General features: G+C 47.2%; 10 protein-coding genes across 25 annotated transcripts; 6 read left to right on the forward strand and 4 right to left on the reverse strand.

Moving 5' to 3' along the window:
• Positions 1–782: 782 nt before the first annotated feature.
• Positions 783–15,716, reverse strand: CDHR5 (cadherin related family member 5). Of its 2 annotated transcripts, XM_056493996.1 has the most exons (14): positions 15,506–15,716; positions 15,142–15,317; positions 14,135–14,185; positions 13,712–13,804; positions 13,487–13,585; positions 12,273–12,383; positions 11,745–11,930; positions 11,336–11,426; positions 10,082–10,179; positions 9,550–9,756; positions 8,931–9,047; positions 8,375–8,447; positions 6,310–6,470; positions 783–5,473 (listed from the first exon to the last, which is right to left on the reverse strand). In XM_056493996.1, the coding sequence occupies exons 1-14, from the start codon at positions 15,582–15,584 to the stop codon at positions 4,895–4,897; spliced, it is 2,121 nt and encodes a 706-aa protein (XP_056349971.1). In that variant the 5' UTR covers positions 15,585–15,716; the 3' UTR covers positions 783–4,894. The 2 variants fall into 2 exon arrangements, with proteins under 2 accessions (XP_056349971.1, XP_056349972.1); XM_056493997.1 differs by lacking the exon at positions 14,135–14,185.
• A 15,897-nt stretch (positions 15,717–31,613) lies between these two features.
• DRD4 (dopamine receptor D4) lies at positions 31,614–41,197 on the forward strand. Its single transcript, XM_056494006.1, has 4 exons — positions 31,614–31,883; positions 39,457–39,569; positions 39,893–40,440; positions 40,871–41,197. Exons 1-4 carry the CDS (start codon positions 31,653–31,655, stop codon positions 41,071–41,073), a joined length of 1,095 nt encoding a protein of 364 aa, XP_056349981.1. The 5' UTR covers positions 31,614–31,652; the 3' UTR covers positions 41,074–41,197.
• A 2,190-nt stretch (positions 41,198–43,387) lies between these two features.
• DEAF1 (DEAF1 transcription factor) lies at positions 43,388–73,661 on the reverse strand. Of its 7 annotated transcripts, none has more exons than XM_056494004.1 (14): positions 62,985–63,068; positions 61,676–61,773; positions 61,207–61,336; positions 60,204–60,350; positions 59,266–59,405; positions 58,591–58,656; positions 57,556–57,682; positions 55,555–55,683; positions 54,695–54,841; positions 54,481–54,597; positions 52,665–52,915; positions 46,830–46,895; positions 45,059–45,148; positions 43,388–44,064 (listed from the first exon to the last, which is right to left on the reverse strand). In XM_056494004.1, the coding sequence occupies exons 5-14, from the start codon at positions 59,341–59,343 to the stop codon at positions 43,960–43,962; spliced, it is 1,176 nt and encodes a 391-aa protein (XP_056349979.1). In that variant the 5' UTR covers positions 59,344–59,405; positions 60,204–60,350; positions 61,207–61,336; positions 61,676–61,773; positions 62,985–63,068; the 3' UTR covers positions 43,388–43,959. The 7 variants fall into 7 exon arrangements, with proteins under 7 accessions (XP_056349979.1, XP_056349974.1, XP_056349973.1 ...); XM_056493999.1 differs by lacking the exon at positions 62,985–63,068 and adding an exon at positions 62,499–62,719 and having other exon boundaries at positions 54,695–54,823; XM_056493998.1 differs by lacking the exon at positions 62,985–63,068 and adding an exon at positions 62,499–62,719.
• Positions 63,120–69,083, forward strand: TMEM80 (transmembrane protein 80). Of its 2 annotated transcripts, none has more exons than XM_056494007.1 (5): positions 63,120–63,345; positions 65,588–65,604; positions 66,798–66,891; positions 66,993–67,085; positions 67,992–69,083. In XM_056494007.1, the coding sequence occupies exons 1-5, from the start codon at positions 63,120–63,122 to the stop codon at positions 68,195–68,197; spliced, it is 636 nt and encodes a 211-aa protein (XP_056349982.1). In that variant the 3' UTR covers positions 68,198–69,083. The 2 variants fall into 2 exon arrangements, with proteins under 2 accessions (XP_056349982.1, XP_056349984.1); XM_056494009.1 differs by lacking the exon at positions 63,120–63,345 and adding an exon at positions 63,500–64,989.
• EPS8L2 (EPS8 like 2) lies at positions 72,956–121,703 on the forward strand. 2 transcript variants are annotated; one of them, XM_056493994.1, is made up of 21 exons: positions 72,956–73,374; positions 91,600–91,664; positions 92,712–92,767; positions 102,902–102,966; positions 107,003–107,164; positions 107,455–107,604; positions 107,731–107,810; positions 107,943–108,082; positions 109,424–109,503; positions 109,948–110,074; positions 110,411–110,499; positions 112,010–112,084; positions 112,637–112,785; positions 112,935–113,061; positions 113,421–113,536; positions 115,393–115,498; positions 116,214–116,321; positions 117,186–117,327; positions 118,408–118,591; positions 118,989–119,121; positions 119,469–121,703. In XM_056493994.1, the coding sequence occupies exons 2-21, from the start codon at positions 91,621–91,623 to the stop codon at positions 119,538–119,540; spliced, it is 2,205 nt and encodes a 734-aa protein (XP_056349969.1). In that variant the 5' UTR covers positions 72,956–73,374; positions 91,600–91,620; the 3' UTR covers positions 119,541–121,703. The 2 variants fall into 2 exon arrangements, with proteins under 2 accessions (XP_056349969.1, XP_056349970.1); XM_056493995.1 differs by lacking the exon at positions 72,956–73,374 and adding an exon at positions 74,984–74,995 and having other exon boundaries at positions 91,599–91,664.
• Positions 121,704–127,458: 5,755 nt separating this feature from the next.
• BUB1B (BUB1 mitotic checkpoint serine/threonine kinase B) lies at positions 127,459–151,466 on the forward strand. 2 transcript variants are annotated; one of them, XM_056494011.1, is made up of 23 exons: positions 127,459–127,581; positions 128,431–128,613; positions 128,927–128,986; positions 129,204–129,348; positions 130,088–130,284; positions 130,362–130,540; positions 130,656–130,849; positions 133,450–133,544; positions 135,349–135,575; positions 135,852–135,961; positions 136,466–136,563; positions 136,829–136,881; positions 137,654–137,738; positions 138,120–138,222; positions 138,716–139,002; positions 139,900–140,078; positions 142,099–142,245; positions 142,392–142,507; positions 142,778–142,939; positions 143,641–143,783; positions 146,816–146,987; positions 147,338–147,444; positions 150,950–151,466. In XM_056494011.1, the coding sequence occupies exons 2-23, from the start codon at positions 128,471–128,473 to the stop codon at positions 151,137–151,139; spliced, it is 3,192 nt and encodes a 1,063-aa protein (XP_056349986.1). In that variant the 5' UTR covers positions 127,459–127,581; positions 128,431–128,470; the 3' UTR covers positions 151,140–151,466. The 2 variants fall into 2 exon arrangements, with proteins under 2 accessions (XP_056349986.1, XP_056349985.1); XM_056494010.1 differs by having other exon boundaries at positions 127,496–127,602.
• Positions 151,467–157,956: 6,490 nt separating this feature from the next.
• Positions 157,957–195,983, forward strand: PAK6 (p21 (RAC1) activated kinase 6). 4 transcript variants are annotated; one of them, XM_056493738.1, is made up of 14 exons: positions 157,957–158,351; positions 163,516–163,725; positions 165,751–165,814; positions 169,420–169,748; positions 170,060–170,258; positions 170,845–170,909; positions 179,491–179,699; positions 183,573–184,175; positions 187,339–187,830; positions 188,073–188,206; positions 190,833–190,959; positions 191,143–191,268; positions 191,946–192,080; positions 193,961–195,983. In XM_056493738.1, exons 7-14 carry the CDS (start codon positions 179,496–179,498, stop codon positions 194,126–194,128), a joined length of 1,989 nt encoding a protein of 662 aa, XP_056349713.1. In that variant the 5' UTR covers positions 157,957–158,351; positions 163,516–163,725; positions 165,751–165,814; positions 169,420–169,748; positions 170,060–170,258; positions 170,845–170,909; positions 179,491–179,495; the 3' UTR covers positions 194,129–195,983. The 4 variants fall into 4 exon arrangements, with proteins under 4 accessions (XP_056349713.1, XP_056349711.1, XP_056349712.1 ...); XM_056493736.1 differs by lacking the exon at positions 163,516–163,725; XM_056493737.1 differs by lacking the exons at positions 163,516–163,725; positions 165,751–165,814 and having other exon boundaries at positions 157,962–158,351.
• A 3,790-nt stretch (positions 195,984–199,773) lies between these two features.
• PLCB2 (phospholipase C beta 2) lies at positions 199,774–235,764 on the reverse strand. Of its 2 annotated transcripts, XM_056494107.1 has the most exons (32): positions 235,180–235,763; positions 231,614–231,691; positions 230,053–230,121; positions 222,851–222,991; positions 222,130–222,209; positions 221,785–221,838; positions 219,691–219,766; positions 219,226–219,326; positions 218,769–218,935; positions 218,434–218,580; positions 218,021–218,178; positions 216,086–216,168; positions 215,629–215,713; positions 214,336–214,507; positions 213,481–213,578; positions 212,679–212,775; positions 212,477–212,561; positions 212,072–212,196; positions 210,991–211,145; positions 210,508–210,672; positions 209,455–209,554; positions 209,086–209,190; positions 208,066–208,151; positions 207,877–207,973; positions 207,651–207,704; positions 206,924–207,134; positions 206,556–206,727; positions 205,592–205,668; positions 203,888–203,983; positions 203,559–203,616; positions 200,966–201,052; positions 199,774–200,755 (listed from the first exon to the last, which is right to left on the reverse strand). In XM_056494107.1, exons 1-32 carry the CDS (start codon positions 235,261–235,263, stop codon positions 200,483–200,485), a joined length of 3,636 nt encoding a protein of 1,211 aa, XP_056350082.1. In that variant the 5' UTR covers positions 235,264–235,763; the 3' UTR covers positions 199,774–200,482. The 2 variants fall into 2 exon arrangements, with proteins under 2 accessions (XP_056350082.1, XP_056350083.1); XM_056494108.1 differs by lacking the exon at positions 207,651–207,704 and having other exon boundaries at positions 235,180–235,764.
• Positions 235,765–241,997: 6,233 nt separating this feature from the next.
• On the forward strand, positions 241,998–243,009 carry INAFM2 (InaF motif containing 2). Its single transcript, XM_056494129.1, has one exon. It carries the CDS (start codon positions 242,141–242,143, stop codon positions 242,519–242,521), a length of 381 nt encoding a protein of 126 aa, XP_056350104.1. The 5' UTR covers positions 241,998–242,140; the 3' UTR covers positions 242,522–243,009.
• A 6,565-nt stretch (positions 243,010–249,574) lies between these two features.
• CCDC9B (coiled-coil domain containing 9B) lies at positions 249,575–274,383 on the reverse strand. Of its 2 annotated transcripts, XM_056494110.1 has the most exons (14): positions 274,048–274,383; positions 271,726–271,839; positions 271,226–271,330; positions 270,443–270,505; positions 269,888–270,052; positions 266,539–266,688; positions 260,700–260,774; positions 258,626–258,810; positions 257,239–257,300; positions 256,679–256,732; positions 256,152–256,257; positions 255,518–255,575; positions 254,394–255,203; positions 249,575–249,926 (listed from the first exon to the last, which is right to left on the reverse strand). In XM_056494110.1, the coding sequence occupies exons 1-13, from the start codon at positions 274,066–274,068 to the stop codon at positions 254,424–254,426; spliced, it is 1,938 nt and encodes a 645-aa protein (XP_056350085.1). In that variant the 5' UTR covers positions 274,069–274,383; the 3' UTR covers positions 249,575–249,926; positions 254,394–254,423. The 2 variants fall into 2 exon arrangements, with proteins under 2 accessions (XP_056350085.1, XP_056350086.1); XM_056494111.1 differs by lacking the exon at positions 270,443–270,505 and having other exon boundaries at positions 274,048–274,381.
• Between the last annotated feature and the right edge of the window lie 7,616 nt (positions 274,384–281,999).

Raw genomic sequence — 281,999 nt, forward strand, 5'->3', positions numbered from 1 at the left:
GTCATGGAGAAACTCGAAAGCTACAGGATATGGGATGTGGGGTGGGGACGGGCAGATCTGCCTTACATTAAAAACGCATTGGAAAAAACAAATCTGTGGAACAGCTCATTTCTTCTCCTGGATTGTTTTCTCTGTGATCGGGCCGGGATTCCAACTCCTCCCATGGGATTTTCAGCCTGTGGGGCTCTAATGAGCTGCCAGGTGTTGATCCTGAGAGAACATAATGGGAAATCTCTCTGGGTCAGGCAGTGTCCCAAAGGTCTGGCAGTGCCCAGCATTCCTGTCTGGAATTTGGGGATCCCAGCACAGCCCCTCCATGGTGTCCCTGTGCACCTGGCACTGCCCACCATCCCTGGCCAGGGTTTGGGGTTCCAGCACAGCCCCCCCAGCACATCCCACTGCTTCCTCAAGCCCCCTTTAACCAGGGTCCTTTTTTGGGGTGGGGGCACCCAAACCCAGCAGAATTGACTGTAACCAGTTCTGGGGGATCTTCCCTCTCCCCTCCTCACCCCATTCCTGCTGCCAAAACCCAGCCTGAGGCTCAGCTCCCCATCCCCTCAATCTCTCCAAGGAATTGCACTTGGATTTCCCAATCCAGCAGGGCAGCAATGCTGTTCCCACTGTGTCTCTTAATTGCAGCAATTGCTTAAAAGATAATTGAATTCAAAGAATGAAGAGAAAATAAAGAAGAGCTGCCAGCTCCAACCAAGGGGTGCTCAAGCCCCTTCTCAATTATTTGCTTTAATTAACCAATGCAAATGAACCAATTAAAACAACATTGATACAATTTTATTCTTTTTAATCGAATTCTAGAGAAATAGTGTAGAGTATTTAAAAATAATCTTTTACAGATCCTGGCCTTACAGACCTCGGCCTTTCCGCAGGTACAGTTTGGCAGGGAGTGGGAAGGGAACAGGTCAGAAGGGACAGAAAATCATCCTAATCCACAGAGGAGCAAACAGAGCTGTGTGAACTGCCTGAGACATTCATTTCCTTGAGGACTGAGGGCCCAGAGTGGCACTGAGCTGAAGCACAGGCTGGGCCTGCCATGGTCAGACTATGGAAACCCCAGAAGTAAAAGCCACTTGGCCAATTCCATAAAACATTCCCAACCCAGGCTCCTGGGATGTGACCATCTCTTGTCTCACCTGGTGGTGGAAGCATGAGCGATGATATTGCCTCCAATGGGCTTTTTGGGATCTGCAGTGACACGTTTGACTCCTGCTGTTATTTGGAACGTGATCAGTAACAGAGAGATCTCTCATAAGGAAAGCTGGATGAGCCAAGAGGGATTGTTTTGTTTCTTCACAACTGCCCTTAACTCACAGGCTCTGTGATGCATGGGAGAGACAAACTGTGACCGTGTGTTGATGGTGGTTGTTTCTGTGTTACAGGGGCAAGAAGGAATACATGTCCTTGTGTCTCCCTAAGAAATCTGTTACTTTTACACCTGGACAGTTAGGATACTTATCCTGCTATAAAACCCATAACACATCCATAAAGATGTAAAATCCAAGAAGAGCACAAGGATAATATGGTGTCTTACATGTTTCAGCTATTCCATTAAGGCTTATGATACAAGTGTTTATCTCAACTTACACAAACCAAGGGGAAACCCAACACTCCCATCTGTGTCCTTCATTACAGTCACCTCTCTGTGCAAAAAGAGCACAGGAAAACAATTTATATTGTTTATAATGTTTATGGGTCATTTCTGCAGCCTCAGTTGTTGTTATAGCTCAAAATTTGTTCCTTGGAATTTGACGGTGAACTGCTATTATTGCTGATTGGATAAAATAGGTATTTATAAAAAGGGAAGACCATAATTTGCTTAAAACCTGTTTGATGGAGTTGATCCTGTTTCTTTAAAATTCCATTTACTGCTGAGGTCAGCTTTATTTCCATGAGGACTCAGCAACCAACTCATGAAAAAATAAAGTGCACAAACCAGAATAAAATTTAATTGACTTCGTTATTTTTAAGGAAAAAGAATCCCTTTTGGAGCTAAGGCTGCTCAATATCCAAGGGGAATCAGGTTAAAACAGGTCTTTTATCTCTGTCTGTTTATCATTTGGAAGTTTATAAATGCTAGATCATTCTGCTGTCCTACATACAAAGATAAATATCTCCAGTTCTCTTCCATCCCTTCAAAACTAAGCCAACAACTGTCCTCTGCACTCTGGCAAGCTGGAAGCATTTTTCTCTCAGAAGCAAAAAATAAGCAAAAGGATGCATTTGCTGTCAGTTATTCCAATGACACTTGATTAAATCCATGAGGTTATTCAGTTCTAAATGGAGACAGAATTTGAGCAGAAATTAATTTTCATACACCTGGGAATTTTTCAGTCTGTTTCTGTTTCTTCCTGCAGGTGTAATGTCTGTATTTACTTGATTTTCCAATTCCCTGCTTGCACCTTCTGGTTTCAATTCAGCTTCAGCATTTCCCCTGGCAGCTGAGAGGCTTCTTTTCCTTGAAAGGTGAAACAGGCACATGCCAGGTCTGTGTTACATCAGGAGAGGGTGCTCAAAGCTGGAAAGCCGTGAGGATCCTCTCCCTTGGCATCTGTGCCACTCCCACCTGTAAAACCTCAAACACACACATACCACAGCCACACTGAAACTGCTCTTCCACCCCCTGCAGATTTGCTGACCAGCTTTTTATAGCTCTGTATTACAAATATTAAAAAAGTATCATTCCAAGCTGGTACAGAAATAAAAGCAGAGCTTGACTGGGGATGGAGTGGAAGAGATTTCTTATATCTACCTGTAGAGTTAAACTTCCAAAAGCACTTGAGTGTCTCTGGAGTGTAAGGATGAGATCTTCAAGGTACTTAGATATTTATTTGCCATCAAAAAACACTTCAACTGATCCAATTTTCTAAAAACATTTCTATCAGTACATTTTTCTTTCTTATGCAGATGTTTATAAATGAACTGATTGTTGTACAAGGATACAAAAACTCTGTCACCTTTCCCAGCCTCAGCAGACAAACCAACCCAAACAGATGGAATGCAAGAACACATGGACTTGAACTTAAAAGGTTACATTTTCTTCTTGCTCCTTACACATTTTTCTTTAATTCTTTCCAAAGGACAGGAGTCAAGAACACAGGATCTGGAGGCTTTAACAGGCAATAGCTGGAAGCAGCTGAGCTCTGCCTGCTGCCAAGTTTTATTTTTGTGTTGTTGTGCTTCTCTTCTCCTCACAACAACCACTATTTCCACAGACACAGTATTTACCAAACATCACCTCCTTTGAAATTAAACACCCATAACCCTGGAAAATACCAAATCCTGTGCACTGATGAGACCTGGGAGAAAACAAAGACTGGTTTGATGGGACCAGTCCCATTCCAAGAGCATGGGAAGCACCCTGGTGAGGGGAAGGGGAGCACCAAGAGCTGAACACAGATTGCAGCTGCAGGGAGCTCATAAATGAGTGTGCCAGCAGAAATCCAGAGTACACAGCAGTAGAGGGAAGGCAGACACACAGCAGAGCACTGACAGGAATGGACCACACACGGCACAGCCAACAAGGAAACAGAGCAGAGGAGAAGCACTCCAGCTTCTCCCCACATCAGCAACCCTCCCACGAGCAGCATCAGCTCAGGGACAGGCAGGCTTGATCCTCAGCCTTGCTGGTGGCCAGAGGTGTTGGGTTGGCAGTGAGCAGCTGCCAGAGAGTTCTCATAGTCCTGTGGGAAATGCTTCCTGGACATATCCCAAAGCTGCTGGAGGGAATCTTTATATGGCAAACACTGGGCACACTCCCCACCCTCCATTACCACACTGTAATTCCCAGGCAAACAGCTTTGCTGCAGGAAGTAGGAAAGCTTCCCAGGTCCTGGGCTTGATCTTCAGCACAAGCAGAGCTCCTGAAGTCCAGGAGAGCAGGACTGAGCATGGGAACATGTCTCTGGGACAGAGACATGTCCTGGGATCACATGTGCTCTGATGTTCCTGCAGATCCAGCAGTCACTCCTTGGTTTCTTTCTCCAGGAGCAGCACAGATCTTGTGCTGATGATCAGAAGATGCAAATGCACAGAGCCATGCTCTCAGCTGGTGGAAACCAGCCCAGCTTTTGGCTCCCAGATGGGGGAAGAGATTGGTTGATGGTAGGTGCAAACCTAGACAAGAGCATCAAATATTTCCTTCCCTCTGCTACCTGGAAACAGAGTGCTGACTTGGCACTTGAAGACAATATCTCTCTCAGAAGCTCTTTTGCCTGACAGATAGCAGATAGCTAAAGTACTGCACAATTAGTGGGTTTATGACACAGAAAATTGATGACAAAGTCCTTCAGTAAAGAACATGTGATGAGTCCTTGTTTACCAGTGACAAAGGGAACAGCATGGAACCTCCTGGCTGGCAGGACAAGGGTCTGGTGGCACATTCCAGCTGCTTGTGCTGGGAGAACAGAGCAGAACCAAGCCTTGAGGTCAGCTCCTGCATAGTCACAGGAGCACCTGCAGGCTCAGAGGGACTTGCTGACACCCTGCTGCAACATCCTCAAGGGATGAGCCAAACAACACTGGACAGTGCAACTCAGCTGCTCCTGTGAGCTGGGCTCGCTGCGGCCAGGCCAGGGCAGCTTCAGCTCTGCTGTACCCACAGCCAGGTTAGGAAAGGTGATGTCAAGAGACCCAGAGGGAACAGGCAGGAAGGTGGAAAGATGAAATGCTTCACCCTGAAAATCCTAAGTGATATTCCAAGGTCTCACTAAAGAGTAAAATTAGCTGTAATCTCTTCTGGCCTTATTTGCTGCATTCAGACAAGCAGGACAGATAACCTCACCCTTCTGCATTCCAGTTTCTCCCTGAGCAGAAAGATGGGCTTCATGTCAGCAGAGAAGCTGAGATTGCCCCATTTTTGGGGGTATGTACCCAATTTCTGTTATATCTCAGTGTCATATGTCCCTGCACCAGTGTGAGACATGTTGACTGTCACCTCTTCTGCTGGGGGTGACGAGCTCGCTGAGGCAAAGGACTCTCCCAGCCCTCGGTGGTGACCATCCGTGTCAGAACCTTCTTCCTCCTCCTCCTCCTCATTCTTCTGCAGATCTTGGTCACTGTCATCATCATCATCATCATCATCTGCTGCATTGTCCTCAATCACTTCAACCCTCTCTCCAGCCTCGGGGTCCACATCAGTCTTAAACCACACAGCTTTGTAGCCATCATCTGCCACGTGCCTGTCTGTTTTGAGGATTGACTTCACTTCTTTCTCCTGTCCAGCCTCTTCTTCCTTTTCTCCCACTTCCTCTTCCTGGTCAAAGATGACAGTGGAAGCTATGGAGCCCTTTGGGAGACTCTCTGTTTCCTCTGCACTGGAAGAGTGCAGGGCAAGTGCTGGCTGCTCTGGCACAGGAGTCTCTTCCTGAACACTGCTTGTTTCTGATGTCTCGTACTGCTTGGTGCTCACATCTTCCTGGTAATATTCGTTCTGGTAACCCCCATAGATTTCCTTGGAGAGCTACAAGAGGAGAGACACATTGTGAGTGTAGTGACAGGAAAAGAACTGGGGGGCAGGAGGGAAGGGGTGGCTGCAGTGACTGAGCTCCTGCTCAGGAAAGTTCAGCTTGGTTTGCAGTTAGACCTATTTGAAACTAGGGAAAGATGCAGATCCCTGGAAGAGACATTTTTTATTGGTTCCATTTTTGGAGTTTTCTCAGATAAATGGGCTTGTTCTCCAGGAGGGCTGAGCACCAGCCCCACACACGTGGTGATTTGTACCCACTCCATTCTGCAGTGGGATTTCCCTCACTCAGGGTGAAGGACTTCTGTTACCCACCTGAGCTGTGTGCTCTGCGCTCAGGTCTAGGCTCCTGGCACGCCCAGCCTATGGCACAGACCAACATCTGGTCAGACAAATTACACCCTAAACTTCCCAGTGACCAATCTGCCAGGAACCTGAGAGGTCCAAAATTAAATAGCTCAAGTGCAGACAAGTGTCTGAGCCCAGGCTTTGGGATCAGATATGAAGGAACTCTTTTCTCCTTTGACTATGGAGAATGAACAGTGGTTTATACCACAGACAGGTGTTTTTCAGAGACTGCCCCTAGATTTTATGCTCCATGGTGCTCTCCTTACCATCTCTGCTCATCATCCACCACACAGCTCCAGCCTCAGGGGCAGAAAGAACAGCAACAAATGGCACCAAAGTGATGCCACCTCTGTAAACTTCATCTTGGGAGTGATTCACCACCTTCACACGAATGTGTGGTACTTGGGCAGCCCATCCATACTTCAAAGCTTCCTCAGAGCCCACTTTCTAACTCTTAGAAGTTCAGGTACAGACAAAGCACTTACCCTTTTCTTCATCAGGGATTTCACAGGTTTTCCATACCATCTACTGGATTTCCATAGCAGCACTCCAATGAAGAGTAAGGCAATTAACAGCAGTGCTGCTAATACACCCCCCAAGATAGCCATGTCCTGAGCAGAGTACATCTTGTCAGAGGGGGTTACAGCTGCAAGGAAAGCAAACCAGTGTTACAAAGCCTAAAACTGGCAGGCAGCATTTTCCAGCACAACCCTTCACTGTGGGAGAAGCTCCACCCAATTTTTGAAAGTCAAGGAAGTATCCTGTGCTGCAGAATGTGACAGTCATGTATCTGATACCACAGAAAACCTTTTTTTTTTCCTGTCCTAAAAGCAAAGGGCTTCTGTTTTTATTACACAGAATATTGTCATTTCCAATAAATCCAATGAGGTGGAAATAGCAGCCATTTACAGGACAGCGACTTTTACCCTGTGATTTAACTAAGTTAATAAATACCTGATTGCATCAGGCAAGCAGATGGAGTAAAACTATTTAGTTCTTTGACTTTCCCACTTCACCCTTTTACACCACAGTGCAAAAATGAGGTTTGATTGTACATCCATGTGTGAAAATGTAAAGCTTCCTTTCATCTGGAACATCCCCTCCGATACAGACAAGCACACCAAAAAAAGCAACAAAAAAGGGAACAGGAAATAGGAAAAGCATTAGAAAGTCCCCAGGACAAGAAAACCTTTCCTGCCCTTTTGTAGCTGTAGCAATATTGCTCAGTCTGCTCAGGGGCACCTTCTGCTTCCAGCCACTGGTCAGTGTCAGGTATTTGTACAGAGATTGACAGCAGAGTGGAAAGCCAGTACCATTCTCAGCTTTGCATGGTGGTGATGGGACTCTTGAAGTTTTTCAGCTTAGTTTTGTACTGTAAATGGCTCTCATTAAGGATTAATGAAACAAAGTTTTGTTCCCCTGCTGACCTGTTTACGATAATGGAATTGGAGTATTCCCACCGCATTTGATTCCACCCTCAGTTTATCATTAACACCTTGGCAAGGATTTAGGGCCTCAGTGAGTTTTGCTGCTTAGTCCTGTCTCCTGGGGAGCCACAGCCCACAGTGAGTCACAGAGCCGTGTAGTTCTGCATATTGAACAGCACCATTGCTTTGTGTGGCTTAAGCAGCAAGGGCAACATTTCAAAGTTGCCCAGAAGTGTTGGTACATGCTTGGAGCATTTGTAACTTTGTGAGCTCACACATGGACTATTTTATGCTGGGCTGCAACCTTAAATGGGATTTCCAGTGGTTTTTAGCTGTGAAGTGACACTACCTTTAGGGAACCCAAATTTACACCCAGAAACCACAGTGGTGGTGAGGATGAAGTGATGGAACTTCAATCGCACATCATCCTGTGGAGTCGGGGCGTTGTCTGCCTACCCTGAGATAAAAACTCATTGCTATTGGTTCCTCCTAACTCAAAGCATAAGAAGTTTTATGAACTTCAATCCTAATTTACTTTTAAGACCAATCTAAGAGTCATTTCTCAGCAGTATGCAGTGTGAGCTGTTTTTACATCAACAAAGTTAAACAGTAGCTGGAGGGTTATGTACGGAGCCTCATGTCTCTCCTATTACTCATGGGCTGTTTCTCCTGTAAGACCATAGATCCTGGTGAAAAGACTCCAACCTGACCTCAGTAGAAATGCCTTGGCTCATGGGCAAACCTGGTTTTGGGGTGTGCCCTCTTCTCTGCCTAAGACAGGCAAGAACATTGCAGATTTCTCTGTTTGGCTGAAAAGGACCAATGATGTACCAAGGTCTCCTTTGCCATGATAAGACATTCTGGGTTATTTCCCAGTGTGAACCAACCCCAGATCTAGCTTTGGAACAAGAAAAGACACTCCAAGACAGCACCACTTAGTGTCAGGAGGCTTTTCAAGGCATGTGGTGACTATGGTGTGAGGATGTTGTTGGGGTGTTTTCCTGTAGGGTTGGCGTTGGCCTCAGCCTAGGCCCACAGACTTCAGCAGGTGACCCATCATGGCCAGTTTGTCACAGAAATAGAGATGACTCCCCAGAGCAGAAAACACAGACTCCCAGCCTACCTGTGGCAAGGATGACTTCCACCACAATTATGGTGCTTGCCTCCTCCAGGCTCAACACATCTTTTCCAACAGCCTATGGGAACATGGGAAAGAGATGGCTTAGGGACTCCCAGACCTCCAACTCGCTCTGATGGTCTGTGAGGGGCCCTTTGAGGAGAAAGCACTTTGTCCCTATCCTCACCACAGCTGTTCAGTGTGGCTGGAGAGCCTGGTCACAGGGGAACAAGAGCTCTGAAGACTCCCTGCCCTGGGGGTGGATGAGCAGAACCATGTCCCTGCCCCGTGTTCAGTTCCCAGCACAGTGCAGAGCACAGGCTGTGAGGCAGCCTGGGGCAGCAGCAGCAGGTGTTGGCACCTCTCTGCCCATGGAGCTCCAGAAGTGCTGTGGCCAGGATGGTTCACACTGTGCCAGGCAAGCCTTGGGCAGGCACGTGGACAAAGGGAACCTCCAGCTTCTTGAAGTCTAAAGTTATTGACTGCTTCCTTTGAGAAGGAAAGAAGATTTGAATTCCTCCTTTCCACACCCCTGACAAAATACCCAAGGGAGGTGCCCTACCTGGATGGTCACAGTTCCTGGGGACTCCAGCACAGTGTTGGTTAGGATGAGCCCATCCTTTGTTGTGATGAAATCAGTGCTGTTTTTGAGATAGTACTCGATGTTGGGGTTGATTTTCTGAAAGGCCAGAGAGTGGGTGAGCAAACCACACTGTGCTTCACATGCATCTTCCCAACAACCCCTTGGCAGGATTTGTCCAAAACACCTGAGGTATGAGCAGGTGTGGAGAGTAATAAATAAACCTGGGCTGAGCAGGGAGAAAGACTGAACTCAACTGTGTTCACCCTGTTGTTTAGAGGCCCAGAATGTATCACAAAACATTAAAAAAAACCCAAGTCTTAACCCAGCTTGTGTTGGCAACTTTAGTACTTGCCCAGGCAAAACACACCTATGCAAGTGATCTGTGTGGGACTGGCTTTGGAAAAGAGGAGTCCAGCAGCTTCTCCCCATTACACCACACCATAAGTATGGTATCTGTGGAATTTCCAAGGGAAGAGAGCATGGAACACTAGAGGACAACATGTGTTTGCCTCTCCCCACCTCCCCTCTCTTGTGTTTACTGATCCTGCTTTAAGCCTGAAGCAGGGAGACAGAAGATAGAGTCCTTTCAATTTCTTACATCAGGGAAATCCTGATCCAATGCTGTTATCACCAGGGGGGTGGAAGGATCTCCAGCTTGGTAGACGAAGCTTCTCTGGGGCAGCCCAACAAGCACCATCCCATTGTAGACCTCCTTCTCGAAGTAGGGTGGGAAATTGCTCTTATTGATGACCTTGATCTCTACAGTGGCTACAGAGTATTTCCTTATATTGCTGACCTGGGTGGCCTGGAGAGAAAGGGAGAGAGAGAGATGCCAGACTTCTCCTGGCCCTGATGAGACAGAAGCATTGGCTCGATCCAAAGCCCATTGCAATTCCCAGCTCAGCATAATGTGCCCAGGGTGGATTTCCTTTGCTGTCTCTACCCACACCTGAGGGGAAACTCTCAACTGCTTCAGGAGCTTTGCATGTGGGCTGGTGCAAGACACAGGTCAAACACTGGGCCCTTCCAAAGAAAGTGAGTGAGTTGTTTTTAAGGTCATTGACTCCTGTTGCACCCATGCTGCTGCTTCCTGGAAATCCAGCTGGGCTGGCTGTAATGTCATCACTTACCATAACTTGCAACAGAAAGGAATCTGGGGAAGTCACTATTTTTTTCATGGTTAGATTCCCCGTGTCTGCATCCACTGAGAACACTTCGTCTGTATTCCCTAGAGAAAATGCAAAGGCCATTAACCATCAGATTCCTTCACAAAGTGACCTGGAGCTCACAGACTCATTCTTCCATGTCTTAGTGAAAATAACCTCAAGGAAATGCTGCTTTCCTTGCCTGCCTGGCTGCTCCAAAAACTTGGAGTTCTGGCCAGGGATGCAGAGGGACACATTAGATGTGTGTGAACCCGATTAAATGAGGTAGGACAATAAAACTTTACATTTCCAGTGCCTAGGCCCACAGATTGCCAGTCTAAAGCATGATAAATGCCCAGAGCCTCTGGTGCAATTTGAGGATTGAAAATCTCCATCCAGTTCCTAGTCTGCTCTGGGAATACTTATTTGCCTCTACTGATCTACTCTACAAAGGGAGTCTGGACACAAACCTTGTATTTATGTACAAGTAGAAACCAGATTCCTACATTTGTGGGAATCATAAAAGTACCTATGTTGGATACATGTTGTAAGATAAGCAGAGTTGTTAGTTCTATTTCTCACCCTGAGACACTGTGGGCTTTCACTCTTGACAAGGATCTGAGTCACTGACTGTGGGGAGGGAGGCCAAACTCTATCCAAATGCCAGTGGAATTTAATGTTCTTTAATACATTTGATATCAGGAGGATATTCACAACTGTGGTGCCATGAGGCATAAAAGGTAAAGGGAGAGGAACACTCCAGCTGACCAATGTGACTTTTGGCTTGATCATTTTGGAATCAAGACTGAAACAGGGCAGATGAGATAGTGGCAATGTGCTGGGAGTAAAAACATAATTCTGAGCAAGGAATAGAAATTAGGCTGATAATGTGGGAATTTTAGATACAGCTCAAAGACTGCATGAAAGTAGCATGACCAGACTGACAAAATCACATCTAAAAGCTTAAAGATAAAACATGTTTCATCTCACAAAAAACCCCCCAAAACAACAAAGTATTTTTGAAACTGATTTCATTGAGATTGGTATGTGGAACTGTAATTCTTTTTTTGTCCTTCCTTTCTGTACAGTCTGTTTCTTCTACTTAATCAACAGTGTTCTAGATATGTCTGTGTGGCAGAAACAGAGGGGCAAATCCCAGGCCCTCCCTCATGTGCTCTTGGCAGGTACCAGAGGACACATGAGCAATGTCCCTTGTGGAAGGTGGCAAGGTTTACTCACCCCCAACAATGCTGTACACGATCCTGTCGCTGATGGTGTAGTCAGGGTCAACAGCATAGATGGGTCCTGGCTCCAGGAGGAGTGGCTGCGTCTGCAACAGCAAGGCAAACAATCACCCACAAGCCAGGGCCAGATCAGCAACTGCAGCTCTGCCAGCCCAGCACAGCTCTGTGCCTGGGCAGAACGGGATTTATTGCTGGGAGGTGTCTGTGGCAGGGCGGAGGGAGACAGCCTTGAGCTGCTGTTGCAGCTCTGGCCTCTCCTGCAATGTGCTGTAGGAGCACAAAGAAGCAGTGCTGCTTGGGGTGGGGAGATGATGAAGGCTGGAGACCAGCAGAAGCTCATGGAGATGATTCAGTGCTTCCCACTGGCAATGGCACCAGGGGCACTGTCTGAGCCTGCTGCTCACCGACATCTCAGAGATGTTGACCCTGCCGGAGTAGGGGCTGCTGATGCAGACGCTCTTGTCATTGTGGAGCTGGGTGCAGGGCAGGAACCAGGGTGCCCGGGTGTCACTCTGCTGGATGGTGATGGTTATTGTTGCAGTGGCCGTGTGGGTGGTGTTGCTGGGGTCTGGGCTGGTCATAGGCATGTCCTGCCCCCAAGGCAAAGCACAGTCGTGAGACACAAGTTTCATTGCCAAAACAGGGGCCCATCTGCCAAAAGCAGTGGCCTTAGGCCCTTTAGCCATTCTGTTTAATTGGCAATTTATGTGAGAGCAGCTAAAGCAATAGGCTATCTTGTTCTGCTGGCAAAGGTGAGCTGACTGCAGGTCTGTCACTGGAGTTATAGAGAGGGAAAGGCTGCTCTGAATGCACCCCCTGCCCCCCAGTCCCCACCTTCCCTCCTGTTATCCCAGAGATGTCCCATCCACACTCATCCTTCAGGTAAAAGGAAGCATGCAAATGAGGCAGTCTGTTCCTCTCAAACCACTTACCCTTGCATACAAGAGCAACGTTGTTGAATTAAATTTGTCATAGTCCAATGCTTTTTGTAAATAAAGTTCTGGGTTATTAACTCCTCTTATGGCAAAATAACCATCTGTGTCCTGGCAAAGGAAAAAGAAAAATCCTATAGCAGACTCAATCACAGACACATTCCAAATCCTGCTCATTGCTGCCTTTGTCATCTCAACTGGACCTTTAATCTCGGGGACCTGGAATGTGGGAATGTCTGATCTACTTACTGCACACTGGAGTTGCCTGGCTTGACAGAAAGGTTTGTTCTTGTGAATTTCCTCTCCCAGACTTCCTGCTTTGAGTGCCCACCTGCACTGCAGTTTCTGGATGAAATCTATCACCTAATTTATTTCCTACATTTAGCAAGTTGCCAACAATCCTTGATTTTGGGTCCCTAATAGCCAAGCAATCTCACTTCCATGCACAAAAAATGTCAAAGGCTCAGCCTTTGAGAGCTGACAGGATCACCTGCCCTAGCCTAACACAGCTGGACTTTGAAAGAAACTGTAAAGTTGAGTTGAAGTGTCATGTGTTGCATTTTACTCTATAACCTTCTTGCTTTGGTTCTCATTTAATTGTATGCCTCTGAATTTCTAAATCTCTCTGGATTTGCACCAATTTGAATGCAAAGTCCGATCCCAGAGCTGAAAAACTGGTGGTTTCTGTTCACAGAAACTTAAATTCTCTGGGGATTTAGAGGTAACAAGGCACTGTCTGCTCTCTCATGTTTTCAATGCAAACATACATTTGGTTTTTCTCTTGAATTTCCTTTTGATTTTAGTTTACTGCACTCCAGGCTGGCATTGGTTTAACTGTGTGCACAATCCCATTTCCTGTGTTGCTGTTGGCAATTAGGGCAAGAACTCTTTTCCCCATCAGACTCAGTGCAATTCTGAGCTCCCTGAGGTACAAAGGTCTCCTGATATATTTACAGATCATTCCAACAAGACTTCCCTGAGTCATTATGGCTCTGAATATCCTAGATGAAAGTTTAATCTGTGCAGTGCATTAAAAGGGTGGGCCATAAGAGAATTCAATACCTGCAGTGTTGATGGCTCTGCTCTGCTAACCAAATCAATGTTTGGGTTTTGTAAAAGTTGAGAGAGCTAAATGCAGTGACCTTCTCCTCAAAGCTGAGGATCTTTTGAATCCAGCTTCTCCAGAGCTACTGTTTGTCCCCAGGGATGCTCACCTGCACTGTGGTAGTGAGCTCATAGTAAATGGTGTCCAGGTCAGCATCACTAGCACTTAGTTCTTCTCGGGCTACAATGACTGTGTCCACTTTTGTATCCTGAAAAAACACATTGTTGTAGTTATTGTCTGTGTGACTGGGATTGAAGTCCTCTCCCTGCTGACCCTTCCTCAGTCTCAGAGCACTCAGTGGACAGTGCCCTCTTCCCTTACAAAAACCCCTTACCTCTGGGACATCCCTGCTGAGGTTTGGCTGTGCAAACACAGGGCTGTTGTCGTTCTCATTCAGAACGGTGACTATGATTTGCAAGAGAGAATTCTGCAGAATGGGAAAATCAAAAAAACAAAGACAGAAATAGACTGTTGGGGCTGATCCTGCTTTGGAGACCAGAAGGGATGGTGTAAGGATGGGGGCTGGATGGGGCTGGGGTTTGCAGCCAGCCCACATCCTGGGGTAGGATTTTGGGCTTGCTGCCACCTCCTCCCCACTGGCAGAGCCTTGGTGCTCTCTGTGGCTATGTGAGCAGTGTTTCTGTCCACAAAAAGAAGGACATCTGCCCATGCCAGTGTGAGGATTAGGAAGAGCAGAGGGAAGCAGGTGCTGCCTGCAGTGCCTTGTCCCAGGGCTCAGCCATGGGAGAGCACTCACCTGGCCAGCAGGGCCCTCGCATGTCAGGTACAGCAGCAGCACGGGGTCTACCTGCATGAAAAACAAACCCACCCACTGTAGAAAGAGCCTGAGACTACAAACTCAGGCTAAAGCAAATGAGCCAAATTTGTGCTTTGCAGAATCAGAAACGCTGCGGGGCTTTATCATGTTTTCAGGTGTATCTAACTTTTCCTGTCTTTCCTTAATGCTGGGATCTTGTTTATGATGATATCAAAGTAGCCCCATCTTCCAGGCACTCTCCCTGCAATTCCTGTTAAGATGTTGGCAGAGTTAATCTGCCATTCTCTCTCACCTCAAGTAAAATCAAACAGATTTCTTTTAAAATTGAATAAATCAGAAACATTCTATGCAGCAAGTACAGTGGCACCTGCAGGGTGTTAACTCTGGTTGTTGCTCTTTGCTCAAGTAAAAGTGGATTTTTCTATTGAAAGTGAACTTAAGGGTGCCTGTGGCTGTATACAGAGCACTCTGGAGAGCTAAAATAATTTAGCAGCAACCTAAGTCAACACAATGACCTTTTATACTGCCTTTCTGCTTCACACAAGATGACAGAATCCCAGAATGATTTGGGTTGGAAAGGAGCTTAAAGCTCCCTGCTATGGGCAGGGACATCTTCCACTATCCCAGGTTGCTCCAAGCCCTCTCCAACCTGGCCTGGGACACTTCCAGGAATGTGGCATCCACAGCTCCTTTGGGCAACCTGGGTCAGGTCCTCACCACCCTCACAGGGAAGAGTTTCTTCCCAATATCCCATCTAACCTGCCCTCTGGCAGTTTGAAGTCACTTCCCCTTATCCTGTCACTTTAAGCCCTTATAAATGCTCTCTCTCCATCTTTTATGTAGGCTCCCAAACTCACACAACTGAAGTAACTTATTTCCTTTAGAAACGGGTTAAGAATCCTTGGAAGCTCAAGACTCCAGGTGGAAACTCATTGTACCCCAGCATTATCCATCCCACCCTTACAGCCTGCCAGCTAGAGGCTTACCTCATAGTCCACAGGCTTTGTGAGCCTCAGCTCAGAGTCCTCGATGGTGAAGAATTGGCCATCGGGGGAGCTGGGATCAATTGTTAGGGTGAAACCTGGCTGCACATGGATGGTAGTCACCACATAAGGTGACTGATTCTCAGGAACGCTTGGCTGGTTGTTACTGAGAGAACATCCTGGAAAAACACACAAATGAGATGCAAAATTGTCCAAGGATTCATATTGTGAAGAAGCTGGGTGAGAGCTGTGGTCACAAGCTGTGGAGCAAAGGCGTCTTGGAGTGTAGGAACCTCCCACTGTAACACGGCCACCCCCTCCCACGGGAGACACTCCTCAGAGACATGGAGCTCCTGAAAGAGCTTACCTAGTTCCTGTGCTGAAACCTGTGCCAAGAGAGGCAGCAGGAAGAGCGCAGACATGAGGAGCCAGTGAGGAATAGCCATGGTGAGCTGCCAGTTGCTGAAAAGTCCGTTTTTCCAACTAAGCTGATCTTCTCCTGGTTCCTGCCTGTGCCCTTGTCTGCATTCACCACTTTATGGCATCACAAAACACCGGCTGGCTGTGGACTGCTGTGGTTCAACCTTTGCCTCTTTGCCCCATTGGATGACTTATTGAAGGATTGACCAGTCATGGAACACGATGACGCATAAATCTTTGCTGCTTCTCGTTTCCTTGGATCTTTCCTATCCTAAACTCTGTGGCAACAAGGATATATTTGAAGCAGTTCAGAACTCAGAACCAAGCCCTTGCCCAGCTGAGCATGAAGGACAAAGGCCAGTACTTGGGAAGCTGCCTGTGTACTCCAGTATCTCCCACAGGGAAGGGGGGAAATTTGGTTTCTGATGTGCCAGAGATGGGGTCTGTATCCCACAAGGTGAGCAAGTAGATCCTAGCAGTGACAAGGTTCACTTGCAGTCCAGGGAATGCCCAGAAACTTTGTAGGGAAAACATATCTCCTTCTACTGGTGGCTGCTCCTTGTAGAGATGCTTCCCAGAATCTCCTTCCAGATTACACATCAGGAAATGTTCAACTATTTGAATCTCAGCAGCTTCCTGAAGTTTCCAAGGGACCTCTGCTCTCATTGATGTTTTAAAATTCTTTCTGATTTCAAGAAGTTCTCGGATGCTGTACTTTAGCCAGGTGGCTTAATGAAATCCAGGCCATCAACACTCCTTCCAAAAGTATGCCAAAAGGAATCTTTCTGAGCAGAGACCTCCTATGGACCAAAATGAACAACTGGTGAGGTTTGTTCAGCTTTTCAGTAAGGGAATGGTGCTTAGGTGTGCATTTGAGTGGGAACAGCTCCTTTTGCAGATGTCAGGTCCATCACAGATGATGAAAAATGCCAGAGCAGGATGGGCTGGGCAGGGCTGCATAGCACAGCACAGGATTGCAGCTGAAGATCTTTATTTTAGAGCTGCTCTCCAAAATCCACTGGTTTTACAGAAAAGCTGGTGTGGCTGTGTGCTCACTGCTGAAGGCTCGTGGAAAAATCCAACCTGGATTTTTCCCAGGCTGTTGGCTTTCTCAGCTCCAGCTCAGACCTTTCCCCAGCTGGGGATTTTTCTCAGAGACAAACAAGAGAAGGAAGAAAGAATAACACAGATTAAACACCTGTTGTTGACCAAGCTGTGTGTCTCGTGATGTTTTGCAAGAAAGCATGTTTTCAAAGAGGTGTTGCCTTCTTGGACCAATGAGTCTTTTCTACTTTGTTTTGTACGATCTATCTTATATAAATGCCATAACTTTCCAATAAATTGCTTCTTCCTTCTGCTTTGAAGAAGTCGTGTGTGTGTTGCTGCATTACTCGCCGTTCCTAATCAGACAGTGACGTGGCTGCTCCACCAAAGGGGGGCAGTCTGCTGGTGTGGCACAGGGACAGCACATAAACCTCATTAAGTGGTGGGAACAAATTATTCCTCGTGGAGCTTTGTCTTTAGTGGCTCTGACAAAACTGGGCCCCCAACTCCAGGGGCAGAATGGAGAGGAAACAACTTTTACAGCAAGTATCTCTGTTGTGTAGCTCTCAGAACATTTCTCTGCCATAAGACCGAACACTTGGCTTTATTCCTGCTACATGGAGCCCTGATTCTGACCTCTGTGCACAGCTGCACTGTAGGCACTCCCCAATCCCAGCCATGTGACCCACCACGCCTCATGTAGGGGAATCCTGGCAAAATGCTCCTCCCCTGTATCCCTAATAATCCAAGACCTTGTAACGGATGCACCCTTATTCCAGTTTCCCAAAGAGCAGCCAAGGCACAGGAACAGGTAACCATTTTTATTTGGGATCAACAACAGGCTGCCAGATGTCAACACAGAGTGGAAGAGATGTGCTTCACTCAGGCTCCATCTACTGACAGCAGTACACACCCACATACAATTCGCTTTGGATGATCTCAGAGGTTTCATTGGCTTTTGACTGCTTTCCAGGATTATTTTTATTTATTTGCCTATCTCAAGAGTTTTTCCTAAGCAAGAGCTTCCCAGTTTATTTTCAAGGCCATGCATGTGCAAAGCTGTCTCCTTGGCTGTTTCTTTCTCTTCACCTTACTCAGAATCATCTGTATCTTCCTTCATGTCTGCAACCAGCTGCTTAGAGAGGGGGCAAATATACTGGCTGGTAATGGCAGCAGCCTCCCGGGCATCTCTGTCTGAGCGGCTGTGGGAGGGAAAAATCAGGGATAGTCCGTTATTTCTGGGACTGCAGGAAGTGTGACAAGGCCATGTTGTGACATTCAAGGATGACTCCAAGGAGCAGGTGTATGGTAGAGGGATCATGGCTGCCTGCTGCCAGGCACTCTACAAATGCACAGTGTTTTTTCACCCCCATTGTAGACATGAGAGGTACTGAGGACCAGCTTATTCCTCCTGATTACAGTGATTTAAGAGTGAGATGTCCAAGGGAAAGCTGTTGGGCATTAGGAAAAGACAATATCCAGGTGCTTGAGACAACCCATCCTGAGGTGTGTGTTTCAATCAGCAGGTGAATCCAGACAGGGTAGCAAAGGCTTTCTTTCAATTTTAACCATTAGATCACATTTCCTAATTGGATGAATGATTGTTTCAATCCAGAATGACAAGTCTTAGGAAATGATTAAGAAAATATATTATTTTCTTGGGTTTTGGTATTTTTAACAACTGACTTTTCTATGGCCATTCATAAAAGTATTCTTTTGGCTTCAGTATTGTGGGGCTCAGAGTCACAGAGGTGATCAATGTCTCCCACCTACCTGGTATTCAGAAAGCTCTGGTACAACCAGAGAAAGCAAAGTTCCTCAGGGTTGTTCACACCCTCTCTCCCCTGCATGTCTGTGTTGACTGGGCCAGGAGAGCTGATTTAGATAAAGAAAAGTAATAATAAATCACCAATTATGTCACCAAGCCACCACCACTGCAGAGCAGCACTTGCACGTTGTGTCTTATCTTCTGCTGTGCTCACAGACATGGACTCAGTCACACACTGGCCCAGTGTGGCAGTGAGAGCCCTGGGTGGGGACTGGGACACCAGAGGTTTCCTCTCACCTGCGCTTGCGGCCCATGAGGTTTTGGATGAATTTCTGCACCTGGGCGTTGCCTCTCATCTTGCTGTACTCACTGGTGAACAGCCCATCTGAGTGTCTCTGGGACCTGTGTGGGGATGTGAAAAACAAGGTAGATTTTTAAAGGTTTAATAAAAGACAATAAGAGACAAACAATAAAGCAAAAGGTTATACTGGCCAGGTGCTTGGCATTCAGCCAAGAGCACACCTGCTGTTTTAGACACAATCTTTAAATTCATCAGCCCGTTGCATATTCACAGACCTATCATACATTTTCAAACCTTTCTATAAACTATTTTTTTATATTTTAGGAACTGTTTTACATGGCCACTCCTTGAGTCTGCCTTTTTAGAGCATGCAAGAGTGTTTCTTGGATGTGGCTTTAATTTATTTTTTTATCCTTATTTGTGCAGTGGTCTTCAGTTTCTACAGATGGTCGGTGCTGGTAGCTGGTATATCAGTAGCAGGTGTCTTCACTGGGTGTCATCCAACCAAGTAGGTAGTTTACTTACTACAGAGACTTTATTAGCCTATGTTACTCTTGAAGAAAATTATATCTTAAAAATCATTTCAACACCACACATATAGTATCTACCCTAATATTTGCAAAAAGCCAATAATATGTATTTACAACAGGGACAACATGGGACAGTGGCTGCACCTCCCAGCCATGGCACATGGCACTCACCACGAGGCTGTGCCTCTCCTCCCGCCCTGCACCCCTCCTCTGCCCCTGCCATTTGCAGCTGGAGAGCTGAGCTCCATGGGCAGGCCCTCAGGAGGCTGGTGTGGCTGGTCCTCACCTGTCCTTGAGGCCCACCAGGTGCTTGACCAGCTGCTGCACGTAGGCGTTGCCGTTCATCTTGCTGAGCTCGCTGTGGAAGAGCCCGTCCGCGTGGCGCTCCGTCCTGCATGTTGGAACAGGGAAGGGGGGTCAAAAGGAACAGTTTGAGAACACAAGAACAGGAATTAAACACTGCTGCCTCAAGGCAAGAGAGTCCCAAACACAGATGGGCAAGAATTTGTGCTGCTTTGGCAAAGTTTCACAAAGAAAAGGGGAAAAAAAGGGAGTTTTAAAAATATCTCTGTTTAACATCACACAGGAAAACGACCTGCCCTTGCTTTTACTGATGTTATCACCTTGCCACAAGATGTGGGAATGTGAGGTTATTGATGATTCAGCACAGAAGAGCGGGGAAAGAGCCTGCAGAAGTAATAAACAAACATCAGAGACACAAAGCTGAAGAGCACTTAGAAAAGGGCAGCAAAGACCAGCCCTTGCAGGCAACTCCCTTGGTGAACTTGGTGAACTTAAAGGGTTGGCTATTTCTGGTTATGTTTTTATTGGACCAGGCTATTGGAAACAGAATCTGTCACCTTTATCAGTCTGTGTAAGTGCACAGGATAAAAACAGACCCAAAAGTGTCTTTGCAACTGTGTTTTGTTTTGGGGTCACAAATTTTCTCCCAAATTAAATAAAATTAACATTCCCATTCTTAAGCAAGAAAAAAACATTTACAGTATTTTCACGCATTTAACTAGATCTTTTTAGGGAACAAGAAGATCCACAAGCAGATGCAAATTCAGGAAGGCAGCTAAAAGGCTGGGTTTTCACCTAGCAGGCTCTTTGAACAAAAACTATGGAGAAAAAGAAAGCAGAGTCCCATGAAATGCTTACCTCTCCCGGGATGACAGAGATGCTGAGAAGTGGGACAAAACAATAATGGGAATGATAACTTGCCACAGAGTTGTCATCATGGAAACCATGTTCTCTCCTGAAATAAAGCATGAAGTTTTGTGAGGAGTAGGACAAGTGACCTTGGTGTGTGTCTGGTGCAGTTCACATGTCCCACAGAGACAGGGCTGTGGAAACACCACCACTGTTACTAAATAAGGCAGGAATTCCTGCCAGCAGAGATAAACACCTGGAGACATCTGCAAAAGGCTTTCAGACAAAAAAAAATTACATGTGCTAAATAAAATTCATTCACATATAGAGGAAGGGCTCATGTATGTGCCCATATCCCACCTATCCTCTAACCTTTCAAGAAGGAAAAATGAAATAACACAGATTTGCAGTCACAGCAACTTGTTTTCTTACTGAAATAAAAAGAAAAGCACATTTTGTTTATCACAAGCCATGGCATGTTTCCCCAATTTATTCCCAAGTTGTTTCCTGCTTTATTCCCAGGTCCTCACTCTTCCTCAAGGCTCACACAGCAGCTCTACCTGCAATTTATAATACACTTTTTTTTTTTCCACCTTCCTCCTGCAAAGAAATAAACCATCATCACTGTCCTGCAATCTCAAATGGCACTTGCTAACCCCAAATCAAAGTCCTCCCACTTGGTTTTTACTTGATTCTGAAGCTAAACAATACAAAGAACATGAAAGGACTGTCTGAGAATTCTGAACAGTTTCTAGCCACCCTTCTGGGACTGTTTGCTGCTCTGGAGGTGCTGCAAGACTAGAAGAGGCACAAGGAGAAGGACAAGAGTGAGGGATTTATACAGAAATGTATTCACTGTAAACCACAGGGCAAATATTTAATGGGGGCTGCAGAGCAAACAGATGAGAGGATGAAGGAACTAATAAACTTAATCTCACACACACTTTGAGCTTTAGTGTTGTGTTTTCCTGCCTGATCCAGCTTTGAGGGGACAGAATAGTAGAACATAAAGGACATTTCAAAGATCAGCATCTTACTGGAGTCCAAACAAGGCAGACTCCACAGTCCTGGGATGCAGGAGGAGCTGAAAACAGCCACCAAAACCAGAGTATCCTTGGGCAAGGGGAACCTCAATCCTGAGCCTGTTCTTTCATCTGCCCAACAGCTGTCACACAATCCCTTGACCCCAGGATCTCACCTCAGCATTTAGCCTCCCCTGGGCTGGCATTTCTGTAGGAGCACCATATTTAGGAGACCATTTTAAACCCCATTCCTGGCTCCAGAATTTCCCCTCTCTTCATAACCTTTCTAGCTGCTAATCTGGTGATCAACTTCTCTTTTTTCTTTCTAAACTTAATTTTGTTTCCCCTGGGTAGACCGTATTTGCTTGCTGAAGTTCCCAGGAGCAGTGATGGCTGCTGGGGAACTTCTGCCTATCAGTTATGATTGCATTGTTCTTTTTTAAATTAGTCAGACCATAAGCAGGTAGATCTCCAGTGTCATCACTGTTTAACCTTCTTAGGATGCTTCCAAGCTTTTAATTTCCTCCCCATTGATGCTAGCTTTAAATGGCTGCAAACTCTTTGGCCAGCTGGGTTCTTCAGCTGAAAGAATTATGCCCCAAGCCAGCCTGGGAGCCCTGAGGAGGGAAACCCTCCATATCCCAGCACTGCTGCTCAGGACATGGGTGGCCTCATAGCAATGGCTCAGGCCTGAAATCCACCCCCCAGAGTGAGAGAGGGGGGAAGGCAGCCCGTGCAGCCCCCCCACCCCAGCTGGACTCACCAACCCTGGTCGCTCCTGGCTCACAGCTGATGCTCCACTGCCCGCTCCTCTCAGGGACCCCTATATATCTGCAACCTTATCAGAAGCAATTATTTGGGTAAAGATATGGATATGAGCATTTGTGATTAACAGCAAATAATGCAGCGAGGTTGGAATGTCCTTTTAATTACCTGGTCGGGTCATTCACAGCAATTTGATGGAATATTTCTGCTGATGGATAATAATTCCTGCTTCTGCCTATAATGACATTTGTTGGGCAAACATCCTTGTACCAATTGATTCACTACCATTATTTCCTGGCTTTAATTACCTCTTCATAGGAGCTTAATCTTCTGTTCTTGTAATTTCATCCTGGCTTGGGCTGTGTTTGCAATTGCCAGGATCTGTCAGCGAGTCTCTGTGTGTACCAGTGATTTGGCTGAATGACATGTCACTTCTTTAGGGCAAGCATTGCCTGATCAGTAGGATCTTTTCCATGAGGAGACAACACCTTTTGAACTGTGGTATCAACCGGGAAAGGTCTGCCGAATACAAATTCTGTCACAGCATCTAGAGACCAGCATACTTATACATGCATGGAAAACATCCTAAATACATTCCCTGCCATTGCTGAGGTCTGGTTGGTTTCAAATACTGCAGCTAAAGGTGACATGGAAATAAAGGAAGAAAACAAGATTACCCTTTCTCTCCTTCTTTATATTGTATAAAGTAGCTTGGAAGGAATAAGCACCATAAATAATTTTACTAATCTTCCAGCTGGAGAAATGGGAGCTGTATTACACTCTTTATCTGCTTATCTTTCTTTTTCCTTGGAAAAGCAGAGGGTGTCCCCATGACTAGAGGACTGGGAGGGACAAGATTTTCCCCACCATATTTCCCTTGGAAGAATGCCCCAGGGCCTGATCAGCAGAACCTCAGCCCTCCAGCCTGTGGTTGCAGAGCCCTGCAACAGGGACAGGGGAAACAGCAGGGACACTCCAGGTCCCATTCCAGGGCTGGAGACATGCCATGGTCAGTGCTAGGACAGGGGAGCCCATTTCCTCCTCCCGGACCTGCTCTGGTCCAGGCATTTCCCAACCACTTTCCTCTCCTCTCCCCTCCTCTCTGTACCTGCTTTCTCCAGCAGCAGCCTTCTGCCTCTGCTGCTGCCTGCAGTGGTGGTGGCAGCTGCAGGTTTATAAAAGAGGCTGAACAACATGTAGGGAGGTAAAAATTACTAATGTGATTTTCCTTCCTTTGCAAACAACCTCAGTAGGTCAGAAATGCCTCCAAGCTCTGGGGAAACTCAGTTTGCCATGAGAATCTGGATGAGGACAGAGAAGAGGTTGGAATGACAAAGTGGCCCCACGATGGCAGCAGAGGGTGTATAACAGGACACTAAAAGATTCTGGGGACTGGAAGAACATTAAATAAGTAACCTGATTAACTACTTTGCAATAAAAAAATTGTGGTTTGCCTCCAGCAGCAGGGGCAGAGTGAAAAGGTGATGGGGTAGAAAATGATGTGGACGTGCCCAGCACTGCTGCAACTTAATGCAGGTCACAAACATGGGCTTGAGCTCCAATCCAGCTCTGGAAGTCCCTGATGAGGAAATTCAGGGCCATGAAGAGACCTCAAAAGCATTTTCAAGCTGAAATTTATTACTGAATGAACCAGAGCCCAAACCAATTCCTCAGTCCTGAAACATCTGATTCTCCTTAACTAGAATTTACATCAAACTCTTATCAGGAGGCATTATGGAAATAGGAGTGATAAAGAATGCTGCCTAACAATATCAGTTAAAAGGAGCTTTGTGAATTTGCACCTTGCTTCTCCCATTCTCCATTTGTGTGAACACTCCTGGTCCCAGCAGGGGAATGGAGATTCCCCTTGCCCGCATTCAGCAGGCACAAAGCAGGATTAAATCATCCATTTAGATGGAATCTATAACCCGTTATCTATGTGCAGCATCACTGCAGAGAAAAGCTTTCAGCTCTTTTCTGGCTCTAAGAATGACAGAAATGACTGGCCACACCTGATCCCAGCTCCTGTACCACTGCCACACCTGTAGGTGCAGGAAGCCAGGGCTGGACTGATCCCAGCACCTGGCTGCCTTGACTGACCTGTCCATGGCACATAACTGTTTCACAGGATTTTAGCAAGGTGCCACAAACAGGTGACACCAAGGAGTGCTGAGGCTGTGCACACACACTCCTTGAAGACAGCAGGGAGAAATGCCACAGGATGAGATGGAGAAGGGATCTGTGAGCTTTGGGGCCATCCCTGAGCTGCCCTGGGGTCGCTGCCAGCTATAAAGCCATCAGGATCTTTGTGCAGTCACTTGTGCTTAGGCTTGACACCGACTGACATGCCCAGCGTGGAGAGACCTGTGATGGGATGCATTAAGTAAATCCAGTAGTCATGGGTGCCAGGGCTATTCCCAGGAGCCACGCTGATGCCCGGGGACACCCTCGTGCCGGCAAAGAGCAAAGATTATGAAACACGGGGCCACACCCCTTCAACACCCGGGTTCTGATTACTGCTCTGTCTCAAAGGCATCACAGCTGAGAATGGAACTGAGCAAGGTCTTTTTATTCCTCTTTGCAGTGGGAGGGGTCACCAAATCTGCAGTGTGAAAGGTAGCATCTCAGAACCACATTAAATGCTTTAGCCCCAAATTTGGCAATATTTGAGAGAACATGTGAGCCTGGCCTTTTTTGATGTGGAGGTAAAGACAAGAAACTGCATTTTAGAAAAGAGAGGATTTCATCACAGAGCTATGTATCCTGGCTCACAGCACAGGGAGGATGCAGGCAGACTCTCCATAATCAGCACTTAAAGCTCTGGGGAGTCATTCTGAGTTCTAAAGGGGAGAAATTCCCATTTACCCTTCAAAGTAAATGACGCAGGAGATCAGAAAAGATTTTTCCATGGAGAAGTACTGTGGATGCATTCAGAGTCCCCCTGCAGAGAGCATTAAGAACAGGCTGGATAAAGGCTGCTATTGTCAGATGAACATCCTTGCTCCTGCCTTGGACAAGGAAACACCATCCAGCCTTTGGGGTTGCTGTTTATTCAGGGCAGTCCTTACAAAGTTTGCCCAATCCTTGCCTCCCTGTCCCCAGAACTCAGACCCCAGGATCTGCTGGAGCTGATCTTCTTCCTGGAGATACCTTGACTGCCCAAAACACATCCCAAAATCTTACAGCCATGCTTTGCACCATGGCTTTGGGATGGCAAAATGCACAAGGGTCAAGCCAGGCCAAGACAGCTGTGGGAGGACCACAGCATGCCCCACACATGTCCAGCAATGGTGTCCCCAGTCCTGATGGAGCTGTCCAGCTGCAGCTGACCTTTGGGGAGCCCAGCACAGGCTGTGCCCCATGCAATGGCAGCACCAGCCCATGGCAGGGGAATTTATTGAGGTCAGATGGTACTAGGAACTGCATGGCTAAATCCTTCCTACGTAAAGTACCCTTTAATCAGCTTACAGGGTGCTCAGGAACTTCTACCTCCCCCATTCCTTTTTTCCCCTTCCTGTGTCTGTGTGAGGCCATGTGGACAGTGGGGATTGTCTCTGGTGTGTTTGCAGGTGAGTCTGGCCCACGTCACTGCAATGACAGTGATGCTGCTCCAGCTGAGAGCAGATTGGAGGCCATTCCTTACATCACTCCCAGGTCTGTAAGAGAAAGGACCCTAATTGGTATAAGGGGATTGGAGTATTTAGCCTTTTAAATGCTCCTTTCTTGCACAGGATGCTTTCAGGAGTGGTTTTAATCTTTACCACCTGATTTCATGATTTTGGCTGCAAGAGTGAAGAGTGGGATGGAAGAAAGAGGCAAGCAGGACAGCCTAGGTAGGCTTGGAAGAAGAAGGAAAATCACAGTCCCATATGGTCATGGAATATCAGAAAAACACTTACCCCAATCTCAACGGGGCAAATTAAGTTAAGAAGGTGTGTAGATCCAGAATATGTGTGTCTGTCTGTCTACCTGCTCCTGAGGTGGCTTGGATTGCCTGTGTCTCTCCCCTGCTGTGTTTGACTGAAACATGTGGCACCTTTCTGGATTTGCACCTGTTAAAAAAAAAACAACCAAAAAACTAACAGGTGTGAGGGACAAAAGCACAGAATGTCATATACCTGGAGTTATGCCTGCTTGCCCTGAAGTCAGGAGGGAAGGTGCTGGTGACATCCATGGCTGGCAGCATTATCCAGGGGCAAGGGCAGCAAAAATATTTGCTGGGAGCTCTGGGTTGTGCTGGAACACAGACCTCAGTCATTTTGGTCAAAGTTGTACCTGCTTCCTGCCAAACCCTTGGGTGAAATCTGCAGTAAACTCCAGCTCTTTTGAAGTAAAAGATTAAATATTAGGTTTTGGCTTAAACTGAAAAAAAAAAAAAAAAAAAAAAAAGTCCTCATGCTTAAAACATTTTGGTAAGAATTAGGAAGAACAAGGGAAAAAGTATCCTGTTGTTGCAGCAGTGGTACCTTGGGTGCTGGCAGGGTGCCTTGGCTCTCCTGAGTACAGGATAAGACGTGCTTTGCAAGTGAGAACATCCCTCTGAAGCAGGGATAGCTGCTAAGCCAGAGGGTCTCCTGCGGTGCCTCCCTAGGAATGCTCTACCTGGGGATGCTGGATGAGCCAGGTCCATCCTGCAGCAGGAACATCTGTGGCAAACCTTGAATCTGGAAGGGCTGCCATGAGGCACTTCCCTCCTGCAAGCAAATCATAGGATCATGGAATCATTGGGGTTGGAAAGGACCTCCAAGACCATCAGGTCCAACCTGTGCCTGACCCCTGCCTTGTCACCCAGCCCAGTGCACTGAGTGCCACATCCAGTTGCTTCTTGGACACCTTCAGAGGGACTCCACCACCTCCTTGGGCAGCTCCTTCCATTGCCTGACCACCTTTTCCAAGAGGAAATTCTTCCTGAGAAGGAATTCTTCTCGCCTGCTTAGGAATGTGTACTGCAGGGGGAAAGAAGTTTTACTGTGGCTGGCACTGTGATCCAGAAAAGGAAAAGCCAAGCTGAGGGCACAGTCCTTTTACAGGAAGAAGGGAACTCTGTTTTCCAAACTATGTGTGCATCATATCTCCCTGTCACCAAGGAAGCCCAAAGTAGTTTTTAAAGACAAGCTGTCACCCCCATCAATCACCTGCTGGAATTCTACCCCCTATGGAGCTCCTTCCAAGGCTCCCCTGGTTTTCCCTGGGCTGGTTTTCCCACCCAAATAGGTAAAAAAATCTGGCCTGCCCCCTGGTTACGTTCCCAGCGTGGAACAACACATCCCAGTGCAGGCATCACCAAAACTGCAGGAAAAACAAAAAACTCCCCAGCAACATTTTTAGCCTTAGAGAATTATGGCATTACTTTATTCTGGCAGCAGCAATCATTTCATCCATGTATTGCAGAGGAAAATTGCAGAGAAAATCATGCCTTGATCCTTTAACACCAGGACACACAGGACTGGGTGGCTTCCTCCTCTGGCCATGCTTGCCCTGCTGGCCCAGCACTGCTTCCTGCCCAGCTGTACCTGGAGCAGAGGAGCACTGAGCACACTCACACTTCCCATGTGTCTGGCCTTATCACGGCTCTAATTGGCATCAGCGCTGTAATCCCAGCCTCCAGCTGTTTGTGTGTCTGGGGAAGAGGAGAAAGCACTTCGGGGAATTAATTTGAATTAGAAGAACGATGTGCACTGTGTCCTGGCTGGCAGGGCCAGCTGTCCCAGGTGTGCTGTCCCAGCACCGAGCACAGCAGCTCCTGACACAGCTGCTCGGGCTGCATTTCTGCTCATCCCTCCCTGACTTTGTCAGGGACCTGAAGGGACACCCTTGCAGTAAACAGAAGCAGGATTTGTCAAGATGAGCGTGGAGGGAGGTGCACTTACAGGTGCTTCCTGCTCCCAGTCATGCCTTCACTGTTTGTGTTGTCTTCCACTTCTCCCCCTGCTCAGGAGGTTTTTCCCAACATGTGGCTCTAACAAGATCAAGAATGTTATAAACCCAGTAGGAGCTCTTGAGTTACATTATTTTGATTTGTCCTGTGCCACAAACCCTCATATCTCATTGGGTCACCCTCGTGTGACATCAATTATGTGGTTAAGCTGAAACCAGGCATCCACAAAAACATTTAGTTTAGACTCCAAACAAACAGAGATGGAAAATACGGCCATTTTCTCCATAGTTTCACCCCCAGCTAACTACTAGCATTAGTTTTTACATCTTACATGGATTTATCATAACTTACCAGAATGGTAAATGTCAAAAGATCCATTCAGCATGTAAATAAGTCCTGCAGCTTCTTGGGGGACTGGGAGAGCCTGGAAAGCCCGGAGAGCTGTGCCATCCTCTTCCCTCTCTTGCAAAAGCTCACCTGAGAGAGAGGATGCTGCCTCTGCCTCTTTTCTGAGAAATGCATTACAGGAGACTCAAAAGCAGGATGGCTTTGTTGCCGATGAGTGCCTCACAGAGAATTGCTCAGCTGAATATGGCAAATAAAAGGAACACGATTGGACTTGAAAGCTCTTTGTTTTCTTCCCTTTGTCCTGAACCTGAAGGCAGCCAGGAGAGCTGATGCTATCAGGGCACTATTCATCAGCTGAGTTTGGCATATCTGTCCTGAAACTTTGGCAGTCACATTGTTCCCCTTTTCTATTTAAATTTGTAGTGCCTCAGATGTGAAAAATTATGGTGATAAAAGTTCCATCTCCTTGTAGAGACTCTGACAGATGTCTCACTTTGCAAGCTTCCTGATCCTTTGAACTGGCTGGTACTCAAATCCTCCTGGTTCCTTGGTAGAGGACCAGCTTCCTTTGGTCAGGGACCAGCTCCACCACAGCCCTAGACCACACTGCTTATCTTCCTGAGTTTCTTTTCAAAACACTCCAAAAAGGCAGATGTCCCACTGGTTTGTTGGTCTGGGTGTTTTTCTGCTGCTGCCCTTTTCCTGACACAAGGAGCAGCTGTAGTGCTTCCACAGCTTCTGTCACAGTGGGATGGGGAATGAATACACTGCAGGCTGTGCATCCCAACAAAAAAGGGTTGTTCCAAAACACCAACCACATCAGACCCTCTCCAAAGGCGCTCTAAACATTCCCAATCCATCACCCTAGCATAACTCCTCCTACTTTCCAATGAGGGTGACCCATTACTCTGTTCTCTGTCATCTGTTTTTTGTGCAGTGACATGACATGACTTCTTTGGGTATACTAATGTAAGATAGACTTTCCTTCTCCTCTGCTAGGAGGGCAGTTCCTCTTATCCAAGAAAGGAATTGTGTTTAATATCTGTAGCCTGTTTGCCACAGAAGCACTGTCCTAATTAGTGGTTTGCATGGCTACTCACTTCTGGAAGTCAAAAGCATTATTTCACATTAGTTTAATCCACTCCAGGATTAAACTAGGTTAGGATTAAGGCCCTGTTAGTCTGGAATATGAGCTTCCACACTGAGAATTAAGAGTCATTCAGCATTAACCCACAGGGAAAATTGAGATAATGAATGTAAATTAACTGTTAAAGGGGATTAGAGGAATGGCACTAATCCTTGTGGGAAGGCAGGAGGACAGCAGTCACTTTTCCATCCTGCTCTCTTGGCTGCTCAGGTGGTTTAAACATACATAAATTAAGAGTATTCTGTCCACACAGTTTCATTAATGCACTTCAGTGCCTCCTTTTACTACTTTAGTTGATTTCTCAGAATATAAAGGGCTTTAGTGAAAGTGGTTCTGCTGTCCCAGCCCCTCACTGAGTGAGGGCTGTGTCAGGAGTTAGGCTTTAGGGATCAAACCTAGATACGAAAAGCTGTGACCAGATGATGGGAACCATCTTCCTGCCTGAACTTCCCAGCAGATGAGGTATCACCAAGCTCCAAACCTGGCAGATGTGCAACCATGCTTGTGTCCTCCTGAGTCCAACACAAACCATTCCCAAAAAGAATGTAGAGATTCAGGTATGTGAGTACTTACTCCAGTGCTGGTGACAGACATATCTAGAGCAAGACCTGGCCCCTGTCAGGCCAGGTGGAATTGTCTCTCCTGTCTTTGCACACTAGAAGAGGGAGATGACTGGAAAGACAAATCCATGGCTATTGGGATCAACATGAGGATGGGCAACCTTCACTGGGATGGGAGAGAAGGGTGGTATGACTCTGTAGCTACTAAAGACATGGCATTCTTGCTGGCTTTAGAAAAGACTTGGAAGCCCCACCTCTGGAGGCAGAATTTAGCCAACCAGGCTGTTGTCCAAGTGCTTAAACCAAAGGAATTTTCTCCTACTCATGTATGAAATTGCACAGCCACAGCAGTTGGACAAAACAGACTGTGTGAATCAGCTGCTGTTAGTTCAGTCCAAGGGAAGGACAGTGCTTGGATCTGTGTCCTGTGGCTGACACCAGGGCTGTGGCCTTTCCATGCTGCACGTGGTGAAGGGCAACCATGACCCTTTCCATAAAAGAGTAAAAGGGAAGTGGGGCAGCAAGGGCAGGGTTTGGAGAGAGGATTTCTCCCACAGGTCTCAATAATTTGGGTGAAACTCTGATAGCTGCAGCCTATAAACAGATCTTAGAAGCAATTTGTCTCATAAAAAGCTTCCAATAATGTATTTTTCCCTTCCATGCAGTATAAATGTCCCTTCACTGCTGTGCCTTCTTTTCCCACTGCCTTCCACAAACACCAGGCTGACCTGAATGCTTACCTGGCATTAACATCTGGCCTGAGGTTTGGTGGCACAGCTGCAGAGATGCCCACAGAGTTTGTATTAGCTCCCACATCTCCCAAGTCATCTGGGCTAGAAATGGGAGGTCACACCTCCCTGTGCTTCCGATCCTGCAGGTGCATAGGTACCCCTCAAACAGCACTTTTCTCTCATTTTCTGCAGTAAAATGTCCCAGCCCCCATGTTCAGCTCATGACCTGCTACCCCATCTGTGTGTGCTGCACACACTTGCTGCCTCTCTGGTTTCTTCCTGTATGTTACATTTCTGCAGCTGGTTATTCCTGCCCAAGCATGGGCAAGGTGCAAAATTCCGTTTGAAGCGTATCCTGCATTTGCAAAGTTATCAAAATCACTTTGAATCCCTACTCTGTGGACCAAGATGCTTGCAGCACCCTGCCTTGGCTGTATCTTCAAATTTCATTACGGACTGCCTGGATCTTCACTCAGTTTAATTACAAACACCTAAACATCACCAGATTCTACGCACACATTGGAACACAATTTCCCAGTTATTCACCCGATCTGTACAAATCCCGATTCTTTCCTCTAACTCTTCCTTAAGAGCACAACCACACGTGAGAACACAGCAAGACCATGTGAGAACGCAGCCAGACCTCTGCAGCGCTCGGGACACCGGGACACCAGGAGCCGGGACCCCGGGAGCCTGTCCCCCCCGCCACCCCCCCACCCTTTAAGCCGCTTGGTGACCCAGTTGTCCCCGCGGGGCCGGGGCCGGGGCCGGGCGGGGCGGCGGCGGAGGCTCCTCCCGCGGCTCGGCGGGCAGCTCCGGGCGGCCGGCCCGGCTCCGTGCGCGGGGCCATGGGCAACGGCACCGCCGGACCCCCGCCCGCCGCACCCGGCCACAGCATCGCCGCCCTGGTGTTCGGCATCCTCCTCATCCTCCTCATCGTCGGCGGCAACGGGCTCGTCTGTCTGAGCGTCTGCACGGAGCGGGCGCTCAAGACCACCACCAACTACTTCATCGTCAGCCTCGCCGTGGCCGACCTGCTGCTCGCCCTCCTCGTCCTGCCCCTCTACGTCTACTCCGAGGTGAGACAGCCGGGGACACCGGGGGACGGCGGGCTGGGGCTTGTGTGCCTGCGGGTTAGGAGGCGGCGGGGGGGGGCAAGAGATAAAGTACCGAGGGTCACAGCCGCTCTCCGGGCTTGCTCCCCACCGCCAGCCCCCCAGCCCGGGAGTGTCCCCCCCTCGGGACAGCCCTGCCCCGGGATGTGGCGGTCAGATCCCCCCGGTTTTACCATCGCACAGCGCTGCGGGACCGCGGGCGTGCGAGTTGCTGCGATCCCCGTCCGAACCGCGCCGGATGGAGATGCCCTGGGTGGAGGCACACCGGGGCGGCTGTCCCTTGACTTGCACCCTGTCCAGGTTGCCAGCAAATGCATAGGAAGAGACAGGTGCTGTGCTCTGTTTGGCATAAAGTGAGCAGATCTTGGTGATAAAGGGAGATCTTTAGCCAGGAAACAACTTTCCATGTTGGCTGAGAAGGAGAGGCTGTCTTTTCCAGGAGCTGGATGGGATTTGGTCACCCTGCACCAAGGTGGCTTTAGTTGGCAGGTTGTTGATTGGCACAGGCCTGAGCCAGCATGTGATGGCAGTCGTAGAGAGCCAGCTCAGGGACATGGGGCAGAGCTGCTGTTCACTCCCAAAACATTCATCCCCAAGATTGTGACAGCTGAGGGAAAGAACAACAGGCACTGCTGAGGGTTGAGTGGTTCTCTCTGTAACATTTACTGCCAGGGATGAATACACACTTGTGCTTGCAGGGGCATGTTTTAAAACCTGTTAGTACCAGCTGGTGGCCCTTCCCTGCTCAAGAGGATGAAAACATCCACTGGGCCAAATGGCAGGTTTTTTGGTGGTAGCTGGTACTGTGGATCTTCTTCCCAGCTGTGGAAGAGCATCTCCCCTCTTGTCCTCTCTTGCAAGCCATGTGAAGCACTCCATGGCTCAGCAGGCTCTGACTGTGCAGGCCTGCCCTCCACTAAGCAAGGCAGACTGCAGATTAGAGCTTAGAATGGTCTCTACCTCATCCTAGGATTTTGCAGGACATTGTGACCTCTCTGGAGACAGGTATTGTGGAACAGCAGGTTCATCTGGGGACCGATGACAAGAACAGTGAAGAATGGGAGCATTAGGTCCCCTCTTTTTCCACTGTGCTCTTGGTTTTGGTGGATTTGCTTTTCCCTAATTTCCTCAATTCTGCTGGTTAGAAAGGCACATTCTTCATCATTCTTCTCAGCTGCTTTTTGCTAATTGAGATCCCTTTTCTTCCTTCCTCTTTCTGTTGTCTCTCAATGCCTTCAGTCCCCAGGTCTCTCTATGGGCAGTCACCAACACCAGAGTGGTTTCCTTTTGCCTGCAGGTGGAAGTTTTGCTAGAATCTATAAAATACCTGTTAAAGTATTCTGGGGTACCTCAGAAAATTCTTCCAATTGTGCAGGAGTATTGTGGGGCTTTCCTTGAATACCACAGATATTCCACAAGTTCTGGATTCTCAGGTAACGAGTATTCATACCTGTATGAGCTTTAAAAACTGGGACCGTCCAACTTGTGGTGACACTTGGTGTGTTCATTTCCATGGCTATTCATTTCCATAAATATCAGTTCTCTGAAGGGATTCTAACATGTCTCTGCTCCCAGGATATTAAACACAGGGAATGAAGGTGCTGTATGACAGAAGTCTTTCCCTCTCATCCTCTGCAGCGCCTGCAGCCAGGCAGGCATTCAGAGGCACAAAACAGCGCAGGCACCAGGATTTGCACTCCTGGCGCTCGGAGGGAATGCATGGAGCAGGTGTGGGAAGTGCTGATCAGGTATAGAGAGAGAGAAAGAGGGCACTGTGCAGCAGTCACAGCCCCCTCGAGAAGGCAGTAGGTCTCTGATGTGTAGAGCAACTCCAGCTCCAGTGTTGCAGCAGTTCCTATTCCATGCCTGGAAGCTACTCTGTGGGCTCAAAGCCTGCAGATGCCCATGTTCATTTTAATAGTCTCCTGTACGCTGGTGCAGGATTTCCAGCTCGTTTTGTTCTGAAATAAGATAAGGAAAAGGGAGAGAACTGAATCTATGCCAGAGGACAGAATTTTTGTTGTTTCTTTTCTTTGTTTTTTTTTTTTTCCCTGGAGATAAAACTCAGAATTAGATATTGGGATGCAAGATGCATGGTGTAGTGATTGCTCTTTAAAACTAGCTTGGTTTCAGTTTGCACTCTGTACCAAACATCATTGCCACTGAAGATATGGCCTGGACAGTCATGAATGTTTACCTCAACCTTCATTCTTGGTGTGGGATTTTTGTTTCTTGTTTTAAACTTTAGTACAGCAGAGTAAAGGTGGACTCCCACTACTGGAAAACTCAAAAGCCAGCTGAGGTGATGGGTTTTTGCTTTTTTAGCAGGAACAGAACAATAAACTGAGAATTTTTTAATTCAGCAGAAACTTGCTCAACTTGTGCTGTTTTCATGTGAGGTGGCATCTTGTGTTCCAGTTTTGGAAATACTCCTTCAAGTCAGGGCTTTAGACGACAGCAGGAGAGACTTAACTTTTGAGGTGACATCCAACATCCTCACAAACAACAGATCTCCTCCAAGCCCCAGTGCGGATGGGATTCCTTCCTGTGGGATGTGGATGGTTCTTTGCTGCCATTCACAGAAGCTGGAGCACAGTGGGAGAGTCCTTGATCTTAGCTTTTATTTCTGGTTGTTAAGAAAGCTCATTTCAGACACTGGCAGCAATTATGGACACACACTCTCTTTCCACTGGAGTCATCCAAATATAGAACAAAGACATGTTCCAATGTTTTCCACTTGTAATTACCACACAGCTGCCTGCCTTGGGGGACAGAAGGCAGTTTCCTTCCTGCTTGCTTGGGAATTTCAGGTCTTAGTAGTATCATGGGGAGAAGTAATGGTAACTTCCATGGGGAAGTTGCACTGCTCTTCTGCCAGCCCTGGCTTTCTGATGATGAGTGTGTCAAGTGTTTCCCAATAATCAATCCAGTGCCAGAAAGGCAGGGATGATGGGAAGCTAGGGGGAAGGAGACAGCCTGGGGCACTCCCAGGAATTAACTGTTACTCCTGAGGAGCAAAGTTCTGCTTTCATGTGAAGAGAGGACAGGAGAAGATCCCAGAGAGTGCTTGGAGCACTGGTATCACTGAAACAGAGGTTACCTGAAGGAGCAGAACTATGGTGCTCTGGAGTTACTGCAGGATATCACTGGGCTCTGGGTGGCTTTGGGAGGGAGCTGCATGGCTCCAAAGGCTTGCCTTGTGTGTATCTGCTTCCTCTTCCCAGAGACTGTGACAATGGCAGGAGTCCCAAAGATTCTGGGATACTTGCAGGATACCATTCTCATTTAGTGGAGGCATCCCAGCAATTAGGGCAGGCACCAGGACAAGCTCCACACGTGGACTGTGCTGTGGAGCACACCTGTACCTGTACCTGCTGCTCCTGTGATCAGCTCTCTGCTAATCCCTGCCGAGCAGCAGAGCTGTGGAACAGGCCTGAGCCAGGAAGCTGCTGGCAGGAGCTGAGGGTGTTGGTTATGTAAACATCTTTGCCACTAAGACCTGTGTAAGTGATTATGGAAAAGAGGAAATGGTTTGAGCAGATTTGCATGTTTACCTGGCTCCTACTCCAGATCAGGGAAGATGAGTGTTCCCAGCAGGCATGATAACAGTGCAGCCAGTAAAAACCACATCAGCTATCTTCTTATCTTGATGAGGGTGATGGGTTCTGCCTAAAACTTTCAGGGTGCCACTGGTTTGGTATCAAAACATCTATTTTCTTGTAGTATTTTCTGTGTGCTTGTGATGCAGCTCCTCTAGTGAGAGGCCAGACCTCTACCCTCTCCAAATTTCCCCTCTCTGTGAATGGATGTCAGCTTGTTTGCAGCAGGATTTGGGATTAGTCTTTCCTAGAATGTTACAGTTTTAGTGGAAATAGATGTTATTCTGGACCTGGCTGATGTCTGAGCCACACAAAATACTAGGGAGGTGAGATAGGCCAGCAATTACAAACCAGTGCTTTTTCAGATACCAGTAACTGGGGAGAGGTGTCTTGGAATTCTTGGTCCTCATAATGTCTCAGGTGGATGATCAGGCTTGCTCATGATCTCTGAAAAACTTTGACCTCAATGATTTAAGTTAAGAAACAGCATCAGAGCAGACATGAGGCACCTCTGTCTTATGTCCCACTCCCTCTTCTTCCTCTCCCCTTGCAGGCTGCATCGTGTATTCTGAGGACTGTGACAGTTGTCACAACTCATGACAAAAAGCCCCAAAACAGTTTCTAGTGGACATGGGGACAATTCTTTGGCTCCGATGCTGGACTTTGCCCACTGGAAAGAACTATTCCTCTTCTAACTCATGCCACAGCCTTCTTACTCCATGCCATATCTTTGAGCCATGGCTGCACTGAGGTAGATGCTTGTTCGAAATCCAGCTGGGCATCTCCTAATTCCCTTTCAGGCTCCTGCTGTTCCCTGCATGTGGCAGGACTGAGACAGGAGCTGGTATCAGTGGAAATAGGACTAAAACCTTTGACTCTGTCCTGGCTCCTGCCCTCAGGAGCTCTTCTGGCATCAGGCTGGTTTAGAAGGCAGAGTTTTCCTTAGAAATCAGCTCTGCATAGGAATAAGGATACTAGAATGGGCTGACTAGGAAGGCAGCAGCAAGGGTGCTTGAGAAGCCAAGTCTGTCTCCTGCCATCCATCATCCTGTGAAATCTTCTGCATGGTATTCTGGAAAAGTGGAGAGCCCAAAGAGCTGCTGAAGGTGCAGTTGCTCTGGAGCACTTCTTAAAGGAAGCTTGAGCTGTTTGTGATCCCTAAATCTTAACACTGTGTACCTTGATGGGCTAATCTGCTGCAGCCTCCTGGAATTAGGTACTCCTTAATCACATGGCCCAGCAAAGCCTCTTATCCAAAGTTACTCTCCCATCAGAGGGGTCCTTGGCACGTTTTGCCAAGGTGGGCAGATGACAAACACCATAGAATGGGAAGGTCTCTCCTAGCACCTTCCTCAAAGCCAGAGTCTTGGGAGTTGGTAGGGAAAGGGAAGGGTTTATAGCATTTTCCAACTTTAATCTCACATGATTCAAAGGTGCTGCAGCCCAAGAGCCCTTGTCCTTTTCAGAATCAATTAGTTCTCCCAGATCACAAATAGATTTGGAAAACTGTAGCCCAAAATCAAATTTTCTCTCTCATAAGCTGAACTGAACCTGATGATATCCCAGTGAGCTTGGCAGAAATTTGGTTTTTGATGATTCAGGTGCCAAATTCAGTTAGGCGTTTCTGCATTGTGCTAGAGAAGAGGCTGAATGAAGCACTCACGTCTGACTCCAGAGCTCCCCTGGAGGTATCTCAAGGAGATGCTCTACAAAAATAGCAAGACAGTTACTTCAGAGACTCCTTTGGCTTTACAGCGCCTCTAATCATAATCCTGTGCTTGACATCACTACTGGGTGATATTAATCCCTGCAGAGCTGCCTGCCCTGTTGCTGGCAGGGGCTGGGGTTCGGCACCTTCCTGGCATTCTGTGGAGCGTGTTCCCCACGTGGCTCCTCTCTGTGCTGGGATGCGTGAAACCAGAACCTGTTGTTTAGCACCAGTACAGGAGCAAATCCATACCTGCTTCCTGAAGCCTGCAACATTAAAGGGCAGCAACATTAGACTCTTGGAGCACTGGCTGGCTATTGCTATAGAGAAAAAAGTCCCTGGGATTTATTTATATATATTTTTATGCAACACATTTTCTATAGATAAAAATATATAATAGATTTTATCTATTAGATGATGCACATTAATTGTAGATAAACATACATAGAAAATTAAATATATTACGTGTAGCAATAGATATACTATAATAATATTTATCATATATATTTTATAAAAGCACATAGAGAGTGCTTGGTATTTTATAATAATATATTTTATATAAAAGCACACAGATAGTGTTTGGTATTTTGCAATATCAAAATAAAGTGTTCGAGTCAGACATGACAAGGTGCCATTGCAACTGAGCACTTTTTTTAAGCTTAGGTGCTAGAAGCAAGAATGTAGATTTAAAGCTTAAAGCAGAAACATATTAAGTAGAAAAAAGTTTAGTTATAGAGTTTAAAATATAGAAAGAACAAAAATAGTTATAAAGGTGACCAAAAGTCTTAAAATAAGTCTGTGTGTCAGAACAAGATTGGCTAAGAAAGGTCACACTGTAATTAAACAAATTTTCTTAGTATTGGATTAGAAACATAAATATATTTGTTGGCAGTGTTTTATTGGTTAATAAATCCTTAGAAGATCTTGTAACCATAAGTCTTGTTAGGTGGATAGCCATGTGACTTCTAGCTATGTTCTCAACATCTGTAACAAAAACTCAGGTTTTCTGTAAAAGCAAGAAGAATAAACCACACTTTCTAAAGCAACTAAAAATCCCATCTCTCTACCTCATTCAGGAAAAAAAGAACGTTGTAATGTTGCAACAATAAACCCACACACCCACACTAAAATCATACTTATTTGTACATTTTATTGGGTTTTTAACTGAACCTCTCTCTGCAGAGGGACTCAAAGGATAGCGAAATTTTCCTCACAGTTTCAAACTCAGAGAAAAAATTCCCTGCCGCCCTTGTGACAGCCTATTGAGCTTCCTGGTTTACCTGTGCAGGTGCGAGCAAACTGATAGGTCTCTGCCTGTGCTCAAGGAGCTCCTGGGAATAATGGCACAGGAATGGGATGGAGGTGACCTATTTCTGTGTCAGCCTAAAAAAGTGCTTTAATGTTAAAAGAACAAGTTGAGTTTGTACCTGAGTGAGACAAGCACTCGATTGGAACCAAGTGCCACATGAGCATCAGCCGTTGCTGTCCTTCTGTCTGTCCTGCTGCCAGTCCTGCTGCCTGTCCTGTGCTGCTGGCTGAGACATGACTGAGCTGAAAATCACCAAGGATGGCAGAGTCAATACTTCCAGGTGGTTCAGAGCACTGACACTGGTCCATCCTGCTCTGCCCTGGTGCCTGTGACTGGGGAGGGAATCAGAGGTTGTTACTCACTGCCTGGACCTGGTCTCCAGAGGCTGGACTTGTGCTTGGCCTGCCAGGATGGAACAGTTGTGTAACACAGGGAAACCATTCCCATCGTTTTCATAGTGGGGTTGGAGCAGCTGGGACACAGAAGTGGAAGAGGAGCTTTGTGCTCTGTCTTTTGCTTGCTTGGGGACTGAGCTCGAGATGCTATGCAGCCAATACTGCCTTGCTGAGCAGATGTTGGGGTCCTGAATTGAGGGTTGGAGGAGTTTGGGGAGTACCTGCCCTCACCCAGAGGGTGACGTGTCCATTTCTCTGCCCAGCATGACTCACTTGGCTGTATTGATGGTCTGAGGGCTCAGTTCTCCAGACAGGCCAGAACCACAAGCCCTAAGCAGGCTGTGGGCTCTGTGTAGTGCTGATTCTCATGTGCAGCTGCTGCACTGGGAGCATCGTGCCATGGGAGGAGCACTCAGCTTTGGGCTGCTTGTTTGGGGGAAACATGAGTGGCTGAGGCACCCAGGCATGGCCACGTTTGTGTCATTTTAAAGGACACAGCACCTGCTGACCCCGGGGATCTTTTCAGTTCCAGGGAGGAGTGTGGTCCCTCAGCACGGTGCTGTGCGATGCCCTGATGACCATGGACGTGATGCTGTGCACGGCCTCCATCTTCAACCTGTGTGCTATCAGCGTGGATCGGTGAGTGGCTTCCTGCTCTGGCTGTGCCTGGGCAGAACACTGGTTCCACAGACCCTTGCCAGAGTCCCAAGCAGGGAGGATTCTGCTCTCCCTAAGGAGGGTGTCACCAGGTTTGTCACATTGGTGGTGGCCAAGCTGAAATCTCCTTGTGTGATGAGGCAGAGCTGTCCCTTGGCTGTTCTGGTTGTAGCCCAGGCCTCGGCTGTTAGCAAAGTAAATTAATGGGGGGAAGGACAGTGACAATGAGCTTGGGGCCCCTCGGTTACATTACCAGTGGTGCCACCACCACACCAGGACTGACTCACCCAGGGCTGTGTTGGCAGGTTCATTGCTGTCCAAATCCCGCTCAACTACAACCGGCGACAGATCGACCTGCGGCAGCTGATCCTTATATCCACCACCTGGATATTCGCCTTTGCTGTGGCATCCCCAGTCATATTTGGCCTCAACAATGTCCCAGACCGGGACCCCAGCTTGTGCCAACTGGAGGATGACAACTACATTGTGTATTCCTCCATCTGCTCCTTCTTCATCCCATGCCCTGTCATGCTGGTGCTGTACTGTGGCATGTTCCAAGGACTCAGGCGCTGGGAAGAAGCCCGGAAGGCCAAGCTGAGAGGCTGCATCTACGGAGCCAACAGGAAGCTGTATCACCCCCCAACCTTGATGGAGAGAGAGCAGAGCCGGCTGGGGTCACTGGAGCGCAGCCCCTACGGCCGTGCCGGCATTCCTGGGGAGTGTGGGATGAACAGTGGGATCCAGACTGTGTCCTACCCACACCTCAGGTACCCGCACCCGGGGCACGGGCGCAAGCGGGCCAAGATCAACGGCCGGGAGCGCAAGGCCATGCGGGTGCTGCCGGTCGTCGTCGGTGAGTGGCTGCCAGGGATGGCTGCGGAGGGTGGGAAATGTGCCGCCTTGTTCCACCACAGAGCTTAGACTGGCAGGACCTGGGTGAATCCAGAGCAGTGCCAAAAATCGCCACCCTTGGGAAAGAACACATGCAGTGTTTATAACCCAACCTCTCTTCAAGGTGAACCTGTGACTCCCAATAGCTTACATTCAGTGTTAGCGACAGTGTTAGTGTTAGCGACACTAACTGAAGACTTTTCATCAGTGTTTGGGACAGGAAAGGCATCCCAAATTTTTGCCTGGTCATAAGCCCAGCTCCACATGTCAGCACAATTGCTACCTTTTCCCTGAGTGCCTGAGCTGTATCTGTCTTTTTTGGCTCAGGCTATGTTAAATTAAAGCCATTTGAACATTCACATCACCTTCTCTCTGTATTATCTTCCTGGCAGGTGCTTTCCTCTTCTGCTGGACACCTTTTTTTGTGGTGCACATTACCAGGGGTCTCTGCAAATCCTGCTCCATCCCCCCTCAAGTCACCAGCACTGTCACTTGGCTGGGCTACGTCAATAGTGCTCTCAACCCCATCATCTACACCGTGTTCAACGCTGAGTTCAGGAACTTCTTCCACAAAGTCTTGCACCTCTTCTGCTGAGCCCTCCATGCAGGAGGAACCACTGGGTCATTTTTTGTATAGTTCATTAAAGATCTATTTCTGTGTCTGGTCTGCTTCTTTTTTGGTGATGAGGGGAGGATGAGAAGAGCTGGCAGCTGAAGGAAGGGGCTCCCAGGTCCTTGTAGTAAGGTTTTACAGGTGAGGGCCAGTGGATGCAGCTTGAAACCTCTTCCCACTGGAAAGTGCCAAGTGTAGCCACTTCTTTAACACTTGCTGCTTGATGTAAGCAGGGATGATAGTAGTGATTTCTAATCTTCTGGCTTGGTATTAACAGGCCTGTGAGGTGACATGGACATGAGTCTGAGGGGGGAAAAATGCTTTTTCCAGATGTCCACATGCCAGACAAGGGTACCAAGCTCATTTCCAGGTGAGGGTGAATCTACCTATGCAATCTCCTTTCCCCTTATCCTTGATAATCTTAAACCCCAAAACTGATTTAACTCATGTTTAACAAGGGTCTTACAAAGGCACCATAATGTTATTGCTAGTGCTTGATTCCTGCCAGGAATTGTTTCCAGCCTCAGGAAAAAATCCTTCATACCTTTAGGTGAACCTGCATGCAGTGATAGCCACAGCAGCCAGTGGGGACAGGTGATGCTCACTGCTGAGGCTGAAAGGGGAGAAAAAGAATATTGCAGAAAATTAAGTCTTCCAAGTAATGATTTGTACAGGACTGTTGCTTTCCAGGAGGGAATTTGCTTGGAAGCAGAAAAGAAAAGGGATGTTTTGAGTGTTCCTTTGACTAAAAATAGCAAGTGCTCAATTTCTCATCAGCAAACAGACTCGATTCCCACATGATTATATTGTGCATTTCTGAGCTGTTGCTCACTGGGTTGGGCTACAGCTGCCCCACGTGCCAGGGCACCGTGGGTTTTCCAGAGCTGCTGCTTCAGAGCTGTCTTTGCTGCATCCGAATGCAGCATGCAAGAAACCCTGTAAATGAGCTGTGTTACTGTGGGCTCAATTAAGACTGCCTTCTCAATTAACTTATTGTCTCCAAGTTCTAGACAACAGCATTTAATTGCGAGCAGAAACTATTCCCAAAGTATTACTTTGGGAAGCAGGAATGAGCATTTTGCTATGGGAATGGAAGGAATTGCCTGTTTTTTCCTTCCCAGGAATATCACAGATAGTTTCTGTTCCCATCCTGCCTCAGTTCCTGCTTGGCTTTTGTTGGAAGCATGGTTCCTTCTGGAAGCGCTGCATGCTGTGGCCTCCAGCTCCTTGCCCTTGATGGCACTGCAGTGCTGCTCCCTGCTCAGCTCTGCGTTAGGAGGAATAACTTTCCTAGGAAACAGCCAGGAAGTAACACTCACCACCTGCCACTGACTGTGGGAGCCATGTCACCTCCCTCCATGGAAGACTCGTGACCCATGCCCCTTGGGGGCTGGTGTCGCCGGCAAACCCTCCAAGGGCGCTTCTGAGAGATTCCACTGAGAGAGATGGAAAACCAGCTCCTACTGCCTTGGAACACATGGAATGCAACCTATCAGACCTTTAAGATGCACAGAGGAAGGATTAGATTTGTCAGAAACCTCTGGTCTTTTCCATGGAGTTCACCTTTGAGTCTCTCCAGTGGCATTTTTGTCTCTTTTTAAGTTGTCCCATAACTCAGGATAGAATCTTCTCTGTTTAACAGCATGGGGTTGGGTTGGGTCACTGTGGTTCAGGTGACCCTGGCTGGAGCTGAACAACCATCCTCATCCACCATCACCAAACTGGAGCAAACAAGAGCCAGGACAAGTGACCCCTCACAGGGGCTGTGACCCCTCAACCAGAGCAAACAACAGTGACCCTTCATAGGGGCTGTGACCCCTAACAGGGGCTATGGCTGGAGCTAAAAACAAACCCAACCAACCAACCAGAGGCTTGTGTGCCTGTCAAGACTCCTCTGAGGTCTCCAACCACAAATAAAGGTTTAGCTTAATTAACAAATAAAAGATTAACTTAATTTTCGAAGTAATAGATTAATAATTGATTTTTTTTTTTTTTTTTTTTGTGAACAGAGTAAGTAGTTCCCTAATGGTCAGCACATGTCTAATTAGCAGCTCCTACAGGGCTGAGCCCCATATCCATGTGTGCTCACCTTGAGCTTGATTCTGATCGGCTGGATGCTATGAGTGACATTCCAAGCAAGCTGTGGAATAAAGCTGTGCTTCCCTGTGGAGAAAACACCTCCCAGGTAGACAGGGAGTACAGACACATACATATGTACTTGTTGGTGCACTCCCCTGTGCAGTTACCTGTACCACAAAGTGCTGCCCTGGGAATTAAGAGGAACCACTGGGCACACTTGTGCTTCCATTGCATTTTATTTAACAACATGTTCTTTTTCAACTATATTTAATTGGAGAAGTTCCAACGTGTTCCAGATTTGCCCAGCACAGAGGGAACACAGGAAAAACAAAAATCCTTTAAGTGCCAGACTAAGAACCTGTACCGACTTTGTCAAGGCAATTAAACCAAAGATTCATTTCTCTTCTCTAATGAGAGGTAGGGAGGCCCCAGTGGGAGGAAGCACTGGCAGATCTCCTTGCAGCACCTGCTTTAGATCCATCTCAAGAGAGATGAGGAGACTGCTGTAATCCACATGGTGGAGGATCCAGTCAGGCAAAGGCAAAGCCTCCCAAAGCCAGTCGGGGCTGGGATGGAAGGGAGAGGGTTCCAGATGAGGTTTTCACAGTCTCTGTATTATCCAAAGCTTTGGAAGGGGTTATGAATAGACAAATGCTGTCACAGTATCAAAAAGTCAATGAAAAATGAGTCTGCTAGTGGGGAGGGTGCTGTTGGCACAGGACAGACCGTTCCTGCCGGTCGCCGATCCAGCCGGCCCCGCGTATCCCTGAACGGCTGCGGAGGTAGAGCTCACACGGTGACCTTCTCCATGACATTGTCCGGGACGTGCACCTCATCCCCTTGCACCGTCACCGTGGCTGACTGGCCACAGATGTGCTGGTGGTCCTTCCAGTCCTGCCAGGGGAGAGCAGAGGGAAAGGCTGTCAGAAGAACAGGTCCTTGGAGAAGGACCCTCACAGTGTGAGAAGCACTCTCTCTCCACAAACCAGACCAATGATGGAGGGCAAAGGAGCCACGCACTACATCAATATAAGAGGTGGAACTGGACTAAGCAGAATGCTGCCATCTCCACACAAACAACTATCAAGGATATCAGTGTCAGTCAGGTGCTGAGTCAGAACCTTGATTTAAAGCCTCTCCTGAAAGGCAGCTCTCAACATTGAGCGCTCCTGAGGGACAGTGCTGTGCCAGGATACTAGCTCAGCTAGGACAGGAACAGATTCCTCCTAGAACTGACTGAATTCAGAACAGCTGACTCAGCCTGAACTGGTCACTCAGCAGAGCTGTAACTGGCTAAACTGAACCATCCTTCTCTCCAAGCAGGGGCCAACTAGTCTGAAACATGACACACAGCAGCTTCCTCCATTGTACGTCACACCTGTTCCCACCTCCCAAGTTCACAATTGTAGAGTCTGCCCCACTGTATCATCTGCAGCATGACAATTAATGGAAAGGAAAACTATGTCCTCAGTGCCACGGCAGGAGCAGCAGGGAAGGAAGGAAGCAGCTCACAAGGAAGGGGCTGTAAAAGTTCTCCCAGCTCCCCACAGTTTTCAGTGAGGTGTCCATGCTTCATTTCTAGTGTTACTAGGATTTTTTGGATCACCTTTGGGAAGGTGTGTGTAAACCTGAGGACCTTCTCTATCCTTTTAACCCTGTCCTGACTTGCAGACCTGCCCTATCACTACAGCCTTGCTGGTGATCCCACTGGCAGGGTGGGTTTGCAGTGCTTGACCCACACAAGGTTCTGCTCTGACTGCCTGGCTCTGCTGCCATTCCTCCCTCTGTGTTGACACCCATGAGGTGACAGCCCAAGCAGCCTGGCTGTCCCCAGGGTCACACAGCCTTCTCCAGGGAACTGAATCCCAAGTCAGAAGCAGGCTGATACCTTCCGCTGGCAGAAGGTGGAGCAGTAGTTGACTTTGTGGCATCCCGTGCACTCGTTGGTGGCCTCCCGTCCGCAGTTGACGCAGGATTGCTGTGGGAAGGGATGGAGAGGGACATGTCACACACAGACAAACCAGGGGTGTCACTGAGGTGCAACAGAGGTGCTGTGACCAGCTGGAATGCCAGAGCAGTGGGAAAACTCCTGCTTCCCACCTCAGCAACCAACCCACAATAAACAGGCCCAGTGGTCTCTGGATACCCCCTCAGAGACCCACTCTCTTTGCTCTTTTAGCAGGGATCACTTTGGAAAATGAAATGCACCTCTGTTTTTCTTTCTGTTGGGCAGGAAGCCCTTCAAAACTGTGTGTGGACACTGACTGCTCATGGAAATCCATCCCCACCACCCCAGGGAAACTTCCCTCCAGATAGGTCAGGTATCCATCAGTCAGGTAATTACAGGAGTCGGGTGTATCCCACACAGACATGTCAGGCTGTGCACAGGCTATTGACACACAAGTTCTGAGTTTATCCAAATGTAAAGGTTTAAAGGCAGATTTCACTGGTGGTTTTGTTTGGTTTATAATCCTAGGTACATCAAAGAGAAGGTATGAGGAAGGGCAACAGACTAAGAATATGGATGGGACCTTTCAGGTATTTTCCTAGTTTTAGAGAGGAAAAAGGAATCTGCTCCTATGGGATATGTTCCTTGGTCCTTTCCTGGTCATGACTACATAAGAAGTGTACCAAGAGGGAAACAGGAATCAAATTAAGAAGGCTCTAACAGGAGCAAGGATTTATATCCAGAAGCAAGGCAAGATAGGATACACAGGTGAAAAATCACACCTCCTTTTTAAGGGATGTTTTTGTGTCTATCGCTTTCATCTTATCTTGGTGACATCAATTAACATAACCTGTATATTTATGTGGAAACATCATTGAACTGCCACCAAAATAGTACTTCACAGAGCATTCCACTTACAGCTCATTAAACTCCTGATAAATCATTAGCACATCAGCAGCAGTGACAGGAAATGTTGCTGGGCTGTGAGAGTATCGTGGGCTCTTCAGTTCCTCCAGGCTCCTCTCTTTGAGCACAATCACCCTAAAAATCACTGCTCTGATTAACACCCCCTCTCACACCTTTCAGTGTACTTGGAGTGAACAGCTGGTGACACTGAACTGTGTTTGTGCTCCTGATGTGCAGCTGGGGATTTGGGACACCAAAAATGGCTTTTAGCTGGGACTTGCAAAGCCTGCCCTGAGGGGACACTTGACTGGGGCTGTTTGTAATCTGTACAGTTACTGGAAAATGTGGAAAAAACATGGGGCACGGTTGTACCTGGAGATCTCAAAGAGAACTGAGCAACACAATACTAAGAGCTTCATTCATGGGTCCAGAACTAACTCCCATTCCAAAAGCCAGAGGAAATTGTGGAGTTACGAAAACCAGCCCACAGGACAGAAAGGAAGCAAGTTCTCTTCCTGCCACAGCTCTGTGACAGCCACCCACCAGAGCTGCAGCACCACCACTCAGAGGTGACAGAGACTGATGAACCTGGCCAGGTGACAGTGAAAGAGCACAGAAAACTGGAATGCTTGGTAAAAGGGAGACTGCTTGGAGCACTGGCCCTACTAGGAAGGGCTCAGATCCCTTGCCAGAAGGCCAGACACAGAGCACAGGATTCCATAGCAAAGACAAAACCTCTGTGCCTTTAAATGGAATGAGACAAAGACCAAAAGGCTCTTCACAACACAAGACATCCCCAGCCTACCTTGATGATGATTTCTGTCTTCCCATCCACATCCTCTGTTTGTTGGAATAACTGGCTCTGGTATTGCTGCAAGGAAAACACACCAGACATGTCATTTCCCAGCTGGAGCATGACATGAGGGGTTGGAAAGGGCGCTAGGATGGAGGGTCCCTATGCTGAGCTGTGTCTGCCCAGTCCCACACTGCAGCTGTAAGAGGACAGGGTGGCCCCTCACGCCCCCCTTCTAGGAGAGGGACACTGTCACCTGAGACAGGGCAAGGAGCCAGTGAGAAAACGGCCTGAGGTGACAAACTGCCAGTTCAGCACAGCATTTCCTCCAAGCCCAGCTCCCCACTCAATCCAGCCATAGACTTGTCCTTAAAATGGGGGGTTTAACTGCAACCCCCTCACCCCCCCACCCCACCCCAGGAACTGGGAAATTAGCACAGGAAACACGAGGAAAACGCCAAGGTAACAGGGCCAAGTGGCACATTCTGGGGCCAAATTTTGGGTCAAATCCAGTGATCCTAATCCATTAAGAGGCAAAGGAGTCTGGAGGGAAGGTACAGTCCAACAAAAATGATTAGGGGGGAAAAAAAGCCCAAACAAAATTAACACACTTTAGGAGCAGCACTAACCATAATCATTATTCCTTCTTGCAACAGAAGAGTGAGAGGGCTGCAGAACAAGGTGTGACTCCATCACTCCTCTGGAGGTGATGTTCACAGCCTGCTTTGGCTGCCTGGCAGAATCACTTCACACCAGCTCAAGCCCAACCAGGTGCTGCTGTACCTGTTGCAGCAGCAACATGCTCAGCAATGGGGGACAGGTGTTCCAAACCAATGATATCCAAACCCAATCCCAAATTAATTATGTGCTAACCTTGGCTTAACTGTATTTGGAATAGTTAAAAAATAAAAAAAAGCCAAACCCCTTCCTCCAGGCCAAGCAGATTCATCCAGGAGTTGACACACATAAGGAGATTAAAGGCTTAATTTACAAGTGTATGATCTGAGAGCACAGTACTTATTCTCCTGTGAAACCACAACCTTCAAAACCTTGATATTACCATGACAGAAATTAAGTTTAAAAACTCCAGGCAGATGGAGGCAGAGGCAGGGAAACCTCTTGCTGTTGCCTGCCAGGGATGTGATCTGGTTTTGCCCTATTTGACAAGGCAATTCCAGCCATACACAAACCATGGAGAAGGAAAAGGTGTGATAAGAGAGGAACAAACCAGACACATTCAGATCTTCCACAGAAACAGTTCCATAAAACCCAGAACCTGCAATTCCCAAGAGAATCACTGCTAGTTTGGAGTACACAAGCCACTGTTTGCTGACCAGAGACATATTTCTTAACTGTCCCACCCTTTTTAGATTAATGCCATACTCTCCAGCCCTGAATTGATTTAATCTTTAAAAAGCTTTCAGATGCCCCAGATGTTTGCTGATTTAATTTTCCACCTTGCTTTCAAACGAGCAGGGCTCCAGAAGCATTCTTACTTTACAGAGGGCTATTCCAATTAAAACATTTGTGGGATTTCAACACTGTTTCCCTTTAACTTCTACAGAATTTAAGGCATTTCCCGAATGTCTTTATTATCCCCCAGCAATTCTGGCACAGAATTTGGTGAGTATGTGCAATCTCCCCATCCTAAAGTTTATCTGATATAAACAATGGATTAATGCACACTCAAAAAAATTACATTGCCCAAGCACACCAACGCATGTCAGTTCATTTTGGGCCTGATCTGCAAATGTCAAATATCTATTGCAAGAGACATCCAGCCTTTACTACTCCGCTCACCCTAAATTCCTAAATGTCGTTCCTGTACCGAAAAATGCAGTAAAGCCAACATAGAGATACTAACCAAGGGATCAGATACTCAGCTACAACCTAATTACTATTGATACTCAAGAACTGTTTCTTAACAGCCACATGAAATTCTACCAGAGCAGCTGTATTTAACTAATCCCACACAAAATGCTGCAATTCAGGAAAATCTTATAAATGTCTCTGTATTTCCATTTTTTGCAATACAGTTATGCATTTTGGTAGTTCATATAAACTACTGGAGGGCTCATGGTTTGCTTTTCTCTCCAGATATAATTCCCCAGGACTTCTTAGTAATACAAATGTAACCTTACTCAGAGGATCCTACCACTGCAAACTTGCACATGAGCTCTCTGTGAAGGAAGTGTTATTTTCATCTGAGGCACAGTGAGGCCAAGGACTTACCCAGGGGCCTCAAAATGACTTGTGGGAAAGATGAAAAGAAAATTTGAAGGAGATGCTCAGTGTTGAAATAAGCCAAACAAACTATGACCCTTGAACAAATTTACAGAAATTAAGAAAGCAACTGACTGCATGTCAGAACTGCCAAAATACTAAATTATGTGCTAAAAAACCTCTGTGCTGGTGAAGCCTTTAGCTCCAGCACTTGGAACAGTTCCTTCAGAAGGGCTGAGATCTACGAGTAGGGAGGCAGAGTGCAAACCCCTCAGTTAAACACACTTCAGAGCTGTGTGAGTCCCACAAGCACTGATGCTGCCCAGCACATCAGCAGGATGTGCAGCTCCTGCTATTTAAAGCTAAGGCAACCTAACTGCTGGTCTATGGGAACAGGACAGCTCATTTGTGATATTTAATGACTCCAAAGCTCATTAAATAATAAATATAACAGCAAAACACACTGTACTGAGTGATGTGCAACATACAACAAGGCACCTAAGTTTGTGTATCCAGTCGGGAACAGGCCTGTTTCTAACAGATCTCTACAACAGTGCTCTGTACTAAGTCACTCTTCCAGGGAGAGCTGAATCTGCAGCTCTGTTACCATCTCATCTGTGGCCCAGCCTCACCCTGCAGCTCCAACACAAGGACACCACCAGGAAAGGCTCCCCTTGTTTGCTCATCCTTGGAAGTTCTGTCAGTGGAACAAAGAAAGTGGTGATTAAGCACCAATTTCCTTTGTATGAAACTGGTCCAGAAAAATCCCCTACCTGAAGGGCAGGAAGACCCCTCTGTCTGCCTCTCATATACCTTAACTGCCCAAAAAGCCATGGGACCACACATGTACTCAGAGTGGGAAAGAGGCTCATGTTACAAACCATTAGGAAATTGGGAAAGGCCCTTTGACCAACACAAAAGCAGACAGCCAATTCTTTGACCTTCAGTGTAATTGCTTCCCTGTACCAAGGAACACAGAGTTTTGTCCAAATACGGAATTCACAAGCAGGAATTAATTCAGAGATAGCTACAGAGTGGTACTGCCTGGATGATTCCAGCCGCCAGCACAGCTTAGAATTGTCTGGATGATAAAAAATACCATCATGAGCATGTGGTTCACCACAGTGCACAAGTGTGGAGTCCCCACTACGCACTGAGAATGGTGAGACACAACTGGTCTAACTGGGGATGCAGCAGTTCCTAGGAAACTAGTTTTCTCACGTGCTCATTCTTCCCATGTCAAGTCAGCTTTAATCCATAGACAGGAGGGATATTTTTTTTCCAGGAAAAGAAGCAACTAGAACATCAAAGAGAGCTGGTTGTGGATCAGAGGGTGTGGAGAAGGGACTGAACAACCATTCCAGAAACCACTGTGAGGATGAACAGAAAGGAAGATAAGACTGGAAAAAGAGCAGAGTGAAGTTCAACAAAAGCAGATGTTTATCTCTGAATTGTGCCAAAGCTTCCAATATTTCAGTGTCCCACACTCTGTGCAGCTTTCCAGCAGTAGCAAGCCCAAACCTGGACAGCAGCAGTGACACCTGTTCTGCAGGAGGGAAGCAGGGAAGGATTAGACTCCCAACGTATCACACACCTGCACATAAAGGATGCAGCGTACCAGACTTTAGCAGAGCCAATGTGGCAAAGAGTAGCAAAGAGTATCAAAGAGGCTGCAGAGACTGTCCTAGGGGTCCTCAGCTTCCAGCAAAGTCTTCCCACACCTCTCTTCCAGGCCTGTCACTGCACACTCGTGCCTATGGATTCAGTGGAAAGCTGACATTAGCACACCGATGGCACCAGCAGGAATGTGGTGATTGGGAAGGGAGCTCAGCAGCTACCAACAGTGACACCAGTTCCAACACTGCCCCCACCTCTCTCTGCCAGTCCACACCAGCAGCTGTGGATCTGTGGGAGAGGGAGAGCACATCCAGTATGGAGCCATACTTGGGTGCATGCATGAGCTGGTGGTCAGAAGGACCCGAGATCCCTACTGTGCATCAGTTACAGAGAACAGCAGGAAGAGGGCAGTCCTTATGGATAATCCCTGTCCCCAAGAGAGAAGATGGGAACCAGTCAAGGATCCTGTGAGGCCAGGCTGCTTGTGAGTCCTACAGGACTCATGTTAGTCAGCCTTGCTTGCATAGTTCTCAGCAAGACACCTCTAAAATGTACTGCTTATCTTCCTAAGAGGGATCAATCTCATTTTTATTTATGCCTCAACGTATGTTACACATGAAGTGAAGGATTCGTGTAAGGGCTGTACAAGTACTGGCAACCCTTTTCCTGGGAAGGCTTCGCCTGGCAGTCAATAGGAGTAGAAAAAGCCTCCATGACCAGGCAGTGAGTGACCAGCCCCACTTGCCAGAGGAGCAAATGCCCGGATGCCCAGGAAGAATGCCCGGGAAGTCGGGCTGTGGAAGGAGCCTTAGCACATAAGAGCAGCTAACTGCGACAAAATGGCGAGCCACTTTGCTTTGGGTATCTTGGAGGGATCAGAGGCTCGCTCAGAGGGTCACTTGGCCCTTCTTCCCCTCCAGCCCTCACCTTTTCCTCCCTGCGGTCCTGCTTCTCTGCCCCTACCTGCTTTGCCCTCCTTCACTGTTTTTGCGAACCAGCTCATTGCCTCGACGCCCACGTGCTCTGCTGTCTCCCTGCTGGGGCGAGCTGCCTCCACCGCGTTTCCCAGGGGCAGCAGCAGCCGCCTGCCCCCAGCCGCGACCGCCGCCACCACCACAGTGTTTGTCACCAACCTGCCTTAGCACCAGCCTGTCCTTGCCCCTTCACCCAGACAAGCCCGCAGCTGTGCCTGCACCCACCACCAGCCCGCAGCCGCCGCCAGCTGCTCACAAGAGCTGAGGAGCGCTGCCGCCGCCGTTTGAAGACTGCGCCCGACCACTCACAAAAGTGAGAGGCTCCCGCAGCTCCAACTCGCACTCTCTGCCTGCTGAGCTGGGGCTGACAGAGCGCCGGTGTTCTCGTGGTAACGCTGTCCCTGTCTTCTGTTTCTTTCTCCGTCTCTCTTTTCTCCTCTCTGCTCTCTTAGGCCCCTTCAGTAGGACACTTGCCCTTCTTTATATTCAGATATAATACTGTCGCATTTGTGCTTTATTTTCATCTAAGAAATCTATCAAAAAGAATCCTCCCCGACTGCCTCTTTTACATTGGGACACAACACTTCCCCCTAAACTCTGGGGAGTTTATGCTGTTCCACATATCCCATTGAAAGGCTCTAACAGCCCAGCTCACCTGACAGCAGCCACTGCACGGCTGAACACTCACCAGCTTTCTCAGACCAGGACTCAGTGCCCACATCCCATAAATTTATGGACAGCTGATGGGAGAGCTCAGGATCGTGACACCAAACAGTCTGTACAAGCAGCCTGCTGCCCACACCTCTGGGGATCCCAAAGTGCTTTATTCCTTTCCCCATGATACAAATAACTTGGGAAGATTTCTCTTGCTAACATTGCTTTCGAGGCTTGGAGAAACAATTTCCAGTATCACTTGCTGCAGGAACTACTCTGCTCAATTTCCAGTATCACTTGCTGCAGGAACTACTCTGCTCAGCACTCAGCCTCAGTGGTGCCCCTGGCTGAGCCCCCTCAGCCCCTGTGGCACAGTTACCTCTTTCCTCTCCACATCAGCCTGGATCTTGGCCTGTGTGACAGCAGCCTCGCGGAAGGAGGAGCTGGCCTGCTTGGCCTGCTCAATCAGAGTCTTCAGCTGCTGTGCTGTGCTGAGCAGGGAATTGACCATCTCCTCCAGGTAGAGCCAGCTCCGCTGCTCCGTCACCTCCAGCCTGTTCACCACCGACGGTGACATGGCTTTGGTGGGCGTCGTGGGGGGCACTGCCAGGGCAGGCAGAGAGGTCAACACTGGACATAAGGAACAAAAGAGAATATACAGACACTTAGGGTGTTTCATTTCCATAAAGTGTATGGAGCGGGAAGTGTTGGGTTTGGGGTTTTTTCTGTGCTGTTTGGTTTATTTTTTAAAATATGGTTTGCGAAATTTCCAATCCAGAAAAGTTTTTGTTAAACAGATCATTCCTTCTGCAACATCAAGTGCAGGTCTGTGCAGAACAAGCCCATGGGAACTCTCAACACCACAGAAGAATGCCTCCTCTTGACCTGGACGGCTCTGGGAAGAGTTTAATACCTCCCTCCACTGCTGTGAAGCACCATGATGCAGTGAAAGCAGCATTCCCAGGAGCTCCTCCACCACTGCCAACAACGTTTCCCTCAGCCATGGCTAGGTAAGGTCAGAGTAAGTCACTCACTGACCCAATACCTTACAGAAACATCCTGATGTTCCTACCCAGATGTCAATTCTCAGGTTCAAACCCCAAAATGCAGGTACTGATCCACATCACACTCTCTGTGCTTCCTGAATTCTGACCTTTACATAACCCTGGCCAGACACTAGACTTAACCCCAGACAGTCACCATTACTTCCAAGTGAGTGTATTCCAAACACGGGCTTCCCAAAACCATTGGTTGGGAAGCCCTATAATAACCCATCAGTTACTGTGTAAATGAACCAGCTATTTTTCACATTAGGTTTGCATGTAAGCTGGGAGATCAGGATATGATGAAATTAAATCCAGACCCAGAAACTCCACCATACACAGTGTCAGCTCAGCTTAGGTAACATTCTGGGAAGAAATGTTATCTGGCTTTATTTTTCCAAAATGTAACTCTAGCAGTAAATAATCACCATCTGCCATAAAATTCAGTCCAAGACATTCACATCTACCTACACTGACCTCGACATTCCTCACTGAATTCTTTACTAGCAAAAGGAAGGTACCACCAGCTTCAGGGTTGTGCAGGGTTCTTACCTCAAAATACCCTTAATTAAAACAATAATTTTAATGACTTTGCACACAAGTGGCGTGGAACTATTTGCACTTAGATATGAGTACAAGATAAACTGGTCGTTTTTATCAGTGTCTGTTTGCACAAGAGCCTTTCCCACTCTCCACTTCCACCACAATATTTATCCCTGCATGACATTTGATAACGTGTCAAACAGGAATGACTTCCAATTCCTCATTTTGGCACAAGTACATCAGGCAAGAGAAAGTATTCAACAGTGAAAAAACAATCAATGTTTAATTGGTAGCATCAAGATCTGATTAAGTCTTAAACACAAGAAGATCTTACTCTAGAGATCAGGAACATCCTGTGCTGCTCCAAATAAATAAATAAAGGTCATACAGAGGGGATTGAAAACTGACACCAAACCTGCCCAAAAGTACCCCCAGCATGCACCACTGGAGTGATAAAGCCATGTGAAGATGTCTAGAAAAGCTTCTATGACATGATTTTAACGGGGGCTGCTCTCCTCAGATCAAACACTAAATAAATGTTTAGCCCAAAGAGAACAGAAGTCTAGAAACAAGAACTTTAGAAAAGGCAGGGAATGCAAGATGACTCACAATGCAAAATCACAGCAGCCGCCTCTGGCAGAATCAACAAATCAAAGTTCACAATAAAGAGTGAAAAACTTCCCACAGAGGAGAAACCTGCTTGTCCAAATCTTAGTATCTGTAAAACTCACAAGCAAAATAGAGCAAAGTTTAATTTTCTGCTCTAATCTTTACCTTTGCTGAAAGAGATGGGAGGAAATTGAAGCAGTGAGAGCAAACGTACCGATTTTGGGATGAGATGTTGGCAGTGCAGCCTCAGGGAAAGGTGAGATCTGGCAGTTGTCCTGGTAACTGGGATAGTGAGGCTCTGGATGAGACACTCGGCAAGGCTGTTGGACGTTGGTGTCCTGAACTGCAGGAGAACAAGGGCCTGGGAATCACTAACACACCTGGCATGCATTTCTTATGCTGCATTCACCCCTATTTTTTTACAAGTTCATACACTCTCTGGTAGTTCCCAAGGGTTGGAAATGTGAAACAGCAGCAGGATCTCACACAGTCAGCAAGCAAGGAATCCTGATCCTGGGTCCACCATGCTCTGCTTTCACCTTTAGAGCCACAGGTTCCTTGGTTCCATCCCACACACCAAAATATCCACGATCATCACAGGGCTCCAAACTCTGGTTCTCAGAGCAGGATCATTCCTCCAGGAGAGCTCACAACCCAAAGCATGACACAAACTGAGAGAACTGAAATGTATGTCATGCATTTATACTTTGTTTGATTTATCCTGGATTTTTTCACTGTTTCAACCCTCACCTAGTTTGAGTTTTTTGGTAGTATTTTAGGTTAAATGAGAAGTAAAAAAAATTAAAAAAAATACAGAGGTGAACATAAATCCTAGGAATTCAGCAGAGATGAACATTAGCAGCTGCCACACCTGGGCACAGCTTCTCCTTTGGTGCAACTGCTAAGATTTCAAACTGCTGAAATGATTTTACAGGAAGAACAGTGCCTTACACAGTGCCTCCCTTGAGAAATAAATCCTTTGCGCAGCATTCAAAATGTTCATTCCTGCAGCAGTGGCCTCCAACCCTTTTTTCCTCATCCCCACGGCTGTCTGGGAGACACCTGAGCTCTTACCAGTGGCTCCAGTGAAAACATCCCCCTGAGCTGGGCTCTCTGAGATGATGGCCGTGGCCTCCACGGTGGATGCCCGGTCGAAGGTCAGCGCCCCGGAGGTCGTGATCTGTCCAGAGGGAGTCACGGTGACTGGAAACATTAAAGCACTTTCATAATTAACACTCAGCGCGGAGGACACGCCTGTCCAGCTGTTGATACCCTGTGCTGCACCATCCCAAGCTCAGGGGATTCACAGATTACCAGCCTGGGATACCCCAGTTTGGATCACACCTGTGTCATTGCAGCTGGAAATGGGAGTAAAAGCCCCAATGGGCTTCTGAAGGCTCTGCTGTCCTTTCAAGGCTTGGGGGCACGAGGCCAAAATGTTAATTTACAACTAAATACCTCCCAAACCACCACCTTTTCAGTTATTTTATGAACCATAACTTAACACCTCCAATAAAGACTCAGTGAGGCCACACACCCCATCAATTTCTGGCTGCTTCATGAAAATTTTAGCAAGAGTGTTTGTTGTTACTTAAATCAACATAACAACCTGTGGATTACAGCTAATTCCATGACAGTTGGACAATTTTAGCTGCTTGTCTACACAAAGTGATAGAATGTGCTCGGCCAATGCAAGGAACAATGCACAAAATTCTTCTAGGTAATTATACCTGACTGGCTTCAGAATGTTTAAAACCCATTTTAAAAAGGTTTAACTGGTACCATTAACTGGTGATGGGCTGATTCTGTGGCACACAATAATTAAATTTTAAAATATTCTAGCTACAAATTCCTGGCTGGTGAAGTACGTGGCCACTAAAACAAGAAGTTCTCTCTTCCAGTGCCAGCGTGAGAGAACAAGCAACCTCACAGAACCTCACATAACAAACCAATACAGATTAAACCTATTTGGGGATTCAAGAAACCAAAGCCATAAAACAACTCTGCAGAATCCTTGTGTATTTCTCCTCCTACTGTTGCTGATGATCTAATCTTACTTTTTTTGGTCTTTTTTTAGATTTCTGTTGCTTCCTCCTCAACTCACTTTGTACTGTTACCGTGCAGATGATGCCAGTGTGCTGAGAGCAGGAGGACACATGGATGTGACTGGGGACATGTGAGCTGCATCAGCTTGCAAATTAATTCCTGTTCTCACACAGATATTTGTCAATCAAACCAGTAACTAACAAAGCTGGATGCTGGAGAGGGATGTGCAGATCAAAGCACCACCTTCTGCCTCCTTCATTAACGACTTTCAGGCTGCGGGTTTCTTTCCAGCTGCTTCAAGACTATTTTTTCTATGTATTACAAGGAATAGCACAAATCTTACTCGAGCTTATAAGGGACACAAAGAAGGTCAGGGGATGGAATGGGGATTTCTGGCAGAGCAGAGAAGGGCCAGCCTCCCCTAAAACCTAATTCCAACTGGAAATTTCTCAGTTGTTATTTGCGAAAAATCTGCCTGAAACCCATTATGGATCCAGGCCAGGATCCCATAATTCTCCCCCCACTGAGAGCTGGTACAAGAGGCAATACAATCATACACTATAACCACAGAATCCTGAAATTCTAGGGCTTGGAAGGGACCTTAAGGTCATCTCCTTCCACTGCCCTGCCATGGGCAGGGGTACATTCTACTAAACCAGTTTGCTTCAAGCCCATCCAGCCTGGCCTTGAACACTTCCAGGCATAGGACATTCACTCTTAGCACAAAATATAAAACCTACTATTCACGGCACAAGGATGTCATGATGCTTAAACATGAGTCTCCTGGAGGTCTAGAGCTGCACTTATTCCTATTCAAGGTGTGTCCAGATGTGGCAACATTGTGCTACTTTCTATAAAATCAGAAGTGACACTGAACCAATAAAACCATCCAATGAAAAGAATGTGACCAAAAAAGTGATATTTTTCTCAGCTGGACAGTTCCAAGGGGCCACTAACGGACATAAAAAACTTAACAGGGCAACTCTGCAAAAAAAAGGAAGCAATTTTTACCAGAAGAAAAAAACCTACATGTAGTTGCAGCAGTGGCTGGAAGCAGAGTGATGTTTTTGGAACAATTCTTCTTCACTGGAGTTGCAGGTATTTCATTTTCTTTTTTCCGCCTTTTATATGGCACAAAGAGTCGTATAGGGCCACTCTGGGTAGAAAGACACCAGAAAGAAATTGAAAATGAAAAAGGAAAAGGCATTATCTGAGGCACCTCTTTGGAGACTTTGGGTTTACTCTCATGTTTCCAGGAACAACAGCAAGGATCCCCATAGATGATGTGTGGTTTGCAACAATAGACCAAAGCACTCAAAAGTTTTCCAAATAAAAAGAATTTTGAAAAAAAAAAAAAAAGTTAAACTCAGCTCTCTCTAGCTGAAGAAGTACAAATTCAACCTCTTTCTACTATTATTTAAGAAGCAGAATTGGGCAGATAATCAGCTGCTGGCCAAGGTGGTAGAAGAAAAGAGAAAAAGAGGGAGCAGAAGAGAGGAAGAAGTTCCAGAGTAGAAAACAAGCATATCAGTCAGTTCATAGCAGAAAAGAAAGGCAAAGCACCAGGTCAAGCCAAGGTCTTCTCCTGCTTCAGGATTTAAAACTCATTTTTGAAACAAAGTGGCAAAAAATCAAACCCCAAATCAACTGATCAAAACCCCCAAGCAGTTTTAAAATGAAAATATTGATCTATTACGAGATTATTTACAAAAATATTTTTCCAATTCAAAACATTGTGAAATTTGAGTCAAAAATCATGAATAGCACTAACATCCCCAAAAGGCATTTTGCATAGATATATTAATTAGAAAATAAGAAAAAAAAAAAGAAAAAAGCAGTAAGTATGACCTACTTTTACTGAGGCTGTTCTGCAATAATGCCAGCAGTTCCTTATCTCCTTTCTCCATGGGGTAGGGACAAAGCACTTGTACCTGAACACTCCTGTCAGGGCACTCAATTCCCAGGACACTCATGACCTGCCAAGGGCTGTGGCAGCTTGACCAGTTAATTTGTCCAACAAAATAATTAGTTCCTAAAGTAATGGATGTAAAGCCTCCCACTCACCAGTGTCATGTCGTCACAGCAAGCAGCACAAGTACACGAGGCAGCATGGGGATTTAAAATCCCATCCTGGAATCAGAAGTGACCAGTTCAGCATGAGAGTCACCAAAACCACCCAGAGCACACCTTGATCCTGCTAAGAAATGTGGATGGCTCCCAGAGTGGTACCCTGGATTCTGTGCAGTAACAGAGAGGCCAGTTCCCCACACCAGAGCAATGGGGTGAAAGGGTTAGAAGAGAGAAACGGAAAACCAAACCTTTTCCACACCCAAAGACCAGGATATATGAATTTGAGACTTGACTTCTGCCCAAACAGAAATCGACTGTCAGCCTAGTGGCAATGCCAAGTTCTCCGGGAGACTCAAATAAAGGACCCAAATAATGAATGGTGAAAGTGAAGAATACGTGGCAGGCAAAGACATTGAAGAAGATCAGGTTACTGAATTACACTATTGTGGGTAAGAGCTCAATTCCTGTGGCACAGCTCAAGGCTGGGCTTCACCCTGCAGAAACTTTTTCCAGTATAAGCAAGATTCCCAGTGTGCCATTTGAGATATGTCAAAAAGAATTCCCCAATGTCACCGACTCTCAACCAAACCAAGCGCTGCTTCTGGTGCCACCAGCACCTGGCTCCAGCTGCCCCTTCCCACAGAAAGGAGGGAGCAAACTTAACCTTACGTGGATAAGGCACTGCAGGGGCCGCCCGGCGTAGCGGATGCTCCTCTTCCAGTCCTTGCTGCTGGCTCGCCCCGCCATGGCTTCAAACTCTGTGGGGCTGTACCAGTTGTCCCCTTGCTTAATGCACCTGCCACGGCCTCCTGAAGTAAAGCACAGAAATACACTGTTAGGCCACGTTCAGGATGATTTTGCCACTTCTCTAAAGAAGAAAACATGGAAATTGCTGGACGAAATAATCAGTTAATCAGTAAGAACCACTAATATGTCAACTGGCTGCTTCCTGTTTCTCTAGGGGAACTACACCCATTTATTATCATGGCTGGGACAATGACTGGGAGTGGTCAGAGCTCCAACTCTGGGTCTCAAAAGACTATTAAAATTATTCCTCCACAAGAAAGAAAAGTATTTATTGGATAAACACCACAAATTTAAGTCTTTCCTCGGTTTGCACTTAAATTTCTGATCTTTTTTGTGTTGAAGAAAACTTTCTGTCCATGAAGCAAGCACTGCACTGGGCAGCCAAGCTGGCTGGCAATTTCTGCTGCTGCTTCCCCAGCTTCCCTACAGGGATAAAAGACAAGAGGAGCAGCTCAGGAGCCCCATGAAGAGACAAACTCTCTATTTGCATTCCAGCAGGGATTCTTCAGAGCTTTGCAAAAACACAAGTCTACTCATGAGGCAAAATGTCATTAGAGAAGTTGGCCTGTTACTGAGGAGACTCATGGCACAGCAGCTTGGATATTCATAGGTTTAAGAAAAAGTTAAAAAGCCTCTGAAGAAAAAGCAAAACAAAAAGGAACAATAAAAATCAAAAGGCACTGGGATGGCTTGGAAACTCTCTTGGTTTATTTTCTCTCACGATCAGCCCTTGAGAACAGCCAGATTAAAAGAAGAGTACAGAAGGAGCTGTGCCAGCCCTCAGCCCCGGTGGCAGTTACCTGAGCCCAGCCTGTTCTTGTACAGAATGCCACTGATATTCCGGCACCGCACCGGGAGCTCGTTCTCGTACACAGACGGGTCCCAGTTGTACTTGGTTCCACTTTTCCCCTGGACAGCTGCCAAAGGGGTAGGAGGAGACTGTGGTCCTTGGAGAAAAGAGAGAAGAAAGGTGTCAGCAACCAAAAGGCAGTGTGGTGTTCCATCCCATGCTCAGCTGGGTGATATGCCAAGGGGTTGACTGGAGCAGCTGGAACTTCCCCCACAATGGAGCAGCACAAAAAACTCAGCCTGAACGAACTGAGAAGGGCTGATAATTAAGCAAAGAGAACCTGAGGAAACCGGCTCTAACAGGGAATAAACGCTGAGATTGTCACCTGATTCTTACACCACCTGTAAGCCGTAGTGTAAGGAGCTGGCTGGAGAGTCCCCTTCCCAGAGCCCATCCCGTGCGGAGTTTTAGAGCACTTGAAGGTTTGCTGTGCCATCTCGTGGGCACCCAGGAAACTGCTAGGCAGCCCTGAACAAAACCAGCGACAGAGACACTAAAGGATCAGCCAATGGCCTGACGGGACATGAAAATATGTTCCAGGACCCTTGGAAAGAACTGGGAGACTTGGATTTTTATTAACCATGTTAAAATGATCCGTGTGCCCTCGGGGGTGGGATGGATGTAGAAAGCCCAGTAACAAGGCAAGATTTTTTTCAAGCAGTTTCTTTACCAGGGTTAGGGCAAAGAATGAGGAAATTAAACACACTTCTGACAGGAAAACAACAACAAAACCCAACAAAACAAAAACAAACAAAAAAAACCCCATTCTTTCACTGTGTGAGGACATGGTATCTTAAAGGCCTTTTCCAACCTGAACAACTTTATGGTTTTAAGAGAGGGCAAAAAATCTTTATAAAATTATGCTCATAATTTTGGATTGCAGAATGACAAGTAGAGTGGAGAAGCAGCCTCCCTCTGGGAGAGTGACCCACCACAAGCTGACTGTCTAATACCTGGTGTGAGGGGTGCTGAAGGCCCCTTGATCCCGGTGGTTTCAACGATGCTGCCATCTGTGTGCACCACTATCAGAGTGGCTTTTTCAGGGTTCAAGCTGTCCCCAATTTGGAGGGCTGTTCTCCCAGACTACAGAAGAAATAGAGAGTTTGAACTGATTAAAATACTTCAACACAAATAGATTTCAGTAAATCACAGGTACCCCAAAACTCCAATCAGTATGGCAGTTATTAGGTTAATTTTTGAGTTTTCAGACAAGCAAATTCAAAGATTTCATGTTCCAGGATGATTATGTGGGGGTGTAAAAGTAAAAAAGTTAGGAATAAAACCCCTATGTATCCCCCAGCTAATGAGTTTGTGGCTTAATTCCTGGATATTGCAATGTAAACAAGTCTTTGATCTTACTACAGCTCTTCATTTACACTGAGAAACTTCTTCAAATGCCCTCAAATGAAAGGACAGACTTACCAACACATGTCCTGAAATTGAAGCTGCATTGGCCACAGATGTGGTGAAAACATTGTCTGCAGAGGCACCCACGTTGGCTACTGTGACTGTGGTGACTTCTGGAATGTAAAACAGTGTTAATTTAATGTTCTGCTACATGCAGAGAGCCTGATGAACAGATTAGAAATTAATTTTATTTTTATTTGGCACCTGCAAGTTGTTATGAACAAAATCACTCTTATTTCTATTGATCTTTAGGTTCAGCAGGCTTATAACCTCATTTAAGCCAGAGCAGTCACTATCAGGTGTGATGAACTAAGGGAAAAGTAAATGTTGCACCTGTACTAGGGATACTCCCAGCTGTGATGCTTTTATTTACATAGGGGTGACTGGCAAACATCAGGATAAACTGAACAACAGTCTGCCTCTGTCATGTATTAATTCCCATGGTGCCACGGCCTGTACACTTCATTCAGTTAAGAACTGTCCAAATGTACAGCCCAGTGTTTCTGTGGCTCAAACCTCTGGGCTTCCACGTGGGTGAGGGTGAAAGAAGAACTGGCGCTCGGGCGGAGACAGCCGGGCGAGCGATGGGCGCTGGAGCCCGTGGCTGCACGACCCCGCTGCGGGACTCGGCCGCTGGCTTACGGGGACACGGGGCCGCGGCCGGGGCGGCTCCCGCTCTTTACGGAGTGTGAAGGGGCGGAGTGTGGGACTCGCTGAGGGGGTGGGAGCGCTCCCTGAGGGCGCTCGCTGTGCCAGCCCGAGCCCCGGGGCTGCGTGGGGGCCGGAGCCCGGGCTGCGGGAGCCCCGGGCGGGCTGAGGGAGCGCTGCCCGCCCTGACCTGCGAAGGCAGCGGCGGCGGCGGCCTCGTCGGCGCTTGGCATTGACGGGGCTCCCATCTCGATGTGCTCGGCGTCTGCCGCCATCACCGTTACCGCCTCCTCCTCCTCCTCGGGCTCCGCCTCCCCCTCCACTGCCTGCGGCGGCTCCTGCTGCTGCCCGGGTCCCGCGGGCAAGCCGATCTGTCCGGCGGCCGGGTCGCCGTCGCTGTGCTCCATGCGCGGGGCCGGGGGTGGCCGAGCCCGCCCCGCCGCCCCCCCGGGCGCGCCTGAGGGGGGTTCTGCGGGCGGGGGGGCCGGCGAGCCGAGCGGAGCCGAGCCTGCCCGAGCGCTAACGAGGGTGTTCGGGGCCTTCCGACCGATTTCCGATGAGGCCCGAAGCGGCCCGAGCCGCTCGGGCCCCGCGCGAAGGCGGCCGGCGCGCGCGCTCCCTGGCGGCTGGCCAATGGGGCGCGGCCGACTCCGCGCGGCGCGGCCCGAAGCGGTACCTGACGGATCGGGTGAGACCCGAGCCCGCCCGAACGCGGCCGAGTCCCCGAGCGGTGCGGCCCGGCGAGGCGAAGAGTCCCGAGCTCGTTCGAGCCGTTTCCGATCTCTGCCGAAGGCGGTAGCGAGGAGGGCCGATGTGTGCCGAGTCCTCTCCGATCGCACCCGAGCTCCGCTCGCCGGCCCGAACGGAGACGCCCGAACGGGCAGCGTCCGAATCCGCCCGAAAGCGACCGAACCGGGCCGAACGCTCCGATCGCGCCCGAAGGCGGGTGGGCGGGGCGAGTGGCCGCGCGCAGGCTGCCGGGACGGCGGAGGAGCGGCGGGTGGGGCGAAGCGTCAAGATGGCGGTACCGAGCCGAGGTGAGCGGTGTCGCGATAGCAACACGACAGCGACACGACAGTCCCTTCCGGGGCACCGGGGGGGCTATCGCCCACCCTGCTAGAGGTGATTTCTCGCGGGGGGACACGAATAGAGCGAGGCTGGGCTGAGGTCGAGCCCAGCCCCGTTGCATATCGCGACAGTCCCGACACGCTGAGCAAATCCAGGCGGCGCCGTGAGCAGGGGCTTGGCGCATGTGCGGGTTGAGGAGCGCCTTGACTCCAGGAAAGACGCTTTCCTGAGGCCGAGAGACACCCGGTGAAAATCCAGATCTTTCCTTCAATTTAGTAACTGCTGGGATACAGAGCGGAAAAAATTCATCCTTAGTGTGATCAAAATTATTCATTTTCAAGTCTTTCATGAGTCAGAGTTTCCTCCCAAAACTATACATTTCTGTCCTGGGTAGATAAAGGTGGCTTAGAAAATTTTTGCCGAATTCGTAAAAAAAAGGAATCCTAATTCCGAATCTGTGCGGTGAGGTGCTCCGAGTGATGTTAACCACAGCTGCTGCCTTTTTACAGTTTTGTGTTAAAAATTAAAGCATTTTGTTACAAATGGGCCATGTTCCACCTCAGACCCCTGTTCTCAGTGGCACTCCATCTAAGCCTGGATAGATAAGCACTGAAATTGTGAATCCGGGCGGTTTAACAATCGCTGCAGGCTCAGAGCCGCTGTGCCGGGTGTGCTTGCTCCAGGGTTTATCCTGCTCCAGGGTTTATCCCTGTGCAGTGTCCCGCTCGCTCTGAGGGAGGCAGCACTTCCTCAGGAGTGCGGCTGCCATCCCGGCCTGCAGCAGCTGCGGGAGGCTCACTGCCCTCTCCTAGGAAAGGTTTCAGGGAAGAAGAGTTCAAATACAAAGCTGAGGAACTGCCTTGAGGGAATTCCATGACTGATTATCATACAATTCAGCATCAGTGGTGTAGCTGCAGTTTTGGATGTTGAATGGACATGGAATCCTGGAATGGTTTGGTTTGGAAGAGACCTTGAAGCTCATTCAGTCCCACTCCCTGCCATGGCCAGGGACACCTTCCTCTATCCCAGCTTGCTCCAAGCCCCGCCCAGCCTGGCCTTGGACACTTCCAGGGATCCAGGGGCAGCCTCAGCTTCCCTGGGAAACCTGTGCAAGGACCTCAGCACCCCCACAGGGAAGAATTTCTTCCCAATATCAAAGCCATTTCCCCTTGTCCTGTCACTCCTAAGTGCCAGGACGAGTGTTGGGAGCCCCCAGTGCCTGTATAGAGAGCTGAGAGGAGAGGATCAGGTCCAGGAGACATTTCAGATCATGGACACATGAGTCACCTAAAATCATGGGCCTGTTCTCACTGTGTTCCTAAACTGGACACCTTAATTAGCTGCCTGGAGTTAGGGGGAATTATTTTGGGCCTAAATGCATAAAACTCTGAGGTGAAGAGAACATTGACCTCAGGAATTCAGGAATGAGGATGGTGGTATGAAAATGATGAGCTGTCCCTGAGGAGACAGATGAGATGAAATGAAATTAAATGAAATGAACGGCTTTTCACAATTTTTACTCTCCCTGGAACAGAAATCCCGACTGTGCAATTCCTCATGTGTATGAGAGAGGCTGGGAATATTAATGAGGAACTCAAGAGGTGCTTTAGTAGGTTAGTGCCATCGTATTGCACGAGAATTTTATGTGATTTTTGCAGAAAATAATAAGGAAAAAAGTGAAATGTGTTGATTGGATCATTGGAAATACTTGGTTTGATTTCTGTGGGCCATCAGAACACACTGAGGTTGGATGTGGAGTGATTTTGTGAAGAGAACTGGTTTGGAGGGATGGTATTTAGAGGAACCCGGCAGTCCTATGTTCTCCACAAACTTTCTCACAATTTACAAGCAAATGGATCCTGTGTTCACCTCCTTCCTGTGTAGTTAGAGGGAATGAAGTGTCATCTGCTAGGAAAGGACAGGATGAACAAGTTCTGGATAATGCCTGTGCATTACTTCAGGCCTTGAAAGAGCCTAAAGTTCCTCACTGAAAGTGGCTTTTCCCAGTAGGGATTTTCCCCAAATTATTTGAGGCTTCATCTAGTTGAAAAGGTTATTTTTGGAAACTGAAGTCCACGATTTGGAAAACAATAAATGTTCCTGAGAGATGAAAAAAGAGATTCCTCACAGAATTTAGGTATCGTTAGAATGTTTCTGGATTTAGGCTTTTTTTTTTTTTTTTCTCTTTATTTTCTCCTTCTCCATGGCAAGGAAGAACATCAGAGATTGTATCCTTTCTGTACCACTGCTTCCTCCACGTGAGAATCCTGGAGAAGCCTGCCTCAAATGGATTCCTGTCTTCTGCACAGTGCTGGGTCTATGCTCCTGAATTTTCCATCAGTGTTATCCCCAGGAAGCACAACTGGGAACACATTGCTTCCAAGGGAAGATGTTTTGTGCAAGTTTAGCTAGGATTTCCCCCAATGGGCTCCTGCAGAAACCCCTTTAGCCCCCCTGCAGTCATGACTTGACCCTTTTTCGTAGAAAAGGAGATTAAAAATTGGATTTATGAACTGTTGATGGAGGAGACACACCCCCTCCATCACAGCTCACAGACAGCTGACACAGCTGACAAGGGGTAGTAAAAGCAGCTCTCAGTAGTAACTTCCTCCTCTCTTAAGGTAAGCCACCCCACCTTTACTGCTGCCAAGATCCAAGTAACCTCCTAGGAGGAGACACCCTTGGCTCTAGAGATTTCCATGCTTGGAACCTATCTAGTAATTTTTTGCTCCACCTTCCTTCAACTGGAAAAACCCCAAAACCTGGTTTTGTGTTAATAAAATGAGCTGCTCTGGGAACTGGAATCCATCCACAGTGCGTGGGTGGGTTTAGAAACGGGATGGGCAGTTCCTGTAAAAGATGCCTGGGATGAAATCCCTGCTTGGAGATATTTCTAGGATTTGAAACGGGCTGGGGGAGAGAGGGGAGTGAATGAAGCCTGTTTCTTAGGAATTTGCATCTCAAAGCTGAGCTCAGACAGGTATGGAGCACAGCATTTCCATGCTATGGGCAGGAACAAGACCTGGCTGCTGCACAGAGCTGCCTTTCTCCAAACACAAGTTTGATGGAGTTTGCCAACTCTCTGTCAACTTCCTTAAGGCTGGCTGAGAAGTGTAGAAGTAGTCTGGGGCAATTAGACGAATCCCCCCAGTTCCTCAGGCGAATGGATGCCCCACTACAGACCAAATAAAATTCCTTAAAAAAGGAGCTAAAGCCAAGCCTGAAACAGCAAAGCTTTTATCCCAGCTTCTGGTGTTCACAGCCTCTAGTTCCTTCCTGAGCCCTCCCCACAGGCCAGGCATAGCTGGACCATTCAGTGTAAGGAGGGAATGCAGTGTATTTTGGGGTTACTGGGAAATGGTGATTTTATGGAACAGATCCCACCTCATTGCTATGAGAAATCCTTAACAAGAGTTTTCAGCTGTCATCGCTTCCCTTACAGATCCTGCTTTACGTAAATGGGATTTATTACATCTTCTACTTCTTGGCAACTCTTGCAATGATTATTTACAAAAGTAAGTCGCAGGTATTGTCCCCAGAGCAGGCTGTGCTGATGCACAGCTGGGTTTTGTCCTGCTGTGTTTTCCTGCTTTATTTACTCTGGTTTATTTTCCAGGTCAAGTTTTCAGTTATCCAGATGATCTTTTGGCTCCTGATCTTGCCGTGCTTTTTCTTATGGGCATTCTGGAAGTGCCTCGATTGTACTTGGGTAGGTCATGTTATCAGTGCAACTGGAATGTAATCTGTAAACATGAATCATTTGGAAATGGAGTCTGTCAGCTGAGCAGATATTTGGAGACCCCTACACCTTTCCTTTCACTCGGGGACACCTGCAAGCACCAATACCTTCCTTTCACTAAGACAGAAAGGTGGGAAGGGCCTCCTGACCTTGTCCAGAGCTTGCTAAAACTTCTTCAAGTCCAGTTTTTAAAAAAACCCAAATCTAAATATTCCCAAGAAATCTATGCAGGGTGAGGGCCTTGGATCAAGCTGAGTGGCTTCAGGGTTGGATTTATTCTGCTGCCTTAAAGCTCTCTATGTATTTGTTTGGAGCTTGATCTATGAATAAAGAAGTGGGTTTCAACTCTAATGAAATTAAACACCAAAATCTACTGAGATAAGCTTGGAAAACAAGCTGCAAGGAAGAGAGAAGGACAGCTTCTCAACAATGACAGTCATCTGAAACAGGAATAGATTGGCAGGGAATAAGACTTGAAAATGAGAATTGGACTCCAGGAGTGCACTGAATGTTGAGTGCAGGGCTGGGGGGCTCAGGGAGAATTTGATGGCTGAAGCTGAGTGCTCAGAAAGATGCAGCTTCAGAAGTGATTCTCTGTGGTAAGAAGAGGTGCCCTGGCTGTGACTATCAACTGGTGAACTTAGATTTACTTTGGTTAGTTTTCCTGTTTTGAAATGGATTGTCCATTGGTGTTGGGCTTGTTGTTTGCTGGCAGAGCATTGATTCAGGCTTTTATTTCAATGTAGCTTTTTAGGACTCAGTAAGAGCAAAGTCTGAACCAGGGCCGTTTTTGAGCAGGAATTATTCTCGACTTGCAGCTTGAGCTGTTGTCAGAACAAATTGGACAGAAACAGTTTGGTTTCTGTTTCCTTGCAGGTTTCAAGGGTAACCTGACAGAAGCAGAGGCGCCTCTGGGGCTGAGCCTGGGGCTCACGGTGGGCAGCGTGGTGCTGTGTGTGTACCTGCTGCTGTGGCAGACCTACGTGCTGTGGGCTGATGTGCTCCTCAATGCAGTGCTGCTCTCCACCTACGGGCTCGAGTCGGGGCTCAAGGTCACGGCCATCGCTGCCTTTGTCAGCTGAGCCCCTTCCCACGTGCCTGCCACACATTCCTTCTACGAAGGAGTGGGGCTTCATTTGCACTGTTTAATTCCTTTGTGTAAAAACCCTCTAAGGCTTCTCTCTGTTTAAATTTTGGGGACATAAATGTCCTGCCCAGGAGCTGTGTGATGCTATGCACCACTGGCTTATTTATGGGCAAAGGGATGAATTGCTAAACACCCAACACTCTGGCATTCACCAGGGGTCTGTACTAAACATCCATTCCCAAAACAGGATAGGAGGCAGTGCTGCTGGCATGGTGGGAGTTTTCATGGCACAGCAGCAACATGCAGCCCAAGTGACACAGAAATGAATCAGGCCAGGGCTTACTTGTGCCTTGCCACGCACACGTCCGAGTTCGAGGGCACAGCTGCTCTGCTGCTCTCATTTGTGTTTCCAGACCTCAGTGGTAATTTCCCTGACTTTAGTAGGGCAGAACCTGATGTATCCCAGTGGGGGAGAGTGGAACTGGGTTTTGTGCATACCTGGAGAGCCAAGCCACAAGGTTTGGCAGCCAGTTCTTACACACTACGTGAGGGGATGTTTGGTTAAACAGGATGGCTTTAAAATGAACAAAACGATTCATTCTTCCTTCTGTCCTGTTTAGAAGTCCAACAGAATGTTGGCAGTTTTATTTCTGTTTGGTGTTAAATTTGCTTATTTCTATTATTCTGCAAAAATTACTACATTCAAGCCTGTCTTTTAACTTCTGACTGGTGCAAGTGCAGAGTTTGTTACTGTCTCAAAAATACGTGTTAATGGAAAGCTTCATGAGTTCCTGGGTTTTTGAAGAAGCCTATTTTCTATTCAGAATTTCCTATTTTTGTATTTATTTATTCATTCAAATAAATAATGGTTTAGATCTAAAGAGTGTTTGAAATGCAGAGCATCTTTTTCAGATCTTGGGCTCCAGCTAAGTCACCCAAAGGAAGACCATAGCAAGCCTGGATGTGTATGAAAGCCTCTTCTGATCCTGATCTTGCTGCAGTGTGCAGCCCCTTCTCCTGCCCTGGGAAGGTTAGAGCTAATTTGCATTCACCAGAGGCTGAAAATTGTGAGGTGCAGGCCTATGGCACCTCAGTCACGCTGCTCTTTGCTTTCTGGTGGCGTAGAAAGGGACAAAAGACACAGAAGTTCTGTGGAAGGGCCCAGTTGCATCCCTCAGTCATTCAGTGGTTGGACTTGATCATCATAGAGGGCTTTTCCAGCCTTAAGGATTCCAGTACCTAAGGGGGGCTTACAAGAAGGGACCTTTCACATGGGCAGGACCAGGGGAGTGGTGTCAAGCCAAAAGAGGGTTGGTTTGGATGAGATATTAGCTAGAAATTTGTGATTCAGAGGGTGCTGAGGCCCTCGCACAGGTTTGTCCAGAGAACCTGTGGCTGTCCCTGGATCCCTGGATCCCAGGTTGAATGGGGCTTGCAACAACATGGTGTAGTGGAAGATCTTCCTGCTCTAGGCAGGGGGATGGAAGGAGATGAGCTTTAAAGTCCTTTTCAACCCCAACCTTTCTACTTCAAGGCCAGGTAACAGCAAGTTCTGTCCACATTGCACCACCTGACAGTCACAATCAGAGTACAATCAGGGCACAAATCCCCTTGGACAGGTCCTGCTAAGCCAGGCCTTCTGCAGCTCCCACAGAAACAATACAGCAGCAGAACTGGGGCTAAGGAGCACCCAGGAAACTGAACGAGCAAATTCTGTGCTTAATCTGCCTGAATAAAGCTCCCACCTTTGTCCTCCTACATTTGCTTGGCATGATGGAATGTGCCATCACATGCTTTTTACAAGGAGTGACCAACATACCGAGCTGTCCCTGCCCCATTAACGATCAAAGCACACAAGCAAAACTTCCTGGGTGGGCACAAAAAACCCACAAACTTTTCCTGGTGTTTGCACCTGCCTTACACAATGGTCTGCCCAGGGAACAACTGACACGTTCTAAAGGGGATATTGCAAAGTGGAATTTTTACCTGAACGCAGGTGATACAGCAAACAGGATCACACAGGTTAATGTTGAGTCACAGGCCCTGTGCTTCACCTTCTTGGGATGATCACAGCAAACAAACACAAAATATGAATTATAAAACATGGCAAACCCTTTGGTCCCTCCCCATCACCCAGGTGAAAAACAAGGATCAGCAGAGAGTGCCAATACTTGGTGGTACTGAGGCATGGGGTAAATGTGCACATAGGATAACAAACTTGAATTTTTGGGCTTACTTCAGAGCAGGGCCTGATGGCTGCAACTGCTCAGAGCACTGGCTGGCTGTTGGTGCCTGCTGGGGTCAGCTGGACTTGCATTCTCACATGGGCAGGACAGCTCTGGTTTCAGTTTTCCAATTTCAGATAAAATTGTCCATGAATTCTTTTGTGGGGTACTGCTGCTGCTGACAGCCCTACGCTCTGTGATGAAAGATGAAGCCTGGAAGCTTTAGACAACTCCTTCATTCCAGGTATTTCCAGGCTTTCAATGGGAATTGCCATTGTGTTGGTGTCTCTGATTCCATGGTGGCATCTCTCGACCCTGAGCTGGTACAAAGACCCAAAGTGAATCAATCAGCTCCAGAGAGTTTCCCTAAGCAGGAGCTCCTTTCCAAACCGTTCCCACTGCTTGGAGAAGCAGGGCACACATAGCGAAGCCACTGATGACATTTGCCAGACATACGATTGCTGGAGCTTTTAATTACGAGGCCCAGCCCTTCTGAAACAGGACAAGCAAGTTGGATGCAAACAGCATTAAAAATTTAGAGGAACACATATTTTGAGGAGCTGGGTTTGGGTGGTGTTTACTCGACAAGTCTTTGTTCTCGAGCCATCACAGAGGTGTCTGCCGCCAACCTGATTTAAAACCTGATTTAAAAGGCTGATCCCGAGAGGCAAGTCAGCCTCCCGGGATTTCCAAATTGGAGATACTGGGAGATAGGGTGTTATGGGTCCATGACTTTATGATGTCCCTCTGGAGGGGCCTGGTGCTCCAGTGAAGGAGGGAGGCCGAGGACATACACTAGGTTCCACACCTGGGAGCCATGCCAGGAACCACCACCATACCACAGGGTGATTCCCTCCTGCCAAACCATTCCATGATTCTCCAGTTGCCTCTGGCCCACCCCCACCAGCACCAGCTGTCAGGTGGGACAGCAGGGAAGGTGTAATAAGCTCTGCTGTGGTTTTCTTCCCTGCCCAGAGGAAAAGTTGCTGCCTCTGCAGAGCAGTTAAGAGATTTGCTGTGGGGCACAGCAGCTCACAGTAGCTCTGTCTTCATTGTGAATGTGGAGCTGGATAGGAAGCAGTGCCTTAAAACACCATCCTGTCAACTCCCTGTTTGCACCCCAGGAAAGTCAGCCCAGCCCAGCAGTTCTGAAATATCCCAGTGATTCATTTCAGGGAGCAGAAATCTTCTGTACAAAACCTTCCACCAGGCCCCAGCACAGCTGACATTCCCACTGCATTTTCCTTGTGTTGGACAGATATCCCCTCTCCCGCCAGGTACGGCATGCATTCCCTAAATGCTGCTTTTCCAGGGCTGGCCGTGTTCTCACAATAAATCCCCTGGGCTCCTGGCGAGGAGGATGATGGGGCACTGGGTGGGAGTGTCACACTGAGTATCGGTTCGTACTCCCCCGCAGCAGGAGAGGTTGGTCCTGGTCAAACCCGAGCTGCCGAAATCCCGCCTGTCAGGCAGGGAGCTCCTCTCCCGCTGCCCGCCCGGCTCACCCGGCCGCATTCCTCCCGCAGGAACTCACCGGGGCGGCTCCTCCGTGCGGCGCCTGGACCCGGGCCAGGCCCTGCACTGGGCATCAGCCCCTCAAAGAGACCCACGGCAGCGGGGAACTCAGCAAATGTCAGGCTAAGTAAGGAGTTTGAGCTTCTCCCAGCCCCCTGTCCTGAGGGGGAAGCTTTTCCTTGTTTCTTTCCCTAGTGTCACAGTTACAGCTGTTTCCTCCCAGGGGTCTCGCTTCACATGTTGACAGGGGTTGGACACGCAGCGTGGGCATGGCGGGGAGGCCTGCAGACATGTGCACTTCCATAAAACACTCCCAAAAGTCTCAGTTTTAGGAGAGGAGCGGCTAACCAGAAGGATCCTAGGCTGCCATGGTCACATCGGAATGACCCAGCTGATATTTTCCCCACCAAGGACACCTTCCATTATCCTAGGTTGTTCCAAGCCCTGTCTAACCTGGCCTTTAACAATTCCACGGATGGGACAGCCACAGCTTCTCTGTGCCGGAGCCTCAGCATCGCCACAGAGAAGAACTTGTTCCCAATATCCCATCTAAACCTACAGTCTTTCATGGAAGAGATGGGGCAAAAAGAGGGGCTTTATGGCAACCCCAAGGTTGCACAATGCCACAGAGGGGGTACCCCAAAGGGAACTCTGCTCCGCACCCCTGATTGCTTTGGGGAATGTGAGAGAAAGGACGCTTTGCCTGCTCCCTCCATCTCCCAACACCTTTCCTTGCCGCAGACGTCGGGACAGAGGGCAGGCAGGGGCGATGCTGGAGGAAAACAAGCCGCGAGCCAGCGCTGAGGAGAGCCCTGGGCTGCACAAAAGGTGCCTTGTTCCCCCCATGAGGCAGTCGGGCAGCATGTCCCCTCCCTCACCGGCGATGGAAAACTGAGATCCGAGTACTCCTTCACCTCCCCTCGCTACCTTCAACCTTCCTATTGGGTACAAAATGTTCTCGGGAGCAAGAAACCCGAAGTTTAACACGTCCCTCCTGGGCTCTTGGTCGCCTTGCCTGGGGAGTGGGCGAAGGCTGCAGCAGCTCCCGGCGCTTCCGGGGCCACCGGCTCCTGGTTATACAGTAACCTGTTGCTCCGGGTCCCAGCTCCACCTCTCGCTGCCTCCACATCCCTCCCCTCCTCTCTCCGCTGCCAAGGAACCTCTGTCACCTGCTCTCAGACACCCGGGGCGAGCGGCACCGGGAGGAAAGGGCAGCGGGGAGCCACGGCACCGGGACCCCCAGGCCGGGGTGCCGGGTGGGCTCTGCCTCCCCTCTCCTTCAGCTCTCGGGGCATCGGGCTGTGCAGGGAGGACAGGGAGCTTGACTGCTGGAGAATGACAGCAGGATTTAACTAGGAAGGCACGGAAAACGGGGAGAGAACTCACGGGAGCTGAGCTATCTGCAGGAAACGAGAGAGGCTTCTCAGCACCGGTGAGTCCCCTCTTTGCAAATCCTAAAACTTCATCCCCCTCCCCAACTTCTGTCCACTTCAAAAGTCTGTCTGATTCTGCTGGGGAGGGAGCATGGCTGGAGAGGGGCTGTAGCTAGGAGAACTATCAGTATAGTTTTCTGTTGTTTTAGCTAAAACAAGATGAAAAAACTTACTTTTCCCAGCATTGTGTTATCTGAGTTTGTTTCGTGTCCTGGTGATTCCCCACCGGGTGAGATCCAGTAGGTGGCAGTTTCTTGGCAGCAAAATGTCCATTTGGCACAGAACGAGGCATTTTTTCTGCTCCTAATGAAGTCTGGAGACGCAGTTTTGAGCAGCTGTTTGTTTGCAAACCTCGGGATTTCCTCTTTTGGGGACATGGGCAGAATTTCTGGCCGTTCCCTGCCGGGCCCCTCAAAGAGCTGCTGCTCTTGGTGGGCGAGCTCTCCCCTACCCCTCATCCTGGCAGGATTCGCTACCCGATTTCAGCACGGAGGGAAGCTCGGAGCTACCCTGCTCCCTCGCCTGACAGCTCTGCCTCCTGATGAGATTTCATCTACGTTAACGAGTCACAGCATTCCCGTCCCCTTTCTCTTATTTTCCTGGAAAAAGCCGATGCAAACTCCACTGAGGACAAGGCTCAGGGACAAATGATGTGACCGACATTATTTTAAAATACTGGAAATAACTGTGACACAGCACAAAAGTAAAATCCAGTGATTGCTTTGCTGTAATTAGGGCAACAGGGAGTTAACGCTTGTGTTGCTGGACTGCTCCAAAAGCAGGGATCGGATCCATCGGTAGTTGCTCATCCAGGAGTGCCAGAACTTGGCTGGGATGTGCCCCAAAAAGGGACTTTTTCTGAGGTAAAGAAGTGACAGCAAGTGGCTCAGCCCTCAGTTGATACAGCAGGGACCCACCAGCAGGGTTTCGCCTGCGGATGCCGCAGGCAACAGCACATTCCTGGCTCTGTTTTGCTCTGTGATTGAGTTTTCAGTTGATTAAGAAGGAAAATTAGTCCTTCACATATAGAAAGGGCAGGCAGCAGTGTTGAATCAAGGAGCCCTTTAAAATAGGACTGGGAAGAGGGATTTGGGATCCACTGTGGGAAGGTGTCTGTGAGAGGCAAAAGGTGTTGGTTGGCCATATTCAAAACCAAGGCTTGAACTGGTGTTAGGGACAGCACTACAGCTCAGTTCTACTGTGCTCAGGCCTGCATTGTTCCTGCTGCTGGTTTCCACAGCTGAAGCCTTGGGAAGGAACTGGTATTCTTCCAACTGTATCTCAGCTCTTCAGGTGGTCTAGAGCAGGATCTACTCCACTGTACTCAGAAGGGCAGGGTGGGTTTGTCATATAATCACAGAGCTTAGAGGAACTGGGGATGTTTTTGGGCACCCGAGGAAAAGTTTAGCACCAGCATTGTTGAACTGGCTGTTGGTGAAGCCCCGGGAAGGGAGCAGCTGTGAGTGACCCTGGAGCACAGCTGTGACGTGGGGGCCATGGAGCAGTTTGCCAAGACAAGCTTTGAGTCCTTGGCTTCCTGCCCCTCTGCCATCACCCCCGATGTCAGGTTGGGCACAGACACCATGAGAGAGGAGGGCAGCCTGGATCCTTCTCAGCACCAGGAGGAAACATCATCTGAGCCACAGGATAGGTATCACAGGGGCAGACAGAATGTGCCTTCAGTGCCCACCTTTGCTGACTGCAAATCACTCCCCATCAGTCAGAGTGACAAAGCCCAGCCCTGAGACAGAAATAGCCCTGCAGATTATTGCTCCTGGGTCTCCATCTGCCCAACTCCCATGGATGGTGTGATGGGTCGAGGGTAGGACTAGATGATCTCAAAGGTCTCTTCCAACTATGATGATTCTGTGAGGGACATTGCAGAGCAGATGCTCTCTGTGGTAATGTCACAGCAGCCACCATTGTGTCAGGCTGTGACAAATTGTCATGGCTGGCTGCCTGGATTCATCCAAGGGCATGAAGAGACAGGGAAGGGTTGTACAGGAGGAATCCCAGCTCAACCAAGCTGTAGGTCCTGAGAGGAGACCCTGCTGGGCCATGGCTGCAGGACCAAACCTGCCACAGGTTTGTTGGCATCTGCCCCTGGATGAGATGGCTTGGAATGTGCTGGAAAACAAAATGCTTTTCATAGGGTCAAGAGATTGTTCTATAAAAGAAAGATTCAGAAGAGACACTAATGCAGTGTAGGACTTGGGAGGTTTCAGTCCTTGTGGCAAAAAAGAAAGGAGTGAAACAGGGAGAACAAATGCGTTGGCTTGTGTGGGCTTGAGAAACATCCATATGAAATAAGTCCTGAGTGCGTGGGGGACTCTTGGAGTATTATTCCCAGAGGGCTGGATCAAGGATGCTGCTTTGGAGCACTTTCCGTCACACTCTTGGCTTTCTCCCTTTCATGCCGTGGTCTCTCCGAAGTGCTGGGTCAGGGCAGGTTTGTGGTTTTGAAGAAGACTCAAAACCACCATTTTTGTCCTTGAACGGGGCTGATCAGGGCTCGTGACTCCTTTCCACAAGTGCAGTCAGCAACGCTGCCCTTCCCTCCAGGGTGAACAGGAATGCACGGCCTTTAGCCTGCGACTTTGGTGTCATTGGCAATAAAACAATCACTCTTGGAAAATACTCAAGCCTAGTCTGGTGACCCCCAAGCAGAAGTGCCAGGTAAAGTCCACAGACTTCCTGGAGCAACAGGGATGACCTCCTGCACTCTGCTCCCATGGAGGGCCAGCAGATCCAGCAGCACTTGGCTCTGCCAGCATGGCCTCCTGAACCACCTGTTTGACCAAGGTGCAGCAGGTGCCCAGAAAAATACCCACCTTCTTGCCCAGGAGGTATTAATGTTTCCCACTCCAAAGGAGAAGGGTGGTACTCTAGAAACCCTCCCTGCTCATCTGACTGCATTGTAGGAGAGTCCTTGCACCATCAGAAATGGTGCCAGACACTGTACAACACCTGAGAGACGCAGGAGACAAGATCCAAGGAGGCCCAGGAGCACAGTTTGGCTCTGGATCTCCATCTGCCTACAAGACCATAGTCAGGAATGCAGCAGAGCAGAAGGATTTTCATGGAGTGGGGAGGCTGTGAACAGCATCTCTGTCTGCTTGCAGTGGGTTTGAAATATCAAGCTCAGGGAAAAATATGCTGTCACCCATCCCTAAAATATTTAGGTGTTAAGAGGGAAAGGAAGGGGATCCAGGGAGAACTGCTCCCAGGACATGGCTGCCTCTGCACATAGTTGAGGGTTTGTCTTTTCCCAAGGCAGAGAGAGTTTTCCTTTCTCCTGGGCTGGTGACAGTACCGCCTCCAAAATTAAAATGCACGATGCCAGGGGGGTAGCCAAAAAAATCCTGTCCTTTTACTTCCTGGTAATCCAGATAAATTAGGAAGAATTGCAATTAAAGAAGGGAGGGAAGGGTGTGTAGCTGAGCTGGACCGGTTTGGAGATATTTCCCATTCACCTGAACTGCAATTCCCCAGGAGAGCCCAGCCCTTGTTCCCATTCCCCAAGTGCTCCCAAGGGCGTTACTGCAACGTGCTCACTGCCACTGAGGATCTGCTGAGGAACAGAACAAAAGCTTCCAACCCCCAGTAAGAAGTGGGGAGTCACAGGCTCTGCCTGCTCAGCTGCTCTGGGACAGGGACTGAAGTGCCCAGACAAGCTGCTGGAGCCCTGATTTGGTTAGAAGCACCAAGAGAGGCCTGGAGGTGCCTGTTCCTGCAGGCACAGTGGGATCAGGGGACCCTCACAAGGCAAGGGGCTGATGGCAGAGGCTGGGCTGCTCCAGCCCATCTGGCATGGAACTAGACCCTGCCTGGGATGCTTCATGCCCTTACATCCATCCCTGCCTTAAGAGGAGGGTCCAAATCAACCCCTCTCACCAGCATTTCTCACAAAGATTCTCCTTGTCCTGCTGAGGTGGACAAACACATCTCACATGTCAGGGCCAGAGGCACATTCCTCCATCCAGTCCACACTTGGGGTTTCACCTGTCGAGGCATTAGCCCACCTATTCACCTTTCCTGTCCCACTCCCTGGACACTGCCACAAATTCTAGCAGCAATTTCAGCTGGAATGGAGGAGCTGAGCACCCCTGGGGCAATGGGATAGGATTTTGCAACAGCCTTGGCTGTCGTGATGGTCAGGTGTGGCACAAATGAGCCCTCACGGCTCATGGGCCTCCAACCCAGCCTTGCCCCAGGTGAAGGCAGAACTTTCCATGGCTAGTGGAACCGGAACACTCCACATTTGTGGGCTGAGGTCTTTCAGCACTGCCTTGGAATGGGACAGCAAATTCTTTCCTATTTTTGGTTTCTGGTTGGGGCATTGACCCTCAAAAGGTTTAATAATTTAAATTTAAGTTTAGTCCTTCCTGCTTCCTTTATTCTTTTTTTCTTTTCTCTGTCTTATCAGTCTCAACCTGTCCAGATTTATATCCTACAAAGGTAAAGTGCAGCCCATCCAAATGGCAATAAACCAAAGTTCACCAAACCACAGTTGATTCAGAAAGTGAAATAGTGCTGCTGGTGGGATGGCGATTAAGATCAGGCTGAGTCAACACCACCCTCCCCCAGACTGTTTACACCTAACTTCCCTGTTGCTCAAGGTGGACAGAAGTGGGAATCATCTGGGAGCAGAGAATCTCTTCATGCCTTACAAGTGTTGGCTGCTGGAAGTAGAGCTGACTCCTAAAATCGTGGGTGGCTCCAGATTCCCTCACCAGCAAATGCAAAGTGAATTCCAAGCCTCACCCACCTCACTGCTGTGGACATGCCAGCGGCTTGTCCTCATCTGTCACTCATTCCTCATTGCCACCATCAGGACTTTCTTGGGTCAATCCTTGTCCCGCCACTGCTGCCAGACAGAACTGTGACTTGTGGACACAAACTCTTCCAAGTCCTCTGAACTCCTCCATGCCCTCTTCACAAGGGCGTGGAGTGACAGGACGAGGAGGAATGGCCTTAAGCTGAAGGAGGGATTTACATTAAATACTGGGAAGAAATTCTTCCCTGTGAGGGTGCTAAGGCCCTGGCATGGGTTGCTCAGAGAAGCTGTGGCTGTCCCATCCTCGGAAGTGTTCAAAGCCAGGCTGGACAGGGCTTGGAGCAACCTGGGATAGTGGAAGGGAGGGACAGGGCATGGTCCATGTCCATGACAGGGAAATGGAACTTTTTTCCAACTTAAATTATTCAATTTATGACATTATGATAAGTCAGGTTTGAGGCTTTCAGTGGTGAATCTATGGAGGCAAAGCAGTGACTTAGCTGTCAGTGCTGAGATAAACACAGAGGTGTCCATTTGCCTGAGCCTGAGCCAATCCTTTCATCAGTAAACTCACTTCATAAAAACACTAGTGAGAGGAGAAGAGAGAAAGGTAATTGCACCCACGATATCCCTTAATAAATCATAGGCTGGAGCCTACTCTCATTCCTGACTCTGCTGCCTTTTAATTATAGCTGTGTTCAGCTGAGGAGACAGAGGAGGAGAGCTGGGCTCTATGCAGAAGGGAGAACTAATTAAAACATCTTTTCTCTGGGAAGATATTAATGTCTTCCTCTGGGGCAGAAGCAAATGGCCTTGTCTGTGGCCATTCCCGCGGGTTAACCTATAACTCTGACTTTCACACAGCCAGGCAGTTTGTCCTGTTTTTGGTACCTGGTGCTCTCAGCATTGCTTCTGGGCTGAGATATGGGACTTTCAAAAGTCCTTGAAAAAGGAAGAGGAATAACATGTACCCAGGCCTGTGCCTGTGCCTGCCTGTGCAGGTGTGGAAGTAAGGTTATGTAGTAGGGATGTCTCCTCTGTCCAGGTACAGACCACAAAAGGGTTTTTCACACTATCCCGTGATATGTTACACAGGCAGATTTCTGACATGGAGAGAATATCCCAGACTGCACCCAAACAAATCCTCTGATTAGAGTTATATGGACTTTAACCGGCATGATCCACTTCCCTATGAGAAGAGAGTCCACAACCTCAGGCTGATAGGGGAAGGAGTCTTGTACCATCAGGCAGCTGCACACCAGCATCTCTGCCTGATCTCCTAATGGGTTTGGGACCTGGTCATGCAGGCAGGCATTCCTGATTCACTTCTTTTTCCAGCTTAGGAGAACAGAAACCCTTCCAAACTGCGGGAGGGGAGTGGTACATCTGAGCCATGGAAATGACAGTTTGACCCACTGAAGTCAAAGGGCTGATTCTATGATTCTGTCTATTTATTCTATGTTTCCATGATTCCCAAAGAGAGTAAGTCAGGAATGCCAGGTAAGTCCAGCTGCCCCTGGAGAGTTTCCATAGCAGGGAATCCAACTGGTGAAGGAAGGCTCTAATCCAGCATCCAGGTATATTAACTCTGACCTGGCATTCAAGCCAGAGTCAAAACACAAGGAAAATATTGGGTTGGATTCCCCCATGCCTTTTTTTTTTTTTTTTTTTTTTTTTTTTTTCAGAATAAGATGCAGGGCAGGAGCTTAAAAAAGTAACATGAAAGGCTCTCAGGGATAACTTCAAGACTGTCAGGTTTGCTGTGAGTTGCTGCTGCTGCTTGGAATCTGATAAAGTTTCATTAGCTTAAAAAAAGTCAGAAAAGCTGTGCCTCTGTCCGAGGAGCTGCTGCATGGAGCGAGGCAGGAGCAGGTTCAACAGGATAAATTGAGAGCAAATGTACCAGAGCTGTGCTCATTGCTGGTCTCTGCCAGAACCAGCAGGGAACACCCAAGGTGTGGTATGGGCCATTGGCTGCCGAGCAATCTCTTGACAAGAAAGCACCTCTTGCCACTACTGTCTGCTCTGAGCTTAAAAACAAACCAGGACCAGCCTCTGTGTCTGTGACATCAGCCCTGATATTTCCAGTGCTCTTCAGCTTGGGAGAGGGACACTGAGGTGCTGCTCTTGAGATCTGTGATGCAGCCCGTGGCATGGAGACAGGGAATGAGGGAACAGCTGCTTCCTGCTGACAGAGCTGGAGGGGATCCCATGAAACCAGCTGGTGAGTGCAGCAGGAACAAAAGGAGGTGGCTGAGAACACCGTGCAGAGCCAAGCATGGAGCATCCTGCCACAGGCCATTCAGGATGTCCAAAGTTTACACAGCTTGGCCAAACGCAGTTGGAGAAATTCAGGGATGGAAAAAGGTACCAGGAGCTCTTCATTCCCATTGCTGGAAGCTGGGAAAACTTGCAGAGAGACTTCCTGTATTCCTGTCCTGTTCCTGGCTTCTCCTCCAGGTATCCATGAGTGCTGCAGCTGTGTGTGCCCCCAGCCTGCCACCAAGCAGAACTGAGGGCAGGTGATGGAAAAGGTGATGGCCAGCCCACATCCAGGCAGCTGTCCCTGGCTCCTCTGAGCCAAGGGAAGGATGGAAGGGAGGAGAGGAGCTCTGGCCTCAGTGAGTGCTCAGTGGAAGAAAATGTACAGGTTTAGTCACAGCCCAGGAAGGGAGGCTTGAAACCAGCCAAGCAGCCAAAGCCCTACCACAGCCACGTGCAAACTAGACCAGACAGGTCCCAGAACATCTGCTCCACACCTGGCACGAGCCTGGAGACAGTCCTGCTCCCTGATCCCTTCTCCCTGCCTGCCAACACCTGGTGAGCAAACAGTCAGAGGTGAGAAGGACGATGTGAAGCAGGAGGAAGTTGCGGGGGAGATCTGGGCTGCCACCATCCTCAGCAGTCCCTGGTATTTTCCCAGAGCTGCCTCCAACATGATCTGCCCTTGCCAGGTGCCTGTGGCTGCATGGGTGCTGCTCACAGAGGCCGTGCTCCACTCCAGCACCGTGTAGGTGATGGGCACACAGGTCCTTCTCTTGGAATCCTGTACTGACAGCTCAAGCTAAAGGAGCACTTGGGTAGCTCATGACACCTCTCAGCATCCATGAGCTCAGCTGTAGGCCCCCAGGGCAGGATTCAGGAGCACCTGGCTGGGGAGCACCAGGAACAGCCCTCTGTCCTTCTCAGACCACAGGTATTCCTGTGCTCTCAGAGCCGCCTGCCCCTCCCTTCAGAACGACCTTCCCAGAATATACCAGGTTCTCCAGTGTGCATGTTTAGGCACAACTCTGCTTCTGACAACCTTTCTTTGCTCCAGAGGGGATCCATAAACCTGTGGCTCATTTAAGGATCAGACTAATGACAGTCAGGCCAGCAAGGAAAGTTCAGTGGTTTTAAATCCCAGGGCATGGTAAGCACCACCTGGCTCCTCTTTGGCTGCAGGAGCATCCACATGGCCTGTGTTGGTCCCACTGCATGCTAACAGCCCTGATCTTTCCACACACACCTTGCCCACCTGGCATATAAGGGCTTTCTTGCTCCTTTCACCCTCTCCTCTGAGGATTACAGGGTTATCCAGGCCAGAAGGCACCTCAGGAGGTCTCCAGTCCAATCTCAAGCAGAGTCAGCTCTGAAATCAGAACAGGCTGCACAGTTCACACCTGCTGTTCTTGAAAATCTCCAAGAATGAGACAGTTCAACCTTCCTGGGCAAACCTGCTCCACAGTGCCGTGGTTCCCACAGCAGAAGCCCTGTCCTTCATGTGCCCTGCACAGCTTTAGCTTTTTGGGACTGGAAATCACCACGCCAAAGACCCTGTGGGCACACAGGAGTGGTCAGGGAAGCCTTTCCTCTTTATGGCACTGCACAGCCCTGGAATCAGTCTGGTTCCTCCTAGCCCAGTGCAGACTCCCATCCCAGCCTCTGCATGGACCAATTGTGCTTTTTCCTCCTCGCCCTTGCAAGAGATTAATTTTTTTTTTTGGTGGCAAGATTGTTAAAACATTTCTGCACTGCAAGATTAGAAGCTGCTATTTGAATTATTTTGATAAACCCAGCCTCACACATCCTTCTATTCTATTCAAAACAAAGGGCAAAGGGAATGGGGTTTATTTTGGTTTTGGAATGATCTCTCCTGTGACTGTTTTGGTTACTGGCTAACTGGATGTTCAGGCTGAAAAATCCTTCTGTGGTCTCATCCACAGCTTCACTGAAAGCCCAAACATTGGAAATCAACCCAGTGATTTCCGGTGACTGTACAGTTTGTCTTCTGACCCCAGAAACAGAGCAGGGCATCCTTCATGGGTGTGAGTATTTTGAAGCAGAACATGTTTGTACTGTCAATGAATATTATGGATACTATAGGGACTCTGTGAAAATCCAAAAATCTCGGCATTTTGCATGTAAAACAAATCAATAATGGACAGCAAAAGTCCCTTTGCATGAACTCTTATTTCTGCCTTTCAGCGGTGAATGGGATGGGATAAATCCCCATTTTCCATTTAAGATTTTTACCTACCATGATAATATATATGAAAATACCAACTACAGAAGGAATTAGACTACTGCTAAAAAAGCTCAAGTGACGTTTTCAGACCAAAAGCTGACCTGAGCCCCACCATGTCCCCAGGAGCCCCCACTGAGCTGGTTAAACTGGTGACAGGCTGTTTTCCTGCAGTGAAACTCAGAGCTGATTTCCCATGTGCCAAGTTTTAGCTCAAATGAATTGTTACAAACAGCCAAAAATACCCGGACAGGATATGAGTAGGAAGCATAAAATAGGATGGGAAGAGATAGCAATGAATGTTGTCACGATTAGCTTAAAAAGGCTGGAAAAGCCTTAAATATCAAATGGGTCTTTTAAGAGATGATTCTTCTCCCTTAAATCTTCTGCCCCACCTTCCCAGCAAAAAGCCCAGGATGAGTTTTACAGCAGGAAATTAAAATTACTGATGCTTCCCAAGCTTCTATTGCTATGGGCAGAGATTTGGAACAGAAGCAGAGTGGAATAGCTCCTCACTGGTATTGGCAGAGGGAAAGGAAAAAGATGGGATGCTGTGATCTTCCTACATAGGCAGGGAAGGATTTTTAGTTCAGATTGACCAATTACTTCATGCAGATTTACCAATCCTCATCCCCAGAGACTTTGAGCTGACATTGCTGGAGAAAAACTGAATCTAAACATGGCCTCAAAGTGGATCTCAGCCTAATAACAGCTTTTCTCTGATAGTGAAAAAGCTCTTGGCACACAAACTGCCCTGCTACATGCCTGAATTTCTGCCAGGGAAGTGAATCAGCATTTCAGGGAGTGACCAAAAATGCCCTTCCTTTAGGAGGAGGTGGTGGAAAGGGCCCTTGGATCTCAGCAGCTCTGCCTTGCTCATGAACCAGTCAGCATGGGGGAGTGCACTGACAAATGAGGGTTTGTCATCTCGAGAGGATGAGGAACCAGCCACACCCCCACCTTTGCTTTTCAGTCCATTTGGGATGGCAGTGGCCAGGCAAGGATAGTCAGGTGGATCATGCTCTGCCTGGGGCTAAAGGTTGGGAATTACTGCTGAAAATGAATCTGCATGCCAAATACATCTGTTAGGCTTTACAGCTGTCCTGTTAGTGGTAAGGAAGCAGGAATGCTGGGGCTGGCTCGTAGGGATTGCACAGTATTGCATATGAGAAGGGTAACCTGTACTTACACATTACAGCAATCATTTAATGGAAAATTAAGACACTTGAGTGATTAGCTCAAACAGCAAGGCCAACCTGTCCCCCAGCTATATGGCCACACCTAGTGAGAAATGATTGATCCCCACCAGAAAAACCAGGACCACCCAGGGGATATCAGCATGGTCCCTGTTGGACCAGGAAGCTTTGAAGCTTCTGGAAGAAACAGTTTTGTTGTGGGTGCTTTGCATAAACAGAGCACCACCTTCCAGCATGGATGTGACAGTCCTGAGCTTTGTTCCTGGAAAACCCTCCATGACAAACACCACTCCGCTGTGCTTCTTTCCATCAGAGCTGTGACATTACTCCAGGAAGCAGAAGGGACACAATGGGAACCCTCACAACTCCATCCCAGCTTTAGCCCATCCTCACACATTCTGGGATGGTTTGGGTTGGAAGGGACCTTAAAACCCATCCAGTTCCACCCCCTGCCATGGGCAGGGACACCTTCCCTTAGACCAGGTTGCTCCAAGCCCCATCTGACCTGGCCTTGGACACTTCCAGGGATGAGCAGTCTGCAACCCCCACAAGTGCCAGCCTTTCACCAAGTCTCCCAGCTGTTCCACAGATGCCTTTGAGCTTGGAAAAGCCATCAGAGAATTATTCCAGCTCTACAGGAGCTGCACATGAGGAACAGCTCTGAGAGCTGGTGCCTGCAGCCGGGGACACGAGCACACAGGCGGTTTCAGGATTTTGGTGTTTTGCCTGAACACAGAGGCTGTTCAATGCCCTCCTCCAGGCTGGGCTCAGCCGTTATCCATCCTGCTCTGGAATATGACACGCACAGGCAGAGTCACTCCCTATTTTTACTGGCCTGATCCCTGAGTCCTGATTTTTGCACAGAACAAAGAAAAAGCTTCCCTTACATCAACAGTGTGAAATCCTTCCCATGTCTAAAAATCACAGTTTTAAACCCCTTGCTGCTGGTGAACCAGTGCCCAGAGTATAGCACTGGGCTGGGAAAAGGGGAGGAACCCCCAAAATGCAGGATGCAGGGCAGAGAAACCTTCAGCATGATAACCACCAATGCTTTCTTCAGCAAACTTTTTGGATACCAGGCATGCTACACCCACAGGCCCTGGCAGCACTGGAGCCATCCAGCCTTTCTCTTGCATCCTGTCCAGACAGTGCCACAGCCAGCTCCAGCCTCCCACAGCTCCTTGGCTCCCACCTCCCAGGAGATGGGTGGTGCTAGGGACAGGATTAGCTCACAGAAGGTGTGGGCACAAAACAAAAACAGGACAGAGGGGAAAAAGCTACAAAATTCCTCACAAAACTCCTCTCTTCCCAGGAAGCTGAGGAAACACGTCATGCTGGTTTTTCTTCCTGGGGAGTACAAGTGACTCACATGACACTTTCTCCCAGTCAGGTAGTTTTGAACAGGGGTCTTTTAATTTAAACCGTTTAATGAGGTTTTATGTAAGGAATGCTCATTCATCTCCCTCCATCTTTCCAAAAGCATCCATTATTATTTAATGTGGTGTTTCTGGGCCTGGCTCTCTAGCTTTCTAAACTGCAGCCCAAGCATGGATAAATGCCGACCTTGGAACCCCTGGCAAGACACACAGCAAGCCCAAACCTGCTCCCTGCTTCCTTTCCTCCCAGCTCTCACAGAATTCCTCCAACAGAGAGGAAAGGTGTAAATCCAAGAGCTGTGACTTGGGACTCTGCAAATAAGTCTTTCTGAGGGGTAGTGGAACCAGCTTCCAATTTTTTCCCAAGATCTTGGAGACTGTGGCTATTTGTGCATTTTCCCTGGGTATTTATAGAGCAGGGCGCTGTCCAGACTTGCTTTTGGTTGTAGTTCTAGGAGGAAGGTTTTACTTTCTGGCAGGAATATAAAAGCTCTTCATTTTTGGTTCAGACCTTTCCTTTCCCACTCCAGCCTGTGGACTTCAGACTGGGAGCTAAAGTCTGTTTGTGGATCACCACGGACACATTCTCTCTGTAGGTCCCATCAGGAATCTGTAGTGCCAGTTTGTGTTTCTGAGCTCCCAAGGCTCCATTTCAGCTTCTTGGAGACCAGCAGGAAATCCAGATGGGATTTAAAGGGGGGTCAGGGTCTGCCAAAGCTGGTACAAGGATGGCTGTGGGTCTGAGATGCCTCAGTCCGAATGAGCTGCTGCCACTTCTGCCGTGCAGGCTGAAGAGCACTTGGTTCCTCTCTGCCCAGACCTGTTGGGCTGGGTTATATTTATCCAGGTGCTTGTCTTCTGGAGAATCTCCACAATGTGAACAATTTGATGTGCAGAGCAGGGAGTGTTTCCTTCAGACACCTGGCGGGTTGTACCTGGGGACTGCCTCTTCTGGAATGTGGTACATGCCACACACACCCTGGAGCTCCACACACACACACTCCCCCCCCACTTCCATGGGCTTATGTCTTTTCAAAGGGATCCATGATCCCGAGTGGCCCTGTCACTTGAAAGCTAACTTGAAAGGGTGGAAGAAGGAAAAAACCAGAGGGCTTGCCACTCTCGAAATCATGGGTTGCTGTAAAGGCATCTCAAATAATGCAGATAACAATGGGAACTCCCACAGCCACCAGGCTCTCCAGGCAGTGTCATCTGCATGTGCCCCCCTTTCCAAAGCAGGAGTCCCCACCATTAAAACAGCGGTGAAGTTCTGGCGTAGTCCTGCTGAACAATCAAGGCCTGATTTTGCAAAAACAGGGGTTTGAAATTTTGGATGGGGCAAGATCCTGGCATGCTTCTCCAAGGAGAAACAACAACCTGTTCCTCTGTTCGGCTGTCAGCCTCTCTGCTCTGGATTTGCATTTCCTGATGCTTTCTGACTAACTGAAAGATTATTTTTATTTATGAGTGCATGTTCCTGGTAGACACCCTGAGTTTCATCTGGTGAGCCCTGAAGCCATCCTTACAGGCAGGTTCAGAAAAACAACTCAAAGCAGGAGAAGAGTGGTTCCAGGAGGCTGGACCAGCAGACCCGTATGAAGTTCTCAAGTCAACCACAGGCTCTTGGAGTCCCACTCACAATAACTTTGAGAGATCTAAACCAGTTTGTGTGAATTTAGGACTCTTAGTGTCTCATGAGGAGCCTTGAGCACACATATTCCAGTGCCTTACTAATGCTCAAAAGCTGTTTTGTTAGTGGATTGATGTGGGATTGTGGCCTTCCCTACCTGCCAGCTCCTTCCATACCATCAGAGAGGGTGGGATGGATTGTTGAAACTGGTGGGATACTCCCAGGGGCTAGGGGAGCTGTCTGGAGCAGGAGCAATGCAGGACACACACACCACGGTGCCTGTGCTCCCTTTGCTTTCCTGTGAGTCCAAGCAGCCCAAGCTTTTCAGCACAGCCCATTAAACAGCTTTCTCCAGCGTGACATTCCTGTTGGAAAACACTCAGCAGCCCTAACAGACGGCGCTTTGTGGCCCTGTGAAGTCTAAGAGATAACATCGTGTGGTGGCCAGCTCATGTTTCTCCCTGACGCTTTATGTTACTCCCAAGGCTGCTGCCGATCCAGCATTTCTGCCTGGCCCATCCCCCTGGCACAGGATACATGCACAGACAGCAAGTTACATTGGACCTCTCACCCGGGGCAGGATCCCAGGGAGTGTTTCCATCCCAATGATCTTACCAGTGCCCCAGCCCCATCACCTCTTGGTGCAGACTCCCTTCAGCACAGCTGATGGGAAATTTGGAAGTCCTGTTGCCCTAGGCAGGTTTTGGTGGGATGACTGATGGAAACACAGAACAAGGTTTGTTAGAACTAGATTAGAACATGCTTGGAAAAACTTGCTATTACTCCCAGGTCATTTAGCTTAAGGTTTTTGGGAGTTTTGCCACATTTTTCTACTGTTACAGCAAAAAAATGTTCTGTTTTGAACAGCATAAATCTTTGCTGTTACAATCATATCCTAATATTCTCTGATACCAATAAACTCAGTTTCAGTCTTAAAGGTCTTAGACCTATGAAAAGAAAAACACATAAACATCAGATGCTGCTGTTATTAATGGTGATGATAATAATAATAGCCCTGAAAACCCCACTAGTATTTCACATTTGCACATTGTCCATTCTTTACCCAAACCCAGAATTGGACATGTCCTTTCCATGCCCTATAAGCAAGTCTGACCACAGCAGATAAGGGACAGCTATACCTAATAAAAATAAAGTACAACAATAGCAGAGATCAGCCCAGAGAGGAGAAAAAGATATTACTCTTTCCCTTCACAAAGCGCTTCTCCACCCTTGGAGAAGAGGGATCAATGTCACAGCTCCCTCTTCAAAGAGACTCAGAGAAAGCCAAAACAATGCATGGCCAGCTTCCATTTGCTATAAAAGTCCAGAAATGTGGTGCAGACAATGCCAGGCTCCTGTCATGGCTCCGTGTGTCTTCGGGAGGATATTTGACCTCCAAGGATAAGACTGGCCGGAAAGTCAGGGGGTGGGATTTCCTGTGCTTTAAAGTACAACATGTCTTCACCCACCTTGATGGCCTTCAGCACTGATTTGTGCTGGCCTGCCTAAGTCCCTCTGGGACCTCCTGGCCCAGATCAAGGTGCCAGGCTTTAGTCATGCAGTTTAGCTTCCCTGTAGTTGCTCCAGCAGCAGCAGACTGAATTTGATCCTGGCTTAGCTCCTGGAGTCCATATCTCATTCCACACCATGCTCATGTGCAAGGCTCAGCTGTCTTGCTTGGTGACCCATGCAGACACTGCCCCACACCAGCAGACAGATGGGTGATGATCTTGGAACTGGCTTTGATTAGGCTGAGTCAAAGATGACACCTGCACAGCCACACATTGCATGGTGGCACTTGTGTCTCGCCTCCCTTCTTACACTCCTCCCGCTGGGGAAGGAGGAGGCAGCAGCCACACCTGCTGGGAGATAAGGGGAGATCAGAACCCTCTAATCAGAGCAGGGAGAAAGAAGACAACATCTGACTGAGGCTGGAGACTATGGGAGCTCTTAAAGATGCTCCCAAAGGGAGAGAGAACCTAGGAAAGGCCAGCCCACAGCTTCATCTCTCATCTTTGGTTCTGTCCACATATCAGGTGGCTCTTAGCCCTCCTGCACCTTTCACAAGCCCAGTTACCTCTTGATTTAGCAGATTCATTAGAAAGTCTCCAATCCCTTAGGAACATGCCCTTCCCCCTTGCAGGCTTCCAGTTCAGATTCAATTAATAGCAGGCAATTAACGCTGAATTAAAAGCTTTGGCACGAGGCTCCATCCTGGTTTCACTTGGCCTGCACCACACCACGCCCTCACTGTGACCAACACAAGGCCGAGCACAGCCACGTCCTGAACTCAGTGGGGAGAGCTGAGCAAAGGGCAAATAGAAAAATAGCAGGAATAAACAAAGAAAAGGGAGCCTGGCATGATAAGGACCTGCTGATTTGGCAGGTGTATGCACTGCTTCCAGTGTCATGGCCTCTTTGGGACATGGACACCCTGGAAGAGAGGACAGTCTTCCATGTTAGCTTATCATCTGGGGAGCCCAGCTGATCCCATCAGTATTTTATTAACCACCATGAGACGAAGAATTCAGGGCTGGTCCTGCTTCACCCAAAAGCCAGTCTCCTCTGCCACTGCCATGGAGTCTGTACCTCTGGCAGCCACCTTGAGTTACACTAGATGGGCTCCTCACAGAGCAGATCCCAGAGGTTTATTTTTTGGACACAGCTTAGGAAGGAGAAATAAAAACCAGGGTGACCTTAGCTGGATCCCTGGTTCCGCCTGGTGCTTCACAGCTGGGGCTGGGTCCTGGTCTGAGCTCCATGGGCTAAACTTGGTGACACATTTCTGCTGGAGTAACCTGGATTTCAGTACATTAGGACATGGCCCTGGGGCAGTAAGAGAAAGACAGCCAGAAATATGACACTAATATGCAGAAACATTCATAGCTATCATCAGCTGTGAGACTCAAGTGATTGGGTGGTGCAGACTAAACAGAGCAGAGCAGGGTTTTTAAGAGCCCAAGTTCTCTTTTCCAGGTATCTTATGCTAATGAGCAAAGAGATCCAAGAGATAGGAACAGTTTGAGGACTGTAAAAGGAAACCAGCAGACAGCTATTAACAGAGGAAAAATTCACAGGTACCCAAGCTTGGGCCTAGGGATGGGTTTTATTACACTCAGAGGGGTTGGCAGACCACCAAGTTTCTATTCTAACGTGGATATGAATTTATACCTCTTATAGTTGTGCATAGGGATTTCAGTATCAACCACAAGAGAGACAAAAAAGGGGAAATTTAACATAGTAGCTACTAAAATGCACTTGAGAGTCCTTTCTAGCAGTGTCTCCATGCTGCATGTATTACTGTGACAGAAACCAGGCTGAAAGTTGTAAGGTCGAGCCCACAACATGCTGGGGTTCTTCATGCAGTCTGTGTACAGTCAAGTACTTCACCAACATCCCCATAAATGCATCCCTCTGACATCCCACTGACAGTTCTGATAAAATCAGTGAGAAAACTGTCTCTGCCCTCACCTCAGGGTGAAACACACAGAGCAAAATACCACAAGTGTTCACAAGTGTTCCAACACGAGGAATAAATACGGATACGTAAGGAATCTAGGGCAGCTCTGCTGATGATACAACAAGCCCTGCAGCAGATAGTCAGCCTCCAGAGGGGAAATCCCAGGTGTCAGGGATGACTCCAAAGTATTCCCTGGGGATTGCACACACTTTAGCCTAGATTCAGTGAAGACAAACTCTTGGAGGAAGCTCCACTGCCTGCCCACGGCTGTCATGGCAGCCCTTGGCACATGCCAAGTACACTCAGCACTTTCCTTGCAGGAAATCCCACTGAGGACACTAAGGAATTTCTTCCTTTAGGCCAGCAACATGTATTTCAAAACCTTCTAATTCTGACAACTTTATAATGAGATAAGCAGTGTTTGACCCAGTCACAGAAGTGCCCCTGAACTTTCCAAAAGAGACTTAAAAAGATTTTAAGACTTTGCCTTGGCTTCCCTTCAGCTCACACATGGAGCAGAGGTGAAGGGCTTGGATACCAAAACAAATAATTCCCTGAGATCTTGTTATATCTTGTTTTTAGGTTTTGTTTCTCTTCCTTTGTAGTTCTGTCAGAACAGTGCCTGGATGTCTCTCACATTTTCTCCCACATTCTAATGCTCATTGGAAAGAAGAGGAAAATAATCTTTGCTGATCCTGTCTGCCTTTCACTAACCACTCACCGCAGTACATTTTCCTTCATCCTTGAACTGCCAGTGGAGCAGTATTCAGTTAACTCATTTTTCTTTATGTGGGCAATCCCCTCATAAAGATACTTTAACAACTGGTGTAGAGCTTAAAATTACCACATAACAAAAGCTAATGGCACTCTAGGCATGGAAAATGACTTGGGACATACAGCCACGAGCACATGGGCACAAGGATCTGGGACAGACTATGGAGACAAATGCCACCTCAATTCCTGTTTAACCTTAGGCAGGACAGTGATGCTGGGAAAAGACATGCTGGAACACCACAAAGTTGGGGTGTGCCTGGAATGGAACGGCAAGAGGGAGATGTGGGAGTAGGTTTTGAAAGAGCATCCTGAGATGTGTCACCTTCTGCCAAGGTCAGAGCAGTGAGAGGTGACTGAGAGCAGGGAGGAAACACCCTTGTGCTCACCTGACTGCTCCATCTGCTTGGAGACCCCAGCCTGAGGCAGGGAGGGCAGGATGCACATGGATAAATCACCTGAAAGCCTGTTCTATAATCACTGACCCTGTCTCTTGTGCTTCTGCTGCAGTTGCCTGGCCTGTGAAGCAACATGAGTCACAAGGGATCCCTCAGCAGCAACCCTGGCTCATCAAAGTAAGGATCTTCCTGCACCACTCCTTCCTACTGTTCAGGGGATACTTCAAGCAGTCCCACTCATCCCCAAAGTCCCTGGTGTTTGTTTCACCCCTCCTGGGCACCTGACAGGCTGGCACTGCCTCACACATCACCTGCCCTGTGCACTGGGGTTTGATAATGGCACATTAGGTGGAGAGAACAGAGGGAAACCAGGAGCCTCTCCACCTGCAGCTTCGGGCTGCAGCACCCCATGGCAACTTCCCAATGGAGCCAGAGCCACCAGCTCTCTCCCTCCTTCCTGCACCGGGGATGAGCACCTGAACCATTGTGTGCCCTCAAGGGGACATGGTGACAGAGCACAGAGCAGCCCCTGGGCATCCATGGGCTCACTGCTCCATGCAGGACAGAGGGACTACAGCACCTCAGATCCTGCTCGGACCCTCCTCTGCCACAGTAAACTCTTATCTCTGAGTGCTCATTGCTACTCATGACCCAGGCACAGGGAATGGCCCTACATGTGGTGCTTAGAGACCTGATGCCCCAAAACTCATCTGCTTACAGCCAATGCCACCCTCCCACATTCTTACATGGGATGTGTTCTGTATCTGAACACCTCCCTTCAAGGGATACATCTCCAACATGTCCATTGAGAAGGGATCATCATCTTGGCTCTTGCACTGCCTCAGGTTCAGGTGGACTCAGGGATAACATGGAGGGGCTCTCCCTGTTACAAGCCCACCTACAGCACACTGGGAGCTGCTGTCCTTAATCCAGCCCCTCCGGAGTGCTGTCCTTCCAGGGGACATTGTGAAGGTAACTCTAGTGGGGACAGGCCTGGCTGGGCTGCTCCGTGTCTTGTTTCCACCGCTGGGTTCAGTGACATGTGCCTGTGGTGTGGATAACAGGTAGGATTGCACAGGGAGCCGCTGGCACGGCCCACAAGGAAATGCTTTGCATAGAAGGGAAGGGCTGGTCCCTCTGGGCAGCTGCAGAGCTGCTGTGTGAAAACTGATGTTAAAAATATTTAGGAGCTGATGGTTGATTTGTACCTTCTTTCTTTTCCAGTGGCAGCATGGGCAAAGCCGAGGGAGCTTCCAAGCTGAGTGCAAAGGACCTCTACGGTGAGTCGTTCCCACAAGCATATCCAAATTTTCCCATGGCAAAAGGCACCTCTGGAGAGCTGGATGTGGATGCTGGGGAGCTTTAGGCTGGAACTCAATCAAAGCCACGTGAATCCAGAGTTCCATATGCAACAGGCTGCTCTGACCTGGCAGCAAAAACACATCTGGGCCGACATCTCCCATGCTGGGGACAGTTGGGATTTTGCAGGAACAGAACGTTGCTTCCCCTACCCAGATCCTACCCAGGTCTGTTAGCAAGATCACCCGATAAAGGGCCTCACAAAAGAAAGACTGTCCTCATCAGGTTAATGATTATCCTCTTGTAACTACTCAGTGAACCATGAAAATTCCGTGCCCTTTGGCCCTTTGGAAGTGCAGGGAATGGGCAGGGTGAGTGCTTGTGCACACAAGAGGCAGCATGTTTGGGTTGAGCACATTTAGGTAACAAATAACAGTTATTTCTGATTTCAGCAGATCCAAGTACCCCAGGTGAAAATGTGGCCTCTGGGGTGGCCAGAGCAGGCATAAACCATGTGAAAAAACACCTCCCTCAGTTATTTCTGGGGTAAGAAGTTGAGGATTGTCTGGGGTAACACAAGCAGCTTTTGAGGAGTCTGAGCCTGCCAGATCTCCCACCTGAGAGCTGTGGATTTACCTGGTTGATGTTTAATTTGGAAGGAACAGGCTGTGTGTGCTTCCCCTTGGAGATCTTCTATTTGATCAGAGATTGACCTCAGCAGCTATGAAGGTGGTTTATTTGTCCCTGGGAAGTGACTCTGTTTGCCCGGTGGTTTTGGCTGGAGGTTTATGCGTGTGGAGTGGCCTGAAGCAGTGTCCAGAGAAATCAGCCTCACCTGGGGAGAAGTGGGATAGCAGGGGCTGTATTTGCTGCTTAACAAAACCACTGTTAACATCAATTAGCTTCCCAGAAACAAAACATGAGGATAATGGCAGAGCAGAAATTTGGGCTGTTTGTGGCCTGGATGCTGAAGGGTGGGCAGGTGCCAAGCAAGGGTTTGAACTGCGTCAGTCACTTCTGGAGATGGAAGGACACATGATAAAGGAGGATGAGGTGTGGAAATTTTTGGTGCACACAGGGCTGCTAGTGCAGACAAACTCCTCCTGCCTCCAAGGCAGTGCACATTCCTTTGGCTGTGCACTGACACTATGGCACATCCTGTCAGGGGCAGGAGGCTGAAGTTGCCAGGTAAATAGCTCTACAGACATGTGTGAAAATGAACCTGGGAGCTCACAACGGTATTAAAGCCAAGCAGATTTGCAGGCTGGCACCCATGGGTGCAGGCAGCCCAGGGCTCCAGCCACCAGAGTTCCAGAGGGGGATCTAATGGTGCCATGGCACAGGGAGCACCCCTCAATCCTGTGCCACAAAAGCCAGTGCAGAAAAAGACTGACAGAACAAACACAGCTCTCAAATAAGCACTTTTCAACACAGAATTTCATCTTCTACATTTTTTTGTATGAACACACCTCAAAAGCAAATTCACCAGGGCTGGGACCTCTCTGACCAAATTCCAGAAAACCTGAAATGAGGACTCTATGTCCCTGGGCCAAATCCTCAGGAGGAGTAAAGCAGCTGCCTGCTATTTCCCTGCCACTACTGAAATGCAGAATGAGATCTGCAGGCATTCCCTGCACAAATCAGTGCCTCTTGGCCAGCCCAGCTCCTGTTATTAGCACATCCAGAGGGATTTTGCTTGAAACTCACCTGCTAATTCAGCAAAGGACACTCAGCACGTGTAAAGCAATATTTAAATGTCTTGGTCCCTTTCCTACTGAGATCGTCCCTCCCCCAGCATTAATTTCTGCTGTTAGTTGGCACATTTGGGGGTAGAGGGCGAGCAAGAACTAAAATTGCAGGGAGAATTATGTTTCATAACGAAACAAATCACACCAAGCCAAGCTGGCCTTGATTATGTGATTATAACACTGCTGAGGGACATTTGGAGCTGACAAGGCTTTTCATATTTCCATTTTCCTCCAGTGCAATCAGACTGGACCCTCAGCCTGTGTACACTGCCAGACCTCCAAGAAGTGAGTGCAGTGACTCCCAAATTCCCAGCACACAGACATCCACTCATTTAAAGCTCCAGTGCACACAGATGTCTAAATATTATTTCTTGGTGAACAAGGCCTTGGATTTTTCTAAAGATGCTTTTTCTACAGTAATACTGGCCTAACATGACAGGGGTGCCAACTGTGGATACACAAGTGCTACCTGAGGGCCAAGGTGTACCCAGTATCAACAGGGACTTACTGGGAATATTAAACCCACCCCAGGGGAGACCCTGAAGAGGGATATTTAAAATCGTGGTGAGGCTGGAACACAGCAGCAGCTTCAGGCTGTGCACAGGAAGGCACCTGGATGATGAAGGTGGAGGTTCACTCTGGGGGGGCTCCAGGACATAGTGTGAAGGTCCTTACAGGACACAGCCTCATCACACAGCTGTTGATGGGTGGGGAAGGCTATGGTGCCATACTTGGCCTGCTGAAATTGCTTTGATCACCAATATATTGCCTATCATCGTGTATTCTTCACAGTGGTGAGCACAGTGTGGTGAGAGGGATGCAGAGAGATGACCAAAGGGAATTCTACAATGAAACAGGCTTAGAGCCCCAAGATACCCTCCCTTGGCTCTGTCCCTACAACAGTTTGATGTGCTTTCCAGCTGCTCTGCCATACTCAGTGAAGTTTCCTGGCTTCATGGGAGCAGGACACTCATCCTTTCCTCACCCCTTAGTAAAACAGCACCACATTCATTCAGTTCCACATTTTGGAGGGGTCTGTGGCTGCAGGGAGCAGCTGGCAGCAGGGAATGGCTGGCCCCTCTCAGGTTGCCACCTCTCTCCCCACGCAGCCACCAGCTGAATAAATGTTAATGCACACCATAAATAAATTAGGCTGCTTCTCTGCTTACGGGCATCTGTTCCGAGCCCAGATGAAAGCCTGTGGGGGGGAAACCAGGCTCCAGCAGAACCCATGGGATGGACTGTTAGGAAGCATTTCTGCACAGCGCTTGCCACAGCAGGAAAGCTGTTGCCACCCCTTTCTGAGGTGACTCCAGGTGGGCTTCTGCAGGTGCTCCCCTCAGCTGCTTCTAGGGCTGTCAAACAGTGGTGGCTGGCTCTCCTGATGGATTAGGCAGCAAAGCAGAAGTTGAGGGTAGTTTGATGATTGCAGTGATTTCTCGTAGGGCTGTGGGGAGGAGCAGCTCATTTCTGTTTGGCTCTGTTTGTCCCTGGCAGTGCTCAGCCTCCTTCCAGCCCCCCATGCCAAGCCTGTGAGACCCAGCCAGCTGGTTCCAGCCTGCCCACACATCCTTGATGCACTAATTTCTGGGAAGGAGCCAGATTTGGGCACAGGGCTGGAAAAGGGGTTTTGGAGCAATGAGTTAGGCTGGAGAAGCAGTGCTGATGCCGATCACTTGACACTGCACAGCCGTAACCCAAGCCAGGCTGCGGCGCTGTAACAGGACACGAGGCACTAGCACAAAGAGAAGAGCCACTTCCTGCCCAGTGTGGCCCTGGACAGGGATCATCTCCCTGGGGAGCCATGGGCAGAGAGGCTCCACTGGCACCAGTATCACTCCTGAACCACAGGCTGCTTGGTGCTGGCCAGGTAGAACACACCAGTAGAGAAGGAGTAAATTACGTTTAATGGTCATGAACCAACTCCTGGGGGTCTCCACAGATCTCCCTTGTATCCCAGCGGGGTCTCCAGCCCCAGCCACATGGAGAAGTGTCTGAGATGAGACCATCCAGCCCTGAGCACAATGCCCAGACTAATTCCCTGCTGCTGGCTCTCCCACACCCTGCCCAAACCATGAGCTTGTTTACAGTCCAGCTGGAGGCCACATGGCTGTCACATCATTATTGACAGGAGCACGGAGGGACCATTCCTTCCCCACAACCTCTAGCAGAGGACTTGTGCAGGATTTAACACACACTGATATTGTCTGCAAGAGACAACCCTGGCAAGAGCAGTGGCTAAACCCAAGCCTGCTCAGCCACGCTGCTGGGTCAAGAGGACTGTGTCCACGCCTATAACCACAGGGATTTGGGCAACATCTAAACAGTGCCACTCACTGTCATGTCTTTAAAGATTTCATCATACTGGAGAAAAAGCCTGAGGTTCAGACGAGATCCAGCCTTCTTGCTCAGGCCATTAATTTCTCATGTCCTCTGCTGCCAGCCCTGAATAACTCCCTTGTCATTCCCCACTGCTCCCTCGGTGCCATTCCAGCTTCATTCTTCACATCTGCTTTCCCACCTGAGATTCCAGCTTCAGATTAACCTGCTCCCCTTTGACACTGTGTGTGTGGGTGACCCTTTTATTCAACTCCTTGGACACTTAACACACCAGCTGGAAACAGAGCTGGAAGAAAAACTGGAAGCCAACAATTCTGTTGGTTCCTGTAGATCAAGCCCCAGTGGTAGGTGAGACAGGGAACACATTGGCTCAGTTCAGCCCTGACTGGAGCTACTCAGATGAGCAGACACTGCTCCAGGTGCTATTGGCCAGGAGTTTGGAATGACAGTTAGTGACAGGGATGCTGTGGAGAGGGATCTCCCACCTCTGACGCTGCTCAGCATCTGCACTGACCTTTTTTCTTTGTCACCTTGAAACTGCTGAGCACAAGTTCTCTCCTTGCATGGAGTAATTGCTTAGAGCTCACATGGAGAAACCTTTTCCTAAATGGAAATGGGTTTTGGATATGCCCAACTAGCGTGGGAACTAAAGTTGTGGTAGTTCATACAAATAACAACAACAAAAAAGGGGGAAGTTTTCACTATGAATTTTTTTCAAGACTCAAATTAAGTGAATTAATTACATCAGGATTCCCTCACTCTTACTATGTTCTGACATTCAGAAAATGTCATTACCAGCTACAGAAAGTTGAGAAAACACCACTTGGGGTTTTTTTGTGAAAAATAATTTGGCAGGTTTCTTCCAGGTCTGGCTGTAAAGGCAAAAGGGAATATCCCTACCGGTGAACTATAGCTCCTCAATGCCCTGATTATCCTGCTCCAAGCAGCCCAGTGGACACCGTGCTGACAGACACACTGAACACAAACACACACTGTTCCTCCATGTACTCAGTCCTTGCACAACCCAGGAGCTGCGCCAGGTTTTTATTTGCTTTCCTAGAGTGGGTTGTGTCTTCAGCTAATAAACCAGGAATGTGAGCACTTGGGCTGAACTGTGGCAAATATGAAGCGTGCCGAGCAGGAATTCAGCTGTGTGAAACCGGGAGCCGCTGCTCCCTGCTGCCACAGCCCATTCACACCTCAATGAGAGCTATTCATTCACTCCAAGAGCTCCCACATCCATCTGCGCACACCAGCCATGAGTGAGAGCAGACATTCCCAGTGCCACAGGCACCGGTACAGACCAGCTCCAGCAGTTCAGCAAGATCTAACAGCAAACACAGGGAACTCAGTGCTCCCTAAACTGCAAAGATATCCCAAAATGGAGCTCTCTCTGTGCTTGCCATAGAGAACAGGGGAGGAGCAAGGCAGGACCTGCAGATTCTCCCGTCAGGAGCTCAGGTACAGCAGGTCAGCACAAGGCCCAAAACCAGATCCTTGACTAACCCTGGGTAACCTGGAGCATCCCATCCTCCTACCTGGCAAGGAAGCAGGAACCTGGCAGATGCTGAGATCCTGGAATGGAGGTTATTCCATACTGCTGCTCTGTAAGCCAGCCTGGCAGGCTTCTGTGGCTGCCATGAGCACACAGAGCATTTGCTGCCCCGTTTCCCTTCAGCAGGCGGGTCCTGACCTGTCGTTTGGCACAGAGCTGCTCATGATGTGCTGGCAGGTTCCTATAAACAGCATGTGCACTGCTAGATAATGTATAGGTAATGTAAAGATTATATAAGGAACTGGCAAGCTCCAGAAGTAATTACCAGGATTTCCCTTAGGCTGCTGTAATGGATGTGGAGGCTGGGGAGGTCAGCACTGGGATTCAGGGAATGAGGAGAGATCCTTGGAATGGCACTGGCAAGGAAAACAAATCCAATACCTCTCATTCCTCACAGACTGCTCCGTACTTGTCCGTACATCTCCCTGTCTTCTGCTGTGCCTTCTGCCCAGCAACAGCTGTAAACAAATGTGGGGAGGGACAGGGAGGATGAGGTAGGATCCTGTGTGGTAAAACTAATTAATCAGAGAAGGATGTGCCTGGAGGGGAGGCAGGGGCCACTGGCAGGTTGTACTGGGGGTGCTGTGTCCTTCTGGCTTGACAGAGGCTGTGCATGGAGAAAGACAAGCCTGCTCTGCCTTCCTTGGCATTGCTCAGCTTTCCCAGAAACCTTAACCAATTATCCCAGCTGTAAGCTGGTTCCACGGGCTTGATCTCCTGTGCTCACTGAAGGGAGAGTTCGCAGCCACGTCCCAGCTCCCTGCTAAATAAGGTTTTGCATGGAAATGGGGAGGGAACTTGGCACTGAAGATGTGCTTTGGCTTCCTGGACCAAGCTGATAACCCCAGCTCTCCAGGATGTGCATCGATCCTGCTTTTTTACCTTATTTACTACATTCTTTCATCCTTTCCACATCCTTAACATAAAGCAGGACTCTTTCCCTGCTAGCCAAGATTTTAGTATTATTACTGGGATTTCAGCCCAGCACTATTTTGAGCCCTCAGGACCACCTTGTACCTCTACAGCTCTTCCCATTTCCTCATTGATGCTAGTGGGAAATGCCATTCTCACAGCACTGTTTATCTCTAAGATAAACTGGTATCTACCAGTGGTAGAAAACATTCATTGCCATTTTTCCCACTCCTCTGGATGTGAAGCAAGATTAAAGCTACTTGGTTAGGAGAGAACAGAAGTGAATTCTGTTAAAGAACCATTTATGGGGGTTTTTCCCCTCAAATGATTGTCTTAGGATCACTGGGCCAGACCCTGAGAGGCAAGACATGAGACAATTTACCAGAAGGTGTGCATGTCTCATGTGTTATCTATGCCCAAGGCATTCAAAACTTTCTGGATATACATACAGCAAGTGTCTGGGATCAGCACAACTCCTCCTCAGGGCACAGGGGATCCCACCAGCACTTGTTAGGATATCCATGCTACGAGTTGGGCTTTTTCCTTGCCAGACATGAAAAGGACAGGACAAAGCTGTATTGTTTTCCCATCTCTTTGGCTCTCTTGACAAACAAAAGGGAAAAAGGACAGTGGTGGTCACTGTAGGCTCATGCTAACTTTCACTTGTGGATGTTTGCTGTACCAGTGCCACAGCCCTGGAGCTCTCCCTGCCCTTGCCTGTGTTATATGCAGAGTCCTCCACTGCCACAGACTCTGAAGGTCATAGCGGGAGATAAACACAGGTGCAGATGGGTGTCTGAGCTAATCTGGGGAAATCATCCCTATATTCCTGCAATGCTCATCTATCACATGGGGATTATGCAAATTCTCCACACCCTGGGGCCAGGTTAGGGGTTGGATGACACCTGAAGGTGCCGAGGTCCTGTTGCAGGACGCTGTAGAAATGCCAAGTGTCCTGGTGTGAGGTGTCAAATGAAGCGGGAGGAAATGAAGGAAATGAGCTGCTGCTGCTGCTGCTAACAGGCCAGCATGCACTCATACAAAATGCAGCAGGTCAGGGACAAGGCTGTGCACAAGGGCAGGGTGGAGCCACATGGGACAGCTGACCTGCTTTCTGAGGTATGGCTGGCAAGGGAGTTCACCTGGGCGAGGGGAAGGATCCCTCTTGCTCAAGGAGTCAAACAGCTACAGATTTTGCTATAGGCATCATTCACAGAATGCCAGAATGGTTTGGGCTGGAAGGGACCTTAAAGCCCCTCTCATTCCATCTCCTGCCATGGGCAGGGACACCTTCCACTGTCCCAGGTTGCTCCAAGTTTGGTCCAACCTGGCCTTGGACACTGCCAGGGATGGAACAGCCTCAACTTCTCTGGGCAACTTGTGCCAGGGCCTCAGCACCCTCACAGGGAAGAACTTCTTCCTAAAAGCATTTTGGGATCAGCTTTGATCCTTGAGCTTGATCAGCCCAACCAGAGCCAGATTTATTCAAAGACAAATAATGATGTGTCTTGGAAAGCCCTGCAGTGTTTCACCACATTGTTATGAGTAAATAAACTAAAAAACACTAATTTTCTTTAAAGCACCCACGCTCCTTGGATAGATGTGGCCCAAGCCTGACTCTTTCATGATCTGCAACCTGGATCTTTAATTCTTCCTGTGTTTAAATCAAAACTAAGCACTAGGAAAGAAGGAGATTTCGGTGTTTTGGCACCCTGCTGAAATCTGGCTGGTTCCAGACCTCGTGGTCTTATTTGCCGATGCCAGCAGGAAACACAAAAATAAAAGTTTCCATGGGTGTGGGGGTCAGGTAGAAGCCAAGGAAATAGAAGGGATTTCAGGAGAACATGCAGAAACATCCCATTTCTTGCCCTGGGCAGCTTCTGGGACATCACTTGAATGACATCGGGAGACAAAACAGAGGCACTTTGTTCTAGTTCTGTGATTCCTGGAGGTAATGCAAAAATTCCCCCAGGGAAAAATCAACAGAGGGAGGGGAAACATCTGCATTTTTCCCTGTGCCAGGGCTTGCTGCTGTCTGAACAAGGCTGCAGAGGGCTATAGGAGCCTTTGCTCTCTCGCACTCACTGAGTGCAGGTGATGGGAAGTTGGGCTATGCAGAGTTCTGAGGTTTTGGCCAGTCCCCAAAACTTCCCAGGGCTTCTCTGAACATTTTCTCAGCAGAGCATACTGAGATCTCCCCTGAGTGTGACATTTGCAGCTTCTTTGAGCTTGGAGGAAGGGGAAAAGGCATTGGAAGGGATATCAGAGAGTCTGAGGGCAACCAGCTGCTGCCCTGACCACTGCTACAGCTCCATGGGCTGTTTTCCTACCAGGAGCACAGACCTGTGCTAGCCTCCCACTGGAAACCTCATCCCCCTGGTATTCCTTCCCTCCCTCCCTCAGGGACTACCAGTTCCCAACACAGCTCCGCACCCTTCCTCTCAGGGCTGGAGACATTTGCCTGTCCGAATGTAAACTCCCTTTGTTTCCAGACCACCCACCTCAGCCTTTTGCACTCCCTTGGGAAAAGGAGGGGATGGGATGTCTTAAAACCCAAATCTGTCTCCATCCCACACGAATGCAGTGTTCTCATTTCCATCAGTGTCATCTATTTACATGAGAAATGCTAAGGGAGGAAATTGAGGTTACTGAGAGGAAAAAAGTGCCTCACATCAGCCCCGAATCCCTGTGGGATGCGCTGCCTGTGCCCTACCCCAGACCTTGCCCCACATTTCAAGTAGGACAGACTGCAATTAAAGCCCCCAGCAATCAGAAAGTGCCACTGAGCTTTTCCTGCCAGCCTGAGGTGGGAAGGGACTGCGCTGCAATGTTAATTTGTTTATTCAAGGTCACTCTGGAATGGCTGAGCAGGCAGCTGGGCTGGGTGTCTGAGGTCTTTCCCCTGAACCATCCTCACTCCACCTCTGAGCTGATGCTGGTGGTGTAGGAGATGAGGGCTCAGAGCCCTGCAGTCTCCATTAATGCCTCTGCCAATATTCCCAGCAATAAATCAATTAATCACTTCTACTGGGGAACAGCCACCACTCCAGGGCTGTCAGCAATCAGGCACAGAGGCAAAACACTGTTGTGTTTTCAGCCACAGGTGCGGAGCTACAAGGTGTGAAGTACTCAAGTGTCCTGCCAAGCTGATGGCACAGCCTAAAGAGTGTTAGGATAAGTGTTTAAAAGCTTTAGAAATCAGCTTGAATTAGCTTCTACCCACTCTTGCCAGACTCCAAAGAAGAGCAGCGGCATCTTTTCACGATCCTTATCGCTGGGATATCTCCGGGTGCTCAGCATGCTCCCCAAGCCGTGGGCAGGATTGTGCTCAGCCCCGTGCACCAAGAGGAGCTCGATTTAAAAGCTCTTGGCTGGCCAAGGAGAAAGGTGAAATCCCCAAGGCAAAGCTCAAGGAAAGGCACTGGTTGCTCTGGAGAGACACCTGCTGGCAACGCCCGCGGAGCCCAAGCTGGAAGCTCAGGGACTGTGAGAAAGACTCAGAGTTGTAATTCTCAGATGCAATGAAAAACAATCAATGCTTCTTTTCTTGTTTCTTACAGAACAAAGGAAAAAATACTCCAATTCCAACGTCATTATGCATGAGACTTCCCAGTACCACGTCCAGGTGAGCACACACACATGCAATGGAGTGCTAAGAGGCTGAGAGGCCAAGGTCAGTGGTAGGTGTCCCTTACTGCAGTGTGTTCCCTGTGTCCTGGACCTTTAGGAGGCAAAGGGGAAATTGGGAACCTCCTTACCATTAAAGTCTTAAGTCACTGAGTAAAGGAGAATGGGTGGGGGAAAAGATTTAAATAAATTTAAATGGATTTAAATGGAGATTTAAATGGAATTCTGTACAAGGACAGAGGAAATGGAGAAAGCGTTGTCTTCTCCCTCCTCTGTGTCTGAAGAAGAGCAGGAAACGTTGTCCCTTCTGTCACCCTGTGCTTCAAACCCTTCTGATCAGCACAGACAGGTTAAAAGCAGAGTTCCAATGGAGGTTACTGGAATTCAGCTATCCAAACAACACAGACCAGATGGACTATCAGCTTTCAGCTCTCCTCAACTACTATCCTTTCACATAACACAAACCACTTCAAAAAGACAGGCAATAAACCAAATCCATCTCCCACTACCACAGACACCCACTCTAAAAAGAGAAGCCAGCCTGGCCATCCCTAGCTTGGCGATTCCTGCAACACAGCTTGGTGGTGCAGGACTCCGTGGAGGAGGTGGGGCCATTCATCACTGAAAACTGAGCAAGATAAGACAGGAGAATGCTTCCTGAGGTTCATACTTAGGAGATGGGGCCCTTTAAAAGCCTACATTTAGACTTGTAAAGTGCCTGTTTGGAAAGAGGTCCTGGTTTCCATCGGAGTAACCAACTCAGTGTCTCAGAAGTCACTCATGGATGCAGAGAAGGGACTTTAAACGGTGACATGCAAATGAATTCTTCATCAGTTATGCCATAAGCCACCCTTTTGTGAGTCTCTCCCCTGAACTTTGACCAAGGCAAACAGGATTGTGGTGGCAGGCAGTGAGATAGAATGTAGTTTCCTCACAGGAGGCATTTTACACCCTTTGAAGTAATGTGATCAAAGTTTAATGGTGGATAGAGCCACTGCCCATTCTAGTAAAAGCTGCTGTATTTGTATGTCCATCTGGAAGAAAAGGGGTTTTAAGGGATAAAACAAAGACAGCAGCAAGCTTCTCCCTCTCAATCCACCCATATCTACAGAAAATGGAAAGTAGGAAAATATTCTAATGATTGAGTCAGACAAATAGCTTCCCCACCGTGAAAACTAATTGAACAGTAAACAGCAAAGGAATTTATGAAGCTTGTAAAGGCGGTGGATAAAATAATAGAAGAGATAAAAATGCCTGTCATCTTGAGTAAACACATTCTCCTCACTGCTCTGAAAGAAGAGGGCTTGTCACCTCTGCACAGACAAACCTGACTAGGTAAATACTTTCCCATGCACTATTTTACAATTACAGTAACATACACCCAACATGTTTTTCATTTGTGATTGCATTGTTAATCTCAGCTTTCAGCTCACACACCTGCCACGAGTTCTATTTAGACAGTGCCTCACCCCATACCTTTGCTTGATGAATACAGGAATGGGCCTTGCATTGTCCTCTTCTCTGCTCCTTCCACTAGTCTTTGGGAATCATCTAACAGGAAATGGGTCACCACAAACCCTACATATACCCTAATGCCCAAGAGCATATTTAGAGACTTTCTGACAGTCAGGTCTACCAGTGCTTTAAAGCCAAGCCTTTCCCTGCATCCACCTTGTGTGGAGCCAGCTGTAACAAAAGTTCTTGCCTGTGCATCCTCACAACCATCCAAGGCTCTGTGCTCCAAGTGCACACATCCCTCTCGGGTCCATCTGGTCTGTGTCAGACCTCAACAGCTTCTTCAAGGCTCCAGACACACAGCAGGACATGCTGGAGCATCATCAGCTTTTGCTGCCTCTTAATCCACTTCCCACTTTGCATTTACCTGGGCTTTTACAGGGAGAAAGGAGTTCTTTCCCAACAACTCTCTCCTCCTCCATGGCCCACTGACGCACATGCCAACTGTGGACACAACCCTCCGGGTTACTGAATCTGCTCATGAGTACATCAGCACCAGAAAGAAGCTACTTGATCCCTAAAAAGGTTATATCTGATCACTGGGAGAAGGCAGGAAGATATGGTATCAAAGCCAGGCAAAACTCATGCCGTTACTACAAATTTCCCATCAATGTAGGACTTGCATAAAAACACCCCCCATTTTTCCAGCTCTTGCTTTGAAAGCAGACTACAGGATGTGTGCCAAAGAGAAGCAGGCATTTCACTGCTGCCCTCCCCACAAACTCTGAATGCCTGGCAGGACCATTTTTGGAGTGGCTACGCTGCTGTCCCAGGCCCCCCAGGGCAGCTCTTCCTGCAGCACCGGGGTGTCCCTGCTCCAGGGCTTAATCTGTTGTTCCTGGCTCTGCAGCTTAGCCACTGCTGTTGAAGTGCCTGTTCTGTACCCTACTGAGCAAGGAAACCAGGATGAGAGTGTCATGCTGGTGGATTGCCTTCAATACTCCAGGGACAAGAGAAAAAGCTGGGATCTGGCCCAGTAAGCCTCCAAGGGTTGCAGGCTGTTGGACTGCACAGATGCCTTGGTCAGGTCTGTAACTTATCCATCCAAAAGCCTCCTGCTTTTCTCTGTTGGAGAAAGTTGGTAAAGACAGGGAAAAGCATCAGCTGCTTTTTGACAGTCAGGCACATTCCCCTTCCCTTCTCACCAAGAACACAGCTGGGCAAAAAAGAACAAGCTGAAACAGAATAATTTCCTTTTCCTTCCTGAGTTTTTTTTTCCTTCCCTACTATCACCTGAACACGTGGCCTGGCTGTGCTGTCACTTCCCCAGGGACAACCACTGGGCAAACAGTTTGGTTGCTCTGAGTCCCAGTTTCTCCTGCCTCGCAGTCCCCTTTGCTGGCAGATACAACCGGTTCTTCCATACACAGGGAGCAGCACTTACTCATCTGGACTTTTGGAGTGGCCTTCACCCACTCTGCTGGTGGGCACACAACATTTGGATATGACACACCTTTCCTTTCCACAGCTGCCTCCCCGCCCACCATTGCCTTCCTATGGAGCCCCAGGAGCAGACCAAAGCTGCTGCCCCATTACACAAACTCTGTACATACAGGTGCCAAGTGCAAGGCTTCACACACTTCAGAGTGCAGTTGGAGGAGGGACGGGAAAGCAGCTTGGATGGTTACACTGTAGCTGAGCTGCTCCTGGCCCAAGTGCGCACATGGAGCACAAAGGAGGGGAGGACAGCAGGGAAGCCTGGCTGATGGGAAAAGAGACTGCTCTGGGTTTACAGAACAGGTGAAGGGAGGCAGGAAAACCAGGATAACCAAGCAAAGCCACAGGGCAGGACAAAGGCAAACAGCAAAAAAATCCTTTCCTACAGTCAGAAACACCAATTTTCACCCATTTCACTGTGAAGGATGATTTGGATATTTTTGGGGGGAAGATAACCCCAACCCTGAGCGGGGCTTAAAGGGCTGGTGTAGAGTGGGCTGTCAGGTTTTGAGCTCCTGCAGGCTTTGCAGCATAGAAGCTCTTCAGAGGGGCTGTTCCCAGAGCATAGAACCCCACACGTTGCATGGATGTCATTTGGCACAGAGGATCAACACTTGCCCATGGCTTCTGTGAGTTCTTTGCCTGGCACAAATCCCACACAAGCAGGTTTGCTATACAAGACAAGTAAAACACAAATGCTTTCATAGCTTGGTAAGCAAAACATTAGTTTGACTGCCATAGGTCTACTTCCAAGCCAGGTTCAGAGGGACCTAGAGAGTAACCTGTGTGTGTGTGAAGCATTTGCCCCGCTGGACAGGGATCAGAGCTGCTGGAATTGATGAGAGTAATATGCAAGTGGTGAAACTGGTTATGAAAACCCATTATGAAACCCAAATCTTTCACTTCCACAACCAGGCTGGTAGCAACAGCCAAAACTGTTTTGTGCAGCACTGCCTTCATGCCTGAGCTCTGAGAAACTACAAACAGTAATTGAAGCTTCTAGAAATGCTTTCATCAACAATTTATATACCCCAACAAACATTTTCCACCTGTTTTTATCTTCTTTCTCTCCCCAACTTCAGCACTTGGCCACCTTCATCATGGACAAGAGCGAGTCCATCACGACAGTGGATGACGCGATCCGGAAACTGATCCTGCTGAACTCCAAAGAGAAGATCTGGACACAGGAGATGCTGCTGCAAGTGAACGACAAGTCCATCCGGCTGCTGGACTGTGAGACACAGGTACCTGGAGCCCTGTGGGACTGACCCCAGACTGAAGTGTGGGGTGCAGTGAGCGCCCTTTCCATTCTGATTGGGAGAGGGCAAATTCTAATGAACACAAACAAGGGTTAATCACTACCAAAATTGTCTCCTGGATTAGGAGACAATTCCTGCATCTTAGGAACAGGATGGTTTTAGCAATGATAAACTAAGGAAGATCAGTCTGGGGATCCCTGGAGTTCCTGCACAGGACCATTCCCCCTTAGTTTAATAGTTCCCCATTGCCTGACCCCTTCTCCCTTCTCTTGCAGGAGGAGCTGGAGGACTTCCCCCTGCCTACAGTGCAGCACTGCCAGACAGTGCTCAATCAGATGCGCTATTCCTCCATCCTCCTGCTCGTGTGTCAGGATTCTGAGCAGCACAAACCTGACATCCACTTCTTCAACTGTGATGAGGTGGAGGTGAGCAGAGCCCTCCTGCTTGGTGTGAAACAGAACAAAACACACTTCCTGCTGTCTGCCCTTTCCCCATTCCTCCAATCCTTCCTAAAGCCAAGCCCTTAAAAACATCTCTGTTTTATCCTTGAGGCGGAGATGGTTCATGAGGACATAGAAAGTGCCCTGGCAGACCACAAGCACGGGAAGAAGATACGGCCACAGACACTCAAGTAAGTGCTGCAGGATACAGCTGGGAGCAGCAACAATAAACCCGTGTTTCCAGTGGTTTACTCACACTCCAGTCTCTTGGAAACGGGATCTGCAGACACTGATAGGGTTGCTCTGTTTCATTTTCCTTGCAGGGCAAACCAGGAAAAGATCAAGCAGAGACAATCCATCCTCCCCCCACCTCAAGGACCACCTCCCATCCCAATCCAGCACGACATGAGAGGCTCACCAATGAACAGGAACAGGGTGGCACCTCCTTCCCAGCATGATCCAGGTACTGGTAGCACTCAAGAAGTCTCTCCTGGGGATGGGAGACTAATTAACCCAGACAGCCAACCTTCTTGAAGTGGTCTGTAGTGAAAATAAGTCATGTACCCACGGCATCTTCTGCTTGACAAATAAAAGCTCCAACAAACTCTGTGTAACAACACCCTTATTTGGGGAATACAGAAATGCCAAAAAAGCGAAAGCTTCTCAAGTGTTGGTGATCTTAAAATGTACAGACAAGAAATTTGGTCAGAAAGACAAATACCTGGCTCTGCTGACTTCACAGAAGCCAAGATTTCACCCTTGGAAATTTTCAATTCTTGTAAAGTCAAGTGTGGAAATGTAGATCTGAACTCTGAACCCCTCTTACATGCTCATTTAAAGATTGATTCCAAAACCATCCTGACTTTAGCCCTTTTGAGTTGAAAAAATTTGGTATTTTCCTTTGGAGAAAGAAGTAACAGAATTCCTAGGAACAGAAACAAGCTCTTTCTCTGAAAAAAGATCAAAGTGATGAACAAACTGTAAGCATTTTTTACCCCTGCCTATCATACCACCTTCATTTCAAGGAAAACACATAATAGGGTACTGTAACATGTCCAAAATACTCCTTTGCTGGGATGGCTTCTAAGGCCAAGCAACTGCTCTGGCTGCTGAACGGAGAACTTATTTCAGGCCAAATTCTGCATCATAAAAGGAATATCTCTATTTCTGAGCTGGACCATGAATAAACATCTCTATTCTGATGAAAAGCAGCCCCTCTTACCTCTGCCCTTCCAAAGGTGCTCACATCAGCAGAGCTGGAAATTCCTCCAGGCAGGATTTCTGGTTCTGAGTGCACAGAGCCAAGCAGGAAAGCAGATTACAGGAGAAAGCCTTGAGTGATGCCTGTTTGCCGAGATCCCTTCTCCACGAAACACCTACTTGCTTTTTCCTACAAAACCTGTTCTGATAGGGCAACTCATCCCCACACTTACAGATGCTCTAGACTTGTCACAGTCCTTTGCCAAAACTGCCTCCCCAGTTCTCCCACTCAGCAGATCCTGTTGTGCCAGCCCTTTCCAAGCCCCTGCCCTGAGCTGACACCGTTTGTTCTGCATGAGGGGCCACCCCAGTGGTTGTTCCCACTGGAATATCCCCCCCACACTGGGCATGTGGCTTCTGGAAGCTGGGAGGTGCCTCATGGTTGGGTTTTTTGCAGGATGATTGGGACTTAGCTCCTATTACAAACATTATTCCTGAAGTGCCCTCACAATCCAGAACAAACACCCAAGCTGGGAGATACCATCCTATGGATCCTATTTCCAACCTCTGATAGTAAATATATTTTTCTCTCCCTTGTTTGCAGACTATGACCGACGAAGCTCTGGCTCTCACGACCATGAGGAATCCCGTGCCATGTTAGCACAGAAGATTGAAAAGGAAACGGTGGGTGACAGGGACACTGCACAGTCCATAGGCAGGAGCAGAGGCAGGGAGCAAGGGACTCCTCCATGAGCAGACATTTAATGCATCATCTGGGCATTTTTCCAATTGACACCTGCTGTGCATAAAGATAAGGTAGCCAAAAGCAAGTCCCCATCACTGCATCAGTGACAATGTTATCTGACCTGAGGCAGCTCTGCTGATTCCAGCTCTGCTCCTCCCCATCCCACTTGGGTTATTTTCCAGCCATCCATTAGCAGGGGTCACTTGTCATATTGGTAAGGACAGCAGCTCTGTGCTTGCAAAGGGATGCATTAGGCTGCATTTCATGCCTGGATTGCCCATTTGTGTGCATTGTGCCGGGTAATGCAGTAGTCCCTGGGATTCAGGCTCCCAGCCGTGTGCAGCCCAGGCTCATGTTGGTCCCTTGGGTTTCTGTTCTCACAGCAAATCCTGAACTGCACCCTGGATGACATCGAAGTGTTTGTCGCCCGGCTCCAGAAGGCTGCAGAGGCATTCCGACAGCTCAACCAAAGGAAGAAAGGGAAGAAGAACAAGAAGAAAGGGCCAGCAGGTGCAGTGCAGCAGCTGCAACAAGCAGGGAGCACAGGGGGGTCACGGATAGCAGCGGGGACACCCAGCTCCTGGCCCAGCAGGGCGGGATCAATGCCATGGCACAGCAGATCCAGGCACACCAGTTTGGGAGGTGCCACTGTCCACGGGCACCTCTGGCAGAGCTCACGGAGCCTCTGGCACACAGAGGGAATTTCCCTTTCCCTGAACCCCTGATTTTCCGTATTTCTGGTCTCAACACCCATTTCTGCTGTGCCTTCTGCATGGCAGGCAGATGGAACCTTCCCAAAGAGGATGCTCTCACTAACGTGTCCTTCTCTGCCCTTTCTTCTGGCAGAGGGAATGCTGACCCTCCGAGCCAGACCCCCGAGCGAGGCTGAGTTCATCGACTGCTTCCAGAAAACCAAACTGGCTTTTAACCTCCTGGTAAGACATAGAGGGCTTTCCATCCCATGCAGGCACAGGGCATTTCCCCATGTATCCCAGCAGTGAGTGTTTAGAGTGAAACTTGAATGGAAAACACTAACAAGGGACAGCAGTGTGAATTCCAGGTTCTTCAGAACTCAGAACATTGTGACAGGCTTGTGCAAGCCTGAGACAAGCTGTTTAACCAAAACTAGAAGCATCAAGTCCAGGATGTGACAGAGCAGCCAGAGGGTTGCAATGCCTGGGTCTTTTCAGATACAGGCCTGGGAAGTCTCTGCTTGGCAGTAACTGAAGTCCCCCATTGCCTCAATGCTTCTGGCCCCTCTCTTTCTCCCCTGCCAGACCGTCTGTATTGTGGAGGGGATGAAAAGCAAGAGCATGAAGATTTTCCCAGTGCTACCAGCTCTGCTCAATGAAACACAAGAGACCAAGAATCTAACAGGGTAGCAGGAATTCTGTCACTTGTGACCAAACTTGTCCAGCAAATACATCCTCCAAGCTCCTTCCTGGGCAGTCATTATTATATAAGGAAACCCCAGAGATGGTAAACAACCTTAGTGCAAGCTCCAGCCTTTTCTTTGAGAAGCAAATATGGATAATTGGTGCCTGCTCAGGATTAGAAGGAGCAGCTTATCTCCTGGCAAGAGCACAGGGTTGAGCGTGGAGCACAGCTGGGACTCCATGGTGGAGCCCTGCCACATTCCTCACCACTTGACTTCTGAGTCCCTGGGGAGTGCCCGTTCACTGGGTCACCGTGCTGCCAGCAGTTGTTTCCCACTTTCCTCTCCACATTAATGTTTAATCTCCAGCATTTCAAATGCTTTGCATTTTTACCAAAAAATGCAAAGCAGGGACCCTGTCTCCCAATGACAGCAGTGCCAGGAGCCCAGGACAGGAGAAGAAGCTTGAATGGAAGAACAAACTGGAGAGGCTTCTCACCACAGCTCTGCTGCTACCAAAACCCAGTTTTTACAGTAAATTAACCCCAAGCTATTGCTCTTCCATTCTGCCATAGTTCACCTCAAATACCACTGGATTTGGAGCCTTTCAGTGGCCAGGGCAGCTCCAGTTGCCACAGGCAGGACATTGGTGGAGACTGTCCCTTGTCAGCAATTGCCAAGGGACCCTCAAAACACCAATCCTGTTGTTTTCATTCATGGAACTGGTGGGATTCTCAATCCTGCAATAAGCAAAAGCAACCATAACCCTGGCCTTCTCTCACTAGGACTTTCAAAATAAGCCAAGGTTTTGTGTGTCTGTTCAAATTACCTTCCAAGGCACTGATTTAACTGAGAGGGTATTCCACCATTCCTGAATTAGAAACAAAATTTAAAAAAACACACAAAATAAAAATTTTTATAAAATAAAATAAAAATAAACTTAAAAAAAAATATGAATGATTCCTACTCCCCCATCCCTTGCTCTTCTCATCAGCCAGCAACACTCCTTCCATGTGACAGAAGAGAGAAGGCACACTCAGGTTAAGATTAAACTCTGTTTCGCTTTCCAGGCCAAACTGAGGAAGCACATCCAGAACCCCAGTGCTTCGGAGCTGGTGCATTTCCTATTTGGGCCGCTGGAACTGGTAAATCTTATTCCCAGGTCTCACTGGGAACTCCCCTTTTATTTCTACTTCACTCTTACAAGCAGACAGATTGTGCAGAAAGGTTAGAAAACTGTTCACGCCTGGCCACAACTTTCTCAGGAACTTCCAGAAGTGATGCTGGTTGTTCCTGGCCTCTGATCCAGTTTGCAGCTTGCAATCAAACATGGCTCAATATTAGCACTGAAAATGCTTGGAAGCAGAAATCCCAACATGGAAAAGGAGCCAGAAAGGACACAAGAATAGCAAGATACTTTCCATTTTTTGAATTGTCAGTTTGTGACACTTCACTTGTCTGTAGCAACAGCTCATTTGTAGATCAGATCTTGCTTTGACTCCAATCCAAAAAAATCTCATGTTCCCCTCAACTGTCCAGTCCCCTTCAAAGACTTAGGTTGATGCTTCTTGAGGCGACTGACCTGATCCAAGGATCAGCTTTGTCTTTGATTCCGGTTCCTCTGTGTGTCCCTGGTTTGACATTTTGACAGTTTCTTTCAAGTTCTCTCCTCTTTGTGTGCTTTGTGTGTGACCCAGATCATCAATAGCTGTGGTGGCCCTGAGCTGGCCCGGTCTGTGCTCAGCCCATTGCTTTCTAAAGATGCCACAGATTTCCTGAGAGGACACCTAACACCCAAAGAGATAAACCTCTGGGATTCCCTGGGGGAGACATGGACCAGATCCAGGTGAGGACAGAGCTGCCATCTCCCCAGGCTCCCCAGGCAGAGGGGGATGTTTGGATGCCCTGATGCTCCTACTTCTCCTGTGAGGGGATGCTCTCAAAGACACATTCCTGAATGTGAATGTCACCTCATATTCCCACTCTGTGTCCTAGAGCTGAGTGGCCCCGAGATGCGAACATCCCCACCTACATCCCTAAATTCCGAAATGGCTGGGAACCACCCACAGAAATCTTCCGTGGAGCTCCCTGGGAAATTGACATTGGACACTTGCAAGAGGAGGTCAGTCCTGTGTCCTTGGGGATCCTCTCTTCCCTCTCCCTCCCCCTTTTCCAGAGAGATGGAGCTGCGGGGAGTGTGGTGCTGTGCAACAAGTAGTTGGCTCAAAACTCAGTTGGATCTGGTTGCTCCAGCTAAATACTGAAAGCAAATGAGGCTGGTAAAGGGCAGCAATAATCAGCCTCTCCTGACTCAAGGCAACAGGACCCTACAATGTCACTGAGCTCCAGGGACACAGGCTTCCCTGAAGAACTTCTTGACCAAAAGCTGCTGGGCCATGACTCATCTCCCACTATCCCTCTCCTTTTCTCTGATCGCTTTCCCCTTTCCTGGTAACACTGACCCCACATCTGCTTTTCCAGCTCTCCTCAGCCAATGGATATCCTTACCGGAACTCCTCACTCAAGCGTGGCCAGACTGCGGAGCAGACACAGGCTGGGGATGCCTTCAAACAGAATGTCACTCCACATGGAAACAGGTAATGGATCTGCATCCCCAGGGCTTCAGCTCTTACCCTGGAACCTCATGAACACACATGGACACATAGAGTGACGTTGGGAAGTCAGAGCATCCTGGACACAACTCTCTGCCACTATAAATAACCACCAAGAGCAGATAAAGATCTGCTGAGGGATTATTCCCGGGAGCACTGTCTGGTGTTTAACCCCCAGCAGCTCAGCAAGGAAAGAAATCCCAGGTACTTTCCTCCACAGGAGGCAAAAATATAGGCTGACTTCATCAGTCCACCCATAGGTCTTGTTTCCCAACATGAGCCCACCATAGTGACCCTTAAGGATCAGGTGCCAGAGATGCTGCACGGCGCTTTGGCTCTCCATATGTGCAGAGATGTTGGAATAATGGAATTACAGAATGGATTGGGTGGGATGGGACCTTAAAGACGACCCAGTTCCACCCCCCTGCCATGGCCAGGGACACCTTCTTCTATCCCAAATGGTGCAGGCTCTGTCCAGCCTGGCCTTGAACACTTCCTGGGATGGGGCAGCCACAGCTTCTCTGGGCAAACTGTGCCAGGGCCTCCCCACCCTCACAGGGAAGAATTTCTTCCCAACATCCCATCAAACCCACCCTCTGGCAGTGGGAAGCCATTCCCCCTTGTCCTGTCACTCCAGGCTCTTCCCCAAAGTCCCTCTCCAGCTCTCTTGGAGCTGCTTTAAGAACTGGAAAGGGCTCCAAGGGCTCCCCGGAGCTTTCTCCTCTCCAGGCTGAACATTCCCAACTCTCCCAGCCTTTCTGTGCAATGCTCCAGCCCTTGGAGCACTTCCTGGCCCTTCCTGGCCTCCTCTGGACACCCTTGAGGATCTCTCCATTCATGCCAAAGCCACCACAGGTTGCAGAGACAGAAGCTGCCTACAGAAGGAATCTGCTCTAAGGGAAGGGCACACACAAACCTTGCCCTGTTGGAAACACAGGGCCAGGGAAGAGCAGCCTGAGCTCCCAGTGCTGCTGGAAAACATTTCAGCTGAGGAAGGAGCTTTGTTTTGGAGACAGCAGCTCTCCCTTGGCTTTAGACACAACCAAAGGCAAACCACTGATGAGAGGCTGAATAAAACAATATATTCCAGTCCTGCCCACCTCTCCCCCAGGGAACTGACAGGGTGCAGGGTTCAGACAACTCTTAATGAGACAGAATTCTAGAAAATGGGGAAAAACCCCTCCCCTTTCTTCACAAGTCTTGGAAAGTTCACTTCCAAATCCAGAACCAGCCGGGCCACCCTTTTGCCTCAGGTTTTTTCCCAGGGTAAGGATGGCTCTTCCACCTTTTAACAGCCTCAATGTGCATTTTCCACCACCAGTTATTTCATGGTACAAAACCTTCATCAAAGTGCTTTTAGTTCAGAGTTTGGAGGCTTCATCTGCTTCCTTGTTTACATGAACTCACACCCTGGAAATTGTCACATCTCCAAACTCTTCCTGAATTCCACAGGAATCCTCTACCATGATTTGACACATCACTTTGCAGGGATTTGAGCCAAGTTTTCAGCTGACCATCCACTTTTCTGTCGCCAGCTGTAGTCTGGGAAAAAAACCCTCAATCCAGACTGTTTTTCCACGGTTTTCTAGTACAGAAATCTAAAAGGATTTGCGAGCTTTACTATAAGAGTTCAAATCCAAAGCAAAATACCTTAAATCCAATTATATCAGCAAAATAACTTGTTTTTCTCATTCACCATATCACTGATCCTGGTAGGAACGGGGAAATGATGCAATGTGGAACAGGGAAAGAATTAGGATCATTTGTCTTCTCCAATTCTGATTTTCTTGGCCTTGTAATTGGATGGGCCTCCACTAAAACTCCAGCTTTTCCTCCTGCAGGAATTTTGAGGCCCAGGGAGCACCCAGGAGATTTGCCAAAATCCGCTATGATTTCACCGCACGAAACGCCAACGAGCTCTCGGTGCTCAAGGATGAAATCCTGGAGGTATGTGACCATTCCTGGGAAAAGGTGTGTCCCTTCCCCTTTCCATGTGCAGGAGACAGCTCAGGATACCAGCAAGCACCAACTCCAGGTGGTGTCTGAGCTCTGCTCAGATCCAAAGCTGGAACTGTGCTGTGCTGTGTCACTTCCTCAGCTCAAACACGTCAGTCCCACCGTAACCACAGTGAGGATGGGGAACAACAACTCCCTGTCCTGCTCTGCTCATCCTGGGTCTGTGTTCCTTATTACCACTTCCCCCTCCATGAGGAATTGTTTTCTCTGAAAAACACCTTTTTCATAACTTTTCTCTTCCTGCAGCTGGAGAATGTGGAACATGACTTGGGCTAACACCAATCTGTGACCTGGGGAAAAGGTTTCTGTGCAAAATGTGGCTTTTTATTTATTTATCTATTTTAACACAAAAAGAAAACAGAAACTCAGTCATTGAAAAAAAAAAAGATCTGGAGAAACAGGGACATTATGTAGCAACTATGAGTTTTTCAGCACACGGACGTGCTCTCCTGTTCATCCTTATGATAAATTCTGATGCCTTCCAGGAAAAGTTTCAATCCTGGATTGCATCTGAGAGCAGCAGACCTAATCAGAGCTCTTGGCCTCAGTGATGTCCTTCTGGGTGGTCCATCCCCACTATATTCTGGTTGTGTCTGCCTGAAATCCCATGTTCCCACTAGCAGATTAATTTTTGTCCCTCTCTCAGGTGTTGGAAGATAATAAGCAATGGTGGAAGTTGCTCAACCGAAGTGGACAGGCTGGTTACGTTCCATACAATATACTGGATGTGGTGAAACTGGAAGAGCTCGAACAGGTCTGTAGTCAGGTGGTACCTGACTGGTACCAGCTGCAGGGTACAATCTGCCTCTGGGAATAATCTTGTCATTAGACCTCCCTGGATTTCTTAGGATATTATGCACAAGTCAGGAATAACATTCAGAAGTAGACAAAGTTAGGAGATTCCAGAGTCTCCTATGATAAAACTCCCATTTTGCCACTATCGCCTTCCCAAATAAGGCCTATCCTCCCATTTGTGCAGCAGCCTCCTGTTTTCCGTATTTTTCCATGTCAATATTTTTGTTGGGGGCCAAATTAAAGATGGACACTTCCCTCACCCAGTTCAGTTCAGCAGCAGGAACACATCACTTGAGTGGAGGCAGAAGGAAATGCCATCTATGTGATAATTAAGTGAATACTGCAACTTGCACTACAGCAATGTGGAGCTGAAGTGTTCCAAACGCCCCAGGGAAGCATGGAATTGCTTTCCTATTTTGGTATTGAAGAATTTGGATGAAGCCTAAGGGAGCCCAGCAGGCTTCTGGATAAATCCTAGCTAGTTTAATTGAAATGTCAAAAAACTTTCCAGTCTGCTCCAGGCGCTTGGCAGTGGTCATGCTTCACATCCCAGCTATGGAGCACTGAGGCTTTGCCTTTCAATGGGATTGAACATGTTTGGCGTCTCTAGGAGTTCCCTTGTGCAAACTTCAGACTTTGCTTTGGGTTCTTCATTCCCATAAATTAACTTCTTCCATGGAGCTCCATGTGAGGTCTCACCAGCCCCACATCAGCACAAGGATGACATGGCAGTTTGACCCTCCGTGAGTGTGAGGTGAAAAGTTTAAGAAAATTAAAAACGGCAGAAAAAAATTCTTAATTTTTTTTCCCCCTTTCTAACCAGTCTAACCAGAGGTACAAAGGAGACCTGAGCCCCAGGGGTTATGGCCCATCCAGTCCAACTCACAAGATGCCTGCCAGCTACGCCGGGGATAAGTGGGGCAGTGAGATGTTATCACGCAACTCTCCGCAGGACGCCAAAGAACGTATGTGTGTGTCCCACTCTGTGTTCCATGCTGGGATCCCCTGGGTTTGGGTGCTCTGAGGACCAGACCTACCCAAAGGGCTCCCCTGCACCTTCCAGTGTTCAGAAATAGAACAGCACTGAGTCCAGAGGCTATTCTGGGTAGGACAAGACCAAGAGAGCAGCCCTGAAGCCTGTGACACCTCCCAGGCTCTCGGGCACCCCAGGACAAGCAGGGCAGTAAGTGATCATCCCATTCCTCCTTCCTCCAGTTTGACCTTCCTCCTTTTCCTCCCAAGAGAGTTTCCTTTCTCTTCCAAAACATTTAAGTGTGTCTAAGAAACAGCTCAGGTCAATCCCTTTCTCTCACTTCCTTTTGTTCATATCCTGCCACACACATGGCACCTGCCTGGCTGGTTCCTTCATGTGGTTCCACAGAATTCCCAGCCAAAAGGGAGATCCACATCCCTCCCTCACCCTGCACATGTTGTTGAGAGGTGTCACAGAGCAGGAGAGAGACCAGGGACTCTGCTCACCTCACTCTTATCCCACTCTGTCCACTCCTGGAAGGAGGAGCCCTTTTGGGACGATGGAAAGCTCTGCAATAAAAGGGCACAAATCTGTTCATAACACCAAGTTATTCCCCACAGTCCTCAGGAGTTTCATGGGGAAAGTGACACTGGATGAAGTCTCACTGCATGGCCTGGGCTGGGAGGGACCTTCAAGCTCATCTCATCATGAGTGTGTGGCTCACTCCCAGTTTGTGCTTCCTGCCTTTTCTATTCCCCTGCGGAGCAAAACCTGGGGCTCTGGGATGAGCAAATTACTGACTAGAAGTAGCAGAGAGGACTGAAAAGGTCTCAATCCCAAAAGTTCAACTGTAGATTCTCACAGATCTGTCCTTCCTCATCAGGCAACAGCCAAGGGGTGATGCAAGGAAAATAAATGGCAACACAGGGGCACAGGAAAATTGCAACCACTTTTCTGGGCTGAATTTAAATAAAAATACTAAGCCACACCCCCATTTTCCTTACAATTTCCCCACAAACACATTTAATGGGATTTTTGACTGTAGACTTGATTTCATTCCCTGTTTCTACAGAACTAATTCACCAAATGGATGAGCTGAATGACGAGCTGCTAAAGAAGATCACAAACAATAAAATTCAGCCTCCTCACAGGAATTTCAAAGTGGAAAAGCCTCAGCAAGTTTTTGTGCCCCTCACCTTTGAATCCAGCACTGAAGAAGTCAAAGCCTGGCTGGAGGCCAAGTCATTCAGCAAAGAGTAAGATTTGCTCTGTTGCCACCTGGAATTCTTGTCCTTCCCTGGAGAAGGAGCAGGGGAGGCTGCTGGCACCATCTCACCTGGGACAAGTCACTGGGATTTACTTACAGAGCCTGTGTTGCAAATCAGATTTCAACCCTATTCAATCTAGGCTCTATAACCAGGATCTTCAGAGCCCAGACTTACTCCCTTTCTCTTTTATAAACATTTTCTTGAAGAAAAATAATGAAGGAACTAAGCCCACAGCCTGAAATGCCACTGGAATCACAGGTGCCACCCTGGCTCAGCCCCAGGGCCCTGTGATCTGGTCCCAGTGCAGCTCCCTGCCCCCATCTCCCAGTCCTCACCTCTGGCACCTGCAGCACAACCATCATCTCCCCACTTTGTGTCTCCCCAGGACCGTGGAGCACCTGGGCATCCTCACTGGAGCTCAGCTCTTCTCCCTCAACAGAGAGGAGCTGAAAAAGGTGTGTGGTGATGAGGGAAACAGAGTGTACAGCAAGATCACGGTGGAGAAAAACCTGCTGGAGGTAAGTGTTTTTCTGGATAATTCCTGCTGGAATGGGGGCTGTACCAGCACTGTCAGATAGCTCATTAAACAGGCATTTAAGAAATACAATTGAAAAAAATAAACAAAACACAATGCAACCAAAACCCACACCAGCAATAAAACACACGTAAAAATTATGAAGAGTCTTTCAAGCAAAAAGGCCCCAAATCTAGAAGGAAGATCCCCGTTTCCACTAATTAATCTGCTTTTTACTGATATCACCTATCTCTTTGAAACTAACTCTACTCCTACAGCATTCATTAAATACTGTAATTTAACTACAGATTGAAGTTCAAATCCAAACTTCCTGTTTTGTTTCCATTCCAGAAAAGCAGAGGAGAGTCAGAGCTCCAAGAAATCATGAAACGCCGCCAGGAAAGGATTGATTCTGCTAATTAAAGTCTCTCTGCTTTATTTCAGCTCTTAGCCCTAAGTAGTGCAGAAAAAAAGGGAATGAAAGCAATGATTCCTGGCCCAGGCCAGAGGCAGCAGAGCTCCCCTTGGGGTCCAGCTGCCATCAGAGTGACAATTCCTTGAACACTCTTGGGAAGGGTTGACATAAGACCATGTCCCACTGGGAAAGGTGTTTTAATTTTGCATGAAGTATTTTTTTTATAACTATATATTTTATACTGGAATTTTCCGTGCATGCTATCGGAGCAGGATTCACATGGGGCTGGATGTACAAGGGCTGGACTCAAGCAAACAAAGACCCCCAGAGCTTTTCTCCGAGGGCTGTCCCTGCTCCCCCCTCGCTGGCAGAGCAGGTGTGGCACAGCAAGGAGAGGCAGCCTCAAGGCTGGAGCCTGCTCCACGGGAATAAGGCTTTGGAACCCTGCACTGGTTTGGGTTTAAGGAAAGGACATTAAAGCTCATCCTGTTCCACCCCCCCATCATGGGCAGGGATGCCTCTCACAAGCCCAAGTTGTTCCAAATCCTGTCCAGGCTCGCCTTGGACACTTCCTGGGATGGGGATCACAACCTCTCTGGGCAGCCTAAGGCAGCCCCACTTCCATTTCCTCCTTGGTGCAGGTGTCCCCTGCAGCCCACGAGCACAGGCCCGGTGACAACTCCCTGTCCCCCTGTGCCCCCTCATTGGACAAGGCTGGAATGGCAACACAGATTCCCAAAGTCTGGCTGCTTCCTTAAATCCACATCTCTGAGCAGCTGAAATGAGCTCTCAGTGCCTAGAAACGAGCAGGAGTGACAAACAAAGGGATCTGGGTGTGGAAATAGGTGAGTTCCACCTGCAGAGGCCAGGGCTCAGGGCAGCTGTGCAGCCCTTCCCTGGGGCACTGATCCTGCACTGGAATGTTGTGGTGTTGCCAAACCCGGCCTCAAACCAGGAGAAGATAAGCCCTGACCATTTGCTCCCGACCCAGGCACACCCACAGCCCTTCCCAGGGTGTTGGTCACTAGTCCCCACCTTCACCTTTTCAGTGCAAAAAGTCAGCTGAAATGATTCCCAAATAGCTGAAACCCCAAAGCACACTGGGAAAGGCAGGTTTAACTCCAAATAAATGGGCATAAGGAAAAAAAAATCTAATTTAGCACAGGATGTTGCTCTTGACTTCCTGTTTTCCTTCATATGTGCATTTGTATATAACAATCTGTAAATAGGGGTGAGGAAAATCTCTCTCCCTAGAGGCAGAATTTGTGATTACGCTTCCAAAATTTACTCACAATCTCAAAACTCAAGCAAGCAGCATAGTTCCTGTCCACAGCAAGTCTGGCACACTGCATCTCTGTTTAACTGACAGACCAACCTGATTGCAAAGCAGTGAAGCCAACACAGCTCCAGAGCTGCCCACAGCCCAGGGACAGTTGGGTTTTCTCTCTCAGCACGTGCTGAGTCTTTGCCCAAATTTGTGCCTGTCCTTGCACATTTAATGGAAAAAGCTTTAAAACAGCATCTGGGAAACTTGTGTCTGAATCTGAGAACACTAGTGCACCTCAGTTTTGGCTTTATTCTTAAGTGTCTCCAATGGATAATCAGTTTTCTTCATGTGGAAGAGGACACTGCTGGCCCCAGCAGAATTAGGGTGCAGGCAGGGGAGGATCCTGGGTTTAGTCACAGCCCTGCTGGGATCTGAGAAGGGCACTCACCTTGTCAGGGAGGGATGAAGAGGACAAACCTCCTGAGAAGCCCTGGCTCTGGATTAGGGTGGAGAAGCAGGATGGCAATCACAGGAGGTGAAAAAGTTTCTAAAATGAAAATAAAAACACATGTTGAGCTAGGAAACACACCACCTTCTAATCCTGGGGTGTAGAGGAAAGCAAATCACAGGGAATTATTTATCTGGGATTTAACAGGAGTGTACACAACAGCTCTGTAAAGCTGGGAGCCACAGGAACACTTCCAAAACCAAGTATCTCAGCAGACCTTATTGCAAAGGAAAACTTTACAAATGTCCAAGCAACTGAGCTGTGCATCTGTTCTGTTTGTACTGCCTGCAGACACTGCTATAAAGTACTGTACATTAATGTACCTGAGCGAAGGAGACAATGATATAACCATGCACTGTACAAGAGTTATTAAAATAGTTAAGTTATACTTATAAATCCATCTCTGTCTCTTTCATTGGGTTTTCATAATGGTATGTCACTGAGAGTCTCAGAAACTCGGAAAAATGTCTGAAGCCACACATTTCCTTTTGCGTTTGGGGACTGACATTCAGCAGGAAGGGTGGTATGGCTGGATAGCTGTGTTTTAAAAACAGGGACAAAGCATGAGAAGGTTGTACAAAATCACATTTGTGCCTATCTGGAAGGGGGACGGCTGTGGCAGCTGTCCTAAGTGGAACAATATAAAAAGAGGGAGTAGTATAAACCTGACTCAGGGCCTGTTACAGGGATTCTCCAACAATTCCAGCCAAGAGCCATCCTCGGTTTCAGGAGGCAAAAATTTGTTTTCTCTTTTCCTTAATAATTAAGTTGAAATAACTGGTAATGCCTTTTGTAGATGTTTAGAGGAGTTCAATTTCCAAGTGGGCCCATCATGTCCTCTACAGCCCAAATAAAGTTTAGGCGAACCAAGAGCCCGAAACACCTGCCCTGCTGGGTCGGGGGCTCTCTTGGCTGTACCAGCCATTCCGAACCTTCCCACAGCAGGGGAGGTAGCAGAGAGCGCCGAGCTCCTGCAGCGGGGCAGCCGCGCCGCGGCTCCGCGCCTCCCTCAGGGCCGCCTCCCCTCAGGGCCCGCCCGCCGCCATCTTGCGGCTCCGGCGGCGCCCGGGCCCGTGAGGGACGGATGGCTCGGGGCCGGCCGAGGGGAAGATCCCCGGGTGGTTCTGGGGACCGAGATCCCGGGGTCGGGAGATCCCGGGACCCAGAGACCCGGGACACGCTCTGCTGGGGACAATGGTGGCGTCAGGGTCGCCAAGGCGACCGCCCGCCCCGACCCCCAGGGCCACGCAGCAGCCAATCAGAACCGTTCTCTCTGCCGCTGCCCCGCCTCGGCTCCTCCCGGCCGCCTCCGACCCTAAATTTGTATAAATATTGATACAGTTTATAATACCTTCCCTTCCCTGTCCTTCCTTACATATCCATGGAGCAAATGTACTCCATCCTTTGCTCCCAACTGCACCTCTCCAGCCCAAATCCCAGTTGTCACAGACACGAACCAAACAGACCTAAGGCAATGGTTTCATCAGTGCCTGAAAATCTAAGCTCCCTGCTCCCTGGATTGTTCTTCCAAGCACTCACAGCAATCTCACCTCAGCCTAGAGATTTGCTGTCCACAGAGGGAAACACAATAGGACACAGCTCTGGCACCACATTTCCTCTTGTTCCTGCTGTCCTGGAAAGCCACAGGTAAATCCCGTCCCTCAGACCTCACATCCCTGAAAACCAGGAAAGCTGGAGTTTTACCCAGATCCCAGTGTCCTGCACAGCTGGGCTAACACAGGCACAGGCTGATCACTCGGCACAGCACTATCCCTCAGTTCCTTCCCGTTGCTCCCAAATCCTCCCCCCTGCCCCCATCTGTGCTGGGGGCAGTGCCTGCCCCGAGCCCAACCAGAGGGCATCCCAGGGAAAGCTGGGAATGGACTGAGAGCTTGGCTCCCCTGGCTCCCAAACCAGTCCTTCAATGCACAAATAACACCCAACCTGCTCTCTGGTCACAGCCAAACACCACAACTCCATCATCCCCAAGGAACTCTGGCATTTACCTCTTCACATCTGTCCAAGGCTGTCAGAAGTGGCATTCCCTAGGCAGTTAATCCCAGCAGGGAGGAAGAGAGGAACCCTCTATCCCTCTGACTGACCCCACAGCACACACAGGACCAGCTGGGGTTTTTTATTCTAAGTTTAAAAATAAGTTGAAGAACCTGAAAGGCAAAAAATCCACACACACAATGTTAGCACCAGTCAACACACACACTCACAGACAGCCACAGACACCCCTTCCTCAGCTTACACAGACTGCAGCCCTTACGCAAAACATTCCCCTGAAGATGCTTCAACACATCTTCCAACTGCTGCTCCTTGATGGAGAACAGTAAATTCTGGGAAAATTGGTAACACTGGTGCCCCAGGGACCTGCAAGATAATATGGGGTGGTCTACGAGTAGCTGACAGCTAGGAGGTATCCCCAGACCAGGCCCATAAATTTTCTACCCAAAACCCCACAGACAATTGATGAAACATGAAGTTTTATAACTGTTCAACCTAGCTGTGACTTTATGTGCCAGGGCAGGGCAGCTCCAAGCATAAGTGGCACAAGGACACACAGTGCACCAAAGATAAGCAAAGATGACTGAAGGACTTGAAATAACTCTCCAGAAGATAAATTCTTGAGACTGATATGCTCTGAGGCAATGGAACGTACAGATCTACCACAGTGAGGAGGATCTAATACACTTCATATAGAAGTCCAAGGGAATGGCACATGAAAAAAAAGATACTACCAAAACTGAGAATGAAGATGGATGAGAACATCTTGTGGACTTCTTCTGGTCTCAAAAACTAAAAATATATAAAGATGCCAGAATAAGCCTGATCCGGGAAAGTACACAAGTAGAGAGCCCTGCTGCCAATAAAGCCTGGAATGACGCTGATAAAGCATCAATAAAAACCAAAGCCCTGTGACAGTGTTGACACAACATAACATAGACACAAACAACAGAGATACAAGTTGAAACTGCCCAGCAGTTTCACCTTATGGACCCAAGATTCTCAGCACAAGGTGAGCTAGAGGCTGATGATGAAGGAAAGAAGGCTCTACAGCAACAGCAGGTGACAGTGAAATGTAACTGCTTACAAGGTAGTGCCAAAGCTGTGAAGAGCATGCTGGAGAAGCTCAGGAGGCCTAGAGGAGGCAACGACTGCCAGGTGACACAAAGGGATCCCTAGAGAACGACTCTGCCACCAAAGGCTGAAGTGACATCGTGAAAGGTGACCGACCAACAAATGACTGAGATGTGAGATGGGAAGGCCAGGGAGAAGGGAAGGGGCATTGGAGCCCCTCTGGGAGCCCCCAGCCCCACTGCCAGCGAGCAGAGATCCTGTCAGTGCCTGCAACTCCCGCCCCAATTCCTGTCACTTGGTGGGTGGCTCCTGATGTGGCACTTGGGGACAAGGGACAGGGGTGGCCCTGGCAGTGCTGGGACAGCAGTTGGACCTGATGGTCCACAAGAACACCTGAACAGGTCCTGGCAGGGGCACTGCAGGGTGCCACCAGGTCTTGCAGCACAGCTTCTTCAGCTTCAGGGTTTCTGTTTTGTGGTACAGGTTCACTGGAATTTAACCTCATAAAAATAATTTGGCAAGCCTTAACATTAACCCAGGAGTTCCAGGGCATCACCGGTGTGTGATCTCAATCAGTTTAACTGAGGTTTGGGAGAGAAAAACTGCTTTAAAGCTGTGAGTAAACCCCTGTACAATCCTGTCAGGATTAAGGGCAGCAGACCGGGTATGTTGATAAAAATTACAGAAATTATTTACTTGAATTGAGGACTAAAATACCTTGATTAATCACTCCTGAGCATAGGAGCTGCAAGTGCTGGTGCAGGGCACCCTGTCTGAAGGAATATTGCAGCAATGACATTCAAGGCAGCAACACCAATTACGAGGACAAACTGTTACTGAACCAGAACAATGCTCAGGGGAAAATCTCCATTCCTGCCCAGAGCAGTGACCTCGGGGGGTGTCTGCCTCAGAGGGGCTCCACGGACTTCTCTCCACTGCGGTGACACAGCGCCCTGACTGACACCAACATGAGAAGAAGAGGTTGTTTGTGTTATTTCCTCGACCATTTTCTGTTTTCATGTCTCCCCCGGGCCGGGGCGATGAAAGGTGTCCCCGAGGGCCTGACGCAGCAGCCGCTCCCGCCGCTTACCGGGGCGAAGGCGGCGCCGCAGCCCCAGCGCCGTCACCCCGCACGGCCGGGCCGGGATTCGGGGTTTTGGGTTCGGGCTCGGCGGGGGCGCGAGGAGCCCCCTCAGAGCCGGGCCCGCTCAGGGCACCTCTCGCCTCAGCCACCGCGACAGAGGCTGCCCGCCGCTGCCTGCCGCCGCCTCCCGCTCGGCGCCTCTGACCCAGCGCCACGGGGGCGGGATCGCGGTGGGGATCGTGCCCGAGGTCAGGCAGCCAAGGGTACGTCTTTCTGGGAATAGGAGCCCTTCACGGCGGCATTTTTCTCCCTACCCAAAGCGCATGCGTGAAATGACGTCATGTAGGAAAGGGCACGATAAGCCTAAACCGCCATCTTAGGTGTGGTCATATGCGTTCCGCCCAAGCTGCGCCATCTTGTGTTCTGGCAGAAGTAATTTCCGGTTAATCAGCCATCTTTGATATTGGCATCACGTGGTTCTGCCCGGAGCCGCCATCTTGTGTGCTGGCAGCAGCCGGGTCCCAGCGGTTCTGCCACCTCCGGCTCGGTGCCGACTTTCGTTTGCGGGCACCTCCAGCGCTTTGGGAGCGGCGTTTACCGCTGTCCATCACACACACGCACACACACACACACACACACACACACACACACACACACACACACACACACACAAACACGCACACACATCTCCATCCCGCGCAGCTCGGCCGAGCCCCGTCCGTCACCGCCCTGCCCGCTGTCCCCGGTCCGGGGTCTGTCATAGTTTCTTGCCCATGTAACACAGAAACAACCTCGCATCAACACTATGGTCACAGTTCTTCTGCGAATACAAAACCTCATTAGGCATCACAAAGGCCTGTCAGTTAAGGGGAGTTGTGGGGGAAAAAAAAAAAAAAAAAAAAAAAAAAAAGCTTTTTGCTCATTCAGTTTCCTTTATGACAAATATCTCTGTTACTGATCACATTTCCAATAACAGCAGGCAGCTAATCTATGTTCCTGGCAGGATATTCCTGACCAAGTCCATTTTTTTTTTTTTTTGTTTTTTTTTTTTTTTTTGTTTTTTTTTGCAGCTGCCTCATACATCGGTGTTTGCAGATCCCGACTGCAGAAGGGAACAAGACATCCGCACTCCTGAGACCCTGCAGATGTTGGATTTTATGAAGGTCTCAACTTTCAGAGGCGAACCGCCGGTCCCTGCTCATTGCAGCTCCCTGCAGGAACACGAGGAGGTGCTGCAGGACAGGCGTGCGCGCTGCTCCCTCTGCCCGGACAATAAGCGCCGGAATAAAACTGGGCTCGCTGCGCCGAGATATCCATGGAACGTTCTGGGTGGGAAGGGACCTTAAAGCCCATCCCATTCCACCCCCTGCCATGAACACCGACACCTTCCACTATCGCAGGCTGCTCCAAGCTCTGTCCAACCTGACCTTGGACACTTCCAGTCACTCCAGGCTCCTGTAAATTGCTGCAGCCTGTCAAACTAATTAGTTTTTTCTTGGGATGCTATAGGAGAGAAGGTAACTGGTGGGGCTGAGTATCATATTTAACACAGCCATACACTTCTAGGAGCCACTTTTGGGTGTGTTAAAGAATGCATTTTTCAGGGATACCCAGAAAGTGAGGTTTTCTGTGACACCAAAGCAGAACTCATCACCAGTTGCGTGAAGTGAGCGTCTCAGGAAAAATAGGAGGATGAATTTAAGAAAGAGAAATATCGTAGAGAATCAGCGGGTGCCAGCAGTTAGCCGAGTGAAAGAACGGGAACACACGCCAGTAGGAGTATGCCTTTCAGATGGGATTAACTGCTAGCACGTTATTTATAATTTTTTTTCTTTTTTTTTTTCCCGCGTGCAAGGCGGAAACTACATTTCCCGTGATGCCCCGGGGCGACGTAGGACGGGGCCAATCAGGTGGGGCGGGGCGCGGCCAATGGGGAGGTGGGAGAGGTTTGAATTCTGAGGCGGCGCCGCCGTTACGGCTTTTGCCGGGCTGGGCTCCGGTGTCGGTCCTGGCTGCTCGCGCCGATGGGAGCTGTGGGCGGCGCGTGCGGCTCGGAGGGGTTCACGGGGTTGGGGCGGCCTGCGCTGCTGTGGTGTCCGTGACGGGGTGAGGGCTGAGGCGCTGTAGGTAAGAAGTGCGCTGGGGCCGAGGGTTGTGGGGTCTGTGGAGGGCGCGTGGATCCGTGAGGGACCCGCCCGCGTGTGGGGCTGGTGGGGGGAGCGAGGCTGAGGGGCTGTGGAGTCTCTGAGAGGCTTGACGGGCCCTCGAGGATCTGGGGGGGTTGTGGGTCTGTGAGGGGCTGCGAGGTGGTCGGGCCTGATGGTTGTGGCGTCCATAAGGAACTGAGGCAGCTTTGGGTGCTGTGAGGTGCGCGGAGCTGATGGTCCTTGAGAGGCGCTCAAAGGGGATTTGTGAGGGGCTGAGGGGGGCTGTGGGATCCCTGTGGGGCTGAGGAGCCGTGAGGTGTGTGTAGGGTTTGAGGGGCTGTGGCGTTCATGTGGGGCTGAGGTGCTCTAAGTTGTGAGGTGCGCGGGACCGAAGGCTGCGGGATTCGTGAGGGGCGCGGGGCTGAGGGACGCTCTGACATTCGTGAGGGGCTATCATTTGTCAGGTGTGTGGGGCTATGGGTGTCTCTGGGGTCTGTGAGGTACTGTGTGGGGTCTGTGAGGGCTGTAAGGTGTGAAGTGAGCGCGGCTGAGGTGGTTCGTGAGGTGTGTGGGGCGGAGGGCTGTGGGTGTGTGGGATCTGTGAGGGCTGCAGTTCGTCATTGTCAAGATTGGCTCTTTTTTCATATATTTCCCGTAGTGGGGAATCAAACCCCCAAGTCCCTCTGAAAGTTGGGCATCTAAGCGGTGTATTTTGGCTGCACAGGAAATTCAGGATGAATGGGCTGAGGAAAGCTGGCTTGTGCCAGGTTTCAGGTCAGTATAGGTGTCCCTTTCTTGTTAAATGCAGGATTAAAAGAGAAGCGTTCAGAATTGGAGGAGAGGTGGTCATGTCCCAGGAGGGCAGCCACGAGTGGGAGCTGAGCAAGGAGAATGTGCAGCCCCTCAGGCAGGGGCGGGTGATGTCCAGCTTGCAAGAGGCACTGGCTCAGCAGGACTCCTCCAGCCACACTGCTGTGCAGCTTAAAAAACAGTAAGTGATGTTATTACAGCTCCTTTCCCCTTACCTTCCTCCCTCCTCATTTTATCTATGTCTTCTTTAACTGTACTAATTTCGTAGGCATTAAAGAAGTTTAGTAACTGATGTCTGTACTACAACTACTCGCTGCTGGTGTTGTGTAGTACAGACTTCAACTTTTTAGGTTTGCAATGGAGCATTTTAACAGCAAACACCACGGAGATTTGGCTGTGCTTTTTAGTACATAACTGACTCTTAGTTTGTAATATATAAGACAAATTTACAGTGATGCAAATTTATTTATTGGATGAATAATATTATGTTTTAGGGAGTTTGAAGCAGAAATACGATTTTACTCTGGAGATGATCCTCTGGACGTGTGGGAGCGGTAAGTTTCCCTTTATTTCAGAAAAAAAGAGTTGAACCATCAGATATCTTTGTAAAAGCAAGGGAAACACATTCTAATTTAATAATAAACTTGCTAAAAACCAAGTTCTATAATTGTTTTTAAATATTAGATTGTGTTTCAATGTTTTTTTCTTCATCTCTATATTTTACAGATGCTTATTTAGCACTGACTTGCTATGAACACATTCTGTCTCTAGGTACATCAAGTGGACAGAGCAGGCCTTCCCTGGGGGTGGCAAGGATGGCAACCTTGCAGCAGTTCTGGAAAGGGCAGTGATAGCCCTCCACGGGCAGCAGCAATACTACAAAGATCCTCGCTATCTTAATCTCTGGCTCAAGTTTGTGAGTGTTTTGGGAGCATCTCTTGGGTGCTGCTTTTCCTTGGGACCTTGTCATGTTGTCTGTACACAGCTAAGCTGATTCTGGTGACAAGAGTCAAACAGTGTTGTACAATGAGTGCAATATTAGATATATTTTTCTGCAAACATGTAACTCTTGAATTCTACTTCTCATTTCCTGACTATTTTTTAGGGTTGTTCACTTTGGACAGCTACAAACTCTAGAAGTTTTTGTTTTGGCAGAGCTACCTTGAATAAATAGAGTTCAAATATTTATTTAAGGAGAAAGAGAAGTGATATAAAGATACAACATCTAAAATATGTCTGTCCTACCAGATGTTTTAGCTTCTAGCTGTCTTCTATCCCCATCCTTTTAAACTCTAAACCAAGCTAAGCGTGTTCTGGTCCTGCCCTGTAATTTTTGTCCACTTCTTTTCAAAGCAGCTTTTCCCAACTTTACCTTGCTGAGCTAATTTACCAGTTCCAAAACTGGCAAGGAATGTGCTATACTTCATCTGAAGCTAAAATTACTGTTTGTTCTCAGGAATACTAATACAGTGTAATTCAGTCATTGATTTACCTCACATTCAAATAAGAAATGATAAAATTCTGTGTGCTGGCCTCACAGCTGCTCCTGTCAGGCTTGTATTAAATTCATTGGGGTCTTGCTGGAGGTGTTGAAATGCAGATTTTGACTAGGACCCTTCTGCAGTGTGATTATTGACATACTTGGGTCGTTCCAGGGCGATTGCTGCAACGAGCCCTTGGATCTGTACAGTTACCTGCACAGCCAGGAGATCGGCACCACGCTGGCCCTGCTCTACATCACCTGGGCCGAGGCGCTTGAGGCCAGGGGCAGCTTCAGGAAAGCAGATCTGATATTCCAGGAAGGGCTCCAGCGCAAGGCTGAGCCTTTGGACAAACTCCAGGCTCATCACAAGTAAGGGAGGAACTTAGGTGCTTCCCTGGGTTCCTGGGGTAGGGAAGCTGTTCACTTCTCCAATGTTTTTTTTCTAGGCAGTTTCAGGCCCGTGTTTCTCGGCAGACACTACGGGCACTTGAGGAAAGTTCTGATGGAGACAATATGGGATTGCTGGAAATTGCAGAGCCTCAGAGAAGTTCCCTGGCAGATCTCAAAGGCAGAGGGAAGAAGAAAGTGAGAGCCCCCATTAGTCGTGTAGGAGATGCAGTAAAAGGTACATTCAAGAGCTAAAACAACCTGTTATTGGAGGAGTTTCATCTCTTTAATGTGAGATTTGCAATTGAACGTGACGGTTGAAGGTTAATTGACACAATTGTTCTTGCTTATAGCCGTGAACCCAAACAGAAGCTGCCAGCCTCAGGCTTCTCTGCAGCTTCCAAATACTCCAGGTTTTGCTGTGTTTGATGAAAATTCTGTGTCTGGACCTGAGATTCCCACACTTACAGCACAGTCATGGCCAGCACCTCCAGTTCCCAGGGCCAAGGAGAATGAGCTCAGCGCAGGACCGTGGAACTCTGGCAGGGTAAGGAGGCTCAAAGTGGATGGGGAAAAGAGAGGAAGGTGTGTGTAAGTTGATGACTTCTGATTGCTGAAACAGAGGTAGTATCTTTCTCCCTTGCCTATGGTTTGTGTGTATTGTAAATACAGATTTAATGATAGAATTGTGAAAATGTTTGGGTTGGGAAGAACCTTATAGATCATCCCGTTTCAGCTTCCACTAGCCCAGGTTGCTCCAAGCTCTATCCAACCTGGCCTTGGACACTGCCAAGGATGGATCAGCCACAGCTTTTGTCTGTATGAGGGCCTCAGCACCCTCCCACGGAAGAACTTCTTCCCAATATCTCATCCAAGGCCACCCTCCTTCAGCTTAAGGCCATTCCCCCTCGTCCTGCCACTCCATGCCTTTGTGAACGGTCACTCTTCTTCTAAAGAGTTCTTGTCCATACTCTGTTGAGGTTTAGCAGGCTGATATTGCTAGAATAAGGTTAAAAAACTCTGTGGAGTTTTAGAATCAAGAAAAGAAAATTCTTGCTAAGCAGAATAATTGGCCTGCTGAAGTGTTTGGAAGGCAGAAAAGCAATGTAACAGGGAAAATATTAGCCAGGCAAGGGGAGAGAAGCCAGGCATTCGTTAAATCTGTAAGAAAGAAGCCTAAGAGTTGACTTATACTGGAAAACACAACCTGAAGGAAGAACTTGTTGGCTGTCTTGTGCAAAGAAGGCATGTACAGCATTCTGCAAGTCTTGTTTTGAAGTGCTTGTGAGGAAAACAGAAGAGCGGAGATCAAAAGAATTCAACTGCTGTATCAATGGAATATTTATCCTGGCAATAGGATGACAGAAAGTAGCTTCCAATGGCTTAAACTAAACATCAAAAGAAACAGCTGTGCTACAGGTGTTTAGGCTGTTCTAGAGAAGTGATGCAAGGCATTGTCAATCCTGTGAGATCAGGTTTTTTTGGTTGGTGCTCAGATACTCCCCAGTGTTGCCATGTTCTTTGTAGCTGAGAAAATAAGAATAGAAAGTCACGAGATTGATGCCTGGAAATAGAATACAAACTTTATCAGACCATGTTAGAATGATAATGTAAAAGCAAACCTTTACTTGAAAGCCTTTTGGTACACAATATGTCAAAAAACAGTGCTCAGAATTCAATCCTTACAATTGATGGGATTGAGTAATTGGAGTATCTGGCCAATGTTGTCCAATGAGATGAGCAGTTGTTTAGGTGATCTCCCCCCTGGGTTCTGCCCTCCTCCCCTACCTTTATTATACCAGTAATTCTGTGGTGCAAAATAAAATGTCCTTGGAGAAGTAACAGGCAAGACATAGCAAAATTTTAGGAATGTGTCAATATGTACCTGTTCACTGTGGGAAAGAACAGTAGGAAAGTACTGGAAGTTTCACTGAGGCATTTAACAGTCTACAGAACTACAAATACATGAAGAATACACAGAAAATACATTCAGGCATCAAGATGATGAAAATATTTTCATCTTTTCAATATGCACGTTGTTATAAATGAAGCTTGATAACAAAAACTTGAATGAGGGAGGGATGCAACCAGGCTAAAGTTTAGGGAAACTCCAGGAATATTCTTTCCAGAGAGAAAGCAGTTTGGTTAAATGAATCACAGGTTTAATATAGCTGAGAAGAGTGAGGAAGAATTATTAATATAAAATCTCCTTTACCAGTCTCTTTGTGCTGCTTAACACATTCATTCTGGTCTCTGAATGCTTCCATATTTCTTTTAATGTCTGCCCTTAGTATAGTCTCTGCTCCCCTCTTAATGAAATTTTTTAGATTTAATTAAATAAAATATCCTGTTTCTGGCAGAAGAGTGGAGGATGTTAAATTCCACTTGACTGAAGGGCAGTGCAAGAATAACCTTTAGTGAATGCTCTGACATATTAAAACCTGAGTGGAGAAGAAGGGGTTTCTCTTACTGCTGGTTTCAAGATGCCTCAGGAAGCAGTTTGGGAAAGAAAGGAAAAGAGGAGTGGGTTCCTGAAGTATTCCCACCATGCAACTTTTTTTGTGCTAAAGAGTCCCAGGGAATTGTAGCAGACAGATGAGCATAGTGTATTGTCAGACCAAATTCTTCCTCTTCTCTTTACTAATGGACCTTGGAAGCTGTAAAGGGATTTTTGTGGTGCTGAAATGGCCTCTGATGGGAAAACTGGAAAAAACCCAAAAAAACTCCAAGTCTGGAGGCTGTTGGTAGACAGGAGAATGAATATCATCATAGAACTGGGACAATCTTTGCTGCAAAATGTGGACTGTTGCATCTGTGGAAAATGAGGAGCAGCTGGAATACCCAGCCTGACCAGGATAATGTGTGTATATATCCCTCAATATGTATAAAACATTCCTTCAGAATTCCTCCAGGAACTGGAGTTGCTGAGGACATGCAGCAGGAGCATGCCTTGCCTTTTAGGTGCCAGTGTTCAGCTGGTGGGTTGTGAGTGTCAGAAGGGGATTCATCTTGGAAAAGTCTCCATCAAGTTTATTTTCTGCATAAGAAAACCTCCAAATGAGCAGAAGATGAGGAAAAGGGAGGTGCAGAGGGATGTGGAGATTGAAATGAGTCCCTAAGTTGTTGATGTTGCCTTTCCTTCCGCAGCGTCCTCGCAGCACTGTCAGCTCGGCCATGGAAGTGCCCCACCCACTGCCCAGTTTCACCCCCTATGTGGACGAGGCAGCTCAGCCACAAATGATGTGAGTCTTGAGTTTGAGATGGGGGATTGAATTTGGAATTCTCAAAGCTGCTTCCTAAAACTGGGACTTGTTTTGCCAAGTACTTAAGCCTCTCGAGCTGCAAGAATTTAAAAATCTGTCAGCCTGGAAGCAATTAGTGCTGCAGCTTGATGACAGAGGCTTCAGCAGAGGTTGCATAAGGACATGGGAAAGGTTCAGTGCTGCTCATGATGTGGGAGCTTATATCATATTTATATATGCTAATTAGTTTAATAGCTTAACTTAGTGTGTTTACACATAACCACAAGCTACCTGTCTTAGGATGCTGTTTGCTGTGAAGCAGCCCCAGATTGAGGCAGGCTTGTGGCTGTGTTTTTTTCTGTCTTGGGAACTCTGTGCTCAGCATATCTGGAGTTTTATTCTGAAATAAGCTCTCAGAGTTGCCATGCCAACAGTGTTGCTTAGGTCGTGGAGGAGTGAATGTGCTGCTTGTGGTCCCTGAAATGCTGATAAATCCCAGGAGACGGGGTGGTTTAGTTAGAGCAGAGGAAAACACATTATTTTGCAAGGTTGCTCTACCTTTCTGTGGCTAATGATGGCCAGGGAATAGACAGGCTCCTTCTGAGAGAGGAGTGGAAAAGATGGAATTGCCAAAAAAGAGTGGAAAATGATATTACAGACAGTTCCCACAGGTCTGAATTGCATGGAATCAAGGAATGCTGGAGGTGGTGAGCAGCCCGGATTGCATGTGAACTGCAGAATGGCTCTGTCCAAGTCTATGCCATCATTTAGTCAAGGAATATGTAAAAACTGCATTCCTATTTAAGCTGTAAGATTGTTTCTTTTTCCTGAAAGTCAGTGGTGCCACATTGGTAAATCTCTTGGCAAGGCCATCTCTCAGATGAATATTTGTTGCTTACCAAAGGCAGCAGCTTTCCATACTGGGGAGAGGGAATGAGTGGGTAGAACCAAACACCAGTCTAAGTTAGTTCTAAGCAACTTAGGCAGAGACTTGGTGTGTAGGTTTAGATTATGTAGTTGAAATCTTAAAAGTAGGGTTTTTTCTGTCTTTGAATTCATTTCCTCATGGTACCGTGGTCACCTGCTAAATGTGGAAGTGTTATGCTGAAACTGTGTAAATGTGATGAAAATCACACCATCAGCTGTCATCCAAACTTCTTGGAAGAAGGACCCTGTTATGGTCTTGGTATTGATCTCCACACTCACCCAATAAAGCTTTAAAACCTCAAACATTAGGAGCAGCTGTTTGCCTCATGATCAGTCCTACATGTGAGTTTATGCAGCTGAAATCAGCTGGATTGCTGGTGTTGGTAAAGCTGTACCAGCATTGCTGCTTCTCTCCTGGTATTACTGTGTAGGTTTCATCTGGCTCAAGAGTTTCCATTTTTAAATCCCCTTTCTCCCAGATAACCATCCTACAAACCAGAATTTAGGGATTTGTCATGCCTGTGGTCACACAGCTCAGTGGGAACTAAGTGGCGCAGATCCTGCTTCAGTATGCACAGCAGTTCAGACATCGAAATAATTTTATTTGCTTTTGACTTGACCTTATAAACATTTTAGATTGGATTTGTGTTTTGTTGTTGTTGTTTGTTTTATTTTAGTTATCACACAATTCTGAGTAGTATGGTGGCCTTTGGTGTTACTCATTCCAATTTTCTTGTGAATGTTTTCTAAGCACAGAACAGGATGTCTTTACTCCAAAACAGGTTCTGAAATTAGCAGGGCTAATTTCTCCCATGCATGCTTTTCTGTGGTATGGTGAAGTTCACCAAGCTCAAGTGAAAAATTCCTGGTTTTTCAGGACTCCCTGCAAAATTGAGCCCAGCATAAACCGTGTGTTAAGTACTCGCAAACCTGAGGAGCGGGAGGACCCACTGCAGCGAGTTCAGCATCAGCAGCAGGATGCTCAGGCAAAGAAAGAGATGGTGATGTACTGCAAAGAGAAAGTTTATGCTGGAGTTGATGAATTCTCTTTTGAAGAGATCCGAGCTGAAATCTACAGGAAGAAAGCGAGGAAGAAAGACGAAGGTATGTACCAAACTGGGCTGGAGCAAGTAAGGTTTTCCAGATGGAATCATAAAATTGTATTTGCTTCCGTCTGTGATTGCAGCTGCTTCTCTTTTTTTACTGGAATAGTTGTTTAACTGCTGTGTGGTACAGAGACAGTAACACATTCAACAGCTTTACATGGAATCTGTGGGACAAGGAAAGGCCACCAGAAGTTTCAGCCCCTTGACAATTTAGGCTGCAGCCACAGATTATATGTGAAATAGGCATTGGGCCTTACAGTGTTTTCTTCCTCAGATGAAATACAAGCCATAGAACGGAAGAAGGAAGAAATACAAAGGAAAATTGAGGAGCTGGAAAAGAAATTAAAGAAGAAAGATGACAAGCAGCAACAACCACATGAACAGGTATTGTCCTCATTTAACTGTTCTTTTCCAAGTAGCTGCAATTTTAAATAAAAGTACCCAAGAAAGGTTGAAGGAAATATTTCTGATATTTTTCTAACACAGTTTAAACTTCTTTTGAAAGGATTATTCACTAGTAAGGTATATTTTCTCTCTTCCTTCTGTGTTTCCAAAACAATGTATTTTAAACAATGAAACAGAGTTGTGACTTTGTTGTAAGCTACATAACTGCTTACATATCTCCTTAACAGTTGCAGGGTAACTAAAATCTCCTATGAAATTATAAATATGGTTGCAAAGAGTAAATTATGCCTTTTAACTACACTATGCAATAAAAGTGGACTTTCTTCATGCAGGTGAGGTAAGTACAAATAAAAGTGGGTAAAGGCAGCCATTATCTATTAGGGTTTTAATGACTACATGGGATTATCTTCATGTTTTTGGAACCTTTTTGCCTGGCTTGCAATTTTACCACTGTAGAACCGAAATGTGACTTTGTTTCCACAGGCAGCAGAGGTAATGGGAGCTTCCACACCTTTGGGAATGCAAGGATTTGCTTTTCCCAGCGCAACAGAGTATGGGGAGAAACAGCCTCAGTCACAAAGGTAATAGAGAGGATTTTTAGCCAGCAGGGAGAGCACCTGTGAGGCTATGTAGGTACAGCTAGTAACATGGTCAGGTAGAATGGAATATAGCCTTGGCATCAGCCTGCAATCAGGATCTGTGCCCTTTCTCCATATGTTTGATTTTTTTTGTCTGAAGGATCTTAACGTTGCAAGTAGCATTTGTCAGCTTGACTTGTCTTTTTTACAGAGTTTACTTAGGTTTTGTGAAGATCTGTAGTATACAAACTTGTTTATTTTTTTACAGTGAGTTCCAGATCTGTGAAGATACTCAACTACATAAACCGTCTTGTTCTGAAGGTAGGTAGTCAAGTTTTTTACCATTAACGAGGAGGTTTGGTTAAAGGGAAGTCTTCCATGAATACCAAGAAGGCAGCAAAGTAAAACCCAAAGCTTAGGTGGATTAGAAGAATGACAGTGTGTCTGCTAGCAGTGCCTTTTACCGTATTGAGCAAAACATGGAGCGTCTGAGAACTGTCACTATTTGAAAGGACTTCCAAGCAGAAGAGCATTTTTCTTTTGGTAGCTGTAAAGTTTTGTTCCATCTTTCATGTTTGCAGTCTTACTAACATCTCAGAAGAGTTTAATGCTTTCATTAGATTGGTACCTACTTTAAGTCATTTTTCCTCAGAGGTTTTGCTAGGGGAATACAGCCACAAATTTTATATTGTTGATTGAAGGTCATATCCAGAAGAACTTTACTTCTGATTGGAGTTGACTGCTGTTGCTATTGACAGAGGTTATCCAGACTCCTGATGTATCCCCAGTTAGCCACAGCGGAAATACATTTTTAAAAGGAGGAATGGAGTAATGAGGACAATCTTGCAAAATGTACAAATTCTGAAGCATAGTCTAAACCCAGCAAGTTAGCTCACATAATGTGGTGGTAAAGGGGTGGTTCATTAATATAACTAAACCAAGCCTTTTTAAATGGCTTCTTTATATGCCAGCTCTGTAACTTCCTGTTCCGAATATACTTTTAGGACTATGTATTAACTATTTTAAGTAGTGTTGGATATACTGTTTTGGAAGAACTGTGGACATGATTGAACTTCTTGGTTTTTCTTTACAGATGGAGATCTGGTTCTCCCACTGGCTGCTGCTCCATTTTTCTCTATATTTGATGAATCCTCTACTTTAACAAATCGGAATATAAGGTAGGATTATACAAGACCTAGATTTCAGAGGGAAGGAAAACGGAAGCATCAAAGCACTTGCTGTAGCAGCTGAAATAACTGTTTCTGGCAGGGGTGTGTGGGGGTGTGTGTTTTGTTTTGTTTATATTGGTATTTTTTATTTAATTACTCAGAGTACACAATGAGGAAATACTCTTCTGTTCTTCATCTTCAACCTAGAACTATTTAAGCTGCTGTATAAACTTCCTTCATTCTGGAGAGCTGTGTGTTTTGCTTACTGCTAGTTCTGTAGTAGAAAATGGTTGATTGAAATTATCAATAGACTTAAACTCTCAAGAGGAATTTGTTAGAGATTGGAAGCTGCTCTAATAAATATGTAACTGACTGGTAACTTCTTCTTAGTTGTTCAGCAGATCGTAGCCAGAAGAGTGTCCGTCGCCCTCTCACTGTTCTTAAGCCTGTGGATTCTCTGAGTTCCAAGGAAAGTACAGCAGCAGCAGCCTGTGTAAGGAAACAATTCAGCCCATGCCAAATTTCCTGTCCAGGCGACACCAGTGCACCAATGTGCTGCTGTCAGACTGAGTCAGCTTGGCTGGACTGGCATCACATGTGAAAAACAAGGATTCTAAATGGCTGCCTGGCATGGCAGTAATTGAATGGGGTGATAATGAGATTGTACTGGAAATATCATGTTGTGCCTGTGGCTGCCTTATCCCAGGAAGTGTTCCAGGCCAGGTTGGACGGGGCTTGGAGCAACCTGGACTACTGGAAGGTGTCTCTGCCCACGAGATGGGGTGGAAGTCGATGGTCTTTAAGGTCCCTTCCAACCTGGACCATTCTGGGATTTTATACTAAGTAGAATTCCTGAAGACTGAATGTCCTATTCCTGTTGAAAGGTGGTAGAGTGAAAGAAAGGGAAGAGAAATGTTCAGCTTTTAAATAAAGAAAAATTTGTCATAAAACCTGCAGGCTTTCACTGTCTTTTCTTTTTTTTTCAGGATGAGCTGAATGGAATTGAACGTTTGACTGAGGATGCAATTGTGACAGGCTCCTACAAGAACAAGACCCTTTGTGCCAACCCAGAGGACACGTGTGACTTTAACAGGGCTGCCCACCTGGCCTCAACGCCCTTTCACGGGGTGGTAGCTCAGGGAGTCCTAGCTCCTGCTTTCTCTCAGAGTGAACTGAAGGGAGACACTCCAGAATCCAAGAGTGCACCTCTGAATCAGGAGACACTAGTGTGTGAAGGAGCATACACTGAAGCTCTCAGTGTAAAAAAACTGAGGTAATTAACAGTAAAGGACTGTAAGCCCCTTTTCCTGCATGTCTTTCACAGCTGTGGTTTTAGTGTTACTAAGGAAATTTTCTGAAAAGACCAGAATATCCTGGAGAGAGCCATTCTTCAGTTCAGGGTCCACTTTGCCTTGAGCAGATTGAGGAGGTAATAGCAAGCCCACTTAGTGTTTCAGCATTACTGCTATGGGACTTAAGTAAAAGTTTTTTTTAACCAAATAACTTGCAGAGAAATTAATAAATGCTTTCTGTCTTAATTTTCAAACATGAAAAGCAGAATCACCAGTTCCTTTTATCCTCATAGGCTTTTGCACTTATTTTGACTATACAAAATGTGTTTAGTGTTTATAGTTTAGTTCTTCTACAAAGTAAAAAAGCTGGAGAGAAGAAAAGCTTTTTTGTCATTGTCAAGAAAAAACTGTTGTATGGGAATTTCTTCATCTAGAGCTGAGTTGGATTTGCTGGCTCTTAGGATGTAAGCTTGTACACCATGCCGAAGGTGTTTTTGACTCAGAAGGTTCCTTGAAAACCCTGCTGGATTGTAATTAGGAGGAGTTGTTTTCCACCCTACCCTTCACTGCTTTGAAAGCACTGAAATTTTGTAGCAAAGGGAGTGATAAATATTCAGGATGTCTTCTGTTGTAGCAGTCAAATTTGGTGGAAGAGAAGATTAAAAAAATCATCTGTAGACTAAGATTTTGAGTATAATCAGTCATCAAAATTGAAATGAAGCTCTGACGTGACTTCTGGCTTTCTGCTAGGGATGGGAAAGATTTTATTCATGTTAATTAAATCTGGATGTGCACAGTATCCTTTCCTAGGCCCCGGGTTGACATTATCTTCAAATTGTATCTTTGGAAGTCTGAGTAGTTGATGGCTTTATTTACAGCCCCATCATGGAAGCAAGCCTGGAAGATACTCGCTCATCAGGTTCTTCAGTCTCAGGAGGTTCTCTGTCCTCTGTTACACAAACGTCTGCTATTAAATACCTGCAGATCAGTGAGAAACTGGAGCTTGCTCAGAGCTTGCCTGCTGAAGTGGTTGCTGATTCTGGAGAAAACATTACTGGTTAGTGCTACCCTCAATTTCACTCACAACAAATAACTTGCAGCTGTCACTAAGTGTATGGGGTTTTTCTGTCCTTCCTGCATCCCACTCTGCTTTGTGTATTTCCCATTACTATGACTGTGACTGAACTTGCCTCCCTTGTCTGAAGCAGCAGTGAAGTGTGCAGTATGGGATGCTTGTCAGCATCCAAAGCATGTCAATATTAAGGTGACAGAGAAGTTACTTAGGGTAGTAAAGCAGGCAGTCTCCACAGGTAATGAGGTCAAATTCCAAAATTAAAAATTGGGACTGGATAGCAGTAATAACTTCTAAGGTAGTTTTGTTTTGGTTTGTGTTCATTTTTTCTCTGTAATCATACTGTGTGTCTCCTGATGTGCTGATAAGCTACTACTTAGAAAAGAATGAATACGAATTTGGAGTCTAGTGCATGTTGCATAATTTTGGTTTTAAATCTGTATTTTAACTATGCTGTAAACTGTTGTGCTGCTTCACAGTATCCTTCTTATTCCTATTGTGGGAAAACAGTACTGGTACTTAAATAGTCAATTTCTTTGCTTATTTTTCTTCTGGTTTAAAGGCCCTTGTTTCTCTCTGTTCTAAATATTTACGTTACAGTTAGAACAGAAATGGTCACAAAAAGCCTTCAAAATCTGGCCTGTGGAATTAGATGTGTGTTGGATGATGGTGTTCAAGGTGTTTAACCTGCTTTAACTCCTTTGATTTTGGTTTATGGTGCTTTATTAGAATTGTGTATTTGAAAATTCAGTCTATCTACTCTGGAGAGTTATGTTCCCATGTGCCTGCAGACTATTTTATAATGAAGCATGCTTGGGACTTGGAATGAAAATACAATTAGAAGTGATGTCACTGAAATAGCTGGGATATTTTTGATCTTTGTCTTGTTTTTATCATATGTACTAAACTTTAGAGCAAGATGAAAAAGCTCTTCAGAGAAAAGGAGAAGGCATTTATTCAGATGTTTTAATGGTCCTTTCTTAAACTTTGGATCTTTCCAGTTGCTTTGTTTCTTGATTTCTGCACATCTCCCTTGAACTGCAGCTCTCACCCTGGCTGTAGTAATTCCTAATACTGTGTGAAGAATAACAATTACTTCAGGTGTTCGTCAGTTTATTCCTGCAAAATATGCCAGTAAATTTCCTAGGTTTGTCGTGGCAAAAGCTTGGAACACATCATAGCCTCCAGTCTACACTGTTTCCTGAATCTTTCAGAGAATTGCTTCCTGAGCAGTACTTACTGCAATGCTTTTCAATTAAGTGTGGGCATAACAGTAAATAATCTGGTTCTTGCCTGTGTAGTGTGGAAGTAAAATGTTCTCCCTCATTACAGCCATGGCATTTGGGAGAAGGCAGTAGAGGCCATCTAGTTCTTGTGTTTTATCTCAAATGATCAAGCAGAGTATACACTTGAGGCTACCTTGGTTTTTTACAAATCAACTAATCTATTGAATGACCTTATGTTCTGTTATGAAAGACAGTAAGTCCAGTCCTACACGTGTCGTCCAGGAGATAAAAGTCATTAAATTCTTAACAGTGCAGTGAGCAGCAGAGGTGGAGTCCAACTTTGTTTTCCTTTTCTTACATACAACCTCTGCTGTAATCAAAGGACTAAATCTCATAATGTAAAAACCCCAAACTAATCACTTGCTCTGGGCATAGATTTTAAAAAGGAGTATTGATTTGCAGAATGATTTTGAAATCTGCTGTGGCTGAAATGAATCAGAGCTTTGTCTCTTGTGAAAGATACATTTTGCATGATGCTACAGTACAGAAGCCTTGAGACCTCACCATGAGAGTCTGTAAGGCAGTTTTAAAGACAACGGTCCCATTGACTTCCCATAGCTGTTGGAAAGAGTTGAGTTGACTTGCTAAGAGATGAATGGTAAATCAGAATTTGGATCCAAAGTTTCCAATATCCAGGTTACTTTTACTGACAGAAATAACCAAGTTGCAAAGAGTTAACACAATTTCAGCTCATCTCTTCATTATATTTGTTTTCTTAGAGGATGATGCAGCTCAGTTCCTGTGGAGCCCTGAACAGCGTAAAAAGCTTTTAGGTTCTGTGCTATCATCACTGGTTGCTTCTCCAGATTTTCACTTGGAGACTGGAGCTCTGCCTCACATGGAGGTTGAGAAAGACGTTGAACTGGGTAGGTTCTGCAGTGCAGGGTTTGGGTTCTAATGGATTTAACTTATGGTTCATATTCACCCTCTTAGTTTTATGTGGTGCAGGTGGGAAATGACTTGGGAACAGCTATTTACTGTGGCAGCTTATGAATGTAAACTTTCAACACAGGAAATGAGGCTTACTGCATCAAAATGGAATATTGGAACAATGAAGAATACAAGATGTTTTTTACCATTCCAACTGGATGCATTTTTCAGTGGGATCAAAAGGGATTTGCAATAAAGGTAACACACATGATGGTTATTGTACAAGAAGTGTGAACTGATAAAATCTCATCCATTCATATAAACTTAATTTCTGAATTCCATGCATGAAGTTTGCTACTTTAAGTCCTCTTCCTAGTTGTGGATCTAAATTAAAAGTTTCTGACTGTGAGAATTGTCTTCCTTGGTCAAGTGGGAGGGGGGAGAAAAAAAAAGAGGATAAGAATAATATGAAAATGAGCAATTTTCACTTTATTCCAAAAATAAATGTTCTTACGTACCTTCTTGTAGGTGTATTCTCAGCCTGTGCCTTGGGATTTTTATATCATCCTTGAGTTACAGAAGCGTTTGAATTCTGACTTTGACCAGAGCTTCAGTGAGAATTGCAGCTGTTACCTGTACCAGGATGGCTGTGCTATTGTGCACAAGGATATAAATTGCTTCACGCTCAGGGTCAGTACAGACAAACCAAGGACAATTGAAGGGGCCAAACGCTGGCTTGGGTTCCAGTAGTGAGTTTGGAGTGGTGTTATGCTCCTTGCTGCAGAGCTGCTCCTGTTTAATCCTGCAATACAGATGCTCTGTCTTTATCTGTGTACAAATCAGGAGGGCTGTCTGTTAATGCCTCGGTTGGGTCTGGTTTCTCATTCATAGATCATGTGCTTCTCAGAGACAGTCTTGAACCAATTTTTCACATTTTCTGTCTTTGTGAGTTATAAAGGTATGGAGCGAAGAACCACAGATTATTCCACAGCAAGATTTGCATCTGTTGTTTAACTTGACCTTTTTCAATACATTCCAGTTAGGTACAGCAAGGTCATAGCAATTAATGTCTTGCTGAATGATTTGCGCTTTAAATCTTGTAAGTGCATTTTGAATTGTTGCATGCAAATAGGACTGAAATTCAATAGTGATTTCAGTCTTCAATTTCTCCCTCCTGATCTTTTGTCCAATTTTGAGTAATAATATCTCCTAAGAGCTTACGGTTCTTGTAATTCTGTCTGGGCTGATCATGGGCAAAATCTGATTATAATGAGTTTATGGTGGGGCTGTTACCTCTGTACAGATGAATAATGGAACAAAAGGTGAGCTATAAATACTTCACCTATTCTAAGGTAAAAGGGTACACAGATAGATGTTTATTCTCTTTTCAGGATGTTCTCTGTGACCGTAACTTCATCACTAAGGAAATCATCTTCTTGGTTGTTCATGATCTTCTGCTGCTGGTAGAGAAGCTGCACAAAGCAGAGATTGTCCATGGAGATCTGAGGCCAGAGGTGTTGTTTCTGGGAGACAGGTTTGTCTCTTCCTATGAATATGGGAGGGTATAGAACAATCATTTCAGCTACAGCTCCTGTGCTGCTGTAATTTCTCCCCTTGAGCTGATGGACTGAAGTACTGAGGCCTGAACAACAGGCCCTGAGCCAAAGTTGACCTCTAGATGAACCTTCCAATCAAATGTTATATTTGTATCCACTCATTAACAGAGCATCATTAGCATGTGTTCTGTGTATCCACTCATTGTCAAAACATGTATTCACCTTCCAATTTTAGAAACCAGATAAGGCCACACCTGGGTTTTGGAGCCCTGGCCAGGCTTTGTGAGGAACCCAAGAGAGGAGGCTGACCTCAGATGTTCCCACTCCGGAGGTGGTGTGAGCTTGTTTCTCGCCCACTGCCCAAGCTGGGCCCTGTGCCAGCACAGTCAGAAGCCTTATTGTCTGCAGGGGGACACACCCATAGGAATTCTGAATTCTGGAGAGCCTCTCCAGTGCTTCCCTGTGACAGGGGCTCCCCACCTACTGTGTGGCTCTGGAGGATGGTGAATTCTTAGGGCAGCTGTATCTCAATTCCTGTAGGCAGTCTGTGGTAGCAATGATGAGGTGCATTGCTGAACTTCTCTTCGTGTAATTCTTTACAGTCTTGCATTAATAGAAAATTACACTATTCCATAAGTTGGCTTCTATGGCTCTTTTGCTGAACCTGCCACTGGCAAAACAGGATTAATTTTGCAAACCAGGATTTTTAGGTTCCAGTGTATTCTGATAAGAGTGAAAACACTTAAGAATAAACCTTCCTTTAGAAATAGAAATTGGCACTGTAAAACTTATGTTCAACAAAATGGTTTCGCTATTACCTGTATTTTTAGATTTCTGATTTACCAAGGTTCTGGACTGCTAATGCAAGTTACAATATGATTCTTAACTTGCCTTCATGTATCTGAAACCCTAGAAATTAGGAGACATAAGACAGGTGGGACTGGAATATCCAGATACCCTAAACAAAGTGTTTGGCTTCCTCTGCAGTCCAGCTTGTACCTTAATGCATAGACCTAATTTTCTTCTCTCTCTTTTCTTCTAAGCTCTTTCCTATGTTATGTTAACAGTCATGTATCCCTTGGAATGTGATCTGTGAACTAAGTGTGGTGATGCCTGGCAATAGAACACAAAATTTTCCAGACCATTTTAGAATGATAATATTAAAGCAAACCTTTACCTTGAAAGCCTTCAGGTATACAATGTGGTAAAAATCAGTGTCCCAAATTAGATCCTTACAATTGATGGGATTGGGCAATTAGAATATCTGGCCAATGTTGTCCAATGAGAGGAGCAGTTGGTTCGGTAATTTCCCCTTGGCTTCTGCCCTCCTCCTCTACCTTTATTATGCCAGTGATTACATGGTGCAAGATAAAATGTCCTTGGAGAAGGCAAGGCATAGCAAAATTTTAGGAATGTGTCAATAAGTGCCTGTTCATTGTGGGAAGAAAAGCTGGAAAAGTACTGGAAGTTATGCTGAGGCATTTAACAATCTTCAGAACTACAAATACCTGAAGAATACATAGAAGCTAAAAACTTCAGGCATCAGTGGGAAGCCAGAATGTCTAATGAATCAGATAGAATTCCATTACATAAATTCACTGGGGCTTTTCTTAGTTATCACTGATATGTTAAAAATAGCTATTAAGTTTAAATTTGCTTTGAGCCTGCAGTCATCTAACATGCATGTTCCCAGTATATTCTGCTTATACTTTCTTTATGAATATTTTATTAATAACTTATTTACATAATTATTTATAAATTATATACCTGTACTATGCAAGTTCTAATATTTTCTTCACATCCTGCAATGGGTTGTCTTGCACATTACTTAGGGTGCTGTGTCCTATTTTGGAAGTCACTGATCTAATAGTGGCTTGATGGATTGGGGTACCTCCTGCTGGATTTCTCTGTGGCAAATACAAAGCAAGCCACTGCCAAAAAAGTTAGGATAATGATTTGGGGTTTTTCAGCAAAAGGACAAGTGCATAGTACAAATTACAAAATAAGCTCACAGCATACAATAATGTAAGAAAAGTAGTGAGAGCTGTAATAAGTGGATATTGTTGGCTTGGCAATTGTCTATAGAGATACTCCTCCTTGCCCCTCCTGTTTGTCCTCCTTCACCTGTAGACTAGGAAAATTTGTAAAAGTATTATCAAGACTAATTATTTTTTTGTATCAAGTATTCTGAGCTTAAGAAGGCGAGGGAGAAGTGCAAAACATGACACTGATGCCAAATCGATTCTTGCCTTTTTGCTTTTATTGTTCTCTATATTCTTTACATATGGGTATTTGTAGCTCTTTAGCCTATTGGTAGCCAGCATTTTGCCTTCTCTATTAGAAAGAAAGACAAAGTAATTCCCGTATGGCTCCAAGCCCCGGGGTCCACGGTTAGGCTCTCTGAGACCCAAAGTTGAAAACCAGCTCTTTGAGACACATTCTCATAAACAGTTTAGTTCCTATCCAAGGGGAGTGTTCAGAAAAGGGTAGAACCAGAGGGAATTACCTCATCACCTGTCTCTAACTGGGGATTCTCATCAATTATGCTAATTTGCTAAATATATAAAAATTGTATCTGCTTTATGTGTATATCTTTGGCACTTTTCATCGGGTATGTTATGCACCATAAGAATCCTTACAAAGGTAACTCCTTTTTATCACTTGTGTCTGGCTCATAATTTCAGGACCAGTGAAAAGGCATCACACTATTCCAATGGTCCACAAACTTTGTTTCAGTTAACTGAATACAAATACAAAATACAAAAATAGCATCATCCTTAACCCTTTGTTTCCTATTGCTTACCGTGGGGACAGCAGTGTCATCGCTAAGCTCTCTGCTGTGAGCTCTTGCCATCCAGAGCAGCCCTTGCAGCAGTAGTTCTAACAGCAGCCATCAGAGGGGAGCATTGACATGACGAACACTCACCTTCACTGTGCTTTTAGTTTTAATTCTAAAAGAAAGAAAAAGTTTGTTGGATTGTCTTCTGCTTCATGTGCTTCCTCTGCTCAGGATCTGCGATGCTTTTTCAAATGAGGAGGTGCCAAATGCTCTGAAGATGGTGGATTTCTCTCACAGTCTGGATTTGAGGCTAATGCCTCAAGTCAGCTTGCCCTACAACTTTCCCACAGCTCAGACCCCTCATGGACAACAGCTTCTGGCAGAAAGTTCTCTTCCTTATCAGGTGAGTCTCTGTTTATTAGGACATCTTAATTTCTGTGTTTCCTTTACAAAACCCATTTTCTTAAGTTAAAATTTACAAGTGCTGTGGAAAGCTCTGATCAATAAATACCGAATAAAGAGAATGAAATATTTGGCATTAAATGAAAAAATTAGCACTACTGTTCAGTGATTTTAACTAGTGTATTTATTTAGAAACCTACAATGAAAACAGAATTTTACCTGTTGAAGTTTTCTTGCTTAACAGGTTTCTGGAAGATTCTGTTGCAAAGATTCTTCCAATTTAAATGTATGAAAGCAGTAAGAGCAGAAAGTGATAGACATTGAACTTTGTGATGTTTGTTGTAATTGCAGGTAGACTTGGTTGGCATTGCAGATATAGTCCATCTGATTTTGTTTGGGGATCATATCCAGGTTTATCAGGAGAATTCCATCTGGAAAATCAGCCAAAACTTATCAAAGTAAGTCCTTTTGTAGTGGGGGCTGCTGGGAAAGAAGAGATATCTAATTTAATTTTCTTTATAGTGATACCATCTTCAGAGCTTAGAATGTACAACAACCTGGGGCTGTTTTTGCCAAAAAGTGTTAGTTTTGTGGGGCATGAAATTATGAAGTTATTGGAGTTGTTCACTGGTAGCCTCAGTGCTGTGTAGGAGACAATTTTAAATTGAATATGAATAATCCGATTGAGATGATTTTGCTTTTTCCATCCTTTCAGATGAGACTGACTTAGTCTCTCTGTACCTTACAGATCAAGCTTAGAGAAGTTTGTGAGTGAGTGAGTGGTGAGGGAAGCTATTGCCTCAGAAATTGATTAGTTCGGTTTTCTGCCTTTTTCTTTTTCATTCTACTAAGACACTGATGGCAGAGTGTAACAGTTGTAGAAACAGTACACTTGTACAGCAAAGAAAAGAATTTAAAACTGTCATCTAAGATGCAAGTGTGCAAACAGCTGCTTTTTGGAAGCTGCCGTTTGTCTCAGATATTAAATTAAACTCTCTTTTAGTGTTTTGGCTATAAGTCTGCTCTGCCTTCCTTCGCCCTTTGTTTGTTCTTAGACTGAACATTTGTTTATCTTGTTAGGCACATACTGCAGGTTTTTTTGCCTTGGCATTTCATAAGGATTTTTCAGACCTCTGCACTCATGACAGCAGTTGCTGGACAGGTATCTGATTCAGGATCATGGATCACTCCTAGGACCATTGCTTTAGGAAAACCTACTACCAGCATGGGAGTTGTCCAGTTCCCTAGCAACCTGCACTGCTTCCATCACCCAGTTTGTTGTATTCAGCCTTTGGAAAACATCCAATCTTTTTAAGCTGTGTACAGAGAGGAAAATGCTTTTTTTTTTTTCTTTACTGGGTATATATCTGGTTTTCTACTATGATATCCTTTTTGAAATTCTGCAAGAGATTAAACTGAGCTACTGCAGATGAAAGCACATAAGGCCTGAGTTGAGAAGGCTGGGACATGGTGTCAGGGGCCTGATTAGGCTGTGGGTATGGGAAAAAGAGAAGTGACTGTCTGGATAACTGGAGCAGGAGGAATAGTAAGTCTGAGTTGGGAAGGATAGGGCTGACTGTCAGTGGAGTTTGGAGGGGAGGGGTTAATAGGAAAAGAATTGTAGCCAAAGCTGGAGGTACTGGGTTGGAAAAATTAGGCTTTTTGACTGAGGTAGAACTTGGAGGGAGCCTTGAGGAGTGAGACCCATGAAGGGCTAAAGGAGACACAGCAGGAAGAAGGTAAAGCCTGGGCACGAGTTCTGCAGAGCTGGAACCAGGCTGTAAGGCTGCTTTTTCACCTGAGTGCATTGGTTCATGATTTGGGAGTACAGAGTACAAATAAGGAATTTCTTTTCCACCCTCTCTTCTGCTTTGATTCTGAAAGTATTATAGACTTATCATTCATCATCTATACTTACTTTTCAGTATCAGTTATTCCAAGAAATGTCTGCATAGGAGCTTTAGCACTGAAATATAATATCAACACTGTAAATGAGGCATTTCATTATGCAGGAATAAGGAATTTGCACTGAATCCATTTCCATTCACACTTGGATCTTTTAGTCTGTTTAGTTCTTATTGACTGATTACACTTCCTCTAGTCAGTTTGAAGCTTTCAAGTAATCTGTGACAAGCAAATTCACTGCTGCAGGGAGCCTTCATGCACCATAAGAGGTTCCACAATTAAGTATTCTCTGGGAGAAGAGTCAGCTGATGGAGATCAATTTTGCTCTTCGTCCTTTGCCTACAGCCACATGTGCTGGTGACACTTGTAACACCTCTGAAGACACAGGATTCTTCTTCCTGTTGCTTTTAGTAATTCTACTTTTTTAAAGATGACATTGCTTCTGTCCTTTGTGTTCAAAGGTCTCCAAGTGATTTGGAAAGTATTTTTTTTTAATTTGAAGTTCATTTGGGTTTGTTTTGGTTTTTGTATTTTTCAAGGATGGTATTGACGGAATAACTTTCCTCAAAAAAAGGTTCTGAGAATTCAGGTATTGACAGCCAGAAAGAAGGCTGATTGTAAATACAACCATGACTCCCTTATCTTAAGAAAGCTTTTTAAACAGAACTTAATTATTTTTATTAAACAATTGTAGATATAGCAGAATGACTACAAGAGCTACTGATTTTACTACCTTTTCAGCAAAATACTGAAGCAGTGGGGAATTGCAGGGTAGAACACAACATTTTTCTTCCAAGGTCAATGGCTTTCATTAAAAGAGAACCCACTTAAAAGGTGACAGAATTAATGGAAAACACTGAAACATTGTAGTAGACATTTAGGAGCAGGTAGAATGTAAACTCTGATCAAGTTGATTTTTTCATCTCTGAGTATAAGCTGGCAGCTTGTTTTTCAGGGGAAGGGTTTTATCATTATTAAAGAATGGATATGGTGATTTTTTTTCTGTTTTCACTATACTATTTTAGGAAACTTCATCTGTTCAGGTTTACATGAGGCAGGATATAGAACCTGCATTTGAATTTTTAGGAGTATTTTTGTCACTCAGAACTCCTTACACCTCCTTAGCAACACTTCATCTCCTCTGCCACACCTCTTGCTCATCTAATCCCACAAAGAAAATGGACTCAAATCTTGCATGTTTTTTTCTTGGTTAGGTTCTGCATTGACTTAATTATTTTGGCAAATACAAGAGTTACCAGTGAAATAGTACAGGCTAGATTCATTTTGAGACTGGCTGCTGCTGTTTTGTGAGTCACTTAGATAAAGCAGAGGCAGATAATTTGTTTCAAAGCCACTGTAACTCCTAGCTCCAGGGAGAAAAGTGCTTCAGTAGTCAGTAGCAGTGCAAGACTGAAGAACAAAGGGTTTGCTCTAATATCAGTTTTCTGAGACTTAAATGAGTCACTTAACCTTTTTATTCGTGTTGTGTGGGTACATCTGGGAGAGGGGGGATTTATTACTATTAATTGTCTCCAAAATGTTATCTGTACAGAGCTCTGGCAGATGGAAGGCAGGGAAAAAAGGAAGTAAAACTGGCTCTAAACCACCTTTTTCTATTTTTTTAAAAAATTTTTTCTTGGCACTTTCCTTTAATATTGCCTCGTTAACTCAGCTTGCAAGTGGGTAAATAAGATCTTCCTCTGCCCTTTATTCATGAGTTTCCCAAGTTGTTTGGTTTAAAAATGCTCTTGACAATTCTTCTAAAACAAAACCACCATGGCTTAGTGTGAATGGTGGTAGTGGTAGAAGAGGTAACTGTATAAACAGTTGGTTTAGACCTGTGCAGTTACTCTCCAGAAACTTATTGGAGAAAGTAATAGGGTCCATACATATAAAATGAACAATACATTTCTAGTTTTCCTTTATATTTACTCATGTGAGTGATATTATTTCAGGCGTGGTTCTCCCAGGATGTTTAGTGCTGAATATAAATGGAGACCTTGATAGACGTGTTTTGTGTGTGTACTGTTCCAATGAACACTGCTCTGTTTGTTTTAGGAACTCTGACAGTGATTTCTGGAGTAAATTTTTTGAAAGAATTCTGAATGCAGATGGTAAGTCCACAGTACCTCTGCTGAGGGAGTTGAGAGAGGAAATAAGTGAAATGTTTGACAGCTCTTTCAAAGAACGACTTTTGTTGACCTTAGCTGCTGTGGGAGAAACTTTCCTCCTGGTGAACTCCCAGTGACTTCATAGAAGACAAACACATTTGTATTCTAGAGAAGAATTTGTTGTTATTTTCTTATGTTTTCAAATGTAAACATAAAGATTGGAGCCATTTCTGCAATACTTTACATGAGAATTGCTCAAGAATGTTTCTGTTGCCTCTACGTGAACGTTTCTGTGTTGGAGGAGTTTGCGAGAGAAAATTGTTTGTCTTAACTGCTGCCTCCCCTTCTTGTACAGCTCCTTAAAAATTGAACACTCTTTAAAATGCTTTTGTCTTGCATTCAGTTGGTCTTTTAATTAGTGTTTAATCAATAAAGTTGTGTTTGGTAGTGAGTGTCATATTTAACATTGCTATCAAATTGTTTCAAAAGACTTCATTTAGAATCCATACAGGAGTGCTGCTACGTGACTGGGAATATTTGTGACTGCTGGATGCAAAAGGCCCTCATTTGGTGGCAGCTTTCATAACCACATGGGATTTCCTGAACCCTTGAATACAACTTGAATGATTCTACTCGGAATGTGCTCTCACAGAAAGTTGTCACAAGAAGTAGATGAAGTCACGAGTGGAAAAGCTGCAGACATAAACTTTTTTGCTTCCTAAGGCAAGAATTTTGTTTGCTTTTGCAAGGGCCGGAGTTGCTGACTGCATTTGAGCATCCCTGAAATCTCAATTTGCCCTAAGTGAAGTGTTGGCAGGCTTTTGTGGGAGGTTTTGTGGATGGTTATATGTGTTAACATTTTATGCACTGCATTACTGAAACCAGTACAAAGGCTTAATTTTATTCAAGACAACAGAATTTACCAATTTATCCAAACCCAAGGTGGTACTATGTACTTGAAGTGTAGGGAAACTTCTCAGGCTTGGGATTTACTTCCTTGCAGCTTCTGCCACACAGGAAAGTGAGAGTAGAAAACTGCATCATTAGCAATTTCTTCTCCCTAAGAAGCCAAATTTGCTGTGTTTTTTCATTTAGTTGAATTCTCCAGCCATGGTTCTGTTTGGTTCTCCCCTTTTGTATTATCTCCAAATTTTGGAGTGCAACTCAGTTTCGTCTTTTCCATATTGCTTCAAGCCACCTTCTTTCCTGCTTTTTTTCTGCATATTCCATCACTGTTCTTACTTTGGCCTGTCTTCTTTTTGCACTCATGGATTCCTAATGCCTTTTTTTACACTTTCTCTGAGCGGGTTATATATCCTTCGAATTCAGGAATAGCACCTAAATACCCAGGTAGACCAGCTTTAATATTGACTGTAAACTGCTGCTGAAGAATTTATTTTGGTCCATTAATGCCTTAAATAATGCTTCTTGTAGTGTATTGATTAGTCATCCATTGAACTAGGCAGATAAACAATGATCTATCTCTAACCAGAGTTTAGAGCCAAGATCACTGGTAGAGCACTCAGGAGTCCAATGCATAGCTAACTTCTGCTAGCTCTAAAAAGATGGCTTGTCTGTTTTATTTAGCTGAAATTTGTTTGCTTTTGCTCATCCTCTAACTGCCTTTAGACAAAATCTGGGGAATCTCACTTGCTGTCCTCTCACTGGCAACTTTTTCGGTTTATATCCTGCAGCACTGAGCTGAATACCAGGTAGATTAGGAAGAGAAAGCTCCTAACAAAGTATCAGTCATCCCAAGGATTCCCAGACAAGTGTTTGTAGCCAGTACAGAACAACCTCAGTGTGTCTAATTCACACAGAAAGCTTTTTGAGAACAGGCTGAACAGAGATAAGAGCTCTCAGCGCAAGTTCAGTAAAGGAAATTGTTCTTCAGGTATTTAAAATATGTAAGTGAACCTATTTGTCTTTACTTAAATGAGGTCTAAATCAAAGCTGCAATACTCTACTATTTCTTTTTTGTTGACCTGGCACCTGTTTTCTTTCTAAACAAAAAGTGTGCTAATCCTTCTCCATCTAACTGCCCATGATCAGTTTCTCTTCATGTAATGTCCCAGACAACACAAAAGTGCCCCCTAATACTGTAAAATAAGAAACAGCCAGTGGCATTATAAATTTCTCTGTAATAAACACACACAAATAATGAAGAGGAGCAAGCAGGTATAACAAGAATGAGCAATCATCTCTTCTGATGTTTGTTCCCCCTTCTACTTCAATGGAACTCTGCCTCTCTCCTGCACAGGTCAGTCTCTGTCTCCTGTGTGGCATGAGCTGATTGCACCACATAAAACAGGAGCTCAGGAGCTCTTTGGCTATCCCTCTGCCTCCAACCTTAAACAAGCATCACTCCGAATCATTGTGTGACACATGGATGCTCTTTCAAGGATGACCTTGCAGGTGGGATTGCCATAGACTTGTCATGATGTAGGAGACACAGCAGCCTTGCTCACAGGAAATTTAGAGATGAAAACTGTCTTAACATTTTCCGAGGGAAAAGAAGAATCTGTAAATCCTGACCTGACAAAATGTTCCACACTAGGCAGAGGTTAGAATGAAATTGTGTGACAGCCAGATGTATAAGTCCTAGTGAGGTTATCACTAAAAAAAAGAGTAATGGAATCTGGGCTATGGCAAATTTTAATGCTTTTTATGTAAATAAAACTGCACAAAGGAAAATGGGAATGTGATGGATCATGGTTGTACCAGGTTGCTTGAGAAAAGAACTTGACCAGAGATACAAGAGGGATGTCTGGAATAGATCTGCAGGCTTCAGCTGCTTTGATTCAGAAACTGAAAGAATCAAATTATGTCCACGCCATTAAGCACAAAGGGGTCAAGAAATATTTGCAGGAAATCACTGAGCACCCAAAAATGCTAAAGGTAAAACATGGAGGCTGATCAAATGTTCTTGAGCTGTGGATGGAGCAAGCCTCACCAGTGTGAGCCATTTTCTTCTCCATAAGCTGTGGGAGCTGCAACTGGAGTTGATTCCACTGTTTCTAAGGGCTCATGAAGATCATTGCCTACAGCTGTGAAATACAGGTGGTCCAAGTTACCTCCTTAATGGCTGTGGAGTCACCAATGATGTTACAGAACCTAATTGCTTTTTAAGGCACACCTGCAGGCAATTACAAGTTTGTTGTGAGCTCTGAAACTCGCTTCATTTGCTCATTTACCATCTGAAGAGATCATTTTAAGGAAGCTTGAGGAAAGGTGAGGAGTACTTGTTGTCTGCTGGTCTTCAAAGGTATGTGATTTGTAGGTTTAAAATCCTAACTCTGAGATAACTGAGAAATGTCCTAAAATTTATCAGATAAGTGCAGTCAGAATATATGTATCTGAGAGTTTTCCAGCCTGGGGTCTCTGTTCAACAGAAAGATTAAGAAAACGTCAGAAGAGAAAGATGCACTTTATAACTGGTACATTATCAGAAGTGTAAGCTTGAGCTAGCAGATAAAATGATTTCACAGAATAAACAAAGATTTTTGGTTTTTCCAGAGCAAACTAGAAGAGGCAGACAATTCAGGAGAGCTATAAGGATGTTATGAGGTTATGCAGGGACAAAATTAAAAGGACCAAAGCCCAAGTAAAACTTAATCTGGGTACTGCTGTGAAAGACAGTATAAAAATGCTTCTATAAATAAGTGAGCAACAAAAAGGACTGAGAAGAATCTCCATCCTTATGGTACTGGGGCACTCTTTAATAAGGAGTGGTTGAGTCAGTGTCCCTGGTGGGATTTAAATAATATATAGAGGTGGCACTTGGGGATGGCCTGGTTTAGTGGTGAACTTGGTGGTGCTGGGTGGACTCTGGGAGATCTTTTCCAGCCTTAGTAATTCTGTTATTTAAAGAAGATAGATCACCCATCCTGTATGAGCATCAGCAAGTAATTCTGCATCTTCTGTTCTGCTGCTGATTTCCCAAATAATATTCCAAAATGCCTTTGGGCTAAAGTGCTGCTCCTGAGGTGCAGCACTCCCTGCTGTGCCCTGGTGATTTCCCCCAGAATGTGTAAAAGCTGAGTTCTTATTGGAAGTGAGTTACTTGCCTGTGGGGTGTGGAATTGGTGGTTGGAGTCTTTCCTTTAGCCTTGGGCTATGGGTGCTGCAGTCACATGGATGTGCCTGTGCTTATACAGATCACCCTTAAAGCTTGACAAGGACCATGGAACTCCTTTAACAGTTTCATTATTTTGGTTCTTACTATTTCACACTCATTGCCCCTCTGCTCGGTTAATCCAGCAGAAACTGGATGCTGTTTCATTTCCATAATAGTTTAAATTATTAAACAGAATGTGAATATCAAGGTTATTCAGTAAAGACTGAGGAAAAATGTTCCTTTTGTTTGTTCTAGGAATGTTTGTTCCCTACTTTCCTTTTGTAATAACTACGATCTAAACCTATTTAATTATTGACCTCATGGTTCCAGCTGGTATGGAAGTGTGATTTACCAACCAGGAGTAGCAGCTGGGTGACACAATGCTGACAAAAGACAAACGTTAGTGTTCAGTTTCTAGGCCTGAGCTGATGTTTGTTTTTCCAGTGCTTTTGATTCTCTTGAATTCTCTTGAATTTTCAGTATCTCAAGTTGTCTAGTTCCTTGAAGCTAAACTAGTAATGTACTTTGTAGTAATACTTTATATTATCATTCACTCAGGAATCATTTTGTAGGAAAGAAATGTTGGAATATTGCAGAATTCAGTGGTTGATATGACTTATTGGTATGTTGCTTGATATCCAGTAAAGGCACTGGGCTGTTCTGCCCCATCTGCACCTACTAACCAGCCAGCCTGGATTAGTACATTTACCTGTATGTGAGCTGAACTGGCTACAGCTTGTCCTGTTCTTAAGCCACCCTCTTATTCCAATGCATTCTAAAATTATTATTTTTTGTTCCTCTCTAAGTTTTTTATCTTCTCTTTTCTCTATGTTTTGCAATTTTTACATGCACTAAAGGCTTATTCTGTGAGAGTTGTGTTGATGTGCAATGGCACCCCACACAGCCAAGGCCAAACCAACAGTCACAGGATCCTCAGGGGTCCCTTCCAGCTCAGGCTGTTCTGTGATTCCATGAGTTATTACTAAGTGGTTATAAGCAGTATGAAGCCTTTACGTAAACCAGTGTCTCTGTCCCCTCTTTTTTTGTGACATGTCTTTCCTTCCAGAAGTGGTTGTATCTCAGTAATGCCGTGGAGGTGTTCAGGGTAGAGGTTACTCTACAAACATGAGTGTTATTTAACCTCAAAGCCAGTGAGGAGCTGGAAAGATAAATCTAGCTCTAATGAATGAAGTCCAAAAGTTGACAGCGTTCAGTGATTTCACAGACTTGGGATATTTTCTGACAAGAAAATTCATTTCTGAGACTTGTTGACAGAAACATCAAGAATGAAGCTGCTGCCTTTCCTTCCACCCACCCCAGCAAAGAATGGGGGAAGAGAAGCAGCTCTTATAAATAGCTCGGTTCCTGTTGTATTTGTAAGTTCGGTGCTTTTTTTTGTGTCAATTACATCACCCTCTTCTCCATGGCAACCCCCTACGATGTCAAAACTGCAGGGCAACATCAGAGATACTCAGACCAGCAGATGAACAGGTTGAATCAAGACGATTTAACTGCAAAATAGTGCAGGGGCAACAGAAGGAGGTGGGAAACAAACACAGCTACTGGCAGCTCTGTTACTCTGGAAAACAAGCATCTCTAGTGGCTGGTTCCCCAAACTCTGCCCTCTTTTTCCAAGTCCTTGTCAGGAGGAGGTAGGTGGAAGGCAGGCAGGCATCTTATTCTCAATCTCCAGTGTGTCTGGAGAGCAGAAGTACAGGTGACTAAGCAGGAGGAACATGACTGACTCACTCCTGAATTATTTCTCACTCCTCTTCCCCCTCCCATCTATTCTGTTTGTTTTTTTAGCTTTCACCCAGCAGCTCAGATTTTTCCCGAGGCTCTGATGAGGAAGAATTAGCAGCAGGCTTTCTTGTTACCTAATGTTTACAAAAATGTGCTTGTGGTTATCCAGGTGAGGAAATAGAAGCCAATTCCAAGAGCAAGAAAAATGAATTAGCTCTTGGATACAATACCTTTATCTGGGAGAGAAAAATAAAAAGGTGCTTCTGTTTTCTGAATGTTGTGTAGGAAATACTAAAGTAACTGACGTGCCAGGAAGCTGTAAATAACTGGCTTCTTTATCAGGATACCTATGGAAAATACCTAATTGTCTCCCTGGCAGCTCTGCTGGTGCTGATTTCTAAACTGACTGCACTGGGGAGAAGCCATGGCACTTGTTGTCTTGATTACAGCATTGGATTCTGCTGGGTTGCATTTGGGACTCAAGGATCAGGAATATAATGGTTACAGCTGCAGAGTTTCAGCCAGTATGAGCTGTTTCAATCAGCTTAATAAATCTGTCCTCATTTACATCCCTATGAAGTCTGAAGCCATAGAACAGTTTACCTTCCTTCTCAGGATGCCAAGAGAACTGTTGCTGAAACCTAGCCTGCAGAAGTGTCAACTTTGTATTAGCTTTTGCATTTTTTGAAAATTGCATGACATGGGACCCAGGCAAGTTATGCAAGATGGAGAGTCCTGACATCCACAAAAGGCTGTGGCAATGCTTCCCACATAGAGAAAGAAGTCTGTGATGGAATAACACTTGATTTACCAATTGTGGCCTGCAGTTTACAGGGCATGAGAGTCTTTAATCAGAGATTCTTGAACTGTAAGGCTCTGTTATGTCTGTAGCTCTCTCCCCATGCCAGTGTGATTCTAAGCCTGTGATTTCTAGGCTTGGTTGAGGGGAAAATGCATGGAGTCTCTACACACCAGAATCTTGATTAGTATCTTGCTCTTGCCTTTTGTGCAAAATGCCACTCAAGGCACTGTGCCATCCTCTTTGCTGAGCTCACAGCATCAGCCCACGATAAAAAAAGGTCCCAGAAAACATTGACTCACTGCATCCCAGCATCCTGACAGGGCTATATGTCTGCAGTGAAATCTCCTCAATTGGAACTGTGAGATTTCAATGGAATTGATGTTTGTGGGGCTGTTTTACCTTCCCTGAGTTGTGCTACCACCTGTACTGCCTGCCGGGAACAGGGGTGGGAGCACTGGGATTGCTGCCCAGCACCTGGCACGGGGCAGTGCTGCTGAGGAAGCAGCTGGAGCTGGGGGTGTTTGCATGTGCATGAGTTTTCTGCAGAAGCCTTAAGACTAAATTGCTGAGAATTTTTGCCTGAAGCAAGGGATGTTTCCCATGTTTAAGACAAGCAGGAACCTGCAGTCAGAAGGAAGAAGGGACTGAATTCATTCCAAAAGTATTTCTCTGGGATCTTTTTTCAAGGTAAGCCTGCTTTTGTGGGAGGTAGATGGGGCAACAGGGTTCAGCATTCTGAATTCTGAAACTGAAATTACTTCTGCATTTTTGTTACCTTCCCAGTCTGTAGAACTTAGATAAATGTATTATGTCTCTGGTACTCCCTTTTTAGGCTGAAAAATCAACCAATAAAAGCTAATTTTCTAAGGTCTGAAGCCATAAGAATGGCTGAGGGAGAATGTTTTTAACACTTCCTTGTGTCTGTGTTCTAGTGGTGAATAAATGCCATGGACTCTAAAACATATATTTAAGTAGCAGAATGATGGTATTAAAAGAACAGTAGGTGAATGAAAGTAAAATTTAGTAAATAGACGTCAGCTTATGGTTTATTAATTTATTGGTTTTCAACATTGCTAGATTATTTGGTGTTCTGTAAGAGGCAAAATGAAGATGGTTCCTGCCTTGGGAAATTGCACTTTAAGGTTTTTAATTGGCATGGTTTGAAGAAGTGCTGTTGAAACCAAGAACAAGGAGATTTTTTTTTTTTTTTTTTTTAATTCGAATGACACCTGAACAACCAGTTCATTGCTGTTGAAAACTATTGGTTGAGAAGCCAGAAGGTAGTAGAGTTTTTCCTAGCTGCAGGAAAAGCCTGTTGAAGGTAGGAAAAAAATACCTTGAATGTACAGAGATGGCTCTGAAAAATGCTGGTAACACCTAAAAAATATTTGATCATCAGCATCCCTTCCTTATACTGAAACTATTCCCAGTTTTGAGCTCTCCAGCCTGAGAAATGTTTGCTTAGGTTGTGGGGTATAAATTACAGTCCTTGATGGGAGTACAGCAGAGCATGGATTTGGCAGAGCTTCTGGAGCTGTAGAGGGAAGGCACTTGCTGAGCCTGGAAATGCAGAGCAGAGTATCTGCACTTTCTCTGCATGCTAGTGGTGCTAATACTTGAATACAGTTCCATTTTCCTCTTGGAAAAGGAATAATGTGTGTTCATAAAACCATCTTCTGGTTAGGGAAGTAACTGTAGTCAGTTAGGGAAGTAACTTTTAGTAGTTGGTAAACTTCTGGAAAAAAGCTTTGTCAAGTCTGTGAAGAGTGAAATCAAAATCCTTTGTTGCCTCTTCTTTTCCCTGCGGAAGGTGGGAACTGAGCAGTGCATGGAGGGTAATTGTGCCCTGGGCAGGCTGCAGAGTGGCTGGAGGGGTTTGCCTGTGGAAGGGCACCTGTGGCCAGTGTTGAGGCAGGGGCTGGTGGCCAGGAGGGCCTTGGTGCCAGCAGTGGTTGTGTAACATTGTGCTGTCTCCGCAGCTGGCGCTGCCAGGCGCTGGATCAGCTCGTGCACTTGGATGTAGTTGCTGCAGCTTGATTCCATTCTGTAGAAATAGTTGAGGGTATTCCTGCCAACTTCCCAGTCAGGAGTCATCAGTTCTGCCTCTGTCATTTGGGGATCATGAATGAATTAATCTAGGGCAGCTTCCAAGAATCCTGTGTACCCAAGTCTGGAATACATTGTGATCCAATTCATTATCCAGGGACGGCAAAGAACTTTGAAGAGGTGTTCACCCAGGGGGTGGACATGCTGCACTTCAAACTCCGAAAGAAAACCACAACGAGAGAGTAGAGGGGAGCAAGGGAAGTGCAAGCAAGGCCCCAGAGGAGCAAGGAAACTGGAAAGGGATGGTAGTAGCCACATGCTGTAGACTGGTGGAAAGGCCAGCGCAGCAGCCTGTGGCTTTGGGGTGCTATGGAAGCTACTGCTGCTTTTGGCAGTGCCACTTGACATCATTTTAAACTGGAATTCTGCATAACCAGAGTTCAATGTCAGGTTATCTTCCATGGGGTGGTTCTTTACATCTGGTGAAACCTTGCATTTTGGCTGATACAATTTAGTGGTTACAGGGGGGGCTTTCTTGATTTCCAGAGAGAACTGTGGAACAAGGGATAAATAAGAGAGAAAGTGTGTTGCTGCTGGAGAATGCAAAGCACAGCTACCTAGATAAAGGTGATCCTAATTGAGGTGGAAGAGGATTGGTATTTAATTAAAACTACTCCTAAAACCCAGGCTCTTAGCAGTAAAATAAATAATAGCAGGACATGAGTAATTCCTCTCGGGGGGGAATGTCAGAGACAAAATTACACTAATGTAGTAATAAGAGGGGCCTGTGTGCAATTGCTCAGAGGAATAGGAACAGGGCAGAATGATTTTTCACTGCTAAGAAGTTCAAATAGGGTTCAAGTGAAAAGGGACCAGTGCTGATTAAAGCACATGCTCCTCGAGCCACTTCCAAAGGCAGAGCTGTCTGAGTTCCTGAGCTGGATGCTCTTGCTGGACTTGGCAATCCCAGCACAGAGACCGAGCTTCTTCTCTGCTTTAGCAAATGATGGCAAATTCTGTGTGTCACTTGCACTCCTGCTGCTCAATCAGGGTGTTTTCAGTGAATTAAAAATAAATATTTCAGACCCAGACTTAGGGCAACTGTGCCATGTGTCATGCATCTGAAGGCAAGAAAGGACATTAAACCAGCTTTTGCTTCTTTATTTCCCTCCCACTCCTCATTTTCCATCATCTTAGAGTTCTATCTGCATTCCTCAAGCTGTGATGACCATTCTGGGGAGGTGGTTAAACAGCGTGGACTCATTAACCACTCTTGACTGAGTAACAGCCAGTGACATAACATAGTTTCTTCTCCATAGCTGCCTTGCATAATGCTGCATTTCAGTTTTGGTTGCTCCTTCCATTTCATGCTTTTCATTTCTGTGACATCCATCTGTTTACCAGACAAGGTTGCGGGAGTTAGAGAGGTGGAAATAATCCCAGAATACAAAATGAAGAACCCATACAAGTGAGGCTGGATGGGGCTTGGAGGAGCCTGGTCTGTTGGAAGGTTTCCTGCCCATGAAAGGGGGTTGGAACTGGATGATCTTTAAGGTCTCTTCCAACTCAAACTATTCTGTGATTTCTGTGATTCTATGAGTATATAAAGGGGATTTAATGAAGAACAGAGGCATTGGGACACTGGAATGCCGCTGCAACTGTGGTTGCAGTGAGAGAAGATCGTGGATACTTGGGTACCAGGAAAGCAGGTAATAAGAACCCTTTTTCTTTTGTGGTCTTCTTCCTTTCCTCCCCCTCTTACCCCATTTGTGAAAGCAACCAACAGCTCCCCCCAGTACCCCCAAGTTTAGTCAAAGGAAAGAGTAAGGTGATAGTGGCTTGTAGTAGATGTGGAAGGTAATTTGTAACCTGCTCTGAAGAATTAATGTAGCCAGACTGTGGCTTTGAGCAGTGTCATTTTTGGTGAGGCACTGCAGCAGCATCCCCTGGCCAGAGGCAGGTGGCATAGACATGGCATAGAGAGAGTGTATAGACAAAATGGTGTGGTTGTTAAAATGAAACGTGGCACTGCAAACTAGAAAGCAAATGTACTCAGCAACTTCTGCAGAAACCCGTAATGTCAACTTGATTGCTCTGAGCTCAATTGTTTGTCCCTGAGAATTGGTTAAATAGGACTGTCTGCAGGGTCAGTGTTACCTTATTGATGGCCTTCTAGTTTTTTTACTTTCTTCCCTGCCAAGTGTTATAGGAACCTTTTTACCCCACCTGTGTCAAGCTTTGAGTCTTCTAAATCTGTGGCATTTCAAGGCACAGAAAGAGCTGGGGGTCTTCACAGCACAGCTGGAGAGCTGTGCCTAGAGGGGGAGAAGAAGGGTGCAAGTCTGTCCTTAATCTAGGCCAGGAACAGAGGAGTTAACGTGTAGTGGCCAGAAGGCACTACACAGATCTTAAAATAACCAAGAACAGGATAATTTGGCTTAAAAAACCATCTGGGTCTTGATTCAGTACTCATTAAAATTCATAGTAGCCTTATGATTGGCTTCTGGAAGAATTAAGCAGGGTGTTACACTTCATAATGAGTACTTTGGGCCTTGGCCAAGAAAGTACATCACTGCATACAATAATGCTAGAAATTAACTTCTTTCCTGTAACATCCAGCTTAGAATGAGGATCTTTCCAGCACTTGTGGAAGTCAGTGAAAAAGCTCTGGTTTCAAGGGATTTTGGATTGCATCCGTAGAACAGATGTTACAGCTGACTTCGGGAAGAAGTCTCGCTGGGCGAGTCGTCTGAGCTGGGCATGCTGCAGCAAGGTGTCCACTTTAGGGACACTCACAATCTGCAGCCATCAGAGCTCCTGTGTGTGCAGGGAAAGGGGGAAAGTCAGGCTGTAAACCTAGTCCTGGGATGGAATAATCAGGCCCTAAAAGGAAAAACGTCTGCTTGTGCTTATTTCATTAAAAACCTAAATGTATTAACTAATGGCACAAATATCTTAGAATCTTATGGCATCTCATCAAGCGTGAGATGACGTCAGTAGACAAAATGCTCCTGTCTGTGATTGCTGCCTCTCTTTTTTACAGAATACTGCTCGGTGTTAAAGGGAAGAAAATACTAATTCTGCTTGCTCCCAAACCAGAAATTTACAAAGCACTTTGGGCTTTTGTGTTCTCTTCCAAGTTCTAAATATGTTCTCCCAAGGCATCTCAAAACAGCAGCCTGGGTGACATAAAGCTGAGCCAATAACTTGGGGAATACCTTTTATTCATTTAAAGACATGTTTTTAAAAGAGTCTCATGGGCTCACCTGAATTTTCTGGCTACTCCTAATCTGTGATCTGGGATCACCTTCAGTGGTCTGTGGCTGTGCTTAGACTGGGACTGCTACCTGTGGAAAGAAGAAAATGAAGGAATTTTCTAGATAAATACTCAAGTATTTCTACAGACCATCTTTGGGCACAACTGTTACCCAGGCTTTCAGTTTTCATTAAAAGTCTGAAGAACTAAATAAGAAAATGATAATTTTAAGTGTTAAGAAGCTGCCTTTTATTTTTTGAAGGTCACATGTGGAAATGAACTAGTTAATATCTTTATCTTTTGTATTGGAATGTATTTTTTTAAATTCATTTATTTATATAATTTATTTGGCAACTCAGTGCAAGAACAAGAAAAGGGGTTTTTTGAATTAGTAGTTTGAGGAACAGTGATTAAGTAGAAGATTAATTAAGTTTTTCAGTTATATTTACAATGCTAGACTCAGAATCTCTAAATGTGCAGATTAGGAAACATTACATCTTATTTACAGCTTAAATGGCTATGTCTTGTGTTGCTCTTTTCTTCTTTAAGGATGATGATGATGGAGGAGATTTTCTTTAATCTCTCTATATATACACACACATGTGTATATCAGTGGACTAGTTTTGGGTGTCATGTTGAAGAGGATTCTGGTTGAGTTGTTCCACCATGGCTTCCCTCTCTCAGCAGCCAGCAGGATCTAGACTCCTTCCAAAGGACAGGCATTCTCTCTGCCAAGTGCCAGCGGGTCCATGTGCTCAGGTAGGCTGTGACTGTGCTCAGTTTGGCCTCCCTTAACCGTAGGGTAGGGCTGTGGTAGAAAAATGTTCCTACAGTACCAGAGACTACCGGTGTGTTCCAGTCCTCTCTAATGTGCATTGCCTGATTGTGTGCATGCTTTAGTTCCTTAGTGTGGAACCTGACAGCCTTAGTAGTAGCACAAATGTTTTGGGTGGTTTGGAAACTTATTTTCAAGGGAGACAAGTGGTAGTTGGAACTTTACTGTTTGCCCACTAGTCTGTGTTGTGCTGAAACTGGACCTCAGAAAAACCAGTGCCTCCTTCTGTCTTGGGCAGTATCCAGGCTATTAAAAATTCCAGCCTAAATGAAGGCTGGAGGAGATTGCTGAGGGTAAAGAAAGTAAGAAACTTCTGTTGCTGCTATCAGGAAAGTCCAAAACTCACTCTTAGGGGAGGTAGGAATTAACTTGTTCCTCTGTTGTAGCAGTTAGAATGCAAGACAAGGATGTCTCCTTTTTTTCCTACCATTTTTCTCTGCTATATCAATAAATCTCTAAGTGGGGATTATAATAATTTAATCCTTTGCAACCCCTCTTGTGGACTCGAGAAGATTCGCTGCTTGTGGAGATAAGGGAAGCTGAGGGTATAGTATTGTGACATGCTGCTCTGAGTGGCAGAACAAGAAGGTCCAGTTCCTGTGTTGCAGGTTGTGGCTGCTGTGTTGTGGCACGACTTTGTGTGGCTGAACTGTAGGCCAGGCTCCTGAAACAACCAGAGCTTGAAAAGAAATTAAATAATAGTAAAAAAAAAAACCAATCCAACCAAACAAAAAAAAAAAGCCCAAACCAGATTTAACCCTTCAACTGCCTCCTATTTCCAGGGAGAGGAAACCAAATGCTTAATCCAGCCTCAGCAGCTAGAAGGGGTTGAAATAATTTTTGGATACTCATTCCCATTGCAATCGCCAGCCCTTCCCCTCTTTTCTTCCACAGAGAGAAATAGCTGCTCTGCCTCTATCAGCCTTCCCCCCCACAAAATGTCACCCACTTACCACCACAGGTCAACGCACTCTCCCGTACTCGCCGTAGGGAAGCTGCTGCTGGGAGGTGACGCCCGTTCCCTGACACTGGATTAGCAGTGCATTTTCCTGCCTTTCCTGGGGCTGAGTGCTTTCAGGGTAAAGCTGTGAGGACAGTTGTTCCCTGCCTCCACAAGGCTGCAACTGGGATGGGAAACCTGTGCTGCATGGAGGCACGTGCCTGGATTTTGACAAGCATAGGCTCCAGCCCTCAAATTAGCCTAAGCTCTTGAGAGTTGAGTTTGAATGTACCCAGAGGTAGAGTGACTAATGACAGCAAATGGTGTTAGACTTCTGCAGCCGTTATTTTAGCCACTAGGAATTCGCTGGATTCTGGCTAATACTTCAGCGATAGCTGACTGACCTAGTTATTCACAACAGAGGCTGCGGTCTGTATTGCTCTGGCGCCAGCGAGGGATTTCAATCTGCATTTCTATAGCATCCTTAAGGATCGCAGCATGCTTGGAAAAACAACAGATTAAGCCGCCTCTGTTCTGGGGGAGTTGAGCATTGTCACAGTCATTTTACCAGCGTGCAGAATGCCTTTCCCAAGGTGACCTGGGAATCTGTAGGCAATGTTGGCTTTCTGCTGTGATACTGCCATTGCAGGACTGATCATAGTGACTTTTGTGGGAAGCAGAAGATGCACCTTTTGTGAGGGTGGCACAGGCTTGTGTGGTGGACCATGACGTTACTTCTGTTGTAACCAAATAAGTCTGTGAATTTTTGCAAGTATAAGATCTGGAAGAAGTGTGAGGTGGCTGTGCTCCAAGCAGTATTGATATTATCTGCAGTGAACGTCTACCAAGCCACAGGAATTTAACCAGTAGCAAAATAACATGTGCTGTGTTCAGGTGATCTTCTTGGGCTATAACTTCAATTTCTCATCGGAGTGGGAGTTAAAATTTTCAAAGAGTCTGATGTTTTCTTACTGTCTCTAAGCTTAGCCTTCTTTCTTTGCTGAAACAGTTGTCAGGCACTGGGGCATTGCACCAGGACAACGGTGAAGTCACCATCCTTGGAGGTGTTCAAGGTAGGACTGGATGTGGCACTCAGTGCTCTGGTCTCATTAACAAGGTGGTGATGGGTGAAAGGTTGGACTTGATGATCTCAGAGGTCTTTTCCAACCTCTTAATGATCCTGTGCTTCTTGCCTCTGGCATTCTCAGTTTAGCACAATTTGCAGGTCTTTGTGCTGTTTCCTTGCTGGCTGTGCTTTGCTCCACCACAGGAGTTGTTTGGCCCATGAGAACCTGGCTGCAAATTCTCTTCTTCTGTGAGCCCCAGTCTGCATTGTTTGGCACAGGGTAAAGAGGGACTCTGAGCTCCCCATGGCCCTGCCAGATAGGAGTGTGGGGATGTGTCCAGATCTTCAACAGCACCCAGAACTCTGGCAGAGGCAATAGACTTGGTCGATGAACTTCCAGTTCTTCAGCTCTCATGCATTTGTGTTTTGTTTAGAATCAGAAAAAACCTCTCCTGGTTTAGACTGTAAACCTTGGATAGAAACACTGGATGACCTCATGCAGCTGGAGTGCAAAGCAGGGCTTTGTCCTGCTGGTGTCTCAGGACACTACCTGGATAATGGCAGCAATGCATAGTAAGCAGGAGGATAACCCAAACAGTGGAGCTGGCTATCCAGGTAATGCTCTCCTGGAATGTTCTGCCCACCTTTGGATGGGAAACCCTTCAAAAAAGGCAGCTAAACTGTAAGCACTTATTTAAAATGAAACTGCCTCTGGATTCACCCTCCTTATCTCCAGCCCTGGCTTCACATCATGTGTTCATTATGAGACTCCAGACTTGATTCCTATCTTGTGCTTCCTCCAACCAGTTGGTGCTGATGTGCGAATTTGCAGCATACCTTTTCTCCTAATGACCCCTTTGTCCCAATCCTTTGGCGTATTCTTTCACTTCCCTGGCCAGCTTCTCTAGATTTACAGAACCACTAAAGAGAAGGGAAGGAAGGGATTATGTGTGGAAGAGCATTTCTGCTTCCTATCTGATCCCTGAGCACAGAGAAGACTTGATGGAAAGTCTGGTCCTGAGCCACAGCCTGGCTTCAAAAGTGGAATTGCTGTAGTTCTTACTGGGATTTCCTGAATGTGTCAGATTTCCTGTGCCTTGGTGTTAGGCTTTTTCTGGAAGAGCTGCTGAATACAGACCCATTTTCCTTAGCAATTTGCTCAGTTCCCACAAGCTTCAGACAGGTGGGCAGGTATATTTCTCCTGGCCGAGGTAAAAGACAGACATTGTATATGGTACAGTTGGTCTGGGTGTTTCTGACCTTTTATTTTTTAGTTAAAAGTCCCCGGTCTTACCTGTTGGAATAGGAAAACATTTAATAATGGGGTTTTCATCACAAAATCCTCCTCCAGTGGTGATTAAATGGAACCTATTGCAGCAGCAGTGCAGGATATGAGATCCTGGAGCTCTCCTAGCACAGTGATGTGGTTCGGCAGGGTGAGGAACGAGGTGAGATCAGCACTTTGGATCTGAAATTTGCTTTGCTTTGTGTCTGGGGAGGGGACGTGGAATATGGAATGACCTTTGCTGGGAAGATAAATCAGGCAGGCTGCAAAGCAGACGTTTAGTCAACGTACCCTGCAGCACTTGTTGCTGCCAGGAATGGCTGTCCCGGCCGACGGGACCTGAGTGAGCAGCACAGAGCAGCCGTAGGAGGAGTGGGGCGTGTATTGCGTGTTTATATGAATGTGCCAGTATAATTATTTATACTGTCTTGTGCAATTCTCTAGGTAAGAAGGGAGCAGTGAGCAGGCAAGGAGCAGTAAAATGTGTAATGAAGGGATAGTTGCTGAAGGGGAAAATTAGAGACGTGTCACTTTTACTGGTAAATTTTTCTTCAAAGTGTGCAGGACTGCTGGGACCAAACTTGTGAATATAAAGACTGGAAAGTGTCCTAATTTGTCATTAAGATTGTAGGCAGCGATCTTCACTCTGGCTCCTAACTCCCTTGATTTCATCTAAGCTTGTGCCTTGACGAGTAAAATGGGCTCTGCCATTTATAATGACCTCAAGTCTTGTTCTAGATGACTGTGCTAACACATAATCCAGGAAATACAATACTCATGCAAATGTGGAGCCAGCTCCGAGGCTGGATGACTCCTTGCAGACTGTAGAAGCCGTTTGTGTGTGATGCTCCCACGCCGTGGTTGTGCAGATGACTCCTCGCTGCCTGGCACAGCAGCAAAGCCCAGCTGCACAGATGACAGGGATGGTTTGCCATCCACACCTACCAGGTTTACACTCTGCTTCCTCATCCCTGATCCTCCACCACGCTACTCTGCCCTCTGAGTTGCAGTACTTTGAGAATGAATGCTGTCCCCCTTTGTTATTTACTATGATTTTTTTACTATTAAAGGGAACTTTCCTTCTTTTGATTACATCTGTGTATGGGGCCTGCCCCAGACAGAAAGGAACCTGGCTAGCTCTATTTCCTATACCCTGGGGAGGGAACAGGCGGGAAACCTGGGTCACTGTGGCAGGCAGGAACCTGCAGTGTAATGTAGAAGAGGCAGCTGCATGTTCAGGAAGCTTCCACAGCTTATCTAGCAGGTTGGGAAATGAGGATTAGGAACCTCAGACCATCGGCTCCAAATGGTTCTCACTATGAATCTTGATTCTGTTCCTTCTCCATGATAGTACTGTAGAGCTCATGAATTCCAACTACAGCTGAGACTCTGGTGGTTGTACAAAGATACTGCAGCTCTTTTAGTTGGAACGGACAGGTAGGGAGGAAAATGGGAATGGGGGAACATGGCTAAAACGTCACTGGGCTGGCCCATCTCTTTGGGACAAGCCACTCTCAGCAATAATAATGACCACCTAATGATTATTTGTAGCATGTCACTCATTTATTTAAGGGTAGTTCAACAAAACCAATGTTATAAAAAAACCCTTAGAAATCACGAGGGTGGGTTTCCATGGTTTATATCTCTGTTCTTTGGACCTAAAAGTATCTGAGGGTTAAGCCAGTGGTTTGAAGAGGCCAAGAATCCTCTTTATTTGCAATGGAGCCTTCAAGGGCAGCTTGCTGCCATGAACTCTGCTCCAGGCTGTAATCCCCAAAGTGTCCTCTGATGATAGCCCAGTCGGCACTGCCGGAGCTGGTGTCCTGCTGCTTGTGGAAAGTCTATTTCCAGGAGTCAGTAAACCCTGAGGCACAGGCAGCGCAACTGGATTAGAGGGTGATCCCAGACTCCAGACCTGGCAGCACTGACTCATGGCGAGGACAGGGGAAAAGTAAAAGCGCCAGGTCATGTGCTGCTCATCTGCAATGCAAATAAATGGGGTAAATTCTTCTACAGCGAGCCATAAAGCAAGCAATCTAAGCTTTCCTTCCTGGAATGACAAGGGACTGGTGGAAGGTCCTGAAATCCGCAGCCAGGCTACACGGGCGGAGATGTCGGGTTTGTTAGAAGCTTCAGCAGCTCCCAGCCCCGAGGCTGTGGAGCCGAGAGAGAAGAGCTGACAAGTGGAGCTTTAATAAGTCACAGTGAAGTGGGGTGTGAAAAAGGGCGGAGAATGGGAGACGATCTCCCCAAGGTTCTTGCCTGAGACCCGGCACACTGGGGTGCCCAGGTGTGACTCTGAGCTCTTTCTCTCTCATCCCCTCTAGGGACCAAGAGAGGAGACGGTGAGGAGGAGGAGGAGAGATAGTCCCAGGAGGCTCTGCTGTTGGCATCTGTCGTTTTCCGTGGAACAGGAATCTGAAGCTTCTCCACGCTGAGCGCTCCCGTGTCCCATCTGCTACCACGCCCTGAAATCAAACTCGGCAGCTTAGGTGAATCAGGCACTGTACAAACATGTCAGACTTGCCTCCACCCCTTTTTCTTCTCCCGCTTTCTCCTGCCGTCTTTCTCTCTCAAGTTTATCGACGTGTCAGCGGATTCCGGTGGCGGAGAATTCTCACTTCACCTCTGGTCACGGAGCAATGAGAAGTCAGGGGTAAGCGCCCTCCCGCAGATTTGGGGGATCAACACTGATTGTTGCTTGCGGCTTTAAAGCCAGAACAACCGTCCTAATGGCCGCTGTTTCGTGAGATTTGTTCCCTGTGTTTACGGAGGACTGGTTTGTCAGTTTAAACTAAGTCTCTGCTTCCCAGTGGCTGTGCTGCCTCGGCTTAACCCCTTCCCTTCGGAGCTGAGCCGTGCCACTGCCAAGGATTAGCGTAATGATTACACGTGTGTTGGCAGTGCCAGCCTGGGGTGAAGTGAGAGTGGAGTAGTTCGGGAGGTCATACAATTTTTTCTCTCAAGGGATGCTTCTGAAAGGGAAGAAAAACTGGGAGCTGGATTCCTTTGGGAAGGAGTTTGCTTCATCTTTACTCCTATAGCCCAGCAACACCGTCCTCCAATCGGCTTTGCTGCATGACAGTGGGAGAGTTTACCTCCAGACCCTTCTTTCTCCTCTCCCTTGGAACTGTCCACCGCCGGCATTGTTGCAGCAGGACTGCTAGTAAGAGCTTGTGGTTACTTTCCAAGGTCTATGAGGTGGGACAACGTGTGGGACTGAGGTCTGGCAGTTCAGCCAACTGACACGCAAGAGGTTAGGGAATGTGAAGGGAAAATACCTTGTTGAATCTTGCAGGATGCTGCTCTTAAAACCTTGGGGTGAAGAAGGGGTTAAAAATTACTCTGGATGATGCTTAAAAGAGCAGGCAGCATGTCAGGAACATGCATACTCATTGCCTTTACAGGAGACAGAGTAATATCTGCTCTTAAGTATCTTGTATCTGCAAGGACCCTCACCATACCTTACAGAGAGGTCTAGTTAAACCCATCCTGTGTGTATTCCCAACTTTTTGGTGGCTGTGCTGGCCAGGATCCTTTCAGAACACTTCCTGAAGCTATGCTGGAGTACTCATGTGGGGCTGGGTGTGTGTGTTTTGGCTGGCTGAAAGCTGCCTAATCTTGTCCTATTTAAGTTACAATATATGGTTTTATTGGGCATTTGTACTTAATTATTTTTGTCAGGTAACCAGTGCATACAGGCAGGTAAGAAAACAGTCCTGTCTGTTAATATTTGCTTTCTTCTTTGCCAGGACATTAATGCTTTAATGTATTTGGGAACAGAGCACTGAAAAACCAGAAGAGCCATTTGTGTCTGGTGAGTGTGAGCTCTCAGGTGAGGCTGGGAATGTATGGGAGAGTAAGAGACCTTTGCCCACTCTTGGTCTGCTTTTCTGAGTTCTCTGTTTGGGTAGAATCTGAGTCAGTCCCTAACACAGCTGCTGGGGAAGGGAAACTGCTGCCTCTCTCCCCAGCCCTGTCCCATGGAAAAGTCTCATTCCTGATGGTGTGATAAAGTTTTATATTGCTTTTAACATTCAATGCTGCCATGGTATGTACATCCTGTATGCTGTGTGAACAATGATTTATTAATCTAGAAGCAAATCTGATCAAATAGTGGAAAGAGCTATCAGCAAATAGCTTGCTGGATTAGTAACTGTGCTCCCAGATGGAAAGCCTGCTCTCTGCACAGGGGCTGTTTCTGACTAGATGAGTGTGACTATGAATGTACCTGGGAAGGCCACCCTGGGTCCTGCTGCCAAGGCTTGCAAAGTGAGAAACAACACAAAATGGTTTGGTCACAAAATGGTTTTCATTCCCAAGGAGAATGAAATTAATTAAGGAGAATTCTTTAAAGTTTGTCTGTCCTGCCTGCAATCAGGAAAAAAGAGCTCTTTTTAACCTTCTTCTGTAATGTGCTTAGGGAAATTCACTAGCAGAGAAAAGAGCTAAATATTTGTGTAAATTGCTTTAAACAAAATTGCTTAAAGTAGCTTGGACTAGCTTAGTCCAACTGCAAGTAAAAACACGCTCTGAGCTCTGTATTGCACTGGGGGTTTTTTGGGTACCCACAGGGGTACCCTGCTGAAGTTCCATCCCATTTAGAGTAGCACATGAGCTCTGAGCTCTGGACATGACACAAGTGAGCAGGAGTAGCTGAAAGCTCACCAGGACTTGTGCTGCTCAGTACTGAGAGCTGCAGAGAGCACAGCTAACTCTGACACCTCCTCAGGGAGGATTCTGGTCTGGGGAGCAGCTTTCTTGTCTGTGGCACCAACGCTGCTCCTGCACCAGTCTCACTGACTTTGAGTCATAATGTCATAGACTTAGTGCAATGGAGCACAAAATCAGCACTTGGCTGCTACAGGTCTTGTTCTTAAGGAATTCCTCATTATGTTTTCTAAAGCTGCAGGATTACCATGTGGTTTGAGGACTAATGCACTGCCATTTGGTCTTAGCAATGATACTGTTCTGAGACTGACTTTTCATTTGTCTGGCAAAAGAGAACAGTGGGAATGGAGGGTGCCCATAGACTAAAAGTTGAAATCTATTTCCCTCAAAAATGTCTTAGGAAGTTACACTTTCCCTAGGGCTCAGCCATTTAACTTACAGTGTTAGTAATTAGATTATTTTGTAATTAAACGATGAACAGAATGTAGCTGTAGCCAATGGTAGTCATTTATCTTATGTTAGGAGTGCACCTCAGGTTTTAATGTACAGAGGGCTCTGTGAACACTCACAACTATGTCACACAGAGCAGGATAACTGATATTCCCTTGGAGAAGACTTGTCTGTTGTGATTTAAATTTGCATCTCAGTGTTGGCAGCAGCGAGCAGGAAGGCTGAGAGTCAGTCAGGTTGTAGGGTTTAAGCAAATTTGTCCCTCTGTGTTTTGGGGTGCACTGCCTGGGCTGCAGTTTTCCCATCAGTTGTCCTGTGGGAATAACACAAGCAAACTGCCTTGCAGGCTGCTGACAGCAATTAAATATATTTGTATCTCTCTTTGGGAGAACATGATGAGCATTACTAGGGACTGAGATTGTTCAGTGTTGGCTGGAAGAAAGTTTAACTCTTGCATCTCTATACTCGAGTGATCTGGGGAATTGCTGGGGTGTCTCTGTCAGCCCTTTGCTGTGCTGCTGGAATGAGGATGGTGATTCAGGATGGTGGTCACCACTGTCTCTGCTGGGACAGGTCTGCTTGTGGGAATTCAGCCCTGCTCCCTGAGTTTATGACTCTTCCTGCATCCAGTAAAATCAGTGCTGTGCCTGTTTGCAGCATGGAGCTGCAGCTTTCCTCTCGTAACCCTGCGTGCCAGAGGCAGCTGGATCTGCGAGCCGTGCGAGAGCACGCTGAGGTTCTGGGCTCACACGGAGCCGCAGGATGTGCAGCCCAGTGCTACAGCCCAGTGCCTTGGCTCCTTCCCTGCCATGTGAGCCCACACGCCAGATGTGGCCCCTTGGCTTGTCCCAATGTAACCTCTTGTCTGATATGTAAGATGTTGCTATTCATGTGAATTTTTGGAGACGGAACCTTAAATGTTCTTATTCTAATCTCGATAGTACTTTTATGCTGATTTTGAATGGATCTGTCACACAAGACAGTGGAGAGTGAAGACCTGAATCTGTCAAGCCCTGTCTTGAAGCTTTGTGGTGCTTTGGATTAACAGCAAAATACAGCAACTTGTTTTTAACCCTGATGCATCCTTCATGGCAAAATAATCTCAGGAAATCCATGTGGAACAATGTAGCTGCTCTTTGGACAGGGATCAGGGAGGGGTGAAGGTGTGGGGTGAGTGTCAGAGGTGCAGCACAGTGTGGTTTGGTATAGCCAGAACAGGACACAAGCCACATGAATCACGTAAAAGGTGGAGGAAAAGGGTCAGAGTTGTTGTGGCTTTGGTGTCAGCCTGGTGACCTGCAGCACACGTCCTGCTGGCTCTGTGTGCCAAGGACATGACGAGTGAGCCGCCTTCCCTGGTGCTGCAGCAGCATTTGGTGGCTGTACCCTCTCACACACTGAGCCCAGGTGGAAAGGCTGGTCTTGTAATGAAGGCACTGGACTGCAGCTGAGGTTCGGGCATGAATTCTGTTTGTGCTGCTGGGTTCTGTCAAGGCTTCTGGACCTAATGTGCTGGTACCCAGATCAAACCTGTGGGCAGAGTGTGTCTTGGCCTCCACACGGACTCTGCACCCATGTTTTCTCTCCAGGGTGTGTTGGGCCTGGATCTGGCCTTGATATAAAGTTAAAAAGCAGCCAGGAGACATACCTGGGTGATGTTGTAGATCTGCTAATCTAGACATAAGTGGGAAGAAACAGGGCTAGTAATTTTTTTTCTGTCTCATCTGCAAATGAGGATAATAATTCCCTTTCCTCACCTTTCGTCTGTTTAGATGAAACCTCTAGAGGGTGGGGCCTGATTTCAGAGACAGACATAATGGGATGGTGACTTCAGATGGGATTTCTAGGGGACTGCAAATAATGGAAAACCTTGTTATTTGTCAAGGGATAAAGTCCATTAGCATTTGGGACATGCCTGTGCTGGTTTTGGAAAGTTCAAGAGGTCTTTTCTTTGCAAGTACTTTTATATACGTCTCAGAATTAATTTGGTATAGTATAGCTAAAACTCATCTACAAGTATGTAACCCAGCAGCATCCCAAATAAGCTGAGCAAATAGGCGTTCACTGGGTTTTAGGTTTTAGTCCTAATTTATGAGCAAGGAAATGGAGCAGGGGAGAGCTAGGCAGCACCAAAGCCTTCATAAGTGGAGGCACAGGAAGAAATGTCAGGCCAGTTGTGCTGTTCTTCTCATTCCTCAGGAATAAACCCACCAATATAACAAATATGTCTTTCCCTAAGCTTATTTCTAATGTAATATTAATCTGTGCTCTCGTGTGTGTTTGGGCAGGATTTAGAGCATTACATCAGTTTGCTGTGCTGTTGCTTTGCTCCAACATGTAGCTTTGCCATGGGGGGCTGGTGAGGGAGAAAGGAATAGTAGGAAAGGACTTGAAATGAGGAAAGGGATAGCACAGCAAGGAAATATCCACTTTTCCTTTAGGAGGAAAAAAAGTACTTCAGCCAGTATTTCTGAAACTAGAATTGCAGACAAATGTAGGAGATGTTGGGGCAGTGCTCTTAGATACTGTTTCAGATTTTGGACCGTTTGGCTTTTCTTTTTCCCTTTCACTGACCCTTGTTACCATTCCTTGCTGTGTGAAGTCACATTTGAGTTTGTCAGCTCTTCAGGGACCTAACCTGTCATTTCCCTTTGTTTGTAAACTGCTATGATCGTTTATATGTCATATATAATAAGAGTGTTGGAAACCTCAGGAAGGCAAACATGAGTATTTTAGAAGGTATGGGATGCAGTGAAATTCCATGTGTGCATATTCACAAATACATATGACATGCATGAATAGCAGCCTAGTTAATCTGTAATCCATTTCAAATGCAGCACATGACAGTGACCTGAGTAGCAGAGTATGGAAATACATTTTTCATTTTAATTGGCGGGTTCTCTGGGATCTTCATCTTCCTACTGCAAACTCAATCTGCATATTGCAGTTCCTCAGGTCCTGTAGGAAGAGTTCTCCTTCTCTCCCTCTCCTCTTGGAGCTGGCCAGAGCTGTTTGGCAGATCAGCTGTGGGAGGACTTGGAAATTATGGGAATGGCTTTCTTGAGCCCAGGGACCAAGTGTTATCTCTCGTTCAGGGCAGGAGGAATGTAGGGAGCTGCGTCCAGATCTGCGATAGCGACGCAATGAGCTGATGAGCGAATTCAGTGCTGCAGCAAGGAGGGGGAGGGAGAGCTTATTTTTAACTGGAAACTGCACAAGTGAGACTGAAGTAGCTCTGTGCTGCCGTGCTATCATCAAGTGCATGTGTGAGTGAGGGAGGGAGGGTATGAGCACGGGTCCGTGCGGCGCTGCGTCCTAGTGGAACGTGTGGCTGGACGTGAACAGGGTGGAGGCAGGTCGGGTGAAAAGGCAGTGCACGCTGCTGCCTTTGTCTGGGCGCTGGAACGAGCCACTCCTGATAACATTTATCTACTTTTTTTTTTTTTTTTTTTTTTTTCCCTCCGGGTGATGTTGCTTCTTTTCTGTGCCCTCCTCCTCGGGTTGTCTGTCTCCCACCCATTCTTCTCTCCTTTACTAACTCTCATTCCCCTTCCATCCTTAATCCTCCCACCCCTTCCTCTCATCTGAGGCTGACCCCTCTCTCTTCTTGCCCCTCCTCCCCAGTTGATCCCTCCCCCTGCTCTGGATCTGCTGGCTGTGGGATTTTTTCTCGTGTTCACTGGCAGATGTGACAGCTTTTGGAACTGTATCATCTAGGAACAGCTATATCTGGAGTTGAAAAACCTAACGTGGTTTCCCAGGCAGCAGGAATGGATCGCTGAGAGAATTTCAATCTCCGACTGCTTTTGTCTTGTGGTAGTGACTTTTATTATTTATGTTTGTGACATTTCTTACAGTATAGTTGTCAGCACTAAATGAAAGACTAAAGTCTAGTAGATTATTATAAAATCAGTGTCACAGTATTTGTGTTGTTATATTAAAGGGATGCTGTCTATGTTTAAATACAAGTTTGGCTTGATTTACAAAATCTTATGTGCATAAAATGTTCTTATTAATTTCTCACTGACTTAGAAAAGGCCTGGTTTTATGTGTTTTATTTAACAATAAACATTCTTTAGCTGGGTATTGAAAATATAAGTAAATAGCTCTTGCATGAAAACCACAAAGTGAAAGGAGACTGGTTAAATACAGACCTCCTCAATGAGATGCAAAACCTACCAAGATTACTAGAATTCATTGGATTTCAAATAACTATTTTTAGTGTATGTATTTAATTTGATCCTAATGCAGTTTACCTTTAAACCACCTGTCTGATCTCTTTATAAACAGGAATTGATGCTGACCATACAAAGCAAATGCCTTTGGATGCCCAGGGATGTGTTGTATTTGGAGCTGATTACATTTTGTTGTTTTTAAGCTGTCTGTTTTAAGCCAATAAGGTAGATGCAGGCCATGCCAACCAGTCACTTAAAACTGACCATGAACTCAGTAGGTGCTCCTTTCTGGGTTTTGGAAGCATGCTCTTGTTATGGGATCCAAATGTAGTCCACGTGTTGATTGTCAGGGATAGGGATTTTATGTAGTGTTGTGTTTATGCTGCTGCAAACTGAGATGGTAGAATAGAACCACTGTTCTGGTTGGGGCCAAAATATCACCTGGGCTTTAAAATTCTGCATTTTGAAGAAGCACTTAAGCCAGAATCATTCTCCTTATGGGGAAATACCTGGCATGTTCAGATAACCATTGATGCTACAAGTGCTAATGACTGTGGCATTTGTAACACCCTGTTTTACAGGACCCTTTGCCACATGAAGCACTTTAAAGAGCAAACTTGAGACTGTCTGCTGTGCCCTGGGTATCTTCGCATTATGAACCTAAGCTAAGAGGGTGGGAGCAGAAGAAGAGGTACTGGTTGAAATAGTGAGATCACTGGGATTGCTGTGGCTGGGTCAAGGTGGATCAAGGAGCTGTCATAACTCACATGTAGTCAAGGATACTGAACCTCTTTCTGTAATCCTACAGAGATACTCTCTGCCTCCCTTGGAGGCTCTCAAGCTCTTCAGCAGCTCCAGCTGTTGGTCTGAGCACTACTAACACCATAAGCTATCTTTTCTTTCTGGGATTATCTGCACTTTTTTTCCCTTAAAGAATTGCCCTCTGACTTTAGTCTTGATTATTAGTTAATAAGCAGCACCTAAGGGGCCTGAGAGATGAATCACTGTGTTTGAAGAGCTGCAATACAGACCTGGAGCACAGACACCCTTTCCATAAGCTCTCCATTAAGATGTATTTGGGTTTTCATTGGAACTTGTTCTAAGCAAAGACTATTTGGCTGCAAAATATCTTCTAGGCAGAACAGTTGCTTCCAGCTTCTTTTGTAGGGGTTTTTGTTTTCTGTTTTCTTTTTCACCTGTGAGGTATCTTTAGTAGGCTGTTGCAATGGGCAGTGTGTGTGAAGGTGGTGTTTCACCAAGGGTGGATTGCATGACTAGGGGGTTAGATGGAGCAAAGGTCCTGTTGCCACACAAACACTTGCTGTCCCTGTGACTGTGGGATTGTGGTAACCAAACTGGGAGCACCTGTGTATTGGCTTTTCAAGACCCTAGTCTGGCACCCGGGAGCAAAGTCATTGTTCAGCTGATGGCTGCACTTTGCTCCCTAAACAAGTTTAGAATGAGACAACCTGGAAAATGTTTGACATAGATTTCACTGTGATGTGCTGATTTTGGAGATTGGTGTTCTCTAGAAGTGTGTTCATGTCTACACCACGGCGGGTTATCTCTCTATGCGGTCTGTCTCTCTGACCCTTGTAAATATTTATTCAGTACAAATAGTTGGAAGCTGAGGTCCTGTACAGGGGAAGAGTGACTGCTACAAAGTTGAAGATTAAGTGGCAAAAAATCCTCAGCCTGATGTCAGGGAAGAGATGACATTCATGGCTGTAAGCGTTAATGAAAGGCAAATGCCAATAGTCATGTTGTCTGTGGAAAAGGAAGAGCATGTAAATGTTATTTTCATTTATTGGTAGATGTTAATTGCTTTAAAAAGCCTGTGCAGCTTTTCCCCAAAGCAGTGAATAGCGTCATAGACCATTTCAGGGGAGAAGGGACCTTGAGAGGTGCAGCCCAACTCCCATGCTCAAGGCAGGGTCAGCTTGGAGGGTCAGGCTGGATTACTCAGGGCTTTGGCTTTGAGAGCAAACGCCTGAGGATGGAGCCTGCTCAGCCTGTCTGGACAGGCTGCTCCAATGTTGGACACTCCTGGTCACAGGGAAGCTTTTCCTTCTATCCTTTAATGTTGGGACCACTCCTGTTTTGATTTATGCCTGCCTGTCTCTCACTCCCACCACTCCCCACTGTGAAAAACCTGGCTCTCCATAGAAAATCTCTTTACCTCACCCTATCTGGTTTTTGTGAAGATGTTGTGTCAATCCACTGCAGTCCTCTAGCTTTCCCACCTCTTGACTGCATGCAGAACTCTGGTTCTTCCTTTTCCTTCATATCTTCCTGATTCCAGAAAGGTCCAGTCTCTTAGCTTTCTATCTAAGCATCTTTTTTTGGTTATAAATTCTTAATTCAGATTTTGAAGTCTCCTGTGTTTGGGTATAATTTCAGTGTTATGTGCTTCTGGCTTGTCGCACTTGCACTGGCTGTTCACACAAGCTGTCTCTCTCAGCCCCCAAGGGAAAAGGATCTTAGTTTTTAATTTTAGCTTCTTCAGCTACCTGCTGACAGAGTTTGATTTCCACCTACCACCTCCTCTCTCCCTCTCGAGCCCTCTGTCTAAGCAAGAAAAGCTGAGATCCAGAGTCAGTCTCGGGCAGCTCTTCCTTTGGCAACAACTCTGCTGTCTTTAAATGGGAACCAAGTGGATATTACTTACTTGGAGTAAGCAGTGAGAAGACAACCTGAGCCCTGTTCATAGCCACCTTAAATTTCAGGCTTTTGGTGGAATCAATGCTGTCTAACTGGCTGGACTCCAAAGCCATTTAATGTAGGTACAAGCAGGTAAAATATAAATATGTATCTCTTAATTACTTCTAAAAGAGTTTTATCAGGCAATATGAATTTGTAGAAATAAAGGAAGTTGCTAGAAATCCTGTTTGAGCCATGAACCTCCAAGGTGGCCTTGGGCAAAATTATCACTCTCTTGGTGCCTGTTTCCTCAACTGTAAGAGGAGGTGATCAACTCTTGATAAAGTGCTTTTCACTGGAAAATGTTCTTAATATGACATAGTTAACTCATAGAATTGATACCTGATTTTACTGCTTGGGCAGCCTAGAGAGGCACTGACAGTGTTGCCTTTTCCCCTTCAGGCATCATGTTCCGGAAGAAGAAGAAGAAACGCCCGGAGATCTCGGCCCCGCAGAACTTTGAACACCGTGTCCACACCTCATTTGACCCAAAGGAGGGCAAATTTGTGGGCCTGCCACCCCAATGGCAGAATATTCTGGACACACTGAGGCGCCCCAAGCCTGTGGTAGACCCTTCAAGGATCACGAGAATGCAGCTCCAGCCTATGAAGGTAAGGGAAGGAGACAGTTCTTTCCTGTTCCTCAGGGAGTTGCCTCCAAGTTGAGGCACTGTTTCTGGTGCCCCACAAATGGGACTAAGTGTGATATCTTTATGGAATTCAGTGGGTAGCAGGCTTTGATAGCCCAAGGTGAATGTAATTTCATCAGGACTAAGGACAGTAGGATGCTGACCTGTTGCTGTCAGTGTTGAAATAACCAGCTGGCTGCCTGTCACAGTGATGGGGATCTGCGAAAGCTCCTGTGGTAGCTGACAGGACCCAGGATGCATTCAGCTGTTGTACAGGGAAGCCAAGAGAATTCCTGGAGAGACCTGTTTTAGCAGGCTTGTCATTTTTGTGTGTGAGAAACTTGGCTGGTAATTAATTTGCCAGGGAAGCCTAAGTGGGAGAGAGAGCAGTGTAGCGCTGCCTTGCTGTTCATGGACGAGGACAACAAGGACTAAACTAGGCTAAAACTAAATTGGGCTCAAATGGTTAATAAACCAGCATTTTAATGGGAAGTGGGACATAGTAATGGGGCAATGTCCTTCAGTAAGGAAAAACAAGTGATTTTTGTAGATGGATGGGTTTAGATGGCTGCTGGTAGTGGCATCTGAGACTATATAAGTGACAGCAAGAACATGCTGTGGGAAAAGGCAGCTTTGTGGTGACCTCTCAGGAAAGGAAATGAAAGATAATGACAGAAATATTGTGTTTCAAGTCTTGGTTGCTTGGGGGAAGGTTTTGTTCCCAGTTTAAAAAAACCCTGCGGGGGCCTAAAAACTGAAAGGTGCGTTGTAAAACAGAGATGTTGCTTCTTGGGTTTTAGGAGGGATATTAAAAAGAGTTGGCTATCTGATGAATATATTTAGCTTTTTGTGTGCAGGTGCTTAAAACATGGGGACTAAAGGGGACTATATTTGGTTTAATGTGAGCTTCAGTACGTAATCAAACCTGCTATTGCCTGTCAGGATCTTTGAGCAGAATGCTGGTTTATAAAGGAAAAACTTGCTTAGGAAGAATAGGTGAAAAAAAAAAAAAAGACAGGAGGTTTTGCCTGGTGCCTTGAATGTGCTTTGAGGTTCAAAATGTAGTAGAGGGACAGGAACACAATCCAGAGAAGAGATAAAATGTGTAATAAGAGACCAACTTGGTTAGATCAGGAGCTCCTTAATGAGCTTAAACTGCAGGAGGATTGCTCAGAAGGGTGGAAACTAGGTCAAGTTGTAAAGGGCAAAGAGAAAAGAAATTCATGTAGAAACAAAACTGGAAGGCCAAGGCACAAAAAGAGATGTTGTTCTCAAAGAACATGAAGGGCACTGAGGACACCTCATGAGTGCACTGAGGAGGAGGAGGAGGATGAAGGAAAGAATTTGTTCACTGTTGGTTTTGGAAGAAAGTTAACAGATGACACTGAGAATTCCTAAGTGTTTAATGATTTTCCTCTGGTCTTCATTAAGTGTGATCAGTGGGCTGACAATTAGCATGAGCATGAAGAGATGGGAATGCAGGCCAGAATAAGGAAAGAGCAGGAACAGAAATGAGACTTAGCTAAGAACTTGCATATTTTCAAGTCATCTGGGCCTAATGAAATTCAAGGAATTGCAGATCAGTCAGAATAATTTGTATCCCCAGAAAGAGACTGGAACAAATAAGCAAGTAATCTATTTGCAGCCACTTCCAAGGAGATAGCAGAGTAGTAGCTGGCAGCCAGTCTGGATTTATCAAGAAAAGAATCACGCCAAACAACCCAGTTTTCATTAATCACAGGGTAGGGGATTTTGGGTCAGGGAGAAGTGATAGCACTCTCTTGTATCTCGATTTCAGTGGGTCTGGACACTGCACCAATGGTGTTTCCAGAGCAAACCCAGTTTTCTTAAGTATTAGGCAATGGATGCTCAAAAAATAGTGTGTGGCATCACTGTTGAAACAGAAATGTATCTGAAGAGATTTCCTGGAGTTTGCCCTGAGCCTTATGCTGGTCAGGACTTTCATGTCTGACTTACTAAACCCAAGGATGGTAAAAGCTGAAAGGAGGTGCAAATCCTTAAGAGAATAAGGACAGAATACCCAAAAGGTTTTAAAAACTAAAGAATCATCTTAAACCAGTACTGTTTTTCCCAGTAATTCCAAATGCAAACACTCTGATATAGCGCATAACAGAGCTGACTGGTTTCTGGTAAACTCAATTTGAATTAATTCCTGTTCAATGATACCAATCAATTAGATATTTTTTTCCCAAGTGCTTGTTGGCCAAGCCCTTGTACATAGTCCTGAATTCAATTATCAGAGTAGTTCCTGGGTTTGTGTGTAGCTTATAAAAAGGTGCTTACAATTTCTCAGTTTTGGTCAGTAAGGCATGAGCTATGTAAGAGCACTCCCTATAGATTTGGCTGAAATTTGGACGTTTCCTCATTAATCTGATGCAGTCCCTAAACGCAGTGGCAAAGCAAGATTAACTCCCATCTTCCCTGTCTGCTAGGGCTAGGTCTGACTTCATGGGAGTGACCCGAGTCTAATTCTAGGAGTTTTAGTTAGAAGGGGAGAAGAGTACTGCAGTGGATTTTCAGGAGAGGCCATAGCATGTTGTTGGAGACTTCTTATTTTGAGAATACCCATGCCTTTCTGGGATGACTTTTGTCCACTTGGGATAAAAAGTTCATCTCCCCAGCACATTGTTCCGTGACAGCAGCTGGGCTGTGGAGGAAGGGAGGTGTGTATGTGTGGTGAGGGAGTAGGAGTGAAGACCAGAATTTCCAGCTGTAGCTGGTGTGTGTGCTATGGAGTGAGCTGAATTGTCCTTTCTTCACCTTGTTGAACAAAAATCTTCTATTCTGCCTTTCATTCTCAGACTCTGAGCAAACCAGGTGCTTGTTTGTGTACTGTGGTGGTGTTCTGTTGAAATTACTGGAGCTACTGTGTTGCACCAGCTAAGTATTAGTCTCAGTGTAATTAATTCAGCATGTTTAGAAGATCCCTGGAGCTCAGTTAGCAAACAGGAGATTGCTGTCACTCCAGGGAAGGACTTTCCTCAGGCAGAGGTTCATGAAAGTGTAGGAGTGATCCTGTGCTGCAGATTCCTGTGGAGAAAGGAAACATTTTGGTTCCCAGCACTAGAAAAGCCTCTGTAAGCTTTTCAGTTCCAGAAAAAAAACAAGGTAGAACACTACAAAATATACCAACAGCTTCAAGTGTCCTACTTGTACAGAGCTGATGCCTGTTTGGATGGAAGCCTTGTTCTTCAGTGTTTGCTTACAAGGCAGTTGTGAGTTGCTGTGACCCTTTGTTCATCGTTTTTAATTATAATAGCTTGGCAGGGCAGAGCAGGGAGGCAGAGTTGGAACAGCACGGTCTGCACTGGTCAGGATTGAGATGTATTAGCAGAAATTGTAGAGAAGCAGACTGAGGGACGCTGATTACAACGCTATTGAGAGTGCTTCAGGGGAGAGATGAACCTTTTGTTGGCATAGCAAAGGTGAGTTTTGCAAATGGAGCTTGCAGCATGCTGGAACTCCTGAGAACTAATATTTCAGGAATCGGTGAGTGCATTAGTGATGTAGTGTCACAGTAGTTTCAGCACAAGAAAGCCAGGAGTGTTGAAATATCCCGGTTTTGCTCTAATATTGTCTTTTAGAATGTGAGCACAACAGCAGAATTGACTGTTTTGGCTGACAGCACTGCCGCTCTGACAGCGGGATGTAACCCAAGGACTCTTTTTTTTCCCCTCAGTGAAGGACAATGAAACAAAAGACAAAAATTGGTAATTTTTCTTGAATTCCTTGAGTTGTCTTGGGCTATATGTGCGAAATCTAACCTATGACAAGATAAACTGAGCCTCGATTCTTACAACTCTGTCTTGTTTCTCACCTTTCCTGTGTTCCCCAGACTGTGGTGCGGGGCAGCACCGTGGAAGTGGAAGGTTACATCTCTGGGTTGCTCAATGACATCCAGAAGCTTTCTGCCATCAGCTCGAACACTCTGAGGGGCAGGAGCCCCACCAGCAGGAGGAGAGCCCAGTCCCTTGGGCTCCTGGGAGATGAGAGACCCCCAGACATGTACCTTCAGAGTCCTGAAGGAGACTGGGCAGACAAGTATGGGAACTACCTCAACTGCAACGGTGGATCCAAGGTGGCCCGGAGGCAGACCATGTGGCCGGATTACAAATCCCGCCTGGACGAGCAGTCCCATCCCAACGGGATGGTGACCAAAGCCCAGTCCCTGGGCCCGTCAGAGTTCCAGGGCGCTGATGGCAGCTGTGTGCAGCGCACCTCTGGGCTGCAGCCCGTGCCTGCTGTGCCAGGGGAGAGCGAGATGGCAATGAAGAGTCCGGAGGAGGGCTGGCTCCAGCGGCAGCCCAGCGCCAGGCCCTCGGGGGAGGGCAGCCCCAGCTCCAAATCGCGAGAGAACAGCCTCAAGAGGAGGCTCCTGCGCAGCGTGTTCCCCTCGTCCAGCACCTCGAACAAGCCAGGCCCTCCCCTGCAGATCAAGGTAAGAGTTATTCACTGGGCTGAAATGTTGACTTTACAGTTCCAGAGGTTACATATGCAGCCAATTTAATTGCAAACATCGGGCAACCATCTGTTCTTGTTATGATTAATGTTGGAATCAAAATAGTGCTGGGCAGGAGAAAATGTGTGGTCCGCCTGAGCTTCACGAGATACTGCAAGGCACAGCTCAGGATGGCAGCCAGATCTCCAGCAGAAGGTTTGGCGGAGCTGCAGGAGTGTGGGCTGGGAAGGACGAGGGGTCTTAGTCATTACCTTCTGTGAGGTAAAGGCATAACTGCAGTGCCATTCTGCTGGCACCAAAGAGCCTTTGCCATTTGGGAAATTGCCACAATTTGCATTAGCAATATATTCTTCTGCCTGTGCAAACCAGAACTACCTCGGGAGAGTGTTGGTTATAGCTGAATTTGCCAGGCTACAGCAGCAGGGTTTCCATCAGCGCCCACGGTGCTGTCACACAGGAAGTTGGATTTTGGAAAGGGTGGGACAGCTCACAGCTACAGCTCCCCCAGGAAAGCTGTCTGAATGGATGACTCATTTCTTGTTAAACTGGAGAAAATCTCTGGTACTGGATAGTAAATGCAGCCATTGCTTCTTTTCCATTCTGGGCTGACCCAGCATCCATCTTCTTTGCATGGCTTGTCTGGTGGCTTCAAAGCTGGTGCTGGGACATAGTGATTCCCAGCTGATGGGAAGTGCCTGAACTGGGAGGATGATCACAGGAACCACTGTTTAAATGAACTTGACTGTTCTGAAGGGTGTTGCAGGGAGGGGATGTCTCCAATCCAGCTTCTTGCAGTTTGCATAAGGATCCAGGCTCAAGGCTTTGAGCACAGTGGGTTTCCTTTCCAAGGGAGAGGATTTTGAAGGAATGCAGTCCCTGTGTAACACAAACTGTACTTATTGCTATCTCAGTGGCTCTGGGAAAATCTGCTCTGCTTTGAGGCCTGTCCTCTGAGCACCTAGAACTGGCCACTTCTGTCTCCCCCAGCATCTTTGCCATGCTCAGCACTTCCAGGAGCAGGACCAGAAGTTACCAGTCAAGTGGTAACTTGGGAGTGTTTAAACTCCAGCTGTTTGTCAGAGGAGAGGAGTAGGGAAGACCTTGAAGACTAATCTATCTCCCTATTCCAGTGAGGGGTCTGCACCATCCCTGGTAGCTGTTTATTCTAAGATGTTCATACTAGCCTCTGGTAAGATGATGAAAACCTAGGTCTCCTGCTCTGATGATGTATAAAAAATGTGTAATTGCAGATGAAAGGAACAAGGGTATAACTGAATCATGGAATCCCAGACTGGTTTGGGTTGGTAGAGACCTCAACATCCATCGGGTTCCACCCCCTGCCATGGGCAGGAACACCTTCCACTAGACCAGGCTGCTCCAACGTGGTCTTGAACAGAGATGGAGCATCTACCACTTGGCTGGCTAACTGGCTGAAATGGGAAGGTGTTGCCTTGAGAAACACCATGGGAACACGCATGGGTTTGAGTGCACCTTCCTTATGAAGGGAAGGAGTGGGAAAACTAGTGACACCTCAAAATGTCCCAAGACAGAAAACATGTACATGGGGACTGTCACATTACAGGAGCAGGAAATAAGACTTACACATGGTTAAGCAAACCTGTGTGAGCTTGCACATGTGTTGTGTGCCCTTCTGCATGCTCTGGGTTATGTAAAACGTGGGGGTTTTTTTCTTTCTCCTGAGACAAAACAAGATTTGGGAAATAAATTCTGTGTTGCTGTGAGCATGTCAGCACAGGACTGCAGGGGTGGAGCTGGTGTACAGGGAGGAAGGAACTTTTGACAGGCAGTTGTGTTTGTGCTGTGCCCTGATGCTGCTAAATCGTGTTTTCCAGGGCCTCTCAGTGTGTGAGGCTTATGCAGATTCTGCTCTTGACAAAAATCCTTGATTAAAACCCAAAGTGCATAGAATTAAATCCTACACAATTATTCCCTGTCTGAGACAGGGAAAATGAGTGCTCTTTTAAAAAATTCTCGATTGGCTGTTTTCAGTTCCCAGGCCCATATTATTAACTTTATTAATAATCTCTCTGAATTGTGGGAGAGAAAAAGCATTTTGCTTTGAAGTTTCTTTTTTGCCCTATAATATAAATGATGGGTTTGCTCTTTCTGAAGTTGCTTCTTTGACAGATCTACTATTATTTTGCATATATTTATGTACATATAATATGTATATTTTACATATACATATGTATGTATATAATGTATTTTGTACCTCACCTGCTAAATGCTGTTGAATTTTAATTAATCAGCATTTCCAGGGTGAGTACTAGCATGACAGTATTTATCCTTCCTGGCATGGGAATGCATATCCTGAAGCCACATTCCCACAGGCTGTGATCTTACTGTATCTGCTACACTAAATAGGGTTGGGTCTGCTTGTCATTTGAGTGGGAGGTCTCCATAAACGTTGAGCATTGCTAATCCAAATTCACTGCAGGTCAGTTTTAAGCCAGCGAGGTGGCAAGTGGCTCTGTGTAGCTGGAGTTTCATGTTGGCTGCCTCCAGCTGTCCTGGTGCTTGGTGCTTTTCCCAAAGTGGAGAGCTAATTCCATGCCTGATCGACAGGAATGCTCTGCAGGTACCAGTGGAAAGCGCAGAGAGTGTTTTCAGTAGGCAGAGTGTAATTACCCAAAGGGAATTAGGCCAAGACATCAAAGTGATTTACGGCCTTGGCATGAATCCCCTTTCCTTTTATACAAAAGAAGATCAGAGGCACAGAGGGATAAAGGATTTTCAAATTCTCTGCAGCACAGGTTGCCCCTGAGTTTTGGTGGCAAGGTTGGAATGCTTTTTAGCAGCTGGTGTTTTTTTCTGTGGGTTTTGTGTCTTGGTGGTTTTTTTTAAAGCATGTTCCCTTTAAACTGCCTCAATTTGGAGGCCCCTAAAGCATGGCACCCATTCCCTAAGGGAGGCTTGGAGATCTGCATCTAAGGAGATCTTCATTCAAGCCATGTGTTGGCAGACCTGGAGACAAGAACCTGAAGCTCTTGATTCCAGTCTGCACCGAGGTGTGCTAGGGCAGAGTGGGATGGCACAAAACTTGATTCCTCACCTTTCTGCTTGTTAATCCAACCATCATTTTTTTTTGTTTCTCTCACTTTCCTCTTTGTTCTTCTTGAAGCCTAATGCTTTCTTCAAGCCCCAGCAGTGGGGTTCCCCCCACAGCCCTGCTGCCAAAGCCCAGTCTCTCCCCCCAGACCAACCTGCCTCTGAGTTCCCCAGGATGATTTCTGAAGCTGGGACCCCCCAGAAGTCCCCAACAGCAGAGAAGGCTGTGGCAGTGCCACCAGGCCGGCCCTCCCCGGCGGGATCCCCCAGGAACCGGCAGACCCAGACCAGTTCCAGCAATCTCCACCTGCCCCAGGACTCTGCTGGGAAGGGGCAGCCAGCCAGCGAGGACCCTGTGGTTGTGACTCATGAGCAGTTCAAAGCTGCCCTCAGGATGGTTGTGGACCAGGGAGATCCCAGGGCATTGCTGGAGAATTACATTAAGATTGGGGAAGGCTCCACAGGAATCGTGTGCATCGCTCGGGAGAAGCACTCGGGGCGCCAGGTGGCTGTGAAAATGATGGATCTGAGGAAGCAGCAGCGCCGGGAGCTCCTCTTCAATGAGGTGAGTGTGCTGAAGACACGGGGATTCTGCTGTCCACATTGGAACAATCTGTGTGGCAAAAGGAAGGGAAGAGCTGGATCTTCTTCCTTTTAGTAGCATAATGTTCGTACCAAGAGCAGCTATTGCTGAGGGGATGGAGGCTTTGCACTGTAGTCACCAGGCTGTGTGTGCTCACTTGGTTGGGTAAGATGAAATGTGGTGAGTGATTTTGTGGTGATCACTTGTCCACTGTGGTTTTACAGGTGGTGATAATGAGGGACTATCAACATGTCAATGTTGTGGAGATGTACAAAAGCTACCTCGTGGGAGAGGAGCTCTGGGTGCTGATGGAGTTTCTGCAGGGAGGAGCCCTCACAGACATCGTGTCTCAGATCAGGTACAAAGCAAAATCCCAAAGCAAAAATGGGAGAGCAAGAACAGCAGAGTGGGGATTTCTGGGACAAATAGGTTCCCTCAGAGATCTTGTGTTTGCAGCACCCTGAAACTACTACAGTTTGTAAATGTTACCTGTTTTGAATATGTGATAATACTCACTGTGCAGAAGGGACTAATTTAAAGTATTGATCCCTGTGGAGACCCACTAGTCATCTCCTTGATGACCTTCCCTGTAAAACACAGTACTCATAAAAAGTGTTGTTTACTTTATATCTGTTGAATCCTGGCCAGGAACTTCATTGAATAAGTATTAAAGTGCATGCAGAAATAGTTTTCAGTGGTGTAACCTTAGCCACAAATTCAACTTCACTAACTCCCCTGGAGAAGTGCAGCAGAGCCTTGAGATCTGGACTCCTTCCCAAATTTCATTGCCTAAAGATAGCAACGACTGGACACTCTCCTAAATTTGTTTCCTTATCTACATTGCTTCATATTCAGTAGTGCCCAAAGCATTTCTGTAGGGCAAAGAAGTTGTTCTCAGATGGCCTCTGGTCCCTCTCAGAAGGTGTTCTGATGATGCAGTTGTGGTGATTGTGTCTTACCCATGACTCTGGAGCACCCTCCTTCTGCCTCAGAGCAGTCCTGCAAGGCTGGAAACTGGGGCAAGGAATGCCAGTGGAAAGACAGACCAAGAAAGTCTGTAGGATGAGAATTTCTTTTTGGAAGACTCACGATCTTAATTGGATTACAGTTAGGCAGTATTGCTAGCACTGATTGTATTTAGTTTTTTAAAAATCATAATATACCTTTAGTTCACATACGTGCTTGGCCTAGGTTCTGTCATGGGTTTAAGGCATGTATCTTGTTGGGTTCTGTGTTTTGGAAGCACAGTTTTGAGAGGCATCAAGAGCCACACTGTCCTCTGTAGCTCCACAACTACACCTGGAAGGAGTGTCCCAGAGACACCTGGGCAGGCCCTTCCAAAATCGAGTTCAGAGGCATCTCAGGGTCTACAAGCCAACATTTAATCCTGGGGAGTGCTGAGCTACAGCTTACAGGGCCAGTGAAACTCCTGTAGCTCTTGGCTGGTACTGAATTATAGATACAAAGTAATGAAGAGGTTTGTGAAGGGTCTGTATATTTATATCCACTAGTGAGACCTCAGCCTAGATTTGTTTTAAGAAGCTTCCTTTGAACCTGTTAATGAATGCTTTTTTTTCTCCTTATGATGAAAGCAGGATCTGTTATAACCATAACATTTATCAGAAGTAAGCTGCAAACCTTTATCAGTTTTTCCCAGGAAGGAAAATGCCATCATTGCAGTCATTAAACTTTTGCTGAGGGGGATAAGTGATTTACATCTCCAAGAGTGAGGTAATCCTCCAGTAATCTGCTTTACACTATGCAGTCACTTGACTGAAACCAAATTCCATACGTGACAGGGTGAAAGTGCACCTCTTGTGATCTTCAGGAACCACAGGGCTTTTCAGGTTGATCAGCTCAGGCACTATGAAATGAAAAGCACTACTCCTAAAATCATTGGGTTCTGTGCTGGGAAATTTCACAGATAGCCTTCGTCCCTTTTCAGGTTAAATTATAAAGGCAGAAGTAGTCCCCTGACACCCTTCAGATTTAGTTGCCATCTGTGTGGCATGGTGCAGCTACAACCCCATAGCTGTCACAGTTTGGAAGAGTAAGATATGGGATGCCAAACAAGCAACATGATTCTATATCTCTCAGCTGATGGTGTAGAAATTATGGGTTTAGAAGGTGCTGGTTCACTGCACAGTTCTGCCTTCTGAGTGCTCTCTTCTCCTTAGGCTCACTTGCAGACCCAAATTTGAGGATGTTTCATTTCTCTGTCCTGAGCCAGAGGTTGTTCAGAAGAACTGCTAGACACAGGCTGAGAATCCACAGTACTCAAATTGGGTACTTCAGCTATTCTTTGAAATAATTTACTTCTAGCATTGCTCAGTGTAAACATGCAGAACTGTCACTGTCCCCAGGTACAGGAGAGAATTTTCATTTCTACCATTTTCACTCAGTTGTGAAGGTTTTTGTATTTTGTATTCTAAACAGCAACAGCTTCTAAAGAGGGGGTTCTTGGGGTGCTCATATTCCATGTGTTAGCAGAGATAGGAATCAGGGGTGTCTTCCCTGCTTGTAGCCTGTGCTACCTTTAGTTAGGTGTGAGTGCACCCCATGTGTCTGCAGGAAGCACCTAAAGGATCCCTATATTCACTGCCAGATGATGCTTTTGGATGTTTTGTGGATACAGTTGCACAGCAAGCCTTGTGAATAATGTCTTTACTGTATTTGCTTAAAAAAGCTGTCTCACCAGTTACCGCAGCACCTTGGCATCAACCAGCACTGCTGCCTCTCAGAGCTGCTTGAAACAGCATCTTGCAGAATGAACTTAGATACAGAATTCAAAGTGCAATTTCTCTGTATTAAACCTATGAAAACTCAGTTGTCAACCATCAATTAAAAATATTTTCCTCAGTAACAGACATGCAAGAATGGCAAAGGTGAGATGGGAATTGTCATAGGGAACCAAAGTGTGCTTTAACCCTGTGTGAAGGAGCACTGAGCTCTGCACAGTTTAAGTCCCCTGTCTCTAATTGCAGGCTGAACGAGGAGCAGATTGCCACAGTGTGTGAGTCAGTGCTGCAGGCTCTGTCCTATCTCCACTCCCAGGGGGTCATTCACCGAGACATCAAGAGCGACTCCATTCTTCTGACGTTGGATGGCAGGGTGTGTTTCCTCAGACAAATTGTTTCCTGTCTTCTGCTGCTGCGGCCTCTGTCTCTTATTTCCTTTCCATTCCCAATCCCTTGTTTTCCCCTTGTCATCTTACTCTTTGTCATCTCTGTGGTGTTTCCCTCTGTGTTGTTTAAGGCTTATTTTTATGGTTGGTTGCTTTTTTTCTTTGTACAGGTCAAACTCTCTGATTTTGGCTTCTGTGCTCAGATCAGTAAAGATGTACCTAAAAGAAAATCCCTGGTAGGTACTCCTTATTGGATGGCTCCAGAAGTCATTGCAAGGATACCATACACCACTGAGGTAAGGAACTGCCTCCCTAATAGCAGGAGAGCAAGTTAATATTCTGAAGTATCACAGGAAAATAACTATTGGCTTTTCTAGGAAGTTGCCAGATTCTATTTAGAAAATAAACCTAGCTATGACTACAGCTTTGGTGATGGCATCAATATTTCCTAAATCAGTAGAAAACCAGATTGTTCTGCTTCTAGGAAAAAGGCATCAACTATTCTATTCTTACACCTAATGCTTGGCCTAGACTTGTATCTGCTGTGTCTGCTGTGAACAAATGTGAGCAAGGACCAGCCTGTAACATGATAGGGATCAGTAAATCAATTCCATAAAGGAAGCAGGGAGATGTGAGCTCTGAGAGGCTTACCTCAGGGAAAGCAGACACAAGAGCTCTGGAGTTTTGGGCAGGTGGCAGCAGACTGACTGCAGTTTTGTTTACCAACCAACCAGGTGTGGTACAAGCAATTACTTGCACACCCTTACATGTTGCAACACCAGCATGGCTCAGTCCTGGGTGCAAATCGACTTTGTTAAACTCCTGTAAGGAGCCCAAAAGTATTAAGGGCATCTGTGTTTGACTCTCTTGGTACCATTTGTCATGGGTGGAGTGTTGTGGTCTTTGTGAAAGCAACAAAACAAGAATCTGCTCCTCTGGAGTATGTATATTGATGTGACATTGTCTCCCACAGGTGGATATCTGGTCCCTGGGGATCATGGTGATAGAGATGGTAGATGGAGAACCCCCCTACTTCAGTGACTCTCCAGTCCAGGCAATGAAGAGACTCCGTGACAGCCCTCCTCCCAAACTGAAAAACTTCCACAGGGTGAGCATGCTGCCAAACACTGTAAGACTGATGGTTATCATGGGCAAACATCCATATCATCTGTTCCCAGTACAGCTGGCTGTGGAAATGGTCTTGCTAGGACATGTTTCCTGGGGAGCAACTTTGGCCTTGGGGTCTTAGCGGCTGCAAGCTGCTGCTAAGAGCTGGTGGCTGCTTTGGGAACAGCCCTGGCAGTGTGAGTGCACCTGGGCATAAAGAGAGTGCAGGTCAGAGATGCTTCAGGTGGACCCAGCAGTTTCCAGCTTGCTGATGTTGATTGAGTAGCTTATCCTCCAGGAAAGGGAACAGGAGGATCCCTGCTCTTGGGAATTTCCAGCTTCATGGCCTTCAGAACTACAAAGGCTGCACTACGGTCAGGAGACACTGCAGCAACTCAGAAAATTAACTTGGCTCCATAGTTTCTTAGAGAAAAGTAGCAGTGACATAATAAATAGTGATCACCTTTCAGTGCCTGCTTAAAGCAGCCTTCCTTTCATTCCATGCCCAGCCTCTGAGATCAAACAGCTTCTGCAGCATCCTGAGCTACCCAGCCTTTCCAATTAATCAGAGCATCTGCAGCTGCTAAAACTGAATTATTTAAGAGAGTAGACTGCTGAACTAACAGCACGCATTCCAACATCAACAGCTGTTCTTTCCTTTTTGCCTTTGCAACACTCATTAAAATTTCACGGTCACATTCTGTGTAAAACCATCCTGGTCTGGGTCATACCTTGGTTGGTGACATGGGCCTGCCACAGGCTATGATGGTCAAAACTGGTTATAGTCTTGCTCTGCTCCACCTTGTCCTGGGAAGCAAACTGGCTTCCAGCAGACCTCTGACTTACAGGCTTGTGGGCATCCTCCCCTCTCCCTACCAGAGTGCAGTTTCAGCTATGGATCCAGCCCTCCATTCTGGAGCCAGTTCATGGCTCACTGTGGTCAGTGGCTGCAGCACTGGGGGCAGCAGGTTAAAGTAATGCCACCTAGGATAATCCCTGCTGCATTGCTAAAGCATGGACAGATTTATTGACAGGGTTACAGGCAGGATCCTGGCACTCGTCCTGAGCTCTGCGGTGCCTTCTCCAGCAATCCCAGGCGAAGTCATCCAAAGCGTTCCTGAGATGAGCAATCACTCAGTGTGAACAGTACTGCAGGATCTACTAAGTGAACCAGAGATGGGAAAATGCCCCCAAGTCTAAACTGGATGTAATTATCGGCATAAAAATAAATAAATATATGCCAAGATAATTTTTTATTCCATTTTAACAATGCAAAGGATTAAACCAGCCAGAGATATGCAGGGTCTTGAAGTGGTGCTTGGGGCTGGCTACTCCCATGCTTTTACACCTCTTCCAAAGGACAAACTTGTGAGGTTATTCAGCTTTTTGCTATTTGTTCTGCAGCTTCTTCATCTTTTTGTACCATTAGCATGAGAATTTTTCAGGCTCTCAGAACCTACTGGGGAACTCTATTTAACTACCTTCCTGTAATCTGTGACCAGTAAAAGAATGGATTGATGCCCCCTTCCCACCTTAGTGATGTTCCCAGGTAGCAGGAGGTTTTGAGCTGAAATCCTGGAAAGTTTAAATAACAAAATGGGAAGCAGAAGTAAGCCAAATGGAAGGATGTGGCAGGCAGTCTTATCTTAATTGACTGTATCCCATTCAAAAGAAAACACCTAAGTGCTGTGCCTAGCAGTGACAGAAAGTTATGTCCTTAGCATAAAAAGCATGTGACCCGTGTCACATTGCTGGAAAACCAGGGATACAGATTGGGAATGTGCAGGGTCTGTTTAACCACACTCACATCAGCTGTGTGGTGTTACATGAGCTGTGCCTGGTCCCTTTGAGGGGTTGACTTGGTTGGTTGCTTTTCCACAGACCTCCCCAGTTCTGAGAGACTTCTTGGAAAGGATGTTGACACGGGATCCATTGGAAAGAGCAACTGCACAAGAACTTCTGGATCACCCTTTTTTGCTCCAGACAGGACTTCCAGAATGCTTGGTGCCCCTTATCCAACAGTACAGGAAGCGCACCTCCACCTGCTGACTTTATATGAGGGGAAACTGTAGGGAAAAGGAATGTTTATAAAAAATATATATAGAAAAAATTAAGAGCCCAGGCAGCCTCGACCTGTGAATGGTGCTTGGAACTTGCCAGTGATTGTTTTGGAGGACGAGTGTGAATGCTGTCCGTGCATCCTCAGCCTTCTGTGGCTTCTTTGCTGAAGACAATCAATACAGACTAGATCTGAGTGAGACCCAGTGTGTCTCAAGGATAAAGCGGGTATTCCATGGCTTGCGGATCGCTGCTGCCAAAGGATGGCATTCGAGAGTGGAGTCTGAAGTTCTGTATCTGAATGTCTGTGGGTTTCTGCACACCCTGGCTGCTGACTACTGAGCTGGAATGATATTTTCCACTTAGAAATGTGATCTTTGTTTCCTTCATTGTACACTGGAGCCATGAGCTGACTCACTTTGGGGCACAGACCCCTTTGAACTCTTAATGCACAAAGACTTTTTTTGGTTTTTTTTCTCTGAGACCTTTTCACAGATGATTTTAATTTCCTTTGGTTAAATGTGGACTAGAAACCTGCACACACTTCCTTAGGGAGCAGATGTGATATGTATATATTTGTTTCTAAGTGGCTCTCTTGCATCAACATGCTTCTCTTTTTGCTGCAGAATATGTAGGGTTTAGTGGTCAATCTTGAATCCATTTCATGATTTTAAAATTTTGGAGGGGGAAACCCTTGGATATGGGCCTCAAAGTGGACTCTATGAAGACCAGGTGCTCTTACCAGCAGGATATTATGGTTGGAAATTCACCATTTGCAACACCTTGAGTGCTGGTTGGAATGTGAACAGCGTGTTCCTGTGGCTGGTTTCCAGGCACCTTGCTTTCCCAGTCCTTTCTCCCAGGAGAGGTTGAGAAGTGCTGCCCTGGGCCAGTTATTGGGCAGCATTTTGGGGATGCTGTAGGAGACCAAATGGAAGTATTTGAGTTATCCTGCATATCCCAGGATTGATTTTTGTGTTTGTGTGCTGCTGTCTGGCTATTGGTCTGCCTTTCCCCATCAGCCCTTTATATCTGGAAGGTTTCTGGTTGTCTAAACAGCTCCTTCAGTTATTTTAACATAGTTTTAGGTATTTTGTATGCTGCACTCTCTGATCAGTGAGATCCTCAAAGTAATTGGACTCTAGGTCAGGATTAACGTTGTACAGTGATGGTGTGTGTTGTTGTGAGGTCTCAAGAATATATTTGTACATGTGGAACTGGGATCTTGTTTTGAAACACCAGATACCAAGGTTTTGGACTTTTAAGTTATTCTCAGGACAGTCCTGCTGTCTCAGAAACTGACCTCAGAATTGCATTTTCTTCAGAAGATGTTCATAATCTCTGTCCTCTATTTGCTTCAGCTACAGATCCTGCTTCAAAATTGAAGCCATGGTTGATTACTTGAAGTAATTTGGGATGGAATTCATCTGCACTGCTGCCAGCCATCAAAGGGTGGGACCCAGTCTGTGGGGCATGTAGGTTGGCTCTGTAGCCCATGGGGAGAGGAACAATTCTGGAGGTGGTTCAGATACCTGCTGAAGGACAAAATCACTCTGTCTCTCGCCCATGGCACTAGAGAGGTCATAGGTGGTTTCTGTAGACTGGATGTCTAAGTTTGGGGCTGATGGAGTTGGTTGAAATTAATTCATCAAGCTCCTCCTTAGCTGCACTGGAAAATTTTTGATGTAAAATGTTTCTGTATTCCGGATATATTGCTTTTTTTAAAATGTAAAAAAAGCAGGGCTTGGAAAAGATTTATAATTTGAAACAAACAGTCCTGCTTGTCTTTAGTTGTGAATCCTTTGCACTTGTGTTTTAAATTAAAGTAGTTCTTGATTTATTCATAAGCCTGTTACAGTGTTGAAATGCTTAAAAATGTGTCTGTAGTTCAGAGATGCGAGTGTGAACCTTGGAGTCTGCTCTTACTTCCCTGTTCTGTGGCTATATGGCTTCTAAAACAAGAAGAAACTGGGGCAGGAGCCTGGATCTTGAGTCCTGAAACAAAGGTTTCTTGGAAACAGGGATGACAGGTTTAGCATTTAACACCATTTTATACTTTAGCCCAAATCTGACTAAACATAGTGAGGGAAGGCCCTGGAAAAATTGCATTCAAGTATCTTATAAAATTTTAAAATCTCATTACCATATTCGTGAGGAGTGCAGGAAGGATCCATCTTCCTGTGCAGTGTAGAATTTAATTCCTCCTTCTTATGTATCTCTCTTTGCAGTTCATGCACGGCACAGCACCAATTAACTGCTCCATTACTTAGATGAGTGTGGAATCAAACATAAATCCTAAGATAAACCTAGATTAGCTGAGAGATTGAAGCTCCGTCTCCAGGGCCAACAGCTCTTTCCCCAGGAACCAGGCAGCCAGGCAGGAGCATGAGGATACAGAGTAGGTTTGGAATTGGTATTGCAGTAGTGTTCAGGTGAGGGTTTCGTGTATGCTTGGTGATATCTGACTGTACAACAAGGTGTAGCCTCTTCTCTGATGAGCTCAGAGCCTGCTTGGTAATTATGTTCAGAGATGATGTTTTCTGAGTAGCCTATGAGGGTGCACTCGTTTGCTGCTGTTCTGTGTCATGTTTCCCTGAATCCTTCCCTTTTATTTTCCTTCCTGTCAGCTTTGCTGGTATGGAGCCTTTTCCTTGCTGGCATAGCCCTGGCAATCAGCATCCAGGAGGCCTTTGAAGATGGCACATGGTATTTATGTGAACAATTTGCTGAATCAAACAGGGAGTCTGTCAGTGCTGTCACATTCCAATTGCACTGGTTTATCTATAATGGTGCCTGACTTCCTCCAACAGGCCTCTGATGTTAGATGCAGCAGTTTATTATCCCATTTATTCTGGAACAGAATAAAGCTTTGTCTAGAGGCCCCTGCCTTATAACCAGTGGCAACAGAAGGACCCTGATTCAAAAGAGCCTTCTGAATTTGACATTGATTGAGACAAACCCCACCCTTCCTCTGCAGGCTGGAGAGAGCTGCTGGCTGTGCCCTGGGTCCAGGGTATAAATGGAGATAAGTAATGATCTAGATAATCTTGGAGAATCTTGATATGTGGGATACATGTGGGGCAGGGAGGGTGTGTCTAAAATGGATCAGTTACTGTGCAGCAACTGCTTCTCTGAGTGCCTTAGGCACATCAGCAGTATCTCGGTTATGGAGGTAAAAAGGACTGGGGTCATTTAGGTACAGTGTCTCCTGTTTGTGTCCCTTGCTGGGGTTGGTGTCATCCTCTGCTTTAGGTATCCCCATGATCATATTTTTAATTATACAGTACAAAGGTTGGCCTCACTTAAATATTTTGGGCCAGAGAATGAGATCTAGAATATGCCACTTAAAATATTAAAATTTGGAAAGGATCAGAGACTACCTAAATTTGCTGTTGTTCAGTGTCTGACCAGATGTTATTGTCTCAATTGCCATTGAATTGGAGTTCTGTGTGTAATGAGAAGCCTGAGCCAAGTACCACATTGCCCTGTGCTCAGCAGGTAAGCAAAAACACAGGCAGGGCTGCACAGGAAGGAATCCTCAAGGATGCCTGAATCCTGTGGGAAGAAATAGTGCTGGAAAATCAGATGGCCTTTCTTCTCTGGAGTCTGTGAGTAACCAAACCCTGGTGTGACTGAATTGTGCTGCTGGAGGGATGGCTGGGTTCAAGGTGTGCTCAGGAACTCTTGCAGTAACATTTGGTTTAGTGCCTTTATTTATTAACTATTTATTTGTCTATTTTCCATCTTGCAGAACTTTCCCCCATTTTGTGCAGATAGGGAGGTGTTGGAGTCACTGTGACACACGTGGGCTCAGAGGCACGGAGGGGCTTCACCCTGGGGAGAAAGGGGAGTGTGGTTTGTGCATCATGGGAGCCCTGGCCTTGCTTCCATGTGCACTCTGAAAAGTACATTTAGAAGGTGTTTTTTAGCATGGAGGTGAAATCTGTGTAAAAGATTGCCCCTGTTTTTAATGAAATTTGGCATCAATCCCCTGTGCCATTGTTGGATTCCATAACAGAAGTGTTGCAGAGCAGAAACTGTGATGGGGTTGTAAGGGGACAAGTTGTTGTGGTGGGTTTCCTTGCTCAGGTTTCAAACATCAGTGAACATTAATGCCACAAATCCCAAGTGCTGAAGTTCCATTTTCATAGCCTTGTGTCATAGTCCAGCTGAGCTCTGGTCAATTTTGAAATTCCCACACCTCAAGGAGCCCCCTGCGGAGCATTTTGCTCTAGTGTTGTGTCAGGCCTTGCTTTGAGGCCTGGATTTGTGCTGTTCAGAGCTGTCAACTGATTTGTAAAGTTTGATTTGTGCTGCAGAGCTGTCACTGATGCTCTGCATGGGGAAGGGGCAGAGAAGCTCATCTTTAGAAGAGTAGAACAATGGGTTCTGCTGGTTCTCAGATGGCTCCCAGACGAGCAGTTGACTCAAAGCAGGAATTAGAGGTCTCCAGGCTGGAAAGTGAAGCTGTTTGGGAATTGTGGCAGACTGGAGGGAAGGAGACTGTAGTGGTGTTGTCCAGTGTCCCAGTTTGTGCTGTTGGTAGGAGCAGCCTGTGAGATTGAACCTGGCCAACCTGCTTGGAGTGTTTGTCCTGTCGCGTGCTGCATGTCCTGCCTGCCACTGTCCCTGGGCAACACAGTCTTCTTTAGGGTGGGGCACTGAAGGAAGCAAAACTCCTGCAAGCCCCGGCCCTGCTGTTGTGTCCTGGCTTTCCATGTGTGTCTCTCTGATTCAGGGTTATTCTGTAGGATGCATTTCCAAAGAGGGTTGGAGGGAAAAGCCCAATCCCTGGAACTTAAGCAATGTATGGAGAAGGGGCCACCCTGTGCCCTGTGTGTTCTGGTCTGACATTGGTGTCTGGGTTCCCTCCAGGGAAAGATGGGACAAATTTTCCTTTAAAATAATCTAAAAAGTTCCTCTGGAGGGGTTTGAGTGGCCAAAGGCATAGGATGCAGGGCTCAGTGCTCCTGTGCTCTGGTTTGGAACTGCCAGTGCTGCCTCTCTGGATTTAAGATAAAATCTCCAACTGCTCCCTGGCTGCAGTTGGACCTTGCTGGGATGTCTGCCCTCTGGTGAGGAAGGGCCTCAAACCACCACAGGACCAGAGACAGGTGGACAGACAAACACACAGGGACATGGACACGCAGACTCACACACCCACATGGGCACACAGGGACACACACACATACAGCCACAGAGGTGGACAGTCAGAGTCAGACACACATGGACACACCCACAGACAGCGTGACTGAGACATGAAAACAGACAGATGTGGAGACACAGGGACATGGACAGGCACACAGAGGACACACAAGGATTGACACAGACACACAGACATGGACACACAGAGAGATGCATGGATACAAAGACAGACCTGAAGACACACTCGGGCACAGAGAAATACACACGGACACAGCTGGAGAGATGGACACAGACAGTGCCACACTGAGACATGGATGGATACACACACATGGACATACAGACACAAATGGACAGAAACCCAGACACACAAACATGGACATATGCAGATGTACATGTACTTACCTGGATAAGGCACACACAGCCTCACAGACACGGACACAAACTAGCTGCAGCTAAGTAACAAGTGACCCACTTGTTCAAGAACAGCAGTGTTTTATTTTTTTTTTAGAAAATAAATAGCTCAGAAATGTACAATCCATAATTCCAGTACTCTGGTGATACCACAGGGGAGATGTGGACTCTTGTTGGAACATGCTGTCTTATACCTGCTTGACCTGGGGTTCGGTTTGTTTTATAGCAGCATTTGTAATTGTTTATTAATGCAGCTTGAGGTGTAACTGTTTTCCTGTAAGACACACAGTAGCCTGGTGTGGTTTGTTGTGATTGAGCCCACTTTCCATCCCTATCTCCACCTGTGGTGTCTCTTTGTATCAGTGTTTAAGGGTTTTGTTTGGTTTGTTTATTGCTGTTTTATTCAACCGTGTGGAAGATGTTAGGAGGAGTTGGACTGATGTGAAGGGATGCATGTGAAGAATGATGAGGGAACTGACTCTAAAAACTGGTCTGAATGCAAAGTAAATATTCCCGTCGCCTGCTGCTGTGCTGCCAACAGAGAGCTGGTCTGCAGGCACAGGCCCTTTCCCACTGCTGAAATACCTCAGAGCCTCAGAGCTGGGGAAGACAGGAGGTGAAGTACTCTGAAGGGTAAACTCTCCAGACTGCTTCCAGATGTCTGGGATAATGTAGTACATTCCTGAAGGATTTCAGGAGCTCCCCAGAATGGAAAGGGATGGCAGTAGTTTGTGAAGCTGATTGTTACTTCACCATATACCTTCTTGCAGTGAATAGTAAAGATGGGACTCAGAATATGCTCTCTTCTATCTCCACATCCATTCCAGCTCCCAAGGGTTCAGTCATTGCCAGTGTAAGCCTGGACACTTCTGCCACTGGGGTATTTGCTTCCAGTTGGTCTGTAAAGCCTTGTTCTCCCTCAGGAATGCTCTGACCTGCTTCCTTCCCAGTCTGTGGCTCTCCAGGAAAGCTGGCTTTCGTGTAGTTCTTCACCATCTCCTGAACCTCCGTGTTCAGAGCTCTCAACCTCTCCTCATATTCCACCCGTACCTGCTGCTGGAGCTGCAAATGGAGAATCAGGTCATTCCCACACAATGGAGTCAAGCAGAGAGACCAGGAGCTCTGGGATGTTTGTCCTTCTGGGGTCTGTGTGGGCCCCCTCATCCACTTTCTCATCCCCTGGTAACAGGTGGGTGGCAGTAAAGATTGGTTTTCTGGGGATTTTGATTTTTTGTGCCAAGGAAACAGACCTGACCTAAATGTTGTCCTTACCTGGCTTTCTCTCTCCTTGATGGATTGGAGACTTGCTGCCTGCTTCTCCTCCAGTTTCTGCTGGAACCTGCCAGTCTTCTCTGTCATCTTTAAAAATAATAAATTAAACCCCATCAGGTTCCAGTTTTATCAGCAAGGGCTTTGGACAGCCCAAGCTCAGCCCAGCAGGGCAGACCTAGATCTGCAGCCTGGATTCAGGGACACCACAACAGCCTGGCAGGTGAGTGCACACAGGCCATAGGGACAGGGACACAGACACAGGGAATACATGTACTCACACAGTCAGGCAGAGGTGTACATGGACAGACAGACATGGACACACGAACACACAGATATAGGGACACCTGTGGACACAGGCAAGGATACAGACACAGTCTGGACACAGTCACAGGACACTGATGGAGATGGGTACAGACAGCTGGACATGGACACAAAAACAGGGACACAGACACACAAAGACAGGAAGCCACATGGACACACCCATGGGCTCAGACACAGGCTGGCATGGACAGGCAGGCTTGGATACAGACATGCAGACACACTGACACAATTGGGGACAGAGACAGACAAACTTGGATGGATATGGACACAAACACAGAGGAGCACAGATGGAGACACATGGACACACACTGACGCGGATAGACACATGGATGTGGATGCACACACAGGTGCACACACACAAGGACATACACATGGACACGAGCAGACATAGACACAGCCATGGAAAGACACACAGATGGACACGTGGACACAGGGATACAGAGACAGACGCTGACATGCATGGACATGGACACAGGCACATGACAGATATGCAGACAGACACACAAGTACACATATGCAGACTGACATGTGGACACAGACATGTGGATGTGGACAGACATGGACACAGACATGGATGCAGACATATACAGGCAGGGACAGAGAGAGACACATAGACGGATATGGACGTGGACACAGAGACAGACACACAGATGCAGACACATGGATGTGCACGGAGTCACACAGACACGGGCAGATACAGGTGGACACAGACAGACCCATGGACACAGGGCCACACACAAGGACACAGACACAGGCAGATATGTGGACACACACACAGACACATGCATGGATACACGCATTCCTAGGCAGAGGTGCAGGGACACGCAGACATATGCACACCTGGACATGGGGACACAGGCAGAGAGACACATGGACAGACAAACAGACATGCATGGACCAGCACAAGGACACACGTAGAGACATAGACACACAGAGGTGCATGGACACATAGACACCAAGACAGACGTGAACATACACTCAGGCACAGGCACACATAGGAAATAGACACAACATACATGGCTGGACACAGACAGACACCCAGACAGACACATGGACACACAGACTCCTACCAGAACACAGACACAGACATGCACAGACCTGGACACACAAAAAACACCTGGACACAGACACTGACACATGGACACAGACACGGACACATGGACACAGACATGGACACACAGTCATGGAAGGACATGGACTGACACAAACACCCATGGACACAGAGGGACACAGACATGGGGACACACTCAAGGAAACAGAGATGGACAGGGACACCTGTACACAGACACACATGGATGTACACCAACACCCATGGACACATACAGACAGTCACAGACACCTGGACACCCAGACAGTCACAGAGACTCACACAAGGAAACACAAATATTGACAGACAGACACAGGAACACACACTCTCCCCTGGCACAGCCGCATGCACACATTCAGGGACACGGGCACGCAAAGACACTCCCAGACACAAGGACAGACAAACGTGGACACAGACACCTACATGGACATGCACACAGGAATAGAGTGACATGTAGACACACAGACACCCAGACATGTATAGATGCATACAGACACGCCCACACTTGGACACATGGAGAGATGTACGTGGCACACGAAGACACTCTGTCACAGGGACACAGATGGACAAACATACATGGATAGATGCACACACAGGGACAGACTCCTGGACATAGAGACTCATGGATACAGACACAGAGGTGCACACTCAGATAAGCACAGGCACACATGGAGAGAGACTCACTCTAAGGCAGGCACACACTGGGACACGTACACAGACATAAATGGACACAGGGATAAATGGATAGACACGCACAGACGCAGAGACATACATGGACACAGATGGGCACACAGACACCTGGACCCACGGACACACACACTTGGCTAGACAGACAGACACAAATGAACACACAGACACAAAGGGGCACACACACAGACATGGACACACAGACATACAGACTCCACAGACAGAGACACAGCTGGACATGTGGCCACTCAGACACAGATGGATATATGGACTTAAATGCTGACATTCACAGACAGACATAGAGATGTGGACTCAGCTTTGTCTGGCACTGGGTCTTGAAAGGCAGAGCTGGGGTCCTTAAGGTGTCTTTGCTCCTGCCAGGCTTCCCAATGTTCCTGAGCCATGGGTTACAAATGCCTTGGACACACTGAATTCCCCTGGCCATCCCCACTGGCAGAACCCAGAGCTGCTGGGGCAGCCTGGTACACCAGAACTCACCCGTTTGACTGTCTGCACCACCTCTTGAATGTGGGAGTTGTTAATTTCTTTCTTCAACCTTTAAAGAAAATTATAAAACTCTGTAAACTCCAGCTGTTCTCCTTCCATAAAACCTATTTTCAGTACTGATCAACAGGTATGTTACAGTCCCATGCTATCCTGACACAGGGAGACGCTGCTGTAATTTTAGCAAAGACAAAAACACCACTCAAATTTGGCTGAGCCATAAAGCAAATAACTGGATGCAAAATTCTACTTTTTCAGCTTCCAAGTCAGCAGGAGACCCTAGATCCTGCATGGACAGGACCCAGGAACATCCACTCCCGCACCTCTCCTGAGCAGCCTTGTCACTGGTATTCCTCAGCATGGCCTGGACCCGCTCCACTCTCTTTGCCTCCATCCGCTTCTTAATGTCTTTAATGTTGCTGTGGAGAGAAGAAGAGATACAGGCCTGGTTACCAGCCCCAGACAGCAGAGCAATCCTCCACCCACAGCTCTCTGGAGCGCTCCACTGTCCAGAAACACCAAATATGGGAGATTGTGCAGCAGGAGGCCTGGAGTCTTAAGGATGTTTTAAGTCCTGAGTCAGGACATGTCCTGGCCCAGCAGTAGAGGCAGCATGTGCTAAAGGCAAGTGTAAGAAAGAACAAGCGTGCAGGAAATTTTCCCTCCTCCACCTTCCCAGTTTCCAGTCTATCCTCCAGTATCCATGCATATATCATGTTCTGTGATGTCACTCATACTTTGGAGTTTACCTCTACTTTTGGATTTCACAGTTCCTTGCCACGAGAGGAACAGCACTTAATTTATACACAACGTGACAGAGGCACCTGAGACATTCACTTGCTGTCTCATCCTTCTTTCCAATGAGAAACAGTGAGCAATCACTTCCCTCTTCCAGACCACTCATGATTTACACATTACTGTCACATTCCCTCAAACAACTGTTCTCCTTGCTGTCCTTTTTGCACACAAATTCCTCCTCAGTGCTGGCTGTTCTTCTTGCTCTTTCAAAGAATTTCCTTGTTTGAGAAGGGGTCAGCTCTACACAGATGGATCCAGTGGCACAAGGCTAACTCAATAATTTTTTTGTTTCCCTGTACAAGTCTCAAAATCCTGCTTGCCACTTTGGCCACTGCATAGCTGGGAATGAAGAGCATCCACAGCAACTGAAGATCTCTTACTGAGTGCCAACACCAGTGTACAGCTGGGCTATGGCCGGGGTTTTCCATTCAGATTATTTTATATTTATTCCTGCTGAACTGAACTGCCATTTAATTACCTGTTGCTCCAAATCATGAAATCTTTCTGGAGCTTCTCCCAGCCAGGGAGATGTGACTGTACTTATGACATCCTACTGTCAGCAAACCATTACCTGGCTACTCACCTGTTTCCTTAGACTTGCCTAAATATGCTGAATAGCTGAGTAAAGAGACTCTAGCTTGGGACAGGACACAAAAAGAGGGAGTTTTATCTGAATTTGCAACTAAAGATTGAGACAGGATTTAATGGGAACTAGGAATGAGTGAGGATTTTAGCTTCAGCACAAAGCTCTTGCAAGAACAAATGAATATATGTCTGGCTAGAACCTGGTCAATTGATTCTGTCAGTTTGTTTAAATACTGGAGCCAAGGTGCTCAATTCACTTAGAAGATGGAGTGGTTCAGTCCCTGGAAGGGATTAATGTGAGATCCTGGCTGCAGGAGACAGAGGTGGCAGCTAGGGACCAGCAGTGCTGTTTCCTATCCTTCCCCATCAGTGGCTCCAGGCTGCTCACTGCAGATGGAACACTGTATCCTGCTTGGTGCCTTGTGGCAGGAACACTGTTCTGGGGATCACAAGAGGCATCTTCCCCCCATACTGTGTGAGATCCTGTGTCAAATCCCCCTGCCTCAATTTCTCACCAAAGGAAAAGAAAATCTTCTCTTCCCCATTCTCACTCCCTGGCTGCAGAGCAGAGCTTTGAGAACCAGCAGAAAGTGCTGCTCCAGAGCAGAACTGGGCATTATCTGCGATTCCAGGGCTGTATTTACCTTTCCGACGTGTCCCTCAGCACTCGCAGCTCAGCTGCCTGCTTCTCCCTGGCCAGCTCCAGGATCCTGGCAACTTGCTGTTTAAGGGAAGAACACAGACCAAAAGAGAACAAAGGGTGAGACACTGCACCCAGGTCAGCTGTACACCTCCCTGCATTGAATTCCAGAAGCAACACAGTCCCTGAGGGTCGGTGCAAATGCAAACTCCAAAATAGGAGTGTGCACGCAGGCCCCACTGTGCCAGTGGACAGACACTTGTGAGACAGGAAGGTTTCATCCCTGGCTCCTCTCCCAGGTAAGGAACCTGATTCCCAGTGCCCAAGTGTCATTTTCCCCTCAGGGTTGCACACAGCTTGCAAGAGGCGTGTCAAACCTAAGGTGCACCAAGGAACTGAAGATTTAAGATTTATTAATGCAAATTCCTTCAGAAAACACTAATGGGAAAAGGCCCAAGCCTGGAATCACTCCCCTTTCATTGGAAAAGATAGTATATGCTGGATTTACCATCACCATCCTATGGCCTACACTCTGTCCCCAGGCACCCCAGCCTGCAGGACTCTGACTTCCACCAAGTCAAACAGCAGAACATGCTCTGATGGTGGCATGGCGAACCCTCAGCCTACCTCCCCGTCACCTCAGCTCCCAGGCTCCTAGAGAGGTGGCACCTGGCAAGATGTGAAGCCACTAACCATCACATTAACTCCATGCTAAGGCATCAGAAGAGCTGGAGCAGACGGAGCCTCATGTGCTCCAGGGCAATGCTACTCTTTTTCCAAAAAACAGCAGACATATAAAAAGGTTTCTGCAGAATTTTTAGGGCTTCATGTCTTCATTCTCAGTTACCTGGCATGGACCTGACAATGCATATGTCAGGTGTGTTCTGGGCCCACATTCCAAGCTTAGTTTAGTAAATAACTTGGGACTATTTGGGCTGTTCCAGGATACATTTTCAGGTGACACTCACCTCGGTAGCATGCTGCTCTTTCTTCCTTCGGATCCGACTGTGGTGCTCCTCCCCAAGGTGGATGAGGTCCATCTCCAGCCTCTCCCTCAGCTCCACAAGGCAGTGGTGATCGATGCTCTCTGCTGCTTTTACAGGATTTGCACTGGTACCAGCATCACTTGGGGTCACACTCCTGCAGAACAGGATCAGGGGCCGTGCTGCTTCTCGCCATGCCAATGCAATCCCAACCTTCCCACCCGCCCTCAGTGGGAACAACCAGGGACATGCAGATGCCTGCACTGCTCCATCTTCCTGCAGAGAAGGGGAGCCCATGTTTCCCTGGGGATCTTTGCTTTGCTTTGGGAAGGTGATGCCCAGGCTGTGGTTACCTCTTCTTCTGGGTTTTCCTTGTGCGTATTGTCCTTTTCCTGCCCCCAGGGAAGGCGTGCTCCGAAAAGAGCACAGAGTATTTCTGCAGCACCTCCTCCCTCTGTTTGCTTCCCTTCTGCTCCAGCTCCCTCAGCTCCTTCTCCTGCCTCTTCAGCAGCTTCAGGAAGCGCTTCTTCTGCTGCAGCTCAGCAAGGGTGATCGTCTCAGGCTCTGAAACACAAAATAAAAAGGCTGAACAGGGCCAACTCCTTCCCAAGGCTTGGAGTGGAAAAACTGGAGCATACAGCTCCAACACGTCTCTGGACCACCACATCCAAACCAGAGCCCCCTCTGCTCCACACCTTGGGATGCCTCTCCCCAGGTACATATTCTGTCCTGGCAAACACTTCTCTTTAGGAATAACTTCTAAAAAAAGCAATGTACAGAACAGCTACTTGCCAACATATCCTGAACCAAACAGGTTTCTTTTTGTGCCTTCAGTTCAGTTTTGTGGCACAACTATACCTTGTGTTTGCAGGAATTGGCATCACACTGCATTCAGGCACCCGGAAGCAAGTGAACAGGGAGTGCAGGTGTGCTCAAGGAAACCTGTCCTTGAGTCCGAGGATTTCTGGGATTTGTCTTTAGTGCTGGCTACACCAGGCAGGGTTGGGACATGTCTTTTTAATTTGGAAATGTAAGATGACAGGCAGGGCCTCAGCCCAGGTGACCAGCATGAGGAGTTACCTGCCATCTGCATTACTTCTAACAGGGCTTCATCCTTGGTGAACACTGCTGCTCCTGAAATCCCAAAAGAAGTTCCTGTTAATGTCCCATCTTGGATGTCCAGGTTGGAAATGGACAGAGGAGAGCTCACCAGAGTACAGCCCATGTGAAGGATGTTGTTGTCAGTAGTGAAGAATTAATTAAGCTGCCAAGATGCTTAAATGCTTGAAAACTCTTGGAAACTTACCTGTGGACCCATTAGAGGGAGGAATGCTGGGTTTCCCAGTGAAGCCTGCCACCCCGTTAGTCTCAGCAGATGAGAGGTTTGTCTGTGTGCCAGGCCTCTAAAACAAAGATCAGAGGTAAATGAAAACTCCATTATTTCAGGCTGGATCCATGCAAAGTGCTCTAGAGAACAGAACCTGGAAAAACTCACCTCCCCTGAGGAATCCTTGAGCTTCACCAAGCGCTTGTCCTGCAGGTTGAAGAACTTGATGGGGTTGGAGAGGGCAATAGTGAGATCTGGAAACAGAGAGCAGGGCTGGGCTTGGATAGCAAACAACTCATGGACTCATTTTCCCTGCCCAGCACAGGACTCTGTGAAGAAGGAACAGTTTGTGTTCGCTGCTTGTAACCTGACAGCATAAGGGAGGGAGGAAGAGAATCTCCTTCACCTCAGTCTCAGTCCAAGGCCATGGCTTACAACTGATGTTCAGGGCAACTCTGTGAAGTGATTTTGGGAACTTTTTGAGAACTCTGCTCCCAAAATCCAGGACCAGCTTAAGGCTTTTCCCACCTGCACAGTTCCCTGTTCCAATTCCAGTCCAATGTTGTATAAACCTCATCTTTTTAATTAAAATGCGATAAACCAAATTTCTCAGGATTTCCCCAGTGAATAAGGTTCATTTGTATGAACACAGGGGAGGAGAGAGCAAACATGAGAAGTATTCACAAGAGCTCCTGTGGCTCATGGGTTTGGTAATGACTGTTGATCCCTCCGGTGAGGCTTCTGTCACATCCAGCTCTGACCCTTCTCAAAGGAAGGTTCCCCTTATCTCAGTACCAGAAGAACCTCCCTTCTTCTTCCAACAGGAAAGAGCATCACTCCTAAAACCTCCCTAAAGCCCTGTTCTCTGCAGTCCCTGAGAGATGTCACCTATTTCCTCAAGGAAAGCTCTCCCCCTCTCTGAACAAGAGCAGGGCTGAGCCATTCCACACTGGGGCCTGGCACACCTGCCCTGCACCTCAGGTGGGAACCAGGCACAGCTGCAGTGGGAGCCTCCGTGCTCTTCCCGAGGCAGCGAGGCTGTGACAGGATGCTGGCGTGTGCTCCAGTCCAGCCCTGACAAGGAATTGAGGGTGCAGCAGGAAAGCACTTCCCAGGCTGGAAAAATGCTTCTGAATCAGAGTTTGGAGGAGGCCAGAAGCACCCCCCGCACATTCCAGCGCTCCTTACCTGCCCAAGCATCCGGCACGTAGTCCTTGATCTCCAGGAACACGAAGAGGGCGGGCAGGGTGAGTGGCATGTTGCTCTCGCTGCGCAGGCACACGTGGTGGTAGCCTGGGGCAGAGAGGGGAGGGAGCTGAGCCGGGGCATCCCGGCCCTCCCTGTCTCTGCTCCAGCAGCCCGAGGCCCTCTTTACAGGAGGGCATGGTGAGTATACCATGGGACAAAGCCAAGGGTAGAGCAAGATGGATTTGAAAGTTCCACTGCCTGTGGGCACGGAGATTAAGGAGCAAAATATGCAGCTGTTTGTATGGCCTTTATGGCTCCCATGGACAGGGCTCAAGGGCACAAAAGCTGAAGGTATTCCCACTGATTTACCTGGATGCATTGCGATGATGGGAATGATACGCTGGCCAATGAACTTCCCTCCTTCTTCCCAAGCCACAATTTTGAGAGATGCCAACTCAGGCATCATGATCTAAGGGAGAAGCAGAATAAGGCACCAGAGTCTTCATCTCTAACTCCTGATAGCAGCACCCTCCTCCTCCTTCCAACCATACAATTCCATCTCTTCCAGGATGGCACTGCCCATTTCTGCATCTTAAGTAATTTAAGGGCACAGTTTGTCATAGCTGAATGCCCAGAAACTCCACCAAACACAGGCTTCTCAGCCTGCCCAGGATCACCTAAAGACAAAAATAGGGCAACAAACCCTCCAAACCACTGCTTCCAGGAAGAACTCACTGGGCAATGGAATGAACTGGGATGGATAATTTAGCAAACATGATAACATTGCCAATAAAGGCTTTTGACTCCCTCCTTCCCTGTATTCTTGTGCCATAAAATGAACTCAAAATTATTCTGCCAGGAGTGAAGCCTCAGAGTGTTTCTGAAAGGAGGATATTTCAGCCAAGTAGGCTGAAAATATCTGTAGCTCCATACTGTGCCTGACAGATGAATTGTATAATGTGTTCTTGACTTAACTTCCCTGTGCCCTGCAGCTGGATTGGTGATCACTGATTTCCTGGGGAGAGACAGGGCAGATTTCCATGTTCTGGCACAACTGAAAACTGGTCCCATTACTGTGCCAGTTTGGCTATTTCTCATTGACAGTTTAAGCACTGAAAATCAGTTACTTTTTGTTGCTGGATGTTTTCAAAACTGATCAGTCTGAAGAGGGCATCAAGAGGGGAGACTTTGGATGCTTGTTATTTCCAGAACCACTCCCAGTTCCCCTTGTCTGTTCTGGGAAATATTGATACAGAGTTGTTTGGGATATTGTTGTTTGGATGTTATCTGAGGGTGTCTAAAGCCAGGCCTAAGGTATCCAGTGGGGAGTCCCTTGTGCTGGCACTGACCTCTCCCAAGGCAGTGCTCATGGCCATCAGGAGCTTTAAGGATCCTGTCTAAATTACTATCAAATGTTGTCACCTTTTCAAAAACAAAAGCTTCTTCTTTCCACACAGGGTTAATGGAGTTGGCTGTGGAGGTCAGTTTGGTTCTGTGTTTGCGTTTGGCATCCCTTGGCAGCCCAAGGAGCTCCACTTCCACGTAGGTCTTCACGCTGCGGTCCGAGAGGAACTGGCCAGACAGTACCTGTGAACAACACTGAGTGAGCAACTGCTGGGAAGAATAAAACAGAGGGACCCACCCATTCCTTCACCCCAAAGTCACTCTCCCATCCCAAAACAGCTATTTCTTGCTTCAGCACTTCCTCTCTCCCCATCAGCACAGCCTTAGCTGTCTGTGCACAGCAGATGCTCATTTTCCATTTTCATGTGATTATGATTAATTTCAAATAGCGACAAGCCTAGGAGTTGCCACAGTAACACTTTCCCACAGAGCTCCACAGGTTCATGTGGCACTGACAGGCCCCCTGGCTGACACAGAACAGGGTCCCCAGGCTGTACTTGCCGTGACACAAACAGTAGTGGCCACCAGCCCGTCGATGCGGTCCACAGAGAAGGGGTCGAACTGCTTGTCGGGGCGCCGCATGAACTCGTGCTTGAGCAGGTACCCACACTGCCCGTTGAACTCGAACAGGGCCATGTTCTGCTGCATGGGGACATCTGAGAGCAGAGCAACACAGTGAGACAGGCTGGGGGGGGACAGGCAGCCTGTGTGCTATGAGGGAGCTGAAAGCTGCCGGAAGCTTCCAGCCCCTGCCAGCCCACAGCTCGCAAAACTGTCTTGAAAACTAATTAAGCCTCTCAACACCCTACAGGGAAAAATATTACAGCAGCTGTTGTAAGGAAGGGAAGTGGTTTGCTTGTGCTTGCACCTTAAGTCATGGGCAGAACTAAATTAAAACCTGCTTTAAGGAGCACCCGCTATTTTTGGGTGGGAATAAGTAGCTGCTTAAGCCCCTTTGCTCCTTCTCCCTTCATTTTGGGCCTCCTTGGAGTCCATCTTCTGTCTGACACTTCTGAGGACACTGCCTGGTGGTTGCTACAGCTGCCTGCGCTGTCATCCTCTTCAGAACCAGCCTTGCACTTGCTCCCTTTTGTCTCCTAAGCTCTATACATAGCACAGCCCTCTGAGGAAGGAAGAGGGATAAGCTTTTCTTTCCTTCTTATGCTGGTTGTGCAGTAAGGAAAGGCCCTTCCTTGCTGGTTGGGTCAAGGCCCTGGAAATAATGGCACAGACAGGTCAGTGCTGTGGCCAGATGGAGCTCTGCCTCTGCCTTGTAGAGGGCAGCAACTTGGGGGATGGGAGCTGCAGGTGCCCTCATGGACACAATTACGTGTGACATTGTGGAACAGGACAGCCAGGGACAGTGCCCAGACACAGGGTGACAGCAGTCCACGTGTGAGTATGCCAGGTCTGGGCATGGAAAAGTGCTGTTAGTCTGTGGGAGATCAAATCACAGGAGAACAGCACTTTGGGAAAAGAACACATGGAATAATAACCAGGGAAATGGCAGGAAAGGAAGAGATGGGGACCAGCAGCACCTGACCTGACCCGCTCAGAGGCTGAAGCACACCCCAACACTCACCCATGGTCTGGAAGTTGAGTGCCACCATCTGACAGCCGACATTCCAGAACATCTGGGGCTGGTAATTGGAGGAGTCCATCCGGGTGCCTTTGGGGTAAACGCGGCTCATCTGCCACTTGTTGTATCTACAGGCTCTATAGGAAACAAGTCCAGAGCGCTCCTGTTGTGCCCTGGGGCCAGCCCACATATTCCCATTATAAAAACTGTTGGAGCTCTGCTACCAAATGCTCAGAGCCTTCCAGACAAGACCCCAGAGAGGCTCAGGCTCCTTGTCCATACACTTTTCACTTAAGGACAAGCATCTGGCATTCTTGACATTGGCTATAGCAGGATGAATCCTGTCAAGAATCTCCCTGACACTCCAGGCTTGGGAATGGCACTGGAAAAGGGTGACCAAAAGGATACTCTACAAACTGCATAGGGAACTTGCTGAGTAGATCGCCAGCCTTCATCTCGGTGAAGGAAGAGATGACGTAACTCCGGTTCTTCTCTAGGAACAGGAGATTGCATTTAGGAACCAGGCACGCCCCGTCCCTGTTCTGCATGGGGGACTGACAGAGCCAGGAAGGACTTGGCCTGGATCCCAAAGGGACTGAGCCTGACTTACTGGCAGAGACCTCGAAGGAGTTGAATTTGATGGGCTGTATGTAGTTAACCAGGCTGGACATCTCCTCGTAGGCCGTCACTTCCAGGCCAGCCGTGCCCTGAGCAGAAAACAATCCAAAAGCAAACAGATGAAGAGACCTTCCCTGGAGATGAGACAAACTGCACTGGGACCTCCCAGTCAGAGCTCTGGTGTGTGTGTGCCCTGACCAGAGTGCTCCAGTTTCTCTGACTTCCCAGCCCTACAGCCCCATTGTGGCCAGGGGCACAGAATCTCCAGGTGTCTGGACATAAATGAAATCAAGGTACATGGAGAGGTTCTGGGGAGGATGTACAAAGCCCAGGACCTCTCTGACCCCTCAGAACATGGAGTCTGGGACAAAGGACAAACTGTGGATATTGGTTTTCCTCCTTTCCAAAGATACCAGGGAGATGGAAGTGACAAATAGATCTTTTATTCAAGGGAATGCTGATCTCCTCCCTCCCCCTTCAGTAACAGCACTTTCAGTAACAACTTCTCAGGCCAAGGCTAAGCCTCTCCAACACCCCCCAAGGCAAACAGTTATCTCCAAATCATACAGAGTCAGCAGTAGCTCCTATGCCACATTCTTTATACTTGCAATAAAATTTCTCTTCTTCAGTTTCTCCTGCAAAAGTCTTCTTGTATGGGGGGGGGAAAGCTCCCGACAGGTTCATTCCCCTTTGCACTTTGGGTTCATCTCTATTAAACAGGGTAAGGCCCCAGAGAAAAATGGAAGCCAGCAAAAATCCAAACAGAAAAGGCAAAGAACCAACAGTGACAGCACCTCATCTGACTGCATCTTTTTAATTTCCTCTTCATCCAGGTTTCTGAGCTGGTCATCCTCTTCCTCTGGCTCCTCTTCAGCCACATCACCTGCCCAGACTAAGCACACAAACCCTCATCAGTGGATCAGGAGGACACAGACAGGACCCTGCAGGCTGCTGGCAGTGAAGGGCTCTGCCAAACCTCACCACCAAGTAATGCTGGAACACCAAGGGGAAGAATCCTGCAATTTTATTGGCCAAATCCAAATATTAACTGGTACACTGAGGACCAGCACACACAACAGACCAAACCATTCCTGCTGAAGGCTCCCCTCACACCCAGGAATCACTGGGTTGTTCTCCCTCCAAAGTCACACATATTTGTGGGAATAAATGCCCATTTCAGGTGTTCTGCAGTGGTGCTCACCTTGTCCTCACATGACTTCATGTGCTCTTACCCTGACAGGGACTGTTCTACCACAGGGGCCTCAAGCCCAAGAGGTGACTGGAAGGGAGGAGAGAGGGGTTGAAGGTTTTATGAACCTCCAAGACTCTCATGGTAAAGAACTAGGCTGTGGTGAATTTGTGGTTATCAGAGAGGCACAAGCAGTAACAAATTGTTCCCCTTCCCTCAACCCAAAAGCCAGAATATATCAGTGGATCAGTAAGGGATGATGGGCAGGTTGTAAATGATCATCCCTTTTGGTTGGACAAAGTGTTCAAAGTATTCTGAAGATTTAATTTCTCTTGCAGTTTTCTGCTGCTGCTTGGGCTAACTGATTTAATGACTAGTGCTGGCTTGCCCTGAGCTTGTATTGGTGATTTACAAGGCTTTGCCTATCGCTTTTATTAGTCCCCCTTCCCTTCAGACATACCAGTATCTTCAGCATCCACAGAGGTTGGCTGCTCAGTGGTTTCTGGTTCCATGTTCTTCCCTTTCTTCAAAGAGCTCTGCCTCTTCCCAGACATAGATTGGTTCTTTTTGTTTTTAATCAAGATTTTCCTTAAGAGATCCTTAGGACTTGGCAGAGGAACTCCTGGCTTCAGCTGCAACAGATAAACTTCATCACAGAATTCAAACACTCACCTCTCCTGTCCCCCTGCCACTACACAGACACATCTCTCACCCACTATACTCCTAATTTCCTCCATCTGCCAGCATATCCCAGATTAATGCAGATTTTTCCTAATATTTCACCTGTGGTTTCAGACCAGCATTTTGCATCTCTCAGGCTCTGCCAGGCTGCCTAGCCTCCCATCCTGCTAAAAAAACACCTACATGGCCTGAAGGCATCTGCATACCTCTGGCTTCCCATTCCACCTACTTCTCTCATCATATCCCAGATCCTCAGTTCCTCATCAGTACTCAGGCCAGATTTAAACACTGCCTGCAGCAGATTTAAAAAAGATCCCAGAGGAGGTGGCTCAAGACAAGGACACTGACAGACTGCACAGACAGCAAAGGCCTGTTAATAGCTTAGCTGATCTCTTGAACTGTTCCCCCGCCCATCCCTCTGTTCCTATTGCCTGGACATGGGGCTGGACAGTGGATAGCTGCTGCTGCCTCACTGCTTCTTTCCAGCTCTTCATTGGGTGTCAGTGCTTTCAAACAGATGCTTGGGCCAGTGCCTCACTGCCCCTCCTCTGTGCACCCCAAGGACCTGCCTCGTGCCCCATGGAACACAGGTCCAGCTCAGGAGTTTAAAACCATGTCCCCTGGCAGGGCAGTTGTGGCACCAAAGGTGTCACTGGGCCCACAGAAATACCTGTTGTACAGGTAAGATGAAGACTGGGGTCAAGCAGATGGGGAGCTTTCCTTTCCTTGGGAGTTATTCCAAGCACATGACATTGACCTGCCCACCTGTGCCTGGAAGGGAATATTTCCAGGCTAGGAGCGGGATTAGGCCTTTGCTCCTGTTTCCAAGTGCTGGCAGACAGAGCTGGACCAGTGCTGTGAACAGAACACACCTGGTACCCTTGGTAATCCTGGCCATGCAGAGCTCAGTGCCCAGAGCCCCTCAGGTGATAGAGTGCTAAACAAGAAAACCTCTGTGACAGTCTTCCACCCATCCCTATGACCCAGGATCCATGTCTATGGCATTGTGTCTGTTGTGGCACCTCCCAGCACCAAGCTTTCCAAAAAGGCCTCATGCCCCAGTCCCTTGTACCGGGTATTTCTCCAGTGGCTCTGTCAGCAGCATGTCTCCAAAAATGGTTCGGCAGTACTCGGCCATCTTTGCCTGCTGCTTGGGCCTAGATGAGATCAGGCAGGAATGAAGAGGAAAGCAAATGTTTGAATCCAGAGTCTGGCATGAACAAAAAATTGACACCCATGTCCTCTACCCAGAAAATCACCTCATCTGTGCAGATGCTAAGGTTCCATTTGCAAGCCAACTCCCATGTTCATACGCTGCAAACCTAAGGTAAAATGCTGCACAACTGTGATCACCCCACTCTGCAGGCTAAGGCTCATCTTTCAGCTCTCACCCATCTTCAGTTGCTTCAGGAACCTCAATTAATTCTCCACTTCAGCTCAGCTCAGCTTGCTTAAAACCCACCAGCCCTTGCCTGTGTATTTTCTGCTCTGGACACAGCAGACAATTCTCCCAGTCACCAAATACTCACGAGTCCACATGGTTCTCGAAGGACAGGATCACAGGGTACGGAGATGTTTTAAAAGCACTTTCTGCAATGGCCTCGATGGCATCCTGAAGGAGAGGCCATGGTCAGAGAGAAGCTCAGCACTCATTATAACAGACACACAGCTGACCTCACACTGAACAGACTCCAAAATTGTGTCTCAGGAGCTCCTTTCAAAGTCACTAAACTTCTCCGAGTAAGAGGGTGAGAAGTGTCATCTTTTTCACACCTGCCCGGATTTCCAGCTCCAGAGGATCCGTGCTGAGCTAAACTCAACAGCTTGTACAAAAACAAAGCTGAAGATGCAAGAAGGTGAGTTTTTGGTTTTGCTGCACGTGAGAGTGTCTGGCCGGAATGACAAACCCCTGCCCCAAGCACCTTAAACTGGCACAGAAAAGTGTGTGCAGCACCAGATCAAACCACTGCAAACTATCCATACTTACCTCTGAACCTGCCCAATTTTCTATCATTTCTGCTGCTTATAAAATCCTTTTGCCTGGCAGCAGAGAGAGCTGGAGTGTTCAGTCACCAGCTGTGCTGACATTTCAAATGCAAATACCATGGAAACCTTCTCAGCATTAATGATGTAAGAAAAAATAATATTTTCCCCAAGCCCCTGTTAAACTGCCACAAACTTTCCACTATTTTCCCTTCTGGTCCTGCTAATTGGTAAAGAAGTGCCATTTGCTCCTTTGCAATCACAGTCCCCTGATCATCCCAAATCCTGGATCAGCCATGACCTTAGCATGGAGGGAGGCTGCCACAGCTGCTCCTCCATGGACTGCTGGGAGTCTGTCACAGAAGCCTCAAGGCTCTGAAGAGAAGCCTCAGACAATGCTACTAAAAGGCCACAGGAATTGTAGTGGAAGGAAGGACTTTGTGTTATGTAAAACCAAAACCCAGCACATGCTGTGTTAGCAGGTTATAATTTCCTTGAGGAGTGGTCCCAGGCTTCAGCAGAACTCTGCAATTGCAGCAGCTACAAATGCCATTATTGCTGTTCTATCTGCAGTGAACTGCTGTGCAAAAAGCAAAAGTGATACCACAGGGCTTTGGAAATTACTGAGTCTGAGGATGACAATATCTCTGACCTTAAGGACTGGTTTGGTTTGTTGGTTTTTCCCCCTCACACATAAATATTTTAATAGCGAAGTGTGGGAATTAGGGGGAAGATACAGAAGAAAAATAAAGAGCTGACAAAAAAAAAAAACATCTAAAGCACCTCTACCTGTTGGCAGCAGCTGTGGAAAGGAGTGCAGAAAAAAATGTCAGTGTGATGCCTTTATTTGTAACTTGCAAGCTGTAGATAAATGCCCTGTACTGCCTGGCTTTGTGCTGTGCTTCCAAAGCCTGGGAGCTGAATCCTCAGGGAAGCCAGCTGCTCCACAAAACACATTCCAACACTCAGGTCATTAGAAAGGAATTGAACCCTGCTCTTTCAAAAGCCTCCATTTGAGGCTGTCAGCCATAGAAACCTGCTGCAGACCAGAAGATAAACTCATTTTAACTGTGTTTTCTAAAAGCCATCCTGCTTTCTCCTCTGATGTGCCTCTATCTATAAATCCACTGGTCTCACGTCACGTTCTGTGCATCCATCCTGCGACACAGTCCTGTGTACACACACACCTCTGCTCAGCCATCTTCCCATGGCTTCCACCTGACTTCCCACATTTCCCTCATTTATCCATCCATCTTCATCCAGCTATCAACCTCTCTGCTACTCCTCCCATTCCAAAAATGCACAAACTCCAACCTAGTGCTTATCTGTTCACTTTTCCTTCTACCCACACATTCATTCACTTGTCACCTCGCCATCAATCTTTTCCTCTCAAACATCTTTGCCCTCAGCCATCTGGCTCCCTTAGCAATCAGTCTAAAAGCAGCCAGGGGAAAGCATCCATGGGGAAAGCTCTTCCCTACCTTGAAGAGGATTTCAGTTGTCATGGTGAAGCCGTGGGTGATGATGGGCTCCTCGTCCGGGGGCCGGCCCTTCCAGCAGTCCAGCTCCACGCAGCGGCAGCCGGCCAGCAGCGTCTGGCGGTACATTTCGGGAGAGGACATCCCAGAAAACTGCCCAGCTGCAGGACAGAGGCTCAGTGTTAGCTGCTCACATGGGACAGCCCCTGCACACACAGGGGCAACAGGAATCTCTGCCAACCTTCAGCAGGTGGACGCAGCAGACTGACAAGATGTTTTCAGTTGCAGGGTGACACTGCATCATGTCACACAGCATTCAGAGCCAGCCCGGCCCTCAAAACCCCCAGGGCACACACATTTGTCCTGCTGATGTGTCCCCACCCAGTCCTGGGCGTGCCTGCCTGGCACTGCTGTACCTGTGAGATAGGTGTTGTGTGAGGAATTGATGTAGTAGTGCGAGAGCGGCTGCGTCATGTCCTGGTACAGCATCAGCTTGTCCAGCACTATCAGGTTGTTCTCGGGGCCACACAGGAACCAGACCATCCCCTCCGGAGACAGCTGCCCTGCATGGCAAACAGAGCAGTTAATGGTTGCCAAATATGGTTCTAGCACCTCTTTGGAAGTGGAAAGAGAATTAGTTGTAGGAATCAGGCTGACTGCTCCCCTGGGAAGCAGGATGGCAGAGGGCACAAGATCTTCTGCTCTTTCATCCCACCTCTATAGCAAAAGCTTAGGGCTGAACAAGACTCACCTCTCTGGATGTTAAACCCGCTGGGCTCATACTTCTCTATCAGGCTCTGCACCTGCTCAGGTTTGGCTGGTGGGAAGAGGATGTCATTGAGGCGGGTGTCACGCTGCTTCTTGTTGATGAACTTTGCCAGGTGCTCTTTGGTCATGTAAGGCTTTGCTTTTAGATGGCTGCAGTGAGAGAACCACAGAGGGGCAGAGGTAAGGCCTGGGAACTACCTCAGAAAGCTTTTCACAGAGGAGAGGTTGATCTTTCCTCAGGTTGATCCTTCCCCTGGGCCCTATAGCACAGTGAAGTCTCATCCTTTTTATTCAGGCTGTGAATGAAGGCATTAAGTGACCTGGGATCCTGCCCTTCTAAGGCTTACGGCCAGTTAAACCACAGAACATTAAATCCCCTCCTTCCTGTCTATCTTTTGCCAAGAGACCAAGTTCTGGGCTGTGGCAAGAGTGAAACTTACTGTGAAGTAAATATCTCATCAATCTCTGGCCGTGGACACAGATTCATGAGGAACGTCTTGTAAACCGGCTCGGGGAAATCCTCGGGGTTGATGGCATCATTCTGAGAACACGATGAAGATGTGTCAGGACCACAAACCCCTGACCACTCTTACCTGTCATGAACACCCACAGCTCAGCACTTGGTTGTGACAACCCCAGTAAATTACTAGAGCATCTGGCTTGGTGTTGCTGCTCCTTGTGCCACACAGTGCAAGTGCTGGAGGCACAAGTGTTACTGGAAGTGCTACATCAGTAAGAACTGATGCCAGCAGGCTGGAGTTAAGGCCTGGCAGTGGTAGGGTAAGGTAAGCAACTACGAGCATCTTGGCTGATGTTTTTTCACAACCAAGAGCATCCCAGTCAGGGCAGGGAAAAAGATCCTTCTCAAGCTGACGAGACTTCTGGATATCCAGAGAAACCTTTACCTTGCCATTTGGCAGATGACAAGCACTTAATGCTTCTTCCACCCTCTTCTTGTCTGCAGGGAACATCTGAAAAATACTGACCAGACAGGCAAACAAACATCAGCATGGAGCAGGAGAGAGGTCGGGGGGCTGGAGCTGTAGGCAGTGCAGGACACTCCAGATGCACAGCAAGGGAGAAAGGCAAGATAACTGCAAGCATGAACCAGCAAAGACAGACAGTGTTTCTCCAAGGGAGTTACTGAGGGACTGAGTTTGATAAACCTACACAGGATTTTTTTGACTGCTGATTTAAAGCAGAAGTTCTGTATTTCTGCCATGGACTCTGTAAGAGCTCTGTCACTCAAAATCCCTCTCTTGTCCTTTTCTGCCCCTCTTGGAAGTGCTTACTATGGTACTGTGGAGAAGTAACAACAACTGAATTTTCCCTCCTTTTAGAACAACTCTGTCTACAGCACCATGGTCTCCTCCACAGATAAATCCAGCCTCAGTTCTGTTAAGCTCCTGGAATCACAGGTGCTCACAGCAAACAGGGGAACAAGGAGTGCCCTGTGCTGCCAGGTGGGAGTGCCTGGCGGGGGCTGCAGCAGCTCATGCAAACCTTGCCCTTTGCAAGGCAAAACTGCAGCAGCCTTGGTATGATTCCAAAGGGATTTGCATATTTAAAGGACAGGCAAATGCTCTTGGAATTTTCGGAATTTTCAGGAGTTTTGAAAGCCTTACATTTACCTGCACCTGAAGATACTGAGTATTTTTATAAACCTTGTTCTTAATCTGGACTATTTAATGGTCTGCATTTCTTGCCATTCTGCAAGAAATGGGCACTGAGGAGAGGTACATCCTGTATCAGAGATTTTTTCTAGCTTGTTTCAGAAGAATAAGCTGGTTTCTCCCTGCAGCAACACTACCTTGCTTGCATTTTAAAGATTAATTCAAAGCACTCTTCCCTAGTGTGTTATTCATTACAGACCTACACATTTTTAACAGCCCTTTGATGAATATTCTGGTTTCTGACAATGAAATTCTGCTGGTTGGTGGTTTAGAAAACAAATAACAAAAAATGTTTAGTGTAGAATACAGCTCAGCCCTCCAGGAGCCCATTTAGTCAGCACAGCCCTAATCCAGCACAGCTCTGCCTTACAATACACCCCGGGGTCTTGTGTTTATTTGGGGCAATTAGTGCTCACCTCTTGTGATGCTGTAACACAGCACAGACCTAGGGCAGAGTTGTTCAAAACTTCCCAAATACGCTGTCTGCAGCTCCTTATTCTTAAAACAAAAGGTAATTTATGGACCCAAAAGGGAATTCAACATGGCAGTGCTGCCTTTTGTCATTCTACGAGCTAAATCAACACAGGAACCACAGGACAAGCCTGGAGCGATTTTACTTGGGAAGACACTGAATGGCACAAAATAAATTCCAGATTCATGCCACATAGTGCAGGGGAGAAGGAACAGGCTGTGCTTTGCTTCCCATTCTAATGGGAGCCCTACCTGATGCACAAGGCCAAGCTGGGGACAGGGAAGGACAAATCTCCATCTGTTCTGCTCCTAAACCAGCACTAACATTGGTCCAGGGGCTGCTTTGCTCTCACGCACATCCAGAGCAAAGGCTGAGGGATGGGGGAAGCGGTCACATGGGGAGAGAGGAGACAAGAAAAGCAAGGGAGCCCTGCTGCAGGTGAGCTGGGGAGTCCAGCAAAAAGCTCTCCAAATGGAGAACTTAAATCCTTACAATGTAGGGAAACAATCCTATACCTCTTCCACCCTTCAGCACAGGTTTGCAAAATAATTTGTGATCAGAATTTTACCAGAGTTGCTTTGTTTTGCTGATTTTTTCTTGGCAGCAGCCAGGAAGTGATATCTATGGCTATTTAAGCCATTTATTGCTGTGGATGAAGGCCTCAGTCTCCTTTCCAGACAAACTATGTGCTACCTAGGTGCAGCAAAAGCACTTCCATGGACACAGAGGGGAAGTTCTCTGCCTCTTAGGTACAGGAAGAGCAGACAGCTGAAGCCAGTGAGCAACCATCCTCTCACCACTTGCTCTGCCTGTAGTCTGATTGAACACACAATTAAAGAAATATCCACACTCACTTCCGGACAGGAATCTTTCCCTCTTCATTCAGTTGCAACTTCAGCTTCACTAGACTGTGAAAAAAACCCAAACAAGATTACAAAAATGCATTTGTACAATCTTTAGAGACCCTACTAAGTGAGAAGAAAGGAAAAAACCATACAATTGGGAAAACGATCTAACAGTGAACTGAAAATCAGGGTCCTACAGACCATCAGCTTAACCTTGGCATGACCCAGGCCTTGATCTGGAGTCTGCCAAGGGACCTGGATGCTTAGAAGCCTTTTTTTTTTTTTTTTCCCAGTACTGTCAGAAAGGCAGGACATGCATGTTTCAGAGAAAAAGGTTTCTCAGACAGGACTTACATTTTCTCTAGGAAGGTGTAGCGGGGAGCGTTGTACGTGAGGGGATTCCGGGCAATGGCCATAATATCCTCAGCCCAGTCCTGGAACAGACAGCACAGAAATACAACAGCTCCAAGAAATACACAGCAAACATAGAAAGGGCATAGAATCCTGGAATGGTTTGGGTTGGAAGGGACCTTAAAGCCCATCCAGTCCCACCTCCTGCCATGGCCAGGGACACCTTCCAGCATCCCAGGTTGCTCCAAGCCCCTCCAACACAACCTTGAACACTTCCAGGAATGGGACAGCCACAGTTTCTCTGGGCAACCTGTGCCAGGGCCCCCCTACTCTCACAGGGAAGAAATTCTTCTCACATCCAATCAAAATCTGCCTTCCTCCAGTTTAAGACTGTCACCCCTTACCTTATGTGATACTTCTGGGCTTGACTCTACCTATGAACACTAGGAGCTGAAACTTTTCCACTTCTCAGCTGCCTACTCATCCATACAAAACACATGAAAGACAAAAGGACTAGTCTTCTACTGGTCCTTTTCCATGCAAGGCAGGAGCTTTAAGAACAGAGATACCACACCTGACTGGAACATAAACCTGCTTGTTTATAACTTTGTCAGTAATGCTGAAAGGGCTCAGGGTCCTTTCTTCCTCTCTCCTTTCCTGCTCCCTGCTGAATGCCCCAATCCTTAGTGGTGCCCTGTACTTCCATGATCTCAGGCCCCAATACCTTACAAATATTCTCCTTGTAGGACACAAAGTTATGGAAAGTGAGGTCAACCATGTCAGGGCCAGATACAATTGTCAGGGTCTTCAACAGGAAGGTGCTGTAAGGGTGATCCAAATTAAAAACCTCTCGGAGCTTCAGGGACTGCAAAAGAAACAGAACAGATGGGAGTAACTGGAGAATGGGGGAAAACTACCCAAAAAAACCCAGATACCAATACATACATTGGCCCAAATTCACAGAAAGCATCTCATGGGTTGCAAAATTGCTTAGTGCAATGTTCCTTTCCTTGTCTTTCCTTATTTTTTATCTTTATTCTGGAGTCAGCATTACTGGATCCTCCATGGGACAAACCACCATAACTAACACCCCTGCACAAGTCTAAAAAGTCAAAGCTGGAGACTGCTCTTAAAGAAATTTCTTCTGAAACTTGCAAACAAGAGGGGAAGGTTTGGCCTGCTTGTGCCAGAGGTGTGTAATCAGTTGATTTTATCAAAACACACACACTAAAACATGTGTTAGTGTGACACCCTTCCGTGAAACCTCTCTCCACAAGAAAGATGTTTTTTGGGCCCCCCTGTCACCTCAGAGTTGGGTTCTTCCCCTCCAAGCCACATTTTCTGCTGCTGTCAGTTGCTAGTAGTGATTTTTTCCACAGCAATTCCAGTACCCCACAGCAATGGCTCACCAGAGACTTGTTTTGTTAAGTGTAAGGCTCATCCGATTAGTGGTACTTGCATTGCAGCACCATATAAAAGTATTTATAGAATCCTTTAAATTATTCAGCCTTTTCTGCATTCCTATGCATGGTGTCACTAAGCCAAGGTATCCAAGGTATCCCAGAGTTTTACTGATGTTTATAAAGGGAAGATAAAATTTCCATTCTTAGAATAAAGCCCAGTGATACATTATCTGAAGTGCAGGACAAATCCCTGTCCAAGCAAACAGGGAACTGTCAGAGCACCTGCTCCTTTAGAAACATGGCAAAATCCACAATCTGGGGTTGTTAGAGCAGGTCAGACTTGAAAGTGAAACTGGAGCTGGAACCTGAGTGCACCTTCAGGTTTCAGTCTGTACCACGACACACACAAAGCTGTATACACATTTTGTAAGGAACTGCAGATTTTTTTTAATTTCAATTTCCTAATATCTGAAGCATTTGCAATTTTGACACATCTGTAGTAAACAGGCATCTAGAAAAACAGGATGGGCTGGATTGTAACTCAGGATCATCTGACTGCTGTCTCTTATTCTGGAAAAGCATCTCTCTGAGGGGGGAACTCTGAAATCCCTTTAATCCCAGAGCATTTGGAAAGAGGGAAGGGCAGGAATATGATTTGCCTATTTTCTACAAGGGAATTTCTAAAATGGCTCCTTCTTGCTTTGTGAGCCATTCTCCTTTGCAGAGCTGAGCACCACCAAACACTCACATCTCCTTCCCACACTCGTGGCAACTCTTTGTCAGAGCTCAACTTTCCAGTGCCAGCGGCAACGTGTTGGGGTTTTAACTCCAAACTTAACTTCATCTTACAAATGCATTTGTTCAGCTCCAGGGCTGTACAGGAGAGGAGCCCAAACAATAGTGAACTTGTGGTTGTGCTGAACTCATTTCCTGTATTTATTACCCGGGCCCCTCCCAGCCCTTCCTCCTCCGCAGGCTGCTCTCTAGTAGACATTTGTCACCTGTCTCTCTCCAGAGCTCTCTGTCCAGGTCATGTCCCCTGCAAGCCGAGCCCTTTTGCCCTTATCCAGGTGGTGATGCATCCAACACCTAATGAAGATGCGGAGAGAGGACCAGAGACTGTGCAGGAGCTCTGAACCTGATGCCACATCATGGCTCTTTCACAACCTGCACTCCTTGAGTGCCTTGTCCCACAGCTTCACTCTGGGATTACTCACTGTCACCTTGCATGCAGGTAGCCATAAAGGAAAAATAGGAATTGCTGCATGAAAAGCAGGACACACATATTAGCCATGCAAATCAGAAGGGAAACACTCTTAGCAAATCCCCTTAAAAAACCCAGACAAGCACAAAACAACCTACTAGCAGGGTGGCTGAAGTATGGAGTCAGCTGATATTTCACATCCCACCCTCCTGATTTCCCTAAAATCTTCAGCTGTACAGAGATCCATAGTCCAGAGAGAAACAAATTCGCATGCAAATATAAACAAAGACAGGGACAGACACAGAAGAGAGAGGGATGGTCCTTTCTCTGCTTGAAAGAGGGCAGAGCCAACTGACAGCAGGACCTGCTGTGTCACTGTGCCCTTACAGAGCTGTGTCTTGTGGGCACTAGGACAACAAATCTTCTCTTTTGGAGAAGAGAGGGCTTGTTTGGTTGCCAGAAGGGTAAAAGGAAGCCCCAAGATCTTTCCAATGCCTTTGACTCTGAAGGCAACACTCCTGTCCCCCTTAGCTGCTCCATGCTGGAGATAATGGCTGCAGAATGGGGGGGGGGGGGGGGCAGCCTGTCCCTGTGCCAAGCATCTCAGGGACACAGGCAGACAAAAATCCACAGTGAAGCACTCTCCGCTCTCAGTGTCATACCTAAAGGAACTGGAAAATGCAGCAGCTCAGATTCCCAGGCACAGAATATAGCCCGAGGTGTTCTGCAGTGCAGCAGGGACATAGAGGAGAATGTGTAGCCCCAGAGCTCACTGCACAATGATGGCAGAAGCAGGAGGACCTGGCATGACAAAGGCCATCACTCACACGTGCCCATTTCCCTGCTCAGCTCCTGCTCCACCATTTATAAATCCTTTGCCAGACACAGGCTTGCCCCTGCCTTTCTCTTGCACACTCACAGATTGGTCTCTCCATATGACTGCTCTCCAGTTGGAGGGCTGGAATTAGACTCAGTTCAGCTTCATCCTGGGCTCACAAGTTGCTGAATCCCAATGCCAGAGCTGCTGATCCCCTGTGCTGCTGCAGTCCCACTGACCACCCACAGTGTTTACAACCTGTGGCTCACAGCAACAGTTCAGCTCCGAGGGCACTGTGATTGTCCTGCATGGATCCTGAACGTTCCCATTGGCTTCAACTTTATCTTCTCAAAACACAATGAGTGAAATGCCTTGGTATCATTTTATCCCTGTACAATGTGCAGTTCACGCTATATCTCCAGGTTCAACATCAACAGAATGTGGACAGAGGATGAAGCTGGTTTATAATAATGACAATAAGAAAGAACAACTTCTGGTTTTATTAAAAGATATGCCTGTCTCAAAGCCAATGCCTCCTGAAACATCTAAACAAACCCCAAGACACAGCCAACAGCCTAGAAGTCTGGCCTAAAACATTGTGTATTTTGGCCTTAATTATTCTTATATTCTCTGTCAGCATTCTGAGGCCTTGGTGCCTTAAAAAAAGAAACCACAAAAAGCCCCAGAAACGTGGGGCCCTTATTGTTCCTCATTACAGAAATGAAAACACAGGCCTGATTGTAAGTAACAGCCTGATCTGTATCGGCACACTGCTGAACTACAGTCAATAGCTTTTTAATCTTGTCTCCTTGCTGTTCAAAGGCGCTGCTCATTCTTATCTTTATTACTCTTGAACACACGCCAAAGTTCGCTCTGCCCCATCTCAAAAAAAAAAAAAAAAAAGAAAAAATTCCGCGAAGAAAAGTCACGGCAGAAACTCGAAGCCGCTCTCAAAGAGCCCCGCAGGGCGGGTGAGCAGGGGAGCCCTGCGCAGGAGGGGCGGGCAGGATCCTGCTCGGTGGTGAGACCAGGGCTGGGGACGGCAGGCGAGGCCCATTTCCATTTGGAGGCGGCTCCTATGGCTGGCAGCCCTTGGTGTGTCCCTTTCCACGCTCCCTAACCATCCCTAAGCACGGATGGGGTCCCAGCTGTGACCCGTGCTGGCTGCGCACGGCCGCAGGTCCCTCCTCAAGTGGTTTTTCACGTGGCTGCTTTGGTGTTACTCTTCTTGCTGTAGAGGTTACACAGAAAAACCCCAAACCTCCTGCCCTGCAGTGATGGGAAAGTGCTACTGAAAGCAGGGAACTCCCAGCATCGACAGTGAGCCACACCCCCTCCCGGGGAGACTTATCAGTGCCCTGGGACTGGAAAACTCAGGGCAGGTTACATCCTTAAGCCACAGCCCAAACCTGCACAGCCCCCTGCTGTGGGAAGCAGCAGCACAGATGTTCTCCACACAGCACTCTACTTCCTCTGGAATTTCTTCAGTCACAATCCAGCAGGAAAACCAGGCCATAAGTTTTGCCTCGCAGCAACTGCAGATTGACTGCGGCATCACTTGCAGAGAAGGGGAAAGGATGCTCCTTTTATTGCCATCCACAGCTCTTCCTACAGCTGTGATCCTGCTCTCCTTGTCCTAAATAAGGCTGATGGCCCATTTCATTTCTTCTTCACCTTCAGGCAGTGAAACAAGTAACTCTTTGTATTTATTCCAACTGTTCTACTCCACAGCCATTACAAGCCACTATTTTGTAACAGGGCAGAACAGCACCCATGTTCATTCTTCTACCTCGAAACAGATTTTCATTTGCTTCACCAGTTTTTTATATTAATGCCTTTTGTAACAACGCCCCAGACATAACTGCCCCGTGTGGAGGGTGTGGTGGTTCATGTGAAGAATTTTTCCCTGATTTCTGCATTCCTTTGTGAGCTTCTGTTCTCAGGAAAGCCAAATGAACACGACCCCCAAGGGCTTTAAGCCAGAGGCATCAAGGATAGCAGAGTTACATATAAGCCAGAATTTTCCAGAACCAGATGGCACATCTTGGTTCAACATCTCTTCAGTGCCCACACAAGACCTCCCAAGAGCCACAAGGAAAAGGTGGATATGCAGCCAGTCTAGTGCATTTTACTACATGTTATCACAGAATTCCAGAAAACTCCCTGAAACAAAAAAGGGACTTATTTCAAATGAGTCTCTGTAAAATTCAGAATTCAAAAAGCACTTGGGATTTTCACAGCAAAGGCTGTCATCAAGTGCATTACTTCTGCCCACCGAGAATACTTAATAAATCAGTCAGTGCTTGACCTTCACTTTGTTGTTCTTCTGCAGCCAGTTCCCAGGACTAAAAAATCCCATCCCTGGCCTATTACAACAGCCAGAACAGAGCAGCTCCACCCAGGTGCCTAGGGAAAAGTGCTGGAACAGGGCAAACACACTGGCACTTCCCTGACACATTCCTGCAGCTCCCAGCAATTTAGGATTCAGCAGCTTCCTAACCCAGAGGCATTATCTCACATTTAATAACCCTCTAAGGGCATTTCCTTCTTGTACTGACATTTTATACTCACATTTCCATGACTGTGCAAGAAGCATCACTCATGGCATGGTGATATGAGGTGGGACAGCAGCAGCAGCACCTCCTGCTTGTGTCACTCCTGCCTCTGGAAAATTCCACCTTATATGGTGCATCCTGCACTGGAAGAAACCCTGAGTAACTGCTCCCCTTCTCCATTCAACTCCTAATAGTGCAGCACTCCACATCCCATTCATCCTACTCCTTCTGCCAGTCCATCCTACTCAGATGCTCTGCCCCCAGCAGCCACTTCATTCCTTTGTTAATCCTGCTGCTCTTTCATAACTCTTCCAGTTCTCACCTAATTTGAGAGTACACTAAAACTGCACATAAATATGGATCCAATTGGGATGTACACAATAGCATGACTTCCTAATGATTTCCTTACAATTCCTAACACAGAATTTACTTTTAGGGGGCAAATACTGCTGAACACTACATTGATATTTTACCATACTCAGAAAACATCGTGGGTGTAACAGCAGTCAACTTAGGGGCTGTTATTACAGAAGGATGAGGGATTTTTTCCGTGTGCATTGCTTGATTTTTATCTGTATAAAATTTATCACTCATTAAATCATGCAGTCAATCAGCAATTCAAGGTCTTCCTACAAGCCAGCCTGATTTTATTGCCCCAAATAACTCTGTACCATTGGCAAATTGTCTTCTCCTGGTACTCTCCAATTTGTCTTCCTTAACTAATTCCTGAAATCTAGGACATGTTTCTCCAGCCTCCTGTTACTATCAGAACATCCAGTCATGGCCTCAGTACTTCCCCCAGCAATTTATCATCTATATCAAACATCAATTAATTTTGCCAACAGGTCATTCCTCAAAGTTTAACACTCTAGAAAAGAGTATCTCATACCTCTCCTTTAAGTCAACCTCCTCCTTAGTGTGCCCCATCTGGAGGGCAGCACCAACTTGAACAGCCCCAAATATTTTATTCCCTCAAATGAAAATCCAACCTCCAAAAACATTTTTTAAGTACAATTCCCACAAAACATGAGTTTTAGGCTCATTGAAAACTGAAGTGTGTTCCATTCTTGTGAATTTCTAAGGAGAAAGACAGTTTTCTCTGAAGGAAATATGATTTTTAAGAATGTTCTTGAGCTCTCCTGTGCTTTTAGCACCCACCTTTTTATGGTATTTTGAGAAATATTAGTCTTGGGGAGCCCTGAATAGAAACTTTCAGAGCAGATTGAGAAAACATCCACACAACTTATGCAAAAGGCTGCTTGAGGCTCAGGAGATATTGCAAAACCTTTCCCTTTTGCCTAAGAAAGTCACCTATGTCACCACATGATCCATCAGCTTTACTTCTTTGGTCCCTTTTCCACCTTTGAAATTTACTGCAGTTTTCTGCTTGCCTTTTCCATACATGGAGAAGTTAAACAAAAAAAGTCCCAGAAACAAAGTCCTAGCAAGGGCTTCAAGAAGCTTCAGTTATAACAAATTTAGAACAAAGCCCTGATCACATGCAAATGTAAATATATACAGGGAAAAAGAAAAAGAAACTAATTTTTCTAAGAATGCATTTTCTTCCCTTTGAAGAGAAAAACCCCAGCACACACTGTTGGAATGGCATTGTAACTACACAAGAGCAGCTCTAGAGACTCAATGCAGGAGCATCAGAGTCTCCAGCATTGGAAGGGGAATTGGTTTTCCTGGCTTTCTGACATACTCCTTCCAATGAGCCCATCCACCATAGTCTGGAAATGCTGCTTTTGGGTGCACAGAGGGTCCCAGGGAGGTCAGGGACCAGAGTCAAGATGGCTTTTCTGTATTTATATAGCTGTGATATAAGGAGATGAGATCCTCTCTACCTTCTTACAGAAATCCAGGACAAACTGCCTGAGCCACCAAAACCACAGACAGCCCTGTCTTTCCATTGAAACACTGGACACAAAAAAGCTGTGGACTCACCTTGGGCATTTTGGCAAATCGCCCTGCTCGGGTGTCTCGGATGCTGGTAATATCCAGAATTTCCCTCTCCTACAACAGAATAAGGACAAAGAAAATGAGGAAAGACAAAGGAGGAAGGAAAGCACTCCATGACAGAGCTCCCAGAAGCTGTAAATCAGGTTGGCTTGTGTCTTTTCCTGTGGAAGAGCTCTCCTAACAGGAACAAGGCAGGGAGGGAAGCCATTCCCACAGAGGACACTGCACAGCCTTCTCCAGGAAGTCCTTCCACGTCCTCACTACTGGCTTGCTGTCTTGTTTGTTCTTTTAATATCCAACCTGAATTTCCTTCCTCTGTTACTAATTTTTCTTCTCACCATGGGTCTGGAGAACAAATTATACTTGTTGCAGCAGATAATATTATTTTCCAGGATCACAGTACAGGACAATGTGGATGCCATGTCTTCTGGCTGCATCCCCATTTTATTGTTAAGTGGGAAGTAATTCTACTCCCAATCCCACTCCTTTCTGAATCCTTAGTGCAAAAGCAGTTCAGTGTACTTCAGCTGCTAATCAACAGCATTTTCCAGGAATGCGAGACCCCTTCCAGTCTGGGTTTCCTTGTGGCAGCTATGATTCCTTCCCCCAGCCCCTTTCTCAGGTATCCCAATGAAGTACCTCCCTTTCCACGGTGACACCAGCTCCCCTTGCCTCACTTTGTGCTCCACTTCTTCCTGCTGGAACCCTTAGAGCAGAAATTCTACTGCCTGAGTGGACCTTGAAAGTAGAACGGGAGTGACAGAGACATCAAGGGGTGTGACAGTCCCCAGTGTGGTGACACTGTTCTCAGGGGATGTGGCTGTGGCAGCACCTGGTCTCAGTTGGCACTGGACACAAAGCTCACCCAGACCCAGCAGGTCCCTGGCCAGGGCCTGTGCAGGACTGTCTGACTCTGCCATGGCATCTAGGTCAGGCGGAGGAAGTCGAGCTGAACCACAGCCCGCTCGGGAAAGCAGAAGTAAGCCCAGCCTTCCACCTCCCTCTCCATGACTTGATGCTACTCATCAGTGAGGAACTGAATTCTCTTTCCTCCATGTGTTGCTTCTCCCTCTCCTCCAGCAGCCTACAAACATCACCTTGAGCACAAGTTGCTCTCCAGACTCCATGTAGGCCCTACATCACTATGGTCACTACTTTGTAATTAAAATGTCTAAAACCCCAATGGGTCAGTTAATGACCCCACTGTATAGATTAGGAGAATCCTGTATCTTGCTGGGTGATAGGGATATCAGCACAACTGTTCTCCATGAAGTCCTTTGAAGGACATGTAATGAGCTTTGCAGGAGTCAAAAAAGGTGAAAGTGTGAAAGGCCACACTCACACCTTCAATTCCTGCACTTTCCTGGCGCTGTGAAGACCAGCCTGCCACTGACCAGCTCCCACTCCATGGTGGGGTGTCCCTGCTAAGAGGGATGAGTGTGGCAGTTTGCTCCCAAGTGCAGGATTCGAGCACTTGCAGTGTTGGCATCTCACACAAACCTGACCTGGCTGGTTGGAGCCCGAGCTGGGCAGACTCAGCACTCACCGTGCTCTGATAGGTCCAGTACACGTAAAAGCCCTGGGGATCCACTCGGAGAATCACAGGAGAAGCATTTGATGTTTCCTGACAAAAAGACAACAAAAGAAAGAATGTTGGCACCTTGAGTGACTTGGAGAAAACATCCTGGGACACGAGGTTCCCAGTTCAAATACAGACCCAGGCAGGTGAACACCCTCTGGCATTTATGAAATTTATGAAAGCCCAAGGATTTTAGGACATCTCCACAGTGACACTGGGAGGCTCTGGAAGCTGAACCCTGAGTCTCACCTAACCTGTACTTTTAACAAGAACAGCTCTCTTGGAGCTTTCTACACAAAGAGCTGAGAGAAAAAAATATCTGGAGATTCAATTCAGTGTTTCATTTGAAAAGTCTTCTTTGACCTGCTTCATTCTACAAGCTCAGTACTAACCCAGGCCAAGCAGAGAAAGCACTCATCCATGGCATCTCCCATCCAGGTGTTCATGCAGATTATCTGGGCACTAGCCAGGAAGGCTTCAAGGAGGGGATGCATCAATGCAGCATCATTATGCTGTTTTAGATGGGGATTCTGAAACTCCACAGACTGTCTCTACACTGACCATCAAAAGAAGCAGCTGTGTAGACACCCACACCACAGGCTGCAATCAGAAAGTATTTGGGGCTGATCCTGAACCCCACACAGCCATTTCTGGGAAGGCTCCACATTCAATTCAGGAAGCTGAAACACATCACTGCTAATAGGAAACCAGTAATGAAATCTGGAAGTTGTACTTGTCTCTTGGCCTCAGATTCTTCAGCTTGGTACTCAACCCATACTTCACTCTAGAGTGTATCTGTATTTTCAGGGACCTCCATTTCCATACACAATATTTACAGTAAACTGTAAGTGTAAACACCACATCCTATGTGGTCCCGTTACTGCCTCCTGTCTTCCTCCTGCTGTGCCAGGGCCAGTGCCAGCCTGACCAGCACCAGTCCATGTTCCCAGAGCTCTTGGTTGGCTCCCTGCACACGTGGCCATGGAGAGCAGAACAGGCCCCACAGTACCACCACAGAGTATTGTGCCATGTCCTAGATTACCCTTATCTCCCACAAAGCAGCTTTCTGGAGGGCAAGCTAAGGCTGCAAGGAAGCTGCTGCCAGCCAGGCTCCTGGGCAGGGCCAGGCCTGCCTGGGGGTGCAGGCAGCCTCTCCAGTGGGGCAGCTCCTGGCAGCAAAGGAAACGGGCAATCCTACAGAAGATGGTCTGGCAGCCAAACGGCTGCTTCTCACTCTGTGGGGCAAAAAGCAAACACTGTCTGCTAAAATCCTGTAATCCATAATCTTTCAGAGACAGGAACAGTTTTAACTCTGCTATGAGGACTCAGAGGCAGCAGAGTGCCAAACCCACACCCATCTGTCCCGTTCAAGAGGTCAGGTACTGCCTTGTGCCCTGACAGGGCTCCCAGCTGGTTCTTTCACTCAGCTACCACCTGCATAGTAAGACTTCACCTCAGTCTTCTTAGGAGCCCCAGCTTGCTGCATGCTGAACAAAGAACCACAGAGCTGCTCCTTACCTCGAGGTCCTGCAACTAACTCCATGGGACAGATCAGAACAGTCCTGCCTGTCAGGGATCCATTGCTCTCTCCTCTAGACAGTGCCTTACCAAAGCTGGACAAGGTGAGGGCTCTGTAGATAAAGTGTAGGTTTGTTTTTTTGCTGGAAGGCCCTAGTTCAGTCCCAAGCTGAACAGTGATGGAAAAGACCAATCTGATCTTCTTTAACTCCTTTGCCTCACTTATCCTGGGAGGAGTTCAAAACTGTTACCAACAGTAGAGTCAGGTCAATTGAAAGCAATACAAAAAACACAGCACTCATGAATTCTAAAGCACAGCAATTCTACAGTCTGGAGTTCTTACCATCATCCTCTGCAGCCTGTTCTAACCATGGATGGGGAAAGCCCAGTGCAATGGAGCAATGTGACCAGAACAGCCCACTCATGGAGAAGCCTTTCTTTATTGGTGGAGATCAAGCCCGTAAACTACTTAGTTGAGGCAACCTCTTAGAAATGTTTACAAATATATAAACCTTAAGGGAAGATCCAGATGGGAATTGAGCTCACTAATCAACAGCTACAGCAGGAAATAAACACTTGCTGGGTCTTGGAAGCCCCACTTGACTCACCTTGGGTTTCAGGGGAACCTATCCCAGGAATACCCAGTGAAGTAGTTAACAGTTTCCAGTTCTTGGGAAAATGGTCCTCAAGGACTGAACACAGAGTCATCAGCAATTTTAGATAAGTTTGGCTACTGTTATTCTGAGAAAGCAGATTTCAAATTCTAAGAAGCCCTGAGTGCAGTCTGCAGGCAGTGGGCTCACAGGAAAGAGGAAGGCTGTGCTTTTCACTGTACCCCTGTGTCATCCTCCTGTTTACGTACTGCTAACAGAGCAACTGGCAGCCATATTCCATTTCCTATTCCTCATATTCATCCTTCCTGCCAGCTGCACAGTACACTGCTCTCACTCTCAGTGCCGCTGGACCACCCCGCTGATGCTGTGCACAGGCAATCCACGCCCCCACACACTCCTTTGGGATTTAACATTCTATTCCAGCTTCACACCCACAAAAGTGCTAATCCCTCCTGCACTGCTGCTGCAGGCTCTTTCTGATCATCTCATTTGCAACACCACATGAACCATCTCCCCAGATCCCTGTGACTAGCCATAATCTGGGCTCTCCCCCTTTTATCAACATTCATGCTCAACAGCAGACAATACATCTCCAGACAGCATGGATGGGTAGCTGCTCTCCTCCTGCTCAGGTTTGTGGCTGCTGGGGTAAGCACTCCTTTGCCTCCTTAGAAAGTGAGGAGGGGAACACTTACATTCCAATTAACTGCTGCTGCTCTACACTTTCTTCCCCTCATACAGAAAAGCACTGACTGCAGAGCAGCTGTTTTGAAGGTAAAGATGACAGTGAGCTGGAAGGAGCAGTAGCTTGCTGCAGCACCCTGAGGTTTCAGCCCTGCTAAAGCACAGGCCCTTTGCTGCTCGGTCATTCCCAGACCCAAGGGGCCAGGCAGGCGTGGGAGGCCATGGCTCACCCTGATCCACTCAGGCAACAGGGCCATAAGAGGAAGCAACTTGGAGTCTGATTTCATCTCTATCTCTAAAGTGCAATGAGCTCTTTGCTCTGGAGTAGATCCTACCCCTCATGCTCCTCCACAAAGCCCAAATGTGGCATTTGCATCTCACCCCGCAGAGACTCCCAGCAGTGACCACCTTCCTGAGGGCTGGACATTATGTCCTACAACAGGGGCTGCACACACAGACCCAGGGAACACTCACTCCATTTGTTTCCATCCTCCACTACAAAAGGTGTAGAAATCACGCCCCTGACCCCTTACACCCACCCCTTTTAGTCCTCAGCTTTCCTGTTCTTCCCCGTTCCCTCTCCTTGTCCAGAGATCTCTGCTGTCAGGTGGGATATCACACTGAACACAGGCTCCCAGCCTCCCCACAAACTGTGACCCCACCAGGGTCTCCCTGCCACCGCAGGCACAGCCAAGGGAAGGAACACCCAGTACTCACATCATCCCATTTGATGAAGCGGTCGCCCTTGCACAGGTACTCCTTCACCTCTGTGGGCTGCAGGATGGGGTTCAGCACGGACATGGTCCTGCAGGTGTGCTCCTCAGCTACCAGAAGCAAGAGCAGCTGCACAGTTCACTCCTCCTTAGCCCCCTCTCCTCTATCTCTGCTTCTCACGTGGCAGGGCGTTCTGCCATGGCCACTGTTGGCATTGGAGAGCAAACAACCTCTTATATCCCAGCCCAGTTTAGGAGGGGCAGGGACGGGCAGGCGAGGAGCGATGAATCTGCATTGTAAATCAACAGCTCTCCAGGCAAGCAGAGCCTCACCCAAGGTCACCCAGAGGAAGGCTGGTGATGGCTGGTGCTCGTGGGCACAAACACCCACTGTCCCTCCGGGAGGGATCCACTCCTTGGAGCTGTGCTGGTGAGGCACCCGGCTCGGTGAACTTCCGCAACTCCACTTCCTTAAATGCTCTCTTGACGAAGTACAGGCATTGCCAGAAATGCTCCAACTGCTTCAGCAGCTGTGGTTACGGAGCAGCTCAGCTCTGGCTACAAGCAGACTGCCCCCTTCATGCAACAGGCCAGATGTCCCAGGAAACAAACTCATTCCTTGCTCTGGACAAATTCCATTTCTGGGGCCACTCACTGCACTGTCCAGTCTTAAACAGTTTTCCTTTCTCTTATGGGCTCTTCTGAATGTCAGCCTCAAAGTGAGACAGACCAGCAGGGCAGCTGGAAATTCCCCAAATGAAATAAAACATTCCCAGAATCCCAAGGAATTCTATTCTGCGGATTCACTCGGCTCTGCGGCAGATACGTGGGACACCGAACAGGAGAGGTGGACAAGGTGGGGATTACAACGACAAAGCAGCAGGGAAGCGACCAAAAGCAGAACAGCTTAAAGGCAAACAGGGCTAAACAAGCCTCTGCTCCTGACCTTGGAATGAAGGAATTCCATGTGGGCAGCAGAGGAGGAAAGGAGCTCCACTGGCTGATGGGCGCTGGCTAACCTGGAGAGCAGTTTATGAAAGGCCTGACATAGGCAAGATCAGTTTTAGTCAGAGGCAGAGCCTCACAACTAATTACAAGCGGAAAAAACTCTGCTATGATTGCTGTGGATTCCCATGCACATGGTGAGATGCCATCCTCATCTCCTGTCAGAGCAGAGGTTGCCATTGCTCAAGTGGGACAAGCTGCTGGCAAAAGTAGCACAGAGTCTCTAAGAAAGGGGGGAAACAAACCCCCCTACTGAGCAAGAGGAGTCAGCTGCATGCTTTGTTCCTTCCTTTCTTCCCTGCCCTGATGTGATAAGTCTGGCACTTCGCAGCAGCCTGGACAGTCAGGGAATGGCCACCGAAGGAATCCTAAAGGCATTCTCAGGTGTTAGTAGCATGAGGCAGGAGAGATTAACTGGAACTGCAGCAAATGCTCCAACTGTAAAACAATAAAGGCAGGAAAAGAGAACCCTGAGCAAACCCAGCATCCTTTGTCTTTCAAGGGGTTTACCTGCCCAAAAAAACTGGGAATAAGAGAGCTTCCACATTTCCAGCTACCATGGCATTTTCTGCACTTACCAATCTTTCATTTACAGGAATTGGCTATCCAGTGGAAGGTTACTGGCTCTTTTTTCTTAGTGTCACTGGGATATTCCAGTAGCCAAGCCAGTGTCATCAGGATCCCACACTCAGGGAAAGTGGTTAGTCCCAAGCAAAGAAGCAGAAGATGACAAAAAGTGTAGTGAGGAGTGAAAGTTCTCTACACTCACCTGATCTCTTCTGCAAGGCCAGAGCAGCTTCAAGGCTGCTTCCCTTTAAATTAGGGAGCAGCAATGGAGAGAATAGAGAGCATCAACCTTGCCCAGAGGTGCTGCAGTCCTCCCAGCTTCTGGAACATTGGCAACACTTCAGAAAGACCCTGGAGGTCACAACTGCAAAGCAGTGAGAGATGGAATGAGCTTTGCCACCTGGTACTGCCAAGGGCAGGTGAAATCAGTCATAGCTACTGGATCCCATGGCTTGACTGGTATTATCAGTGATCACAGCTTTGTGAACCAAGTGCTTCCTGTCAGAATCTTCCTGCCAGGGCCTCACGGAGAAGCTGCTTCTGCCCTTCCCTCACACGCGGATATTCATCAGCTTTCTCTGCCTCATCAACAAAGTATGCAAGAATCCTGCCACAGCTTAACTCCTACATCACTCAAAGTCAGCTTCCCCTAAGGAATAAAACCTTAATTCAATAAATAATGAAATTATAATTAAGGCCCAACCAAACACAAGCAGCATGAAGAGCAATGCCCAAGTTGGTGGCTGCCCTGCAAGGCCACATGATGTCCAACAGCAAGGGCCAAACCCCCACTTGCACAAAGGTTGTCACAAAAGCTGCAGCTCCCTTTCTCTTGCCCAACCCAGCCTCCTTATCTTCCACTTCACACTCCTTGCTTTGTGGGAGCCTCTGTCCCTTGCATGCAGAGATGGCTGATGGAGCAGTGATAGGATAGAGCAGCAGTCCTGCCCTCTGCAGAGAGCTCCAACATCACAGCAGGCATGAACAGCAGCAGTATTTGTTCATTCAAACCATTATTTTCTCTCTGCTGTAAGGCCCATCACCCAGTGCACACTCTTCCCACATCCCTCTGTCTCCTTGCTTTCCTCCCATACCTTCCCTGCCAGGCAACCCACCACTTGCTACAAGTTTTGATACGCAAACATTTTCCTTTTTTTTTTGTTTAATATTCTTCCTTCTCTCCCTGTGCTACCTATCCAGCAGCCTGTACCTCCCCCAGGGTGCATGCAGCAGCAAGGCAGGCAGCATCGCCCCTCAGACAAGGTCTAGAAGACAAGGTTTGCAGACACTGATTTAAGCCACACCGTTAAACTTCTCTGACAGGATGGCTCCTGACTTCCAGCAAATTAATTACTCTGTAACCTGCACCCCACCTTACTCCTGGCACACAGAAAATCCGTAAGAAATCTCTCCCACCACTGTAGCAGGATAATTACTTTGCCATGTGTAATGCTGTCCTCTAGTGAAGAGCTGTGACACTGCACATCAGCAATGAACTCACAGCTCTGCAAATGCCAGCCCATCCCACTGCTCCTGTGGCTGCTCTGCCCTCAGAGCGCTGGCAATCCCGAAAGGATTAATGATACCATTAAGACCACAAAGCCAATATTTTCTCACCACCTTGGAGAGCAGAACTGCTGAGTGTGTGTACAGGGCATATCTTGTGTCCCACTTCGAGCCAAAACCACAAGGCCAAGGACTCCTGACAGCTCTGAGAATGACTCTTCAGCCTGATCTGCAAAAGTCAGAGGGCAGTGGACTATGGCACAAAGAAGTGGCCACAGATGCCACAAAACCATAAAAGCAGCGAAGTCTTGTGCAAAAAAACCCCCAAACCCAAGAAACTATCTGTCCAACCACCAAGACATGGTTAGGCCTATAATTAACTGCTCACTGGGGCAGTGTGTTGTGTTCACAGCACTGATGGCTTTCAGTGTATTTCCAAACTGTGCAGTGAGTGCTGCAAGCAGGATCACACCATATTTAAACATCCCATACATTCCTGCCAGGTCACTGCTGCCCAGGGCTGGCTGAACCATGCCATTCCTGACTGCTGGGAAAAGAACAAGACTTCTTAAGACAAATCATTAACAGGAAAGAAAAGAGCATGAGGAGCTGCAACACACAGACAACATGCCCATCTCATGGTACACTTCAGTAGCAGAGTAACAAGAACAGGAAAGCAACCTGTACCACACCTGGAGGTGGATGCACCCAATTCTCCCCTGTATCCACCTCCAGTACAAAACACTGCACAGGAAATCAGGAGACTGGGGAGGAAGCCCCATTCTGCTCCTAACCTCATCAACATTTCCTTCCCACTCCACCAGTCCAACTTACTCCAACTGTTTGCCTACTCAGTTCATGAAACCAAACAGGTGTCAGCCCTGGTCTTCCCTGGCCTTTCCACAAACTTCACTTCTCCACATGCTAGCCTGAAACTCTTGTTTCTGTAATATCCAGCCTCAACCTACAGCGTTCTCCTCCTCCTTGCAATAGCCTTTGCACAGCTCAGAGATGTCCCAGGCATCCCATCCAGTATTCTGCTACTCTTAGAAGCAGGGTCTGCATGGAGAGAATCTCAGGCCAGCAATCTTCCCTTAATGAAGTCTTCCCTATCCTGCAGCACTGGGATGCTATTCACTGACTGTAGTCATGGGCAATCAATAACACAGGTTCATTTAGCTATATCCTTCAGGGGCCCTTGGAGAGCAAGAAAACATCCCACTGCAACCGGTAGCAGCAGAATTCAAGCTTTCCAATGCACCAAGGAGCTTACAAAGAACAGGAGCCTGCAGAGCAGTTTTTGGAGTGGTTGGGAGGAAGGGTGCTCAGGGGCTCTGCAGCTCTCCTTTCTTGGCAGGAGTCCCTGAGTGCATCACATACCCTTGACTGTCTCCAGCAAGTGATCTCTTTTGTGCTCTTCAGGAAGAATCCTAGAGAGGGATAATTTGCAAGCTGTGTCTAGTATCAGACATAGTCACTGACTTTACAAGACCCCAGAGCTCCAGTTTTGCACCACAGGAGTCCAGTCAGAGCACAGCTTGGTGTTTCAGCTAAAACCCCAAGGACAAAGCAAACCCCATTACTGCAGCTCCTTTAGGGGTGGTTGTGAGCAAGGAGCTCCATTTAGGAAAGAAGGCACAGACCTGCTCACAGCTGTCTGGAGAGAAGCTCACACCCAGTTATTTGTCCACAATAAAATGAAAAGCTTTCACCTGACTTTGGCAAAAGCCAAGACTTCATATTAAATGAACACAAGCCTTGTCTTACTCAAAGCCCTGAGAGGGAGAGAAGAGAGAAGAGAGCCTTAAGAACACCAAACTTCTTGAATAATACCATGGAATTGTGTGTTTTAGGAAGGGCAAGGCTCCACTGCAGCATAAATGAGTCAAAAATAAATGCAACAGGTAGGTGAAGCTGTTGGGCTGAAGGCAGAACATCCCAAACCCATCACACTCAATACATTTGCTGGGAATGTTCCAACAATTCCCCTGCACTTCCGGCCTTATCTGGTTACTAAGCAGGGAAAGGTGAATACGTGTTTTGACAATGAACAGCTACATCTATCATATTGCTAATGGTATTGGTTGATATGTGCAGATACAAATGTAACATTTGGTTGGAAGGTTCATCTAGAGGTCAGCTTTGGCTCAGGGCCTGTTGTTCAGGGCTCAGTACTTCAATCCGACAAGCACCAGGCAAAAACTGACAAGACCTCATGAAGCCCCAGGGGCATTCCCTGTACATGTCAATCCTCTGCCTCTTAACTGGAATTAAGCAAGAGCACAGGGAAAGGACTTGTGGGAGGTAGTAACTCACCATCATTTCACCTGCTGAACAAAAAAAGGATGAGGAGCTGGAGCAAAGCCATCACTGATGAAGAACACATTGAAAAATTACTAGAAAACCCATTTTGTAGGAATTGCTATAAATTTATGTGCACAATTAAACTTAAACATGTACAGCTCAAGCAATTTTGTATGTATAGCCTCTAGAACACCACAGAAGAGGCAACTTTATAAAGTAGGAAAGCTTTGCCAGCTGGGAACCATCAGCTAATTCTGTTCAGGTAGGAGACATTTGACTTTAAGTAGAACACAGGTGTAACCAATACAATCAAGTGCAACCCATCAGCACAAGGCAAGTCCCAAAACTGGCTAATAAACACTTCCCAGACATGCAGCAGGATTTAACAAACATCAAATACTCCAAGAAGCCACAGCATTTAGATCAAAATATTGGGTTGGAACAGACCTTGAAAAATAATTTATTCCACCCCCTGGCCCAAACAGGCAGGTTTTGTCCCCAAAACTGCTTTGCTCACAGCCCCTCCTAGATGCTCCTTTTGCTCTGGGAGCTCCCTGCCCTGTCCACTCAGTGCACACATACCCCCATTGCAACACCTCCCCTTCACATACAGACAGCAGACCTGGAGCTTTTAGTCAACACAAGCCTCCCTTTCCAGGAATTACAATCATTTTGCAGCTACTCCATTTATTCCCTAATATATCTTCTTGGGGAAGCCTCTTTGGGTAATAGGCAGTTCTCCAGTTGCTGTTCCTCCAGAACTACAAGTTTTGGTTTACAAGAGGTTTCTGTTGCAACCGCTACACCTGATTGACCTCAGATTGAACGGAGGGAGAAAATGATTGCAGAAGACACGACTACATCATTCCCAAAAGTAATTTTCTTGCACGATAAAGAAAACAAGGCTAATTTATACACCAAATCAGCATCTTAGTTGCCTTTTGAACTAGACAACAGAAGAATTTTGTGAGGAACTAACACCTGTGGAGTAAGGTGAAGCCATATACCTTAACCGGAGGTTTAGACTGTACCAATGATGGGCTTGGGAAGAACCCGGTTTGGACAAAACCAAAGCAGCCTTTCCCTCTAAAAACTGCCGCTTGGCTCGGGCACCCTTGCAGCCTCACAGAGGTGCAGGCAGCACATACCTGCATCAGGGAGACACCCACAAGTATCTCCGTCGGGAAGCCAAGGTAGAGAGGACACCCCTGACCTGCTCCAGTGCTGGGCATGTTCCAGGAGGCCGTGCCAGAAGCCTTCCCACGGCTCAGTGGGTGCTGCCCATGTCGCTGAGGCACCCCCAACCCCGGTGAAGGGAAGGGGGGTGGGCGCCAGGGGGCTCATTTTAAGGTGGCCCGGGCTCCTCCCTCCTCCCCTCCCATCTCCTCCCCTGCTGCGGTTCCACCCCTCGGGGCGGGGTTGCCCCCTACGCTCCGCCCCTCGCCCCCGGCGGGGCAGCGCGGGCAGCGGCACCGGCGGCAGCGCGGGCGGTACCGGCATGTCCTGAGCGGCGGCGGCGGCCGATCCGGGCCGGAGCCAGCACGGAGGGCTCGGTGGAGCAGCGGGCCAAGGGCCGGGCCCCCATGAAGGAGAAGGAGGCGGGCGCGGAGCGGGGCAAGCCCGCCACTTACACCGGGGACAAGAAGGCGCGCATGGCGGCCAAGACCAACAAGAAGTGGGTGCGCCTGGCCACCGTGCTGGCCTACGTGCTCTCCGTCTCGCTGGCCGCCATCGTGCTCGCCGTCTACTACAGCCTCATCTGGCAGCCGGTGCGCGGCAGCGGCGGCTCCTCCAGCCCCGGCCCCGGCGCCGCCGCCACCCCCGCGCAGCTCCGCGCCGCGCCCGCCGGACCCACGGCGGGGCCTCCGCCCGCGCCGCCGCGCACCGGCCCCGGCGCCACCGCCCCGCCGGCCGCGTCCCCCCCGCCCGCGGCCGGGAGCGGGCCGGGCGCCGGCAGCCCCTGAGCCGGGCGGGCCGGGGAGGCCGTGCCGCCGGGGATGCGCCCGCGGGGCTCGGCCGAGGATGGAGACCGAGGGCTCGCCCGTCCCTGCGGCACCGAGCAGCGCCCGTGGACACTGAGCGGAGACCGACCTGGAGACTGACTCGGCCCCGTTTGGACTCGGTGGAACTGCGGTATCTTCTTTTCCCCCCCGGTTTTTCCTCAAAAGGGAATTTTGTGGCTTCGTTTTCTTCCTCACCAGGGCTAGCTTCTCCCTTTGAACCCGCATTGAATTCCTGCGCTGTTTATGCCAGTCTGTTACCTATACAAGGATATCGGTGTCCAAAATTCCTCGCTATTTACAGGATCAGCTGGGAACAATACGAATTTAGAGGCTGTAATCCATTGTTGAAGTAAAAACAGTTTTGTTTAACGATGAGCATAAACTTATTTAAAATATGTGGAAGGTAAATTGACTTGTTTACTATATTAAAATATTTTCCCAATATGAAAGTCTCTGTAACAAAGTATGTTCTCTTCGGTGGTGGGAGGAGGAATGCTGAACTGGAAGGGGTCTGAGTAGCAAAAATTTGGCCGCTGCAATGGGCAACTGTGATATATGATGTTGATTCATTTGTCATTGGTCTCCATAGGTGAGGCTGGAGAAACCTCTGTACTTGGCTAATAGTGGAAACGAAGCAGTGGTGCTGGAAAGGTTTGATGTGTGCTGGCAGAGCAGGTGGAGCTGTGGCGGTGGGTGCTGCTGGGCTCTGAGCTGCAGCGCGCTTGTGCCCTTGTGCTGCTGCCTGCGAGGGATGGCAGCGCTTATGGATCGTCCCCGCGCCTCTGGGGCATGTGGAACCAGGGTAGGTCTGGGCCAGGCTGCTCCTGGTGTGTCCTGGGAAGGCTCTCCTCCCAGCTCTGTGCTTTCCTGCCTTTTGTCCCTCAGAAATTTTCAGTTCCTTGATGAGCAGGGTGAAAAAATGGCCTTTAATGACTCTGGGATGTGGGATATAAACCAGGAAACCGTAAGAGCCATGATGTTCCAAGCTGCTGCTTTCCAGATGGATGAATTCAGCTGAATCTGTAAGGCTGCCAGGCTGTGCTGTATCCCTATGAAAGAATCACAGCAGTTCAGATTCCTTCTGCTGAGGGATACAAGCATGCTGTAACGTGGCGTGCACATTTCAGTTGTGCAGATCACAAAGGTACCATAAAATATGGCACTTGGTGCTTGAAAAGAGCTTTCATATCAAAACCGGAGTTTAATATGTGAGTTTGATATGAGTTTGTGGTGGTTTGTTAAGGCTGCATCATCAGCTGGGCATTGCCTTTACAGCATCTGTGAAAGGTAGAACCAGGAGCACAGGGCTTGCAGGGAGAAATGAGGTGAAAAGAGAGTGGTTTGTGATCTTCTTTTCACCCTCCTTTCCAGTTTTCTGGGGAGCATGCAGGGAAGGCTTTGTGTTGTTGGAACAAAAAGCTGGTGGGAAGGACAAAACGATCCCGCTTAGTCACTTTAGCCAAAGTCATGGGATCACTGCCCCTCCTGCGGGGCAGGTGGAAGAGCTGGAAGCACTGTCAGCAGATGGGTGCACTGCAGCTGTCACCTCCCAAGCTGCTTCTGTGCTCTCCCTGTTCATCCGCAGGGGAAGGCTGAGTGTCCCGGGGCAGCACCGGCTCCAGACCCCACGGGTGTCTGTTCTGTAAGTGGGGATTGTGTTCCTTTGGTGGTTCTGCCTGCAGCGTGTCGATCCCTCTCCAAGGGGCTGCTCATGCCCACGGCAGTTCTGGGTCCTGGTGACAGCAATGCCATTTGCTGGCCTTGGGATACACCTATGGTTGTGGGGGAAAGTTCCTGTAGCTCCCTGAGGGAGGAATGAGTGACAGGGAAACCAGGCTCATTGTGGTGCCAGTTGAGTTTAGCCTGCTCCTCGGCTCAGGTGCTAAATGCAGAACCAGTTGGGAAGTGTCTCTGAGAAGGAGCTTGTGTTTAACTTGTAAAACCTTTGGAGATAAATAAAGCTGCGTGCAGTGACATGGATGCTGGGATTTCTCTGCTGCTAGCCTGCAGCTTGGAGCTGACTCCAGCGGCTCCGAATGGTGCATCCAATGTGCGCTGAGTGGCCAGGGCCTCCTGGCATCCTTCACTTTAACTACAATTGCTCTCAGAAGACTAATAGAGCCTGGCTGCGTGGTGCAGAGGGGAGAGGAAGTGAATGGAATTAAATGGGCTGCATGGCCCTCTTCCAACCTGTCGTGTAACTACTGAGAGCTGCCTTGTACTCGGGAGCAGGAACAACCTGAAGCTCTTTACCTGGTTTGTGGTTTTGGTAGCAAAGAATCTCTGGGACAGATCTCAGTGCTCAGATCCGCTGGATCAAAGGGAACAGGCCCTTCACTGATGGCTGCCTCCCCTTCTGGTGCTAAAAATAGTTGATGAGCCAGTACAAGGATGGTTGTGGCTGTCTGCATTCTTGTAGGAAAGTGCAGGCTTGGTGAGTTCCCAGACTGTGTTTTTGCATCTTCTCCTCTGCTGACAAACAGATTTCAATGAAATGCTGCTATTTCTGTACCTATTACAACTGGCTTTGGAGCACCCTGGGGCTTCACTCCGGTTGTACTGAGTGTGCGAGGGAGGGGAACTGCCTGGGGAAGATGCAGAAGGGTTGTGAGCTGCGAGCCTAATGGCCAGGGAGTTTTGGTGATTTCAACAGCCTGGTTTTCCTAATCTTCTGGACCAATATTCTTCAGCTACAGTCTTTTCCCCGTCCTTTTCCTAGCCAGGAATCATAGCCCTCTGGAGGTAGATGTGTTCCCACTGGGATGCTGTTGCCAGCCTGTGATGAGCCCATTGCTGTGCTTCTTACTCTCATCATGACAGACTGTCGAAGAAATTGGTGACTAAGTACTTTGCAAATACTCTAGTAATAAAAATGGCTCATCTGGACTGGTTTCTAGGTGTAAGTTAACTAAAAATTTAGGGCACTGGGGATTTATTGGGAAGTAGATTGGCTGCAACAGATACTTGGACTGGGAATTTTTGCATTATGTTGCCATCGTTTTACTGAGACAGTCATCTGCATCTCAACAGAATTGCTTTAGTGCCCTAAAATGGTGCAGTCACCAGTCTGGGGTAAAGCTGAGGTTTAAAAGGCAGATGGTTGTGTCATCTGTTGTGTTACTTCAGCTCCAGTTCACCCTTTCCCTTCATTGCTCCTCAAAAAAATAGTAAAATTCAGGTTTACTTTGTGTGATTGTATCAGGCAAGACAAGGCACAGGGTTGTGTGTTGCTTCCTAGGTAATGACTGTAACCTTGTGATTCCTTGGAATTGCTGGGAAGGGTTGTTCTCTTCATACAACTGCTTCCTGCAGAGCTGTGCCATATTCCCAGCGTGTGTACGTTGGTGTGGAAGGGAGATGTCTGGAAGTCTGCTGGATGAAGGAGATACTCAAATATGAGTGAAATACTTCAAGGACTTTTGCTTTTGTGATAGACACCTAATACCTGCCCTCTGCCTGTGCACACTGGTCTTGTCCCAATAAGCCCAGTTTGTCCAAGGAAAGCACTTAGTGCAACTCACGTGCAGAGGGACCAGAAGGAAGGGAAATAGCAGTTACTGGAGCATGTAATCTGCTCCAGCAGCTGGCTCACGTTTCCATCTCTAAAAGCTCTCTTTTCCCCGTGTGCGTTCTCTTGCAGGCTCATCTGATGCAATGCACGTCATCTTAATCCCAGATTCCTGTGCAGTATTTCTGACAGGGAATCTTGGCTTAATCCCTGAGTGTAGCTGAAAAGCACTTGTGTGTTGTAGTGATGGTGACAAAATCGGTGGCTGCTTCTGGGCATTGGGGATTTCCCTCAGAGAAGTCAAAGCTGATCTCGGTGGGCTGCTCATGGGGGTGTTACCAATGTCTGGCTCTGAGTCCTGGAGCTGCTGGAGCACACAGAGAGGGAATGGTGTAAGCAAGAGTCACAGCTGAGCTGGAACATGAAGCTAAGGAGATGAAACTTGGCTTGTGGCATGTTCCACAGGTGTTCAGAGGCAGTTTTAGGAAAGCTGGCCAGGTGCTGTGTCACTGCACTGGGATGGTGTGAGCAGGAATCAGCCACAGATTTCCCAGTGCTGCCTGCCAGTGCTGCAGAGCCTGGGAGATGGTGGAGCTGTTGCTGTACAACCTTTCCAGGGAAAGCAGCAGGCAGTGCCCTGAACTTCCCAGCAGTGCTGTACCCTGCTACTGCTCTGGGCCTCTCATTGACTTGAAAAGCACTAATTACTGTATCATGTACTTAAAATACAAAATTGATGGCTAAGTGCCAGTATCCTCTACCACTTGCAACCAGTTTATCTGGAGAGAGATTTTTGTGGCAAACCAGTGAAATTTTCTGTTATTTTTATATCTAGAGACTCTGTATTGGGCTTTACTGGTTAGTGGCCTGTGTGTATGCTCCTGCTGCAGGTATTGGACTTGTTGAGGTAAAAATGGAGAGCTGAACTGCAGTCGGAATTTTGTGTTATTGCCTTAAATAATTGCTTTGGAAACAAGTATCTCCAACTTTATCCAAATGTATTTTTGTCCTTGGCTTGAAGGCTTTTAAATTAACTTCTTTATGCAAGAGCTGACTCACTAGCCTGGGATCAATTCTGATAGTTTTAGCTACAGAGTTGCTATATTGAAATTGATTTGTAAAGTTTTAAGGAAAAGAACAGTGTCTAGTGGCCAGCTGATACTGTGGTTTGAAGAAAAAAGCATTCTGCCTAGGAGTGCTGCTGCTTCCCTTGTGTCCGGAAAAGCTGGAAAAACTTCCACCAAATACCTGAGCTACCAGCCACTGCTGGGAAGGAAGGGGTTCTGTGCAGGCAGGAGACTGAACTCTGTGAGCTGCCCTTCCATTTGCTTGCAAGAAAAGTGCAGTGGTGATGAGGTGGTGGCTCTGATGCCTCAAGGAAGAAGTGATCCTCATCTTCCTGGCATTGCTGAAGAGAGCTTTTGTGGTGAGGAAGCTGAGCTAGCCCAGGAGTTCAGTGCTTCCCAAAGGTATCAGTGTTCTAAACTGGAGCTGTTGCTCTAAATAGCAGACATTACTGATTCAATCTGGCAATCTGTATGTGTGGAACTGAGAAACAGTAAGAAACAGGAGGTTTTTCCTCATTCCAACTTTTATTTCATATAAATAATCCCTCTACATCAGATTTGTCAACTTTTCAGTTTTTTCTCTCACCATAAAGAAGAAACAGCTAAGCCACAGTTGTCTGAAAAATCACAACCCAGGCACCAAACAAAGTGCATTGAGCAAAGTGTTAATGAGCAGGAAAAAAATACACTTAGAACAGGCACAACCTGTCCAGTCCCATCCCTGGAGCCTGGATCAGACTCAGTCCTTCCTGGGCATCATTACCTGAAAAGTCATTTGGAAGAAAGGGAAAAAAAGGAGGTAATGGAGGACCAGTAATGGTTTTTGTTTCAGAATGGAGTCTAGGGCAGTAAGGTTTTTTATCTCTTCAACACAGTACTGAACCAGGACAATGTAAAATTCCTGCCTGGCCATGTGTCCAACTGCTTGTGTGACACAACAGCTCTTGAGCTGAGACTGTGTGTTCCATTGACCATGAGGCAAGCTGGCTCCTGGGAAACGCTGGTAATGACTCAGTCTGACTGGACCAAGAGTCAGGTCAGAGACCTGATGTACAAAATAATAATAAATTAAAAAACTAAACAATTGCAAGCAGGTTTTTGATCCAGGCAGATAAGGAAAATCAGCCTTTAACAGTGATGGAGAAGCTCCAGGACCTGGATCAGTTTTACAATCTTCTATTTATCTGTTCTTTTATCTTTTGGGTAAGTCCAGATAAACCCAGTCTGGGCTTTGGTGGGGTAGAGATGTTTCTACTGATAAAACACAAAAGCTGCACACTCTGTTTCTTGATAATACCTGGTGTGATGCCAGTAAAGTCTCCTGAATTTGGCACAGGGAGGAAATTCCCAGGCTTGTGCTTCATGATAGGTGTCACGGGTCTAAGTCACGTGGAAAAACAAATGTTTGTCTGTGCAAATATTAGTTTATTAAAGCAGCATAGAGTATTTCAGTCCACATGAGCCAACCTGACTCCAGGGCAGTCTGCTAGCCTGGTCAGCCAACATCCTGCAGGACATTCCAGGCAGTCTGCACACATACCTGTCCCAGGGATGCTTACTCTGGCATCAAATTTTAGAGCAGCACTTTGAAGTGAGGGTGATGCCCGCTCTGCCCTGTCATTCAGAAGTCAGAAATTATGTTGTGTAATTCCTTGTGCCTTCTCCTTAACTGGTAGCTGTATTCCAGCTGGGTCCTAGCTTGCTGTAACTAGAAAGCCAAGCAGCTGGAATTCCTGCATGTTTGTGCTTATAAAGCTCCTCCAGATCCTCCATTTGAAAGGTATCTTTAAGGCCAGGTCAGAAGGTCTGCAGGGCAGCTTAGAGAGGATTCCTGCTCTCTTATTCAAACACAAGGCTATGGAAGGCACAACCAGGAAGGTGAAAATGTTTGATATGAAGTCTTGGACCTCCAGCTCCAGTTTGGCCTGGGTCCTGCTGCCAACTGCTTTGGGCAGTGTGGTGGAGGAGGAAGATTATTGTGCTGTCCCCCTCCTTGCCGTGCTGCAGGGATTACCCTTGGGAAGGGGGCACAGAGTTGGCTGAGTTACTCACACACCTGGTCACCCAAGCAGCCACCTTCCTTGGCACAAAGCACTGTCCTGATGTACTCCTCAGCCTCTAAAAGGGGAGGAGCTGGAGGCTCTTCAAGGAGGAGGTGCTGGGGTTGATCTGTGCTTGTCAGAAGTGCTCCATCCATCCATATATCCATCCTGCTCATGCCCCACAGCCCCTGCCACTACCATACACTTCTGCCAACACTTCAACCACATGCAAACCTCTAGTGCAAGAGCTCTGAATACAACTTCTTCACCCAGCTACTGAACTACACCCTAACACCTCAGCCCTCTGCTTTGCCAGTCACCTCTTCCTGCTGTTCCAGTTGCTGGCACAGCCTCTGGTACATGCCTCCAGCCTTTGGGGAAAAAAACAGGGTGTGTGCCCAGAAACCCAAGCCATAAGTTAAAAAAGAATTAGTCATTAAATAAAATAAAGTGCATCCAGTAGACATTTCCTTGGCTTGCCACGCAGCTGCAATATATGCCAAACAAATAGATAAGTGATGGTGTTTTTCTCTGTAGGGTGGGAGTGTGTGCACCCTTCCCTGTCCTTTGACACACGGATAGGGAAGGGGGATGCCAGAACTGTGGGTGGGGGTGGTGATGGGGACCCCACGTGTTGTGAATGTTGCTGAAGGGCACTGGGCAGGTGCTGAAAGCTGATTTCATAGAAGGTAAAAGAGTGAGGACAAGCTTGTGCTCCTCTTCTCCTCCACCGCCTCCAGCACGTTATCCTGCGAAACGAGAGCAGAGACAGCTACAGCATTATCAGTCTCCAGGGAACTGCTGAGCTGTAAATTAAAATGTCTGCTGAGTTCCACCCTGCCCTTCCTGCACGGCTGGGGCTGCTTGGGAGGCACCACTGGGGCATAACCCAGATACCTGCTGCCAAATCTGACAGGAGCACTGGGGGCTCTGCAGCCCAGGGGACAAGCTGACTCTACCAGTCTGGATTAAACACTCTCAGTCCTCCTCTGGGATGGATATATCAACTTTATTCTTTCCTTATATCTCAGGAACAACAATCCTGATGTGTTCTTGTGTGTGCTGGTTTAGTACCAGGAGCACAAGAGAAGAGGCAAATTTCATGTAGGGCTTTATGATCCTTCCTGGAGAACCTGGCCTGGGTGTGCAGCACTTGTGAACCCCAAAGGCAGAGGCTGAATCAGCTTTTCCTAAAGAAAAACTATCCTGTGAGTGGAGCCTGCTGTTCTAGAGCTGCTTCAAGCCCCAGACATGTTGATTTTAATTGGGAAAGCAGACTTTTTATTCTTTTCTAGTTGCCAGATGCTTGGATGCTGCTCAGAATTGCTGAGCTGGCATTTTCCTGTATCCATGTTTAAATCTGTAGATCTGCCTTTTGCTGATGCAGATTTCAGCACCCAAAGCTCCCAAGAAAGGTCAGGGAGCGGGATATTAAAAAAACATGAAATCCTGCAAAGGCAGGAGAGGCTACAGGAAGCTTGGTTGCATAAAAAAAAAACCAACAACTTCTTAAGGAATCATCTAAAGACACAGATATTTAATAAGGAACTGCACTGAAATCTGACCCGAGATGCTGACACACTCATGCTGTGTACAGCTGAGATGAGATTGTTGCTAGAGATTTAATTACTTCTGTCTGTCTGCAGCAGTGAGGGCTGGCTGTGTCCTGCTGCCAAGGGCTGCTCAGTGCTGTGGCAGCACACTGGGATTTAATGTGACTGGGAAGGGACAGAAGCAGACTGTCAGTCACACTTGGTGGTCCAGATATTGTAAAGTAATCTGGTTTATGAGTCTGAGCTGACTCCAGCACGAGTTCTCCCTATTGTGGATCTATTTGATCACTGCTGCTTTCAGAAGGCTCTGACTGTGTTTCAGTGCTAGGAGACAATTCCCTTTCCTGCTTTGCAGTATTATCCTTTCAATAGACACCTTCTTCCCATGCATGAGTGAGTCTTTACAGCCAAGACACTGGTGGGCTTTAAAGTCATTACTTCTCTTGGTAATTAGCCAGAGTGATTAGCCTTTCTCACATTTCCCACTGTATCCTCTTTCCCGTATGCAGCTCCAGGGCCGGTGGAGCAGCTGTGGGCTGGCTGTGAGCTAGGGCTCAGGGCAGCAATGCCCCCGTGTGCTCCCTGGGCTCTGCCAGCAGAGTGGGAATTCTGTAGTGGCAGAATTCCCTCTGTGTGTCAGTGTCACAGGAGAGCAGATCACTGCTCTCTGTCTCACACCTCCCAGCCTGCCTGGGGGATGCCACTGGGATGGTCTTCACAGCCAAGCCAGCAGCAGGTCCTTGTGAGACCTACTGGCAGGCTCCACGTGATGGGGGATGTGCAGAACTCCCTGAAGCTGCAGCTGAGCACAGCTGATGAAGGTCTGGGATAGCAGGAACAACTATGGATAGATACAAGATTCCCAGGGTTTGGAACGGCAGCAGCTCACCCATCAGAGCCCTGAATTGTTTAGACATATTAAACTCCAGTAAATAAATGGCCCTTAGGATTCAGCCATGGCAAGCTTCCAAGTGCCCTGACAGGTAGCCACCTTTTCCTAATTTTCCCATATTTATTCCTGGGCTTCTCCAATACAATGGTCCATGTCCCAGCATTGTGTTCTGGCTTGGATGTTTCTTACCCTTTGCTGGTGTTCACTACCCACATATCTACAGAGATCACAATTCTACTGCTTTCTGCCTTCATTTTCCTCAACTAAACAACATTCCCTCAACAGCCCTGGAGCCTTCCCTGTGTGTCCTTAGTCTCCTGCAGCATTCCCACAGAATCTCTATGTTTTCCAATGTTAACACTGCCCTCCCATGTTGTGCCATCACTCTAGAGATATGGAGACAACTATGTCAAATCCCACTCTCTGACTCTGCATAAACACTAAGCTCTCCACTTAGGTGGTACTCAGAGATGCCCTGGGAATTCAGAATTTCCCCATGACACGATGTGCTCCAGAGGGTGCTGTGGGCTGCAGGAAGGACCAGGGAAGCCAACACCATTCAAGGCAAGCCCTTGACCCTGCCAGTCCTAGGCCAACTCCCCAAACATACCAGCAGATGGTATCTTCCTGTCTCCTGAACCTCGAGGAAGGTGGTTGTTCTTCCGCAGCTCCACAACTGTTTTGGGAAGTGCTGGTTTCTGCTTGTGCTGTTTCCTGCACCAACCTTGGGCACTGGTTTGCATCAGAGCCGACCTCTCCTGACCTCCTCAGTCCTGCAGCACTCAGGCCCTGCCTGCCCCACTCCTGTTTACGTCAGCCAGTGCTGCAAGGTCAGATCCCTGGAGCTGCTCTGGAAATCTACCCCCATCTGCATTTTCTCTAAAGATGTTAAGATTAATTTTCTCAAGAGAATTCAGGGAAAAGCTTCTGTGGTTTTTGTGTATCGTTTACTTCTCTGGGACTTGTTGGACATTCTCCAGGGATTCCAGTCCTGCACTTCGAGTAAATATTTATTCCTTGTTATTTGAAGCGAAGGATGAAAGCCCCACCACACTCTCTGCACAGCATCTCCCACTGATTTGAAGGTGCTGGAGATTTTTAGTGCCATAAATAGACATTGGGAGGGGGAGTTGTGAAACCCACGTGGTGGTTGCACAGGGCTGCAGTTCTGCAGGAAGGGATGTGAGATCTGCATTTAATGTGAGTGGGACACGGGCTCCACGAGCAGGGCGGGGGCCAGCACATCGTTATCACCAAGTACAGATGTTTCCAGCTGTTACAGACACCTGCTGAGCTCTGAAGTGGACTCAGGGCCCTATTACCAAACCATGGGAATCTCCATTGCTGAGATGAAAATGGACCACTCTAATTTATTGTTTTCTCCTAGCTGGTGTCTAATTAAAGTTATCCTGAGTGAGCAAAGTAGTCATTAATTCCTTCATCCTCTAATTTGGTGGGAATTTTGGTAGATTGGAGAGGCGTGGCTGGACAGTAATCTCCCACTAAGTCCATCCAGGTGTTTCATAACATTCTCCTAAATGCTGTTGGAATTAATTTCCCTCACTTGAAGGAATTTTAGTTCAAACACAGAACCAGCTCCTGCTGGTTCTTGATGCTTTGTCTTTTTGAAATCACTATGACGCTTGCACTTCTCCCTGCCTTTTATATGGATTGGATTATAGGGAAAGTCTTTGTTAGCAGCTTAGCCACTTCACCCCTAAGCTCATTTGTACCTCTGGGAGGAATACTGAGCAACACTGGGGGGACACATTGCTGTGTAGGGTCTGCAGAAAAGCTTCTGGAATCTGGGAAAGGCACTTGGTGGGGGGATCTGCCTGCCTGGCTCTGAGCAGCTCATTGCCTCAAGTGCCTACTTATGGAACAGAGCTGCTGCCTGTTACTGTGCAGGAGAGAGGCAGAAGTATCCTGAGAGTCACTCCCATGTTAGGCAAACTGGATTGTGCTCTGAAAATGCTCATCTCTGTTTAGTGTGATGTCTTGCTCTGTGGGACACTGCCTGGAAAAAACATACCTTGCAAAGAGCCCCTACCCTCTCTCCTTTCCCCTCCTCCTAATTTCTACCTTAACTTTGTGTTTGTCATCCTTTGTTCCTTCTCCTGGCTTTGCATTTGCCTTGATGGAAGAAAATTGTTTGTGTAAAACCTGGAGCATTGCTCCATAACTGGCTCTGTTCTCCCTTCCTTCTGTTTGGTTCATGGGCCTTTGCACCAGGAATCATCTCACCCTGTGTATTTATACACTGCCCAGCACATTAGTGTTACCATCTGTAATTCAAAGTGTAGCACTCTCAGACCTTCTACTGGGAAGAGAATCCCACATACAATCAACCTTCTCCCAAGCTCTGTCCACGAGGCGGGCCCCTGTGGCTCTGCAAGTGTTTTGGGGAAGGACCACGCTGACCTCAAGTTGTGATCATGCCAGAGACAGAAATAAACTCATCCCACAGAGGTTATTCCTCCCATCCTTTCTAAGGTCATAGTTTCCCAGGAATAGATCAGTATGTGCCCTAACTAATGTATGTCATCAACCAACTTCAGCAGCCCAATTTTCTGTTTAAATTTTTCTGTCTGACATTCCTTCCCCGCCCACTCCAGGACAGGCCTTTGGGATCCACAGATTTAATTACCTTTGAGATCCATAGCACAGCTAATGAACACTTCTGAACAGTTATCTGGTACGATGCCATTGTACCACAGAAAATGGAGATGTGGCCCTGTGCTATGGCTGAGAACAATAATGAGATGACTCACCTTATGTCTCAGGCAAGCTGGTGCAATCTGCTAGTTGTGAGTGTCCCCACTGTCCTTGTCCTTGCAGTCCTCAGGCTGGTCCCCTTCCCCAGACTGGGATTTTGCCGTGTCCTGCTCAGGCACAGTCTTGTCAGAGCTGGCTTTCCCTGGGGGTGAAGGCTCGTGGTGTTCAGTGCCTTCAGCATCTTCACTTCCTTTCAGTGCAAGTGCGTGTTCCTCAAGAGCAGTGGTTTGGGTCACTTCTTCCCCTCCTTTGCACACCAGCTGTCCTTGATCTGCATCCAGTCTGTCTCCTGCTTCTGTGTCGAGCTTTCCTCCATGGCTGTTGGAAGAGTTCTCAGAGGACTCCTGTTCCGAAGCTGGCTGTATCTCCAATCCAGCTCCATTTCCATTTGCTCCCATGGGCAGTGACAAGGTCTCCTCACTGTCAGGCCTGGTGCCTTGCACAGTGCTCTGAAGGCTGCTCTCTGAAGCAGTGCTGTCAGTGCACTCCTTCTCCTGGGAGATGTCAGCAGTGCCTGGATTCCCGTTGGCATCCTCCCCAACACTTTCCTTGCTTGGTTTGGGCCCTGGCTCTGAGTCCCCAGTGCTGGCCACAGACACCTCTGTGCTGCAGCCCCTTGCTCTCCTCTGCTCCTCCTTCTGGCCATTCTGGGCAGGCTGGACCTTCCCACTTCGCAGCCTCTGTGAGGAGGAGGCTCCGTGATGCTGGAGGCTTGGCTGTTTCCCCTTTTCCTCCAGCTCAGCTGTGCAGTTCTCTTCCACCCCTTCGTCACCTCTGCTCTTCTGCCTGTCCATACCAAGGCTCCTCTGAGAAACAAAGGAAGTATTAAGTTCAGCTTATTTAAATACCAGCATATGTTATTTCTTGTCTGTGATGGTTCTGAAAACCTGAGGGAAAAGAATGTAGGTGGAGAAGTGTTCAGGGACCAGAACAGGTGAGGTGGTTGTGCTGAAAGAGGGTCAGTGTAAGCAGTGAAGCTGCTGTCACACCAGGCCATGTGAGGAGTGTTAGTGACAAGCAGTTACCGAAAACCAGAAAGGGAAATGGGTTACATTCCAATTTTCCTGATAGTGCATGTGTTTAGAAGGCTCAGCTGCCAGTTGGAAACTCAGGAACTTACCTGGCCATCAAGGTCATCCTTCAGAAGAGACATGTCCTCGCCTTCTTTTGCATCCCATCTGTCAAGAAAAAGTAATCAGAATTTAGGCCTTGAAGATCTTATAAAGCCACTGTCCCTTGCCTGACATCCAGATAGGGATTCCTTCCAGAGCCATGTGTTCCTTGTCTGAGCCCCTTGTTCAGGCCTATCCAAAGGCACTCATTTGAGACAACTAAATCTTAATGAACTGGTTGTTGTAATTCTAATTGTAATGAACACATACACTCCAATCGCCAGAACAGACAGCTGAGTCAAACTTAGAAGATGAAGTTTGCTTGTGCAGATGCCTGCGACAGTCTGGTCCTGTTTGCCTGACAGTGCCCTGGTGTTCCAGGTGCTGTCCACGACAGCAAACATAGAGGCAGATAGTGAAGGCTAAAATTACTTTGAAGTAGCTTGGGAGTCAGAGAGACTATTTACAAGGGTCTGCAGTGAGGGGACAAGGACCAATGGCTTCCCACTGACAGAGGGCAGTGTTAGGTGGGATATACTTCCATGTGAGGGTAGTGAGGCCTTGGACCAGGTTGCCTCTACATAATTAGGCAGGGAGTGAGACATGGATGTGCACACCATGACAGTGCTGCCAGCTCCTCACCTTCTGGCTCTGCCTGTCAGTCTGTCCTTCCCCTTGGCTCGGCTGCTCACAGCAGGCACTGCTTTCGGACCAGGGTCGCTCACATTCACTCCATGATGCCCTCCACCTAGAAAACAGGTTGGAAATGCCATGCAAAAGCAGGCAGAAGCAGCTGATGGACCACTGAACAGGCCAACACCCTTGTATCCTTGGAAAGTACCTCTGAGGTGGGAAGCCTTTGAAGCTCTGTGCATACTGCACATATATTTTCTAAAGTAATAAAGATGAATCAAGAATTTAGGGTGTTTCTTGTGAGTTTTTTTTTTTATTCCAAATTCCAATTCTTTGAATCTTATTTCTTGGATACGGTCTTACTTGTGCTGTTCTTGGAAGATCTCTCCCCTGCACACAGCTATGAGAGCAGCCATGTGGTGTGTTCCAAAAGGCTCTCCAAATCTACAAGTGTCTGGAGAGAACACTCTCCCTGAGGGATATTAGAGGTCTGGCATTTAGTGGGGTGACATAACACAATCCTGTGGTTTACTCACCTCTCCCGTCCGAAGGAAAGGACCTGTGCTGGAATTTCCTTGCATTCCTCCCCCCTGCAAGGACACAAGAAAGGATGCACTAAAGTGAGTAAGGATATGTAATGGACAGGCAGTAAAAAGCCTGAAGTTCAAATAGGGTGTCATGAGGGAAAGCTTTGTTTTGCCAGTCCATCTCCTGAGAAACAGGAGTCAGGATGGACTTATGCTAGTAAAAAAGCCAGCATGTGCCACAGGGATCAGAAATGATGTGCTCTGGAATAGGATTGCCTCTTAAACGAGTGTGTGGGAAAGGAGGCAGGGCTGAGCCTCCACACTGTGCTGTACCAGGTTACAGAAGCCACTGCTCTCCCTGGGAAGGTCCAAAGCTCTAGCACCCAACTGCTCAAATCCCATCCCCCGAGCCCTCTGCCCAGCAGGGAGGGCTGAGCCCCCAGCTCAGAGGTGTTTGCCCAGGAAAGCAGAGCTTCACAGCTGACAGCCACGGCAGCTGCTGTGGCACTGGGATGCGCACGATCAGCGTTCACTAGCGTCAGGACAGAGTCTAGGTGTCCCTTGCCAACCTTTCTTATTGCTGGGATTATCCAAGGCTGGCTCCCCATCCTTAACAAAGTCCTCTTCAAACCTGCAGGTTAAAAACAGGCATTGTCAGACCTGACCATCCTCCTCCAGTGTGCAAAGCGTGGGCAGGAGCCCCTGGCACAACACAAGCTCTGGCCTTTGGCCCTTCCGCATCTGCCCACAGGCAAACCTGTGCAAGTTTCTAAGCAGCAGCTGAAGCTGCATGTGCTACTGAGGCTGTGAGGTAGTTCTACCCCAAAGGAGAATCTCTAAAACCTTTACATCAGTACCCATATGTATATATGAAATTTTATGAACATCCTATAGATGTAGTGTAGCTGTACTACACTCAAAAGCAGCTTCCCAAACTTCCAGACATAATCTGAAGTAGCTTCAGGTCTTGCCATATAAAATCAGGCCATTTGATTGGCTTCTAGTCTTGCTTGTTTTAATTATGGCTTTTGTCTTAAAAATGGATTTTTGGAAAAACAGTAGGGCTCAGGGCTGTCAACATCAACACTCAGCACCCACTTAAGTCAATTCACCCCAATTATTGGGGTCTCAGTGACTGAAAATTTATGTGTTTGGTTCCATTCCTCAGCCAAAGGATTGTCCCACCTACCTATCCTGTACAAACTGTTCTATCACCAAACCTTTGTAACAGTTCCTAACTCCACACTCCCAGAAACTTATCCTCCAAGACATCCTCCAAAGCTCTCTAGTTGGTGTGACCCAGCACAGTCAGAGGGACAGTCACTAAGGCAGGGACGTGTCCAGCCCCATTCCCAGCTGTCCCACATTGCTGCTCTCAGCATTGTCCCTGTATGACACAGATGCCTTTTGAAGCGACTCCCTTGCCCCGCAGTGCCCGAACAGGCTCAGTTTATGGGGTGGGGAGGATTTGTGCATGTTGGGCTCTCCTGTGCTTAAAAAGCACAAACAAGTGGGGGTAGTGATAAAACCTGTGGACTAGCAATGCAAGTTCATCCATCCATCCATTCATCCATCCATGTTTCTGGAAGAGCACCTGTACTCTCCTGCCATTAGATTTGTCCATGTGGAAATGGAGAGGATCCTCCAGATGTAGACTGAGCCTTGGTTCATGCTCCCCTCCCTCCTACAGTCCATATCCCGGATGCACCAAAGGCAGGCAATCTTTGTCAGCACATAGTATCCCCCTCCCAGGAGAGCTCATATCAGGAAGAAAACACGAGAATCACTCTGATACCAGATCCCACTTACGGGCATGGTCTGGGGAGGAAGAGGCAGCAGTGTGGATTTGGTCAGGCACATGACAGCATGGGATTGATAAGGATCTGTACAAGATCCCACCACTTCAGGCTTCAGGCCTGCTGCAGGCAAAACACCCTGAGACAGGGAAGGACCTACATGTGCTCTGTCTTCTCTACATCCCAAGCCCGTCGCCACTCGCCCTTGGCATTCTTGTGACGTGCCAGGCGCTCCAGGTCAATCTGCTCTCGCTCCCTCTTCCAGCGGATGTACTCCGAGCGCTCCCGACCAGTCATGGGGAAACTCAGGTCTCCAGGGCACTTCTGGACTGGCTTCCCACCATCCTGGTGGAGGGAAAAGAGCTTCTGCTTAATAAAACTGTTCTGAAACAGCTGCATTCAGGGTACTTTGTACTGTCACCACCACAAATGCTCAGGAATATTTGAAAACAACTTGGGACAAGGTCAGCTCCTTTCTCTGAAGTGATGCGTGCACACCAGGACTCTGCTTTACCCAAAACCTAAATACACTGGAGCTGTTTGGCTCTACAGAAGGGAAAACTGAGGAACCTTTGCTAAGGTTTACTTATGTTTACTTAAGAGTCAGTTCCTGGACTGCTTGTAACATCTCTCAACAGGGTTTGAATGATGAGTTCCCCAACCTGAAGACTTCGGGATACATAAATCAAAGTTATGCCTGTAAAATCCTTCACAGTGAGAAGGCAGGGAAGGAAGCCAGCCTTCTGTGACCACCATGGGAGCCCAGAGTCACAGAGCTGGGGCCAATCCTGTGCCCAAAAGCAGCATTCCCAGAGCAAAGGGGCTCTTTACTTTCACTGCTGTAAGGCTCTTGGTTTATCACTCCTCATGACAGACTGGTTAAGGGCTGACACTGCCCAAAAATTTAAAGCTTAATGGAAAGACAGTTCAGAGCTGATGGAGCATGTGGGGGGGAAGCAGCCCAGCTGTCAGGTTAATGGATGAGGTGGAAGCAGGAGCCGACAGGCTGTGGTGTGTTGTCAAGCAACAGTGTGTAGGGAATAGCTTAGTGCTGAGCTGAGTCCTGGGGTGCTAATTACCAGTGGGTAATTCATCACCCTACACACGTGTCCTTCCACGCCAGCCACCCTCACACCTTCCCTAAAGAGGAATTAGCTCCTCAGCCTTGCACTGCGGGTAAGAGAAGCAGCAGGAAGAAGGGACTGAAAGCCCTGTTACCAAGGTGACCCACACTGCGTGGGCTGGAGCTGGGGTGGCACCAATTGCTCCTCTATTCCTCAGCTGGCAGGAGCTGGGGACCTGACACCATGTCCCCAAGGAGGCAGAGATTAAGTCCACAGAAAGGCAAGGCACAGCAGGGCAGGCACTGTCCCTCAGCTGGGGCACAGCCTGGGAGTGCTTCCCACTACTTCCAGCCCCATGGTAAGGCTCAGTGGGTCCTGCCAGGAAGAATCCTGATGCATCCATAAAGCCAAAAGTGAGGGAAGGACTGAGGCTGATCCCTGTGCTCTCTCATGGGGAGAGGCAGAAATGGCTGGGGGCCCATGGAGCAGGAGGAGCAGGTCCCTCACCTCAATTACAGTGTAGCTGAGGTTAGCTGGACTACAGGCTATTGTGCTCCCCCTTCCTGCTCTGGGGGGCTCAGCTGGAATTAGTATCTAAGAGCCCATCTGTGTCCTCCTAATGAATCACACTGAGGTGGGGTTATTCTATTTGTGCTCCATTAATTAAAGCATCTGCAGGCTCGAGGGAGCCAGCATGTCTCCAGGCTTTGCATTAAACAGTCAGTGGGAAGGCCTGTGCTTTAATTTGCCTCCATCCTACTCAGCTTCTGCTGAAATGAAGAGCTGTAGCTAATACAGCCTGAGCTTTTCAATGCACAAGGAAACGGTTTTGGGAGAGGAACCAGCCAAAGCTGTGCTGGAGTGAGCATGTTACCCTTCCTAACATCCCTATGGCTGTGTGAAGGGCTTGAGCAGCCATGACAAGGTGTGGAGGCAGGTCCCTGTCACCTTTCCAGGTGTGTCAGCTGCTCAGGAAAGCATGGATGATGAGAGCAATGAACAGTGGGAGCCACGTCAGAGCACAACGCTGCTCCATAGAATTACAGGATGGTTTGGGTCTGAAAAGACCTCAAAGGTCATCTTCTTTTAGGACTGTGGTGGGGAGGCACATTCTACTGGTTTCCTCTTCCAAGATAAGGGTCCCCACAAAGGGACCTGAACCCCACTCACCTTCCTGCTGTGCTCAGTTTCTGGGCCTCTGTCACTGTCTGATCTCCTCTTCTCTGCTGTTCTCCGCTCTTCTCCCTGCAAGAGAATGAACACAGGAATTATTTCAAGGATTAAGCAAGGATTCCTGGCAGAGGAATCAGGACCTGAACCTATGCTGCCCAGGACATGTAAGAACTTCTCAGAAGAGATCAGCAAAAGAGGATCAATTGTTTCTGGGGCCCCAAATCAAACTGACGTAGACAAAAAAGAAGTCAGAAAGTAAGGGGTGTATGAGAAAAGCATTCCACAAGTCCCTCCTCCCAGGCAGGAAGCAGAGTGGTACCCATCATGGTCCTGTTTCTTTCCAAGGCAGACCAAGTTTCAGGTACCTTTACAGATTTGGATCATTTTAGGATTTCATTGTACAAGATCTGTGAGCCTACCTGAGGTGCAGCTACAACCCAGCATGGACAAACTAGGAGTGATTTTACTCCCTGGCAAACACAGCATCCTTCTACCAGGGTCCATCCCTGCTCCCATGGGGTTTACCCATGCTGCCATCAGGTTGGCAAACTCTGCTCCAGTGTTGATATTCCCCTGCCTGGCAGGAGGTGACAATCAGCATCTGTTTCTTAGTGAGCTACAGACACCAAACATGGGCCAAGCCAAGGGTTCTCTGTCCCCAAATGGAATGAATAACAGAGATAGAGCCATGTCAGAGGCCAGGGTGGGATTGCAGTGGGTCTTAACAAAAAACAGTCTGCAAAGCATAAAGATCTTTTAGGAAAGGCTTCCTGCCTGGTTGGACAGCTACAGGGCTGGGCCTGTGGGGGGCTGAGCTTGTCCTGCTGCCATTTTGCAGTGCCAAGCAGAACTGAAACACAAAGAGGAACGTGGCAGCACAAACTGCCAGCTCAGCCCTTCCAGAAAGCAGCAGCGTGGCGAGGTCCAGCCCAGGCTGGAAACAGAACTTTTATTCCATGTATTCACCAGACACAGCTTTAGTTTTACAGGGAAACTTAGGATATCAGTCTCGATACTTGCAGCTCTGCCCAATCTCCTAAGGCAACTCATGCTGCTGCAGCTTGTTCTCATGTACCCCATGGAATCATGCAGGGAATGAGCTGGGGACATATTTTTTGGGGGATTGCCCACACATGCTAAGTCTGAGGCAGGTGGGAATGAGGCAATACAGCTCATGAACTGTCTCACTGCACTTGGTGCATGACAGCTTCACTGGTCTGACTGGTACCTCCAGTAGAGATGGAGGTTTGTTCAAACAGATTCTTGGAAATAGCAAGGAAAATATTAGATATATTGTACTGGGATTTCTCAGCGAGGATTTGGGAAAAATGCAGAGGGGTCTGTGCTCAGAGAAGCTGCCCCTCACCATATCCTCCCTGTTGCAAAAGGGGATATGGTGAAAAATGACACTGGGGATTTATGTTGCTGTGAAAATTTATAGAGCCAAAAAACACTCCCTCTGGACACAAAGTCACCTGCTCTGGCAGACCTGTTTGAAGAACCCTGTAGCGAGAGACTGAATGAATTTCTGCAGTCCCAAACTGAGCATTCACAGAGAGATTAAACAGCAGAAATCTGGAAACTTTGCTGTCCTAGAGCCCTGCATCCCAGTGGCTGTCCCCTTTGGAATGCTCACTCATCAGTGCCACCACAAACCTGGGTCACAGAGACACTGCACAACCCTCCATTCTTTTACACTCTCACTGCAAGCCAGCTGCCTTTTGCCTTAGTCTGCTTCTATTTTTGCTTCTCAGAGGGCACTGTGGAAAATGGAGAAGACCACAAAAATGTAGCTCTTTTGTATCAGGACAGCAGGTCTGAGCTGTGCAGAGAACAGTCAGCTTGGCTCTTGCACTGGCTCAGGAGCAGAATTCCCTGTTGTCCTGCTGCCCCAGTACTGCTGCTCCTGTTATCACACACCCAGGCCAAGACGGACCAAAACATGTTTTTCTTCTCCTTCGCCTCTGCCCCCAAAATTAAGAAAAATGACATGGACATTATCATTCCTAGTGTAACTATTCCTGCAGAGCAGGAGGACACAAAAGCATGAAGCAGTCAAGGAAGATTATGATTGTTTATCCTGAGGTTTCTGCCAAGATTTCTCAGTGCAGAATGGCCCAGGGTGGGGCCCCGGGTGGGGCAGAGCCTGCTCCCAAAACCACCCCTGGGATCCCAAATGCCTCCTGCCACTGGGTCTTTCTGACTCCCTGGCACACATATTCCCAACTAATGTCACTGTGCAGTGGTGACAATACTGATGCCATTATCCAGCCAAGCACTAGTTTGTACTAGGAGTTCTCCAGAAGCTTTGACAGGCTTCCACATCTCTGGGCTAGTTCAATGCCTTCTTTTTTTAAAAATAAGGACTATCAGATGAGTTATACAAACCTTTTGGTACCTACTTCTCCAGGCACATGTCAGCACCACAAGTGGCATTTCTTCTTGAAGAAATGAGGAGATTTTTACAGGAGCTTAAAGCTGTTTTTCTAGTGTTCAGATTCCCCACTGGGCAGGATTTTTGAAACTAGTACGAGAGGATTTTTTTTATAACTCTTTTGAAAAATCTGCCTCCTTAATTGCGCTGCCTGAAGGGAGCTAAAGACTTTTCAGCCACCCTCTCTGCCTATTTTCCCCTCCCATCTGCAATGTAAAAGCAAGTGTTTCTCCTGGCACAGGTTTGGTTCCTCTCCTCTGCAAGCACCAAGTCCAACTCCTCTGTGTTAGTCCCTGAAAGCAGCTCTTTTGTCTCTTGATTACAGTCATTTCTGATACACCATCCTGGGAAACTCTGTTAATAAAAGGACAATTTAAAAGCCCTGAAGCTCTATCAACTGCCCATTTAAAAAATGATTTGTAACCTGTTAATTAACCATTGTGCTCCACTGGTCCTGGGCTGCTGGCTCCCAGCTCTAATGTACTAATGGGCCTGAAACACTGCCAAAGTATGGAGTGGCTTTTTAGGGCTAAAAATGAAGGATTGTCTTCAGCCCTACATGCAGGATAGCCCTGAGGCAGGTTTGGGGGCAGCCATGAAGAGATGGGTCCCAGACGTGGCCCTTCCAAGCCAGCAGTAGCACTGGAGGTCGTGAAGCTGCACCAGTAGAGCAATGGGCTCTGAAAGGAGACAAGATAATTTGGTCCCTTCAGCCCTGTGGGCTAACAGAGAGTGAAATGGCACCAGGGCTGTCTCAGAAGAGATGATCATGAAAGCATCTTTTTTCCCTTGCATTTCCTCTTTGGCAGCTCCTGCCCCAACTGTGCTGCAGTCTGGGACTTACAGTGTGGGGTTAGCCAGAGGCACCATGGGCAGCAAAAATGGGAATAGTTTTTTCTTTGGGTTTTTTGTTTTGTTTTGTTTGTTTGGGTTTTTTCTTTATTGAATTTCATAATGAATAAAAATAGAGAAAATGTGTGGTAACAAGGACACCCATCAAATACTTTATTAGGATAAATTTGACGAGTGCACAGAAGAGGAAGCAAATTTAACAGTGGCCAGGCTACTGGAGAGGAAGTGATGGATGCAATTCTTTCTCCTAGGCCTTTGTTGGAATACCAAAAGAGCAGGGAACCAACTGGGACATAAGGTAAAAAGGCCCAAAGGATGAACTGTGCTGGGGTTAATGAGAGACTGAAAGTTAATCCCTGAATTGGGGGTCCCAGCTCAGGTCCTAACACACAGCTACCCAGCCAACATCACTGACACCCCACCAGGCTCTCCAGCAGCTGATTGATTTGGGGATGAAAATGAAGTTTCTCTTTTAACAGCTGATTAAAGGATGGAAAAGAAAAAGTGGCAAGAAAATGGTGGTTTCCATGGCAGAAGATTAGCAAGAGTGTGCCACTGGAACATGTGCTGCTCAACATGCTCATAAATGGTCTGGAAAAGGAGCTGAAGAGAGGGATGACAGTTTGCTGATGATACTAAATCATCCAGGGCAAAGAATGTAATTTGCCCGGAAAGAGCTGCGAAAGATCTCGACATTGAATGCCTGCATCATAAAATTACAGCTGAAATTCAATATCAGTAATACAAAATAACTCACACAGAGAAAAATGTCCCTTCTTGTGTACACACACACAGTAATGAGTCCTGAGCTATGATTAACAGTCAGGAATGAAATGTTGGTCTACTGTGACTAGTTCTCTGAAAATGTTAGCTGAATTATTTAGGGAAAAAAAAAAAAAAAAAAAAAAAAAAAAAAAAGCAAAGAAAATGCAAACTTGTTGGGAGAAGAATAGAGAACAAGCCAGAACATTGTTATGTCACTGAGTACATACTGGAGAGCCCGCAGCTGGAATACATGCAGTTCTGGTCTGCTTGTACTGAAAGAATATGGTAAAAATAACAAAAGCACAAATAGGGACAATGAGAATGATCAGAAATAAAGAACAGCAGACAAGTCTAAATAGAGACAATCTCTTAAGTTACATGAGACAGCTGAAAGGAGATGTGAAACAGGTTGATAAAATAATTTGTGCTGTGGGAAGTGACCAGGAAAGGATCTATTTACTACTTCCTCTGATGCAGGAACATCAAATGGAGCTGCCAGGGAACAAGGCTGAACCAGTCTGGGATTCTAAGCTTTGATGATTTTATGGCTTTAGCCAGTGTAGCCTTAGGCCTGCCCTCATGCACAATCTGAATCCAGATGCTTTGAGGCTAGTATGAGCAAGGCATTGCCAAAAACACATTTATGGATGCTCAGCCTCAAATTTCATATTCCATAATGAAAGCAGATGAGAGATGTGCTTCCAGGGCAGTCCATACACTTAAAAGAGAGCACAGGATCTCAAGCAAACATCTAGGCACTCGTCCTGCTGCCCTCTCCTAGTACAGCCCCAATCCTGATGACCTCAGAGACAAGTGTTTAAACAGAAGATAGCTGCCCAGCACAAATAGAAATTTATATTTGACAACCTCAAGGGAAGGAACAGCACAGTCAGGTTATTCCCATTACAGGAGTGCTGGTGATGCCTAATTGAAGAAGTAATGTCTGTCATGGGGACTACTGGGGTTACCAGTGGCTCAATCAGGCAGCTCATTTGAGGTTTATGGCATTCAAAAAGCTGCTTGGCAGCCAGCAGAAAGAAGCACCTGGGCTCTTGGAGCCTAGGTGAGCCCTGGGGAAGAGGAGAAGCTGAAGATGAGCATGGGTAGTAGCAGCAAATGGTTGGCACTATTCCAGAGAGGGGCTGCAGATGTCTCCCAGCATTCCTGGGTGTGTTTGGTAGCTACTCGAAGTGTTGTTTTCCTACACAGCCTTTGCTGACCCTGTTTGCTTCCAGCATTCTTCCTTATCTGTGCAAACTCACAAAGAGGAAAATAGCACATGCCTCTGTGTGTGTAAAGAGAAAGGTATTTGTAAAGAAGTATTTGAAGTATGTTTCAAAGATTAACAAAGCTCAGCCAGCTCACTCAGCAGGTGATGGCTAGGCACAGCAGGATGTGGTTCAGAGGCAGATATTGCCCAGCTCGGTTAACGTTTAAGTCATGCAGTGAGTCAGAAGGACACTGCTCCTGTCCCAGTCTGCTGTGTGGCTCCAAAGAGAAGCTGGTGAGAGAGGAGGTGAGATTCATGCCCCATATCTGGCAGTGCTTTCATCAATCCTTCCAAAGCAGAATCTGTTTATGAACTCAGAGTGTTCAGGAGGCTTCTAGCTTAGCTAGGGTCACAGGGGAGGGAAAAGATCGTGGCTTTCTTCTTTCACAGGGATAGAAGGCAGAGATACAGATGCACTATTAACACACAGTGACTCTCAACATCCTGTGGCTGGGCCACCCTCAGAAGTGGATGCCATGGATAGGTTACAGGCCAGTCACTAGCACTGTACTTACCTTTTCCTTGTTATCCATGGTAATGGCAATCTGCATCCTCCTTCCCCGTCGGAAAGCCACCAAATGGTCCATCTCCTCCTCGCTCAGGTCCGGCACTCGGCCTGGGCCAGGGAAGCTCTCGGCGCGTTTCTCACTGACGATCCTCTTGCCCTGGAAGGCACAGGCTGAGGTAAGGACCCCTCCATTAGCCCTCCTAGGAGAGTGGCCATCCCAAACTGCAAAGGATTTTGGGCTGGCAGAACAGAAAATGAGCTGAACAGTCAGCCAACTTGGCTTATAAAGTTGCCACCTCATTCTAAGAGATCTGTGATATTACAGAGGTGTGTTTAGCTGAGCACAACATCAGCATGGAGCAATTTACCCTCCTTGGATAATCTGCAGCATGAACACAGAGGGATGGTTTTATTTTAAGTTTGTGTCTCTGTCCTTGAAACAAATGTGAGGTGTCCCCTCCCCACACAACACATCCCAATAAAATGTGAGGCTATCTTGGAGCATAAGCCTAGAAGATGGAAGAGAAGGGGAACAGTTTGGTTCTTTCTCTCCAACCTAGTCCATACAGCAGTTAATCCCCTGAAGTGTATTAATACTTGATAATTTATCATTTCAAAGTCAGTGTGTGTTCATATTTCTGGAATTATTTATTCAGAAGTGGAATACTTAAGAAAACTGATACATAAACTCTTTAAGCAAGGGCAGTTTACCCCTCTAAGATATTATTTACAGCCATCTGTATCAGTGTCATGACTTTACTACACGGATTTACATCTGGTTCTTATTTTGTTAATGATCTTTGTTGCTGGCTGATGTCCTGCCAGTGCTCTCAACCATCAATTCCACAAAATGAGCACATCTTTTGTACAAAAAGACATACAATACATACTTTTTCTCATTTAAAAGTATCATCTTTCAGGTCAGTCACATGCCTTTTTATTTTTGCCTTACAAGGAAATGAGAGACTTAATAAGTCATCTCCATTGTTATCTCTGATCCACCTATTTTCTCTTCATCCCTATGAAATCTGCTCAACTTCACCAGGGATGAAGAAAGCTCAGCAGCTTCCCTCTCTAAAGAATGGTGTATTTTACTCTGTTTTCCACTTTGGGCTTTCACATTTACTGGAGTCTTGATTTAAAAGGTACTCAAAATCTCCAAGGAAACTTCAGTGAAACTTGGGAACTCTTTGTTGCTATGAAATTGTTTTTAAAAACAAAAAGCACACCCAGACATCTGATTTGTAGGGAAGACTTGCAATCAGGGTCTTTGTCAGGACATGTGATACCAAGAAGCCTCACATTAACCTCATTTTCCCTCGGCTGTGCCAGGAGTGCAGATGTTAGTGTGGAGGGAGCCTTGCTGTGCACAGCCTCCATCAGCATGACCTTTTTTATGGCTTCTCAGTCATTGAGCTTCCTAGCACATGATAAATGTTTTAGGAGACACTGGAGTATTTCCAGCAGCAGAACCTCATTCTCTTGTTTATTCATCTTTCACATCTGTGTGATTTTGCTGTTTCAGCAGAGATAGTTCTTGAGTCAGTCTGATGCAGGGGAGAGGAGTGGTCCCTGCTCTGCATGTCCTGCCAGCCCCAGATGAACAGACACAGTGGGAACCTTGTGACATATTCCCTTGGGGACTTCTAGCTTTCTTTTTGGGTTCAGTAATTCTAGGCTGTACTGCTGAGGTAAGAGCCTGAACTGGAGACTGGCCTGGCTCTGCCCTACCCAGAGCACTGGTACGAGGTATTTGGCATTCTACTTAACAAAATTTTTTATTAAGAAAGTAACCCCAGAGATGGTTTACAGCAAGCTATTAATCCACAAGTTGTTCATCAAACATTTATTCATCTTAAGTCAACAGCTGTTCTCTAGAGCTCTTCAGTGTTTAGGTGTTGATGGCTCATCCTTTAGACACATAATAGGGTCACAGATACCTCTTGCCTGGGAGGTCTGGCACTGGGAGGATATTTGAAGGTGACTTCATCACTTACTGTCTGAGAAAGTCCCTCGTGAGACCCAACACAAAGAACCTCATACCCAAACACCTCAAGCACAGAAGCCTCAAAGAGCATCACTGAATTACAGGGAGGTGACACCATCCTCAGGCCACTTCACGGTGTGAAGGCTGGTGTGTGGGCAAAGCCTTTAAACCCTGCATTTATTGAGCAGATGGCAAGGAAAACTCAGAGGAAATACAGGAAAGAGCTGTTTAACAGAGCTATGGTAGCTAGACCCATCCAGGCTGGGAGACCACCAATTTTGTGTGTAATAACCCTTTGCCCTCCCTCCCTTTACTACTCCTTTCCTTTCTTCCCTCCCTCCCTATTTTGCTTCTGGCTAAGCTGCCTCGCCTGAAGGCACATTCTGCTCAATGTGTCTGCTGACATGTGTCTTCTTTCCTTGTTTCCTATTTTAAGTCTGGGTGATCTCCCAGCCTGCTTGTCCCACATTGGGAAATCTTGGTTCTTGGTGCCCCAGCTCCCAGAGTGAGAGATGTCATATGAGGAGAGCATCCATGCAGAGCCAACAGGGACAGAGAGCAGGGTCATAACCACAGTGCCTGGCACAGCCAACTCCTCCCCTCCACAGGGCTTGTCCTGGGTCATTGCCTGCCTGACAGATATATGGGACTCTGGCACCAGCTCTTTAGCTTAGTCAGAATTACACCACTCCTCTTACAGAGACGCTGTAAGGTGAGATCTGCCCATCTCATGTCTGAGGCATGCCCCAGATTGCAGAGGCAGTGTTAAAAATACTGATCTGAGGTGTGCCAAGAAAAAGAACAGGGGAACAAAGGAAACCCCTGGTCTTCTGTCCAGTTTGTGCAACTTTCCAGCTGGCTTTCCTTTGGGGCGTTTTGCTTGACTGTGATTTAGGTTATTGAGGATTGGATGTGAGTGGTTCTCTGCACAGCAGAGGAGCTCTGGTGGTAGGACCTTGCAGTGGTAACAGGAAGGATGGTGGTGCCTCATTCAGTCACACTAGTGTCACCAAGCAAGTCCCTCTTTCCAGGCACAGCAACACAGTTTAACACCAGAGTGGCCCAGGAAGGCAATAAGGTGACTGATCCCTCAGAAAGCAAACTGCCTACACATGGCTGGGTGGAGGGTGCTGCTGAGGGGTTTAGCAAGGCCTGAGAGCTGATTCCTGAGAATCTGATATAGAGAGGGAAGCATGTGCTAACTCTGAGGTTGTGCTGAAGAACTGAGAAATGAGAGGAAACAAATAGTAAGGGAACTATTCCCTTTGGATGTGGCACGCTGGACAGAAAGCTCAACTGAGAGGCAGAACAGAAGCCCCTTTGTAAATCAAGAGGCTGCAGTGTAAGAGCAATCCTCTTCCCTCCTCACCTTTGCTTTGTTGTCCATGGTAACAGCCAGCTGCATCCTTTTCCCCATCCTGAATGTGAACATATGATCTGCTTCCTCCTCCTCTTCCTCTTCCTCACTGCCAATGCCGAACCCAGGGCTTGTAGGACAGGGGCTTCCCCATTTCTCACTCACCACCCTTTTGTCCTGGAAAATGAACCATTTCCATCAGCAAATCCAGGCCCCTGACTCAGGGATGTGATTCCCTTCCCCAAACACACCTGCACACAAGCGGGGAGGCAGCTACAGAACAGACAGCCCTTGCCCCCAGGAAGTTCTCTGTGCCCGGCACACTGCTGTGACATTCCTGGGGAACAAGGGGCTTGTTGTCTGCTCAGCAGCAAAACCCACAAAGACAGCAGGGCTGAAAAATCCTTTGCACTTACAAATCTGACATTTCAGACTAAAATGCCAGAGTAATGGGAAAGAAATGTCATCCTCATCTCTTTGTGCAGCACACTGAGTTAGCTTGGGAAAGCCTAAGTCCTGCTGGAGGTGGCCTTGGAAGCCAAGTGGATGGCTGAGGGTGGTGCTCACCATCGAGAGGGCTGGGCTATCTTGTCCATAGTGTTCAGTCTGGGTAATTGCATCTTTCAGGTCCTGTATGAGAGAAAAATGTGTGCAGCAGCGCACCCCGAGAGAGGCGAGGGCCATGGCCAGGGTGGGAAGGGAGCAATGCACTGGCCTGGATCCAACAGCCCAGAGTGCTGAAAGCAGGGTGGGCTGGCTCAGCAGGCTCTGCATGAGCTCTGGCAGAGGAGTTCATCAAGGGTTAAGGCGGGACTGGCTTTCCAAGCCCCACGCTGCCAGGATGGGTGGACAGAGCTTATCAGATTTGGTCCAGTTAGGAAGGAAACCTGGGACTCACAGCCTCTGGCCCAGGGCCACTTGCTTTGCTCACTCCCAAAGCCTAAGGAGACCATAAGTTTTCCCAGCCTATGGCATTCTCAGAGGCACTCCTGATGCCTCCAGTGACACACACACACACACCTGATACCCTCTGCCTGCATATTTGCAGCGATGCTGACACCTGGGACCTGTCCAAGGCCGAGTTTGCCTGTTTGCACACACAGCCATCTGCCAGTTATCTCTTTGTGTGTGGGCAGAGGTGCCTGGGCATGGCTGGAAACGTACGTGCGGCACCTAAAATCACTCTGATCACACACCTCTGCAGAACTAACCCACATTTTTCAGGGCTTAGGAGCTATTTCCTGTGCCTCAAAGAACTTTGTTGTGGATGGTGTCTCTTAGAAATGCCACTGTAGCAACAGCAGGACTGGAGTGAGAGCTGTCCTATGATGAAGGAGAGGCACCACTTACGTTGTGAGCTTTGGTGATGGTAATAGTGAGTCCCTCCTGCTTGGGCCTCCTGGAAGTAACAGCCATTCCCTCCTGTTCTGCTCGTTTTTTGTCCTCTTCTATTTCCTGAAACACAGATATCCCCTTACCACAAGCCTGTACCTGGAAGCTGTTCATTTTACCGTTTAGTTCTAAACAGACCCACATCCACCTCTAAAAGGGAGTGGACCAACTTGTGTCCCAGTTATGGGGTGCAGAGGAAGGTGGAAGTGGGTGAGGTGATGATGCAGCAGTGAGGCAAGTGACAGTGACTGTTCTCCAAAGCAACTCAAGAATTGTAGTTAAAGGTTAAGCTAAAGGCTAAGCTAAAGGCAGAACTCTGCCCACCCGCTCCGAGTGTTTCCAGTATAAACATCGTATCTATATAACACAGTCATTTTGACTGTGCTGACAATCTTCTTTACACTATGAGCTAAGGACTGCAAATCAGAGATGGGGAAGGTAAGGACCCACAGACTCACCTGGTACCTTCGTATCAGTGCTTCATTCTTTTTCCGCAAAGCCAAGATTTTCTTATCAAGTTCAACATCTTTCTGCTCTTTCTTCCTTAACACAGCATCATCCACAGCAGCATCCTGGAAACAGAAGGAGCAAAACTCTTCTCAGTCATCACACCAACAGGATGAAACCTGCTCCTTCTGTCTGAACAGGGTGGGAAGTGAAAGAGGCTTTCCCCACCACTTCTCTCTGACTTTTTCCTGGCAGAATTGACCTTTCCTTTTCTTACAATTTTTGTTCAACAATGCGGTAGTTTGAGCAAAGCACTGCTGTCGCACACCAATGGCTGTCAGTGGGCTTCGGAGGTAACACCCTGCTGATCTGTATGCAGTGCATGACCCTTACCTTTGTGTGTTCTCAGGCATGGGGGAGGTGTGCTGGGTGTCACACATCAGTGAGGGAAGGGCAGCAGAACCTGCTCATGGCACCAGCCCATCTCCACTGGTGTCCCCAGTGAGTGGTATCTGATCTAACAGACCCTGCCAAGGGCTGCTCCGCCAGGACACAGGGACATGGGCACATATCTGTGCCCAGGTGGGACAACACATTCTTCTGCTGGACAATGGGATTTTGTAAAGATCTGTGGGAAAACAAATGGCTTTTCCATTGCCATTCATCATCGGGTATGCGACAGGTGAGCAGATTGCCTTTGTGGGTGGATACAGTTCCATGGGCCTTTTGCAAGGCTGATTAAAGCCAAATTCAGTGTTTACCTGAACAGAAGCTGTTCTGGGAGCACTAAATTGGCAGGTTCGCTGTTTACTGAGCTCTGGGGTGTTGGCTGCTGAGGGTGGGATCAAAGTGGTGCATGCCCTCAAACACACCCTTTTCATCTTCAGATTCTTTTGAAGGAAAACTGGCAGAGCTACCGGCCTGAGAAAAAATTTAAAATTCCTGCAGAGGTTGTATTTGTGCTCTTCTCTTTTCAAAGCAAAAAATGGAAAAAGCCTGTCAGGCTGCTCTCCCTCTGCCCATTTGTCAGCATTTTGTCTACGCTGCTGGTGCCGGGGGGGAGGGGGTCCTTCCATTTCCAGCTGGAAACAAGTCACTGGAAGGAAAGTTTGCTGGTGTTCAGCACTTCTCCTCCCCTTTATTAACGAAGCCATTGAGGTGTTTCTCTCTGCACAACCTGCTTCAGCAAATGCCGGGAGCTGTGGGCGAGAGGTGGTCGCTGGCCCGCACACCCGGGCCCCGCGGCCGAAGCGCTGGGCAGCGTGCGGAGCCCACGCTCAGCTCCCAGGGGCTCACCCATTGTACACTTCAGCCCAGTCAGCGTTTGCTCGTCAGCTGCCGCCCCGAGCCAGCCGATAGCAGGGGGCCGTGCCCTCTCCTCCCTTTCTGGAACGAACCCGCTGCTCCAGCCCGGGCTGAGGCTGATGCTCAGGATGGAAAGTGGCTCCACCGTGCCCTCCCCAGAGTAAAGCTCTTCCGGGGACCCAAGGTGCCCGTATGTCACCGCGACAGAGAGTTATAAATGGCTTTGGCAGAACAAACGTGCGATGGCTTTGAATCAGCAATCAGCTGAACTCAAAGCCTCCCCAAGAGCAGGACGTAGCCAGGGAATGAGAGGCCTCATTCTATTGCAAATTAAAATGTCACAAAAGGAGAAAATGGAAAGCTATCGGCTTCAGGCTTCAGTTAAATGACGACATCCCGTTGTGTCACAGCCCCCCTCCTAAGTGACACACACACTGGCTACGCAGCTCCTTGGGGGCTGGAGGGACACCTCTCTCCAGACTGTCTCTGCGTCAAGTGTTTTCCCACACACTTCTATGATCGCCTGCTTCTGCAGCGAGACCTTAGAGACAGCAGGGTTGGCAAAGTGTGAAAGGCGGGAGGGGGGGCGGAGGGAAAGGGGACAGCAGCGGCCCGTACTAACGCTCTTCTGCGTAAGCAAATGTATCCGCTCTATTTAAGAAATATCCTCTTCCTTGACAGCAGCAACCGAAGCCCTCACTAGCATAGGCACCATCCAGCACTGCCTGCGTTTCTGTTTGTTGTCTGCCTCCCGGGAGGCACCTTGTCCTGAGCCAGCCACCTCAACCTACCCCGGCGAGGGATGTCAACCCCGGCACCCAAAATGCGCCCCCCCAGCACCCCTCCCGCGGTGCGGTACGGCTCGTTTGCTCCCCGTGCCTGCTGGCAGCCAGGCGAGGCAAGAAAACAAAGCGACAGCCACCGAAAGGCCACCCTGAAGGAAGCGAGTGCAAGTCCTCGCGTGGCCTTTTGGGGTGAGGGACCCCAGCGCCCCCGCCCCTCCCAGGCCCCGCGCAAGCAGCACTCACAGCTCGGTGCATGTTGGACATCGGCGGCGGAGCCCGGCGGATTCCAGAGCAGAGCTAAAAGAGGAGAGCCATCAGACGGCCTTTCTCAGCACTGGTTGCACAGCATACAAGATCATGTTTTGATTACAAAAGCCTCGTCTGGGCTCCCAGCCAAGAGCACTGGCTGCCTAATATACCAAGCACAGACAGGGTTTGGAGTGCCTGTGTCCTCCTCTCCAATCTCACTCTCTTTTTAAAAGAAACACTCCCCCTTTCCCCCCTCCTGACTCCTTTTAACTTCCTGATGCCACAAACCCTCGTTCAAAGTGGGAAAAGCCGGCTGAACAATGACGGATGGATCAGGCAAACAGCTTGGCTTCGCTGTGTGGCCATTCACAGGGTCGTGTTGTTTGTTATGCATGGCTGGCTCCACGCCTGGCGGGCCGGGAAATATCTGGGGTCCTGGATGTCTTGTGAGTGTGAATGTGTGCACAAGTCTGCATGGGAAAACATGGGTCAGATTTGCCTTTTTCTGTTTAATTTCAGTGTTCTCAGGGAATGATTTCCCCACTGTTAAAGTGGGCCTTTCTTTCAGGAAGGAACAGGAGAGTGCTGTGGGGTGGGCATCACCAGCTGGCAGCAGGACTAGGAGGACACACACATCCGAAGCAGAGGGACTCCTATAAGTCCCTGTCTGAAAGCTGCCTAAACAACCCTCAGAAGAGTCACAAGTTGCAGTGGGGCTTTGAGGCAGTTCAGCTGCTGCATCTTGGGTCACCACATGAACCCCTACCTCACCACAGAATATCCTGAGTTGGAAGGACCCAGCCCAACTCCTGGCTCTGCCCAGACACCACAACAATCCTACCCTATGCCTGAGAGCATTGTTCAAACCCTCCTTGAGCTCTTGCAGCTTTGGGGCCATGATCATTCCCTGGGGAGACTGCTCAGTGCCTGACCACCTCTGGGGGAAAGAAAATTTTCCTGATATCCAGCCTAAGCCTCCCATGACACAGCTCCAGCTATTCCCTTGGCTCCTGTTCCTGGTCACAGAGATCAGAGATCAGAGCTGCCCCTCTGCTGCCCCTTGTGAGGAAGCTGTGGACTCCAATGAGTCTCCTCCAGGCTGAATAAACTTCAGACATGCATCCTGACCGTGTGCTACATTCTCCCTCAGCACAGACTGGCTGCCCTCTCCCTCTATGCTGAGGCAATGTGAGGCAAACAGGAGATAGAAGCACACCAGGGAACGTCTTGTTGCCCAAAGACTGATGCACAGCCCGACCCTAATGGGCCCTGCTATGTTCATGTTAAAAAAAACAAGCTGGTCCACTGCTGCCCACTGTCCACTCTAAGATCTTTGAGCAGGTCAACTCTCCACAAAATCTGAGAAGTTTGACCCGAAACCTGAAGTGGTTAAGGGAAATCTGCCAAAGACTTTGCAGAACTCAGAATCTGGTCCCTTCTCTGTGCATGACTTGGGCTGTTGGACATCATGGCTAAGGCACTAAGGAGCTGGAAGCATAGCTTAGTAAAAGCCCTTGGAGGGACAGACTGACCTATATTAATTAGTAGCTACTCAATGATGAAAGGAAATTGAAACCATTTCCAAGGCAGTGCTTCTGGATTCAGGCTTGATGAAGGAAATGAAGACTCAGCTGCGGAGTAGAAAATTGGGAAAAAGACGCAAGAGCTTTGCTAGAGCCCAAGTGCTTGTCGAGAGGTTTGTGGTGGACACAGCTGTGCAGGAGATGCAGAGTCATATGGATCTTTACCTTCGCCTGGGGATGCAGGGGAACTGTGGGATGGCACTGCCTTCGCTTTCCAAGCTGGCACGCTCTCTTGTGAGGGTGGAGTGATATCCCATTTTCGCTGGGCTGGTGGCCACAGGGACAAGGTCACCCAGGGCCTGAGTTGAGTCAGGGAGTCAGTGTTCATGGAAATACTTTGTCCAGCACTGGTGTATTAATCTGTTTGTATGGTGGTCATGCCTCTGGCCTCAAAGAGACTGCACACTATGTTGATGCCAAGGTTCAGGTTAAAATAGAAACCATTACCCCAAATTCCAAGGCCAGGTTCTATGTGCAGTGCAGGGTGAACCCCACATGCAGCTGGATCCATTGTGCCACCCACATCATGCTCAAATTATCAAGGCTTAAGCCAAGTGCTCACAAGGAGTTTCTCCAGACTTCTCCAGACCTCACAGCCATGGCATCCTATGTCCCTGCCATTCCTGGCAGTGTGGCCAAGCTCTTCCAGCAATGAGCAGTGCCATGAACAGGGGTGGAGATCCCTAAAATACCTTCGCCTTTGCTGATGTCGCTGGAGAGCTGCATTTCCCTCCAGGGCAGTGTCGGCTGCTCCTGACCTCAATACAAAGAGCTGACATGTCTCAGCTGTCCTTTGCCATGTCTGAGTGGTACAAATGACAAGCACCTACTTCTGCATTATCATCTGAGATCAATGGGAACTCTCAGTGAACACAGCAGACACAGAAACCCAGGGGCAAAAGGGCCCAGCCAAGGGAGCAGCATCTGCATCTGCAGCAGTAGGGCAAAACAGGCTGGTTTTGGGATCTGCTTGTGCCCTTGGGACAGTCAGAGGAGAAAACAGAACCCTATAAATTTGGCAAAATTTATGGGATTATGAATACGCATGTATGTTTAGTTATTCCCATCACTGTGGACAAGAAGGGCAGCAGTAATACCACAGGTGTCCCTAGTAAAAAACTATCAAAACCCCTGATTTTCTCTAAAGTGCAGTGTCAATCCCAAAACTGGCACTGCCTTCCCATAAGGTCTGTGCCTACTTTAAGCTATGGACAATACTTCTGGACCATCATCCAGGCACTGGCGATTCCAATACCTAGAGGTTTGCTTTTGGGAAGGAGAGGAGCCGGAGAAGGTTCCTAGTCTCCTGCTCTAGTGAGCAGGGTGTGCTGGATGCATGACATTTTGGGAGTCCTGCAGGACTTCAGGACACACTGAATCCTGTTCACACCAACACTACACCTGGGTGGCTGCAGAACACTAATCCTGCTCTCTCCAGCGTTGGTGGCAGCACTTCCCACATGCAGCAGCTTGACAGAGTACTCCAGACAGCGAGTATATTCTGCACCCATGTGCAACAGGAAGGACATCTGGAGAACCAGCCTCATTACTCACTCAGCAATTTGTACACCACACCTAGTGTTAACTCTCTTTATTCTTTAAAATCCCAGAAGACTTTTCATAGGTGGGTTGGTCTAATTCTGGGCTCTTTTGTGCTCTGGCTGGTGCCATCTCTGAAACTGCTCAGCACAATGGAGTGGCCAGGTTGGTTCTGTGGTTTCTGCTTCATGGATCTGTCAGCTCTTGCTAATCTTGGTCTGTCCCTGAAGGAGAAGTCCCTGGGCTGGACAGCAGCTTCCTTCAGGAAAGCCTGGAAGCTGGAGCAACCAAGAGGATATAAAACGTGTTTTGCTGCATTGCCCTGCTTTGGCTGCACTGCACAGGGGCTCAGCTGGCTGTCCTTAAGCACAGCCTTCAGCTGCCTACTTGGAGTCCTCGCTCTCCACTCAGGGCAAAGTTTGCTGGAAATTTTTCTGAGGCCAAGGAAAGAAAGCAGGGCAATGACCTCTCCATTTTGTGCTTGTGACAGTGAAATAGTCCCTTTCTCTAATTGTATGCTGTAAGACCTTTCAGTTTTGGCACAAAAACCACCCTGACAGGAGCCTGCCCTCTCCCTGCTCTAGGACAGCCCTCAGCAGCTGGCACAAAGTTTTGCCCCATATTTTATCAGTAAGACTCTGTCTCTCTGCCTTACACAAAGACTGAAGGATAGAATCTAATTCTTAAAAAAGAATTCAAAACCTGCCTGCCCTGAGAAGCATTCCTGGCATCCCTTCATCCACCCTTCCACCAGCAGGAACTGTTTTGGCTTGAAACCCTCCCTCCTTTTCCTTTTGCACTCTGTGAAACTCCTCCAGAGCCACTCAGTCCCATGCTGCCACTTTTCCCAAGTGCACTTCACCCAGCCTTATCCTGGCTCCTCTCCATTTTTTGCACGACCGCTATCGAGTCAACAGATGGCACTCGGGAACTGCTGGGAGGATCTGGGAGGCAGCTGCCAAAAGCCCACTGAAGGAGCTGAAGTCTGGCTGCTGTGAGAGGCTGTTTTTATATGATGTGTCAGGACTGCAGATAAGACACAGGGCCGAGTCTCAAGGCACGGCTGTATGCAGCCCGAGGTTCTGGAGCTGAACTAGCCTTTTCCAGGCCTTGGGTAGAGGGAGGTCTGGGAACACAATGTATCAAATAAGAGTTCTTGGAGGCCTGGAGGCGTACTTCCTACCAAACACACAGCAAACTTCCCCAAAATAAGACAATTCCTCTTCTCTCCCTTGCCTCCCTCAGCTCTGGTGCTTCAAGCAACTGTACTGCAGGATTAAAAAGGGGTTCACGTGTTTCCTCCAGCCAGGAAAAAGGTCAGCATACTCCCTAGACTGGGAGGAGGGACCAGGCAGGAACCTTAAATGGGCTTTAGCTGGAGAGACTCACGGGGATCAAAGGGCTGCTGAGACATTTGTTTTGAAATGGACCAATGTCCATTAAAATTAAAACTGCCAAAGACAGTTAAAGGATGTAATGGCAGCTTGGTCCTGCTTAAAAGCACAGGGATACAGCACAGAAACATCTCAGGATGTGCAGACCAGCCCTCTTCCTGTTTGGAACAAGACATCCCCTCTTTTCTCCTTCCCTGTGCATCATCCGAGCCTGCAAGATCCTGCTTCAAGTCCTGTGGGTGAGTTCTGTTTATACCTGTATTTAATGCCATCTTGAAAAACCCATGATCTTGTCAGCACTCCCAATATTTTCTGCTCCTGAAAACTTGTCATTCCAGTGTATGAACTCTGAAGTTGTCATAGGCTGAGCAAATGAAAAACGAATCTTAGTTTTTCCCACTTGCAGACACACTCAACAGGGACAAATACAGGTTTGCTGACCTTGTTCACTACCCAGCCTTCAGATGTAGGACACAGGACCCAGCCTTGGAAGGGTGTGAAGCTGTGGAAAGTGGCCGGGACAGCCAGTCAGGCAGGTTTTCTCATCTTTTATGGAAATGTAGTCCCTGGGGAAAGCATGGAATGCTGCAGACAGCAACTTGTTTGCCCTGTCATCAGCAGGGGCCCAGGGAGGTTCTCCATTCCAGCCCATGGCTTCAGCCCAGACTAGGAGGACATGGACAGCCCAGTGGCCTGGGCTCACAAGCTGCAAATGAGCAGCCAGGAGCTGGCTTGCTCTTGAACATGGTCACATGCCCTTTCTGAACTCCAAAAAGTCAAAATTATTCCACGTATGGCTGCTTTGGGGATACACGAATGGTAGTGAGCCACTTTGAGTCTGATGCAAGAACAAAAAAGTGGCAAATTGGGTGCCTCTTATCCCAGCCAAACTCCATGAAAGTCTAACAAACCATGTCATTTCCCTTTGCCAGCAGAACTCAAAAGCAAGCTCCAGAGACCAACCTTGGCTCCAGGGTCTGAACTGGACTGAAGACTCCCCGTGGGCTCCAGCGGTGCCACTTCACACGGATGCTGCATGGATTCCAACTGGGCTCAGCAGGAAGACTGGCTTTTCTTGTGCAGAGGGTCAAGGTGTGCAGCTCATTGGGAGGACAAACACAGGAAGGACCGGCCTGCACAAGGCTCAGAGGCGCCTGGGAAGGGAGGAGATGAAAAGGGGAGTCAAGGTGGCAATTAAATATTAATGGACTAGTTCAACAATAATTAGTGCTTGGGTAAAGGGAAGGGGTGGAGGTGCATGTGGTGCTTGGAAAATAGAATAGATCTTTCCAACAATGTTAGAGTGAATATAAAATCAAACCTTTACTTGAAAACTTTCAAGTGCAGGATATGGCAAAAATAGCACGTGGTATAGTAATTCTACAATTTTTGTTAGCCAATTAGTATACTTATCATATACTGTCCAATTAAAAGTTAGTTGGTTGGGTAATAATTCCATGGGTGCCCACTAGAGGCAGTTCAGAGTTTTCTTTTGCCCCACTTTTGTTATATCTGGTCCAGATTCAGGTTGGAAAACAGAACATCCTTGTAGTTGGTTTTATTCTTGGAATAAGACTACACAATATCTGGGTTTATAAAGTTACCTTATTGTTCCTAAATATAGGGAAGAAAGATAGGGAAATAATAGAAGCTACAGCCATGCTTTAGCAATCTACAAACCTACAAATATATGAAAAATATAAAAAGCTAAAAATCTTAGGCATCACTGAAGGATTTGCAGACTTGCTAGGCTGTGCCTGGCAGCTGAGTGATTCACTCAAGTGGCAGAAAACTTCTGAAAGTGCAAATAACCCCTGGTCCAACAGGATGGAAATCATAATTCAAGAGGGTGATACCTTTCTCTGGGCATCCATTTTGGGTCCCTGATTTGAGCTTCTGAGCCAGGTGATTCTCCTTTGGGAATGTGGATTTTTGTTGGCCCTTCTGACTTGATCTCTGCAGCAAGGCTGAGGTGTTGCTCAGGCCTGGAGACACTGTGCAGTTCAAACACATGGGACTAAGGTGGGCTACAATACAGTGTTTAGAATTGGATTTGTAAAAAGGTAAAGTTCTATTTCCTTTCTCCCTAGAATATTTTGTTTCCTTCAGTACCATCAAAGGAATTGATTAAAAACCCTCTTCCTTTGCACTGTTGTTATTGAAACCTTTTGATGAGAAAGGTTTGGAACAAACACTCAAAGATGCCGTTTTGTGGAAACACCAGATGAAATACTTGGGAGCATTTCTGAAGCTCAGTTACTAAGGAAAAAAAAAAAAAAAAAAAAAAGAAGAAACATTTCAACAACTTGTATCTGCTCTTGAGCCAAAAGAACTGGTTTTCATCCCCCCAAGGCTCTGATCCTCCTGAAATGAGCCATTTTGGCCAGTTTCCTCTCCAAAATGTCAAATGGCTCATCTCTGGATGACAATGACTCGCTGGCACTGGTGCCATTTGGACCTTGTTTAGGCTGTGAAGGTATTGTAACAGGCACAGCTAATAAAGGTGTGCCACATATCCCAGTGCCTTCTCTGGCCTTCCCCAGGCTGAGAATTTATGTCCCAAATCCTCATAGGAAGAATATATATGTGCAAGGGATGAATTAGTCTGGGATATCTCAGGATGCTCGGAGGGAACTGGCTCACTGTCAGTCACGCTTGGAAATGGTGTGAACATATGGGCAGCTTCAGAGGGAATGTGGCTGCACTCCCAGCACACAGCACCAGGAAAATGGGACAATATTGCTACAGTGAGACTTCCCCTGCCAAGACAAAGTGGAATTGGGTCTCCATGGGCCTCCTGCCCCTTCAAACACACTGCAGATTCAGCACATCTCTTATTTGCTTCAGTTTGCAATGTACCAGTTCCCAGAAACATAACTGCCATATGCCTGCAACCTTCTCAGCCCTGGTATTGGGTCAACAGCTATTCAGAGGTTTCCAGCACTGCAGGAGCCTTGCAGAAGCCTGAGAAAGAGAGAAGGGCCCTACATGGATCTCTCCTTTCTGCACAGTGTGTGGGTTGTGCTCCAGCACACACCCTGGACAGAAATAATGACTGTTGATCAAAAATGGCCTGTGAGCCTCATTCCTGAGCCCCTTTTGACCTCATGCCTTAAAATGGTGTGTACTGGTGAGGATGCTTCTTACCAACACAGACAATTGCACAAATATTGGAAAGTGATGGCTTCTCCAAGCCCATCCCAGTACAGAGTGGTCACAAATGGCATGGATAAATAGGCACTAAATCTTATTGTTGTATGCAGTTATACTCCTAAAAACTCAGAATTTTGCTGCATCTATGGCCAAAAAGGCCATCATGGACCAGTAGCATGGAGGAAGAAGGTGGAGTGCAAACATATGCAGACACATACATCCTTCTGTGTGCAATGATATTGCTTGTGCCGTGCTGCTGGGACGGCAGCAAATCAAA

This window comes from Oenanthe melanoleuca, chromosome 5 (genome assembly GCF_029582105.1).
Source record: "Oenanthe melanoleuca isolate GR-GAL-2019-014 chromosome 5, OMel1.0, whole genome shotgun sequence".
Taxonomy (NCBI): Eukaryota; Metazoa; Chordata; class Aves; order Passeriformes; family Muscicapidae; genus Oenanthe; species Oenanthe melanoleuca.

Excerpts from the sequence above, each read along its gene's own strand:
- CDHR5 (XM_056493996.1), bottom strand. The coding sequence starts at position 15,584 with ATGGCTATTCCTCACTGGCTCCTCATGTCTGCGCTCTTCCTGCTGCCT. Across the intron at positions 14,186-15,141 it reads CAAAGCCTGTGGACTATGAG|GTAGACCCCGTGCTGCTGCT; the intron begins GTAAGCCTCTAG and ends TTTTTCATGCAG. Across the intron at positions 13,586-13,711 it reads TCAGCAGGGATGTCCCAGAG|GATACAAAAGTGGACACAGT; the intron begins GTAAGGGGTTTT and ends GTGTTTTTTCAG.
- DRD4 (XM_056494006.1), top strand. The coding sequence starts at position 31,653 with ATGGGCAACGGCACCGCCGGACCCCCGCCCGCCGCACCCGGCCACAGC. Across the intron at positions 31,884-39,456 it reads CCCTCTACGTCTACTCCGAG|TTCCAGGGAGGAGTGTGGTC; the intron begins GTGAGACAGCCG and ends GGATCTTTTCAG. Across the intron at positions 39,570-39,892 it reads TGTGCTATCAGCGTGGATCG|GTTCATTGCTGTCCAAATCC; the intron begins GTGAGTGGCTTC and ends CTGTGTTGGCAG.
- DEAF1 (XM_056493998.1), bottom strand. The coding sequence starts at position 62,715 with ATGGAGCACAGCGACGGCGACCCGGCCGCCGGACAGATCGGCTTGCCC. Across the intron at positions 59,406-60,203 it reads CAAGAACAGGCTGGGCTCAG|GAGGCCGTGGCAGGTGCATT; the intron begins GTAACTGCCACC and ends GCTTTACTTCAG. Across the intron at positions 57,683-58,590 it reads GCTGTGACGACATGACACTG|AGTGGCCCTATACGACTCTT; the intron begins GTGAGTGGGAGG and ends CTTTCTACCCAG.
- TMEM80 (XM_056494007.1), top strand. The coding sequence starts at position 63,120 with ATGTGTGCCGAGTCCTCTCCGATCGCACCCGAGCTCCGCTCGCCGGCC. Across the intron at positions 66,892-66,992 it reads TGCAATGATTATTTACAAAA|GTCAAGTTTTCAGTTATCCA; the intron begins GTAAGTCGCAGG and ends TTTATTTTCCAG. Across the intron at positions 67,086-67,991 it reads AGTGCCTCGATTGTACTTGG|GTTTCAAGGGTAACCTGACA; the intron begins GTAGGTCATGTT and ends GTTTCCTTGCAG.
- EPS8L2 (XM_056493994.1), top strand. The coding sequence starts at position 91,621 with ATGAGTCACAAGGGATCCCTCAGCAGCAACCCTGGCTCATCAAA. Across the intron at positions 92,768-102,901 it reads GAGTGCAAAGGACCTCTACG|AACAAAGGAAAAAATACTCC; the intron begins GTGAGTCGTTCC and ends TGTTTCTTACAG. Across the intron at positions 107,165-107,454 it reads TGCTGGACTGTGAGACACAG|GAGGAGCTGGAGGACTTCCC; the intron begins GTACCTGGAGCC and ends CTTCTCTTGCAG.
- BUB1B (XM_056494011.1), top strand. The coding sequence starts at position 128,471 with ATGTCCCAGGAGGGCAGCCACGAGTGGGAGCTGAGCAAGGAGAATGTG. Across the intron at positions 130,285-130,361 it reads AAACTCCAGGCTCATCACAA|GCAGTTTCAGGCCCGTGTTT; the intron begins GTAAGGGAGGAA and ends TTTTTTTTCTAG. Across the intron at positions 147,445-150,949 it reads ATCAGCCAAAACTTATCAAA|GAACTCTGACAGTGATTTCT; the intron begins GTAAGTCCTTTT and ends TGTTTGTTTTAG.
- PAK6 (XM_056493738.1), top strand. The coding sequence starts at position 179,496 with ATGTTCCGGAAGAAGAAGAAGAAACGCCCGGAGATCTCGGCCCCGCAG. Across the intron at positions 179,700-183,572 it reads TGCAGCTCCAGCCTATGAAG|ACTGTGGTGCGGGGCAGCAC; the intron begins GTAAGGGAAGGA and ends TGTGTTCCCCAG. Across the intron at positions 188,207-190,832 it reads GACATCGTGTCTCAGATCAG|GCTGAACGAGGAGCAGATTG; the intron begins GTACAAAGCAAA and ends CTCTAATTGCAG.
- PLCB2 (XM_056494107.1), bottom strand. The coding sequence starts at position 235,263 with ATGTCCGTGCTGAACCCCATCCTGCAGCCCACAGAGGTGAAGGAGTAC. Across the intron at positions 218,936-219,225 it reads GATGAGATATTTACTTCACA|CCATCTAAAAGCAAAGCCTT; the intron begins GTAAGTTTCACT and ends CTCTCACTGCAG. Across the intron at positions 212,776-213,480 it reads AAAAGATGCAGTCAGATGAG|GGCACGGCTGGCCTGGAAGT; the intron begins GTGCTGTCACTG and ends TTTTCTGCTCAG.
- INAFM2 (XM_056494129.1), top strand. The coding sequence starts at position 242,141 with ATGAAGGAGAAGGAGGCGGGCGCGGAGCGGGGCAAGCCCGCCACTTAC.
- CCDC9B (XM_056494110.1), bottom strand. The coding sequence starts at position 274,068 with ATGTCCAACATGCACCGAGCT. Across the intron at positions 256,733-257,238 it reads TAATCCCAGCAATAAGAAAG|GGGGGAGGAATGCAAGGAAA; the intron begins GTTGGCAAGGGA and ends GTGTCCTTGCAG. Across the intron at positions 255,576-256,151 it reads CTGACAGGCAGAGCCAGAAG|ATGGGATGCAAAAGAAGGCG; the intron begins GTGAGGAGCTGG and ends TTTTCTTGACAG.